The sequence below is a fragment of the Apteryx mantelli genome, chromosome 15 (genome assembly GCF_036417845.1).
Source record: "Apteryx mantelli isolate bAptMan1 chromosome 15, bAptMan1.hap1, whole genome shotgun sequence".
Taxonomy (NCBI): Eukaryota; Metazoa; Chordata; class Aves; order Apterygiformes; family Apterygidae; genus Apteryx; species Apteryx mantelli.
In genome coordinates this window covers 9946508-10234865 of record NC_089992.1, presented here as the reverse complement: position 1 = coordinate 10234865, position 288358 = coordinate 9946508, and the positions used below count along the sequence as shown (strand labels likewise).

General features: G+C 43.3%; 5 protein-coding genes across 12 annotated transcripts; 2 read left to right on the top strand and 3 right to left on the bottom strand.

The window, feature by feature from the left end:
- Positions 1–4732: 4732 nt before the first annotated feature.
- On the bottom strand, positions 4733–25996 carry FAH (fumarylacetoacetate hydrolase). Of its 2 annotated transcripts, none has more exons than XM_013958434.2 (14): positions 25878–25996; positions 23244–23354; positions 21890–22011; positions 20030–20079; positions 18076–18166; positions 17441–17538; positions 17144–17196; positions 15654–15753; positions 14790–14920; positions 13902–13977; positions 13236–13282; positions 12177–12278; positions 11032–11149; positions 4733–4963 (listed from the first exon to the last, which is right to left on the bottom strand). In XM_013958434.2, exons 1-14 carry the CDS (start codon positions 25956–25958, stop codon positions 4884–4886), a joined length of 1260 nt encoding a protein of 419 aa, XP_013813888.2. In that variant the 5' UTR covers positions 25959–25996; the 3' UTR covers positions 4733–4883. The 2 variants fall into 2 exon arrangements, with proteins under 2 accessions (XP_013813888.2, XP_013813882.2); XM_013958428.2 differs by lacking the exon at positions 4733–4963 and adding an exon at positions 8883–9239.
- A 3226-nt stretch (positions 25997–29222) lies between these two features.
- On the bottom strand, positions 29223–70478 carry ZFAND6 (zinc finger AN1-type containing 6). 7 transcript variants are annotated; one of them, XM_067305839.1, is made up of 8 exons: positions 70358–70478; positions 67618–67710; positions 44163–44332; positions 42786–42897; positions 40506–40606; positions 36227–36445; positions 30713–30826; positions 29223–30165 (listed from the first exon to the last, which is right to left on the bottom strand). In XM_067305839.1, the coding sequence occupies exons 3-8, from the start codon at positions 44311–44313 to the stop codon at positions 30017–30019; spliced, it is 846 nt and encodes a 281-aa protein (XP_067161940.1). In that variant the 5' UTR covers positions 44314–44332; positions 67618–67710; positions 70358–70478; the 3' UTR covers positions 29223–30016. The 7 variants fall into 7 exon arrangements, with proteins under 7 accessions (XP_067161940.1, XP_067161938.1, XP_067161942.1 ...); XM_067305837.1 differs by having other exon boundaries at positions 70288–70370; XM_067305841.1 differs by having other exon boundaries at positions 36227–36406; positions 70288–70370.
- A 28107-nt stretch (positions 70479–98585) lies between these two features.
- On the top strand, positions 98586–100609 carry BCL2A1 (BCL2 related protein A1). Its single transcript, XM_067305890.1, has 2 exons — positions 98586–99005; positions 100505–100609. The coding sequence occupies exons 1-2, from the start codon at positions 98586–98588 to the stop codon at positions 100607–100609; spliced, it is 525 nt and encodes a 174-aa protein (XP_067161991.1).
- Positions 100610–103741: 3132 nt separating this feature from the next.
- Positions 103742–214999, top strand: MTHFS (methenyltetrahydrofolate synthetase). The gene is made up of 7 exons (XM_067305391.1): positions 103742–103900; positions 107320–107584; positions 139467–139537; positions 139716–139797; positions 213893–213962; positions 214494–214672; positions 214972–214999. The coding sequence occupies exons 1-6, from the start codon at positions 103757–103759 to the stop codon at positions 214495–214497; spliced, it is 636 nt and encodes a 211-aa protein (XP_067161492.1). The 5' UTR covers positions 103742–103756; the 3' UTR covers positions 214498–214672; positions 214972–214999.
- Positions 215000–246403: 31404 nt separating this feature from the next.
- MINAR1 (membrane integral NOTCH2 associated receptor 1) lies at positions 246404–255677 on the bottom strand. Its single transcript, XM_067305689.1, has 3 exons — positions 253380–255677; positions 251593–251847; positions 246404–246817 (listed from the first exon to the last, which is right to left on the bottom strand). Exons 1-3 carry the CDS (start codon positions 255675–255677, stop codon positions 246620–246622), a joined length of 2751 nt encoding a protein of 916 aa, XP_067161790.1. The 3' UTR covers positions 246404–246619.
- Between the last annotated feature and the right edge of the window lie 32681 nt (positions 255678–288358).

Here is a 288358-nt window from a genome sequence, read left to right as displayed (position 1 = left end):
AAGCGCCTGGCAGGGGCAGCCAAGTTGCATCACCCTTTCGGGATTTCGGCAGCCGCGGAGCCGGGCTCCCCTGCGCCGTGGCCGAAGGCCCTCGGCCGGTTCCCAGCACCCCACCACCACCGCCCTCGCGGGCTGCTTCTCCTGCAGCCCGGCCCGCGCTCCCGCGTTCCCCCGCGGCTCCCACGCCACCAGCTGGCACTGCCCCTTCCCGCACCTGGGATAGCGCCAAAGTACCCGGCATGACCGGTCCTTTCCGCCCATTCCCAGCAAAAGCTTTTTCTGCGGCAGGCAATTAGTTAAGGCGGAGGGAGCTATCGAAGGCAGCGGTTTGCGCCCCCGGGGACGCAGCGGGGCGAGCAGGCTGCGGTCACGGGCGCAGAGCCCCGGCCGGCCGGCCGGGAGAGCGGCGGCGAGGGGGACGTGCTCCTCGCCCAGCGGCAGCCACCACGAGCCGCCGAAGGCAGGACGAGCAGGGAGAGCGACTCAGTACAGTCTCGCTTCAGCCCACGCTCGCAGCTCTGCTCCTCGCGGTGCCCTCCGACTCCCTAGAGCAATTTGGGTTTTTTTGTTTGTTTGTGTTTGGTTTTTAATGGCTTCCAGGTGATTACCCTTCAAGCTAGCTAAATCACTGGCACTTTGGGTTTTGCGGGCCTCTGTAGTGGTAAGAAACAAATTAAACTCATCACCTGTATATTGTCACCACTGAATTTGTTCCTGCCCAAACACGAGACCCAGCAGGCAGCATGAGAAAAAGCATTTAGAAAACTTAAGATGCTTTGAAACCCATAAGGAACCATCATCTCAACTTCATAGCTACCTGTGACGTAATTAACGGAAAACCAAATTTCTGTGCAAGCGCTGACCTTAAGATGCCCTCAGAAACGAACGGCACACGAGAGGGACGAACACATCGCCGCAGATCTGCGTTATAAGTAATGTGGGGCAGCGCGGAGCCAGTGCTTCAGCATGTCCTGTGCACGCTTCCAAATATTGGGAAGCTTTGAATCGTTAAAACAATTCCAGGAACCATCTCTTGTCCTCACCAAACAGCACCCGCGTGGGCACCCTGAACAGAGCAGCTGCCTGGCCTGCGAAGGGGAGCGCTGTCCTGCTGCCGAAAGCCCAAACCAGCGCGAACGTGATCTAGCAGCAATGGCCCTTTTAGCAAAGTCACCACCTCACCCCGAATGACTTCTGAAAGATCATTTGACTGTGAGTTATTACTGCCTGGTTAATGAAGGAATTGTGAATGTTGCTGACCTGAACATTTTCATCAAAACCATTTTTTTCATGATATCATAGCCATTTCTAATTGGAAACCCTGCGTAAAACTATTTTTGGTGAAGAATACTAACATTTCGTATTGAAAACCCATCATTCCTTTCCAAACTTTGAAATATGATTTAGGGAGTTATGCTATGCTTCTTATTTTACACTTCATTATTGGTACTTTTTCATATCAACTGTAGTATTATAAATTACATCCAGCTTTTTCATTACACACCAACCAGATGATGCCTTGGTCTAGAAGTAGCACACCTCCAACAGGATCAAGCAGAGGATGCCCTTGGCTTTCTTAATAGCAAAATAACACAATTGCTCCCAGCAATCCCCACACGCCCGACATCTCTTGCCCCGTGTCCGGCAATACTCACGCTCCGGGGCCGCCTCGTCCCACTGAGACCAAGCCTGGGTCACTAACCTGGCGCTGGGACAGAGCAGAGGAAGGGGAGCTCCGCTTTTGATTTCTTTTTTTGCTTTCCTTTTTGCTGGAAGCAGGATATAAGCAAGCCAGGGAGAGCAGATTTAAACTGAATTAAAATAAATAGCCTCTAGAAGCAAAGAGAACCATTCTCAAACCTAATTGCAGCAAACACCTCCAGAGGTAGAGGGGAAGCTCTTTGTAGGAAGGGTCCAACCAATTAAAGTAGCACTTTAAAAATAAACTTTTCTAAGCCCCAGGTCTGTGCACTTAACCACAAAGTAGCTAAAGTAGTCTTTTGCTCCAAGACCTTGGAGGGGAAGGACAGAGGGGGCTGGATGACCTTCAATTTAAAGGCCAAGTGGTTGCAGCTGCCCCAGGTTGAGCAAGCTGGGGTGTGCCCAGAACACCTGTTTTTTCCCCCAAACTCGCCTCGGCAAGGTCTGGGCTGTTTTCCAGACAACACCAAGCACTGTGGTGTAGCAGCAGGATAGCAGACACCTCTGCTTTCTGGAAAGATGGGATTTCTCCAGATTTGCCCCAGGTGGAGATCACATCCCAGCTAGAGAGGCCACTTGGGCCACGCTCAGATGTCACCGGATGAGAGTGAGAATTTGGGAGGGGAGATTTTCACCCGCGACGCAGCCGAGGGTGAGGTGCCCGCCGGGCTGTGCCCTGCCAGCCAGGACCCCCGTGCCCGTGCGCTCCACCCAACAGCCCCAAACTGCAACAGGCTGCTGTGGCCACCTCCGGAGCCACCCGCCGGGTTACACGGAGGCCTTTGGAGCTGCACAGAGCGAGAAAAGAGCAGAGTGAATTTAGCAGTTTCTAATAAACATTCCCGCACCCAGAAAGCACTGATGCGGCAGTCCTTCCTGGCTGAAAAATACCATCTGAGCATGGTATTTTCCATCACACACCAAGGTCAAACCCCATAAATTAATAACACGCCGCCCTGGCACCTCCATCAGCTCTTGTCAATAGAGATTTTTTTTCTAGGCTTTTCGGAAAAGCAGCCTCCCTTTTGGCATACCACCCCCCGCCACGCTGGCGGGGGGCTGCAGCGGAGGCCCGGGCAGGAGGTGGGGAAAGCTCCTGACGCAGGAGGGCAGACGTGTCCCCACGCCGCGGCGGGCACCCCTGCCAGCGCTCGAGTCCCCGCGCGCCAGGGCAGGCACGCGGCAAGGAGACCCCTCCGCGGGAGCGATGCCGCGCGTCCTCTCGCTGCGGCTGCCGGGAACGAGGCACCTCTCTGCTCAGGGCGCCAGCGCGGGAGATCGCTGAATCCTAGAGGCAAGGAGTCAACTTGTGGCTGTCCTTCGCGGTCGCTCGGCCAAAGGGGAGCACAAAGCATCCTATAAACTGACAGCTGAGCCACAGTACATTAAAATAAATATCTGGCTATTAGTCAAACTCAAAGTATCCACAACAGCCTGAAGGGAAAAGAGCTTTTCCTTGAAAAACAACAACGAGCCCTTGTTTTCCTGGCCAGGTCATTATTTCTGGTGATAGTGGAATGTCTTAGGCTGAGAATTTAAATTGATTCGGGGACGATCCTCCCCATATCACTTGTGAAAGGGGCCATTATTACTGCTCGCTCTGCGGCCGCCTGCGAGAGCCCCCATTTCGGCAGACGTGCCCCAGGAGCAGTGATTTATCTGCTCTGTCACATTTTTTCATTAATCTTCATTCCCAAATCATTTTTCTCTCCTGCACGGACAAGGGGTCACATTCCCGATGAACACTGGGTGCTCCCTGCTACCGACTCGCAGGGGTGATGTCAAAGAGCAGCGTGACCGGACACTGAATTGGCCAAGCTTCAAGGTGGATTTGCCCAGACCCTCTCCCACTCCTGTCTGTGGAGTGGGCTCGCTCCCCTTCCCTAAGGAAGGTCCACCTGCCCTCATCTTCCTTAAAAAAGCATCGTGAAAACAAGCAAAACACTGCCCGTCTCAGGAGGCCACAGGTACTGTACAAAGCAGCCTGCAGCAGGAAGAAAAACGTCCCCCGACCTCATCTCTGGCTCCCAGCCGACCTCCGCAGGAGCGAACGGGGCGGCCGCGGTAGAGCAGCAGCCTGCGCGCGCCCCGGCAGGCTCTTCGCTTTGAGGACCAAGCCGACATTTCACGAGCTCCCATCGCTCGGCACCAGAGCTCATCAGCAGCCTCCCGAGCGTCTTCAGTCCGTAACGACCCCTAATTGATGCGATCTGGCACTCGGCCACGCAGCCAAACTGATTTGTAGAGCAGTGGGACACCGCAGCTGCCCTTCGCGCTTGAGAAAAGCGGCGCGTGGCTCCATTCGCCGCCTGCCGCGGGCGACGCCGTGGCCCTCCCGAGCGCGGGAAGGGGGCCACCTTCGCCGTCGTCCCGCCAGCGGCCAAGCGCGACCGCCGCCAGCGCGCTGGGGCATCGCTCGAGCCCTGGCCTTCCTGAACCCTCGGGAGCCTCGTGCCCAGGGCGGCAGGAAAAAGGGCTGGGGAAGTTGCTGGCTAGTTACGGAGCGGGAAGCTCAGGGCTGGCACCGATCTTCGCGCGGGGGCACCGAGAGGCGCCTCTGCTTGCGCAAGGGCAGGAGGAGCAGTCTTGCTGACGGCCAGTGGTTTTCTTTATTTTTAGCAATACAATTCCATTTGGACTTTTTGTTTTCACTATTTTAATAGTCTGCTAGTTTTAGTACTTTTTGCGGTGTTTTCAGTTCAAAAAGTGTTTTGTTATAAATTAGGGCATGCTCTTGTAACTCTTTTTTCCCCCCAGACTGTTTTGTAAATGTGTATCTTCATATGAAACTCTCATCTTTGAGTTTTTATCTCTAGCATATGAAGTGCATTGAAAAAACATGCATATCAGCATCCAATCCCTGCTGTTATCATCAACCTAATACTCTGAATATGTAAGTTTAACTGAAAATTTTATCCTTATAAAACTATTAATACAGTCAAAAAGTTAAAAATCTCACTTTCCAATCATCTTGTTCTCATTCTGAGAAATTTAAGAAAAGGTTTTCAATGTTAGCTTGTCACAAAAGAGCTGCACTGATCTATAAGATATTTATTGATAATTAAAAACAATATTCCAATCATTCATATAAAACCAGTAAATCTGAATAAAGCAGCGTGGATGTTAGAGACAGGGCAGACAGATCCTTCATCTCTTCCTCCGAAGCCACCTTACGCCAGGCATCACGGAAATGACGTGGCCGGAAGAATTTTTCCCGAACACTGGCCAAATCCCACCCGGTAGCCGCTGCCCTGGCAGTAACCTGGGACGAGGAAGCAAAGACAGATCGTTACGCGAGCACAGCGGGATTTTACCGGGGGTAGAAGCGAATAAAGACACGAACCCGACAAGGAACGGAAGCGCCCCGCGGCGAGCCCGCGCTCTCGGCCCGCAGGGGAGGCGGCAGCCGCGGTCTCGGCGGTGCGACGCCGCTCGGCTCCGCGTCGGCCCCGGGGCCCCGAGATCAGGGCGCGCGGCCGTGCCGCTGCACACCACGCTCGGCGCGCGCGAGGGAATCGCGCCTCCTCTCGGGGCGCCGCTGGCTCCCGGCTACACAAACCTGCGCTTATGCAGCCAGATTGATATGCGCATCCAGCTCATACTTATAAATGTGGGCTGACAACACAGAAGATAAAGAACAGGCTGCGGCAAGGATATTTATGTTGGTTTTTAGAGGCACAAGCACACAAATATTTTAAAAGCGCCCTGATCCATGAAGCGTGGAATCCAGCTTCTGAGTGCTAGGAAGCTTAGTGCTTTTCTTCAGCCTCTCGGAAATCCGGAGCAGCACTGCAAGGCAGAGACTGGGCCTGGATTTTCCTTAGAATCAGTAAGTTCTCAGAGCAGGGTCGCGAACTGAGTCAGTTTGACGGAGACATTGTCACACCTTAAGATTGCATGTAAGCAAGTCAGTGGTATAGTACTATTAAAATTTTGACTGCCACATGCAACATCCCAGAAATGCAAAAGGGGGGGGGGGGGAAAAGAAGACTTCAAGTAGCCCGGGATTATTAAAAAAACAACAACAACAAAAACCAAAAACACCCCCCTCCCCCAAAAAGCACAAAGCACAGCAATATGCAAGTTTAGGGAATACAATCAAAGAGTAAACAACATGTGCAATATTTCCGTATTTAAACCTAACCTGCAGCATCATCCATCTAACTGACAAGCAGAACTGCTGTCTGGCCAAGCCTTGAAATTAAGTAAATCTGGATTCCTTTTCTGCAGCATTAGGACTGCTCTTGGGACATTGACTTTGGGGTGCTCATAAGCCAGAACGATGATCATTAAAAACCCAAACAACAGGGATCTGCCCTAGCAGAATCTGTTTAGCTTGCTAAATTTAAGCAGCATAGTTCCATGAGAAACTCAGCATCTAACTCAAAATATCCATTTATCCTCCATTATATAAATAGACATTGAAAGTCTGCTGACTGCTGCTGAAGCTACCGATCTGCGACAACATCTCTAACTATGGGACAGTTCGAGCTCTCCATGCTCGCGTGTGATGGCAGAGGTGACATGATGCCCGAGGGACGCTGCAGCACCCCTTGCTGCCAGGGGCCGGCGGAGCTGCTCCACAAACAGCATCCGTCAGGAAGCTGCAGAGGAAGGAGAGGACACAGCTGGGGCTTCGGGCCCATCTGGAAAGACTGTTCTGGGAAGTCACAGCTGAGGAGACCTACTGTAGCTCTTTCACTGGCAACAGCTGATCAAAGGAAGGGCACAAGTAGCATATGCTGCATTTTAAGGAGCGATTTCAGAGTCAGAGATGGATTTTCCTAAAATAACGGAATACATCATCTTCCCTGCAAGTGATAAAAGCTAGCGGCCTCAGAGAAGCCAAGAGGGAGCTGAGCAGAGCAGAACTCACCAAGGATCAGCAACCCCCCGGCCTCCAGCCCTCCCCTCAGTGCCAGAGCAGGACAGGGTGGGCTCAGGCTGCACTGCAAAGGCCCAAAGTCATCGCAGCACTCAGACAGGTGCTGCCACCTCTAACCCAGCAGCGCAGCTATCACAGCCAGGCTGAAAAGAAGTTCTTCCAGGGCCAGCAGGGTCTGTAGGTACGTACACAGCAGCCAGCCCACGGACAACATCCCCATCTCTGCAGGGTAACGCTCATTAGTAAACAACGCTTGAGTAAGACGCTTGCTTTAAGGTTCAGCTCAGTTTCCATTTGTCTCGTTAGGCTTCACTGCCAGTTTTCCTTTGAATGCTGGCTTATTATTTCAGTCCAGTTTAGTTATCCCTGCTGTCAAGTATAATTTAGAGCAGTACCAAGGAGCAGCCCATTTAACAAAGCGAGCTCTGTGCTGCCAGCAGCAGCGGCCTGAGCAGAGTGCCAAGGAGCTGCGGGGAGATCTTTGAAGCAGGCTGCAGCGGGGCCTCGGCGAGCCACGGCTTGCAGCGCTGCCTGCCCGAGACGCGCGTCTGGGGAGTAATAGATTCCCCTCACTTTGTGCGTTAGGGCTCAGCAATAGCTCCCACAAGGAGGAAGGATAGAGAAGAGCAAAAACATGAAGCTGAAATGGGAGACTAGAAATTATGGGTTGGGCACTTGGCAAGAGCTAATGGAACGGCCCCGGGAGAGGATGTAATAGCACGAGTGCTGCCTCGGGGCGCCTTAAGGCACTGGATCTGCTGTAAGTCACTAAATAGGAACACATCCCAAACTGTCCCAGCAGACAGCTCCAGCAGCAGTCACATCCATTCGCGCACAACAACACCCGGCTCTCGCGGATGGCACGACGCCCCGATCGCTGCCATCAGGGAATATTCCTCCTTTAAATAACACAGCAAGCTGGTTAACATAAGACTGTCCCACGGGATGACGGCGCCTTCATCCAGGTTAACAACAACGCCATTATGCCATCTTTAAAAATGAAAGACATTCAGGATTTAAAGTACTTATTCTACGCAAAGCAGCTTGTTCCCAGGCACGAAGAACGACGTGGGGGATGTTCGAGTCCCCTTCGTCCCCCAGCTGGGCCCCTTGTACTAGCAGCTCCCAAACTGCAAGGTGTTTGTTGCAAATAAGGCTGTCAGCATCTAATCCAAAGGGATATTCACAATACCTAATGGCACATACCTAATCTAAGGCATTACATGGTTACTGGAGAGACATCGGCTCCTCTGGAGGGCCAGCAGGTGCCCTGAATTGCTAGAGGAGCGTTTCTCCACAGCAAGCACACAGGGAGCCTATGGAGAGCAGCATCAGGCGCCTGCAAGTTGCAGCACACGTAGTCACTGGCTCATGTGAAGACTAGAGTATATCAGAGATATTGGGGATTCCTGGGTTTCATCATCTGCAGCTCTCTCCAGTCCATCTCAATCTCCAGCTGCCTTGGCATCTTCCTCTGCAAAAGTGGAAGCACCTCACAGAAATATGATTGTCAATGCTAGTAAGTGGGCTGCCAGGCAGGAGGCTCCAGGGCAGCACCACCAAAATTGCTTATAGAGCCTTCACTCTGAAACATATCCATATCTTTTTTTTTTTTAAACCCCTCACAGAAAAATTCTCAATTTTATTAAAAATGCTTCTGAAAAAAATGAAAAATTTCAGAGTGTTCTGGTAAAATTCCTGAATGTTCTTTGAAAGAATAACTCAGAATTGCCACCCAAACACGCTGTGAGTGAAAACTGCTTCATGAGAGGACTGCTTTCCAGAAGAAGTTGCGTTTTGTGCATCCAAGGGTGAGCCCTGGCCCAGAACCAAGACAGTGCAGGAGTGCCAGTGTTTTCAGGGTCTTCCGAAAACTCAGTGCAATGCAACTCTCAACGCCTAATACTTCTAGTGAAGGTCCCAACAGGAGACAGTCAATACTCTGAAATTCAGCACTGATGTTTCAATGTCGCCATAAGGCAGCATAAGGTTACCTGCAGCCAGCACCTGCCCCTATTTATGTATTTCCTGAGAAAAGCAAGGCATCAGGCAGAGATATTTGTTATCTGAATGTCACACTACTGGCTGAGGTGTCCAGCGATGGATTTATGGCTAGACTCAGAGGAAGTGCGTAGATCCCGTGAAATCGATGAGAATTCAGGGGCCCAAACAAGAACTGAGATGACTAAATAACTATGTAGAACTGGTTCTCTGTATCCAAAAATTGAAGTTTGAACTCTTTGTCACAAAAGAGTTGAGATCACAGAGTGCACGTCACTAAAGAATAGCATTTATTTCATAGTAACCATCACATCCGACAGTGAACACAGCATGCTGGAATGGAAAAAATAAACAAGTCCTTTTGCTCTGAGTTTAGCCTAGAAATGGGCGATAGCCTGAGGATTAGCTCAGCCTCCGGGCCCAGCTCTGACCCAGAGGTAGCTGGGACAGTAAAGCCCACCTCCGCACCAGGGAGGAATAGCGCAGCCGGCTGCAAGAGCGGAGCAGCAGCTTGAAATGCAGCGACTCCGATTTGACTTCGTCACCCTCGGAGGCCTGTCACCTTCCCCTCGCTGCACTGACTGCTGAGCAGGCAAAGATCCCTTTCCACACCACTCTAAGTCCCAGAGCCTCTGTGCAGTCACATTTTGCCCTAAAAAGATGATCAAACACAAATTTATAAACAGATGGGCAGGATCAATGTCTATTCCCATATGTAAATCCTCTTCTTGCTCACGCTGTCCCCATTTCCCCTTGGAGTACATCTCAGCTGCTGTCAGTGTCAGTAGCACATTTTCTGTTCTCGGATCAGGGCACCTACTACAGGGCCACTGCTTGTGACTGGGGAGCTGCTAACCTTGCCAGCGTCTCCAAAGGGCCTAACGGACTGTTGTGACATGCATGCATGAAACGTGTTGGGTTTTGTCACCTCATTCATTTCAGTGCTGCCATGAATGGTGCTCTAGCAAGTGTCCTGCACAGCTTCAAGCTCCTGTTTTGTTTAGATGATCTTGTGCTTTACCATATTAGGTTTTCTCCGATTAAACATCCCTCTGGGCAGAGATACAGCTGGATAAAGGACCTTTGTTTTCTTCCTGCACTGCAAGGCATTTCCTTCCCACTCCTTACTATTTCATTTCAGCTCTCCTAACTCCAAGCAATGATCCAGATACCAACCCTAAGTCTAGCAGGAGGGTGCAAACAGCAAAAGCGACAGTAAGATCATAGCATGCACCAGCAAGCTACCGTTGCTTGATTTACCTAGCGCAGGTAAGACCAAAATGGCACATGCTTTCACAGACGCTAGTGCCTGGGGGGTGCTAGCATATGCTAATGCCCCTGGTGCCAAATCTCGTCTCCTCTTATTACCACGCTGGTTAGATTAAGCAAGCACAGGTATGTCAACCCCTACTAGCATCACACCTTTACGTCCTTCACATCGCTGCACAGGCATCGGTCACTCACGTTTTCTCAGGCCTAAGTCACATTCATAAACGGTTTCCCATCACTGAAGCCATCTGATCCGTTTGCAGACCGTCTCAGTGAGATCACATCAGCAACGCAGGCTGAACAAAGGGGTTACTCAGAGCTGGGTATGGTACTAGCTAGTTCTCAGAATGGGATCTGCTGATGGACAAAATCCCACAAGATATTCTCTAAAAATTCAATAGGTGACAGAGCAATATGTATGCAGGCTTGAGTCAAATGTTTCACATGGCTGTTCTTGCCAGATATACGGCACCTCAAAGCCATAAAGGGGTTGGCAGGATGAAAGGAAAGAAAATAGATTTGTTTTGCATTGGACTTTGAATTAAAAAAAAGAAAAGTAAGAGTGGGATTTGGATTGTGAAGCACCACGTTACATTTTAATTCATAAAGCCCTTAGCTTCTCAAGGTGAAAAGTAAAACCACAGCCCAGCATGAAGCAGCTCTCAAGCACAGCCCTTTTCAGAGGGGAGCTGGTAAGCTGTTCTAGCAAGCTTCATGCTGTTTCTTCCCACATATTTAATTTGCAACACATTTCATTGAATATGCATATGTTGCAAAAGAAATATTGCTTGCAAAATAACTTTCTTCAGGATTTGCCAAGCTCTGCTCCACATGCAGACTTGAACAGTGGTGGCAACAAAACATCAACTGCTTCTATTCTCAAGATGTTCTCATCTTCAAAGGCAGACCTACACTGGTCTCTCAACACTAATGCACGAGCATAGCAAGATCATTAACTACTTAGCAAAGCAAATAAACGAACCCAAAAAGCATTTATGGCATGAAATTTTATATCAGCTTGTTTTTGTCCTCTAATAGATAGGATGGAGACAAATGTGACTGGGTGGCAGGTATGTACAGAATAGTGTGTCTGCTCACCAGGCACTTTTGCAAGTGGGAAGAATCTACGGATCTATTTCCTAGGTACAGTGTAAAAACAGTGGTTCAGCCATTACCTGTTAATATGATTTCATCTCCATCCTGCAGGAATTTACGAGACTGTCCACTGCCAAGATTAATTTCTTTTGTTCCATTCCAAGACAGTTCCAGCATGGAGCCAAAGCTCTCGGGGTCCTACACCCAAAAGTTAACAAACAAACAAACAAACAGCTGTTCAATACATCTGTCTCCTACTTGCTTGAAACTACTTGCTGCTGGAAGTAGACATGCAAGTATGTAAACTCTATAGAAGAGTTTCTTGCCATTGATTTAATTCACTGATACACTGACTTATTTTTTCTGCCATTGTAGTTTAATTCCTTGCTCGCTGTAAGCAGTCATGGTTTCCAGAAGTTATCCGGTATGTTTAACCTAGCACTAAACCCTTTAAAAATAATTCAGTCCTGCTACAGAAAGAACAGAAACAAATCTAGGGCACTTTTGCAAATACAGTGTTTTTATGTAGTCACATTTCAGAATTTTCTTTACATTTCATTTTTTCAGAAGAGCAAAGTTGCTAAAGGTTTGTAAATCTTTAATGTCAATCTGCAGTACAGTGGGTTAAAGAAAGTAAAAAGCAAAGAAATGCTCAAAATGGAAGTGCAGGTATCCCAGTTTGGAAACAGCTTACCCCAAAGCTGCCTGACAAGCATGAAGAGTGTTTATATTTGATGTTTTGGAAAGTGCCAGTACCTTACTCATCTCATATTGCTGCTTGTTTCAACTACTGTGTGTATGGCAGTACAATGGAAATCATAGCTTGTGAAGTTGGGGCACATATGTGGTATTAGAGAAACTAGAAGTTTGAACATCTCAAAAAATATAATTAATTGTTATTTTGCAGTTTACACTTCTCAGAAATGAAAATAGCTGTATTTCACAGAGCAAAAGTGGGCTGTGTGGTGGATGCTTGTGCATAGAAATGAATTTGCATATATAATATTAGAAATGGCTCTTATCAAAAGGAACACAGGGAAGACTAAAAAAAGAAAAAACTCTCAGTGAGGTTTTGGGTTACAAAAACATTAGCCCAAAAAGCCTAGGAAAGAACTGCAGACATTTTCATGGCTGCTTAAGCCAAATATGCTTAGATCCAGAGCCCTGCCTGATCAGTTTGGATTGCTGAACAATATCAGGGGATATTGTTTACTTAAGCACTTACAGGTCCGCTGATTGTTCCAGATGCCAGGAGATCTCCAGGTCTGAGGTTGCAGCCATTGATGGAATGGTGAGCTAGCTGCTGTTTCATGGTCCAGTACATGTGCTAGAGGAAGAGGAAGAGGAGGCTAAAGCAACGAAGGACAAAGGTCTCTCTTGAATGCCATTAGCCTATACAGAATGCACTGCATTCTCTGGATGATGCTGGTAAGGCTGTCCCTAAAAAAAAGTTTCTCAAAGGTAACATTCACAGAGTTATTTAGTGCAGAATTGTTAATAGTTCCTGTTGCTTTCTAAATGATGACTGGAAGCTGCCACTGCTAATGTGCATTTAAAACATACACTTTAAAATACTATTTTGTCCCTTAAAATCTCTCTTCTTTACACTGGGTTTCACTTCTCTCCTTCCGTTCTAATGTCAGCACTGCTAACCCAGGATCCATGATAAGGTCCAATATTTTAATGGGTTTATAGAAAATGTCTGCTTATTACTGATTTACTGACTACTGGTTTACTGATTAAGGTAATTGGTATATATGCGAATACATAACACCCAGAGAAACCCTGCAGCTGGTGCATACACTTCCTGGCTTATGATACCTTCAATCAGCGTGCAAAGGAATAGCCACCCCTCTGTCCCCAGAGGGGACTGGGGCAGGCACAGCGCTAGTAGCTGTGTCACAGCACTGAGTCTGCATGTAAATGACCAGCTGCAACTGCAAGCTTTCTTCCACCTTGGCACAGCGTGAGGCAATTCCCTTTGCTTTCCCAGTCCTCTGTTCTCACTCTTTCCTGCCAAATGACTACAGAGCTGATAATGCTTTGAGCATGCTAAGCTGAGCAGCAGGAAGAGCTACCTGCTCGTTCAGCGCTCAAGCGTTCAGGTAGTTCACATATCAGCAAGCAGAAGAAATATCAGCCCTTTCCACCCTTCTCTCCCGGACACGCATACACACCTGGCCTGATCTTCAGCTAATACAAAAGTCGGTGTTTGAAATTGCCTAAGGCTGGAACTGAGGACACAAGCAACATTTCAAACCAATAAGAGATGCAAAAGTCTTACCTTGAAATTGGATGTGCATATAGTAGTTGGCATGCTCATTCCTTCTCCTATGGAAAACGAAAAATAAGAAACAGGGAAAATTTGTGTTGGATGAAGGATGTTGGAGTCTTTTCATTTTACAGATGGATGGAGACTTCTTTTATCATTGTAATCCCTAGCAGGAAACAAGCAATAGCATTTCCCATTCCCGCATGAAGGCCAGCATTATGTAGAAAACAAATGTGCGGATGGCACAGGGGTAATGTTAAGCCACGTTTCCTATTCTCTGCTCAGCAGCAACAACTGGACTTACTGCTCAGCGGGCCCTTTAGCTGGGGTCTGTGCTGGGCTAGTGGGATATGCCAGAGCTGATACGATGGACTCGTGTGCATCCCTCCTCCCGTGCCCTGCTTACACCTCCGCGCAAGCTGAGCCCCCAAGGTTCTCCTCGCTGTAAGCTGATCGTTTGCAAGCGCCAGGAGGGAAGCGTTCCCTCGACACGTTGCTGCCCTGCCAACGGGGAGCGTTAAGAGCTTTACCTCTTTCTCTCACAGAGGCAATATGGGCTAAGATGGAATATGGAAGAGCAGGAGTGCGCAGCCAGGAGCAAATTGTCTGAAATATATGGTGGATTCTACCTTCCTTAACTGGAATTTCAGTTCTGTAGCTCACCCAGCATTACCATACCTTTAAGAGCAACAAAGAGCTTGATGTCAAAAGTGTAGGGTTCTTCATCTCTGAGGTAGGGCAGTGGCTTGGGATCCTAAAAGCATATAAAAGGCATCACAGACTAAACAAACAGAAAGGAAAAATTCCTCAAGCCACCGCAATGACTTTTTGTTTATAACCAGGCTGTGCTGCATGCTCCATTTACTGCACCATTATTGCTGTCCAGATTATTGCTTTTCTTCCCCTCGCACACACACTTTTTAAAAACTTTTGAAAAGATGTGACATCCATATAATCAGATTTCCTTTTTTGCACTTAGGGTCCAAAAGCCCTCTCCATCACTACGGCATGGATGTTAATCCAAAACAAACACAGCTAGCACACCTTTGCACTGTGCCCACACGAAGAAGATGGCAAATTCTCTGTAAGACTCTTCACTGTCTTTCTCCCTTTTAAGTAAATTTCTTCATAACACAGACAACTGGAAACGCTTGAACAAAGTGCTTTGGCTTAAGTCCACTCTCTCTACTGCTTGCTGGATGCTAAGTGCTATCAAACACTAATAAGAAGCTCTCAGACCAGTTTGTTTTCAAGATCTTTTGAAGATGATGATTTTTCTGTCCTGCTCAAGTCAGCAGGGGGAGAAAATACAAAGCAGCACAGTGCACAGGTACCATACAGCAGTACCAGTAAAAAAAAATCAACGAGCGTTTGAACTTAAGATGGCCCAGTTTTCTTCACATGTTTTGGAAGCAGGATCACACTCAAACTCTTAGAAAAATGTGCTTGGTGTTGGTACAGTTTAATGATTCCTACTGGTGGGACCTACTAGTCCTGATGAGGTTTTTTTTGTTTTTTTTTTTCAAGCACTCTTTTCTTTTTGCTTCAGCCCTTTCCCTTGCTAACCTGGACAGGATTCGGCAACACGAACGGCATGAGAGCTTCCATAGTAACAACCCAAGGAGAGATTGTTGTGCCAAAGCTCTTGCTCAAGAATGGACCCAATGGAATATATTCCCATTTCTGAATGTCACGGGCTAGAAAGAGAAGATATGTTTAACAGTATTGCTTTGAATTTTAAGAGTCGCACAGCCTTAACACCAGTGAAAGAGTAACACAGTACTCTGCACAGCTACAGAACCAGCTGTGTGGACTTGGAAACATTATCCCCACCCTTTCCAAGCCATTATGCCCAAATCCTGATTTAAATCCATCTCTTTCAAACCCTCAAAATTTTTTTCAAAACCACTAGATTAGAAAAAAAATTCAGGGATAATTAAAACAAGTCAGGCCATCCTTATATAATGAGTATTTTTCTCCCCAATTTAGTTAACACTTCTACATCCACTCAGTAGGTAAATACCAATTGTAAGGCCAATTTCAACTTGCTAACAATGCTTACGTCTGCTTAAATCTATGCAGAAACTGAGGGATCTGTGATTGCCAAATCCTCTCCCTAACCCTTACAGGGAAATCAATCCTCTGTAGAAATCACCAGTCTTATGAATGCTCCATCCCTGCCCAGAAGAAAGCAGAACGTTAGCTCTTTCATACGTAACTTAGTCTTCATTAGACAGCAATTTCTGGTTCTACTGATTGATCTACGATGGGTCTAAGTAGTGCCTGAGAAATGCAGCTAGCCTCCCATTTTGGTCCCTTTCAACCACATTCAGTTGTTTCAATAGCCATGATCCTATTACAATATATAATTTATCCGCATCTGAGGTTTGCTACAACAGTGTAACCCACTCTCCAGGCGGTACTGATTACCACTCCAGTCATTCATAAGGACCATCCCAAAGATGTGCTCGTGGGCTCTGCTGATAGGAACTGGCTCCCCATGCTTGTTGCCAGGGCCTACAAAGAATGCCTGGAAATGAAAAGCAAAATGTTGATTAAGTAAATCCTAGGGGTTAAAATCATCTACAGAATCACAAAGGCTTTACTGCATAGAGGGTTACAAACACCAGCAAAAAAGGTACGACAGCACGCGAGTTTGCGTTATTCCCCATACCCAAAGCAGGCAAGAAACAGGGCCTACCTCCTCTTCCCTCCCTCTTCGAAGCTCTCAGGTTTGAATTACTTAACAGCACTGTGTTGCTAAGAGACAGTCATTAGCAAGGACACGACTATATCAAAAAACAGGAGCAAAAATGGTTCCTCTTAATCACAATCTAGATGCAAAACTGATTTCTCCGTTGAAGTGACTGTATTTGCCGCAGACAGCGAACAGGAAGGAGAATGTAAAGGCCTCAGAAAGGTTGCTTAACTCGGCTAGAGCCTGTCACAACGAAGGGCGAGCACAGGCTGGTGGAGAAATAGGTCGACTGAGTAAAACAAATCACGAACTGGGTGCGTGCACTTGCTCCCTTAGAAGTTGCAGAGTCTGAACACTTGGCACAAAAATCACAGCAGCCTCTTTCAGCAAGCAATATGGAACTTTTTCTGCTAAAGCCTTCAGCAGTCTAAATTTGCTGTCACAGCAGCCAGTGGTAAAATCCAGATTGTGAAGCACAGGTATATGCCAGGCATTTGGCTTCACCATCTTATGGGACTGTCTCCCACTTTATAGCATTGATCTGCAAAGGATACAGTGTTTAAGGTTTTCAGCTCATTTTTTAGTACCATTTCCCTTGATATTATGCTTCTTCCACTGTTTTTCTCAGGGGAGAGATGGGGATTAAATCATATAGTCACAGCCAATAATCATAAAACTCTCTCCTTCTGGACCACGCTAAGCCACAAGATGATGCACCTTCTGAGGATGTTTCTTTACAACACAGGTTTTGTCTTTCTAGCCAGAAGGGTGAAGCGTTTGAATTGCACTCCCAGGAATTTACGGCTTCCTCTGTTCTGGACTTAAGGCACAGACAACATGTACTTCCAAAATCCCCGATGTCCATTAAAAGATTCTGGTTGCAGTGCAAAGGTGACTGTTAACTAGATAACAGGCTGTGGTGTCTGATGAAAAGAATATGCCTTTGTGGTTCCAGATTGCTGCACCAGTGCTTGGATTTGGCCATTTCCAGCCTGAAAGCTGTATTAGCAAAGCACTGAATGAGCACTCTAATTCACCAGAACGGAAAATTCCTACCACAGAAATCCTTTTATTGCCTCCTACAAAACCTATCAAAAGGAAATGGAAGGAAAACCTCTGAACCTTATGACACCTTCATTTCAGAGGAAGCCAAACTCTTACTCTTTCTTTCTTGTTTTTATTTTTATGTTTTTCAGCTGAAGGGATAAAAAGCCCATCTTACCATTTCTAACTCTATATCCAGACGTTTGCAAGCGCTAAACACCGGAGGTTTATCTGTGGGTAAAAGAAAAAAGAGTATAACAGGAAGGCAGGTAGGGAAATAAAAATAACATAGCTAGAAAACACAAAGCAGCTGATGCTGCCTGGCACGTAAACACAAAACTGATTTAGCTCTGGGCTTTCTCTTGCTCTCAGCCCTAACCCAAGAGGCTGAACCTTAGACAAGGCATCCCAGCCCCTTCCCATCCACTATTTTCTATGTGAAAAAAAGCACTTTAAAAGCATGCCATGGACTTACCATTGTCAGGTCTTATCTGCCCCACAGGTCTTCTGATCGGCGTCCCAGACACCACAACGGACGATGCCCGGCCGTGATAACCGACAGGTAAGTGCAGCCTTGTTAAAGAGAATCGCAGACGGCAGGTTAATTGTGCACCGGTCTCCAGAGCCGCCCGTCAGAGTGGAGCACCACGCGGGCGGTAGGGACGAGGAGAGCGCTCTGCAGAGACGGGCACAGACATCTGCACCGTACCTGCTCTGAGACACCAGGACATGTGCAAGGTGCACTCCAAAAGCCACACGGCTGCGTCTGCACGGTTCTGTGCCACTGTTCCAATTAATTCCTTGTAGCTTAAACTTTGTTTTCTCATCACTCAGCAAAAATTGAATTCTTAGGTAAATCTGCCTTTGAATCAGAGGTCTGCACTGTAACCAGTGCAGATGCTGCAACTAAATGCAGCGCTAACTCAGATAAGGCTGGGGAAAAGTGATTTTCAGCTCTGTTACAGAACTCTGACAGCACAGATTCTCCTCCGTTGTGAATTGAAATCATTATTTTGCTGAAAGACTGCTCCAACCTTTACAAAAATTGTATATACCTACAGCCGTGTAGATAAAATAATGTTGCACCAGAGAAATACCTGAACTACCCACCAATTAGGCATCAAGGCATTCTCCTTCCCTCTGAACATGATCCCGACATTTGTGGCATGTTGTCGTGAAGAATAGAAGTCAGTGTAATCTCCTGAGTGGAAAGAAACCCATAAAATATGGATCAATAGTATGAAAGTCCCTCAACTGCTGGGGCTAAAGAACAGAATATGCTGTTGGCAATGAAAAGAACAGAAAAGGAGACAGAGAGAAAGAGCTAAGCAGAGACATTTAGAAACATTTAATCTAAGCCCCATAGTAATAACATTCATAGCATAGAGGTGGTGATTAACAGTTCACCCATAAAATCATGCATACAACAAAATTGGCCTTTAAAAAAATTTTCCAGTAGAGAAGAGGGGAAAAAAAGCACTATTATGACCCACTATCTGGAAATCCATAAAGCAGCATCCAGCTTTTTAGAGCCCAGCCAAGTTCTAGTGCTCTTTTTGTCTGGCTGATGCTATCAGAGGCAGAGGGAAACCAGTTCATACTCAGTACGTCTGCTGCCCTCTGCTGCCATCTGTAGCAAACAGCTCGACTACCTTTTGGAGTAACTAGAAATCAGGGACTTTCGGGAAAAACTTAAAAGGGGCGGGGGGGGGGGGGACAAGGACATTTACACTGTGCAACATTACACATTTAGATCAACATCACCCCTGAATAGAGAAAGGAGCCTGACTTTTGCCCCCGAAACTACTGCAATACAGAGCAAGGCAGCTTAACCCTCTCCTAACACCCAATCTGACTGTGCAAAGGTACCAGCAAGCATATTCCCCCTTAGTACATCCCTCAGCTTAAATCCACATTGCTCCAGATCCACAGCTCATCAGAGCCAGTTCTATGGGGATCGGAACAGGAGGCAGTGTTGTAATAAAACAGCAAGAATTACCATGCCTTTGATACTTATGCTTGACTTCAAGGCTTGGTTGCCGGCTCAGGTAATCTCAGGTTTTAAAAACAAAAAAGTTTCTAGCAAAGAAACAGAATTTTGACACCTCAGAGATCCAAACAGCAACCCCAGGAAGTTATATTGCAACCTCAATACAGAATACAGACAGTGCTTGCTCTCAGGACAAGCACGAATCGTGTGCAAGACAGGGCTGAACATAAGCACAGTGGAACCCTAAATGACTCGTAGCTGCATGATATAGCACATGTAATATTGCCAACACCTCTCTCTCTTGCTGAGAGGAGTCAGAGGTGCTAGTAGCCAGCAATTTTACAACACTATGTTCTTTGAGGAAGCACTGAAGTATTAAACCTGGGTCAGGATAGACTTGCTGTTGCAAGAGCTGTACCCCACCGAAGCCAGGAGTCCAGAAGGAATAGCTCTAGCTCACATCCCTGCTCCAGAAAAGGTCACATTCCTCTATTGATTTTGATAAAGTTTTTTTGGTCCAAATATATATATTTTTTCTCAAGTCCAGGAAAATATTTTTTATAGAGATACACTCCAAAACAGTCCATGGCCTCATGCTAGTAGAGGTAAGATTTGGGATGCAAAGCAGTATTCTGGGAATGGAAACTCATGTTTATTTATGAGGCTATTCCAGAGTATCTGGCTTGCAAAACTTTGGAAGGTCCCAATTTTCTTCTGAGAACAAATGGGAAAAGTGCTTGAAATTAAACAAGTGTTTCCTGCCTGGCTGTAATCACAAAAGCCTTTGGTGATGCAAATCTGAGGACAGGAGTTTTATGGCACCAGACAACTCTGATTTAGTAAAAACTGCATCCAGAATTTTTCTGGCTGCTATTGAGCTTAGCCAGGCTTTTATTCTTATGCCACAGACAGCACCTACCATTCATTACATACAATAATCTACTTCGGGCTCCTACAAAACCCATTCGCTGTCACAGCTATGATCTGTCTGTCTGAGCAATCTGGGCATAAAACGGCTTCTGTGGGCAAGAGCAAAGGGCAGCGCTGAACAGCCGTCAGCTCCGGGAGACTTACCAATTTCGGCTGGCAGGTGCATTGCGGCAGCAGCCTGAGGTACAAACGCTCTGAAACGAAAAACAAAGACTTCAGCTCTCGGAAAAGTTGCAGTTCTCACCCTTAGCTGCTTTAGAAGCATGTAAGGGACTGAGTCTCTCTTTCTCTAGCACCTTCCTTAATTTATTTTGCAAAACCCGGCAGCATTTGCTTTCTAGCTTGGGGTATGCAGAAAGGCTGAGGACTGCGCAGGCTGCTGCTGCACCGGAGCGGTTATGACTGAAAGGAGCAGCCGTAAGCTGCAAGCGGGCAGCGAGGCAGGTTTGTAGAGAGCAGGCTCTTCTCCTGGGCAGCACAGCAGAAATGCACAATTTTCATGTATTCAGGTGAGCGGTTCGCCGCTGCCCTCTACCGCTTGGAGAGGGCGACTGTGTATTTTATGGGACGTGGCTCTCAGGGTGCCCGGTTCAAACTCCCGGGCCCTGCTGGGGAAGGTCCCCGTGTCAGGCAGCGGTTCAAAACCTCTCCTGACTTTGTATGCCTAAATCACCCCGGTCAGGACAGCTCCTCCTTCCTGCCTGGGGCAGAGGGTTGCAATGGTTAAAGTGTCACTCTGGAAAAACAAAGAGGTGCAGGATTAACGCACACATGCATTTTCACATTAACAGGACCCTGGGCGCACGGCCGGGGCTGCAGTCCATCAGCGACGCACGCACCAGCACGCGACCGATCTCCCGCTCTTAAGCTAACGCACTGCCCCGTAGCTCACGTCAGTTTGGGACAACAGATTTGTTTCTGGCGAAGGAAGACAGTTTCTGCAGGGCAGTTGGAGGGGTCTCGCCCCTTCAGAAGAGCCTCCAGCCAGGACAGGCAGGGCAGTGCCGGGCAGAGCGAGAGATTCGGGTTTAAGACCCCTGCAGCCATGTTTTTAATGGAGGCAGAGTGGTTGATCCACTGCGTGCAGAGCTCAAGCCCACCTCTGCAGGCCACCTGGGTGGCCAGGAGAGCTTGGCAGGGCCATGGTCTTGGCTGAAGATGATGACGACAGGCAGTACAAGCCCGGCAGGGAGGAATGCATCCCTCTGCTGAGATGCCACAACTCCAGGCACACCCCAGGGCAGAGCCCAATGTACCTGGATGAAGGTTGACACCCCAGATTTGTGGGTAGTTAAGGGATTAATTAGACACAGTGAGAATTTCCCTCTCTTAATTATATGCCCACATTCCAGTTAATTTCCATTTAGGTGGCAGGTGGCCACATTCTGACCTTCCATTTTGGTGCTTATGAGTGTGATGCAGGTGATACCAGAAGCAGCTTAAATGTGGCCCTCAGCCCTTGTGGCAGGCCTTTAATGACCTGATAATAAATACCACCGACAGCTTTAAAGATCTCCTTAGCACAGGTATGAAGATAACCTTCCTTTCTAACTCACACTGACTATGCCCCCTCAGGATTACATCGATGCCTATACACAACCCACATGAACTCCCTGGAGATTTACCTGGGGGCTGATGTTCTTCTATGATTTCTGAGAGGTGTTGAGTGATGGAGAACAAGCCGCTCTGCACTAAGCATTTGCACAGAGCCATATATTAATGAAACCATCCCAAGGGTCTCTCCCTCCCTGGCTGCAGAGATGGGGAGCCGTCTCGGCTACTCTCCTCAAGAAAGCGCAGGTCTTTGCCAGCAAGGCTAGGACAGCTCTTCTGACAGTGGAGCGATTGCTTGGTTTTCTTTACATGCATCAACACAGTACATAGTTTCCAAGCCTTGACAACAGCTAACACAGCTCCTTTCATCTCCTTTTAAAAGCGGAGAGGCAAACAGCTGATGTTACATACAGCAACGCCACTTGCAGGAGTGACTTTCCACCTCCTCACCTTCTCCGCAGGTCCGTGTTATCTCTCAGGGTCGGCTCACTGGCTGACAGCAGCTTTTGGAGAAAGGCTCTCGCTTCCTTCCATGCTCCATGGCCCAACCCCATGAAGTCATTTAGGGTTGGCTGAAAGGTAACAAAGAAGTAGAGAGGCAGATAAAAGACTGCATTTTTCTTACTGTTCATGTACATGGAATATGTCCTGTGCTTTCAACTCTGGGATTAAATGCCTCCAGGAAGGGAGCTGGGTGTTACATGGGTATCGCTCATAGATTGCCTGTTCTCCCCTGCTTATAGCTACCTATTCTTTCTCATGCTCACCAGAAGGCCTCTAAAGCAGGACCTGCTGCATGCTTGTGAAGTGCCTGACCTGAAGCAGTACTTTAGGGCTTAGAAGCTTTGATTTCCAGACCAGCAGCAACCAGAGATCATTTGTATTTACCTCTACCACTAACGCAGCCTCCCAGTTGTTTAAATCCCATCAGATTCCTTGTCATGAAGTCAAGTGGGATTGAAGTCAAGTTTAGGCTTTGCGCCAGACCTTTGCATTGCCAATGTCTGATAACACATTCAGCAAAAATTTCCTCTGGGCGCAAGTGCCTCCCCTATCCATACAATCACAGGTGTGATGAGTTTTCTCTGTAAGCAAAGCACATCCTAATGACGCTTGCCTGGATTCCCCAGACACCCCTGGACCAGAAATCCCGAACTCCCAAGGCTGATCCCCTCCTCACCTACACTTCACCTGCCCACCTCAGGCCATGCAGCAACCCCCTGATGGCCCATGCAGCCAACTGCCCCTGAGCACTCATGCTCTGCTGCAGAGACTTCTAGCCCCAAGACCACATTGTGGGAAATTAAGACTTTTTGCTTTTGATCAAAACCAAAAACCAAAGCTTCAAAATGAAAGAAAGCTTCTAGCTCTGCTTTGTAGCATACTTCTTAACAATGAGATGGACAAGATGTTCAGGTAACCTGATTCACTTTGCTACTCTTGGATATTTCTTTCTTTCCTCAGTATCACCCAGTGCATATCACTGGAGCACAATACTCCACCCTCCTGCCCGGCAGCAGGCGTTTTCTGGAGCAGAGGCCTCTGTTCCTCTCTCTCAACATCTGCTCCTGTGGGATCCCTGTAAGGGTGCATGTGCATACGCTCCCCACTCAGCACTACATTACCTCATCATACTGCTGTTCAGCAGAGTTATACTGGTGTAAATGTGATCAACATAGTTTCATTGCTGAATAAAAGCCAGCATTTCCATTTTATGTCCTGTACCTCAGCACAAGTTGCTAAAAACTTATGGAATATTTCTAAAATGCATGGAAATCAGAATAACAGACTGTACTATAAATACCTGGTCAAAGACATGCTGATGTTTGGAAAGAGCCGGTCCATTGAACAGGTGTTTAATGACACCGAGATCCAAAATCTGGTCTCCAATTGCTACTCCAATCCTGTGCCGAGGCTACAAAGCAGGGTGAGGGGAGAAGAAGAGAAGAAGAGTTTATACTTAAACTCAAAATTGCCAAAGAGAGCATGGGGCAAGACAACGATCAAAGAGTTTAATCCATGAGGGACAAGGGTCTAGTATCACAGCAACTGACCATGAAAAGCTAACAGATAGGACTGCCCGATGAAAAATGCTAAGGCGCAGAGACAGAACAACTTCATGGCAGACTCCTTACAGACTTCCAAGGGTGTGAGAGCACCTTCCCCTCATCCCAGTCTTTTGGGGGAAGGGTGGGATAACGCCATAGAAGTTTCTTTCCCTGTTCCCTTTCCCCCAGATATATATGCCCATTCCTCATTAATGACAAGCATGTCAGAATAAATTCTTATACTCACATCTGAAATACGCTGGGAAGCAGGAAAATGCTATTCTTCCTTTTACAGAAGGGGAACTGAAGCATAGAGAAACTATGGATAGGATTTATTGCATCCACACAACGATATAATTGGAAAGAAAGAGGCATTTTTACATCACAGTTCCTCTGCCTGTTTCATTCAGCTACTTGAGGAAGCCAGCACGTCTTGCTCAGCTGTACGTCTCCGTGCCAAGTCAGAAGAGGCCTAGCCTATGTAAACTGTCCTACTGTCATGCAGGAAGCCCGTGACTTGAATCCGAACCCTAGGCTAGAGTCCTAACCCCAGGAAGGGCTTTCCAAATGTATGGACGACTCTTGTCTGTAGATGGATTTGCCTGACAGATGCAAATTAATAAACAAAGATGCTGCTCATTTGCTACAGCTCTTGAAGGCCCTAAGCCAACTGCATGCTGAGCCTGCAGCAACAGCTCTGGAGCAGCACAGGCTCTCGCACTGCAATTCTGCTACAGCTGTACTGAGATTATAAAACTGCAGGAGCATTCAAAGACAAATATCAATTATTCATGCCTCTAAGCAAATAAAGATAAACTAGTTACATTCATTATGAAAAGTAGTCTAACAAAATGGAAAAAACTATGAATAAAAATCCACGCTATTAAACCTGTTTTTTAACCTTTAATTTTTAAACAAGATTCCAAATATGATAATATGTATTTATTCAGCAAACACCCTTGCAAAAAATTCTAAAGGTCAGGTCAGGTTAATCTGCAACTAGGATAGTCAGGAATGACATCAGCTTTTTTAACCTGAAAGCACTCAAACATTGTGCCACTTCTGGAACACTATTTTCCTAACGACCCAGAAGTTCTTGGCTGCCTTTTAACAACGACCTGTGTGAAGATGTTTTCACAATGGAGAACAGCTACTGGAGAAGAGGGAAAAAACCAAATTTGTTAGATAACAATGCACACATCTAGAAACAGATTAAATGAACCATCTTGGTTTTATCTTTGGAAAATACCAGATCAGAAAACACAATCTTCTGGTCTAAATTCTTTTCTTTAACCGCTATCGATAAGCTAAGACAGCAGAAACCAGGACATGATCATGAAGTACCTATTAGCAGTGATAAAAAAAATCCTCCCGTTTTTTCTTTCTAGATGTCTCTCTCTACTCATTTCCTTCCCTCCAGTGGGGCACATTTCAGAGGCTCCAAAAGGTCTGAACATTTGCAGGTATGGATTTAGCAGGCAGTTTAACAAAATTCTGGGCTCAGTTCTCATTAAAATAGTAATTGGGTAGCTAACTTCTTTGAAAAAGTTGAACAGTGTTTTCTTACATAATCATAAGACCTGAAGCTGGCTCAAACAGCAGCCTTTGGGCATAGCATTTAAGTTCTTCACACATTTAAAGCATCACTTCACTATATGTATGCCCAGTAAAACACAGACGGGGGCGGGGGCTGTCAGCTGTAAAGACAGAAACGAAGCTTATGTTTTGTCCCCTGGTTTAATGCCTTTGCAGCAGGCCCTACCAAACTCTGGAAGGGAAGACTCTTAGAAGACCAGAACGAAACACTGCTGCTCACAGGACACGACGCTTGCTTGCAGATCCAGTGTTTTCAATAAAGAATTCTATTTTTACCTATATCAGTTCATACTGCACAAAAGTAACAGGACACTACATATAATCTTAGGTGAAATACATATTTAATGCAGTTTTTTGAGGAGGGGCAAAGGTGTGATTAGACTTGGCCATAAAGGAAATAAGAAATACATTTCAAAACAAAGTGAAAACTGTGACATGCATCTACAAGGAGAACAAAGAGATCAAACATGGATTTAATGATTTCACAGTCAAAAACAGTGAAACTATGGTATTCATTAGCCAAAATACTTCTCAGAAGTATTAATGTTTTTTCATTTCTTCTGTGCAGTGTTAAAGAAGCTGTCATCCAAACCACCGCATTAAAAACAAACAAACAAAAAAACCACACACACACACAACAGACTAGCTACAATTTCACTGTCAAATCAGGAAGCCTGTGCAAGTGTCTCAGCCTGGAAAGTTTTTCTTTATCCCAAATTGCTGGGAAATTCTGTTCCTATTCATAGCCTCCAAACAATTACAATACTACAAGGACAAAGGATGCTGTTACTCACCTCCTCCTTAGTGGAGAAAACCCCATAGGGGAGATTTTGAAGAGGAAAATCTGAGTTCTTGTCTACCTGGATGAAAGACATGACAAACACAAAGCAGTCTCTGCTTACCAACAACAGCCCCTAACCTCCTAACTCTGCTGCTCGCTGGATGTTGCAATTGAGAGCACAGAAGTACCAAATCCCACCCTCCATCTCCAGCCCCAAACCAATCACCGACCTGTCTCCATCCCACCCCTCTGCCGGGCTCCTGCTGGCAGCAGCCAGGGTTAATTAATGCCAGAGGTTTGCATGAGCCAGCAGCTGGGAGCTGTTGCTGCCTAGGTATGGGGGAGAGGAGAGGAGAGAGAAACAGGCTCTTGCTGCTTGTGAAACTCTTAAATGAGAGTGGGGCTTTATATATATAAGTAAATAATTGTGGGTGGGAGCAATCTAAGCAGACAGCTCCTGCTGGTGTGATGAGAGATATTCTGCTTATTTACCTTACATGGAATCACTTTCACACCAAAGCAATGGTAAAATGCTTATGATGTACACATCTAACCCCAAAATGAGCAGCTCTTCCACCAGGGGCACAATTTGTACCTGCAGCTGTACTTTATGTACTTTTTAGTTTTATAATGCTCTGATTGATTCCATTTCCCTCAGTTCCAGCAGCTTAAAAACTGAGATGCATGCAAACAACTATAAAGAATGGGGAGAGCATTTCTGCTTTTGCCCCCAGCTTTTGCATGCCTTTGGAACACCCCCATTCAGAAAAAATAGAATCCAATGAGGGAATATCTGTGAAACTAGAACCAAATAGTAAAGATCACCCCTTTTCAATAAAAATGGTTAGATGCTTATGGCTGCTAAGCCAAAGAACTGATTTCCTGCTCAACTTTTTCCTTTTTTGGCAGAGAAGACTCATTAGAAGTGTGGCAAGGAGTCTGATATTCAGTGGAAGATGGCAACACCATTGACAACAGTCCATCTGCAACAGGTTTTCACAAGTTCAGAAGAAAGTCCACATAGTGCTAGGCAGGGTATTATTTAAGTAGGAACACCTTTCAAACAGCACCAACTCCAGAAAATTTTCCTTTAAGTAAATTCAGTATCTAGGATACTACTCCATTCCATTGGTTGTTGAAAATGTTTTCAACGCAACAAAGAGATTGTGTGTCAAGATTACAGAAATTGTACATAACCTGCTTATTCTGAAAATGAGTCTTGAAAGCATGTTTCATGTTCACTCTATGCATCTTAAGAATGTGAATGTATCCAAGGGTTTTGTGGTACTGTGAATGAGCTAGTATTAATTAAAATGTTCATCTGCTAACCCCAAGCAGATGACAAAATATAAAGCACCACTGATTATCCAGATTGAGAAGGAGATTAACCACCACGATAACATGCAGCCAATGCCAAAGCAAACAAAGACAATGCACAATTCTTATTGCTAGAGAAAAGTGAATTTCCAATCTAAATGCAAGCTTGCGTATCAAGGACCATATGCTCTTTCAACATCCTTAACTCTTTGGAGAATCTGCACAAGCCAGGCCAAAGAAAGTTTATTCGATTGCTTCAGGTATGAAAAAGAAATTGCATGATGTTGACCTAACCTCACTGCCCGTACTGCCACTGTACTTACAAGTAATATGATTGCAAGTCAAGTTTCCTCTTGGCACAGTCTTGTTTCCTACTGTATAACCAAAGGGCAGAATAGTTCTTGCTTTGCAACAGGCAGTGGTAAGAGGATTTCATGAATTCCTAAAGGCAGTCACTTTTCTCATACCATTTCCTCTTTCAGTCTCACAGATACCAGCACAAGCAAATACAATTGTTTTTCCCCATCATGAAATCTGCAGCATCTCCTCTTTGCTTGGTCCAGCAGGGGCACCGTCGGATGAGGAAGACTGGAGGGGTGCGGGGGAGAGAAAAAGGAGCTTTCAGGAAAGGGAGGAGAGAGAGACCACAAACAGCAAAGAGAGGGAGGAGTCAGACTGAGAAGGGAAGAGTTAGAGAATAAGGAAGGAGGAGGAAAGAGGAAAGCAAACTGAGAAACACCCACAAAAGAGAAGAGGCAGACACAGCACAGAGAATGAAAGACTAAGAGGAAGTTTAGCATACTTAGAAAACATAGCATCTTTGACACAAAAGAACAGGGCATTACTGAAATGAGTTATTTGCTCCCTCTTTTACTATAAGAAGATGTAAATTTTAGAGTTTATGGTTAAACTATTTTTGAAAGAGCAAAATACTTCATGAATTACTGGGTCTTGCAGATTACTTTCCATAGCTATCTGATAGAGAAAGAGCCTTCTCCTGCATAGTGTTCATATGCTGAATGTGGTGCTTTATCTCCTAATTGCAGCCACAGCTTTTAAAGACCATTCAGAATTTTAAAGGATGCATCCAGCTTTGATTAAATGTTTAACATTTTAAACAAAAGCCATGCAATCGCATTTATTCCACAAATGCTTGAAAGCAACTTAAAATCAGCAGCAAGTCACCAAGTGACTTTTCAGCTGAGGGATCAGTACCACCCGGAGAGGAATTTGTTATTTCAGCGTACTGTTAAGTTCTGCGACAAGCAACCCTGGCTGAAGGCACCATGGTACTACATGAGCCACTCAACCTTTAAGCTACATGGATGACCAACACAGCTGAATGTTTGAGGCACGGACTCTGATCTGACAAGACAGGCAAACTTGATTAAAAGAAAGTTACTGAACACTCTTACAAGACAGTAAGAGAACAACCCCTTCTACCCCCAAATCAGATTTACTTACAAGCCTGTAGATTCACTAAAGAGCACGTGGAAGGTGGTGGTGATCAACTTTGAAGTCGAGGTGTTTCAAACCTCAGAAGCGAGGACATCTCGCCAGAGAAGTCCTCTCAAGAATCATCCTCTCATCTACTTTCAAACAAGTTAGTGCAGTGCTGTGTGTCACACAGATACTGGATCACAAACTCCACAGCTATATTCCCCAAAGCCAGAATCACATTCATGGAATCGTTGCCTAGTCAGTGACTTAAACAGGCCATATGTCTCACCTGTAGGCCTCCCCTCAACTTAAGTATATTGTCACAGAAATGACCTCACTCCTGCATATGTGAACGGCACTACGCACAGGAAGTACGGCAAAATTGTGCAGCATGTATCAATATGCGAGGTAGAAGGTTCCAGAAAAACGGTCTTCCAGTATTGGTAAGTGAATAAGCAGACGAAAGTTAGTTAGCATTGAAATAAGATTTCTGTAGATGAATGGACTGCAAGTACGGGAACCACCAATGAAAAGTCCCCATAAAAATAGAGCAAAAAACCCCCCAAACCCCAACAGATTACAGAGGCCAGTGACAACCACAGGAGTCCCAATTTTTTTTTAATTTTATTTAATCAAAGTTAAGACATGGATAAACATAAATACAGCACAGGTACTTCAGATCATTCTTCATATTTGTGTAGACAGACTGATGGATGCAATCCCAATGAAACCTGCAGTCAGTGAAGTGCATACAGCCTTCCCCCCACACACGCAAAAACAAAAACCAAATTTTTAAAAAAACCACACAGACATCTCAGCACACACTCTCATTACAAATGATTCATACATAAATAGGTAGAGGGTGCAAACAAGCTAATATGCGAACATGTATAACCTCTCGTTAATGGGAAAAAAACCAGAAGCAGCCATAATGATTAAAATACATTCAGTTACTGATAACTAGTTGTGCCATACAAGGCATTATCAAAAAAAGGAAATTGTGCTGCAGAGAAAAGCTATATACAACAAGAAAATAAACTGCAAAGTTAACGCATGCATGTTTTACCTGGAAAAGCACAGCCCTCCAATATTTTCTCCATGTTTGTTATAAAAGCCCTCTGCACTCAACTAAAATTAAAATGATCTTAAAGGATAATACTTGTAAAGTTTACTTAAGTCTTCAGCCACAGAAAACTGCAATGAAAATAAATGTTCAGAGTCATTTTCAAAACAAAAAAAACAAAAACAAAAAAATCTATTCATCTGATGACATGCATGATTAAAAGGTCTAGGCAAGATACACTGCTCTACATTCCTGATGACTAAGGAAAAAAGCTCAAGTCAATTTAATCTGCAGATGGTCAGAGGATTTTGTATTCCAAGAGAAGCAGCAGTTCAGATCTTCTGGATCTTTTCCCCAACAACTACAGGATTCTCTTTTCTGATTTTCTCAGCAGCATCAGCTTTGTAATTGTAAGAGCAACTGTGTACATCTGAATAACGGTGCATACCGCAGTAAACGTTTCCACACCGACACTCAAACCCTGTGGACAGAAATATTAGCTTAGACATCTCAGTATTCATAATTATACAGGTTTGTTTTAAATCCTGGATTTGTTCACTAACAATAAATCTCAGTCACCAGCATCAATCAGCCAAGGAGCCTCTGCTGTATAAAGTGTAAGAATCACAAATACTACATTTGTGGAGATCTGCTGCTAGTTTTGTTTGTTTTTGAACCTACACCCCATAGAACTCAAGTTCAATTGGACTCTTTCACCGAACCGCTGCAAAGGCTGGTTAGTGAATGGCAGTGAACTATCATCCGACTCCTCATCTACGCAGACTTCTGAAGGGCAGCATTTGGAATTAAGAATTTCACTTAGAGAAAGCAAGCTGAAAAGCAAAAGGACTACATATAAAGAACTAAACCTAGTAAGAGCCAGCTGAAAGGACCTCTAGCCAAGTTTTATTTCAAATAAGTAATTTCAAGAGATGACTATGCCCCATTTTCCCTTAAGAGAAGAATATTTCAAAGGTCCAAAGACTAAGTCTTTCATTAAGCAAAAAAAAAAAGTCAGTATTTCTTACCAGTAAGTCCAACCTTCTTCCGACACATGAAACAACGATTCTTTTTCTGTTTTGGCTTGTCAAGTGACTTGTCTTGTTCTTCAGGTGTAGGCTCTGCATTCTCTGACACTGAAGCTAATATTAAAAAAAACTAATGAGAACAGTAGAAAGTGTCATCTTTTCCCCTTCTGCTGCCCATGTCATATGATAATCTAAAGCCCATATTGTAAATGTAGGCTCTACAACTTCACTATAACTTCCATCTCTGAGGCGGTATGTACTCAACTGCAGTTTAGAAATAGTTAGTACTACATGACAATGATACTGGAGCTCCCTCCCTTTAAACCTTCAATCTAATTCAAGGAAAAGAATTCACTGAATATTCATACAAACTTTCCAGTACAAAAATACCATAAAGTAGTAACATCTGTGCCCCCCTTTACGTATCAAAGTGTCAAAAACTACCATTTAAGAGTCAGATTTGGCACTGCCAGATTCAGGAGGGGTGGGGGGGAGAAAAACATTCAACAATTCGTGTTTCCTGCCAGCGTTGCTCATCAGTGTCCTAAAGTTTGCTTCTAAGCAGTGCTGCATTTACTGGGATCAGTTAAGTAAAACACTCCTCTCTCCAAATGCTGCATCAACATTATTTTTGCTGAAGACAGCAATACTGAGGACACACAAAACACAGTGTTTCAGAACAATCTCTACCACTGTGATGCTGCTGCTCCCGTACACCAGAAGGGGCTAGTCGTTTCCTAGGGGTGAGATACTATTACCCAAAGATGCACAGAATTATCTGGAGGAAGTACACTATCCAGAAAGCCAGAAGGAGCCAGGGTAAACACTTCTCTCATGTTAAGGATCTCTTTGTTATGGCAGCTTTCAACCTACTTTAATATTCTCCCACATCTGAAAACAGACAGGTTACAGATTGTGTGGAAGAATGCTAATAGGTAACAGTAGTATTTGTCTGACCCAGGTAAAAATAGGAAATGGCAGTTTTTCCTCCAGTACTTGCGCATTTCTTACAGTAACAAAAATGGAAAGCAAGGAAAGCAAGGAAAAATGTAACTTCATTTCAAGAATTGCTAAGAGCCAATCTCTGCCTATCAACTATCACTAGATCACAGCAGGACAAGCTTCCAGGGATAAGGTGCACAGAAGCTAGCGGAAGAAACTATTTGCGGCAAAGACAGCAAAGAATGAAAGCAGCTGGGAGGAGCATCAGTGGAAGCAGAGCTAAACCCAATGCTCTAAAGAAGGGAATACCACAGCAACTCTAGACATTTTTTTTGTGGGGGGGCACACAACACTGCAGGCACCTCTGTGCAGCTGGACTTATTAGGCAGAGACCACCAGATGCAGCAAGGACCATGCAAGTTCTGTGCCAACCGACTACTGCTCTGCTTGATAATTGTTTTTTTTTTCCTGTGCTATCTTGAAATGGATTTTTTTTCTTTTTAAAAGAAAAGGCATTTTGTTCTATACATATTACCTTTTCAGAACATGCACTATGAATGTTTCTAGTGTAAGATTTACAGACTGATAAGCCACAAAACTCAAAAATAAGAAAGTACGAAAACAAGTGGATCCGTAACAGATGATTTTTGTGATTTTAAGACTGGTAAACTTAAGAAAAGGTAAACTTGGAAAAGCAGCCAGTTTGCAATTTATCAAACACATTCAACTTTGTATTAAGCAAAATCAGGGTGTAACGAAATACCTAAACACCAGAAAAGATTTTGCACAAGTGGATAGTGTATATCAAAGGTTAATCTAGCAAGGATAGACTGCTAAACATGGTTTATTAAATTCTTAAAAATGACCATCTATGTCACAAGCAACAGCTTTTGTCCTGAAATTTATAAAAAATTAACAGGTTTGCAAGAGAAAGGTTCAGTAGCTTTTAAATGGCTGTTAAAGGACACATTTCTGAGTGGAAAGATAATATACAAAGGTTTTCAAGATAAGTATAAAAAAAACCTGTAAGGATTAAAAGATGCAAGATAAGTATGAGAACCAGTAAGACTTAATGAAGTGAATTCTTGCAGTGTTATACAGAGCAGACATTCCAGTGTTTATTATTTCATTAAGAAAGCTTTATGCCATGAATTGGCATTTAGCAGCTAATGCTCTCAAGTTCGCATTTCCTCCTGTAGCAAAATCCAGTTACCTCAATATAAGATTTTACAGAAAGCCTTTGTAACTATTAGCCAAATTTAGAAAAACTAGCACTGTTCCCTGTATAACAAGGCTAATACATTCATACTTAAATTTACTTTGTGTACGGCTCACACACTAAAAAAAGATTTAAAAATGTTTAAGGGCTGCTGCTGACTGCAGAACAGAGTGGGAAGGTTCTCTCACTGCTCCCACAAGTCACTTTGCATCTACCGTAGTAACCACAAGTTTTAGATTCTCAATTTGCTTTTGTGCAGAAGCCAGAGAGTTGACTCAAAATCCTCTTTAGTAATCAAATATCACAATCACTAAATCATCTTTGGATGATTAAAAGGTGCTAGCGTTCAGTGCTCCATCTGTAAGCTTGCTGTGACGAACACAATACAAAAGCCAGGTAAAACACAACACCACGCAAGCTTGGAGCTCTCGGGACACACGTTACGACCACTCTTAGTTGCTGTATTTTGCCCAGATTCCAGGAAGCTCCTGCCTGTCATCCTTGAACCGATTCCTTCCTTTCCTCCAGCCCCAGTTCAACATTTAACCGAAGAACAGAAGCACTCAAAGTATCAGTACAAGCTGCTAACTAGCCTAAAAGGAAAAAAGCATGAAGAAACATTCATTTTTCTGGAGGAGACAACCTGGGCTGCCCACTAAGTGTTCACTGTGTTACAGAGCGCATTTTTAGCTGATCAAAATCAGACCCTGGATCTCCCTCTGAAAGCAAAAGCTTTTGCTACTGGTTTGCTTGTGCCAACCCTGCTTGAACTTCAGTGTACTATAGCTGGCCATTAAAAAACAAACAAACAAAAAACCCCCAAAACAACACACACACCTGGGGGATGAAGGGCACCTCAGTCCTTGCATCCCTGCAGGCCCAACACAGAACGATGACAATTTGTCACGAGACTCCTGACTCTTCATCTGTTTTCTCCCCAGTCCCTACCCTAGATGTCTTAGGTTTGTTGCCCCTCTATTCAGGCAGAGCTTCTGAAGGGAAAAGGTCATTCCCATAGACAGATGACTAAAGGGTACATTTACCTTTTAAGTGTATCTGATCAAGCTTAGGAAGAATACCCACGCCTCCAAAGCAATGAAACATTACAGTTGATGCTAAACAGAAGATCACTACTTCCTAACGTTTCAATACCGAACACTGAAGTAATCAGCCAATACATTGTACCTACTAAAGCTGAAACTAGGATATTGCTACATGCTTCCCCCCCCTCCCCCAAAGTGAGCTAAAAATGGTACAGGGGGATTGTTTCAATCTCAAATTAAAAACAGTACAAAGAGAAAAAGCAAGTTTCTTATTAATAGCTCTTAACACTAAGTTTCTATGCAGTTTAAAAAGGCTTCCTTCCTGAATTCTTTCCACTTAGAGAGATCAGACTGGCCTTTCACTAGCACAATCATATGGGAAAACCCTTATTTAAAAAGTGAACATAAAAGACTGAACACATTCCCCTATTTTTATTCAAAAAGCCTTTACCTACATATTCTTGAACTACTTGATTCCCTTTTAGAAGTTCCATTATTGCAGCTGAACTAAAACTAGCAGCTGAAACAAAGCATCCAACATCCTCTAACTACATGAAGTGTCGCCAAACTTTTACAAGTTCCAGTGCAGGGAAAGATATTTCCCCTCCTCATCCCTTATTTTTCAAATTGAGTCTACAGATGAAGATTAGAAAGATAAGGTCCTCACAGACACTTTGGACTGAAAAAAGAAAACTGGATTCAGTTCCTTCAGTCAAGGACTGATAAGGGGATGCAAATACCACAGAGATCAAGGCCTCTCAGATGAAATAGGACTATGTTTAAAAGCATGATTAATTACTAAGGCATCTTCCTTAAAATTAAGCCTATTCTGTGGTCTGGATATTAGGACAATGAAAGCTATACAGTCAACTTAACTATTTAAAATCACTTCATCCGTCGTACAATTTTACTTAAATTCCATGTTAACGGATCGTGATTTTTTTTATCCTAACGTACTAAGGTAAGTTTTCCAAACCAACAAGGAACAAACACTAACAACAGATGCTCCTTGAAATTCTCAGGGGAGAAGGGCGCAGCAGAGGCAGTAAGCCCTGTGAGCAGAAAGCCTCCACTCTCTAACCAGAAAACGGTGCTCCCTATTAAGCCTAAAACATCAGTCATGAGTTTGGAGCCAGCCACTATGACAACAAGGCCTTCAGCTTAGCAGGCTCAGCTCTTGAAACATCTCCCCTGCACACACTGCCACCACCAATTTATCCCATCTAATAGAGAGGGAATGTGGGGAGAAAAGAAGAAATGAGAAACAGATTCCAGTGCTTATTTGCAAAGTATCATTTACTGGACAGCTGAGAATAGCTGCTGGCTTCATTTTTGTATGGAATTTTCAGTGTTTGAAAGAGGCCAGTCAAATACAACTAAGTTTTAAATTGGATTCTCTCCTCAGGTACTTCCAAAGGATGTTTTCCTCAGTGTACCCGCAAAGAGGGTTTCCAGTCATTCCTAAGAAGGCGGTTTATTCATTCATGGCCTCGTCTACATTTTCTCCTCCCTTGCCAGTCTCATCAGCTCAAGCTTTTTTTGAGGTTAAGATCTTCAGAAATCAAAGTAATTATAAGCAACTATTAGAGGATTCAGAGGATCTTCCTCCAACCCCCAGCTGCTTCTGAACTGTTGCAAATCCTAGGAAAGCTAGGAAAGTAGCCTACTTCCAAAACTAAAAGTTACATTTGTATTACAGGATAAGGGCATCTGTACTGGACCTTCCCTTGAAAAATGTATTATGGAATATTCATTTTGTATAAACTTAAATATAAAAAAAGCTGTGAGGTGTGCCAGAGTTTTGACTGATATTCTGTAGGAAAAACCTCAAACAGTAGTAGAAAAGCATGATGCTGGAAGTGATGAATGTTTGGTGACAGAGCTAACATGAAAGTTATTCCTAGTTACACCTACAGAAACTTGGGGAGGGGGTAAAAGTGAAAGACAGATGAGAACAAAACTAATTGATGAAAAGAAAAAGCATACAAAGGAAAAACAACTGCTTAAATCCATAGTATTTAAGTTATTCACATAAAAAGAAGAAAAAGAGCTGTCATTTACCAACAGGAATTAGATATTAGTAGCAGATCACAAACACAAGCTATTTCTTATGAGTATGAACTGGAAATTAAAGTTGAACAGAATCATGTCACTTTAAGCTGCATGAGCAGCCTTTGGAATTGAGCAGAAAGTTCTTAAGTTAGGAAGTTAAAAAAAGAATCCAGTACATAAATTAACAATGTTAATATGCAATGTTAGTATGGATGCACAAAGTAAAATTTTACATAAGATAGTAGGGCATACACTTACCTAAAGAATTTTGTTTTAAAACTGTATCATGCACGTTTCCTCTCTCTCTGGAGCCTTCATGCAGTAAATCAGGACATTCTACATTATTTTCTATGCTTGTATCGTAATCACACTCTGCCTCCAAGTCCCTGGTACTGTCACGAAAGTCTGAAGTATCCATCAACTCCTTTCCAGTGCTGTCTATTGAAACAGTCTTGATAAGGTCCACTGAAGTTGGTGCTATTAGTTCAACAGCATACACTTTAGGTCCAGTTTTCTACGCAAAATTCTGTAGCAACTTAATTGTTTTAATACTAAATTTTTTATGCTTTTGTCAGCAACGACCGAATTGTTTAACTGTTTCAAATAAAAGAAAACTAGGTGAGTGTAAAATCAGGAGACATCATTGAGAAGAACAGCAATTTACCTTTTAGCTTGTTATGCAAGTTGGATGAGTCATTTTTCCAAATATGATAGAACTATACCATATTACATCATTGATTCCATTCTGCAATGTTTAAACACAAACCATTGGAATTTGCAATGTATTAGAAAATCAGGGCAGCTGTTTTGGATCTCAGTAGTTTTCAGGCTCAAAGAGGCAGCATAAAGCCACTTAGTGTCTCTTCCAAAACACTTCAAAGCCACCTGATGGACAAAGTCTCATAAGAAAAAGTACTTTGTCAATTTTCCTGAGTAAGGAGTGGAAAAAATAATGCTTTTATTTGGACAGCAATATCACTCAAAGTAGCTGAGCCACTCATCAATATGGTATAGTTTTAGCCTTATGCTCTTGAGTTGCAAGAGCTCCACAAAGTTTGCCATGGAAGGCAACAGCCCTCCAAAATGTTTTGTTTACCTTTAAAAATCTCCCTGAAATATAAAGTGTAAATCTTAACCTGAATGTTTTTAAGCTCATTAACCCTACAGATGTAAAGTGCCTCTTCACTTGCTTGCAGGCTTGCCAAGAACCAGCCCCATTAGTCCACTGGCCAACAGATAGGGAATCCTGAACAGCTGCTTGTACCTGGGCTGTAACATTGAGTTAAAGGCATAGCTATCCATGAAGCATTCCAAAATGAGTTGGAGAAAGGCTCCAATGCGTAAGAAAAGCTAGACTGTACCTTTATTTTTCTTTCATTTTATGTTATGTTTAATGATTATGTTCATGATATTTAAGAACATTAAACTCTAAAAAGCTCTTAGGCACTATCTAGTGCCTGGGCCTTCTGCAGTGTTTAATACTTACAAGCATTATGACATGATCACTGAATATAAAAATCTGGATTTATTAACGTTCTATAATTTTTTCTATTTCTTTTGCAATGCATAACTTGAGTAAAGATAAAAAACCCAAAGAACATTTAAGAGTTGCTTATCCCTTTATAGCTGTAATTTGTCTGGAGGAACAAACAGCAGAGGACTGTGTGCACACAACTCAAGTTCTGTTTATCTGTCGACTTTAAAAAATAGTCTAAGAAAGTATAATTAAAAATACTATTCAGCCAACTTTTCAAACTTTTCATTTATTGTTATTGTGCTCTGGTAACTTTTGTTCAACAGTAAGTTAAGGGGACTTCTACAAAACACAACTGACTAACTCACTATACAACTACTATAGAACAATTTGCTCCCAAACAGGCATTCCAATGAAGCAGGATTTTTTTTTTTTAAATCAGAATACATAACTGATGAATAAATGAACAAAGTAGACACTTTCTTTTTTCCCCTCCCCTACATTAACTGAAGTAGTATTATAAACTCTTTGGTCCAAGACTAACTCCCACAGTGTGTTTACTTTATTTTTTTCTCCCCTCCCCTTAATGTACATGGCCAGGCAATACTAAATAACTTTGATTCATGTATTTCTACTACACTCTGGCTAGAAGCCTACGATTCAAATGCTGAATGATTTAAAGGAAAAAAGAACTTGAAGAATTTCACAATGCATAACCACTAACTGAAAACACAGTTCAATGAAATCCACCTAGCATCCGTTAAAAGTTGCTTTCTTTACAAACTTACACTTTCAAAGACTGGAAACACTAAATTTCTGATCATTTTCAGTTAAGGGGTAGCACACAATTGCTCTTCAGAAAGAGGGGCTGACCCTGCCACGTCAAGTTACGAATAGGAATTGTACTTCAGAACTCCAATTACTTTGTTCTTCTCAGTTTAGGAATCACTAAAGCACAACAAAAAAAATCATAAGCATGACACAGCTGCAGTACTCTAATATCTGGCATAGGTTGAGCCTTTAAATCCATGTTGTGAAACAAGAATATGGGAACATACCCTTGAAATCAAGGCTTGGAGTTTAGTAACCTATTTCCTCACCGGGAGAACTAACTTTCCAGAGGTAGAAAATTAAGACTACAACTGCATCCAAATGGGTAAGAAGAAACATTCTTCTGAAAATTTGCTGGGGAATGTCTATTCACAGGCCCAAGCCATCTCACAGTACAAGCAAAGATCACTGAAATAAAGCACTCCCCCTTTCTACACCCCTCCCCCCAAAAAAAAAGTAAAAAGACACTAGATGCTGCAAACCTGGAGTTTCAATTTACAGCTAAGTCAAGCAAATAGCATACAAATATAAACAAAGAGACTAATTTTTGCGCTAGATAGAAGATGAAGAATCATAAGACCAACAAGTTCTGGAAGCTTTTGAAGCAGTGAGGAAGAAGATAAAAAAAATATGACAGGGCAGCAGGAAAATCAGCTTATAGAAATTGACTTTATATTCCCTGATACAGACCATGTTTGTCTGCAGTGCAATCTTAATGTGCCAGCTGAGGTTTTCTACTTCTGGGGTCCCCAGTAAGGGACATAACTGCACAGGAGCTGGGTATGCAACACAGCCCGGTTTCTCCACACTGCAGAATGTGGATGAAAGTATACTCAGAGGTATTAACTTAAAAATCTAGCTTGCAAACCTACAAAACTTGAGAAGCACAAGCATTTTAAATATTTGTTCTCTCAGACTGTGTAAGGACAGACATCACTGATCTGTATTAACAGCATGCCTTTGTGCTTTGTCAAAGGCAGCAAGAGCTTTCAGCTCCAGAAAACAAGCTAGATAACCTGTATTAAAACATACGTCTAGAGTACAGATTTTTTTTTTTTTTTTTTTTTTTTTTTTTTAAGAGGAAGCATGCTTCTAATAATTGACATCTCAAAGGCTGGTACAAAAGCACATTAAACCCTTTTCTCTGAGTTTTATCGCTACTGTTTTTGTGACCAACGAGATGGCCCTACTCGGCACGGGTGGTAGCCACAAAGAAAGACTCTTCTATTCCACCCCATAAAGAGGCAAAGCTCAGGTTCAGTGAATATCTGAAAAGCAGAACTTGGATACCAGAGGTACAACTAAAGAACCTACATTTTGCAACTTGAAGTGGAATTATGCATTATCTGTGGAAAACCCAAGCGCCTAGCTTAAGATGAGTCTACAGAAAGAGAACCCTTACCCAGTGAAGTCTTAGTTGTATCAGCAGAAGTAGAGGTGGAATATTGACTTACCTTTAAGCACCTTTTATAATGTCTAAAGATTACAAGCCTGAGCAAATTAGATATATTATCTGGATACTTTTGCATTTTCCTAAGAAATGCTATTAAATACTTTTTGGTTTTAAGCTCTGCAAGCCTGCACATAAGACAATCGCACAGAGGAAAGAACCTTTACGTTGTGCCAGCAATAAGGAATTTGGATCAATATAATTAAAATCACCCAAGCAGAGCCAGATAGTTTCCTGCAAACAACCAGTTTGTGGTTCAATATTTTTATCTTTGAAAATGCGCATTTCAGTGGTTCAAAATACTATACAGGTACCAATAAAGTTGGTAAGTGAAAGGTGTTTCACGTGTAGACTAGAGAATAACACAATTATTATAACAGCTACGTGATAACACACTATCACAAATACATTCATATGCAGCTGTGGTACTTGCCCAAGCTGCTTGCAACTACTCTGAAACCTAATGGATACTCAAAACTCTATTGACATGTGATAGCTGTGGCATAAAGCCTGAACAATACATTTATTCATGCTGTATGTTCCCAACCCCAGTAACACATACATATTATAGCAGATACCAAAATCTATAGCTACATGAAGTTGAAAACTTCCAGTTTATTTGCATATTAAGAGAAGACAAAGTATATCCTTATTTTGCTTTCTTATTTCACAGAATATTTATTTTTGAGAAGAGTCATCTGCTGTACAGGAATATATTAAAAATTGTCAAGTTTCAAAAACATCACCCATATAAGTTTCATCTCTGAAAGCTAGGCACCAACCTTGCAAATCTTCTGTCTCGGGTACTGTTTTGTCCACAGCCGTACTATCCGGTTGGGATGATGCTACAGATTCTGTTAAAAGTGATTGATTTGACACAGGGCTAGCAGGGGGAAATAAAAGAAGAGTTAAGATTTCTTACGAGGGATGTCCAAGTCCTAAGGAGCATTCCTTATAAAAATATATTAGAGTAAGTCTTGACAAGACCACTTAAAAAAATGCTACAGTGTGTCAAAACATTAGAAGATCTGAACTGATAAAAATCTAAACATTTTTAGCATTGAATACATTAAACTGGTTCAGCTACAAAAAGGGGGAAATATATATATATTTTTTGGTAGTTTGGCATGCCATCCTTCCTCGCAGAAGCAACAATGTATTGTACTATATGCAAGGATTTTTATTACATAAATCAGCAAGATAACTGTAGGAGTCAGTTTTGGTGTTCTAGTATACAAACAAGAAAACTACAGCATGTCAATGTTTCCAGAACGCTGGACATCATAATGCACCTTCAGCTGCACACAGAAGCCCTTAGATTTTCACAGTGTAAAGGAGGGATGGCCAAACTTCCCAACCCTATTAGCCATACTGCTAAAAATCACAGCACGGCTGAAAACGTGCAAGATGTGCGCCCTGGACAGCTACGCGAGAGAGGTTCTAGCAAGTCATTCGCAGGCAAAGATTCATCAGCAGCTCTGCTACGGGAGATGACAAAGCTGAGTCCCAAGCTAGAGGTAACACCACTCGTTTGTCTGATTCGTTTCTCCCTTTCCTCTTAGGAATTCACTCTGAATCTGGGAAATTGGACCTTCCAGCAGGCCCTGGACCAGCAAAGCCCTACAAATAGTTCATGACACAGCCAGGGCCCTGGAGCTGTACTCTTAATTCCCAAGAGTTACATGCAACTCTTGAACTGCTGGCTTGCTTACCTACAAAAGTGCACCATCAGTTTAGCAGACATTTCCTCAGGATATCATAATTCTGAGGTACTACCAGAGTTGAACCCCTGCTTTTATTTGGGGGGAGGGAGAAGCAACCCTGACTTTTTGAAATGCGAGTCTGAGAGCAACCATCTACTCCTCTCTTCTGTAAGCAATAATCAAGCTAGCAATCTAGCGGTCAAAGAGATGCCTTTTCTTTTTTACCATGTTACAAAGGTGGCAGGGCAGGGTGGGGGGGAGGGAGGGAGCCAAGGCACTTTAATTGGTTCACCTCTGTGTGCCGACCTGGATGAAAAATCTGCCCCCCATCCCCCCACAGTCCATAACGGCTGTATTAGGGTAAGATATCCACTTTCTACCTCAATTAGAAATCCCAGAATGGAAAGACCAAATACAGTATCAAGCATGGCATGTGGCATTCAGTTCATATGCAGGACCTGAGCATGAGTTAACACCTCTTATAAAAAGCTAAGGAGCAGGAAACAGTCTGATCAGAATCAGTCAACAGTAACTGCTGAAATCCAACTCTACTTACCCATGGCCCACGTTACACTACATTCTTATTTTTAAAAATAAAGTCTGAATTAAAATCAACTACAAGCTATTTTATATAACTATCTATCATCTTTCACTCCAAAGAATTCCAAAGCACAAAAAAAGTTGCTGTTGGTTGTGCATTCTACACTGAAATGCAGCGATTGTCCAATATAAACAAATACTTAACTTTTAAAAATGGAAAGCACTTAGTGAGCCTCCAAGTGATTTACAAGAGGCCACTATGTCTCCTTGAATAATCCAGTTGGAAATAAAATGACTTGTTTTATCAAACTAGAGTTCAGTAGCACAGCTTCTATTAAGATTCAGACATCTTTTCCCTGTTCTAATACTCTCCCACTTTCTGTGAAGCAACTGGTTTGTTATCACATTATCATACATTTATTTATGAGAGTTCTGGTCAAGAGCTTTCTGCCATTTTACAAAAAACTCGAATTTCTAAAAAGGAAAAAGCTCTCCCTTTGTAAATATACAATCAACTGCACATTGAGGAGTCAGAAGATGAGCCAGACAAATCTCTGCAGCACTGTATGAAACTGGCAATGCTGCTATTGGAGGCTAAATTCTAAAGACAAATTTGCATTTGAATGTAAGACGTAGCTAATAGACCAGCTACTACTTACTGCGAGATCTCATGCTTTAAAATCAGCAGTTAAATCTTACATATTATCCTAATCCAGGGCCCAGAACTTAAAAACTTAATTATGCAGAATCAGAGCATACTTAATGTTGATATATGTTTTTAAGTAAAAACACAAAACAACAGTAACAAAGACAGTTTACCTTTGCTGCATAGATGGAGTTGATGTAGAATCTAAAGTTGACTGAGTTTCCTGGGCGCTGCCTTCTGTGCACTGAACCGGTAAGGACTCAGTTATACTACTGACAGAAGTTGCTGGAAGGAAGACACTAATGTAAAATGTGCCACGCTACCTCCTGGGATTGCATAAGTTACACACAGTGTAATTATTCTTCCACCCGCACGTCACCAGCCAGGAAAGGTACTGAACATGTGCTTGCAACCCTTGTTGAATCTCAGCCTGTATCATAATGAAGCATAATTTTGCAAAAAGTATTTATGTTTGGCCATATTTTGATCACGTTGGGCCCCAAGAAGTTCCTCAGCACAAAATTTCAGAACAGGGGCTTTAATAGAGTATTTTCTGCTACTTAAAGCATTCATAGACAGACCTCTCAGCTTAAGCTGCAGCACTGACAGCATTCCTGGTTTTGTAATAAATGAAAATGGATGTACTGTAACATCCTAATGCCACCTTAGAATCAAAGTTGCAGAACCTAGACCCCTAGATTTCATGTAATGAAAGCTACTGTTTCAATATTAAAAGTCTATAGTCAAGGAAGGAAGTCCTCAAAGAAGTGTGACAGGACATTTCCTGGTGCCAGTATTCAGCCAAGCCAGAAGAGACATTTGAGTCTGCAGGGAAGCACTCTCTCACCATCCTTCCCCCAGTACAATATGTTGAAGTTCAAAACATCAAGGTGAAAGACAACAGAAAGGGTTTCTCTTTCTTGGCACTACCATTCCTTTAAAGAGGGAAAAGTCCTCCTAGCTTTTCTAGAAAACTGTGAAAGCAGGAAGACAGCACTTATTTCAATGGGTTGGACAAATCTGCTTTGGAAGAACAACCACAGTACATTGGGCATTGAGCCAAATAAGGAAAAAAGGTCATATCTATATGAAGTTAGTAGAAATTATTCTAAGAAAAAGTTTTGGGGGATAATCCTTTTGCATCAGGCTCCAGTATTTAAATACCTATATTTTAAATGCTTTGACTAACATTCCCCAAGTTAATGTTATCTCTGCACTCCAGCAATTTCATGAAAAAGTGTGTTGGTATAGCATTTCACTGTATTTTTATCTTGGAATTCAAAACACTTCTATTAATACAAAAGGTATCAGCAACAGTTTACTTACTGGCAGATTAATTACAGCATGCTTATATTATGATTTCATCTAAGTTTATTCCATCAGGTAAGATAAATAGAATACAGCAGTTTGTGCTAATGCTCCTAAGCTTTAAAGTGTATTTAGTATTTGGACATGATCAGCAAGCAAGTCTTGCCCTACCATGTCATTTGGTGTTGTTCAAACAGAAGCCAAAGCGAGTGGCATTAATCCAGCACGTTAGTGTTACTTACCAGGAGGGCTAATTCTACCATTACTGTTCTGCCTTTGAAGATGTTCTTTGTAGCACACCGAACACATGCCATTTGTACGAGGGTTTCCATAAAATCCGCAACCAGTGGAACAAAGCATAGGCACTTGGCTACGGTTGGTTTCTTGAGCCATTTTCCCTTCTTCTATAAACCTGAAAATGATACATATGACCTGTTAGGTAGTGGCATAAGACAATCCCTCTTTAATGGTTGCATTTAGAAATGTGGAGGTCCCTATGGCTTGGCAAAAAGATCATCTTCTAGAAGAGACACTGGTGGGTAACTCGGTGCCCTTTCCTAAAAAGGGGCCTATAAATTCTGTCCTATAATATCGATACAGCAGTACGTAGGCCTTGCATAACCCACACAGTCCCTTCCAGCCCCATTTTGTGACCTGTGTACAGCCTAAGTCATTTTTGAAAATGCTGGAAGTTAGCTTACTACTAGAAGTGGGGGAGAGGGGAGGGGACACCTACTCTGAACTCTTCTTGAACCTTGCACTCCTGATACTGCCAACGAGAACCATAAAATGAAAGACAAGCAGGGCAATATGCTTACTTACTGCATAGTAATTATAATTAATAATAGCCACACAAATTCCCAGCTTACTACTTAGCCACTGCGTCATTAGCAAAGGACAACACAGCTATTTACCACAAAACCTGTATTATGATTTTTCACATCCAAAAAGCATGCCATTTCAGTCAAAAACATTGTACTAGGTACATGCACCTCCTCTAATTTTGTGGGAAAGCATACTGAAAATAAGAAATAAAAGATAACATCCTTGTATTTAGTTTTTTTTATAAAACACTATGATTTATTTGTATTTTTATCTTTGGCTTGTACAGATCAATAAACCTTCTTAATAAAATTACCACAAACAACCATCTCCTCCATCATCCTCTGAGCCTTTTAACTATTCTCAAGTGGCCTGACTCATAAATCAAGTTATTGAAATCTGTCACTCAAATTCAGCTGATTCATATGTCAATCAGTGAGACTAAATGAAATTTCTGTATATTTTTCTGAATATTTTCTGGCCATTTTTTGTATGAGTTTTGAAAGACAAAAACTCTTCTCATTAAAGACCAAGTATCTCAATGTATCAATTTTGTTCACAGTAACTTATGTCTACTGTTTTATACTTTTGATTAAAAGAGTCAGGTTGAAACATGAACAATTTTAACTCAAAACAAAGACAAATTTTAACATCAATGGGAGGACAGATGAACAACATTACTGAAAACTGACATTTCAAGTAACAATATATGTTTCAAAAGCAGAGACATGAAAACCCAGAGGGTAAGGGGTTTCAAGACATTTGAATACTTCACCACTTGCCAAGCTATAAAATTTGATTAAACCAGTGAGAAGTACACCAGGGTAAAAAGATCCCTTTTTACATAACTTGTGTTTAAGGCCAAATAAAAGCAAGTTTCTCATTATTTTGTTTTTAGACAAACGGTCTCATCTCCCCTCACACCCACACCTATTGCATTTTGTCGTTTTTATTTCCCCAAGCCCTATGAAATTGATGCCTCAATAGCAAGTCTCCAGGTTGCAAAGCTGACAGCAACGCAGAAATGACAGTCTAGTCTTCTGTTCACAGTAATAAGTTACTCTACTCTAAGGACCAAAAACCATTCAAGATACAAGACAAAGGAGATGTACAGGCAGGAAGATTAAAAACGTCTCTGACAGTATCTTGCTCAGCTTCAACCTGCAGTTAAGCTTATTTCAGCTGTTTGACTGCGCTCCCCCACCCCAATACAGGACCTTTGCTTTTGACATACAAGGTTTCCATTCACCCTTAAACACCAGCTAAATTTGATTTTGCTGAAGTCCTGTACTTTGGCTGAAAGAACACTTTCATTCTCCTCTTTCTCCAGATAGCCCTCTAAGAAGTAACGGCAAACACCACACGTGGGAATTCAGTTCTTACGACGGGCCCAACATTCAGTTAAGCCATTTGAATAGAGTATAAACTGACACAAGTTTTCTGTCTGTGTAACTCGAACCACTTTAAAGATGAAACCTGATGCAAGTCAGCCTTGGCATAGAGTAAGTTTGCAAAACTGATAAAAGCAAAAAACCTCTGGACAGGATTTTTCAACGGCTTGGAGAGATTTGGCGCCACAATGCAAGTATTACCTTTTCTTTTAAAGTTAAGACAGTGGCAGATGGAAAACCTACCAGACTACTTTCAAAAGTTACCTGACCGTACTTCTGTTCAACAGATAGCTCCAATCAACGTGCAGGAATGCAACAAGAGCACCAGTTATTATAAGTTTCCTTATTCCCTGAAACAACTGTTGCTGAAGGGACCAGAAGCTAATGCAATCACAAAATAACAATTTCTAACGTGGATTTAAAAAATAAAATAAAATAATAAAAAGAGTCTGGCCCAATTTAGTAAACAAATTGTGAAAGGTGCACAAAGATGACCAGAAGGAAAACAAGAAAAGCTGGACTGAGTTCCAGCTCAGCCAGTTCCCGAGGTCATTAACTAGTGGATCTAGCCACCAGCCAAAGCCCAAGCCACTGGCACAAGACTCTAGAGCACTTACAGCTCCAAGGGAAGTGCCAGGGATTCTTTGAAGAGTTTTAATAAAGGCTGCCGGAAGTGGAAGATCTTTCATTGGTTGCTAATATGTGGCAAATAAAATGGAGAAGAGTTGGTATCAAACTGACACAGTGTTATTAAGCCAAATGAGAAGAGCTGAACTAACACAACAGCTTCTTGTACTGGGAAGAGGGCAGTCATGTAGATCCCCCCACATCTGGACCCTCACTGACCCAGCTGGTTCCCTCGGCCCTGCAGAAAACTGGCCATCAACACCAGAGAGAGTTTTCTGACAGTTCTGTGAGCTCAACCAGTTCACACAAGAAGGGGGAAGATGAACAGCAGAACTGATGTGATGAGTGGCATGGAAACAGGAGGGACACCAGACATGGACTGCCTGTAAGGTCTATAAGGTCTTTGATGAGATGGTTGAACTGATCTGTCTGGACCATAAAAAAAAAAAGTCACAGAGTGGCAAACTAGTATCATAAGCTTTTGCTCTCAAACTTCTTACTCCCATGCTGCTCCCTCTCTTTTGCTACCATGTACTGACACAGATCAGGGATGCAATGAAAGTTAGAGAATCAACCACTTAATCTTTTGCCAAATTAGTTTTAACACAGACCGATTTCCCCATTTTGGTTTGTCACACATGCTTTTTTTGGCACAAGAGAAGGGCTAGGGTGGGAGGAAAAGCAGCAAGAGACATGTGTGAAACCATTTCTTTCAGCAATAGGCTTCCAGGCTTAAAATGGTACAAAAAACATTATCCAAACCCAAGCACTGCGGATATAAGGGAACAGACATCCAAATGCCGGCAGTCACAATCACTGAACTTCAGACATGCCTCCTGTAAACATCCATCGGTGCGCGAGGGCAAAGCTGGGACGACACAGCACTGTGCCTCGGTGGCATCTCTCCCTCAGCGCTTGGGCATGGCAGGAGTCAAACCGGCAGAAGCGCAGCAGCCCTCCTGCGCCCCGTCTCAGCAAACGGCAATGGCGAGAGATCACTGAACAGATGTTGCTGGGAGGAGGGAGGACCCCTTTCCCCTCAGTTCTTGGCTCAACTTCAGAAGACTTGCTTTAAAAACTGTCCATAATTCCCCATGCAAAAAGATCCATAATATCTCTCAGCCCAACCATCACATAAGCTAGTAATGGTTGGCTGTCACTGAAATTGCACCCTTGAAAGTGCTGTAAAAGGGGTAATCCTGCTCTCACAGCCCCATCTCCTGCTGTGTGCTCCCACCCCTTCCTTTGCTTTAGATCTAGCAGACATGCAGCGAGTCAGATCAGCTTATTCATCAGATGGAAAAATAGGAATATTTATTTTGGTGGATTGGATAGCTTGCTGATCGAACAGAAGACTGACTCTAAAAAAACCCAAAAAACCAAAACTGAAACGCGCTGCAAAGAAAGTAACATGGCTAAGAATAGGACGATGCTTTTTCCTGACAGCTAGACATTAAATGGATGCACTACTGTAAAATACATCTTAAGTGTATACCCTACCTGTAGTTTCAAAACTGGTCTCCTAGCTTGAATTGAGTACAAAAGTCAAAGTAATGTCACAGCTGGACCAAGGCGTTGGGACCAACGTGGGTAGAAACACGTCCTGCTCGGTCTGAAGTGCCACAAAACAAACATGAAACTTATAAAGCTGCTGGAAATATTTCTAGGCCTGCTGTCTCCCACACGACCTGGCCTGGCACCCCCAACTGTACTCGCACAACATTTACAGGGTCATGCCGTTAGTCCGATCACAGACTTGATTCAGCTTAAGGACAAAAAAACTCCAAAAAACTTTACAGTATTTTAGGCATGCTCCCTTGTTTGCTTTATAGTGTACTTGTATAACCAGTTGGACAAGTGCTAATGAGAGGGAAGCGTACTAGAGGAAAGGACGAGAACCTTAAACAGCTCCCCCAGGCCCGACACAACGCCACAACAGCTGCTTTCTGAAGACTTTGGAAGAAACAGCCTCTTTTTGTACTACCTGAAACAAACTGCTGATCTTAAGCAGAAATTATCTCCATGTTTTATTACTACTCAATCAGTTCAATAACAATTAGTCACCAGAAGCTTGCAGAGCCGTGTGCTACCATACTAAAATCCTTCTTCTACCAACCCAAAGGGTGTTTACAGCCTATCCATTTCTCTTACTGTTACACATAGGTGCCTTTGCTGCATGTGAGATTTTGGTGCATCAGGCCTTACAAATGCACGTATATTTTACTGCTGCTGCAGGTCCAACTATTTCCCCTGCACTGGTGCACATCCTCAGAGGGCAAATTTTTCTGTATATCAGGCAACAATCAAAGAACCATATAAAGGACACTCCTGATTCTAAAATTATAAAGAGCTGACATTGTGGAAATGTTAAAACAGGGTAAATTTCTAGACATCAGGTTCTCTGGAAAAAGAGCCATCTCTTCCAACACCCTGCAAAGTAAGTAACAAAATCCTTGTGTAAATCCTTTCCCCATAGGGCAGACATCATGATACTGGATTTATTTATTTATTTTAATTAAAATGTTTATACGCTACTTGTTTCAAATAACCAATACTTTTAGCTTTATAGGCTTCAAATGTTAATCAGTAAGATCAAGTGAGCAGCATTTAGAAGGATTAAACACACATGGTTTAGGAATAATCTCTCTCTTTCTCTCTCTATCAAAAAAAAAAAAAAAAAAAAAAAAATCCCCCACAGAAGTCAACTTTCTCTTCATTTATCTGCCACAAAGAAAAAGGCCTCTTACATTCTAGTTCTCCTCATACTTTCATTTCATTCTAGGATATCCATTCATACGAGATCTACTCTAATCCCACCCTAAAGCGTGTTCCATCACAATTTATGGTGTCTTATTAGAGACTGTCAACACTAAGAAAACAAAGTAGGTGCGCAGCACATGGACAACTGCTATCACATTACCAGCATTTTAAGTTGTGCTGGGGAAAGCAAGCACATCCTCACAGCAGCTATCCCAGCTTCAGCATTCATCAACACACGTAATTTTGTGTTCTGCAAACACTCCCAAAATTCATTACTGGTATGAGACAGATCCCTCCCAAATGCTAATTCTGAAGCAGAAGAGACCACCCAAATAGCACTCTGCTGCTTCAGCTGCAGTACCAAACTGAACACTGTTTGCACCATACTGATGCCAGCTTTAAAAATGTTTCTCAAAGAGAAAACAGACTATTTAGTTTAAGACACTCTTCACTATCAAGGAAGATGGACCAAAGCACTGACAGATTTCAACTGACTCTCACCTCAAATCACTTAGAAGACGAATCCAGTTTTAAAACAAGTAACTAAACTACTCCCTCTTCTATTATAATCACCTTTATAATGAAATTGTTCAGCACTGATTTAAATAGCATCAGTGCTAATAGTCATCTCCTCTTGCTAATGAAGCAAGGAAAGAAACTGCAAAATGGTAATTTGTGCTTCTCAGACATATAAAGCTCCACTCCAGGCCCAAATAAGAGCAAGATTTGAAGTCATGTAGACAAAAACATGTTTCATTTTACAAATGCTATCATACATCTGTACCAAGAGGTGCTGTATCACTGTATGAAAAGGCATGTTAGTACAAAAAGCAATTAATAGGAAATGCATTCTTCTACAGGCTTATCAAAACAAACGGCAAGTAAAGGCCTCCAAGAAAAGAGCTTTGTTGAATCTTTCTGCAGAAGTTTCAAAACCGCTGTGTCAGAGGATATCGCTTCACAGCAGAACCTACAGAAACAGGCCACACGAACGCTGAGGCACCCTACCGAAAGCAGGGCACTACTGAGGGTATAAAAGCGCTAGAAGCACAAGTTAATAGCAAATCACAGAACAGCCCTGTTTTCTTTTTGCTCCACCATTCTCTCCCAAAAGACTCCAATTTACATTCACTGAGCAATCGTTTGTAGCTGTTTTAAGGCATTAGCATGTCTCAGCAACTTGCTATGGAGCCAAAAAGAACAGGCAGATTTGAATAGGGGCCTCAGTCATTATAGTTCAGCCTAGCTTTCTGGTTGCAGTCAGAAATGTCATTTCATCTACAGCTCACCCTGGCTAAAACATTACAGCTGGTTCAGATTTGCCAGCACAGCTACATGTGTAGTTACACTCTGGCCCAGTTTCATCAGAATGTTTTGGGTTAAAAGAAAAAAAAAGCAAAAAACAAAAAAACAAAAGCCACACACACACTGATTATGGTTATGGACCAACTATGCAGGCAGATCCGTAAGGGCAGTGACCTCTTTGTTCATGTAGCAGCAGAACACACAGCTGCTGCATTCTTCAAAACACAGGAGTTATCCAACTTCCTCAGCACCAGCAGAATCTATGCATTTTAAAGCCTTCAATTTATTCCAGTAGGCTCCGGGTTTTCTTCCTGCTGACAACTAAAGTTTTAAGTTGCCATTTGAACCACACTGAAACAGACTTTATATAATACCTTAATATTGAAAATATAATATTTGAACCAGTGATCAAAGACTTACATAACATGTTTTCTCAACTCACTTGACAAGTCATCTAATATCAACTTATGTTCCAGTCCACTCCTGTTGAACAGCTTTTTATTTGTGTGTTTCATGCATAGACTTATTTTAGGCTAAAAACAAGAACAAGCACTTACATTAGATACTCCCAACCAAAACTTTACAAAGGATGGAAAGAGTTATAGGAAGTCTTTTCTCCACTTCTAATTTCAATTAGTCAGCAAGTTTAGATCTTTCATTACAATATATATATATTTTTTAATTTATAGAAAAAAATCCGGACCCTCAAGAAAGCTACCCTCCCTGCACAGTTTTGAGTCCTGCAGCACTGACTTAAGACTGGAGATCGTTTACTCGCATGGTTCAGAATTTAACTGGGGAAAAAAGAGCTGCAACAAGTATGAGAGAAAGTGGAATCTCAGAAAGGGAAGATGGACAGAAGAGACAGAACACAGGTCTTAAGAAGGAAAGGAAGGTCAGCAACTTTTATAACTGATCTGAGCCAGAATATCATAGTAACAGTATTACATCATTGTATAGCCCAGGAACACTTGGTATAGACAAAGCCTCTACTGTTAAAGCATTTATATTGTTAACTACAGCTGTCTGCTGTTGTCCTCAGGGTTATGTGAGGAACAAGAGAACATTTCACTACAACCTCTCCACTCTTACTAAGCAAGAGTAAAGATGTGCAGATTCTATACTGATATCAAAAGGATCACTGATAATAAGGATTCAGCTTTCTATGCATGTCTCCATACACTACACTATTAATAGATATTACTTTGAAACAGTAATTACTACTTGTGGCCATGCTAAACCTTTGCAAAGTACAGATTACTTACTAGAACAGTTTCAAGAAATCAAGGATTAACTGCTGTAAAATAAGGCACTTTAGAAACTCTCATTCATCTCATATACATGCATCTAATTGCTGTTTGTAGACTTAAGTGGTCATTGCAAGCAAAACAGAAGAAAAAAGCATGTTTGTTATTTAATTTCCAAAGTTTTTAGTACCTTCACTATACCAAATCAAGAGGTGATTCCATGAAGTTCACTATTTTACTGAAAAGTCAATCCTAAAAATAACAAGCATTGTGACAGGCACATTTCAGTGACTGGTAAGACAAACTGCATTTTGTTTACATCAGATTTCAGAGACACAAGAGTGGGGGGGGGAGGGGGAGAAAGCAAGAAAGCAAGAAAGCAAGAAAGCAAGAAAGCAAGAAAGCAAGAAAGCAAGAAAGCAAGAAAGCAAGAAAGCAAGAAAGCAAGAAAGCAAGAAAGCAAGAAAGCAAGAAAGCAAGAAAGCAAGAAAGCAAGAAAGCAAGAAAGCAAGAAAGCAAGAAAGCAAGAAAGCAAGAAAGCAAGAAAGCAAGAAAGCAAGAAAGCAAGAAAGCAAGAAAGCAAGAAAGCAAGAAAGCAAGAAAGCAAGAAAGCAAGAAAGCAAGAAAGCAAGAAAGCAAGAAAGCAAGAAAGCAAGAAAGCAAGAAAGCAAGAAAAAAAAAAGAGTTTCATGAAAGTGTCAGAACTCCAGAAAGCTGCCACACAGAGGAATTAGCTTTCAATAGGTGGTGCAGGGGTGGGGTGGGTGGGGGGAATGATCACTGCTTTGTGCTGTAGCATCTGGTAACTTCTTCAGCACCTAAACCACCAAATGCAGCTATATATAACCTTCAAGACTTCCCCCCCCATTTATGATGCATTCCACATTCAGTTTAAAGCAGCAAAATACAAATCAGGATGCCAAGGTTTATCATTTTTAGTACATTTGGACTTCTTGGTTCATCAAGACTAACACTGCAGCACCACTAGAAGCAGGCCCTTCGATATGACAGTATCCCAGCTCTGAAATTCAAAGAAACAACAGTTTCTCTCTGACTGAGAAAACTGAACAGCCTATTTACTTCTTACTCCCCAGCAGCCCAACACATCTGTAGGCAACCCCAGATAATCCAGGAAATTCCAGCCCAAGGAACTACCTAGATGCTTGCAGAAAGGGCACCATTAGCATACTCTCAGTCTCTGGTCTCTTCAGTGATGATTATCAGAAAAATCTAAGCTGACAAAGCTGTATTCAGGTTGACCTCTCTGAAAAGGTAATAAAAAAAATAAAACAAAGCAAATCCCACATATCAAAAATCACTTCTTGGCTTCAAAAGAAAAATGGCAAATAATCCTTGGAGCTGGACATGCTTGTTTACAGTAAGACACAACAGGGACCTTCAGTAAAGATAACTAGTTAAACATTAAAAGTGCTGAGAACACAGTAACCACGGTTGTTCTGTACATGGTAAAGACCATTTCTGAGTCAGTTATAGACCAAGAAAAATGAACATCAAAAAGGAGCATGTTATACATTTCTGGGAACAGCTTTTGTATCAGATTCTTTGGGAGTGTCCTGGTAAAAGCAGTCCCAGAGCACCTCCGAGGCCTGCAGAGGGGACGCTGGCCAGCCACCCCAGGGATCATGCTGTCCTACCCAAGGCACTGCAAGTCAGTGCACAAGCCAGAGGAGAGACCTAAGTTTTTACCCAAAACACGAGTTTTACTTACTCAGTTAAGCCTACCTCGAATATCTGTCTAGATTTAGGACTAGAGGGAGACAGGCTCTGTGGGTCTATTTTTGGAAGATGGCTGTCTCTGATAAGACTGTAACAGAAATCTTACATGAAGTTATGTTTTTGGTAGAAGATGGTATTTATTAATAAAAGAGGATGCTTTGAGATAGTCATGTTCAGGCTTCTCTGCTCAAAAGGCATAAAAATTCAGGCGTTACACCCATAAAAAAAAAAAAATCAAATTGTCTCAGCAATTACTTGTCGGCAGTCTGCCACCTCAGCTGGCACAAACCACAGTTTCCATCGTGTATAGCTGAACTGGTGCCAAGCAGCATCAGTTATGGATACTGCCTGATGAACCCTTTTCTTTCCCAGCACAAACTCTAGAGAGTGCTATCTCACAGCTGTACCTTGGTACTGAGCTGCCTAAAGCCCAAGACAGCAGGAGTCCTCAAGTTATTCTCTGTATTTCTGTTGTAGTTCTGTAAATCTAAATTTATTTGAAATCCGACAGGCAGAGTATAGAAATGACTTCTTTTAAACTGCTTTATAAAAGATAGGGATGCTGCTCTGAAACAGACAATCCAAGGTTACATTCTGCTTTCTCTGGCATCGTATTTTAAGTCAGCCGTTTCAGAAATCAGAGGATGCTTAAAATTAGACTCTGAAGATTCTAAGATTCCCTGCATTCCTTTGAGATGCCAGACAAAAGTTTAAAGTATGTAAAAGCAGTGAAACTCCATAAACTATCTTTGATGCAGTATTTAAGAACAGGCTTGGCTTTGCAAACTGCTGAGAAATAATCTGTAGAAAAGATTCAAGCATTTACAAGATGGATATACACACATATAATTACCAAAAGAACAGATAGAGATTCAGTAATCATTTCTTCTGAGCTTCAGTGAGTAAGTAACCCTCTCTCAATACAGCATAAGTTTCACCTATTTTAAACATATCAAACCTAAAAGAGATAAAAGCCGCTTTAACACAAGTGCCCAAAATAGGCAGTTTCTTGCTAACGAAACACCTGTTGCTGAGAACTGACAGTAAGCACAAAACACATTATAAATTGTTTTTGTAAACAGCACCATGTAGAATTTTAATTAGCTTATAAATTCTGCAGTTCTACAGAGGCCTGATGCTAATGGAGGTCCTGCTGTAATATTAGGGTTCCTAGATGTTAATAAATAAAATGCAAGTATCATAATCTTTTCTGGTTAGGACATCTTGAATTCAACTTAACTTCTCTGAACAGTATGATTATCATGCATGATGTGTTGTTCTATTTAGAATTATGCACTATGTCTAATTTAAGTGTTCAAAATTATACAATATCCTTACTGTGGTTTGAAGGAAAACTAAACCTAAAGCTAAAGCCTGACCAAACACAGAGGGTATTTAGGGACAAATTTTCATCAGAAGAGGTGTAAATATGATGCTCCTGGAGACAAAGTTGCCTTTTTTTTTTTCTGAATGCACTTAATTTAGGGGGCTCACAGGTACTACTTTGCTTTAACACCAATATCATCCTGATATTTTTAATACTGCAATTCCTGGAGAAGCCTGCTTAAATGGTTATGTTAAATGTCCAAACAAGTTACTGGATGACTAAATATAAAAGCCGATCACCTTGCACACAGCGTAGGAAGATACTACACAGTTGATCAGCAACCACCCTGCTGGGCAAATGAAATTTATCTATCACTTATTAAACTGTCAAGCTGTACTGAAGATACGGATACACCACCTAACTGGTCACTAAGCCATGAAGTCTTGCATCATTTCTTAGTTTCCTTTTAACTGTCTCTGATGCTGCTTTAAACACTGCAACATGTGAACAGTGAAGTGCATATGCAACCAATGTGATGGTTTCATGATACAAGTAATCTGGAAATAAAGTCAGCTTAAGATAATTCTGCCACAGTGGTGTGGTGCCAGGAACTGATCTACCTTGAAGACTTTGTTCTTCAAAAGCCTGAACTGGTTCCTCTATCTGGTTCATAGTGCAGCTCCAAAGTTTTGTGCCAGTACAAACAAGGTGGCAGTGCTCTCTAGCAAAAACATGAGACTATCAAATTAGTATCAGAATTGAACTTTAAGACACAGCCTCAATCAACAGTGTAAGCAATGGAAAAATGCAAGCTGCATGCATCAGCAAGAGGCCAGAGCTGAAAGTGAAATATGAGTTGCCCTGTATCAGCCTTAACTATCCGAGATTGTGTCAGATTAATAGATAAGGGACTAAGAAATTGTCATGAATTCGCAGCGTATAAGGCACCCTCCTTTTTGAAGGTGTCAGATACACACCATTTGCTCAGATGGAGAGGTCATTGCACTGTCTAGGTAAAGCTTAAGAACTAGTGGAGGAAAAGAAACTTTGTTGAGGACAACAGGCATTTTCCTCACTGCTAGCATGGAACAGACGTGATCATATTTTTAATGTTTCTTTCTAAATCCATATAGAACAGACTGCACAGATTTCAGTTTCTCAACCTGAGCAGGACAAAAGCCAGAGTTAACTGCCAGCATTCGAGTAAAAGTCTGCACTGCAAAGACTGTACTTTAATCACCATGGCATCCTTTTTACCTACTAATACCCACTTCAGGTGCAAGTCTGTAAACTGCCTTTACAACAACCAAATTTGCTATTCATTCTGTTTTCAAACAGGACTCAACTATGCGAGCGCACATTTCTAGTACAACGTCTCCCCCGCTTAATGTCCAGAACACTTAGATCAGCAAGTTAAGAGTACAATAGCCTAAAAATAGCATGGCTGGGTGCCACTGTCTCCCCATTTATTATGATGGTACCTTTGTACAGAGTTCTTACCACAACTCTACATAGAAAAAAATACAGCCATAAATGGCTTTAAGGGGGGATTGCATCCAAAAGGAGTGAGCTGTTAAGTAGTGCTATGTGATTTTCTCTTTCTCCTCAAGCCACATACTCAGAAATTTGCATTTTTAGAAGCATTCTGAACAAAAATTCTTAAAGTACATCTGACTTGTCCTTCTCTTTTTATTCTCTTGCCATAGTGATACAAGATATCAAACCCCATTTTGGGCAACTGTTTGCAAGGTGTGGATTTCTGTCATGACACTCATTCCCTTCCATGCACAACCACTGGCCAACAGGACTTCTGCCATGAAAGAGTGGAAAAAACAGGACACAATATACTCCCATTTTTAATAGCATAAGGTCAGAAATAAGAGGGAGATCAGCAAGACCAGTGCCCCTGAACCTGGCCTATGGATGCATTCACAAGCACCACCAAGCTGCTGCATTCGGTTAGGAGGATTCCACAACTACTGTGTCCTTGCCACAGCTACAAAAAACAAAAGCCCAATGTGCTAGTACATTGTCTCCCGCAAAACTCTTCCATCTCAAACTCCATTAGAGAAGGCTTAAAACCAAAATAAGAAAAACACTATTGAAGAATACTCGTATCCCTTGCATAAAAATCACTAACTTTATTCCATAATCCTGGGTTTAAAGAGAAAACTTTCCCCCCATTTTAACAACTAACATTGATACTCCTTAAGACAACACAACAACACTGCAACATGCATTTTACATCATACGTGCCATCCTGATGAAGTTCACCAGATAGAGCTATTGGGCCACACAAAGAAGCGTCAATAAATTCTTCATCTCAGGCCTTGACAGTCTGAGAAATTAAGGTGTCAGAGCTGTGGCAAGGACAGAAATATTCCTCAACAGAACAGAACAGACTGATATTTCAAGCATTTTGATTGTGCAGTGGGGGATCTGAGGTAGAATACAGAAGGATAAGTAGATACAACTAATCAGGGATTTATTTATGTACAGAATGACTGAGTATAAACTTAGACCATGGGTCACATTATGACTTTGCAGAATGACAAGCTAATTGTTGCAGTAAGACAGACTGTAGATAACAGCCATGTCAGTTTAAAAAATAAGATTCAAAAGTTTCATGGACACCAAGTTAGCAAAAAGCAAATGCAGGAAGATAACAATGAGTTAAACGACCAGAGAGTGAAATTAGACTTTTTTTGTTTAAAACAAAAAAACAAGCAAAACATTTAAAAGACAGACAATTACCCCACTGTCATACACAGGAGTTTTAAATCAAAATCAAAGCACCAAGTCAAGTCTGACTAGACTTATTAGGAAGACAAGATATCCATGCACAACTACTAGGCTAGTCCACATTTTTTTTAATTATTTATGAGATCAAATACTCATTGCTTTCAATATTAGTCTTAGTCCCAACATGATTTGTTACACTTATTTGAAAGTTACATAACTAGCTAATAACACACTTACCTTGAATATTGTTTTCAAGGTTAGAATGCCTTCTTCCTCCTCTCCCAGCACACTTTAAACAAAACCCAAGAAAATACACTAATATTCAAAACAGTTCTATTGAGCAATCCTAAAGTCCCTTCCCTAAAACCTTCTGGTAAGTCCTTCCATATTGCCGCAATTATTTTAGTGTTTTATGATACCAAATCTATTACTAACTTGCAAGAATAATTACTTTTCTACTTGCTTTTGAACAGTACATTTGGTTGATAATCAAGTCAAATAAATATCTACAAAATCACTTTATCAAGAACTTAACACCAGTATCCAACAGTATATCATACTAGTATATCCGAATGGCACGATGCCAACATAAAAAGCTCAATACTGATCAAGTCTACTAAGAACAATAAAAAACCCTCATGCATCACCAGCAAAAGCCACCTTGTAAGCTTCTTACCTGATTTTAAATGAGCCAGGTAGGCAGAATAATCTCAAAATTTTTCAGTTTTTAAAATACTCTCAAAACAAAGATACTTCTTGCCCTACCTTGACAAAGGTGCAGACTCCAACACAAGGTCATTTTGTCCCACAGCAAATATTCTGCTACATAATAAATTTACAAAAGCATTAAAAGTCCTGATTCCATATGAGCATTTTAGAAAAACATCTTCAATTTGTTTAGGAGGCAGTGTAGACAATTTCATCCTTCTTTGCCAATCTCATCTCCCTCCCCAAGAAACAGGGTGACCAACAAGTAGTTACATGTTTTCTTCTGACAATCTAATTGAAAGATAGTGTTTTGTATAAAACTGCTTGAATCTGATTTAAATACGAAAATTCTACAGTTTTCTCTGTAGAATGAGTGGTTCTCCCTTTTGCTTCTCACCTCCAGGAAGAATTTAAAACATTCACTGGAAAATAACTGGCTTCCTCATGTAATATTTGGCTTTCATCAGCCCAATTCTGTGCTTACATTCAATGGCATAGACAATAAAACAAGCCTTCTGCCTTGACCAAGATAATGGCAAAAAGTTAAGTCACCACTGGGGGGGGGGGGGGGGAAGCATCCAATACAGAACATCTAAGCAAGCTGAAAGCATCTCACTTCTGTCCTCAAAAATACTGCTATTAGCTCCTGCTCTAATTTGGCTATGAAGTTTATACTTGTTTTCCTAATCCATCACATGGATAAAAATGCATTAGCACTGTGAATCATAGGATGCATCAGTGCAGTGCTGTCTTAAACCCTGGGCTAGTTAAACTGTTCAGGTGGTTGTCAGGGCCTGCCAAGTCAGCCACACTGTTTATAGTTTAATTCTACAGATATAGGATTATTACACTTCAGACTCTGACAAATACCGTATCCTGAAGGTTAGAGCGCTGTGATACAAATACAGCCTGACAGAGCAGAATGGCTGGACAGGGGTGGTCTTGAGCATGGAGAACAGTGTGGAGACAGAATTTCAGCTTCTGCAAGCTTGCCGGACCATTTAGTTAAAAGAAGAGCAGTATGTTCTATAGGACTACTGCTTAAAAAGGAGTTATTTTTAGGAAATACTCAAATGCAAGACTTCATTTGTTTAACTAATACTCAAAAGATTGTCCTAAGTTGATCTAAATGGAGCAGAAGATGGATGAAGTTAGAATTCAACTCAGTTTATCTCATAATGCATAATTTAATAGCCTAAAAAGTTATTTTAGATAAACAAAACCTGAGTTCCTCTCAACAACTGGAGAATGAGCAAACAAACAAACTCGATTGAGAAGAAATGATTTTTACACTGTCAAACCTTTGTTTTTGCTAGTCTGTATTTAGCTCAAAAGCCCTATAAACACAGTTGGAAGAAGGGATCTGTTAAAAATATACCACCCCACCCCTTCAATTAAGGGCTGAGAAGCTTATGACACATCTGAGACATCCAACAAGAGCAGGGAAGGAGGACTTAATGTTCCTGATATTTCTAAAGGTAAAAAATAAGCAGGTTTAGAAAAACCCACCCAAACCTTTCATGCCTCTGCTACATAGATTTTAAAGCAAGCACAGACCCAAACTATTTTTATTCCTTTGTAGGTCATATTTAATTAACTGCTTATTTTCACAAAACCTTAATACTGTGTAAACATCACTGGCCAGATCATCTGCCCCACCCAGACTGAGCTCCACACCGCAGGAGGCCAACTATCTCCGTAAGGAGTCCTTGTATCTGAGTAAGAGGCTGTGCCTCCACCACCAATCTCCTAAGAGCACAGCTGTGATGATCAACAGCTACAGAGCTCACCACTTCTCCAGGTCTTTGCGAGAAGCTGCAATCAAGCTAGACAACAGGGGCAAACCCATGTCTAAAGCTATAGACAGATGTCCCCTTTTGGACACAGCTGAAGCTCTCTAAGATTACATTACTCCCCTCCCCCATTCCCTTCTGCCTTGGGCACACAGCAATTAGCATAAATGATCACTAAACCACTAGGGAAGGGGGGGAAGAGAGACAGCCAGGTTGGCTCGAGCCACTAATTTAAAATAATTTAAGCTAGCCTAGCTGACTTTGCCTCCAGTGCTCTCACAACTCACTCTGCTGTGGGAGGTGCGGAACAGAGCAGAGGGCACTTGACAAGCAAGCAGGGATCCAAAACCACCATCACTGGGCAGCTGCCCTCCCTAAGGCCGTGGGCATGTTTTACAAAAAATCATCCCATGGGAGGTGCATAGCCTTCCCTACGTATTATTAAACAGAACTAGCATGCAGAGTTGCCATCGTGGCAAACGGGAGGGCCACCCACTTCCCAACGCTATGAAACAGTATGAGCAGACAGGTCAGGGGAGAAGAGTTGGTGGAAGAGAACAGTTGGTGGCATGCAGGGCACAGATCCCTTTTCCTCACTAATAGAGGCGACAAAATTTGGTCCTGCATTTTGCATGCAGGTTTATAATCACTTTAAGAATCTCTTATTCACATCAGAGATGTATATTCCATCCTGGCACAAGAAGCAGACACATAAATCCCACAGCACACAACACATTCACAATGTTTAAGATTTGCAGATGGAGCATGTGCAAGAGAAGGTTTTATGAACTAGAAGTGCTGGAACAACCAATTGGCATGTGGGGACAACATAGGTCCTGCCAGCAACAGCTCTGAATGCAGGCAAGAAACATTTGCTGTATCCTGAATACAGAAGTTGTACAGCTGTGCCAGCAAAGTGGTATGTTTATCCTTTAGGGCAGATTTGCTTTCTACAAACAGCCTGCATTAGAACGGTATACATGTGGTGAGAGAGTTGAGCAGTTCACTTTATGTTGAATAAATCAGGAAAATTGGCCCCAGATAATGCATCTTTCCCAAGTTTGGGGGAGGGCAGGGGGAGGAGTTGTAGAAGAAAGGCTACTTAAATCATCAAGTAATTTGAATCAAGTTGCCTGATGTATTCAGTTTTTTTCCATTCTAAGAAAAAGCAGCTTTTGGCTAAGCATAGTATTTAATACCACACAAATGCTTAAATTCACTTAAATTTGCTTGAGTGAGTTTAATACACAAGCTCATAATAGTTTATGCTTTCATTTCCATAAATACATATCATCATCTTCTTGCCCTCACCTGAGACACAATATCTAGCCACTTGGACCAGGCCTAGCATCAGTCATCAGTTAAGAAATGAATCAAAACCTGATATTTTAACACTAACATATCCCTTTCTTAAGCATCTCTCCTTATGCAAGAGATCTGGACCACTTCTTGGATAAAAGATCTTGTATACTTACTGCTCATTTTTAAGCAGCATTTCCAGGGTTTAAATACAATGTACAACATTAAGAAATGCTGTAAACAGATGAAAACACACAGAAGTGAATTAATACAGACCTGTAAACCCCTGGAGCACAGCAAGATGCCAGTGTGTCAAGATGCTTTGACATACATAGAAGTAATTCATATCCAATATTTTGAAAACACACAACAGTTCAATGTAAAACTGAAAGCACGAGGTATACTTTAATAACTATGTTTTTGTTTACATTCAGCACAGGTTTAAGCAAATGTTTTCCACTGTCACTTGCAAGATTCTTGTTCAATTTTCCACATCCATTCTTCTATCACCTTGACTAATCATACAAATCCCATCAAACTCATTACTTAGATTCAACAAGTATAAGGGCCATGAGCATTTCTTTCCAATTCCCAGGAGCAGGTGTGTATAAGCACAAGTTGTTTTTATAAAAACAGAAAACATTTTGGGAAGCAAGAAAATATATTCACTATTCTGAAAGCATTGTTCTGTATGTGGCCTCATTTAACATCCCTGTCAGAGATACAGAAGAGATGACAATTAAAAAGTCTTCATTCTCACTAGAAATCCCCTGCTTCCTGACTCCACTTCCTGCTCTCCTCCCTCTCATCCCCATCCCATCCCACCCACAGTAAACTATGCATTTCCTATTTCTGAAGACCTTTAAGAGGAAGAAAAAAAAGTATCTCTAAAAATAGTGCTATGAAGGCCACAAAGGATAAATCTGGTACAGAAACTGAAAATAAGCCTCACTCAAACACGACACCTACTATCATGAGGCAATACAGGATTCAAGAGAGATTCTGACCAATTCCAAAGGAAACCTCCTCTCCTCCGCTTTGGCTGGAAGGGTAGTAGCTGCAACACAGGGCAATAACACTTAATTTTCCTGACTGTGTTTGTAATAAACTCGGACAGTCACAGTTATTCTGGAAAACTGGATTAAAGAGGAAGAGAAAAATTGCAATGCCTTAGTTTTTAATATATCTTCATTCTAAATGCTAAGGATCTAAATGAGACATCTCATCAAGAACAAATACACAGAAAACATCATAGCAGTCTTCAGAGATATAGCAATAGACAATTTAAGACAAATGACTTGGAGCAAATGCTATCATTGAATAATCCAAAAGCAGCTGTCATAATTAGTTAGCTCAAATCTCATCAGAATCAGAGAAGTTAGAGTTAAAATCAAGCTCTCTTCCTGTAAGCACTGTGCAACTCTAAAACAGCAGCATTATCTTCGTTATTTTAGAATTAACATTTCTACCTACGATAAGGTGGTACAACTTGACCTTTCCCGATTAAAAAAAACCGGCGCAAGCTAGCAAATGACCAAAGAAACTCAGTCAAGTTTGAATCTCTCAACACCTTATTTCCTGTCTAAAGAGCCCTTTTGTTCTGCTTCCCTGCATAAATGTTAATATTCTGCCATCATTAGAAAACAAAACAATGCAGAAAAAGCCACACACGCATGAACTTAAGTGCCTCAGAGGGCAAAATAAAGAAACACGACAAGATTAGAACCAGAAAATTCCTACCAACAAAATCTGCACAATTTTCTGTTTGCTTCACCCCAGATTAACTTCACTTGAAGCTGTACTTCGGCGCAACCTAGCCTGAACGCCGAGCCCCGCCTTCCCCGCCGCCATTGGCCGAGGCGGGCAAGCTCCACCCCCCCAGCCAGGCTCGGCTCCCTGATTGGCAGCGCCTCGTATCCATTATTTAAAGAACTTTTCCTTGCTAGCAGGTTAGGTTGTGCCGGTTCGAACACCCGGGGCGAGCTGGGTTCTTAAAGGGGCAGGACGCGACCGGCAGCGGTGACAACCCCCGCGCGGGCCGGCGGGCGCGCGCGGCCCCTCGCCCCACGCGCGGCCCCACGCGGGGCGCGAAGGCGGCGGCGCGGAGGCGGCGGCGCGCGCCCGCCCGCCCGCAGCGGGCGCCGGCCGGGGGGCGCCCGCCCGCCCACGCCGCGCGGCTCCCGCAGCGCTATTTTAGAGCCCCGTCAGCTCGTGATGGTGCAAATTACAGCGCGTCGGGATCAAAGCGCGCTGCAAGGGCTCCTGCCACATGGCGTTACATAACTGCCGCCTGCTCCGGCGGCCGGATAAAATTAGATGCGGGTTTTGAGCCCAATCTACTATTTACAAGTGCTTTAAGTTACCCTGGGAAGCTGGGCACACTACACAAATTAGTAACCCCGAATCAAAAGAAAAAATACGTGTAGTTGCCAGTTTCCAACTCCCTTCTACTAATTTAAAGGATGAGTCAGCAAAAAAGTAAGCGAGGCAGGAAGTGGCTGTCTTCATCTGACAAGGTGCCGGGTTTGCGCTTAGGCACTTCTTCAGGCTTCATTTGACCGAAAAAAATTTGCAAGACATTGTTAAAAGTTCTGAATCAACAGCATTTGGCACAGCAAAACTTCCTCCTAACAGCATACAAAAACCTGTCACTTATATTAAAAGCCTTTGTGTTTTTTAAAATGTAAACACTAAAGCAGTTTCCCACCCATCTATCAAATGAAAGCCTGGAACATACAAGAAGAGTAAAAACAAAACAAGGCATAATAAATATTTCACAAGTGCAGATATGACAACCCATTTGCAAAAAACCTTGCCCCATTCCAAATACAAAATGCTACAAAGACCTAGAACACAGTAATGCTGTTCGGCCTCACACCCACAAAGGAGCCATAATAGTTACACAAGACTTATCTGATCAACAAAGCTATCTTACATAAAACATTGTCACATATATAGTTTAAACTAACTACAAATGCTAAGCTACATAAAGCTATAGCACTTGTCAGCATAAGCATATTTGGTTTTGTTTTTAAACTATGCAAGGGAACAGGAGAGGAAAAGCTACTCCTTGTTTCTAGTTCTTAGCACTTTTCCTCTAGACAGTGTTACAGCAGCCTGTCTTCTACTACTTTTATACTGCAAAACGGATATCTGTTTTAACTTTTCTATTGCAGCTTAATCAAGTCCAAGACAGTTTAGCTTACTGTTTTACTGCAAATACCACCCAATATCAGGCGTATATTTATAGCTAGGTACTTCCTTGAGCTGTGATACACACACCAAAAAGAACATAAAACAACCCTTCAGAAAGTGTAACCTTTAATTCTTCTTTCTAAAATGGTCACATAACACGTTCTGTGCTACCTTCTATTTTAGGGCAATCGATCACACCATAAATCCAAACAGAACTAAAAAGCAGCAATTGCTACAGTCGTAAGTTAATAAGCATGGAGCACTACAAGAATGGAGTTAACAAGGTTTACATAACTTTCCCCACAGACCCTAAAATGAGCTGAAAGAATCAAATGTGAACCCTTGCACCTGAATTCAGTGCCTAGCAAGAGTCACTACTTCAAAAGTACTACAAGAAGTTAATCAGGTCCCCTGAGGACAACTATGAAGCCATGCCTGCATGACATTTTCTGACCAAATACTATCTAAGCAATCAAAACGAAGAACATGGTTCAAACAAATAAAACACACCAGTAAAGCATCCTCTAAGCATCCCAGTGACCAATCTGGAAAGCTTCAATTTAGAACACATTAACTTTAGGCCCATAGGAACAACAGCAGAGGCCACAAATCTTATCAGTGGGACTGCCTAGTGCTAGAAGAGGACATGACAACCCTGAAGTCATTTTTGTTGTCTGGGTATGTACAAAAGGAAAAAACATTACCCTAAAACTCTCCAGCTCTTTATGCTACCACAGAAGTCTAGCCACATGTCAACTGCAACAGCGATGAAAAAGTTTTATCAAAGAACATCCCACACTTAACTCTGGCTGCTGTTCCACAGGCAACTCACGGCTCCTTATCAGTACAAGGGAGAAGTTTCATTCCTCTGTCTCCCCATCTTTGCCCTCCCAGTCGTACAGCTGGGCCCACTCCCTTGCCCCAGCTCTGGTGCTCATCAGACCTTTCCATGTGCCTCTGACTCACTGATCTGGCAGAAGTTTGGCCAGCTTCTGATAAGCAGCAGGATGGCTTACCCACAGCATGAGGGGAATGGCAAAGCAGATCCTCCTGTTTCCAGCAGTGTGACCACCTAGATTTGCTCACTTAATCTCATAAAAGCCCCAGAATTAATTTGCTGTGCTCACAGAGGTACACAGATCCCCCAAATCTGTAAAGTGGGGATCAAAACTAGATTCACAGTTGTGAATCTACCTCACTGGACCAAAAATCATGGTTGAACACACCTGTATTTAGATGTTAAAAATCCAGATAAAGTTGTTACTCAAATCACTATCTCATGCTGAAGGGCACCTGGTGAAACTAAGCATTAAGAACCCTGATTTATAAGCTCAGTTTCCATACCCAGGTCACATTTTTCCTGAAAGCACACACATTTTTTGGAAAACAGAGTCACCATTTTAAGGTCCAGGCTCAAGTTATGCCTTTGCTACTCTTACAATACCCACAGTAATGCAGGAAAAACTAAAATAGCAGTTTACAGCTGTAAGAACATTAAAAGGGAAACTCTGACAGCAATGTTAAAAAGATGCAGTTTGCTGCCCCTGAACTTTGCACTGAGGACAATAACAAGAGAAAGCACCTGACTCTCATTTGACTATTGTAATCATAGAACAGCTAAAAGCCCATTTGTCCTGTAATCTTATGTACACAGAGGACAGTAAGTTTGGAGCACTTGACAGCTCAAGAGATCAAGAACAGAGCCTTTCATCTCTAAGTCACCAGTACAGAGACCAGAATAGTAGCAATCAAAAGCTACTTGTGTTGGTTGTTCAGGGATTAGATGAAAAGATGGTTACTCACTGTCCAATTCCCAACAGATCAGTGTGAATCACAAGAGCTTTCTTCACAATTTGCACCTTTTTTTCAGTCTTAAATACATTACATCTTCTAGGTTTTATACAGGTTAATAAGTGGCAAAGCAAGAGAACTGCTGCTTCCACATGCTGAACTTGTACAGAAAGGACTTTACCCTCTGTTTGTCAATTACGTCAGCACTACAGCATGTGCTGAATTTGTTTAAAAATAAACAACTATAGTTTTAGCTTTTTTTTATTATTAGAGACAGCTTTAAAATTAATATTTAGCTTCTCATTCCTTTCATGCCCTCAGATGTTGCAATACCTGTTTGCAAGAACAATTGTTCTTACAAACTTGGTGTATGAGTTATATTTGTATATACATCAATTTTTAAAGCACATTAAAGTAGAAATTTCAGAAATTTGCTATTTGAGAAATGATTTTGAAAAGTCAGTAGCCATTTTTAATCAAACCTAGACAACATGAATCTTCATGAGGACGTCTACACAAGGACAGGGGAAAGTCTCAATGTGAAGAAACAAACATTTATTTTCATATTCTTATATGTTCTCCAATATACCAATGTGCAGTCACTACAAAGTCAGTTAATAACTGCCCCTTTCCAACCTGATTTTATTTACAGAAGTTTGCAGGCAATGTAAGCCAGATGAAAAAAAGTTCAGAGTGTATGTTGACTGAAGATTCTTGAGTGCAAGTTCATTGCCCTGATAGGAACAGCACTACCAAGAACCGTCTCCTAGACAACTCCCATAATTTATAGTTCCATAGTTCCTGGTAGTATATTACTTCCCAAGAATGAAGTTGCTGATGGCAAGCCAAGGTCCCAGGAACTTCAGTGTCCTTAGTTAAGGAGGCCCTTGCATACAAAAAACAAGACTTTGGACTCAGCTTGCTATTCCAGACATCTAGAGAGAGCAACATACCAGACTGATGAGATTTCTGTAGTCCTGAAGAACTTTGAGAATTCTCTTGATGCTTCCAATCCAAGGTGTATTACTGCACCGCAATAATCAAATCTGGAAATAACAAAAAGGTGCATGTGACAAATATCAGGTCTTCAGAGAGGACTGTTTAGTTTCCTGGACAGCAGCATAGATGCACCAGACACAGAAGCACACTCCCCTGATAAGTTCAAGTAGCCATCTCAAATGACCCAAAAGTTAGCTACTGTGGCAATTAATTAAACTTCATCCACATGTCAAATTCCAACTGCTTCCTTCTGCCTAGAGAATAAACTATTAAGAGAATAGCTTCAATTTCTCTTTGCTCCACAATATCTCCTGGCTTATAAAGTTGCACCTCCGTAACAGGTCTCAATCACTCACAGCAGGTGCCATGTTGGTATTTTTTCAGACCAAGATGGGGAATTGAATCTTATACAGCACAGCTACACAGCTGATGACTCTGATGATAGATGTCATGCATCACCCTCTTTGGTCAGAGTCCTTGAGAAAGGATCCAGACATTTCAAAAGACTTTCCCTTGACATCAGATATCTCTTGGGCAAAAAACCTGTATGCTACAATTTCCATTGAATTCAGCATGCTCCAGGTGCTCTTATATATATATATATATATATATCTCTATATTACCCTTTATAGCTTAAATCAAGTATTAAGTCAAAGCACATTCAGTACTTAACTCAAAAGATATTCAAATATAGGCATGTAACTATTAGCTGCCAAGAAAACAGAGCCAGAAGTTTGTATACCTACAATTCTCTCAGAAATCAGACCAATTAATACATCTGTTACAAAAGGACACACTTTCACAGAAACAGGGATTACCTTTATCTGTAACCATAGCAACTTTTCAGTAGTTTGTGTTAATGTTACTCCTTCCGATAACTTGCCACTAACTCTTTCAATTTATTTGTATAGGGTTTTGTACGTGCCATCTGACACCACACAGTAACAAGAAGTTGAAATGTAAACTTACATTCTTAGACCATACTTTCAAAAATTTATTACTTAACACAGTTTTTCATCTTTGCCAGCAACTCATGATCAGTAGAAGGGAAAATTATTTTAATCTGACTTACAGTCTTGTAAAACAAAAGTTATTTTAAGAGGTAACTAAGAAATACTTATAGGATATATAAGAGAGGAAATCCTTCACTGATAAAGGAACTATTTGGACAGTAATAAAATCAAGGAATTATGCCACTGGTATGTCATCAGCTTTGATATACAGTATTACAAGGAACAAAAATCCCCCAAACCACAGTTATTTTGGCCTAAACAAATATTTTACAGACCAGACAAGAGCCAGTCCCATCATCCTAGGTTACATGATATATTTTCTATAAAAGACAGGCCGAGGCGCCTCAACATTAAATAAACAGACCAGGCAGAATTCAAACAGGAAAACTACAGAAGTTAAAGGAGGTACAGGGAAGAGAATAAGGGAAGAATAGGCCTATTTGCTTCCTCAAATGTTGAGTTACTATCACTCACAGTTCAGATAAGCATTAGCCCTCTGTGAAAGGAATTATTTAAGATGATATCAGGCAAGTAAAATTATTTGCTTTGAAGCAGAAGGAGGAAGAGAGTCGTTTCTTTCTTTTCCCCGGTGGAGTTCATAGGTCAGCTTACAAAGCTGCACCCTTCTCTCTCCAGCGCACACAGGCTCCTTGGCACAGCGGAGAGGAGAGCCCAGATCCTTACACGAATGAAAGGAACTCAGCACGCTCCCTGCAACTCTTATGCAATGACATCTATTACAGGACAAGCCTGAACAAACATCCAGGGAACGGACTTCAAAACACAACAGTGCACTTAGAAGTCCACAGAGGAGAAAAAGTAACCACTACCGGTTTTGCTGAATGGTTACACGCTACACCAGCAGACCCGGTGGGAGCTGCTGGTGTTAATAGTGGTAAGATAATTAGTGCTCTTTATTTTTAAGACCATCCGCTAGGGCCTAACATCCTGTGGAAACCAGAGTGGATGTTCACACCCCTCATCTACCATCGCAGGCTTTCTAGAGGTTAGAGGAAGAGTCAAGTCTGGTTAAGTTTAGCAGAGCGTCTCGGGGAACACAACAACAAAAGGAACTTTTCCTACAGCAAGACGCGAAGGGATGACAGACCGCGTAAACAGCTGGTCCAAGGGGACGGGTGCCACAGCAAAAAACCGGATTTGACTTCCTGAAAACCCACCCTCACGGCCCCGGCCAACGCAAAACGCCGCGCCGAGCCCACCCGAGGAATAAACACCCGCGGCCGGGTGGCGACCGGCCGCCCTGCCCGGGGGAAGCGCCGCAGCGGGCAAGGGCTCGCCCGCCCCGTCCACCAAGGACACGAGTACAAACACCCCTGCCCGGGCCGGCTCCTGCGCACGCACCGAGGAGCTGCCTCCGGCGGGAGGGGGAGGAACGACCAAAAAAGGGAGAAAGCAGTCCCCAACCCCGGCGCCGCCGCGCCGGCCGCCCCCTCAGCGCCGCGGCCCCCGGCCCGCGCCGGCAGCGCCCCCACCGCGGCGCCCCCGGGCTCGGGCAGCGGCCGCCGCCCCGCCCGCCCCCGCGGGGAGAGGGGCAGCGCTGCCCCCCCCCCCGGCCGGCCCGGCCCGGCCCCGCGGCCGCTCGCGCCTCACCTGCCTCAGGGCCCGCCGCGTCCCGCCGCCGCCGCCCGCCCGGCCGCGCCTGGCCCCGCTCGCTCCTCACCAAACTTTTTTTTCCCCTTTTCTCCGTGTTTCGTTGCCCTCAGAGTGACGCGGGCGGGCGCTGATTGGCGGAGCCGGGGAAGGGAGGCCGGGAGGAGGGGAAGGTGGCGCCGGATCCCGCGACTAATTATTACAAGGAGACGGCGGCGACGTGAACCACAGAATTGCGTTTAAAGGGACAGCGGCCCGGCCCGCCTGCCCCCTCCCCGTGACCCTCTCCAGGCGCGGGGCGGGAGCAGGGCAGCGGGCGGGGGTCAGGGTCATTGCAACGTGCGCGACCGGGGCGGGCCTGATCCACGGGGCGGGCGCCGGCGGCTTCCCTGGCCTCGCCTTGCGGCTCGGCAGCGACGGGGGGCGCGGGGCCGGGGGCTGCCCCGCTCCCCTCCCCCCCGGCCGGGCCCGCGGCGGCCGTTGGAGCGGCCTCCCGGGAGGTGGCCGCCGCGCCCGGCGCCCGCTCTCGCTTGCCCCCCTCGCAGCGTATTTATTCTGCGTAGCCGCCGGCCCCCGGCCGGGGAGGCGGCTCGGGAGCGGCAGCCCCCTCAGCAGGGGCCGGTCTCGGCTCTGCGGCGGCGGGCGGGAGCGCGGCTTCGCGCCGGGCTGCTCGGCCAGCGCGCCCGGGCCGCGGAGCTGCAGTTCGCCTCGCTACTTTATTTCCTCTATAAAAAGTCAGCTGCGGATTTTGAATCTCCTGTCGTTATCTACAACAGGTCACATGATTTGATTTTTTTTTTTTAATGGGGGAACACTGAGACAATACACTGCAGCTTGTTTTTATACGACACATTTTTATATTGCACCTGCAATACACAGGCTCACATAGTTTCACAGAGAGCTGTAAACTATACCATAAAGGAAGGTTTTTAAGGTGAGATTTAAGGACAGTAGCGGCTTGAAGCAGATAGGAAGGGAAGATAGGATTCCAGAGATGAAACAGCCCAAATAAAAAGGGATTTTATCTGTGGATAGTGGAGAGGAGCAGGCTGAGCCTGGAGGAGCTGCCAGGAGAGGAGCTGGGTGCGAGGTTTGGGGAAGTCAGGTGGCCTGAGTTCGCAGAGCATTTCAAGGAGAAAAAGGTGACCAGTTGTGAAGGCTCAGAGGCTCGAGGGAAGCTGGAGAAGTTGAGGATGGGTAAAGCATTGAGGGATGCTTAACAGTATTTTAGCATTTATGTTTTTTGTAGAGCAGAGGAATTTGAGAATATCCTGCGGAAGACATTGCAAGAGGATGCACACAAGGATTTCAGCAAAGATAATGTCCAAGCAGAGATGTTCCACTGGCAAGAGTATGCTATGTCAAACACTGTGGGCCGAGTAGGTAGGTCTATAACCCTGGCAAAAACACTTAGTGGGTGGAAGGCCCCTAATTTTTCTGGTTTGAGTATTTGAGCCTGGATCAACATGAGAAAATGCTGGTGCAACCAGCATGGAAGTGCTAACATAGTTTTACAGCTATTTTGGTAGAGATTATTCACACTTGGCTGTCTTTGCTGATGCAATAAGCCTTCCAAATGCCAGGTTGCATGAACAGAAGATGACCTGCATTGCATGTGGGTATCACAGCATTCCCCACGACATTATTTGGAGTGCTTTCATGGTCTTGGCAGTAATCATAAGGAGCTATGGGGAGTGATGATCACGTTCCTCCAAGCTTCCCCACGATCATCTTTTTTTAATATGTTTTTTTAAAACCCCAAGTTCCATTTGGTTCATCTCGGACTACTTTCTTTGTGCCAGGTTTCCTCTCTTAATTTGAGATAAAGATGCAGAATAGGAGGGTGGAACATTCACAGCGTCTCTTTAAAAAAGGGCAATTGGTTCTTTTGCAGTTGTGAGCAACCAGCACAACAGCTGGCAGTACAGCAGCAAGAATGAAAAGGGGAAAGGCAGACAGTGAACAAGATGGACATCTCCTGCCACGAGTTATTGACCAGCAACACATGGTGGAACAAATGTTAAGTTAGTGGATTGAATGTCAAGGGGGAGGGACAGCAGAACATTCAGATGTAGTGTTCCTGGAGTTGTGTATGAAGCTCATCAGCTTTCTAATGTGTCAAAATGAGAAAACTCAGCTGTGGTAATGCAGGAGTAAGTGGACTTCTTGAAGTACAGAATGAGTGTGTTTGGTACAGTCAGAAGCTGCCACAACTCAAAAAGGCAAGCAAATGAGAAGCAGAGGGCACAGACTTGTATGTCATCTGGAGAAAAAGAGCCTATAGTCAGACTGTCTCTGAGAGAGAAAATCCGTAAAAAGAGGGCCAGGCTTATTCTTAAAGTAGAATAAAGAGTGCATCTAAGAAGTAACTGTAAATCTTGATCCACTGTGAATGGAAGATACAATATTAAAGAAATAGCATTCAATTTTCTCTTTTGAAAATCTTAAAAATGATAGGCTAAAAAACCCCACTGAACTCAAGTAGGATAAGGAAAGAGGAATGTATATGATCAGGGAAATGACTAAGCTGTTAACCACCTAGAAGAGGACATCTGACTCTGAGAAAGCAACAGAAATCAGCTAAAGGAGATGGGAAAAGTCAAAAGTGACCCTGAGCCAGCAAATGAAAACAGAAGACCGTTTTCTGTAGAACACTGCAGAGAAGGAGTAGGAGGCTATTCATATAAGTTAATAGGAGTAGTTTTGATTTTTAAGAGTACACAAATGTTCAGCAGGACATAGGACCTCCAAAAGCATGTGGAACTTGATATGCAATGAGATGTTCGTCTTCATGGAACAACTTTATTCTGTCAGGCATAATTTTGCTTCGACAGAGCAGTAGTCAAAAACAGCTCCAGATTATTAAGCAGGGGATCGTGAGACAAGGTGAAACACCAAGAGAGAGGTGAAAGGTTTTACAGATATGCTGGTGATTCGATGATCCATGGCAAAATGGAACAACTGGTGAACATTACTCCCTCATTAATAATGTCACAATTGAAACAATATTTAATCTCCTTAGCCTGCATTACTTAGATCTGTTTATCATGTTTTAAGGCTTCAGTCACCTTGATATCTCAACACAACTTATATTCTTAAGGGCCATATACTCATAATATCTCTTTAGAAAGTATTGGCACAAATTTTCTGAAATAAGTTTATTCTATTTTTTACCCCTTCTCCCAAATCCACTTAATATATCTGCTAACGCAGAGGACCTTTTGTGTTTGCTTCTGCTGTAGTAGATTGTTATTTCTTTTTATTTTGCTAAAGGTTTAGAAATCACTTGAGAAATCTTAGCAATGTATTTATTCTGAGGTAGATTTATCATCAGAGCAGGTAATGGAAGGTCTCCACTTCAGTGGGCTTTGGATTAGGTGTTTAGTGATAACACCATTTCAGTTCTTCTAATCTAGTTGTTTGGGATTCAGCATGCAGCCCCTGAAGCTGCTGAGAATTTCACCATAGGCTTTAATGAGAGCAGAAACAGCCCCTACTTATCAAGAGACAGGCTATTTCAATCCAGAAGTAAGTACAAGACTTCCTTGAACAATTAGTTTAAATTTGTTTTGATTTAAGTCTGAATCTCACTAGATTTTTTTTCCATGGTCACTTTGACCTCTGTTCTGTACCTTGTACTAACAGGGTGAGTTGGAGTTTTAGTTACCCAGGCCTCCTGGAAATTTGGCCCAGCAGTCATTTGGCAGTGGCCTTTCATGAGCAGCATTGCCAGGTCTCTATTTCAATGCTCACGTTCAGAGATATGAAGAACTAGAGTCCAAATTCTGCTTTCATTTGCAAGCCCAGAATGCTGCTGACTTCAAGGGGGTTGTAGAATTTTAGCCAAGAGTAGAAATTGGTAGCCAAGAGTAGAAATCTTTTCAGATTCCCTCATGCTTGTGTTTATGTGATGTTATCATCAAGAATTAACAGCATGCTTCATGCTACATTTTGCTTTTAAATTACATAAAGGATATTTACTGTGCCGATGTCACATAGTTTGTGAGAAAGATGCACATATGGAAATGAAAGAATGCTAATTACCATTAGGATTTCCAGCTTTCAGCATTTATTTTCCAAAACAACTCAGGGAATATTTTTCATCAAAAAAAAAATAGAAATGAAAATCCCATTTTTTGGCATTTATGCGTGACATTCTGGAGTCTTACTCATCAAGCCTGTTATGAAAATGGTCAGAATAAAAAGGTCTAGTAATGTACAAAAAGTCCAGTAGTCTGCTTTGAGTTTCTGTACTTACTGTTTTTTCCCATAAGAGAGACATGAGTCCGTCTCTAAAAGAACTTAATGTTTTTCTGCCTCTCAAGAGGTGGGAAAAGAGAGGGAGATCTGGGGAGAGCTGAGCGATCACAAAGGACAACAGGTAAAAACAAAGGTAGAGTGTGAGAATCAAGGGATCAAAACTGTAAAAACAGGATACTAGGCAGAGCATCTCTCACTGCCCACTACTATTTGAAGGCATCCAAGCAGCCAGTAGAGCCAGGCCAGTAGTGCCTTGCCTGGAGTCATGGTACCAGGTACGGACCCAGCACCAAACTGATTTCTTTAAAGCTGTGAAGGGGCCCTTGGAGCAAACTAGCTGCTCCAAGCAGTATCTTTCTTGAGCAGGACACACTGTAGGACAGAGGTCCTGTGCAGAGCAGAGCTCCAGTCTGTTCTGGTCAGAGCTGCTGGGCTGCTCAGCCTTTTTGAAAGTGAGGCAACTTGTTTTGCCACACAGTTACAAATCTGGGAGCCTCAGTTCTAGATAGCCTTGTTTAGAAATCTGGGCTGGGACCTTTTAAAGCCTTAACAACTCCCTACTTAGGCTTTTAATATGCATGTTAAATAGTTCATTGAGTATGGCCTGGTATTTAGAACAGTATGCCATTCTTGGCTGATGAGTAACTTCAGGCAAAGAAATTATTTTGTACCTCTGTGCTTTTTCTTCTCCTGCATTCGCTTTGTCTATCTAGATAGTAAAGTCTTTCAGGGAGGGAGTGGCTAATGCTATGCATGTCTAGTGATTAACACAGCCAACTCCAGCCACACTGAGAGCCTCTCTGTGCTCCCAAATGCTACCCTTAACAGTAATCCTACACATGTGGGCCTCTGTCTATGCTTGACTTTCAACCTACTGTTAAAACATGGTTTTATTATTAGTTAGTAGATAAAACTAAAATCTAGGCTCCTAAATTACAATGTTAGATTTAGTTTGCAACGTTAGCAATTTTGTGTTGCCTCCTGCATGGAGCGGAGCTCTTAGCTAGGACTCTGTCAATGGATTCTTGGTTTTAGAGACAATGAAATGGCTGGCCTGTTCTGTGTAAATGATCTTGGTGCCACAATAGCAAGCAATATACTTGAAATGCCTCTCAAGGATCTAACTACAAATATAAGAGGACAGAGAGGTGTACACACCATCCAGAGGGCTTGCTTATATGTTGTGCAATGACTTTAAAAATAGGGATGGCAAATGCTAGAGAAATGAGCAGAAATGATTTGACGTGTAATACAATGTAGTCATATTGCTGGTTTCACGTGATATTGCCAGGCTGACCCTAGTATTTGTCTTGCAGTTTTTCTAAAAGCTATCAGCCACTGCTCATGAGATACAGAATAAGCTGTTCGGAGACACACTGGCATGGCAACACCATGAAACCATCAGTGTTGCCATTCAGTGCTTAACAGAAGAATTTGAGCTCAAAAGTTGCCAGCGAACAATGTTTTAGGAATGCTACTTCTAAATGAAAGACCAGTGGAAAGAAAACGGCATTGAGAATAGCATATTCCATTCATAATACATGAAAATTGCTGGCAAAAATGAGTTACGATTTTGGCTGAACCTTTCCCCACTCTAGGTTATTAAGACTGAAAAAAGCTCGAGTTATAGATGAGATGGATTCTTTCATATTGTCCTTAAGTTGACTAATGAAAGTCTTTCATATTTTGTTATTCTAACCATCCCAATAATGAACAAGTCAATCTGAAATCCAGCAGTGACATTTCTGAGACAAGAGGAGATATGTCCTGCAGTGGCAAGTGATAGGAAAGGAGACGTTCTTTTTATATATTCCTCCAGGCTAATGGAAATAATTAAGAATACTTCCATTGGCTTTGATTTAAACAAATGCATTGTATTTCCTAGAGGGAACAGATGACTAAAAACAATATGAATTCTTGTCCTTTTAAGAGACCAATTCAAATATATTATAGTTGGCAACAGTTGCCATTTTCAGACTCTTTATTGGCACAAAGTGGGATGATGCTCAGGTCTCTGATGCTTAAGAATATTACCAATAACAGCAGAGCTGGCATTGCTGATGGCAGTGAAAAAGACACTTGAGCATAGATCAGAACAGGAAAGACCATTTCCTCCATCTGAAATAAGGCATGGATGAACTGCCCATCTTCCTAGATCATGCTGAGCTCTCTGCAGAATCCAAGGGGTTAGGAGCAGAAAAAGCTATCATGCATTGGAGCTGCAATTGGGGTATAGGACTTTCTGATGGCTTTGGCATCCTATGGCTGTAGAGGTACCTGCCAGGTTTGGAGGTACCTTTTCTAGGTCTACAAAAGAAACCTTATCCTCCAAGGAGCAACATTTGCTAAGTTTGCCTCTCATGAACACGTTCTGTCACTTTCAGCACAGGATGGCACAAAGTGGGTCAGGGATTCCCAGGATAAAACAAGAATATGGGCTTCCCATTCAGGGTCTGATCCAACTCAGCATAGCCGAAGGAAAGGCTCTGACTGACATTGTTGGAATTGGTTCAGCCAGGCAGACTGTATTTTATTAGGGCTTTCAAGGAGCAAAATGTCATAATTTTTGCTCCTGGGAATTCCTAGTCTCAGGAACTGTCAGTCTGATGACTGTCACAAATACCAGATCCTCTTGAAACTTGTAAGGAAAGGTTCTGTATCAGCAGTTGAAGTGTCTGCTCATCTATCTACCTACTTGTTTAGGAATGCCAAGAGCACTGGGCTACTAAGGGTTTGACACTCTTGCTTGTTCTGTTACTGTATCTCTAACCTTGCTATTTCAGATAGGCTATTTGTCAATGCCAGAGAAATCTGCTGCAGCAACAGAGGGAATATCTGGTGTCAGTATCTCCAGCTCCTTGATTGAACTACCTCATTAGAGAAACTAAAATGTCCCTTTGATTGCTTAGAAGTAAACCATTTGTTTTGCAAAAATCTCCGAGCAGTTATTCACTTCTTGTAAAATTATAATGCCTGAAGTCTTTCTCTAATGCAGCCTTGAATAGCTGGAATGACTTGAAATTTGCAACGAATAAAAAGTTTTTTAGCAAAGCAGATATGATCACTGTTTCCCTAAGTGAGACAATTAATTTTCACTGTCAAAATGTAGGCAGATTTTGTTTGATTTAAAAACAATAAAATGTTTTACTGGAGAAAATAATAAAACAGGGCGTTTCTGTAGCTTCACAGATATGTATGATGTGTTTGGGATTTTGAATGTTATCATTAGGAAATTTGGAGTTGACACTTTTAAGATACGTAGAACACATACTTTGTCCCATAATAGCCAAGTATTTTGTCATGATCAGCTTTGAGTTTTCTCATAAATGTTGGCAGAGGATATCAAGCTGAAATGGGATGACTGTTCTCCCGGTAGTCTACAGTAGGAAAGAAGCCTAGGGACTCTGAAAACTGATAGCTACGTCTGCTTTTGGGTAGTACCTTTCATTTGAGGATCTTAAAGCAATCACAGAAATCCCTAAGTCTTTCCAGCCAGAAATATGACGCAGCGTAACTGCTTTCCTCAAGCGTACTTTCCTCTTTGTTGTGCAGCATCAGGAGGGACAGAGTCTATTTGTCTCTGACCTCCATGCTGGCAATTTCCCAAGGAATTGCTAGTGAACATAGCTTACAGACCACACTCCCTGTAATCTCTACATAGGGTAGAAGGAAAGGATAGAGATAAAGAGAGGTGCTGAAAGCCTGTCCTGTTCCAGTTTTTTAACAGAGAGAAATCCTTTGGCAACCATCACATACGAGTAGCTCTCAGGCAGCTCCAGCCTATGTGAAGATCCAAAATGACATAGAGAATTAGGGAACAGTAGAGGCCTATTCATCCTATCCTTGCTACATTTTAAAAAAACTAGATGTGATCCAGCACACAGTATTTAATTTAATTTCATCTGAAGAAAGCCTGGTGCCTGATTTTCCATACTACCTTTTAATATCTTGTACACTGTACAGTGCATAAAAACAATACATAGTAGCAACTTACCGGTGATAGACACAGTAAATGCCCCGATGGTCTTCATGAACAAAAGTACGTGCAGAGAGAGGTTGAGGATTTGGATCATTGAAGGATCTGTGGTTGAAGAGAGGTTTTGCCTTAACATCGCACTCACAGGAACATTCACAATCCTCCTGTAAACAGCATAGCTAACGTTTCATAATGTGTGTCAGTCAAATCAGAACTTCAGACTTCTATAGTTCCTCCTTTCTTCCTCATGATGCTTTCCCCTCTTCATCTTTCTCCCTCTCTGCTCTTCACATTTCTCTCTTCTCTTCTGCTGCCTTATGCAATACTTACCACCGAGCAGAGGGATTATGACACAAGTGGGGAGATATGACATCAGAGGGATAAGTCATGGCTCCCTCCCAGCTTTCTTCCCTCTACTTCTTTTCATCCGTTTCTACTTCTCCTCTCTTAAAAGAAAGAGGAAAATTGTGACACAAGAAAGAAGGACCTTCTCCCAATCTCTCTTCTAGTATTATTTCTGCCTCATTTGCACTCTTTCACATGCACTCAGCAGACATGTTGGTTGAAAATATATTTCACAGAAACAGGCATATGCACATGAACAAAATGTGTCTGTGTATGAATTCTGGTGAGTGTGAACTGTGTACGCAGTTACTTGATTTGCTTACCCCACATCAGTTTTGAAAGCAGATATTTGTGTGATATAATGCCTCCTGTACTTATCATTCATGTGGATAAGAACGTTTCTTTCCTGTCCACTCATATGTAATTATTAAGTTTCTCTTAAAAAATATGGGCGTGTGATTTCATTCTTTTGTTTAAACATGGCTAGAATTTGAGATAATATATTTATGGCCCCTCAGTCCTTCAGTCTTCAAAATTCCCTATGGCTGAGTTAGGCGAGAGAGAGGTGGTAACCTAGCTTTTAATTCAGCTGGCCCAGTTCACAGTTTAAAATACTGATAGAGGTGCACTGGTGCTAAGATGCTGGACTATGAACTATGGTATAGACACACAACCTGTTGTGCTACCCTTGTGCTGGTTTCAGTAATATCCAGCAGAAAATTCTGGGAGAAGCTCTGACCTTAGCACTGAAGCAGCGATAACTACTTGCTAAATGTGCTGCAGATGATCTGTCAAAAGTCCCTTTTCTTGGAGACAGGAATTGGGAGAAATATAAACCATAAAACAGAAAGCTGTCTACTAACAAAATATCCTAGTGTAGTCCAAAATCAGTATTAAATCATGATAGAACTGACAAAATCATAAACATTGAAGACCCATGTATTAGTCCATATCTATCAAAAAAGATAACTCTTCTCCATATGCATATGCATTCATGTTCCCACAGGACACAAGAAGTCTAAGTTCAATACAATTTGTATCAGACTGTTTCCATTGCAACAGAGCAAGGAACATCTTATACTTAACTGGAATCTAAACATTCTGGATAATTTTTTCCTCCATTGCTGCAACAGATTTTTTGTGTGACCCTGGGCAAGATATGTAATTTCTCTCTGCCATGGAGTTAGATAATACTTCCATACCCTATAGCTTGTGCTGCAAGTTGCTGAGTTTCAAAGACAAGTCTGCTCATTAACAAGGATTATGTGTAGTCCTGAAGTGGGGAGAAGGCCTGCAAAAGGCAGATAGAAGTGGGATGGCCTAAAATGTCATTGAAGTCGGTGGGAGCTGAGGGCACAATAGGTGCTCAGGAGTTCTCAGGAGCATTTACCTAATCAAGGTACTGGGAGCAGGTTTACCGTAGAGAGGGGAAAGCATTTATACACTTCATACTCAGAGGGCAAATGGCAAAGACCATTAGATTTCTGATTGATACAACTTGCAGAAAACGTTTCAATGGAGTCAGGACTAATTCTGCTCCTGAGGAATGAGTTCCTGCTGATGTCTGGGGAAGTGTTTGAAAAAAACTTCTAAGGGGTCATGTCCTGTGAATGACAGGGTGACAGAGAGCAGTATTTCACGGTCAAGCAGCTCTGCTTGTTAAGCAGAGCAGAGTAGTTATTGGATGTGCAGGTCCAGCAGCAGGACTGGGGTTCCTGGGGGAGAAGAGTCTGAGTACATAGTTACAAAGATAGAGGAAAACAGGGGTGAGCATTAGCAGAGAGCTGGGCATAGGCTATCCCTTACACCACTACGTGTATTAAATTGAATAAAGACCAAGGGGAGACATTGGTGAGTGCTAGCATTTGGGAAGACACTAGTAATTCAAATTCATTTGATGGGTAAATTGACACTTTTTATGAATGGGTTTTATACCTTTTAAAATGGTTTCCAGCAGTTGGCAGGGTAACAACTGTGGACAGATCAGAATAAACAGCACTGACCATTTCTGTGTAGAGACGAGCATCTTCTACCTGCAGTTCTTGAGTTCCTTTTGTTAGCTGTTAGCTTCACTGCAAAAAACATATGCCAGAGAATCAACACTTCAGCTTGACAGCACTCTTTGTCATGTCCAGGTAATTAAAATAATGCCACTGCACCTGGTAGAACTATAAAAATGTCCTTATAAAAGTCTCAGCAGCATTTAATATTTTATTCATTGCAATGTGCTGTGTTTTGCCTGCAGTAAAACAGCCTCATGTAAGCGAGACACTGTACAGCTGAGGGCTGACAAACATTTTCCCTTCAATACATTACTTCAGTTGAGTGGGGTTTTTTTTTTCCTTCCTCTTTTGAATCCTTGTCTTTTAATTTTTCTTCTGCTTTCAAGACATTAAAAACAAAACAAACAACCCCCAAACCCCCAACCCTTTCTTTGTTAGAAGCAGGCAACCGGAACAGTCAGTGTTTAAGCTTTCAACCCCTTTCCACATGCAGAGAAGACAGTGCGTGAAAACTTTAATTCCCAGAGAAATATATTCCATTTTTTAATCTTGCAATGCCTGAATAATTGCCTTGCATATAACATTATCTCTCCAGTTAGTGACTCAGGAACTAGAAGGAAAAATAAAACAAAGTTTAATATATACAAAATACTGTTGATAGTTTTATTACAGAAGGAGTTGTAAGCCAAACTACACAAGCATAGACATAGCTATTAAAGGAAAAATTACAAGGTTGCCAGCATGAACTGTTCAGAAATAAATAGTCAGGCCTTCCAAAGCCATGAGATCGGCTTACAGACTTCTGGTTTTCAAAATACAGGTTCAGTATGTTCTTATTTGTCTTCACTTTTTGATATGCTGGGGAATCACATGAAACCAGCTTTACTTTACAAATATGGAGACTGGAAACTTTTTGTTTGTGTAATTGAGATTCTTGAATGACTAACATGACTCCAGAATCAAGAGATTTTAGAAATTCACCACATGGCCTGCAGTAAAATTATGAGATTTGGCATTATTAGCCTATTCCAGGCTAGCAACCTATCAGATATTACCATATATGTAGTTCCTTGCAAGTATGCCATCCTTTTCCACCCAGTAACCTTGCCTAAACAGAAAGAAAGGACTCTAAGATTTACAGATGTTGTGTAGCACAAAGGGAGATAAGAGCAGGTAGGGACATCAAGAAAATCTCATTATGTTCTCTGTGTCTGCTCAAATCATCCATCAGGACATGTGCAGTAGGTCTGATTCATCCCCAGATCATGGATGTAACTATAGGAGCTCCAGTGGAGATTGCACCAACAATGCAATGAGCAACATGACGAACATCCATCATATGTAGATTGTTTTCTCATCCTTTTTTTCAGGAGAAGGACTGCATGTCTTGGCAGGTACTGTCAGTGCTCTCTTTATATCCAAGAATGCAAGCTCTAGGAATTACATCTGGCACAAGAAGCAGAAGATGGTCATGTTTGTGACAGCCCTGAGCCCTTGAGGGAATTCATTACTTACTCTTGGATGGGGCCAGTCCTGCGCCCAGACAAGCTGCACTGTCATTTTGCAGAATCCCATTTATCCAAGGGATGCAGCTGCCAGCTAGGTGTTTACTCTGAAGGTCGGGGTGAGTGGGTAGGCTGAGTCCAGCCCTTTGAGCATCTTGCTACAAGGCTCAAAATTTATCTAGAGACTAGAAAAAGGAGAAAAGGCTTGGATGAAGAAAATTAAGAATGATATTCCGTCTAACTCCACCAGGCTGTGTGAAGGTGAAAGGATGAAATGAATATGACAAGCCCAAGTCAAATCAGCGGCACAGTCAGCCATATGCTGAAAGTGGAGCCTTACAGGATAATCAGCCCTACTGTGAATTTCATCTAAAGCCAACCATTGATACAATTAAAAAAAAAAATCTCAGCAAAAGCAATCTATATTTCCTCAAGTAGTTTTGGATGCTCAAACACTAAGTCATTGTGCTGATGTGAAAAGCAAAACTCTCATTTTAGATGGAAAAGGAAAATCACTCATTTAGTTTCACTGACTGCATTCAGTGACAGCTGCAGTGTTGCCAATTATGGCCATTTTATTGCAGGTCTTAGTATTCACTGCTTTTCTGGAAACAAGAAGTTTTGTGCAACTCCTACAAAAAAAATGAATGCCCTGAATTTCTAGTCTTCATGGTTGCAAAGAGCTTGAGACCAGAAATGGGTGTGCCTCACAAGTTCAGAAAACCCAAAGGCAAATAGAAAATAAGCATTTTATTGCTTTTAATCATCCTTGTGATTTTAAGTTGTGCATAATTTTTTTTGGCAGCCTGACTCACAGTTTTTATATGTTCATATGGGGCTGCAGTAGCCCACAAAGAATGAAAAGCAACTGTAAGAGTCATAAGGTGATGCTTACCCAGGTGAGAGGTTAGGGGCAGCAACCAAACAAGTATGAAACATTTTGCATTTGCCAGCAATTGCTGTTTCATGTTCACACTGGCCAGCTAGCAAACACCAAAAAAGGTATTTTACTGGAGCAGAGAAAGTTAATGAAGAGCAGGGAGACAGGATTCCTATCTAACCCTGGAAAATAGGCTAAAGCTGATCCTGAGAAAAATATACTGGAATCTAACTGCTACTGTTGTGTTAATGAGAGGTTGGGAAAGCAGAGAGGGAAGGCATGTGTTTATATCGCAGAGCTACTAATAAAAGATTTGTGTTGTCTTGATTCTGCTACTGACTCATCGAGCAGGGTTAGGCCTACTTCATTTCTCACTTCAGAGTAGATGAGACTTAACTATAGACCCAGACCCTGTCACATTTATGCACGTTGAGTAACACTTTCTTCCCTGGTGACACTATTATGGAGTAAGAAACTCCATAGTTCATAGCAAGTGAGTGACTCTCAGGACCACCTGTAGAAACAAAAAAATAATATGAAGTGCCTGCAGCACAGAAGTGTGCTAAGGCTTAGCTAATCAGGTCTGTGCCTAATGCATCAAGGCGTTGATAGGCTTAGTGTAGATCTCAGGCTTGGATCAACTACTGCTTCTCTAGAGGTTTTCCTTCGAGAGCAAATAAGCAAGAACTGAGGAAAGTCTGGGAGTTCAGATTCCCTCAGTCTGCAAACCCAGTGACTCATTGTCTGGAGAAGCTTGCAAAGTGTGAGGGACAACCACGTAGGTCCCTCTTCCATGCTTAACTCAAACAGGAACAGAGAAGGTGAAGGATCCACTCTTAATCACGTCTTTCTGGAGATGCTTCCGAAAATGCTTCTACTTACACCAGTATATGACACTGCTCCAAAACTGATGAGTTTAAAGCCCAGAGCAAAACCCATGCTTGTAAAAGCTGTAAAGGCCTTTGAGCATATGCAGTGTACAAGCACCACAACTTGCCAGTAAGAGTGCTATTCAGTAAACTCTTAGGAGTTTTTTCGTGTTTAACCAAAAGCTTGTTTCAAAATACAATTTTAAAATTCAACCAGTTGAATGAATCATTGAACACCATTTGTTCAGGAAATTATTTTGTTAATACTAATGAGTATTAACAACATTATATATAATTTAGAGATGATAATTCATATGATAGACATGCTTCTGTCAGTGACCACACTGCTCCATTTCCTCATCTATAAATTCCACCTTGGAGGTATCCTTTGTAGAGTACAGAGCTGTTAATAAGAAGCACAAGATTTAGAAACTACATTTCACAGAAACTAGATTTATTATAATTGTATTATTGTGGCTATGTTCTTCAAATGTAAGAAGTGAACTTTTCTGTTGATTGTCTCCTCATATTTCAAAGAAACTACATGTGGAATGAATTCAGGCCAATGTCTCATTCGTGCTCTTAAGGAGGCCCTTATATTTTTACTTCTGATTGGAAACATTTTGCATTGTTTTCATTTGCTTGGTGATCTCAAAGAAAACATTGTCTTGCTAGAATTCCTAATTCCTAAATTATCTAGTTCACATTTATTTTCATTACTCCAGTACACAAAAATCAGGCTGGGCAGCTAAAGATCATTCTGTATTAAATGTACATTTCAAGACTTACAGCTGCAATAAAACCCTCACCTTTATACTTATTGGCTCAAGAACTTCATGGACCCCTTTTATTACATATCCATAACTTACAGCAACATAAAAACACATCATTGTTTTTCTTGATAATTTTGCCATCCTGCTATTTTATGAGCCAATAATCCAACTCTCGGTTAGTCTGTGAGTACAAATGCCAGGTACTGTATCTTGACAAAAGAATTGGATTATTGCCAAATAAAACAGTCAGACTATTATGGCTAATATGCTAGAAGTGTTTGCAATGGGTTTTTAAATAATCCTCTACATTTATATTGCACCATTCATCTTGAAGAGAACCAAGGTGCTGTGGAGACTGACAATGGGTCTTTTTGCTAAAATGTAGCTGCTGCTAAACTGGAGAAATAGTGACGATCCTGCAAACAGCATTACATGAGTGCAGTACACATGTACATGAACAAAGTGAAGAATAATATTGCCATTTGAAATTGAAGGCTAATTACCTGAGCTAGGATTTGATGAGGACAGGAGAGCTGAGATGCAGCTGCTTATAAAAATGTCTCAAAGTGTTCATGGGTCAAATTTCATCATTTCTGAGTAATGCCACTTCCACCAGCATAAGATTCCCTGTCATCACAGTTGGCACATTATTTCCAACTGAACTCAGAGATAAGATTGTAACTTGGACAGCAAAAAGCTTCATTTGTATCAGCACACGTTTTTCCCAAGAAAATTTGCTAAGCAGTCCAGTGACTTCTGAAGCCCTATTTCTTTTGTATTAGAAGAACTTTGGCATAAATGGCTTTACCCGTTACAGTTCAAACGTGGTAAGTGTGGGAAGGTGCATGACAGGCAGCCTTCAGCCAGGGATGTGAAGGCACTTTGCTCATGTCTGAGTTGTAAATGCAAATACTGCGCTATTTAATGCACAGCAAATCTTCCCTAAATGTAGTAGAAGGATATATAGCATTCTAGCGGACTTAGAGATGCATCATTAGTCCATTCCCACAGTCTGCTCTAATCCTGCTTTGGGGCTGGCTCTGCCACATATACTCAAAGGATGGAAAGATTAAAGTTGAGTATGCAGAAGATGAGAAATTCTTGTATTTTGTCATTTTCCCATTCACTCTGTGCTGTTACATGTAGGTATGAAAGGATTTAGTTCTTACCTGAAACAGCAGATAGGTTATAAAGGCAGCATGATACAGACAGTCTGTCAAGAACTATCATTACAGGAATGGATCTGTACTGCAAGGAAAGATCACTGACCAATCATCCCTTAAAATGCTGCCCAAAGCAGGTAGGAAGTATGGAAGCAGCATACACCAAAGCTGAAGTCTGAGTTACAGAGAAGGCATGGGAAAATTTTACTGTTAAAGAAGAAAAAAAAAGGAAAAAAGGAAGTGCTTTGTTTCCAAATTGGATCCAGCTCCAAATTCCTTGCAGGTTAGAGAGTCCTAGACCCTAAAACTGGGTAACACTTTTGAGGCCCAGCTCATTTGAGAGGCCCGAGACTTTCCCTTGGTAAAGAACTAGACCCTAAAAATAGTGTAAGGAAAGTGCTTGCTCAACAGCAGGAAAAAAGCAGAATCCATGGTACAGGCTTGGGATCCATTACAGCAAGACCTGATATCCTAGGAGAGCTAAGACACCTTTACGCCTCTTAGGACCTGTCTCCTTCCCTTGCCATACTGGAGACTGAGGCATTTCCATTGCAATGCTCTGTTTTCTCTCTGGGTCCCATGCATCAGGCATGGTATGTCAAATAGGACTCAGTTTCAGACGGTGCTTGCTTTTCTGAGTTTAACTGAAATCATTAGACAAATTATTTAGCAGGGTACACTGGGATTTAGTAGTAGGATTCCCATTAATATGGCCAGATATACCTAGCTGAATCTCTGCACTGAAATTTCTCTGCACAGTATTGTCTTAATAGTCATTTTTTAGCCTCTCAGCAGTTTGGTTAGTCTTCACAGAGATGCTATAGCAAAACTGAAGGTAAAGCTTCCCAGGACTTATCACTTAAGAGACAATGATCCCCTTTCTTCAAGCTGCTTCAAATTTCTTCAAGTCAGAAAAAACACTGATGTTGCTGACAAAAGGAGAAGGTGCCATATTAAGGGCACTGTAATAGCTGAAACTGGTCGCTATTGATTAGTCCTTCGTAGGCTGAGAACTCAGCTGCTTTTCTCAAGGTAAATTTCTACAAATTCCTTAGGAGTCAACCCTGATGCAAGCATTCACCAATAACAACAAGAGATGGCCTGTGCTGACTCAGCATTCTTCCTAATTTATATTTCAGAAGGTACCAAAACCCCAAATTATATTAAAGGGTTTTATTTTTGTGTCTGGCTAAAGGGACCGATGCTAATATATGCATGTTCAGAGATTACAGAACATTTTATCACTATATCCTAACTCAAACAAGTACAGGGTCATTTAGGAACACGGCAGAAAGACACCACCATGAAAGTGTTTCACTTTAACAATGAACTTCTTGTCTACCATGTTGTCTAACCACTGAACTTGGTGCTAAGCCTTCCTGGGCATCAGTGGTATGGAACAAACTTTCACTAAATATCAAATCAGGTGCATCGTGGTGGAAAGACGGTTTATAACATTCTTGCCTTGAATCCTCTTGCATGCACCATTCAGGTAGCTCCAGAATCGCACACCTGAATCAACTATTGAAAACTTGGAGGGATGGTGGGATTAGCTTACAGCAAGACAGCTAGAAAGGTCCCTACTACTAGCCCATAGACCTGCCTTTGCCGTAAGGGTGGCTCAGCTGTTGTCATGGCTACTGAACTGCTTCAAACTGAGACGCAGGGTATTAAGAATAATTGAAACCAGTGGTTTTTTACCTTGATCCATTGGGATCCAAGTTGCAGCAGTTCAGATTCTGCTTCAGTTGAGCTGTCTTTGAAGTAGGGACAGGAGACAAGAAAGGAGGGGTGGGAGGGAACAACTTCTGGGACAGAGTCAAAACATATGTTGCAAGGCAAGTCATCATCACATGTGCATCAGAGCCCCAGATCTATATTGTTAGATCAGTGCAAAGCCATTAAGAGAAATGAAATTATACAGCTGTGGGGGCTTCACTGGGCCACCAAAGCCTTTCTCAGTTGGGAGTTATGAGCTGTAAGAAAGAAGGTACTAATTGAAGTTCTGTGGTTTGTGTTATCAAATAGGGCAGGCTAGATGATCTGTCATTCAAGTATCTGCCATCTATTTTTGGTAAAGAACCTATTCTGACCTGATTCCTACCCAGTTGCAACCTGGGTAATGTAAACGTAAAGTGGATGCAGGACAATACCAAACCATGACTGCAACACCTACCTGGGGGAAAGCGACTACACAGGGTTTAAGGCAACAGAAAATCCTGACCTATTTGCATGTCTGGCAGCTAAGTAGTAAATATTGCATTTTTGCTTATAAACCGAGCACATTTGGTCTCGACTCACTGAGAGCCAATAATCCTGCAGCTTGGAAGTGACATTTTAACTGAGTCACTTTTCACAGCAGAACAGCACTTTCAGTGTATTATTGGGGTTGTAAATGTTTGTCTCGGCACTCCTATCTTGTTAATATTGCTAGGAAATGAAGAGCTTTGCCAGAATTGAACCCTACTCCAGAGTGCGAGTGCCTGGATCGTACTTTGTTATCCAGTTGTACTTCTTCAGAAGATGATAGAAATGTTCATAACTCTAGAATTGAGATGGTAACTTTACAGGTTAGATCCTGCAAAGGCTTACTGCCTCCCTACACTCAGCCAGGAGCACTCTCAGGAAAGCTTATACACGTGTATATGTGAGGCTGCAGGACTGGGCCTTAAATTTGAAGAAGGGGAAAAAGATGATTGTGTGGATGTTTTGGGATGAAAGCATCAATGTCTCAAACAGACGCAAATGCCTGAAGACCCCCAAGCATACCTAAAACCCCTGCTGATTTCACAAGAGGCCATGGTTAATGCAGAGAGCCTTGTTTGGCAGGGAATTAATGCAATAAAAATTCAGTATTTTCTTTGTTGACCATCCAGCTGGATATTAATAACAGAAAACCTGACTACATTATGTAAGTGTGTTGGCCTCTTACCTTCTAAAAGAGATTAGTTTTGAGTTAGATTACAAGTTAATTAGCTATTGATGTAGTTTCTTGCTATTACAAATATTGCCAATTTTCCATTTGCAAAACATTACGTACGCTTAAATAGTAGACTGCCAGAACTTTTTATTTATTTAAAAATGAGATTATATCCATTTATGAAATCTATCTTTTTAAAGTATTTTGGAGAGCTACACAAGGAATTTAGTATACTAAACCCTGTAAAGAATCTGACCATGATCGAACAGGAATCCACTCACAAATCCACTATCCAGAAAAAGCAATTAGCAAATAACAAAGAACAGACTACACATGAAATGTTGGTCTACAAAGATTTTCAGATTGTACAAAAGGAGCTTCTCTATAAATGGTTAAAAAGGAAGAATATTTTCAGGAACAAGTATCCTGGATCAAAGATCAATGCACTGGAAAATAAATCACTTCAAAGTGTGGTAACACAGTTTAATAGAATAATTTTACAGCTAGCAAACCTTTCTGTGAAAGAGAAGCAATTTGAAGAGATGGACTTGATAAAACTGCCTTTCAAAGTGCCTCACAAGTACTCAGTCTTTGGTGACTTAACCAAAATATACGTCCAAAGAATTGTGAATTCTACATCTTTGGATCTCTAGGGCAAATCTACCTGCCATCTACAGTGTCATGCAGGAGAAAAATAGGATCTAAGATATATATATTATAGATATATATACACACACACATACATATTAGAAAAATGCCTGAACCAACATCTTACTCTATAGTGTATTATATTAAACTATGCTATTAAAAAATAGCATTTTCAGGCCTGACTAAGCTCAAGGTCCCATTGTGCTAGCTGCTGTACAAATAAATAGCTCCACTGACTTCAGACAAAGGATAGAAGAAAACAAATATTAGTGTTCTGTCTTGCATTCATTTGGCAAACAACTGAGGTGATGTTCCCTTGATTCAGCTCTTACCTGCTTCAGCTCAGTTTGGTATGTGACTGCAGGCTCACAGCCATCAATAGCCTGGGCTAAAAAGTCCCAGTGTGAACTTAGCCAGTTGAGGTATATAAATAAGTTCCCCTCAACAAGCCCTGCTGGGAAAGCTGCTAAATTCAGGCAAATGGCATGCACCTGCATGTAATTCTCTTATTTCCTCTATTTTAGAAGTGGGGAACTGAGTCTCAGAGAGACCAGTAGCTTTCTTAAGGTCATACAGGAAATCTGTCGCATAAATGGAAAAAAAAAGACAAATTTGCTGAGTCAACATATCTTTATGACAAGTCCATCTCACAGATGGGGAAACTGAAACTCAGAGAGCTGGAGAGGTCTGACAGACCACACAAACACCAGGCTTTATATAGAGTAAAAAGACTCTAGATGTTGTGGTTTGCCACCTTTTGTAGAGAACACTAGTCCCTGCCAATACATTCACCTAACAATTGAGTTGTACAGAATTGAGACAACAGCTCTCTCAATCCCCTCTAGGCAGCCAGAAAAATGAACTCCCTTTGAAACTGCAGTGACCATTTATTAGCTCAGGAATATAAAGGATGGATGTAAAGCAAACTAATTACATTTGATGGGGGCTTTTGGGATCTGAGGTCTGAGTTGCAAAATAGATTGGGAATGGCTGTTCATTGTCAAACCTCCAAAGGGCAAAGGAGAAACAAGGATGTTGCTATTATTTGCATTGCTTGAGCACTGGTCATTGGATATGCATTTCTCATTGAGTGATTAACAGTTATCCAGCACAAAGAGCAAATAAAAACCTTGTCTAACTCAGTCATTCCCATTCTCTCTGGTCTTACTGCAGTAAATCATGTGAAATGGGCTGTTTTATTCACTGTCACTCCTTAATATCATTATTCTGCTGTGATGTCATACTTCAAAATCAGCAATAATTAAGAAAACATAGAAGATCTTTAACTAAAGTGTTTTTCTCTTGAAAATCAGTGACTTTAGGTTTTATTTAGCTCCCTGCAGATAGATTCGTGCCTCTGCACAGATGGAGTTACCAAAGTCAATAGAGCTCTGCCGAGGCACAGGGGGTCAGGCTCTGCAGAGCTCCTCTGACTTCATGAGCAAAGCACTCACTGCTGGGTCCAAACTTCCAAACTGCATTTGGGTTTATAAAGGTTTCTCGGATCCAGAATAAACTATGAAAGCCTTTGATTAAGTCATTATGAGGCATAATATGCTGGCATGCCAAGAATCCAGTCCCAAATTGATACAAAGGCAGGTCTGCTAAGGATGAATGGGTATTCTGGGGGGTTATTGTGAAAACTCAAAATGACATACATGAAACTGCTGGTACAGAGCTTACTTGCTGTTGCTACTGATAGCCATTAAAATGCCTCACAAATTAAATGCAATCATCCTTGCTGTTGCACAATGAAGGACTATCACGGGCCTGCTCCTGCTGCTCGGTGAAGCCGGTGGGCCTTGTGTAGGCTCAGCCGTTCTCCGCATGCTCAGTGAACTGGCACAGAAAACTCCTGTTGGTTTTAATATGTGAAACACCCAGCACAAGGCAATCCATATTCCTGACTGGGGCATTTAGGTGTTGCTTCATTGCCTGTAACAGCACAAATAACTAAATATTTTGCATGGAGATGATTGGGAAGGGCCTATAGAACTAGCCTTTCCAAAAGACAGGGCATTTTTGGGCCTGAGCAGGCACTGGTATTAGCACTATTAATAGCAGGCTTACAGTTTCTGTGCAGGCTTAATTCCCGAGACAAACCAGGGCCTCAATACACAGATGTGACAATGAAGCGATGGGCAAATATAATTCAAAGCACAGAGCACTGTAAAATTATATGATTAAAAAATGAGCTCCAAAGCAAATTTCCTTCTGCTTTGGTTAAAAAATGGCAGCAAGTTTAGATAACTAGTCATGGGAGCATCAGCTTCTTTCACACTTATTTAATAGGACGTCATTTCACTTAAAAAGATTGAGAGGATAGTATTACATGCTCAGACAGCAGAGCGATGAATGTGGTACAAATACCTGGAGAGACAGATTAGCTAGCTATTTCTACTCACAGCCCTCTCCTAGGAGCACAGAAATGACATCTCAGCATGCTTTTTTGGAGGATCAGAAAAACATAACAAACACAAGGACAAAAATATACCATGGGAGTTACAGCTAATTTCTTGCTATAATTTGCATCAATTTACACATAATCATTGTGGGTTTGAAAATACTACACAGCGCCAACAGCAGAGTGTGTGTTGAAATGGCACAAATCAGAAGAAATAGAAATATAGCCTGAATTAAAAGCACCTCCAGAATGGTTGTATAGGATATTAGGTTCACAAGTTCTTCCTTGCAGTTGGCTTACGCAGGGGATTTTGTTCTACAATATGCAGCCCAATTTTTTTAGGCTATAGCTGGATAGAATGAATTTCACAGCAAATGCTTTTAGACTTCAGAAAAGTCCTACCAAACTGCAGTGTAGTTTGTATATTCCTGATATGTTAGATGAAGAGCTTTTTCTAAAAGGCCACAAACAGTAGACACTAACACCACAATGTTTTCATGCAGATATACATTTGAGGAGGTAATAAAATTGTAGCAGAATTACTGAATTAGGGTTCAGAAACATGGTTTAATATAAATACATTATTTATTTCCAGTGTATGAAAATTACTAAAATCACATTTCACATTTGTTTCTTTAAACATCATTTCTATTCAAAGCAGATCTGGATTGATTACAAAAGAGGAAAATTTCTGTACACTGTAAATTTTATTTTTGTCCATTTTTATAACTTAAAATAATTCAAGATAATTTGAAAGGGAAATAAAAATAAATGTGCTCCCAGATTGAAACCCTGCATATAAAACAAACTAAAGATGAGTTATGAACCTCCATGAAGAATGATTTATAGTAGAAATACTGGTGTTACTACAGCTCTCTTTTATTGGGTCATGAACATAGGGGATATCATAAAAGGGGGGCTAAAATGATTTATTAAGAGAATACATTATCTTCTAAAGAAAAGATATTTAATCTATGAATCACTTACACTTGACCCAGTACAAAGGTTTCTAGTATTAACAGGAGTGGATGCAGGCTTGATTTAGATAAGGGATAAACATGGAAGCAAGTGCACTCATGGGAGGGCTGATGCAGAAGACTGCAAGCCCCTGAAGCATCCAGGTAAACTGCACCTGATGAAGTGAGCTTGATTTTTAAAGGCATTTATTTTAATAACATGAGATATAAAAACTTCTCAAGGAAAATCAAATAGCAAAGAATTTAAGAGGGTGCCTATTTCTAAACTGTTAGTAGCCCTATTGAAGCCAATAGCTACAATTTTTCAAAGGTGCCTAAAGGAACTGGGCACTTATATCCTATTCACATTCAGTGGAAACTGTGTACCTAAATCTTGTCTGTGTTTTGAAAATCTCTTCCAGTGGTGTTATCTGTAGGCTAAGTAAGGCTCAGATATGTTACTGAAATGCCTTGTCACCACTGAAAAGCCACCATGTAAAGTAACTTTAAAGCACTAATGCAGCTGATGTTGAATGCCTGTTTCTCCTGATGGCATTATGGTTAGACATAGACACAGATCTGAACCAAAGCTGCAGATCAATATGGACTTTGCACATGTTCACACTGCACCTGCAATGAATCAAAGGCCAAGAGCACTCCTAACTTTTGGGTGTGGGAGACACACCACGTTTAGGTTATCATGTTGAGGCATGAGCCCTTGCCTTCCTAGGTCATGAATACTCACAAGCATATACCTTTTCTTTTCCCTCTGGGAGCAAGTATTTTCAGCAACGAAGCTGACTTGAGTCTACAGTATTCTAGCTGGGATCTGCAAGATCTTTCTAGGCTCCTACCAAGACTTTATCTGTTCATGCTCCACTGTCTGGGAGGCTTATAGAGCTTCACTTTTCCTTCATTCACTGCTGACAAGTTATGAATATTTGTTCAAATTTTCCCAATACTAGATAAACATTTGGAAAGGCTCACGAGAACTTAGAACAAAACATGTGTCCACACACATGCATATGATGGCACATGGCATGTGTAGCATTCTGTGGAGCAGTGTGCTTTGGCTGCCCCCTTGATTCACGATGGGGAGAGGCTAGGATCCAGAAAAAGCCAAGTTTCGAGCTGAGGTGAATTACCAGAGGAAGTGATGAGGCAGTGGTTGAGCCCTGAGTAACACAACCGAACCTAGCCCTTGCTATAGCCCCTTTCCATCACTGGAGTGGTATAGGGGAGTCATAAAGGCAGCAGGATGGCCTTTCGGAGAATTCCTCTCACGCTTGAGCAATGTTGAATCGTAGTGTGCATCTTCATGTGATCTACCCTCCCAGCCTTTGCTGCATGGTATTTCAGGAGCAGGAGAGAGCTTGTGCCATATTGCTCAGCCCTCGGTCATTCTGAATTGCACCACAGCTCAACAGTAAGCTGGAGTAATCCCTTACTTGCTTTAGTTTATGCTGGGGACCACTCTAGCCCTCCACGTGGCCCAGAATCTCTCAGCTGGCCCAGAATATGCAAAAAAATGGCTGCATTGTCCCTGGAGCTTGTTTTCTGTGCTATATCTGCATCTCTTGAGATACATGTAATATAAACTGGCTTGAGGTCCCTGGTTCAATTGCCATAAAATTTGAGATCCAGAATCCTGCTATTTCCTCTCTCTCCATCCTAGAAACGTTAGGATGGGGAGAAGCTTTTTAGGATGAACTGGACCCAAAACTTTTTATGGAGATGAGCTTTCCAAGCTTTGGACAGGACATTCTGGTGACAGAATTCTTCGGGAGACACAACATCATTTATAAATTTAGATCATTGCCAGGGGATGAGTCCCAATGCTATTGTATTTTAGTTATTTGCTGCATACAAAGTCACAAAGCACGGAAGACTTGAATGTGTATTCAAGACACACTCAGATAACAACGATTTCACCTCTGCCTGGCACATTTCTGTGCATGCAGCCAAGTCGCCTGCGACTAGGTGGCAGCACTCCACTGAGCAAACCAAACCTCTGTCTATAATAGGAACTAACCATTTCTGCTAACAGAAAAGCCATATTCTGATTTATAGGAGAATAGAGGGTAAATAGAAGTCACCAAAGCCTCCTGAAGTCTTATATCAGGGCTGTGCAGGACAGCTGGAAAGTTACAACTTAGCTGAGCAGTTCTTTTGCAATGAAATCCAATACTACAGAAAATTGCACTGGTCTGGTCATGAAAACGGTAAGAAAACTAGAAAAATTCTGTAAGAATTTTCTCAGGGCCTCAAACCCTTCCTCCAGACAAAGTTCAGCTGCCTTAGAAGAGCTCACAGTTCCCACACTCACCAGAAACTGGAGCAACTCTCTGCCAAAGCAGATGTAGTACAAATAGCTCAACAAAGCTTTGACTGTTTTGGCTTAGCTTTTGTCTCAAACAGATGAGATACCATCTCTTACAAGTCAGTTTTATGAGGATCTGTCAACCTGGTCCCCATCTGTTCTAGAAAAAAAGCCTTTTCAGGTTAGGGTAGAACATAGAGTCAAATCCACAGAGCACAGACTGAAATTCAAGTATTTGAAGCCCCTTGCTATGCCAGTTATCAAGGGGAGAGTTTGCATTTGAGTTTCCATGTCAAGCTGGTTTCTATTTCAAACCTCTTATTAACAGTTATCATTTATAAAGGACAAAGTATACACAGCTAAGAAGAAAAGATGAAAGAAGCAGTGAGATAGATGCACTGTATGCAGCACTGCAGAGACAGAGCAGGTAGAAGAAAGAGCAGAGATGCACTAAGTTAAAGATATTCACTTAGAGATAAAAAAAGTTAATGAAATCTGCTAGGAGAAAGGAAGGCACTGCCTAGAGTAGAAAGTAAGAATCAGAGCCTTAGAGTGGCGTGATACAAGGATGAGATCCCAAAGCTGATTTCTTACAGCGTCCAGAATTGACCATTGGAACTGGGGAAGAATGGGCTAGTGTGCTCTTGTTTGACCTCATTTTTAATAAGGGATTAAGGGTTTTCATGAAAGAGTATTCCTGACGAATGTTTCTGTCCCAGAAACCAGTTTAAACTGTCATTGCTACTAAACGTCCAGCACTTGGAATTACATCCTCCACTACCTTCCACTGAAAAGCAAATGTGCCTAACACTGAAGTGAAGAGACCTGGGGCACTTTGCAACAGCTACATCCTGAGTTCTCACCTTATCCTTACAGAAGATGTCTGCTCGGAGCTGCCAGCTCCCTTTTGCCAGCTGAGCTCTGAGCTTCACCCTACAGCCCTTCAGGAGATCAAGAGACTGTGAGCAGCAGCATTTGCACCAGAATGGCCAAGACATTAGCACTGATTTCTTTCAATAATGGTGGCACATTGGTTGTCTTATTTCATCACCCTCCTCAGAATCCTAAAGGCTCCACTAACAAAGAAATATCTGCTTCTGGCAATGCTCTGTTCCCATAGATGGTGAGGAAAGCAAACTTGCCGCCTTGGGTATTGGTCACTGTTCTCATGTTAATTCTTACTTACCTTCAGAATGTTTGCAATAAGCTTTTCATTAATCAATTATTAAGACAGTCAGGAGTGTACTACAACTTCACAGACTCTGTTATATAAAAGAAGGGTTCTTTTGACTTTCAAATACCTCTCTTAGCCCTGTTTGCAGCAAGCTTTTGACAGGAGAGAAGCTGTCTGGGTAGAGCAAAGCCTTTCCTGTCCCAGAAATTTCTGCACAAGATTTATCTGAGTTGCAAAGAGTTAAGAACTGTCACATTCTGCCCCCATCCTCCCTTTTTTTTCATTTGCATTCCTCATAAAAATGTTGGCAGTTTGCTGAAAACACTGAACATAAAGCCAAAACCAGCCTAATAGCTCTGCCAAAGCAGCGGCTGCAGGTATTGGATAGAGGACACCTTTGACCTTTCAGAATGAACTTTGGTAAGAATGCGTGTGTGTGTATGGAGGTGGGGAGAGGCAGCTTCCCACCCCAAGCCCATTCCCGGTCCTAGCATCTTGTCCTTTCCTGAGAGTAGCATGTAACATAGGAATTCTTCCAGCTTATATTGCCCCCCTAAACCCATTCTCTCTGATCACCTCCCACCTCCAAAAAAAGTGAGGCAAAGACTTTCCCTAGGCTGATAATTGAAGTGATGGGTGTCTGTGCTGCACTGGTGGTGAGGTTTCAAACCCTGCTGAGGATGGAAGATTACTGTTGTCGTTCTGAGAGAGACTTGTCATATACAGAAGAAAAACCCTGAGAAGGAACTGGAAACTACAGTGCTCTGTTCAGTGGGTTTCTGCAAAACTGTGATGTCAGAGCAGCAGAATATGTATTGGGTGGGTGGGGGCGAAATGGCTCATCAGGCTAGGGACAGGCAATACACTGCCACCACAACTGCATCACATTTCAGATATCCTTCACTCCAGTAAGATTAGGTACCAGCGCTATCCTGACATCTGAGACTCAAGCCCTGTGCTCTGCTCTGGGCCATCCAGCAGGTGCCCTTGCTTGCCTGCCATAGAACCGAGTGTCAGCAGCGCCCAGGACTGGAGACAGGCTGCTGGCTTACTTACATCCCGGCAGCAGAGCAGACCTCTTGGAGTGTACTATTGGGAAAACTTTTGTTTCCAGGGAAGGAAGAGGGGTGAGTGAAAGGTGGCTCAGGAGTAGAGGGATGAAGAAAGGGAGGGAGAAGAAAGGACGGAGAAAGAGAGGGGTCTCCAAATATCCAATTGCTTGCTGCCCTGAAGCCTCTGCAACGGGGTGAAGTTCTCCAGAGACACATCCTGTCCCTCTAGCCATGTCAGATTGCCTCTGGCAAAGATTTTTATACTAATATTGTCTTTTATACCAGAAGTCCCTGAGGGGGGAGGAGATCTTTGAAGCTACACATGCAAATCTTCAAAGAAGGATGTTGAAGAGCACTCATAGAAATGGTGTGGGAGAGTCTGGAACAGGGGAATAACACCATAAATCTGGCTCTCCCCCTTTTCTATACTTGCTGGGAAAGATGTACCCACCTTTGTGTTTCCTCTTCGAGCAGTTATATAAAGCACCCTGAATGATGAAGACAGTTTATCGATTTTTCCATCCTGTTGGAAACTTCTACCAGTTTCTTCCAATAGCTGTGAATTAGAAATAATCCATAAACCTACAGTACAGATTGGAGCCTTAACCACCGTCAATGATGAGATTGGGGGGGACAGGGGACCTGCATCCTCCTACAGCATACACCTTTTTAGGCATTTTTTTAAAAGTCAAATGCCTAACCTTTGCTGGCATTACATAGCAGAAGCCCCTAGAAAATGCCAATTTATACTGCTAAAGAATGTGTTAAAAGCAGGTGATTTTAGTTGTAGAATCTTACTATTTACAAAAATAATAAATCATTCAAGAAGACATGTTTTCTCCCTCTGAGCAGATGCTTTTTCTTTCATTTCCGCTGTCACATATTCCACAACCCACACAATCATTAAGTCACCAGGTTTTACAGGAACTTCTGTGGTAAAATAAAAAAATTCCATCAAACCCTGAAGATAAAAAGCTGTGTGCATGCTCTGTGGCTGTTTATTATTGCCCCGGTTAAGAGCTGTGCACTGCTCTCCTAGTTTGATTCTAAATGGAAACCGCTGAGTTTTATTACGTTTATTATTTAGCTCACGATTATCTGCAGTATGTTCTTCAAGAATCACACCTTGGACCAGCCCAAACCAGAGTTGCTCACGTCCTGCGAAACATTGCATTTTCACTGCAAGATCAAACAGAGGAGGCTCTCCGACCATTCTTGGATAGGATTGATATTACCTCTGTAGATGTTGCCAAGCGAATTTTCAATGGAGTCATGGAAGAAAAATTTGCTGATGGAAATACTAACTGGGGACGAATCATGACCATATTTACATTTGGAGGACTTCTCACTAAGAAGCTTCAAGAGCATGGAGTTCAGCTCACAGGAGAGGAGAAGGAGCAGATTTCTTATTTCATCACAGAGTACATCATAAACAACAAAGCTGAATGGATAGATGCAAATGGTGGCTGGGTAAGTTTCAGTCCAACATCTTGTCATTTTCTACCAAAGTGTTGATTATTCTTAATTAAGGGAAAATGTTGTTACAGACAATGTCAAAAACATTATATTCAGGGCTTTATTTGGTGTCTTAATTCCTGATGTCTGGAATCTCTCCTTGAGACTTACAGTAAAAACTTTGTTTCTGCTTGAAATGGAACAATGCTAAAAGATATTTTTCTTTTAGAAACATCACTTTCTGTACCTTTTACAGTTAAAACCTTACAGTTAGTCTTGATTCACAGGATCATGTTGTAACTCAGGTTGGGAGGGACCTTAGGAGATCATCTAGTCCAACCTCATGCTCAAAGCAGGGTCAACTATGAGTTCCATCAAATTTCCCATTATTAAATCCCAAATTAAATGGCATCCTAAGGATAGGTTCAGCAATTACGCTTCTGTAGAGGAGTTGGTCCAAGCTGAAGATTAGTAAAGAACACACAGATGTGATCCTCAGAGCTGAAGTCAATGCTTTTGCTTAAGCCACTATTTCATCCCCCAAGTCAGTTTAGTTTAACAAATTCACAGTTAAATACAACTGGAGTCAAATTGTACCTGTTTCTTCTAGACTGAGATAATCCTATGACATTCATATACCAATGGTCAAAACTGAGAAAAGCATTTATCAGTATGGGGGCTTTTTTGTCCATCTGCTGAAATTCCCTTCTGCTAGCGGAGGGGGAGGTTCCTTTCACTTTGTAGAGTTTCAAGTTTCATTACGCGGGTATTTTGTATTGCAGTTAGGGGAAGTGGAGAATAAATGACATCAGAGTCAGTTATTTCCCTGGTACTTTTTTCCTTTACCTATTTGTAAATGGTGCTTTCTCTTTCCACCCCCTCTCTGTTCCTACTTCTCTTATATTTGATATTTGCTATTACTTTTTTCCCTCACTTGTTTTCTAGTGCTTTTCTTTTCCTTCATTTTCCTTTTGCTTGCTTTGGTCCCTCCTCTGGTAACAGTAAAAAAGGTGATAGTGAGTGATTGATCCTTCATGCATCAGATTTATTGTAAAGGCTTCTCTCTCCATCTTTTTCAAATAGAGTCAATCCTATCTACAAAAGTATCAACTCCTGGCAACATTCTCTGTCATAATATGTGGCTCATCACAGTAAAATAATGAGGCTTAAAAGAATAAACTTATAAGCATATTATTACATCAGAAACATGGTATTTGTATCTTTGTATCTTCCTTAAAGATGTAGGCTCAAATGATATAATTCACATTCATTTTCTATTTATACAGGGAGGGCACAATCTTGACTTGGAGACAAAATAAACATTCAGCAAAGTGCAGCCATTTTCAGCTACTTTTTTTAAAACCCTATTCATCTTTTTAAGATAGAGTGCTGAAAAGTTGTCCCTCTACGCACAATGGTGTAGTACTCTTAACCTGACACTAGCATGAAGTAGTGCATTTTTCCTACATACTCATTTCTTTAAGCTATCCCTAACTGCATGCTCTTTTTCACAGGAAAACGGCTTCCTGACGAAGTTTGAAAGGAGATCACTACTGTCTCTCTCCAAAATTACAGCCATATTCATAGCTTTTTTTTCCCTGTTCAGAGAGTACTACTGAAAAGAACGGACCTGCCATATGTGTATAAACTAGATATTGCCACAAGCTTCACAGCAAAGCTTTCCTCCAAGCAATATCAACTGGAGAATACTTTTCTTGCATAATTTGTTTTTAATTTATTTGTATTTATTTTTACTAAATGCAATGTTTAACATGCTATCCTAATGGTCAAAACTGGAAACTAGAAACCTCTGAAGAGGAAGCAACACAGCATCATTCAGCAATGCAAATCAACCTTTTCAGGCAGGACTATTTTGAGAGAGAGATCATCACCCGGATCCAGACAGTTTTTGGAATCTGTTGCATGTCTATGAAAGGACATTGTTTACTTAAATACAATCCAATGGGTTAAGAAACAAGTTTTAATCTCATTTGTTTCGTAAATGAAATACTACTGTAATGCATTTTATTGCAACATTTGTATAAGCAAAAGGGGGGGGGGCAGAAAAAGGAAATGCTAATTCCGATGTAGAAGTGTGTACTGGCACAGACTAAACAATCTTTTGGGGAAGAGCAATTTGTGGAAACTAGCAACTTAAAAATGTGCACTCAGTTACTGTTAATGCAATGGTATGTGTTAAACAATTTTTGCTGTATGTTTTTAATTGCTCATATCTACAGTGACTGCTCTTTCAAATTTTTGTAATGTAGTCACCTGACTGAACTTCTTTTAAACAAAATGTTTTTAAATAAGCAAGAACAAAATGTTTTTTAAAAAAAGAAAATTGTGTAAATACACTAATATTTTTTGAAAAATACATTAAAATATGTATTTTAAAGTTTTACGATTGGTTTCATTTCTTTCAGAAAACCTGGAGGGTGGGAAAAGCGGAAGGATCTACCTGGATTAGGTAACTCCTAGAAAAACTAGCATGGAGCTACTGTAAAATCTAAGTAGTACATGGGTTTGAGCATAAGTCTACTGATGCCGAGACTTTCATTTTCTGTAGTACTTCTTAAGTACTACCTGGTAACTTGTATAAGAAACAGACAGCTTTTTGGCAAAATAAATGAACTGGATCAGGTTTGATGATAGTACTTAGCATTCTGGGATATACTGCAAACTCAACAAATTCACAAGTTGTCTCTTAAAAGATTTCCAGGCTACAGTCTGGGGCAATGTTTCTTCTGACTCAAATTCCATTTACTTTCAAACTTTAAACAGTAATTTTCAAGAATTTATTCTAGAACGGTTTGTCTTCAGCTGTAGGGATCCTTTCTCCTATATCAGGGAACTAAGGCTGGGTCTAGATATTCTTTGTGGACATGCTGGAAGACGAATTGGTGAGGCAGCAGTGGGTCTGTGGTACACAATGGCATTATTCTCTGACACAAATCCTCTACAAAGTCAAGGCTTTATGATACTGGGAGAATGAGCTAGCCTCCTTCTGATAATTGTTTCCTCATATAACTTAGTGGGTTTAACTAGAAAACACAACTGATGTTAATATTTGCTAGAAACTGTATTGCTCCCTCTCCTCTGCTCGTTGCCAATGAAAGCAAGAAAGATTATTTAGTATATATAGTAGGACTTCTGAGATAAACTTTGTTGTTGTTGAGGAAAAGATGGCAGCTTCCTAAGGGCAGAGGGCAGGTTGAGGAAAATGTCCACTCCCAAGACAGCTATGCAAGCTTCTGTCAGGAATGACATTTAAAGCACATTTTGAGATCTATTTACTTATTTGCAATCTAAGCCTTCTTGACAGGAACAATAATTACTATTCAATTCCCTTTCATACATAGTTTTAAGTCTATATTGTAATACAGCTAACATTAGGTATTAATACTACAGTCACTTCCTTTTATACTAATCAAGTAACTTATTTTATACTGGGGAGTAAAGTTTTTAAATTAAATATAAAAGGATAACCTGGCCTTTTAAACAATATAGGTGATGTAATGATTTTAGAACTTGCCTTTCTCAGATAAGACCTGGGTTTAAATAAAAGAAGCCTGGATTAACGGTGCAGTGGACTGCAGATTATCTTCAACAGTACAAAATCTACATTTGTTCTGCATTTAAGAACAAGAAAAGCAATGATGAGATATACTCCCCAAAATGTACATATAACAGAAGAGCTTAAAACATAGTGCTACTATCTAAGTCTTGTAAAACACTATAGATATGCTTTACTAACTGTCATGAAGTTATGCATGACACTGCCTGAAGTGTATTTTCCCAGGTACCAGGGGCAGCACCGTTTAAGAAATCCCCACAGCTTTCAAGGCAATATATGGGAGAAGCACTGTCATTTCTAGAGCAAAAGATTCAGTCAAAGAGCATCAGAGCAGGACAGCTGACGACTTCATCAATATACACAGCGAACAGGCTGAGACATGTAGATAACATGTTGATAACAGGCTGATAACATGTAGAACAGATTAATGAAAATATCTAATCCCGCCTCCCTATCAAGGGAGAAATGTTACTTTCTGCACTTAAGTTAAAGCTGGCTCAGATCATGAAACATGCCAAGCGAAACTCCCAGCTTCTCCCTTTTGACAAGGCCCTACCGGCTAACGCGCTTTCCTGGTAAGCAAAGCGCGAGGGGGTGCGAACCTGCCGCACGGCTCAACTCGGGCCCTGGCGCGAGGCCGCTTTCTGTTCCCTGTAATTCATGAAATCTCCCCAGCATCCCAGCTCCACCACCCGCTGGCGGATACGATAGGGATATGAAACCACTTGGTAAACTGTGGTAAAAATACGCTGCTGAATTGTAGTTTCCCTTTCTACTGCACCACTGGAAAGGGGAAATTCTTTATAATCTACCCTAAGTAGAAAAAAAGGAGCGCACGAGCGCGGCCTGGGGCCCCCTCAGCGGCTCCCTCAGGGCGGCTGCGCGGCTGGGCCCCTCCACCGAGCCAGGGTCCCCTCCGCCGAGGCCGGGGGCCCTCGGGGGCTTTGCCAGCCCCCCGGCCTCGGCCGGGGCCGCTGCCCGGTCGCTCCCCACGCAGGGCCGAGACCCGCGTCGCGAGGGGGCGGCTGAGGCGGCCGCCGCGGCCCCCTCCGGCCCGGCCCGCGACCCCGCAAGCGCCGCCACCCCGCCGCCCCCTTGCCCGGAGAGCGGCGCCGGCCCCGGGCGCGGCCCTGAACGCGGCCGGCGGCGCTGAGGGCGAGGCCGCGCGGCGGCCGCGCTCACTCGGCGCATGGAGCCGCGCGGGGCGGGCGGCGAGATGGCGGCGGCGGCGCTGCGGGCCGCCAAGCGGGCGCTGCGAGCGGAGCTGCGGCAGCGGCTGCGGGCGCTGGGCGAGGCGGAGAAGCAGCGCCAGTCCCGCCTGCTGAGTCGCAAGGTGGGTGCGGGCCGCCGCCAGGAAGAGCGGGCCTGGGGGCGGGCGGCGGAGCCGGGCCCGGGCCCGCCCGTGACGGGGGAAGCCCGCCGTGGCCTTCCCGGCCCGGCCCGGGGGGGTCCGCGGTGATTCACGGCGCCACCCGCGTCCCCCCGGGGCCGGGGCCGGGGCCGGGGCCGGGGCAGCACCGCCTTCCCCGCCCGAAAGGCGCCATAACGCGCGGCGGCGGCGGCGCTTGTAGGTGACGCGGCGGGGAGTTGAGGCCCCGCTGCAGCGGGCGCAGGTTTCCTGCGAGCAGCTGCGGGCGCTTCGCTCGCGCCGTAGAGCGGAGCGTGTGCTCGCGGCTTTGTGAGAACGGGAGGCGAGCTTCGTCGCAAAGCCCAACGCCGTGGGGTTTCCCGTGCTTTCATGGTGGCTGCTTTTCTTATTTTTTTTTCTTTTCCACGTAGGTCTGGCTTTATAGCCGGTTCCTAGCAGTGCACGTAGAAATTCAGCAGCTGCCGCCTCCTGGCCTTTTGCCTGGCCGCCTGTCGCCCCTCGCGGGTCTCAGTGCGTTTCCTCCGCGCACTTCTAGTTCTGATGGTATTTTTGGACTTTAAAACATACCACACAGGGTCTAGCGGAGTGGTGTCCTAGCATAGCGTGATAGCTGCGTGTACTTTTGAAACATCCTGTTCGTATTTGGATTACCAGGTGGTTACACTGATGTATTTCATCCTTTTGCTAAGCACAAATTTTATTTTACAGCCACTGCATGTAATAGAACACCGTCTTCCTTTCTTGCTGCGCCAGTGGGTACTTCTAGATGATCTACATTTATATTACTGCTTTCCTGCCAAAGGATCGCAGATCATTTTATAGACTTCATTTAATACTAATGTGCAGCCACTTCAGGAATGGGACATGGCAGCATAGAAACTTTAGGTAAAAGGAGGTTTAAATGACTCACATAGGCTTTTTTTCCATTGGGAATGCTGTTTTGTTTTTTTACAAGGTCTTAACCATAAAGAAAATGCATTTTTTAGTAATCTCACATCTTAGACTTAATATATTGTAACTCATCCTCTTCAAAATGCAGAGGGAGTCCTTTGCCAATTTTATAAGTGCCCAACCCATGTAAAATTTTTAGGAACCCTCAGCTTTTGTTTAACTGCAGCTGATAAGCTCAGCAACAGAGCAGTCATTTTTGGCGATGGAAGTGTCCTAAAAGATAATATTTTTGTCTTCCTTAAAAGAAGACATTGGGGAAATATATAAATTTATATTATTGTGTAATAATTATCTGGCACAAGCTGAGAATCCTGGAATTCCTTTAGACTTTTTCTTTAGTGGCATTGCACACCTGTAAGCTTCCTTATGGGAAGGTAATATAGCAGACATCAAGATATTTTTGAAAAATTGAGAAAATGCTTTGAACAATATGAAACTGAAAATGTAGCTTTACGAGACATATCAGTAATTGCAACCAATAAAAGCAACTGGGTTATTTTATAGCACCTAAACAATATCTTTACCAGTAAAATCTCATCTTGAAATGATCTTTAAATTCAAACTGAAAGAGCTTCGCTGGCCTATCCACTAGTATTTAATTAGCTTCTGGATGACTATGCTTTCTTAATGTTTATGTTCATGATTAAAGTCATGCTGTTTGCATGCTCTGATTCTGCCATAATAGCTGTCAGCTGGTGAACAGAGGGCAGATAATTTTTGCAAGTGTGGAAAATTTTTTACTCTTCTCAGAAACTTAGCAGCTTCATGTTCACATTTCTGAAAACATCTGAAATTGTGTCTTCCTGGTAGCTTGTGGTTTTACATCTTCAACCTCAGTTTCTTCTATGCTGCATAATCAATGCGTTACTGGACATGTCAGAACAGGTTTGACCTGTGTGGTGCCCACAGCCACCCACAGTAACACCTTGAAAGAGGGGAATTTTGTATCTCAGTTTCTCTCTCTTCCAACCCCCTGAAAAGGTTCATCTCTGGCTGCCCTCAATGGCATGAGTCACAGGTATTATATAGACTCTGTAATTTGCTGAAATAGTTAGTTCTTTTAAACAAAAGCTACCATGGAAATTCTGTTGCTTAAGAATTTATTCACTTAGTTGCAATACTCTGTGTGTAATGCTGCACAAATTACAAAAGGAGGTAAAATCTACTTTTGAATTGTTACACACTTTTTTGGCCAACCAACACACTACCCTAATTTGGTCTAGAGTGTTTCATTATATTTTGCCTTACAAAAATATATCCGTCTTCTGAATATTTTACCTGGGCTTTTAACTGCTCTGCTGGAAAGAAAGAAAAAAATGGATGAGAGCCATTTCTAAACTCAGATTTGGGCAGGTATCTCTCAAAACAGGGAAAGGGGCAAGGGTTAATGCTCAGCAGAGTAGTTACCCTCTAGTTATGCAAACACAGAACAGAGGATTTGGTGTTCTCTTTTTCCACAGATAAGCACAGCTTCTCAATTGTCTGCTGTTTTTAACGTTTTTTTTTTTGTACGCGTATAAAATAAGCATAACTTACATTTAAGTCTGTTTTGTCCTGATGTAAGTAGGTGTAAGGTACTGGGGAATGAGAAGACAAGTCTTAAAAATCCTCCTCGACATTTTACTTTGGAATTTAATCTGGAATCGTGCAGAGACATAGTGGGGTATGAATCTGTTTATACTTTTTCACCATGTAAGCATTTTTTGTTTTCCATCCTACATCAAAGTCTCTCATAAGTCCAGCCTAGAGAACCTCATGAAAGTCAAAAAATGGCAAAGCCATTCAGGTTCTGAAAAATGTGCAGTAATAAGATCACCTATTAGAACCAGGTGATGTTTGAAGTCCTATATCTAAACTTGCTGTATGGAGGGCATTTCAGGTTTAAAAAAATTTTAAAAGAAAGAGGGGCCTGATCCTGCAAGACTTCGAGCTCTGCAGTTGTCAACTCTGAGGCTAGTTTTCTTTTGAGTTCCTGTTGTTGGTGCACTTCTGCCTAGGCCCAGATGTGAGAAGCAGCATGCAAAAGAGAGAAGAAAAAAAGGAATGCAAAGACCTTATCTTTTCTATAAGCTAGCAGTTCTGACTTGCTTTACCTTTCTGCAAGGATGTTGGGCTTTTGAGAGTATTTGCACTATATGGCACAAATGTTTAAAGGATCAGTAGACTGTCCTCAAAATTGTTTTTTGCTGGCCCAAGCCTATGTTAGGCTCTTTTGTCCACTGGGTGCAAAAATTTACCTATTTTGATTTTGTTGATGGTAGAAATGTTGGAGTAGGAAACAAAATCAGCTTATTCTCTTTATGATATATGGTAGTTTGTATCTCTGCTCTTTTAAATAGATATTTTGTTCCGGTTGTCTTTTTAATTAAAATAATCTAAATTAATCTTTCTGTAAACTCTTCATAAACTGATTGCAGTAATTTCCCCTATAGGTGATTGTCCATTCCAAGTACCAGGAATCCCAAAGAATTGCAATCTTTCTGAGCATGCCAGATGAAATCCAGACAGAAGAAATCATTAAGGACATTTTTAAGCAAGGCAAAGAGTGTTTCATCCCACGTTACAAGCCTCACAGCAATCACATGGACATGCTAAAGTTATCATCAGCTGAAGACATTTCTTCACTTCCTTTGACATCCTGGAATATTCATCAACCTAGTGATGACGACAATGTAAGAGAGGAAGCTCTTTCTGGTGGTGAGTATTTTCTTCCTACATCTTGGTGTTGAGCAGGAGTAGCCTGGAGGTCAGTAGGATCTGATAGCAAGAATGAAATGCTAGGCTTTGGTCTTACATTTTGTGGTAGAGCTGCTTAAGTTGATGGAATCAGACACTTCTTTCCCTTGCTTGTTTTTCCCTCCGCTGTGCCACCCTCTGTGATGTGCCAGCAGAGCTGTTTGTGCAGGGAACCAGACTTGCACAATTGATCCCGCAGGAAAAAAAAAAGATAAATAGGTTCCCTGATCCAGTTGCATGGACAACCTTGATGCAATCTTGGCAAGCATAGCGTAGAGGTGCATGTGAAGGAGGGAATGGGTTGCAAGGGGTTATTGGGCTGCCTTTGAGAGTCATCGGGACTCACAGCTTTAGCATGTGCTCTGAGAACTTTAGTTTCCACTGGAATATATAGAATATTCCCTGGAATATATAGGACTTTTTGGGTGATGTCTATAGGCTAACATGAGAATTTTCGGAAATCTTTGGTCCTGCAAATTGTACTGCATGGATGAATCATAATGTCGATATGGAGCCTAACCATGCAGAACAGCTCTCAGTCCAGAGACCTTAGACTGAAAATAAAAGGACTTTCTTGTAGGCTTGGATGAATATTGCAAAGTCTTTCCATCATTATTCTCTCACATTTTTATTTTGATCTTACAATGCCAGCTCAGACGTTGGATTCTTCATACGGTTGAAAAGTTAAGAGCACATTTAAGTCTAACTAGTGGCATATTCATTTTGGTCCAAAGTAGCCTCTCTCTTTCTTAACCTAAAATTCCCCAATTTCTACAAAACTGTAAACAGATTTATTTTTTCTGTATTTGCATTAATTAGTTTAATGGGTTTTGTAAAAATTCTAACATCTTCCTAAAATATCTGCAGACATGTTTAATGATATTAATGGAAAACTCATGTTGAATTCATGTTTGAAACCTCAGTCTTGGAAAATTTCTCTGGATGGAAACTTCCCATGCAAACAGGTTCCACACATTGCACAGAATTATTAGCTTTTTAAGCTGGGTACAGGAACATAGAGTTTATGTGAATCTGTTTGGTTGAACTGGGTTTTGTATTTGCTTTGGGATGCCAGTATGCTTCCCAGAACACTGCCCTTAAGACAATTAGTGCTGGGAGCGTTAACCCTAGTATTAGGTCTTCATTTATCAGCATTTTCACTGTGTTTTGTTTCTTTTTTGTTGATTTTTTTTTCTCTTTCTTAATTCAGAATCCTCTCTGTGTTCACATTTTAGCTGGCAAGGGATTTTACAGCTTCATACAGTCATCATCTTTATATTTATTGTTTAGCACTGCTACTTGTTTTTCTTCTTTTTGTCAAAAATTGTGTGTATCAGTGGGATTTGGGGGCTTTTGAAGGTGACCCTTTAAATGCCAGGTGTGACCCTTAACTGCTAGGTATGGTGGGAAGAGCAACAACCTGGTGTAGAGTACACTGAGATGTACCTTTGGGGATGGCCCAGATGCCAGGCTGTGAAAATGGGGAAGGTAGACCAAGCTTTGGTACCTGGCAAGTCCTGGGGCTCCCGTTTTGTTCTCTGCACCAGGGTACGGTTACGGGCAGAGAGCAATGCCAAGAGAGCTACAGCAATCCTCGTGAAAAAGGCTGCTGACTGCAGTGAGCTAGATCACGGGAAGAGTTATAGGAAACATTTCATGTAGCTCCCATGTCTCATGTTTTGAGGAATGTAGAAGGATGAGAGTACACTTGCTCAACATTTCTTGTGTTCCTTTGCTTTGCTTTAACTTTTCAGCTGGTATCTTGTTTTCCTGACCAGGTGTTGTAACAACTGGTGTATGTGCATTTCAGACTTGTCCTGCCTGAAGCTTGATTTCAGTTTATTTGTACTCAGTAACTCAGGAATAATTCTGTTTGGATTGAAAGTCAGACCTTGGTCCTTTTTCCCTGAACAGTTTTTGAAGATTAGAGAGTAAGTTTCGAGTTTTTGCACTATTGCATAATCAAACAGAACAAAAAAACCCAGATTTTCCCCATAGAAACACACACTGCATTTTGATATCTTTTCAAAATACTTTTGCTATATTTTTTGTGTCAGTTATCATATTTTTTGAACTTTGGTACGCTTGCTGGAATGCAGATCTTGCTACTACATCCATCCTCCGTTGTTGGAATTATGCACGTATGAAACATTTATCTCTGTGATGTTATCAAATACTATGGTGATCTGAGGCATTTACATCGTTATAAGGAGATAACATGGTGTTATATTAGTAATGTTCCCATTGCTTGCATAAGTTGCTATGTAATTTCCAAGAAATACCCTGCAGGTACATAAATAAGTCATGTCACTACTGAGTGTATTCATTTTACATGACAAAAAGCTTAGATTCAGACTGTCCTTAAAACTTCTTTCTTTTTTCCTGGCGTGATTGTTGTGAATAGCTCAAATATAAGACTAGGTATAATTTGCGCATCGAGTATCCCAGTCTTTGGTGGTACTCACAGGTTGTGTGCAGTAGATAGGAACCCCTCCGTTTGGAGATAGTCCTTTTCTGTTGAATCAGGATTTAGCCCTGTTCATCTGGGCAGTGCACCGCATTATGAATTGTTGGCATGAGCAAAGATCACTGCCGTTTCTGTGGTAGGAGGTTTGTCATCTTCTTTATCACGCACAAGTGACATTATTTTTAATATGAAATGTTGCTTTCTGTAGGCTAAATTGACACAGCAGCAGAAAGGACACGGGCAGAAATTAATTTTTTGGGGCAGGTAGGAGTGTATATAATTGCATGACTTGGTTAATTTCCAGTTGCCCCTGCTGAAAGACACAACTTCTGGAGCAAGCCCCTGGTATATTTTCTTAATAAGTACCAATTCACATGTTTATATCTTTGGCCATCAGAAGTATAATGCACACTCATAGAGTTTCTTGCCCAAGGTAATACTTTTGATGACAGTTCTGGCTGGTTGCAGTAAATGTTTTACTGGAGTGTAGACACCTTGCACAACTTTTGAAGGGCTAAATCAGATAAAACTGCACTCCTTGTTTGCTTTTTATCACAACTCCTACAGAAGTTTAAAGGACACTTCCCCAGCAGCTCTAATTTCAATGTGGTTTAGGGAGGCGGTGTGATTCAGCGGGTTGGACATGGGTTTCCTCGTCTGTAATGTTATTTATTGTTATATAAACCTGCTCTGAGAGCTATGGATGGAAAACTAAGTTTTTCCTGAAAAAAAAAGATATTATTTGTAATAGGATTTGAAAAACTAATTGAGTCTCTTATCTCCATATGATAAAATTCTTGGAGGTGGATTCTTTGAAGGGAGGCAGGTGGCAAACTTTGAACCGAGAGATCTCAGCTGGAAATCTTGGACCCAAGTGTGTCACTTAAATGGTCATGACCAAATTATAGCCTGGTAGTTGAGGATATATAATAAATTGCAGACAACTTTTAAAACATTCATCTGGGTAATGGGGAAAGGGTTTAAAAGGATTTTTAGGTATTTGTTTTTGGCCAAAAAATAAAGGGGCATTAGAATTGTGGCTCTGAATCTGCTTACTCTAATGTGTTGTAACTCTCCTAAGAAATGCAAGAAATAGGGTAAGGTGTACAAACGTAATTCAGCCTCTTCGTCTGTATATTTTGGCCCAGTCCCTAAATGCATTACCATATATTCAGAGCGCATTGACTCTGGGCTCATTTGGTGTGAAAGCTGAACACTGCTGTTGTTAATGAATGCTACTAATGAGTATGCGTTTGGTCATTTGTTTTCTCCCTGTTGTTCAAGTTACAGCTTCAGGCCTTTTTTGCCGTGCATTATCTTCACATGCAGACAGAGGTATTCATTTCCATGTGGGCTCTTTATTGCTATAGCATTCAGTGACTTAAAAATATTAACTGGTATCTGCTGATAGAGGAACGGTGGAGGCTCACAGTCTTGGATTCCAGCCTAGGAGGAGCAGCCCCTAGTGAGCATAGACTCTTTTGCTTGTTTTTCCAAACATTACCACCTCTTTTCTGTTCCCTCCAAAATGATCATTCCCCAGTCTTCTCTCACCCTTGGGCTAGGCCCCTTTTTCTCAGTTTTAATTTTTCTTGCCTACACAGTGCCAGTCTCTTCCTGCTCCTTGCCCAACCTGTCTGAATCTCCCTCTCCAAGTGACCTTCTTTGGCCTTTCTGACCATATTCCTCACTTCCTCTTGCTCTCAATCCTAGGTTGTCATTTCACGGGCAGCTGGCCAACATAAATAGCTTGTCACCGCCAGAAGGGAGGAAATAGCGTGCTTTCTCTTCTTTCCCTTGTCTGGTTCCAGACATACAAGATTGCTTGTCCAAATTTACTCACTTCCTTCCCCACTGTTCTGGCTGTTTTCTCTTTTTCGTTGGCTCAGAAAACTTCCTCTTCTCCTAAATAGTGGTTCTTGTACTAAGCAGTACGAAAGAGATTCTCAAGCGTAGTTTCATGATTGTTGCTTTTGGGTGCTGCCTGATTAAATAGACCTCTCCCTCTCCCCCTCTCCTCCTCTGCTTTCCTTCTCTTTGTTCCCACCCCTCATCTCTTGTGCCAGGAAATTGTCATGCAGCCACATGATGTATTCCACTGGGAAAGTCATCTTGGTCAGAAATGACCCACCACCGCAACCAAGAGGCTATTCTTATCTCAGATGGGGCCACCGCCACACACATTTGGACTGATGCAACTGAAGGGTTGGTAGAAAGCTGGTGAAGAGGAGTTGTGTAAACCAGTGACATGCAAAGGAAATGTTAGTGAAGCCTCAGTCCTCATGTTTCCTTCCATGTTTCAGTTCCCAGTCTAGTCCCAGTCAGAGCAGCTAGGAGCAACCACTGAAATGAAGGTCCTTCTCAGCCCTTGCAGTTTGGAGTGTGGTCGGCAGCAGGACCTCAGCCTACAGCTCCAGGGGCACCGTCTTTGCAACAATATTGGCTTAAGGAATTTTCCTTCCTTGTGTTTCCAGCATCTTCCTGCCCCCTGCCTCTCTGCTGTAAACTGGATCAGTGAACTGTTCTGGATGGAAAATGTTTTCCTACTCTCTTCTATCCTCTCTGCCTTTTTTGCTGGGGATTTTTTTTAACCCAGATCAGCAAATCAATCTGGTTTACCATGCAGCCATGTCTGTGCAATATGTGTGGGGTGGGAATGAGTAGCCACGATGGGGAAACAGCACTGATTCCCGGAGAGAGCTGCGGGGCCAGGCCTCTGGGACTCCAGCAGTGCTACAGAGAGTGTGACGTCTTCGGGGAGACCCAGCACTAGCCCTGAGCTCGTCTTTCATGAGCCCCTGCAAATGGCAGGTTTTCAAGCATTTTATAAGCCAAACTCAAATGGATTTAAACAGGGCTAAAGCCACGTCATTGACATAAAGGCTACTGTGAGCAAGAGTTCGAGTTCTTGCCTCAAAGTATGGAGCAACAGAGCTTTCCCAAGAGTTGTTTTTTCCTAGCTTTGTTCTTAGAAACCAGTGAATCATTTTGCCCGAAATAAAACATAAACATAAAAAACCCTCAGCTTGGCGCAGATGCCCAGGCTGAAAAATGTCAGCACTTGAAAATATAGCATCTTATATGTAATGAGTAATGTTGAATACTCTGCTGCTACTCTCCCAAAGCATAATATATTTTGCTCCCAGAAATTAATGTGTGAAGAACTGGACTTGTGTTTTCTAAGTTAATTTGGAGATTTCCACAGTTTTATGTACTGGAAATTTTAACGATGTCAATATTTGTGCTGTATCTACAAAATACTTGGTGAAACATTAGCTAGATGGTCCTCACTTTTAATAATAGTATATTTATCATGAATAATTATAGGGAAAAATACAAAGTTCAAATCAAGTGAGGAAATACTAACTATGGTTAGCAATGACTTGGCCTCTTGCTGCCTTCTTTTCACATAAATCTTTATAAGTTGGCCTCTGAGATTAGGGTAGTTATATTTTTCTGCCCTTATAACTTCCAGAACAATTTGAGCCTTGCTGCAACCTAAATAACATCATCATTGCTGGTAGCAGAAACAGAGAAGGACCCCTTAACTGCTTGGATTGCATTTGGTCCATAAGAGCTATTTACGCCAGGAAGCGTCGCCCTGTTGAAAGGAGAACGGCTGGCTACCACCAGTCTACGGTTGCAAGCGGCCCATTTACACGTAGTTGGAAATTATTGCTGAGGAACCATTAGCCCTATTTTAAACTTTGCCATTAGGATCTGCCCTGTAGAAACATTTCAGTCTGCAAAAGCTCTGTTTCATGTGTCTTTAAATTCCTGCTATTTATTCATATGTTAGCAGAGGCTGCATTTGCTCCAGAACTGGTGGCCTTGTGATCCAACAGTTTTCTTAGTCATTTCAAATTTTAGCAGTTTTTCAGAAGTGTGACTAAAGTAGTGGCAATGCAGTCTTAGGAGGAATGGGGAATAAAATGGGATTTAGAAAAAAAGATAATGGCTTGGACACCCCCCAGCCCCCAAATCCCCATGCACCAGAAATGAGAGGGTTTTGAAATATGAAGCACATAAGAGTTTAGAAATAAAAAACAATATAAGGAGAAAATGCTATAACTTGAAACCGAGGGAATGTCTAATATGTCACTTCAGACCCATTAGATGTGCTGTAGCTGTACATGAAAGTATAATGGGAACATACAAAATGATGTTAATCATTCTGAAAAAAAGACATATAGTAAATAATACTCAGGGGTAATGTGACATATTTAAATGAGATATATGCAGATTGGAACATGTCTGGAAGAAATGAAGTATCGGTATGCTGCGGAAAGCAGAGATGTTAAATATTAGAGCTTAGCAGAAAAACAATAAATACCACAAACAAGATTGTGAAGTGATTGAGGGTGCCATTCGATTTTCTTTTCCTCTGGGAGACTCGATTAAAACTTACAGTACAATATATATCAAGGGATAGATTATAATTTAAAATCTTTTTACACTGGTCATAAAAAAGAAAAGCTGAGACCATGGCATGAAACAAAATTGAAAATTGAGGCCGAGCTCCTAATGTAATTTCTTTTTTAATGAAATGATTTAAAGTTTGGAATGAAGTTCTGCTTGGAGACAATGAGCCATAGGATTTTGATACGTGTAAGAGGAACAAATTTGGTGCAAGGGAGGCATTAACATTCTGGTGACGAGTCGTCTTGTGGAGAGAAGTTGCTTCCTGTCATGTAGTAGAGGATCAGAGCACTGGACAATCCAGTGTCATGAGTTACAGAAAGGTTCAAGAAATCTCCTGACATGTAGCTATGTAGCAATAGCTGAAATTTCTTCCTACCTCCGCAGCTGTAGTTCTTGGTTTATCTCCTTACAAATAGGTCTGTTTTTTCTTTATCTCTAGATGATCTGATCATTCCTATAAGCATGTAATTTTATTTGTACTAGGCCCTTGGCTCTGCTACCTTCTGACAGCAGTGAGCTGTACTGGTTAGTTAGCTGTAATGTGAAATATAGTTCCTTGTATTTGTTTTAAATTTGCTGCTTTCAATTCAACTGATACCTCATTCGTCTGTGATGAAAGGCAAATAAGGATGAAAATTTACTTTCTGTTATTCACTGTTTAGTTAAACCTCTGTTTTATCTGTTTTATTTTTTTTCCCCTAACGAACTTCATGCATTTTCTTATTCTCATATAGAAGCTTTTCCAGGTCTATAATATATCCACCCATTGGTCTTTGAACCTTTGGAATTTCTCTGGTGTTGGAGAAAAGATGACTGAGACAGAACATAATATGCCAGGGTGAAGACATACTGTGAAATATATGTAATGGCATTGTATAAATTAATTCTTTCTGTATATACCATAACAGTGCTTTTCTAATCAACTCACTGGGCAGATCTTTTTCACAGGTTTCTGCACAGGTATCCTACAACTACAGGTTGCAATCAAAATGCCTGTTCCAGTATTCCAGATCTATAAAATAGACCAGGGAGAGTTTTATTCTGTATAGTATGTTGCCTAATAGGTAAAGCTAGGAAAATACTTGCTTGGAAATAAAATATTTCAGGTTCTGCACCCAGCTATGATAACAACTGTGTCCCCCAGGGTTTTTGCATTCCACCCTTCAGTTGAAAGATGGGAGCTTTCATTGCTGGTGCTGGGATTGCTTCCCCGGCCGCTGATGTCTGCCCTTACCCTTGGTGTCTGCCCTAGCTTCCACAGCTCTCTGGAGCAGCTTAGTGACAACCAGCACCCGTTTTACTAGGCGAACAGGACACTTTTAGCAGAGCTCCTTGCGGTACTTCTGCTCAGAAGCATGTATGGCATGATCCCAGAGAATCTCTTTCTTTGCAAGATTTTTTTTAAAAAAATTCTGAAATGCAGAAGTCAATGTGTTTCCGTGGCATCACTTTTAATGCCTTTAGTATCCTGAATTCCCTTTGTGCAGACTAACCCATGAGCACGGTGTGGTTTAATTCCAATCCCCTGTCTGCGCAGTGCAATCCTGCAGCGAACCTGGAGTTCTGAGCTCTCAAATACTAAAGCTTTTTGCTTTCATAAAGTTCATTAAGGCTTTAAAAGAGTGCATTTCTTTGTAATCATCTGAAGTGTCGCATCCATATTTGCCTTCCTGCATAAAACATTCTTGTTTGTTAATTCCTTGCACACAGACAAACAACTAAAAAGATTGCTTCGTCTGTCATCAATTAAAGAGAAGTGAAAGCAGCGTTGGCAAAGGCTTTAAATTCACTGTGAGTGACTCTCAAGTGTTTTGTTTAAAAGAGGGCTAATTTTGTTAGTGTGAACAGTAGCACTGTCATTTCCTTCATAGTATTTCCTAGATACAGGAGTCTTTCAAAAGCAAACGAGAGGTAGGTTCTTTTCTGGAGTGTGGCATGAGTCGCTACAGCAAACTAGTAAAGGGGAAATGCAGGCATCCAAGTATTTCTGGCTGCGTTAACTAATCCAAACAGAGATTTTTGTCTCCCTTTAATTTCAGTTTTGGAAAGGAGGAGTGTTTGCGCCAAACTTGTCTCCGTACTTTTGCGCACAGAGCCTGGACAATCTGGTGAAGGAACGGGAGCTCTTCCGTGCTGCCTGGCTGTGCAGGCTAGCGGGGTTCAGGGTGCAGTTTGGTGGGACGGCTGAGCCCTGTTCACAGCCCGCTGTTGCCAGAAGGGACAGTCCTGCTGCCTCCTTGCTGCCTGCTCTGTGTTCCCCTTCTCTGCCCCCCACACTCATGCCATCTCTGGCCCTCACTGCTGAGCAGATTCAGCTCATGAATCTGGCAGAAAATGACTTTTTTCCCGCCTTCAGTTTGTTTTCTGCCTGCTTAGTGGACTATTAAATATAGTCAGCACTTTTCAGGCTACAACAGATCTGTCTTCCTGGCACAGTTAATCCCTGCGTTCTTTGCTGAGATTCAAAATATACTGTCATTTCCCCTGTGGTGGGAAATTCCTTGGAGCCTGGCAGGGAGCCGCCGGCTTTCGGAGCGCAGGAGACTCACGCTGTTGTTGCACAGTAAGGATAGCTCCCAGTCTTCGTGTTGGCGTCGTAGCTGGGCTCTGTTCCTGCTTGTGCTGTCTTTTTGTGCAAACGGGATGGCAATCAGCTTTTGGGGTGTAGATGGAGAGGATATTCCTTCTTCAGGAGTGATGCGAAGCCCTTTGCCGGCAGGTGTCAGTATTCCATAGATTTACAATGGAGTGCCGGTGCCATTTAGGCTGTTTTCCTATAATTAAAATCTCATTCAGTCATTGTAATCACACACACAGGAGAACAAATGCTCCAGCCCAGTGTCTCCAAAAACCGGTGGTGGCAGGGGGGGAGGAAAGGGTGGAGGATTCCAGGGATAGTTTATTTTTTTTAAGCTGTGCAGCCTTTGTCAGAGAAATCTTGTGATAAAAGAAGCTGTATTTCTCAGCTGTTGTGATGTTAACACGTTTGAGACTAACAGTGAGGGTACTGTCTCCTACAAACTAGCTGACTCCACATGTTCAATAAACCCTGCCTGTAAGCATTCCTAACGTTTCCATCCAGTGGAGCAGCTCTTTACAGGAGTCATGTTTATGCATTGACAAAGAAGTTGATGGCTTAACCATTTACATTTCACAGGCAATTCGGTATATTTTATTGCAGACTATCTGCTGACAGAGTAAAAGAGGTTGGAAATTTTGATAGTGATGCTGCATGATGTGTTGAAAAAATCCCCAAATGATTCATGTGTGTCATATTTTGATTTAAAAATATCCAGACAGCAGTATGCAAAGGAGGAGGACCGGAGTGAAAAAACAAAGTGCACATACACGTGTATGAAGTGGAAGTATTTAAATAAGTGCTCAGATAAACACTACGGGCAATGTACTTGATAAGATCTTAAAGAATCTCACGTAAACACACATAAAATTACACAAAGATCGTTGTATTTTGTGCTGTAACAGTGTTATGACAGTCCAGGCACAAACAGTTCGAGTGCCAGTGCCTTCAGAGTTTCTCTAAAGCAAAAGCTTTGCAGTCAGCATTTGCTGATTTAACAAGAGGCATTGACAATGCTGTAAAGTGGCTCTAACACAGTTTCTTATCCTGTCTTTGGAGTTGCTCCTTAGAAACTCTTGTTTCGGAGTATTTTGTTGGTTAAAAATCTCAGGATAACCCAGGTGCAACCCTCAGAACCAAAAATCTTCCGCTACCCACATTTTCCCAATCAAACTGTTCTAGCTCTTTACTCACATACCTGAATATTAGGAGTGAATAAATCATTTTTCACAGGCAGATAACTGAAACATTTCAAAATAAGGATTTCTTTTACTTTGAATTTGCAAAAACACATATTTTTAGGTGGCATTGAGACATTATGGTTTATTTACTGTGGTTATGCAGACTTGATGAATAATAGTAAAATAAAGAGAACTTGCTCATATTTTATTTCCTTTAGGTAGGCATTTTGGCAAGTTCTGAAAATGAGACACTAGACCTCAGCTGACTGTAGCTTAAACCTCAGGGGAAATGAGTGTGATGGTTACAGCCTCGCACAATCTTCCCACGTTGTGAAATCAGCTAGAATTTGGACACAGGTCTTAACCTTATACAGCAGCTTCCCTGATCACATGTGATAGGATATCTGTGAAATGATATTATTGGTGGAGTTGAACAGGGTTGTCTGTGCAGGGTTAACGTGCTGCATCTGACTCTACGCTGTGCACTAAATTTATAAGATTTTGTTTTAAATTAATTCATAATAGAAGGTGGGTGCTTACTTGCTCTTACCTTAGTAGTACAGGAGCTGATCAAAAGGCGTTATTAGCGTATTTGCAAGTTTATTAATGGGAGAGTGACTGCAGCTCAGTTGTTTTAAACCTGTATGACTGATGGCTATCATGTAGCTTCTCAGGGAGAAGTATAATTTTTTTATTATGCTGTAGTTCAGAAGGGCAAGTATGAACTGCAGAGACCGATGTTTCACGCTGACACAAAGCACTGACATGGATGAGTAGACAGATAAATGCTGAGTTGCTCAGTGCATGTTTGTCGATTCTGCTGATGGTTCTATTTTTTGCAGAATATTTTATTTAAGCAATAGGAAAAGCCATCTCGGTCATGCTAGTGGGCCAGTTACCTGTGGCACATGGGTTGCAGGGGAAAATAGTCTACTTGGTATATGTGTACGCATGTGAAAGATAGATCTGTGGGTCGTGGGTGTGCGTGGATGTGGGGTAAAATGTTGTTTTTCAGAAGACAGAAGGATGCAAAACCTGCCTGATACCTACAGTTCTCTTACACAGACATAGGAACCAAAAATAAAGCAAATGATTGCCCCTGATGTTAAAAGCGTTTCTCCCTAGATGAAGTGAAAGGCAGAAGGCCTCTGCCCAGCAGTAGGTTGTACATTGATGGCTGAGTTAGAACTTTCCTGACTCCAGAACTTCGAGGTGACGTCTTGGACCAGTCAGGGGGACTGCCCGTGGAAGGGCCGGTGGTACGTGTTTTCACCCAAATGCTCCACTGGCATGCCTGCCCAGACCTTGGTCCCAGCGCTGGCTGGGCTAGCATAACCTTTCATTCTTTGCTGGTGGAGGGATTTAAAAAGACACTTAAATACTGGATGGGATTTTGAAAAAAACTATGCTTAAACTCGCCTCACACTGCTTGTGGGGTTCGTTGTGTGGTCAGACTTCCCTTCCCTCGAGCTGAAGTGGCATGTTGCAGACGGGAGGGCTGGGTGCCACCCCTGCGCTGGTCACAGAGGTGCGCGGTGTGTGGGAGCGCGGCAGTGTCGTGGGGCCGTGGGAGCCCCTTGGAGATTGTCCTCGGAAAGGGACATGGATGCCAGTGCGTCTTGGAGGATGCTACAAGAGCCGTGTGCTCCCGAGGTGTCCTCCGTGGTGTGCTAGTGGAGGCATGAAGCTGCGCAGAGGCTAAAAGTGCACAGGCAGAGTATGTGGCTTTGAGGGCCTCTCGGGGTGCCCCATAACTGGAGACCATGGATGCAGCCGGTGGGATTTGGCTGTGTGCTGGCGCAGGCTGAAGCCAGCTAAAGGGAACCAGGGAAAGGCTCGAGTTGCCTCGGTGGGCACTGAGGGGGTTCAGCTGCTGAACGGCCGTGGTCTGCGGTCGGCTGCACTTTGCAACATTTCCATTTTTGAGTTCTGTGCTAGCGTTTTTGACTCTCTGTGCCAACATTTAGATTTTTGAGTTATGTGCTAGCATTGTTGGATAAAAAGCTAGCATCTCTTTGGCTTTCCTACCTAAGAAACAAATGTATATGAGTAGTTAGAAAAAAGTTAGTCCTGCCAAAGGGCTATGGTACTGCACAACTAAAAACATTCATGCGATGGAAACACCTGGAAAAAAACCTAATGACTGCCATTTAAAATGAGCTGTTTTTCAATCTAATATCAAACATAACTTTTAGTCTTATCGTATAACTGTTTGGGATCATAAGGAAACTACAGAGTGAGTGCTATAGAAAAGCATTTAGAGAAAAGCTGTTTATGAACAACCAACAACAAATATCTACAAGAAGAACAAATTGATTTTTCTCAAAGTTTTGTCAGTAACTTGTGGTATTTTACGTGTTCTTCTTGAGGCAAGTGCAGAGTGGAGTCAGTGAAGCAGTGCTGATGTACAGCTACTGAGGATCTGGTCCTTTGTGTTTAACTCATGGCTTCTAAGGAGATAAGTGTTCATGCTGAACTTCTGATACTGGTTTTTAAAGACTGTATCATGTGAGCAAACATGAGTTATTGGATAAGAGTTTCCTTTCTGTTCAAGGGGTTGTCTTTGCTTTTTAGCAGACTGGCTGAGGGAAAGTTAAGCAATGTAATTGTTTATGTTTGTAATCACTTGTGTTACTGGAAGAAGTCAGCATAATTGGTTCTGGATGAATGACTTTTTTTCAAATGTTTATCAATTGCAGCAAAGGGTAATGTTTCTGTCTCCTTGCTCATTAGATTGGGGAGATAACACTACATGGCTTCCACAGAACAAGTTTTTTGCTAGTGGAAAATGTATGTCCTACAAGACACGTGTCCCAGAGGCTAAGAGTGGTGAGAACGTGGCCTACCTCCAGGTTCTGCCCGGGGTGCAGGGTGCTGAGCGCCTTTTCATTTCCTCTCCATGGGCTGGTCAGGAGAACACAACTGGTTTCCTCTGAAAGCAATCCCGACTGTTTCAGGAACCACACACCTCAGCAGGTTCAGGATTTGGCCTGTAGTGAGCAGAGCTGTCATTTCCCTTTTCGAGCCTGTACTGAGACAAGTGTGCAATAGCAGAGACGCTATGTTTGAAACCTGTGCTTTTTTCCCAAGGGGCATAAAACGTTTGTCTGGAAGGAGGTACCAAGCTACCAACAACCTCAGCAGTGGTGCTAGGGGCATCCAGGACACTCTACGGAAAAGGCCTAATACTAGTCATAAAGGGGAGGGGAATCATTTTGCTGCAGCATAATTTAAATACTTACTTCTGTGGAGTTGGTTTCCCCAAGGTCTGGTGATTAATCCAGACCATACTGTGTTAGGTGCCGCATGAATATGGAACAAGATGATGGTCTGTGCCCTAAAGAGCGTGTGGTGAAAAGCTAAGCCTACCTAAGAGGCCTAACTGCGCTGACAGTAATTAAAATTACAGTAACAACCCTGTCATTAATCGTTGGCCCATACTCTACATGTCACCAAGGCTGATACTTTCAGTGTTAAGGGCAGCAGGTAGTTACTGCTTCCTTTTCATTCTGAAAAGTAAAGTTTTACTGCAGAAGGACTAGAGGTTTTTCTCCATTGTGGTCTTTGCTCCTTGGCTAGATTGTAAAAGGACCAAAGTTAGCTTTCATTCCTCGTAAGTGAACAGGTTTTAAGCGTTTGTTAGCTCTGCAGCGGTTGTGCATAGACTGATCTGACATTGCTTATGGTATGCATTATATAGAAAGATTCTCCTTTTCCTTAAAAAGAAAATTGTTCTGTCTGGACCTGGTTCTTCATAGTCCTGCACCTTATGTAATCATTTATATCTGAACAAAGCAGGGAGCGTCCATAACTACCAACACAGAATGAGCTGCACACAGAAAAAACCCGACCGCTGAAGAGCCTGTTCTTGTCCAAGGTACCAGCCTGGGAGAACGAAGTCTTCTTTGTGGGGACAAGAGTAAATGAGTAAATGCTACACAAACTTTTGTGTTTTAGAAGATGCTTAAACAGCACAACTGCTGCTGTGAAAAGCAACAGCGATGGCATATGGAGCTGATTGCTGTCTGACCTCTTGTAGTCTTGAGCTTAGCAGGCATCTGTGCTGCGAGCATGATTTTGAGTAACACATTGCTGTTCTTTGCAGTTGCTGCAGCTCAGTCTCTGCCTAGTCGTCTTGTAAGTGTTTTGGAGGCAAGGATCAGAAGAGTCCTACCTCTCACTTTGATGGGTCCCAAGCACGTTGCTGTTTCCACAAAGCAAGCGGCAAAGATGGATGGGAAGATGGGATGACAGAGTATTAGGGTTTCATCTTGCCAGCATGCTGGCTGTAAAGACTGTCTGGCTGTGTGGGGGGAAGTAGACTGGCCCCAGAAAGAAGGGTAGCAGTAGGCTGTTGAGGCCTCTTCAAATCTGGGAGGAGATGGGCCTTGCTAGCGCTCCCTCTGTGGGCAGGTCAAGTCCCCAAGAGTCTTTACATGACCTATATCTGTGCGGTTTGATGGACCCGTCTGTGATTAACCATTGTCAAGAACACTTCAGAAAATGCAGGTTGGCATTTCAAATAGGAACATCAGATTAAGAGGAAGAGAGGTAATGAGGGGCAAGGAGAAAATCCTTCCCTGGGGGACAAATCAAACCTGATATCATCATAAAGGGTAATAAGAAATGTACTGCCGAACTCAGGAAATTCACGGCAGCTGCCTAGAGGAAGTGAAACTTTGTATTCCTATTTAAGACAGCAGAGAGGGGATGCTAATGTTTTGGTCTGCTAGTTAAGTCAGGGGACGCGCAGATTGCACACCTGCCTTTTGCATATGACTTTGCCACACATTTCCTGAGTCCTTGGGCAAGTCATTTCACTTCTCTGTGCCATAAGGTACATCTACATAGATGTATGCAAGTCAGTGCAAATGAACTGTGCCTGTACACCCACACGGCGGGTTCTGAAGCTATGACTGTATCTATACTGCTAAATAAAACAGGGCCAAGTGGCACCGACTAGTCCTGTCCACTACATAGAACTTGGTCTGTCTCTCCTTTTTCAGTCCCATGTAATGCCTCTGTGGCCCTAAGACAATACTGGTTTTTTGTGTGTGTGTTTTTTTTCCCCCCCAGTTCATAGTATCTTAAATAATGTGAACCCTTGTTGCAGGGGTGTTTTTGTAGTGTGAAACTGAAGATTTGTGTTGCATGTTCTGACATGTGGCAGGAAAGTCTGCGTCTGTATCTGGAGGAGCAAAGCCTGTTCTGAGGGTGTAGGAGGAGGGTACAGGGTGAAGGGAGCCAGACCCAGGCACTTCCATCTTTACTGCTCATGGGAATCCTGTCCCCTGGAGCATGCCTGGGTTTCACTTGGAAGTGGGAGCTAAGCAGTCCCAGAATCATGTCAGGAGTGTGCTGACGATTAAGCTGTGTGAGCCATCTGTGATCCTGTAAATGAGTTCGCTTTCTGGCCCCGCTTTATTTAGCGGTATAAATGAAACCTGTGTGGCCATGTCAGCATGGCTGTGAGCCCACGTTGATAAGTCAGGGTATATTATTTCAGACACAGTGCTACACAGCTGAAGGAGCTGTAGCCGCAAGAGCTCACGTCATAGACACAGCAAAGTATTAGGTGACTGTCATCATAATTGCCAACCGTACTGGGATAGCATGTAGCTTAATTAAAGTTAATTAGAAGCATTGCGACTCTCTGCTTGGAAGCCCTGGACTGGTGCAGTATATGATTGCCTGAGATAGAGTTTTTCTACCTTTAACAATTTGCAGATCGTCTAAAAGCTTTCCAGGAGAAGCATGGATTCCCCATAGCAAAAGACCTCTTGACAGTGGGTTCTTGGTTTTCTTTCTTGGACCCCTAGTGTGTAGTCACAGGACCCTCAGGGATCCAGGAGCTGCCAGTTAACAACTCTGGACATATGGGGGACAGTGGACATGACAAGGAGAGGAATAGAAGTGGATGCAGTTCATGAGGCCACTCTTACACTGTTAGCAGTAAAAACTGATGTGGTGTTTGGTGCCCGAGCACCTGCCCTGTCTTCTCAGGGATGAGGATGCCATTTCACATGGCAGGGTGTGGAAGCAAGGAAAGCAGGGTGTGAGACAGGAGCAAGCCTGCTGTACGTCTTGAGGGGCAAATGGTGGCCTGCAGGGCTGGAAGTATCTGGGACTGCAAGGGTCATGTCCCTAGAAGGACAAGGTGTTATTACCCTCGCTCGCCATCCTGTTGATGTATGCTCGGCGCTGATAGTAATCTTATGTGTCTGCAATCTTGGTCTCATCTGTGTGTCACCTCTCATCCTGTGTCAGTTCTTCCCCCGCCCCACCGCAGGCACCACAAGAGGTTTTGTTGCTCCCCAAGTTATGAGGAGAGGAAGCGTTTTCTCCATGGGGCTCTCTGCCATTCATTCTAGCTCCCAGAATCGAGTTTGGGGCTAATGCTGCTTGAACTGCCTTCAGGCTCCTTGCAGGGCAGCTGTGTCATTTTTCTCCTAAAAGTCTGGTTTGGCATTTTACTTTAATCTTGAGCTGTGTGAGTTGCATGGATATCAGACAGTGCGTTGTGAGTCAGAGCAAAGGCATTCAGCATCACAGTGCTCCAGTGGAAAAAAATATGAAGGTAACTATTAAAGTATTTACAGCATCATTTTTCATATTGAGATTTGCACATGCTTGTTTGAGTTATTCAGCATAAAAAATCCGTGATTGTAGAGGAGCTGACTCATTAAAATAGACTCTGCTTCTCCAGAGAACCCAGAGGAAAACACTGTTCTTTAATGCATCTAAATTCACTCAAGTGTGGCTTGTGCTATCAGTTAAATGACATAGAAAATATATTTTGTCCCTGCACTGTTCCTGCCAATTCCCTCTTTCCTTAGTGCTTCCGCTAACTTGTCTTTCTCCCATCTGTAATATAAATGTAAGGAGAAATGGCACCTTTCTACTCTGCAGATTTGCCCCTTGTGTATATTCTTACCTGCCAACAGTAGCGACTAAAAATGTTTTCTGCTTTTTGTCATATGAGTCACATGGAGTGAAAAAAGCTGAAAAAGTGTAAGCCAGAATGTGTTTCTTTCTGTGCGTCATTAGTGTTTGGTACATACTGGTTCCTGGGTCACCCGAATACCTATGCAAAGCAACTCACAGAGAGAATAAGTAATGAGCCCAGGAGCAACTGAGGGAGGATTTGACCTGCAGAATCTCTATCACGGACCATGCTAATGGGGGAGAAGATCAGCTGGCTTCATCTTGTAGGTTGAGCATCATTGCTCAGCTAGATGTAGCAGCATTGTGCGATATTTGCCAGCAAGACATTTGAGAGTGGTCTCTGTGCAATCCAAAATGGCAATAGAGACCATATTTGGATTTGGGAGAAGCAGAAAAACACCTGACACAACCTAGCCCTGGTGAAGGAGCAGAAGATGATTATGAAAATGCAGTTCCAGTAAGAAGTAGGAAGCAGTGGATGGAGATGCTACGTTTACTTCCTTTCCAGACTCATGTTAACTGTGTTTTAGTCTGTGCTGGCTTTCCCCTGCCATTCCTGCCCTTCTGTCTTTAAGTGTCTGTCTTCTACAGCAGCAAGTAATGAAAGACTTTTTGTGTTGTGAAACTGGTACGTTCCTGGGTTCAGCGGTCAGCACCAGGACAGTCAAGCTCATTTGTTTAGAGGATGTTCTTGCAAGATGTCTTACGCTAAAAGAACAAGCCCTGAAGAAGTAGTGGGGACCTGTGCACTGGCTGCCCCTGTGCCTGGCCGTTGCTCAGCGTGGCAGCCCCTTTCCTTTGCCTACCTGGCAGTGATGTGAATCAACTCCCGAAACAAGTGTGCAGCAAACTGTAAATTCTAGCTGCCTGCTTGGCAGGATGCTGCTCCACATCTGTTTGCAAAGTAGGAGCAAAGCAGGAAAAAATGGCTTATCTGACCTTGCGTATAAAGGACCTTTTTAATTGGTTGTTGGGATCTTTTGTCAGGGTTTTGCAAGCCAGTTGGATCTGTTTTGTCCAGATGAATGGCCACTTATGCTACTTGTTTCATTTTTTTCACTGATTTTGATTTCCAATCACGTACAATTTCAAAAGAGTCTCAGGGAGCCCATATATCCCTCCAGAGGGAGGCATATTTGGGGAAAGCAAGCAAAACTCCTGCATATGCTGCTGGAGGAGCAGCGCATTGCTGGAGGCTCAAGAGAACGGTCCTTTGAGAGAAGAGGAATATGACATCATGAAGAGACAGGACTTCAAATCTTGGTATAAAAGGACAAATGCCCATTTTCATAATATTTTGTATTAAAGGCCCTTTGGTTTTGGGGGGTTGAGTGAAGATTCATGACATTTTACAGTTATGTCAAGAAAATGCTCTCTTTCTTATGTTGCTTCTTTTCATTACTTTTCCTTTTTCTATTTTTGTATCTGATGTTGAAGTTCATTTGATTTTCTGATTCTCTCTGCATTTACTCTCTAGTTATAATTTCTATGAACTCTGGCTGTAATTTCTGTGAGTTCAATCTCTGCCTAGATTTAGATTCATAATCATCAGTACTCGGAAGCGCAGAGTTAAAATGATAAAATAAATTTGTTAGAAGGTAGATTTTTTTAACTTTCCAGCTTTTCAAGGTCTAATTATTTTGCAGCAGATCTAGTATGCAATTGATAATATGAAAATGTAAATTTATGGGTTTAGTATTCAAGGTATTTTTCATCTGATCAAAGAAAAGGAAGCATTTTGCAAAATACAAAGCTGGGTTTTTTGCTTATGTCTGAAGTTATGTGGATGTAGTCAGGCCATCGGGAAATCTGCAATGCATCCGCTAATGTTTATTTCATTTTCTACAGGGGGTCTTGACCTTATCTTCATGCCGGGCCTTGGGTTTGACAAAAAAGGCAACAGATTGGGAAGAGGGAAAGGATATTACGATACCTATCTTGAAAGGTGTGTGAAACATCCCAGTGGAAAGCCTTACACAATTGGCTTGGCTTTTAGAGAACAGATTTGTGAATCAGTGCCTGTGGCAGAAAATGATGTCCAAATAGATGAAATCCTGTATGAAGACTGCTAAAGGTATCTTGATGCCAACCCCCCTGCAGAGTGACCAGCTAAAGACTTCAGATCCGTTAATCACAACTTTTTAATAGTCATGTATGACTTTGGGAGCAATAAAATAATTATTTTGATTTGAACAAAAGAAAACTGTAATTGTGATCATGGTGATGAGGACTGCATGGATTTGCTTCTAATTGGAAAATATCTGGTGTGAATTCTTGTTCAAGAATCAATAGAAACAAGAATGTGTGGCTGTCTGTTTATTATGGTAAGGATCATTTCCTCTCATCATATGTTGGAGCACCAAGCTACTTGATATTTAGCAGTTTTATTGCTCCAGTTTAGAACTAAGCTGTCTACTAATGGCATTTCTTGATCCATTCTGGAATCAGATATTTGTATGGCAAAAGTTAAGAACACTGTCCTTAGTACTTAAAATTATATACATCCTTCAATCAAACAAGAAACTACCAGATAAACCTTATACTAAGCTAAAAATGGTGATTGGAAGAAAGCCTTAATTGATTTTAGTGTCTACAATAATTTTGATTATGTACTTGGCTTCTTGGAGTTGTCTAATAATAAAAGGATTATCTGTTAATAACAACAACCATGGCTTTGGTATACATTTGTTTATTTTATCTGAATTTAAGAATGTCTTGTGGTCTGAAAATTGGTCAGTGAATTCTCAGTCTGAAGAACAAGGATTTCTTTGTAAAATAATACTCAAAATTATTTTAACCTCTATAATTTTGTACATGAGCCATTCATAATATCCCAGAATAATGTGGGAAATATTGGTACAATGTTAAAGGATAAAGAGAAGCTAAGAATTACGGAGAACAACTTTTGTGGTTCGAGCAAGGTTTTGGATGGTAGTTTTTTATTTACCCCAGGGTAGATAGAAGCAATCGCATACAATCAGTGTGATGGTGTCAAGGAGCAGGTTGGAGGAAGATGGACCCGCTTTAGTCCTGGCCACAACAAACAACTCGGAACGGGGCAGTGGAGATGTGCCACACTTCTCGGTCCCTTACAGGTGGGTGGGAACGGCTGCGGGGTCTCTGTGGGGCCTCTTGTGGTACATATGTGGTGACCCAAAAGCCTTCACAAGTATTGCAGTGGTTTTTGCTGCAGAATTATATGTCGCTAAGTATGCATTTCATGGATGAAGTGGAACTGAGGCAAACCGAAGCACGCCTCAGTCTTGGGGTCTGCACGGTGTCTGAAATATGTGTGCCCAGAAAAATGCACTACCCATTCAGAGAGATAGTGCTGGGTTTTTAGAGTAAAACTGAGTTTTGGGAATTAAAGTCAAACAATAGGCAATAAGAAGGGGGACAAAATACTCATTTTCTCGCCTTCCTGCGCTATTCATAATCCTACTTGCCTTCTTCAATATGACTTCACTTCTTCTATACATGTTTAATTCCTCTCTCAACCAGTAAATTAGTGCATTTATTTTAACCAAAATGCTCTGTGTCATCATTAAAAATTCCATGAATTCTCAAGGACTAGCTGCAGAGCAGAATGCCCTTAAGACTTCCTAGACAATAACTGTTTTTGTGAACAAAACCATGCCTACAGTATATGTGCACCTTTTCATCTCAGAATGCTTGTATTCAATTTTATTTCTGTTTTGATAACACAGTAACCAATTAAACCCTCTTGCTCTGGGGTTAGTGTAAGCTCAGCAAACGCAGGCCTCTCTGGCTCATACTCCCTGGTATTTCCAACTCCTATGGTAACAGAGGCCCATGTCGCTGGGGTGAACCTGCACCTGCAGTATTGGCATATCAGGCTTCCCACCAGTGTGTACAGAAAGGGTGCAGCTTGAACAAGACAGCTGGTAGCAGTTTGTAATGTCAGCTATTTAGTAAAATGCTGGTGCTCAGACATGGCCTTCTGTCAGTTTGATATCAAACTAGCTCACTCCGCTAACCACAAGCTGAATTTTTGCACTTCATGTGCTGCAAACTATGCAGAGTAAGGTATGTTCATGCGTCATACAGGCTTTTGCAACCAGCAAGTGAGATGACAGTATTGGTGCTGGGGCATGGAGCAGATCATTCTGCAGCTTGTTTCAGCTCTGCGGTGCTGCCAGCTGTACTACGTTACAGCAGCAAGACAGACTTAGGATTCAAGACCTTCAGGGAACAAATGTTATGAGAATAGGAACAGTTTTTCACAGTGTCTATCCTGTCAGTATTTTAATCCGTTTTTCATTTCTGAACTTCTGCTGATGTACGGAATTAAAAAAAAAAAAAAAGATGGGACCGTCTTTGTGTGTAGGAGACCCATCTCTAGGTTCGTCTTCTAGGTTTTTTGAGTTCTCCAGTCACATTAAGATCGGGACCATGCTGTATGGTATGGCCTGCCATTGACAGAATTATGCTGAAGCCTGTATTTTTCACTGTGGCAAGCTGGCTCCCAAATTTGATGAATGTTTTAAATGCCTGTATTAAGTCCAGCCCTATTTGACAACCACATACTTCCATTCCACCAAAATCAGTGTATACTTTTAGTGGTGTCCTGGCTCAAAGTTTAGCCATGGCAGTTTGACTGGGATCCTGAGAAGTAATTGTGTCTTTGGTTAGTGTGATACCTAAGCTTGACTACATGAATGCTACTCAAGTTCTACTTTAGGTACAAAATTAAGAGGCCGTGTCAGCATAACAGAAGAAAATCAGAGGATAGCAACCTCTTGCTGTTACATTCAAGCTGAGGGAAAGCCATGATGTTTGGCTTTAAAGGTGGATACAAGGATTTTTTTGGTCCCTGTTTTATTGGAATGCTTTATGTTGCATAAATCAAGCGGCTACTGTGGAAGCAAATATTTTATCCAAAACCTCTGGGCCTTGTGGCTTTGCTTTTCTGAGGCATTCTTTGTATAAAAGGTTTATTATTATTCTTTGGCCAGTTAGATACGAGTTTATTCACAAAATTTTACAGCCTTTTTGAATTAGCTTTTGATCTGGCTGACCGAGGTTTGATTTATTCACTCGAATAAGGGTGAGCTTGACTCATACATATGTCACTACAGGTGATAATAGGTGAACAGCTGTGTTTGGAAAGGCTAGCACATGATGAAGCGATTTCAGGGCCGGCACTAACAACTGTACAGAAACAAAGTGCTTAGAGAGAGCTGAACACTTGGTCATATGTTTTGCTGTGTGGGAGTTTAAAACAAGGAAAGAAGTAAAGATCAGGAATTTGGATGCAAAATGTAGGGTCCCCTGCCCAGCACAGCCTCAGGCATGTGCCAAGCCTTGTCCCTGTGGCCTAGCAGGAGTTGTGGGAACTAATTGGTAGAGAAGAAGCAAGTGTGCTTCGAAGGCTGTCAAGGCTTGAGGCAATGAGTGTCCCCAAACTTCTTATCTCGCAGATCACATTTCAATACATCATGGAGCTGTTCTCCCCTGCTCACCCTCCTTTCGGCTACAGCTGCAATGGGAGAGAATTAGGAAACTGCTTCATGTACGGAATTAATGGGAACAGGAAGAGCTGACATGTCTGTCTTGCTGGCCCCTCTTGGGCCAGATGGAGATCATCACCGGCTCATTGGCCAGAGTTTGGGAGCCGCAGGACCCTGACTCATAGAAATAGCTCTTACCATTTGGCTGATGGGGATAGTAAAACAATATTTATGTATATTGTCTTGAGAACCATAGAGCTAAATAAACGTGACAGCTTTCTTTTGACATCTGAACCTTGCTGCTGTCTCTCAGGGTTTTTCTTTTTGCCACAAAACATGAAATCACTGTCAGTTTGATGGTATATAACAGTGTTTCTGAAGCACAGAGGTTAGGGGGTTGGTAGGTGCGTCAGAATTATTTACGTTTGCTGTGCATGAAATAGCACTTGGGGAGCAAGGCAAGCTGCCAAGAAGGAGAGGAATCTGGATTGTCTGGTTGCTCTCTTGTATCTCTCAATGCTGCATTGTCAGGGTGGAATTTATAAAATTTGCTCCAAAACAGTATCTCTTTCCCCAAATGGATGCGCCCTGTCTGTTGCAGTGAATGTCTTTATTGCTGTTCTCATGACAAAGCCTCTGTCAATCTCTACTTTGTTTATAAACAAATCTGCCTGTCCTGCATTACAAATGGATAATTTAAGGGAAAAATATCATTACCAAAGGAATCAGTTAATTATATTTCAGGATCCCAGCAGGGAATGCTATCTCAGAGTATTCAGTCAGATCTGACCAGTGGAGTTGTAATTAAAAAATGTCCCCAGGGAGGAACTTGTAAATTATTTACTGTAAGGGTCTTTTCCAGGCTCTTTTAGTTTAATTACACACTCTGAAAGAGAAAGGTCTCAGAAACAAATTAAATAAGAGGTTGAAATGGCTTTGTTAAAGTCATGTTTGTGGCTAAGCAAGTGGAAGACTGTGAGTAAGGTACCAATACAGGACAAATGTTTGGAAGCTGGCATTACTCATGTTTTAAAAGTCACTTGGAAAGCACCAAAACGTACATGCATACAGACACAAGCGCTGGTTTTGGCTAGTACTCCCACTGGCCTCAGAAGAGTGCGTGTGTCCTCCCCAGGCTCAAGTCTGACAGTGCCTCGTGTCCTCACGGCCTTTTGCTTTGTGGGAGGGCGTCAACTGATTTTTGTGGGCCTTTGATAGGGTGCAGGTGATGTGGGCTGAAGGATTAGGGATGATGGAGAGACAGTAATAAGATGCTAGGGATATATTTGGCTCCATTATTATAAATGCTTTACTTAGTGTTACAACAGCAGCTGCATGCAAAGCTGAGGCTTGGTAGTAGATATGAATCGCCCATTGCTCTCACACCTACTATGGTGTTTCGGTTCAAAACAGCGTGGTTAACCCTCTGTGGCAGCGGGTCTGAATGTGGCCTGTGGTGCCAAGAGACAGGCACACTTACTATTAATGGCTCTCTCCTTTTCAAATGCATGGGTGAAACCTGACTTGTTTGCCCTCCCTTGTCAAACATGCTTTAAGTGTTTGCTACTGAAGTTCCTCTGGAGTTGACCTTTGCTGAAAGACAGATGGAATGATCTCTGGTCAGATGTGGAGAGTGGAAGTCAAGAAGCCAGAGTGCTCCTCTCATCTCAACCACTGACTCATTGTTTGGCAGAGAAGGAGGCATTATCTAATATCTGTTTGCTAAGGAACGAGACAGCCAGTAATACTGTATCTGCCTGCCTGTTGATGCCAAATTTTATGTATGTAATAGCCCTTCTGAGCTGCCTTTGCCCTTGCATTTACTTCTTTCTGAAAAAAGAGGTAAAATGCTGCTGTGGCACCTTAAGCAAACAGCCAAATGGCTGAGCAGACCAGACAGCCAGGCAGCGTTTCTGGTACTTAAGTGACTTATTAGGCCATGTACATGCATATAGAATTTCTCATCTCCTTGTGTCTCCTCTCCTTTCAAATTTATTGCACTTACATGTCTTGCTTAGATGGGTGCTGCCACAAAGTTAACAGTCTTTTTCCCCTCTGCGTTTTAGAGTCTTCAACACATGCCATTTGATTACAGCCTTAGGGTATAGGGTTATCACATCCTAAACAATAAGTCCTCCACCTTCAGGCAAACTAGCTGAAAATCCTTAGATGAAAGCTGCTTTAGTCATTCATCAAGCAGATGAGATTTCTGCTTTTATTTTGTTGTAGTGTAAATTTGCTGCTTAGTTTTCTAGCCTTTCTGAAAACTACTGAATCATAAATATGCTTGTAGCAAATGTCATCTTGTCTGTCACCAGAATAATACATTAAATGACTTATCAACTCCAAGAGAAGACTACAATACCTTTGAGATGATTTGGATGTATGTTTAGGAACAAGATATGTTGATGGCTTCAGAATTGTCTTGATCAGTAGATTTTATTTTTTATTTTGTATTTTATTATAGTGCACCCAGTAGTACTTGAGGAGGAAAGGGAAGACATCCCTAAATTTCTGCAAATGTAGCTTATTCATGAGGAAAATCACAGAAGTAAAGTGGAGTAGAACATAAATGTAAAGCAACACCCTATTCTCTAAAGGGCAGAACTCTAAGGTTTGAACATTCTCAGTCGAGGTATTGCCATTTAATTATTAGTAGTGGTGAGTCCATATTAATCTTTATGGAAAAGTACTACAGACCTTAATAAAACAGAATACTTTTCTATAGCCTTTTGTTATCACCTTGTCAAATTTAATAAAGAATTATTCATAAAGAATTTCTATTAGAATGGCTAAAATAAAATTACTGAAAAGGATCATTTGCTATTAAATAATTTAGATTCTTAGAGTAACTATTATTGGACCATATTAAAATGTATATGACTTTTTCATTCTGGATACAGCTGGAAAAATGTAGTTATAAACAAACTGGGCCTTTGGTGAAGGGCCTTTGCTATTGCTGCATTGCCTGTGACTCAGTTTCTCTGGTTAGCTTTCTTTTGCTGCCTACGTGTACTCCAGGACTAAGTCAGAGTAGAGCTAGGGACAGCCTGAGACTGATCCAGGCAGGAAACAGAGCGTGGATAAGATAGTCTCACATATATACCTTGACTGGAGTATGATAACACAGGGTATCTTTGGGGCTCAGGGATCCATCCAGGGCAGAACAATCTCCTGGGCTTTATGCCAAAGAGGTCCTGTTGGGGCTGTCAGTCTTGCTTGCTTTTTCTAGATGTGTAGGTCAGGGACGCATGCGAGAGCCCTGGAGAAGCTGGCCCTTTGCGTGCTCCTCTCGCTCCTGTTCTGCACCGTTTTGCAGAAATCCTACCCGTGTGAGATGTCTTTGCAGGCTGATTGTCCAGGACTTGTCTCCGGGTCTGTCCTCAGTAACACAAGAGATTGTGAATATTCTGGGTGTGTGTGAACAAAAGCAGTCCTCTGGCTTCCTAGTGTCTGTACCTACAAAGCAATGCAGCTTTCCCTGACGCAGTCCCAACAAAACTCCTTCCAAGGCCACTTCTGCTACTTTTAATTGCTGTTGCTGTGTCTGAGCAGTCTCTTTGCTGGGGACATTGCTGGACAGAGGAGTCGTGGGCAGCCTGGTAGGACAGCTGGGAGAAAGTTGCTGTAGGGGTAATTGAACGAGCAGGAGTGAACGGTCAGATTTACCCTAAGGGAGATTGCAGAAATGGGCTGCAAGTAGATGGAGTGAGAAGAGCAAGCCAGCAAGCATAGGCAATGGCAGGATAAAAAAGAGACAGTATGTCTTTTCTGACAGGAATAGCTTCTAATGGAGCTCCTCTACTGCCTCTCTGCTGAGCTGCTTGGCAAGTCACTAGAAAATACCTTCTGGCCCACATACAGGCTCTCTGCCAGCTCCCTTTTGGTGGAAACTGGAAAATGGGCTCACATGGGGAGAGAGACAGGCAGGCAGTGCAACTGCATGTGCTGGATTTTCTTAAGAAGATGCACGTGTATCCAGCTGACAGTAGTGGATGCCATTTGGTTTCAAAGGCACACCAATTCCTAAATCCTCCTTGCTGTGGAGAGCAAAGGCAAAAGGGAGGCTGAGTTGGAAATCAGTGTCACCACGAACGAGGCATGGCTGCAAGGGCAGGTGAGGCAAGTACCATCTCTGACCGTGGTGGTTGAGGGAATCAGTTCACAAGTCTCACCTGACAGTGCAAATTACCTTCAAGTCAGGCTTACCAATTGCCGCAGAGTGACCCCATGCTTCAGGTACACTCTGTGAAGAACAAGGTTGTCAACCCCTCCTTGCCCCAGCTTATCATCTGTGTGGTTTGTGTTTCCTCAGGGCTGGCCCTGCAGGTCAGCTCACTCCCCCTGTCCCTCATGGAGAGTCATGGGAGTCTGTTCTCCGTGAGGCCACCGAGGCTCGTCCAGCTCCTCTCTGAGGTGACAGGCCAGGCAGGGAAGGAGAGTGAAGGAAACTTTTGTGTTTTCTCTCTCTGAGGTCTGCAGTAGGATCAGGCTGTGCAGAGGCTCTGACTGCTGTGGAGGACAGACTTTGCTCTTCAGCCTTCTTTTTAAGAGTTTTCACATCATTTCTTCAGGTGGGGAAGGTGAGCGGTCCTCTGGGAACACTGCTCTTGGGCCCTGCCAGTCCTTTAATGTGGTTAGAGGCAACAGTAAAAAACATCAACAGAAAACAGGTAAATTTATCAGGAAGCAGGAGCTGAGGTGGGAATTTTGGGAGGTTTAGAGACAATCACATCACGCTGGAAAAACAGATTACCAGAATTGTTTTAAGAGACTTGGTGGGAGGCAAAACAGCTTAACTCAAAGTTCAGCAAAAGAACTCACACAAGCGAGTGGCCAGATGCAAACTGCTCTTTCACGAACATGATAAACACTCTTCACCTTGCAAGGGCCAGAAGGCAACTTTGCAGCTTGTTAGCCGGGAGAGACTTGCTTCCTTGAGACTTTTGCTGCCTGAACAGATAGTGCTTTAATACACTTCATCTGCTGTAATGCTACCGGACATGCTACTGTCTCCCTAGCAGGGAATGCTCATGTATGAACACTTGTTATAATAAATTAAGAGTAGTGGGAAAGGCCCTGGAACTTAGCCGTAAATCTGGTGGTAAGTGCCAGCAAGCAGCAGGGTTTCCACTGTACATCATTAATAAAGATGTTCAAGAAGTACAGGCAGCATGTTGCTGTGGATATTGTTTCTTAGGTCTCCACCACAGCAGAGCTGAGATTTGATATGCACAGGACAATCAGTCAAAAACTCTCTCATATTGTAAAACGATCCAGGTTACTGTCAATAAAAGCTGTTGTTGGCAGTGAGGTTATTGTTTTGTTTTTATTAAAAAAAAAAGTCCAGCTCAATTTTTAAACATAATACGAATTCCTAAAGAAATTCCCCAGCTTGTTGAACAGTGCTGTGAACACTTTGTTTCATATAATTTGCAACAAAATTAAAATGAGGTTTTAAGCTCTTTAGGGCACTGGCCTTGGATTTGTTTGCACAGTCTCCAGTACAATAGGCCTCTGATTGGGATTAGTACTAGCACAATACAGAATATTAAGGAGGGAGAACAAAGGAAAGATGAGGATATTTTAGTGCAAGAGGCTTAAATCTGACTTTGAGCAAGGGCTGCAGACCAGCAGCAGGACCAGTCAGGCTATTTTCTCATAACTTCACTAGTTTGTAACACAGCCTCGTCATATAATTTTATAGCTTTGTCTCAGGTTCCCCTGATGGGTACCCAAATTTCTGGGATAACAGTGTCCTCCTTCAATGTTTGTGGCATACTCTGAGGTCCCTGGACAGAAGCCCTTACCGAGGTGTGCTGTGGTTATCTTGCTTGGCAGGGCACCTAGAAATAAAATGGGTTTCTCACGGGACACCAGTGACAGGAGGGCAGCCGTCTGGGCATTGAACCAGGGCCATCACAAATTCACCCCCTATGAATCAGGAGCAGAGGGGGAGACATTATATACTAAGCCAGGGGGAACAAAAGCATTTGTGGATCTTGGGGAAATAGAATATAAATTAAATTTTAAAGCAAGCATTTGGCTAAAATTAGAACCCACAGGCCTGATGTGCTGTAGTCTGTGACAGGAGACATGGCTAATTGCCAGTGAGCTTCCACCCCACTTGATTATTGTTGTGACACACAGATCGTTAATGTGATGGTCTAAACATGAAACAAATTGTTTAAATATTAAACTGTCAAATCCTTTCTCTGATCTCTAAATCACTTTCTAAAGTAGGGGAGAAGTGTGCATAGAAAATGGTTTCTAGGCTCTGCCACCGTCTTGATACCGAGTTGCTCTCTGTCAGCATGGCGACTGCTGGCAGGAGGCTGTGAAATGGCATTTTCAGTTGTCTGCTTTGTTTGCAGGTGTACTTAATAACGGGTAAACATACTCTTCAGCAAGCCTTCATGCAGGTGTGGTGGCCACTGGCTGCTCCCATGTGCCTCCCTCTCCCTTGGGTCTCTGGCACGACTGTCTCTGCCCAGATATTTGGGGCATTTGGGGTCAGAGAGGTGTGAAAGGCCATTCCCCAAGCTACTGCTCCAGTTTCTTCTGCTGCGGATCCAAGTGGAAATCATTCAGCAGTGAACAACTTTGTGTGCAGCTGTCCTCCCTGCACAACCATGCGGACAGCAAGGAGTTCATCTGATTACAACAGTTTGTGCAGGAGCTGGTTGTCTTAGAAAGAGCAACATTTTTGGAGCAGCTACAGTGCAACCTGTTTCCAGGTAAAATGTCCTCTTTCTTCCTGGATCCTCAAGGTCCAGGGGTTAGGGAAGATGCCATAACTCCCAGTTCTTACACTTTCACAAATGTCTGCCTTCAGTTAGAGGAGGAAGAGGAGGTGGCCTGCCCAGAGAGCCCTCATTCTGATGCAAGAGGAGTATTGGAAGGGTGAATGAGCTCTACAACATTTTCCCATTTTCTTATTCCTTGGACAGCCCATGGAACAATACAGATAGCCCCTGGATGCTCAAGATACAGTAAGTCACCTCCTAGAGGGGAAGAATTTGGTTGTATCTGAGCATCCCACTTCTTTGCCAGGACTCCTCATTTCTGGTTCTCCACAAAATAACCTGTGTTCTGTGTCACCTTAAAGATGGGACAGGATGAGTGTAAGCACACTAAACTTCCATCATTCATGTTTCTGCCCTGTTGAATTTTATATCTCAAATGGCTGTTGTGCCTTGCAAAAAATGTTGTGCATAAAAGACCCAATATAGAAACTATTTAGCAACTGAATAAAGCTGTTGGGAGAGAAATAGAAGCCTATTAGTGACATTCAACCAAAAGATTATTAAAGGCAATGAGCCCAAGGCACTTATTTAGGAAACTATTTGTTCAAGGAGGAGACTGTAACAGATTTGGCTTGGCGGTTTCCTTCTGTGTAATACATAAGAGCAGGAATTCACAGGTCATAACCCTATCTGCTGAAGAGCTTGAACAAGATCAGTTTAAAATGAATCCTAGTACTGCTCTGCTTTTCCCTAAGAGCATGGCAAAATTAATCCACCCAAAGTTTCTTTCTGTCTCAAACTAGAAAATACGAATAGAAAGTGAAATTTGTGCTGATAATTACTTTGACAGCTGTCATATGTGTATATTGTAAAGGATCAGAATAGACACAGCTTCCAATATTATGATAGCCTGTGGTAATAGCTATGATTAAGAGGAAGTTAATTAGAATACATTACACGTTCAGTCCCTACAGTTCACTGTTCTTTAAGAAAATTTGCATTTGGGAAGGGAGCCTTAATTTTAATATATATAGATAGTGTTGCCTACAGACTTCCATTGTGTAAACCATATCCATTTGTACCAAAATATTTTATTCAGTAACTCACCAAATATAGCATCTTTCTTTAAGACAGCAATAAAACTCCCCAAAAAATTTGTCCTAGTTCTCCTTATAGACAGGCATGTGCAAAAATACCAAACAATACATAGCAAGAACAGAGATTTTAAAGGTTACTTAAGGAATTTTGTTCAATACTACTTTTTTAGAGTCATCCTGAGCGCTACCCACTGTCAATGTAATACATAGAATAACAGAGTAAAGGTAAGTAGATCCGTTTCTCACACACACACACAAAAACCAGACTCAAAATGAGTTAGAAGCTTTTGAGTAGTACTTTGATTTCTCAGTCATGTAAGTATTTGCAGTTTTACCTGATATTGAGTTGCACATGCAAACAGACTAGTTTCAAGCAGCACAAATGTATTCACATTCTTTTGTGCTGGAGGTATTAATACACATATGGGTATTCAATTACTATCAGAACAAACTGTGCAACTGCACTAGAATCAGATAAAAATATGCAAAGCAGGTAGCTTGAGGCTCATTTTTACTAAAATTTCTCTAGCTGTTTAAAGAGGCTTTATAATGTCAGCATACTCCCACCTGAGCATATTCTTTATTGTGAGAGTGTTGTAAAGTGGCCTGGTTGTATGCAAGAATAAGATCTGAATATATTCACTTCATGGATGCAGTTTCTTTCCTCTTAAGAAAAAGTGATCAAATAGGAAAAAAATAATTATTTTCTTTCTTTCAGGAAATTATGGAACTTACAGGGTGGGAATCTGTGAAAAATAAATTAAAACCTGGATTATCCCTCTCTCATTTTTCTCCTCTTCATCTTTTCTCCTTTCTTTCTTGTCCTTGTCCCCACCACATTATCATCCTTGCAGTCCTTATTGGCGTTATTACTTTTGTTGGCATCCAGTTCAAAAGCCTGCCATCCCATCACTGTTTTATTTTTGTCTGGTGCAGGGTGGAGGTTTTGTAATCCTGTCTTCTGGGGGCCTATGAAGACGCATGTGAAAAAAGGCAAGATAAGAACAGTAAGTGTATAAATCTCCACATCTATAAATCTTAAAATGGATTACTGATGACAGTGAATCTTTAACAGAAAGAGTGACAGTCCATGCAGACCAAAAGCAGTGTAATTCATGGAGGCTATTAAATTTGAGAGGCCTTTTCATTCTCATTTGTCTTGCGATGTTATATGTCGATTTTTAGGTGATTATTCTCTGTGGAGGTATGTGCTCTACTCATCAAGGTCCAAAAAGCTCCTGTGTTTATTTGTCTGGCATTTGCTGTGGTGAGTAATATATTTGTCCCTCCCGTAGCAGGGAGGAAAACTTGCTGAGTTGGTAGGGGCTGGAGTGGAAGGCGTCAGTTCAGTCTGCCTCTGTCTCTGTCCTGCCGTGCTGGTGATGTGTGAGAGCCTGCTGGTGGAACCCACAGTGTTTTCAGGGTTAGAAGTGGCCAGAAACCTGTCACAGGGCAGTAGTACACACATAGCCCAGTTTTCCAGGTCTCTTGGTCACCTGGGATGCGGCTGTGCCCAGACAACCCCTTTGCAGCATGGTGTAAAGAGCACAGGAGAGGGGTGACCGTCACTGCCCGGGCAGGCATCAGTGGGGCAGGTTTCTGGGAGCTTCTCTGCCAACAGGTTTCTCCCGCTCCCTGTTTGTGCAGGCCCTACTGCAGTGGGACCAAGCTCCTGGCTGAGTTTTCTAGACTCTACTGAAATACACACCCAGCAAAAACAGCTTGTGATTTTTAAATCCTAATACATCAGAACAAGAGTGCGGAGCAGTGACTGCATCTGGGCTATTTACATCTAAAAGCACAAGCTTCGCCAAGGTTGCATTCCTTCGTTTTGATCATGGATTATGAAGTTACCATGCAACATGTTTCCATGGGAAACTAAAGGCCAGTTGAGTTTCATCAAGAAGCAGGTTGCTTCTTTGAATCCAAAGAGGCCTAGAACAGGTTGGTTTCACTCCACGGAGCGGGAGGATTTACTGTAACACAGTCGTTTTGTGCAGGTGATTGACTGTTACAGCCACCTCCGACAGACTGAAATCTGTTGCCTTTACATCCTTGCTGTTCGTACAATTGTTCATTCATGGACTGAGACACTCCTGGTGCATCCAGTTCTGCCCTGTGTAAGTGGATGTGATCCCCATCAAAATCAATTGACTGAAGTCAGATCCCACATCTTCAGCTGCTAAGGGAAGAAAAATTGGTGTTGCTCACGAGAAGACCATTGATGCAGAAAGTCACTTAGCACTAGCAGCTGCTTCATGACAACAGAACCTGGAAAAGGAAATTCAGGGATGCAGGCAGAGGCTGGAGCAGGATCCTCTATTGTATAGAAGTCCTGTGGATGTGAATGGGAAGAAACTATGAGTTAGAGAACTGCTCCTTGACCGTACATTGAAAATGCCCATTTGATTTTGAAGAAAAGTGAGTGTGGGTGTGTGTTTTATTTGTTTATTTATACAGCTAAAAAGATCAAGGACACTACTGATGTGATCTGGATCCATACCCTCTCACTGCAGCAAGGGACTGCAGCCGACTGGGAGCTACTTCAGTCTCCAGGGCTTTGAATTACCTTTCGGCTGCAATTAGCCCCTGCCTGGCCATTCCAGCAACTCTGTCTTGCCTGAGCACTGCCATGCCTCTCCCTGCAGGGACCAAGACCTGTTCATTCCCAGGCCTGTATTCAGTGCAGGTCACTAGTGGCAATTTAAGATTGCTGCCCTTTGCTATGCAAAGAGAGTGGGTTGGTCTAATGCTAAACCCTGGTGCGTAGTTACCTTTGTCACAACACCCCACTGCGTTTTGGCAGTCTTGCTGTTGTTTTGGGGGTGAGTCACAGGAGACTGAGTTATCTGGTTGGCCCTTAGAGAGTCTCAGTTTCGATGCTGAGTCACTAGCAAGGTGGTGTGGGCAGGCTGGGGCTGAGTTTATAGTGTGCCTCCTGCTTTGCAGAGGACATTTGGTTGTGTTCGCCCCTCTGAAAGGTCATGAATCCATATGCATTCGTTTATTGATGTTCCTCCAGCACATGTAGCCAAGGATGGTTTTGTTGGTGCGTGGTGCTCATTCTGTAATGTGAGGGTTTTGTCAGTGTGTGACCCTCATCCATATTATGGCTGCATCCATATTATGGCTGCATCCAGCCTGGCTCTAACACCAGAGAGATTCCATTTTGTTCTAAGAAAACCAGTATTGTTATTGTTATGTATTATTTATACTGTGAAAGAATATTGAGAGGAAAAAGTGGGAAAAATTAGCTCATTCTTTCTAAAGAATCTGAGCAGCTGAAAGACAAAGAATATAGAATTAAAAAAAAAACCCCACAGCTAATTTTGGAACATGTTTCATCTTCACAAGATCCACTCATTTTGTAGCTAATTCTTTGTAAACCTTTATTCCTTTTGTTGCAATCTTGGTGTAATTTTATATTATGCCAAGTTCAATGAAAGAAAGGGAGAGACAGTTTGAATTATTCCTCATCCCCCCTCCCCACCCTGCAAGAAAAACTTGGGTTTGAAGCTCACTTTTTAATATGCAAGAATCCAGCCAAGGACACCCTTGCTAATCTTTCAAAATGCAGCATTGTGCTCCTTCAAAGTATTAAAAGCTGCTTGGATTTTGACTGAACGTATAACCCCATATTAAACTTCTAATGGCTAACGAGACAGAACTCGGTTATGAAGGCTAAAATATAGAAAATATAAATCAGCAGCCTAGAATGAATGCTCATCCTCTTTTACTTTCATTAAATCCATTTTAAACTAACTTTACCATTTATCTTTCATGAGATTTTCATTACTTTCCTATCCATTGAGGACAAGATGGATCAGTCAGTTTTATTGTTCATTTGTCTAATCTCCTCTTCGCTGTGGGTTATTCAGGCATCTGAGTGTGATATTTTACTGCCAGGCCAAGCTATTGTTTTATTCTGTTCTGTCCCTTTTTCTCTTTCTGTGCTGTGCCTTCCTTGCAGTTGGAAGAACAGAATATGTGCCTTAAAAAAAAAAAAAAAGAAAGAAATCTTTTCCAGTGTCATTCTAACTTGGAGCAAATCATGCAAACTGTAAAACTGGCTTTTGTCCATCCTAGTTCCCCCAAGACATCTGCATACTCATTCCATATAGATTTTGCCTGGCTTGGAGTGATCAACCAGGTTTCTTACCTGAAGATGCAAAGTTACAACTCCGGATGTCCCTCATGGTACCTTTTGGGCACAGTCCATAAGAAATCTGAAACTGTGTAGGTACAGTGGTATTTCACTGGCTAAATCCTTCTTACCTCATTTCTACAAGACATTGTTTTGAATTACATGGGTTCGTCTTGCATGAATAAACTAGCAAGGTTTGATTCTATGTTAGTGGGATTTCTGACTTTGGCTAAACTATAAATCTTTAATTTTGTTAATACACACCTTTGAAATCCCTTGCAGTGATGGCTTCTGTTATCTATAAAACATCTGAAGGACAATAACAGGGCTTATGTAAGTTAATTGCATGGTTATTTGTGGGGGCTACAGTGTAAGTTCTGCTGGTCAACAGAATCCTTTTTCCCTGATCACTCTGTAATTAACTTGTGCCAGTGCTGTATCCCAGGGAATGGAGAGTAAGTAGGTAGATATGTCATTAAAGAAAACAGTGTATTTTTGGAGGAATTCCTTTATGATCACCAACCCCCAAGAAGAAGAGCTGGCCAAGTATTAGAAGTGAGGATCTGTGACTATTTTTTGAAAGAGAGCTTTGCATTTGATTCAATGTTATTGATAGGGTCACATGTGAGGGAGTCTTACACAGAAGAGAAGAGTAATGATAGAAAGAATAGGAAATTGGCTGGGTGTGAAATTATCTCCATTCAGCCCTGCTGCATGAAACCCCAACTGCTAAGTAACTCTTTCATGCTCTCAGGCCTGACTAGAAAAGGAAGGCTCAGAATATAGCAGTCATGCAAAAATAGTGAAAAAGTTTTCTCAAATCTTAGCAAAAATATAAGTATGTATATTAGTTAAAACGGACAATGAAGATCATGGGGCATATGCTATTCTTTTTGAGATAGGATTGAATCGAGGGTGAAGTTTTGTTATTTGCTTCTTTAAGGAGTTTTGGTGATTTTATCAGGAACAGAACAGAACTACGCGATTGAAATGATACCAGGCAAAAACAACAACACATGAGAAAGGCAGGCAGGTCCCGGAACCACAGTTTGGTCTCGGTGGTAGGGGAAAATTTTCAGATCATTGATCCCCTCATACTAAACAAGTTTGGTTAAAACAAAGCATGGAAAGAAGGCAGAGGCTAGATTTGCTGCAGATGTTATTACCGGCAATAATTCCCTCATCTCCATTCCTGTGTCACCTCCCTCTGCAATAATCAGCTGCCGAAGTAGAGCAGAGGAGAAAAGGCTCAGCAGTGACTCATGGCAGCAAAAGCATGTCAAGTCACAGGCCTAGGGGACAGAAACTGGGACAAGGAGCTCAAGGCAGGAATCGCAGTGGCTTCCTAACAGCCATTTCTGGGCATTGAAGCCTCCCATACCTATTAGCAGACAAAAATAGGGTCACATGATTAGGATGAAAACAGCTGTGCATTCCTGGTGTGCGCCATTGTTTCTCTCTCAACAGCTGGATTGTGTCCTGGTTCTAATAGCTCACTGAATTGTTCTGCATTGAGCTATCACACATTTAATGTAAGGCTTTTAGTCCTGTTTAGGAAAGTCGCACCCAATAACACATTTGCGTGCATTGGTATTAGGCTGTTTTCCATACAGAAACCCAGCGCTAGATGCTGATAAAGAAAAGTAAGATGGAAGGCTTGATCTGGTAGGGAATACCACACAGGTAAATGGGGCTAATGCCACTTAGCAGGCTGTTCAGTCCAGTGGACAAGGAATAAATCACTGTATTTTCAAGCTTGGCAGCTTGTTTCTCATAATTCCTTGAGAGAGAGTAATTAAATATCATCGCATTAGAACCAATATGTCCCAAGTAGAGAACAAACTCATCTCATAATTATGTAGCCATCACATTAAACAAATGAGCTGCTCATTAAAAATAGATGCAAAAGATTCAATTAGATCTAATGCTGTATTAGGAATTTTATGACATGCTGACTTTATTTCGATTGGTTGTAGGCAAAAATGAAACAGCTTTTCATAGTGACCCAAGAGGAATATGTTTCTTTTTTAAATGCTCATTTCCTTCTTAGTCTTTAAACTACCATTAAACACCTTTTCCTTTAAGTAAGGAGGAAAAAAAGTAGCTTTATTGTTTTCTATCACTCCAGCTTGGTTTAGTAGAGTAAAAGAATGAGGGAGGCCAATCTTTATTCTGTATGCTCTCTCTAAAGTCAGAACAATGTAATAGAGAATCCAATCTCTTTAAGGATGATTACTGAATGTACAGAATTTCTTCTAACAGTTATCTGCCTCTCCTGTATGTGCACACAACTCCAAAAGAGCTATGTGACATTCACTTCGATCCAATTCTCTTGATGCAAGCATTGTCTTTGGTATGTCCTCCCCATGCAGCTGGGCATTGGCTGCCCAAGTTATCAGATGACTGCAGCTTCTGCTTAATCTTAGCAGTAGATCTTTCTCTCACAAACTGGTTTTATTTAAACCCTTGTCTGTGGCCATGCCCCTTGTGTTTTGGAAGCAAGTTACATTTTGCCAGGAGATCAGAATTACGGTTGTTCCATAGCTGCTCTCCTTTCTCCTGAAATGCTACCCAGGGGACAGAGCTGTAAATTGCATTCCAGCTCCATCTTAATCCATCACCTGTACCGAACAAGAGAGTCCTAGCAAACACTGAAAGAAAATCCAGTCTGTTCTTTTCCCTGAATCTCTTGCATAGCTTGCAGTACAGACACTGTCAACTTTTAATGGTGTGTGGGCATTTTATCCAGTTACAAATGAACCATGTTACCCCAAAACCAAAACACTTTTATTCTCGTCTTTGATCTTTTTCCACATCTTAACTCCAGTTTTTAAAAAGATAGTATAGCAAATAAAACATTTATTTTCATAATCTGGTTTATACAGGTTTTGTGTGACTGTGCTTTAGCTTTATTTGGGTTAGTTCAGCTCACTCCCCCAAATCTGGATAATCATAAGTTGACTGACTATAGTGAGGAAAGACATTAAAATTTATAGTTATAAAATAGCCTGATGCAGCGTCTGCTGTAGATGGCAAAATAGATCAGATTGATTGGGCATTTGTCTCTGAAACGGAGGGTGGTTTTGATGTATGTGCATAATTTGTAAGTGAATTTGCTTCTTCCTACTACTGCTGCATTTGATGCTGCATAATTAAGAATTTCATCACAAATCTGAAAAATGCCCTTCAGTTTATATCGTGATTTGATTTCACAGAGTAATCACCTTCTAGACGTAATGTATCTGGAAATCCCAAGAATCCCAGCTGATCTGGGACACTTGATGTGATGGAAATTTGAAGGGGCTGAGGTCTTATGAGTGATACCATTATAATGACCAATGTCTTGACTACACCTTGCAAATCAATATATTCTAGAAAAGAGTACTAGTGTTAAAAGCTGTCTGCACAATATGTTAATCTTGCAAGGAATATGAAAAAGGGAATATTTTAGGTAGTTTTTCAGTCAAATTTCAACTCTTGCTAATGAGTTCGATCTATAGTTAGATATCAAATCTCTCTTGCCTTTCAAGGTGTATATATACTATAGTGTGGGAAATAACTTGCAATGCCTCTACTGCAGAACAGGGAACCAATCCACCCAGTAACCGCTTACTGGGAAAGCCTGATGGGCCTCTGCTTTGCGCTTTGTGGGGCTTCCCACTACTCTTGCATCATCTGATGCAAAATTCACATTAGGTATTCAGTAGGGATATGGGTCAGGCTTTGCGTGCCCTGCATTTTCTGTAGTCCTCCATTCCTGAGGAGCATAGCTCCAGGCTTAAATCTTCCCTGAGACCATGTTTGATGCTTTCTTCATAAAGATGCTGTACAGTGGTTAGGCAGCTGATCTGCAGACATCAGGGTCCAGTATTACATCCCTGTTTCCTTATGCTCCTCTATCTGCGGTGTCTCATCTTACATACTTAGACTATGAGTTTTCTGGGCAAGATTGATCACTCCATGCTACAAATAATGCAGATGGTGATGGTGAGGTGGGATTAATTCTCCAGTCTGGCGCTTGCTGTGTTTTTATGTTTTGAGAAGCAGAATGAGACACACATTCTGGGCCACATGAAGCCATCTGATGACTCCCTGTTAGCTCCTCTGGCTGTGAAGTTGGCCACTGTGTCAGTCTGTGTTAGTCCAACCTGGCCCCAGACTGGCCAGAGGTATAAGGACTCCTATCCATTTGCCTGTAGGGTGTCATTGGTAAGGTTAGGGGTCAGATTTTCAGACTTGCACAAGCATTTTTTTCTTGTTTCTATCATATTGAACTACAAAGGGGGCATCTAAATCCTTTTGGAAATGTAACCAGTTGTACTATGAGATCTAAGATGGCCACTGCTGTAAAAATGTTGATTGCTCTCTTGTGTATGTATCTACCCCTCTAGAATTCCTTTCTTTGTTTTGTATTTGTTATCACATGCTAACATGGGGAGTTGGTCATTCTGATTTTCCTAAGCCTGGAGATGGAAGAGACTAGAGATTTCAAAATTATCTAGCATCCTTTTGAAATTGGTTTAATAATATTTAGTCTTGAGTAACTGCTGATATGGTAGTAGACTCCTTTAGAAGTGTTACACGTTATTTTTGCATGTAGTGTATATAAACTTTTGCTTTTAGGTGGAGAACTGCAGACTGAAAAGAAATATATTACCAGTCACTGCTACTAGTCTGCTGAAAGTTGAAGAATGTATTTTTTCCACTTTTTTCCACATACTTTTCCCTAGCCAGCTCATTTCCTTTTTTAAAGTTTTGGGGGTTTTTTTCTTTTCTTTTTTTAAATGAGTGACAATTCCTTCTGTACCATTTTACTATCCCTCCAGGGTGGAATTCCCAGGAAAAGAGTAGAAGAAATCTGTATGAGAATGTCTTCTGATAAGGGAAAATCGTGACCTTAGCCGAGCTACAGCTAGAGTTTACCTTCATCCTGCTATGTGTTTCTAAAGATCTTGACTGGAAAAAAAATATGCAAAAGGTTAGGTTTTCTTTACACTTATAGAGCCTTTCATCTCCCAATGACTGAATGTATTTCATCAATAAAATCAGAGTCTCAAAGGATGCAACCCCTCTTTATATAGGATGGGTTGATTTGTATTCTGCTGCTGTTTTCTGTAAGATAACAAATACAGGAAGAGAACATCAATCCTTTTTTTTTTTTCTTTATCTACCCTCTTGTTCTCTGTTGTGCCATGACTGCTAATAGCATTCTGTTTTAGTAGTGGATGTAATAAGATATGGATGCTGAATATTGTCTTTTTATATCTGTTGCACCCATACAAATGCTGACTGCATACTTCCCTCCCCCTCTCCTGTTTCTGTATGAATTGAATTCATTTACCTCAAAAATTACGATCTGTAGTCACAAATCCATTGGGTCAGAGAGAGAGTTAGAAGACAGATGTAGTCCACGCACCTCTCCTATATACTCTTACATTGTTATCACTCTCTCTACTCTCTTTTTTCTTTCTTTGAAAAAGAGGTACAAATACTTCATTTTTTCACTTCAATTTCAGATCATTCACTAAAGTCATTGTGTGTAACCAACTTAAATTATTTATAAAAGTGAGACTTTCTGTACTTGAAATAAATTTTTGTACTCATAAAAAGTCAGGGACATATATTTCATAATGCTGAAAACTAAATTATTTATCTGCCAGGAAGACTGCGGGAGCCACAAAACAGGTGTCTTCTAAGGACCTCAGCTGACCAAAAGGGTCATCTCCTTCAGGTTGAGAAGGGATTTGACTTTGCTCTTTCTATTCCCTTGAGCTTTCCTGACAGTGATAACCAGTGGGCACTATTCAAGCGAACATTAGGCTTTGAAAATTATACACTCACTAGGAAAAATACAGAGTGGAGGGTTGTGTGGATTTGAAAGTTAGGAAGTGGATATCTGCCTCCCTCGTCCATCAGAGGGGAAGAGCAAAGACTATCGTCAGAGCCATTACAAGGCTGGTGGTGAGGGGCAGCACCTTCTGCAGTCACTCAAGTGTGGCCTGAAACTACAGCCGTTCTCTGTGCACAATCGCACAAGGGCATCAGTCAGTGCATTCTGTACGGCGAAGGCGAGGGTGGAAATGCTAGGCCAGAGCCATTGGATGTGGGCTTGAAAGCATAGTTTTGGTATGGGAGATGGTGGAGACTGGTCCCCGCGGTCAACAAGCCCAACGTGTGAGGTCCTCGGGTGAAGGCAGGCTCCTCACCCACTTCCAGTCTCACACATCTCACTGGACGGCTCCGCAGGGATCTCTCCCAATAATGCCTCATCGCCCCACAAGATTTTTTCCTGTTGCGTCACCAGTGTAAGATACACTGCAAAAATCTGCCTCAGGAGTTTCACAGGTGTCCTGGACACAAATGCATCCTGACTGTAGGATGAACCTGCCAGGAAGGTGGGACAAGTTGCCTTGGACCTCTGTGCGTTCACTGGGGTTCGCCCAACACAGGGAGTGCGTGCACGCACTTCTCACTCTTTCACCCAGCTCTCAGATGAGAACTTTTGCCCAGGAAAAAACTTTTTTTTTCGGTTTATTGACAAAATTGTAAAATAAGATTTTCCATCTGTGCCCTGGAAAACAGAATTGAAAAAAGAGAAACAAACAGAAGGAAAAAAAATTCCACTTGCTGTTAGATACACCTCAAAGCACATTCATAACTCTGCCTTTCATCAAAAGTAGGAAAAAAATCTCTGTGGCAGTAGCAGCACAGATGATATAATGCAGAGAATCAAGGGCAGGAAGTTTTCTCCAGATTTGTATTTTTTCAAGTAACTGAGATTTTCAGTTTATGTTCAAGAAGGAAGAAACTGAGCAGGAAAAAAATCTCAACTCCTTCCATCATGAAATACATATTGTGGCAGAACATTGCATGCCTTATGTCAAAGGATCCATAGTATTGATTTCTTGAAATGAAAAATAAGTTTAAGGTGGAGTGCTCAAAAAAAAATCAATAAAATGTAAAGTGACTGAATAGAACTATCAATTGTAATGACAGCAGTCAAAGAGCCTTATCCAGTTCCATAACATTTTGGTGTCTGGACCTTTATTTTCATTAAATTTGTCATTGACAGAATGCTGACCTTACCTTACCAACCTGTCTGAAATTAGATTAAAATTAGTGCAGCCCCAAAATGCCTGTTTTCTTTCTGCAAAATGTTTTTAAGCAAAAATGGAAAACACAGAGCAGAAGCGGAAATGTCTGCATTGCAAATTGGGATGCTACAATCCAGCCAACTGGGAAAAATATTTGAAAGTATCTCCTGAGATTTATGAAAGCCTCAACTTCAAACAGGTATTGCCAAAAATGTCTCCCGGGCTGTTAACAGGAAGCCCAGGAGTTCAGGAGCTGGCAATGACAGAGGAATGGCAACTCCCTCTCCAAGCAGAAGATGCTTTTCTCATCCATGTTCATCTCCTTTTCCTTGTTTCCAGCCTCTTCCAAACCCCTTTTTGCTTTTTTCCCCCATCATTCCCACAAGAACTGAGTTATCAATGGTCAATAAATAATCACCCCGCATCAGCTTGGGCTGCAGTGTCTTGGGACAATTTCTCACTGTCCATCTAACTCATGGTGTGGGACCTGCATACGATCCCTGCCCACCATAATCATCATCATGGGGCTCCTGGGAAGCCAGCAAGGACTCGAGACCCATGCCAGCCCTGGGGCTCTCAGCATCCCATGGGAAGATTGCCAATGTGGGGTGCCACAGCTCTGTGGCCAAATGGGCCAAGGGCTTTCCATGGTGTCAGGAGGAGGTGACCTGCCCTGGCCTCCTCAAGCAATTGCTAACTGCACTGCAATTCGCTCCCATTTATGTGGCCCCCCCTATCCCGTGATGTCTGGAGGAGGACCGCTGGAGCAGGTCCATCTGGAGCAGGACCATCCAGGGGCATAGTGACCTCTCTTCTATGTGAGATGGCCTTTGGGAGAATCAAAGGGCACTTCTGGACAGAGGGCTATGCCCTGCCTCGTGTTTCTACGTACCTGCCCACAAGCCTAGGCCTGTCTGGCTGACAGCGTCGCAGGAGCAGGGATGAACTCACTTTGAGCCCTCCACAGTGCTGAGCGCATTGTCAGGATCTAATAAATAAAAAAGCATCATTAAAACTGCAGTAACGAGGCTGCGGGCGTGTTTACACGACTTGCAGAACAAATACAGAAGACAACTGAGGTGCACGAGCGCGGTTCGGAGGCAGGAGGGAGGGGGGGGCTCATGCTGTCTCACACGTTTCCACGAGCCCCGGGCAGAAAGGCTGCTGCGAGCGCCGAGCCCCTGGGCCCGGCACAGAGCATCGGGCATGACAGCTTTCCTAGGCTCGCCTGAGCCTCCAGGGTCCAGCGCTGCAGAAATACTAAAGACAAACGAACCCTGTAATAGGGCAACACCGGGGAAAGGAGCACGCGGGGACACTGGGTCGAAGCACACACTTTGCTATTAGGGGTGTCAGATTTATGCTGCGGCTCCAGTTAACATGTGTAGGAATTCATTATTCGTTATTATAAATCATCTTATCTCACCATAAATCATGTAAACAGCACCGTCCGTTTCCACAGACGATGCGCCCCACGCAATGCATCACCATAACCCCTACGTGCCTGAGGCGGAGGCTTCGCCGGGTGCCTCGGGGAGGGGACACAGGCCACGCAGGGACCTGCACTGCGATCTGCAGGGCTCCTTTGGTGCTCATTGCTCCAGAGCCTCACTCTCTCCTTCCTGCTTTTCCCTCCTTGGCTATTTTCCCTGCTTTTTCCCCTTTGTTCTCTGCTACGATGCTTTCTCGTGCTGCCAGCTCTGCTGCCTGCACCCCAGATCCCAGAGGAATTTGTGTGGCAGGTCACTGCAGTGCGCAGTGCTAGTGCAGCTCCCTCCTTGCTGCACACACGCTCTCCTGCCACGCGTTCCTTCCCTCCCTCTCTCCCCATCCCTTCACTCGTGCCCCTACTCCCCTTCCTTTCCAAAGGGAATGGAGAGAAAGGGGGCTGGTTCTTTGCTTTCGTACTCTGTCCTTTGCTATTTTCTATCTTTCTTCTTTGGGTTTCTTTTTCTCCATTTTCTCCCTACTTCTCCTTTTTTTCTTACAGGCTTCCAAGCCTCAAAGGGGCCACCTCATATTCTGCAGTCAGTGAAGCAGCTTGCTCAGAGCAGCACCCTGCAGCTTGCTGCACCCTTCCACATCCTTCTTTTGGCCAAATGTAGTCCGATTCCTGTCTCAGATAGGAGGAGGTACCTCTCAAACAGGTTTCCCTGCTATGCAGTAGGCTAAGCAACCATCTAGCAAAAACATAGACTGATCCAAATGTCATCAGAGCAATGCTTGTCTCTGCCCTCCAGGTAGCGAGCGCCCGTGTCAGCTGGCACGTGTAGGATTTGCTCGGCTGCCCCAGTCAAGCACTTCACTGTTGCTCTCTGCCCAAGAGGCAGCGAAAGTGTGGTTTCTGGATGACCTTCTGGAGGCTGCAAAGACTTTGTTGTTTAGATACTGCCTTGTACACCTACAAAAGCCTAAAAGGGTTTAAGAGCCAGGGTGTGTTGTTAACACTGTTTTGCACTCTTACCAAACTGCCTCATTATTTCTTTCTGTTTCCTGTCTGTCCACATTGCCTTGCAATTGTTTGTTGTCTCCTGGGGAAGAGCCCATGTCTTTTTTTGTTCAGTGGCACTCTGTAGTAGAGAAGGCCATTCTGGGACATTTGAGCTTCTTGCATCTCACTGGAGAGTCATTCGCAGCAGTGGGGGATGGCAACATCTGCAAACCCAGCTTAGTCCTATCCTGCTTGTGGTATTTCTTGCCTAAAAACAATTCCCTAAGTGGTCCCTCTCCTCTCTGAAGTCCAGAGTATGCATCTTGTAGCTGCCAGCCAAGAGAAGGTGCAGCTATATGTATTTTACAGGATAAAGAGTGTTGGCCGCCCTGACTCACTGCATTGCACAGTGGAGTCCAGGCCTATGGCTGAGGCCTGTGCCAGTGATACCAAAAAGAGCCTAAGTTTTCCAAAACTCTTTTTTGATCTCTGGCTCTAGGATGGATTTTGATATGACTCCACAAAAGGCTTAATGCAAATTACCCATTTTTGCTTTATATACTTTCAAGACCATTCTTACGAGGCATAACCACAAAGAGGTGCATCGCTATGTATATGACAGCGCCTCTAACATGCCAGTATTAAGTGGGATATGTCATGTGCTGTCATCTTGGGTGTCATCAAGGGTTTCATTTCTCTAGTATCTAGATGTTCAGTCCTCCTGTCAGATGGAGAATTTTGGCCTTCCTTTGTTCCAAATAATAACATTGAATTTGCAGCATATTCTGCAAATTCATGGAAACCACCCTGAAAATATGTCTTTGCATTAAACAGAATCAAGACTCTAAATAAGAAGCTCAGTGGCAACTGATTTTATCTTTCTTAAAGCCTTTTGAACTTTTCAAAGCTCACAGTGTTTGATTTACTTTGAGGTTCAGATGCCAGCTCAGGCCAATTATTTTCAAGACTTATTCTCATGTCTTGTGTCACTGAATTTTGCACTTGATCTTCAAGAGCACCTTGGCTTCCACCACTGGGTTCCTTTGGGAATATACAGGCTTGCATTCTGCTGCAAGGAAATCGAGTGCAACCTCCCCAAAAGTACTGGAGTTGATTTACAGAAAAAGGGCCATTTTTTTCTTTATCGCTTCTACTGTTGCAGAGAGATGAATTCTCCATGGCATAATAGCAGAACAAAAATAGATTGCTTCTGTAATATACTATATAACAGACTGGAATACATCAGCCTTTTTCCTCAACAGTTCTTTGACAAATGAAACTTTATCTAACTAAGTTTCCCACATCATTCGCCTTCTCCCTACTGTTGCCTTTTCTCAGCCTCCTGCAAGTGCCAAAATAGTGCATTCTGCAGTAGCATTACTGCTAAAGGTCATGCCTATTTTTTAGACCTGCACGTGAATTAGATTACCAAATCTGCATTGTCATTAGTGCTGGGATGCTGCTACCACAGATGATTCAGGGAGGTTTTGAACACTTAGCTGCTGGCTGACTGGACAGAGGTTTCCAGTTATGATTCTGCGAATGAGTGGCAGTGATAGGGCACTTGGTCTCGGGGTCAGGTACTGGCCTGGTTTCCTTTTATTTTGGACTGTATTTGTCAGCACGGATGACTCACAGCAATCTTTGCACTGAGTAAGTTTCCCATTCTGTTCAGTTTTGAAGTAGGACTAGTACTAGGGAAAGGCCCTTGTCTATAGAAAACCTTCTAATTAAAACAACTGCTCAGCTCAAGTGCTCAGCTCTGTGCTATTGAAAGTAAACAGCCCTGAAGGGAACATTTGCCTCATCTGTAGGTAGAGAAAAAGCAATAAAACATCACAATCTGGCTAAAAATTGATGCCAGGGTGAAATGCCTACTTTGCCAGTTCTACAAAAAGCAAAAACTTTAAAAAATATATGCTTTTCACCAAACATATGTTTCTCACTCTGGAGAAAAGCCATTTCTTTCAATCAAGGTGAAATGTTCCCTTCAACATCAGTGCTTTATGGCTTCACCCTTCCCCCAATGCCTAAACATGGTGTTTCTGTAGACAGGGATATCAAATGGAACTAGCAGAGGCACTCGTTCCCCCATATCTCAAAATTCTGCATCAGATTTATGTTTTGACCACATTTTTTCTTTGACTTATCATTTCCTTCATTCAACTTTGGCAAGCATTTATGTGTGCTTTCAGGGTTGCGTGTAGCCTGCAGGAGCAAGGGTGAGATGCCATGGCGCAGGCAGCCAGTTCAGTGACACCTCTAACCTCAGCAATTTCAAGAGACTACGCAGAAAGAAACAGGCAAAGCAGTTCTGCCAGAGCCACCTCAATCACAGGGGAAGTCCTAGGCTTTCTACTTGGGGTAAGAGCTAAGCAGGTATCACGTTGCTGGACATGATGAACAGTATGTTAAAATATTCCCTCCATCCCTTGATCATCATCCCAGGGACTATATGAAAGTCTAGCTTTAGGTGATTATTTCATCTAATCACATCCTCAAATATTTCATAGGCAAACCGAAATACACCTGCCCAGGCCCACCTGCATTCCCAAAACACTGGTGACAACCTAACTCTGTCCCCATAATCTGCCAGGATCCCTGTGGTTACTGTCCCCATGGTGCTGTTTTGAGTTTACTGTGGCATGCCGGGGACATTGTCCCTTCCAGGGCAGACATGTGAAGCTGCTTGCAGAAAACTAGTGTTTACATTCAAGACTGACACACAGCAAAAAAGGAGATGGTTTCAACATCATTGCAGGACTTGCCCCCCCAGATTCGTTTTACTGATCACCTTGACTTCCCAAGCCCGAGCAATGGCCTCATCAGGCACTTTGGGTGAGGAATGCCAGATTTAGGGTGAAGGCGGGTGGGATACAGATGGCAGACTCAGTTTGTGAGCTTACTTTCCTACCCTGGGGCCTGCTGGGCAGGATTGATTACGCTGCTCAGAAAGCGGCATTAGCAGATGTTATTGATGTGGGATTGGCGTTATCCACAGCGCATGCTGTTGATGTGGAGAAATACCACAGATGGCATCATTTTTTAAAACCACTCTGCCAAAATCTTTTAAAACAAAACTTACCATTTCTGTTTGCATTGATCCTCCTTTCCTGCTATTGATTTTTGTTTTTTCCCATTACTGATGTGAGGAATGGGGAGCAGCCGTCTTTGCCGCACCGGCACATTGCAAGACAGTCAGCTGATGGAAGGAAATAATTTTTGTAATCCTGTTAACGGTGGGGAGACCTTGTTTTGGTCTTGTTTTGATTTTGTTTTTGTTCTATTCTTACTGCTCTATTTAACATCAAAATAACAGGGCTGTTAGACTGGCTACCAAGTCCCCAGATGGCCATAAGGAGAACTTGGTGCTGTATTTATGTGACGGCTGTACCATAAAAATGGATTAGTAAATGTTTCAAGTGGAGAGCTTGGCTTGTACTAAGCCCATGCCCTGACGTGAGCTGTTGCTGAGGAGAGATGTGAGAATCTAAAAGACACACGTTTCTAGAAGGGCAGGGAGGAAGGGGACTTCTGCATAATGCAAAAGAAAACCCCAGGCCTGCAAGGTTTGAGGAACAAGACTCAGTTCAACGTTCTTCTGTACAGGGGTGCAAGGTGAATTTGAAATGTTGTAGTGGTTTTGATCTTGCTCTTCATTTGCACATTGCAACTTTTGTCTTTTGCTGTTCTAGATCTTATGTATAACACACAGCAGGAAATAGGACATGGTTTAGCCTTACGGTTTCCAGGAAAAGAGTTAGCTCTAAGAGAGTATCCTTAAGGTATGGATTCACACACTGAGCGAAGCTGGTCTTTTCAGCAGGAATATCTCACCACCTTGTTTGGATGTCCCAGTGCAACCAAGTGAGCAGTGACCTGCCATGGGGCAGGATTTAGGGAGTAAAGAGGGTATAAACCGCTGCACTCTGGCACTCTTAATCAGGGCACCATTACAGAAGCCGTAACATGAAACTGCACCTTTAGGTTGTGCTAGGAGAAGGATTCAGGGCTCTGTGGCCTCTCCCCACTCCCATGCGTATAGTTAGAAAGAAGTCATTGCAGAAATGCAAAACCAGACCGTGACCTTAACTGGCAAGTGTTGCAACCATGAGTCACATTCCCTCACTGGAACCAAACACCCTTTTACTGGTTGCAAACAGCGACAACACCATATTAAAGCAGAAAGAAGAACATGGGATAATTTCACCCCTGCCGCCTGTCCACAGGGGTTGAATTTGGCCCTTGGAACTGGTCTTTTATGTAAAGCTGAATTACAGAAAAATAAGTGGGCTCTCTTTTGTACCAGACGAAGGAGGATTAATTTGTGCTCAGAGCATACTTTGCTGATTAAGCACAGCCCAAAGAAAGGCCTAATGAACTTCTGTGAGATGCTGCTTACTATTTGCCTTTAGCCTGCCAGTGCATAAGGCACTCGTTTTTAACTAATTAGTCAGTAATTGTGTAATGTGTGCTGAAGGATTGGGGTGGGCCCCTACCAATGGAAATGGTTGACTCTGGAGTGGATGTTTTTCTCAGTGAATTGTTGTAGTGCAAGCAGGAACTAATTTGAGGAAGTCCTACAGATTGTGCTATACCAGAGAGGTCAGATACAGAATCCTTTTTTGGCTCTATTGTTCATATAATAAAAATCTTGCACAGTAATAAAGAGATCCCACATCTCATCTGCCCTGGTCATGATAACCTCCAGCTTCAGCTCATGAAAAACCAGGCTCCAATTTTAGTGTTACTTGATACGTTCATTCATTCTTATGAATAATAAAATATATCAGCTCATCTAGGATGTAGACCTGATACTTCCAGCTTAAGGGACAGTGAAGCAAGCTGCTAATATACACTTAGTTGTAACAGTGCTAGAAGCATACAGTTTTATTGAGAGCTCCCGTATTTCAGACCTCCACACCATGCTGACACCTACCTGGACACTGGCATCTGGAATCAAGGCCAAATGGCCAAATTCGGCTTTTTTCCCCCTAGGCAGAGTTTCTGGATAGAAAAATAGGAGATATCCAGGAAACCCAGATGCCTGGGAGCCCCAGTGTTAAATGCAGAGCATGAAGATTGTGTGTGTTTTCAGTGCTATTACATTTGCAAGAGCAGACCTTTTCTTGCAGCATATTCACATGAAGTTTTGTGTCAAACAGCTGATAATGGAAATCATCCTCATTCCCATTACTTTGGTGACAGCCTACCCTGAATACAGTATTCAGTTCTGGGCCACCTCATTACCAGGAAAAAATAGACAAATTGGAGACATTTCAAAGAGCAGCTAAAATGATTTTGGGGTTGAAAAGATTGATTTATGAGAAAAGATGATGAACTAAATATATATAGCTTTACTGAGTAATGACTCAGGTTATGGTTACCATGTTCAGGGAGACAGAAAAGAATTATTTAGTATGTACAAAAGGTGATGCTAAGGGGAGCACGATAAAATGACAGAAGGGGAAGTCTGAGCTAAGAAACGAGACAAAATCTCTGTGAAATAGTTTCCTAAAAGGCATGGTAAAAACTCCCATCTCTTAGGGATATTTAACACAAGGCAGGGAAAAATATAGAAGATATAGTTATTCATCCAGTTGCTTTTATCCTTCTGTGAACAAGCAAACAAAAAAAGATTAGTTTCTCATGACCATGTTCCATAAAAATACCAACTAATGCTTTCTTGGTAAAACTACGGCAAAGAAGACCTTTCCTTAGGCTATGCAGCTTCCTATGAAAGATCTGACTTTTGTAATCTTGGTCGTTCTCAGAACCCAGCATAGACTCCGTCACACTGGGGACAGCGTTTCTAACCTAGTTACTCTGTGGGTTTTGGGGTTTCTTTTGTTTATTGCACATTGAAGAAGCTGCAGCCTGTGGGCGACGCGTCCCTGGAGCACAGAGTTTGACCTGCTCCAGCGCACACTGCAGTGTGTGCAGAGTCAAGCTGAAGCTGAAGCTGCTACCAGCCAACTATTTCTTCTTGCCAGGCACAGGACTCTTGCAAATGAATCATTATGAAGATATCCAAGTCCCATCTCTAACCCATCCTTTCAGCATTGGCCAACTGACCCAGATTTTTCAGTAGATTTAGCAGCAGTCAGGAAATGCTTGTCTAAGTGCGGGATAGATGAGACAATTAGGCAGAATTGAGACTGATCAACTGCGCAGGTGGACAGACATGATGGACAAAATCCTTCCACCTGCTGTCCACAGAGGATGTACAAAACCGTGGAGGAAACGCATGGTGGCTTGGGGCTCAGAGTGTTTTGAACAGCCCTTTTTTCTGTACTGGGCAACACCAGCTGTACAGAAACCATCTAGTTTGAGAAAAACTGCTTTGATTTGGGCTGTCTGTATTCATTATTACTATTAATCTTTCTTAGGGGTCCCAGCCATGGGCCACTTTGCTTGGAGCTGCACAAAAGACTATTACTCAGGCAGCTCCTGAATCCAACTGAAGCAGTGTCCAGCTGAGAATTTCATGGAGAAATCTGCACTCTTAAAATTAGCTAATCAGCAGAATGGCTAAGGAGGTGGTTATTTAATTTAGATTCTAACAATACTGGCACTTTGCAAAGCAATGCCTGTAAAAGAGGTAGCAAGGAACATTAAGTGATGTAAGTGAATGTGTCATTAAAGAACCAAAGGGCTAATTTTTTCTAAATATGCCATTTAAAAAAAAATAGACGCCTCATTTAAACTCATCCAAAAGCTGTTAAACCAATTTAACACATTGCTGTTTACTTCTGAAATATGTTGAGAGCTTATCTTATCTCCTCCTACCAATGTTAGAGGCTAATCAGAATATATTAATGTATTGACAGTATGAAAATCTCTTCTCCATTGCAATAAGCCAGCAAAATGAACTTAGAGATTTCTACATACTCTGGTTACCAAAAGCTTGTTCTTTTACTTGTCCAAAGCAAAGAAAGCACCTAAGAGAATGAAAGTTAAAAGGCGTACTGAAGCATGGGATAATACAGACCTCTGTGCATGGAAGGGAATTACAAATAAGCTTAATGGGAAAACAGTGGGAGCTACACACACACTTAAAATGATGCAGGCTGTCCTGAATAGGGACCCTTTCCTAAATCTGGCAATCATTGGGTTACAGAAATATTTCCCCTCCTAAAACCAACCCTTTTTCCCAAAGGGGAAAAATATCTGTCCAGTAGTAAAAACATCACTTATCAGCTATCAGTGCACCAGCTCAGAGAAATGAAAGGCAAGTGATCCTCTGTTGGCCTCATTTGCCATTGTGCTGAAATTGTGCCCTCAGAATAAAACCTAATACAAATAAACGGGTGATTACTCAGGGCCTGTGCTGGGGAGAGCGGTGGGCTGGAATCAGAGCCGTCGTGGCGATGCACAGAGGCACGCGCTCTCCCTGGGGTTACCTCCTCTCTGCAAAACTCCAGATAAAGGACAGTGCATGATGCAGGCAGCAAATCAAAGCACAGCAATGAAACACTTTGATAAACGGGACACACAGGGACTTTGCTTTATTTTGTTTGTGCTCCCTGTTTAGCAGGGGACAAGTAAACCAAGCTAGTTTCCATTCATGGCTTTCCTTATGCAAGAGGTTAGGGGGGAAATTCAGGGGAGGGCAGAAGAGTCTGTAGAAAGCTTTGGGAGGTAAAAACAGGGTGAGAAACAGCGAGAGGAGAGGACAGCATAGTGCAAAGGATCTGAAGATTTGTTTGATGCATATGCGCAAAGGACAAATGCGTGAAAATATTCTTCTCTCTCAGTGCTGAGTTTGGAAAAGTGCTCTCTTCTTCTGAACGCCCAACAGGTCCACCCTTTTTTTTCCCCTTTCAAAGAAAAAAAAAGCATGGCTCACCAGAGGTCGACGGATTTATGGCTAGCTTTAAATCAGTGCAATTTTGCCTGGGAGGTTTAGTTTTGGATGTATTCAGGATGGGGAATAAACATATAAATTATTCTGGTATGGTGGTAGTAAATAGTCCAGCAGTCTCAGACCAATTTCCGAGGTGCCATATCTCATGAAGTCTGATAAATTCAGCATGTTCGGCTGCTGAGGTGTTTAGGCAGTAGAAAAGCTGGGTAGCTCTTCTAGATAGCAAGAGACTCATTGACCATGTACCACCCCCACCCATGGAAACTTGCAGTTGACGTGATGATGGGCTTTAGTTATGGTCCCAGTCTCCTGTTTTTGGATAAGTAAGTGGATTTGTGTGGTGCTGGGGAGTGCAGACCAGCTGCAAGTGAGCTTGTTGGATTATGTGGTACTGAATTCCCCAGGCTAGCAGGAAAATGTCATGTGTCTGGAGCACTCATTTATGAATTTATCACATTTATACCAGGTCCAGAGATTTTCAGGGGTTGTTGCTAACTGACTTCTCAAAGTCCTCATTCCTGTGCAGATGGAGTGGTTTCAGTTCACTCACCGAAGGACATGGGTCTATCTAAAATGATCACCAGCTCACTACATTTGGGGAAGTTTTAAACCATCAGGCATTGCCCCCTTCCTTGCCCTTCTCCACTGAAAAACCTCTCTATTCCGTCACTCCTGAATGTTCATATAAATATCTTGAAAAAACAACATCTTTCCATTCCTTAGTATTTGCAAGTAAGATTCAACTTTACATGCAAAATACCCCACAGTTTTTTTGTATGAAACATAAACGCGATCCTTTTAATACAAAACTGAATTTTATCTAGGAAGAAAAAAAATCTGTCATTACTTGGTTCTCAATGTTGGGAAAAAAATATCGTCATGTCAGGTGCTGAGAAAAGCTATCTATACAGTTGGAACAGTGACTTCTAGTAGTGCCCACTACTAGCAATTAAAAACAGAATTATAAAAACATTGTTCTGGAAAATTTCAGCCCAGAAATACTGAGCAATTCCTGTGAATGATCATGTTTTCACTACTGTATCCCTATTCACACTGAAATCACTGGGAACTACTCTCCAGGAAAAGGGCTGTTTAACATGTTTAGGGGGTTTGGAGCACTGTCTGAAAGCAGTCAATCAATCTACACTGTGATGTCCTGATTCTGACTGTATTTTATTTAAAAAGCAAAGAAGTAAACGTTGCCTGAGGAAACAGAAAGATTTGAGAGAGAAATGTAACTATGGAAGGCCAGCTGTCAGTTATCCAAAATGCATTAAATCATGGCAAACAAAGCTTTAAAATCACCTCCAACCAATTTTCTCCCTATATTCTTTTCCTCCGGCTACACCCTGTCTTTATGCCATGAGGGTACTGACGGAGAACTGATGATCTCTGTTCTCTGAATGCCACCTCCCCGGGGTTGGGTAGACCAGTCCCAACACCAGCCCAGCAGGTGCACCATGTCAGGCACTTTGCATGTCACATTGGTGTTGCAAATTTGATGTCTTGGATAGCCCTGAATAGTGCATGATGCTGCAGCCAAGTGAAAACACAGGATGCTCAGAAAACTAGACATGGGACCTCCTTCTCAGTTATCTTGAATCATCCTTGAGAGCAGGGAGGTGCGAGACCAGCAGTAATGTATAGCCATTTGCCTTTGAATTTACCAGATGGAAAGCCATGGAAAATCACCCTCCAAATCCAAACATAACTTTCCTCAGATAGATAAAAGAGCAGGGTAATCTTGTCTGCAATACAGCCGATGCTTTACTTGGTGAATGCATTTTGATGCGCTCTCCTCTTACCGGCTGCTGTTTGCTGTGTGTATGTGGTGGTGGCTTTTTGCCAGTGCATTTTGGTTTCAGCAGCAGAGGTTGTCAGTTCAGCATTTGTCTGATATTACTATTTGCTCAGGAGAACTCCTCTCTTTTCTCATTTCCCTCTCAGCCCTCATGGTGCCTCTTTGTGATTTTAGCACCATTTAAACGGTGCCAACAAGTCCTATTTTTGCACATTTAGAAATGAGGAACCTATAATGAAATATGGGTGCTAAGGAGAGAAGTACAACAGGTGGTGCAGAACTCTCACCGTGCAGGTGAGTGCATAAAACTGCTATGTGTAAAACATCTCAGAGCCCTGGTATATTTTGGCAGCCTATTTACTTCTGGTTACAATTCAAGCACTAGTGCAGTCTATATAGAGACCTGTACAGATTTGCTCTGGGGTTTGCTTAGCTGAAATATATGCGTCTGCATCTCTGTTCTTTCAGAGCAGTTGAGATCAGATGGGATTTTTTGGTGTCTGATCTAGGAGAGAGCTCTCTAGGGCTGATGCCACTGTGCTCCAAGTGATGAATGCTTTTTCCCCTGGCAGTCAGCTCTAGCAGGTGTTTGACACGGAGAGGAAAGCACCTCTTCTGAGCTCTGGTCTTGATGAATGCAACAGTGAGAGGACCAGAGGGCTGTCATCCTCAACCAGTGAAAATCTGACCCTCCTGCACGGAGTGATCTGCTCTGGAGGAGTAATATGGGATGCCTAATGGGCATCATGTCTGAAATTACTGCAGGAGTCAGCCATTAGAGACAATGAGAAACCATCTCAAATTCATTGCAACCAGCATCTGGTTGAGGACACTCAGGTTGGCATTTGTGAGCACATTGCTACTTTCACAAGGCCAGCCTAGTGCACCTGAGGAAGTATTTTGGACCAGCTAGCACTATTTGACTGCTTTCATAGTGTCACTGCCACATGGAAGGTGGTACAGCCAGAGTATACATTCCCTTCTGGTATTTGGGCTTGTTTTTGTCCTCTGGTCCTTGCCCTTTTTCCCCCCTTCAATACTTCCATAAAACATCATTCTGCAAGTGCATCGAAGTCACCTGAAGTGTCAGCGTGGCAGTGAGTGAAGGTCTGAAAGCCTGCACGAGGCAGATGCCTTCAGGGTGCAAGAAATACCTGTGGGTTTGCTTGGAAGTTGGGGCTCCCCCACTGCAGCTGGGGCAGTGCCCGGGAGCCACAGATAGGTGCCGTGTGGGCAGCAAAAGAAACCTCTCTGGGAGGAGAGGGGTGACAGTATGGTCACAGTGTGCATCCGTCACACAGATGCCGTTGTATATTTTGGTACATCTGCTATGCATCTGGAGACGTGTAGCCTGGCGAGGTCAAGGGAAGGTGGCATTGTGAGGAGAATTACGCTTGCTTGTCAATGTTTTTGTGATCCAGAGGCTGGGAAGCAAAGCTCCCGAGCCCCTTCCTTGTTTCTAGCCCTCAGCTGCTAAGCGACAGTGAGCAGATCACTTGGGCCAAAGTTTTCAATCATGGCCCTGGTTTTGCATGCCAGAATTTGGGGCTGCCCAGCTGGAGGTGCCTGAGACCTGGGTCCCAACACAGACCTCCAGCCACTGCATCCCGTAATCCCGGCACTAGCAGCAGCACTAAGCCGTAAGACGAATGTGCCAAGCGCTGCCAGACCTGGCTAAAGCCAGCGGGATCTCCGGGGGCTCAATGCTTGTGGGCATCAGGGCCGGGAGCTCTGTGGTTGGGCACTCCAGAGAAAATACAAAGGCAATTTTTTTTAATTCATCCCTTCCATGCTTGTGCTTTCACCACCTGACTGTTAGGAATGGACAGCAGCGAAAGGGCTGGCAGTTTTCAACTTGAAATGTTAGCAAAATGATCTCAGACCTACTCTCAGCAGCTGAAAACCAAGCACAAAGTGCTGTTCATTTTTCTGCTTTTATGATCCCGATTTGCCCGCTCTGAAGGCTGGGCCTTGTGCTGGGTTGGAGTTTGTGGGCGCCTTTCCCTTTCCTCATCAGGGCTCAATAGCCTGTGAAGAGGAAAGGCTCTGCTTTAGTGGGAGCAGGTGTTTGATTACCTCGCTTCTCTCTTCTCATATTAAACATATCCCCAGTTCACCTCTCTAGGAGGGATAAACTTGTGTTAGCAAAAGCAGCAAGGGAAATCACTTGAAAGGCGACATCAGAGGTAGGCTGTCTGAACTGCTAGTTTGATGGAACAAAAGAACGAACAAATGAAAGAAAGCATTCAAAGTGTTTTCTGTCTGCAGAGCACTCCTTAAGAGCTGACGGTGCCGGCCAGACCCCTCTCGTCAGGCACGGCTCCCTGCCTCACAGCCGGCTCATTTTCTGGGTGGCTGCCCAAGGCCGGACCGTAGAGATTTGCCCAGTGAAGGGGACAAATTCAGCCACCTTCCCCCCATCACTGGTGGCACGGCTGCCCTCGAAGGCGTTTCTGCTTGGAGCCGCCTTGGCACAGACAGCTCAGAGGCTGTGATGGTGCCGGGTGCTGCCCTAAACCGAACAAAGGAGCTGTCGCTTTTCCTCTCAGGAAAGGATCCAAGGATATCAAAGGCCTCTCCAAAGGGAGCATAAGATCGATTACTTCCCATGCCAGCCTGAAATCACACAGTGGTGCCATGCTGAGTCACAGCAGCTGAGGACTTGGCGCGGAAACTGCCTTTGGCCTGCGTGCCGGGCTCAAGGTGCCAATACCAAAAGGGATGGTGGGCTGGAAACGAAGAGTGACACAGGAGTTGGACAAATAAGCTGGTATTTTTGGATGTGAAGGAAGAACCGATGGTGATCCTGCCTAATTTCAGTGCACCCCGTGTGTACCTCTGTCCCTTCAACTTGGTCCTGAATGAGTAAACAAGCAGAGAGCTATAATCCAGGTTACATCTTTGTTTCAAACAAAAAGAAGGCAGCCATGCCTCAGTGAATAAAAGCCCATCGCTCCGCTCTAACCATCTGTCAGGCTAGCTGGCATGATATCTGTGTGTTTGCTGAGGCATTGATAGGGAATTACCCACCTTATAAAACAGCAGATTGTCTTTGCCTTCTCACTGCTCTATTTCCCTTGCAAATATTTTGGATCATTCCCTCCTATGGCTCAAATGCAGGTGTTGGATTATAACTGTGGGGAGTCAGGGACAGAGAATAAAGAAATTCTTGGGCTTCTTGGGTGAGGGTGAAGTTGGAAGGAATGAGACGGCTCTTCCAAAGTTTGCAGATACCAGGCAGCAATGGGATGAAAAGAGGAGCAAAAGTGGTTTCCAAGCCACTGTTGTTCCCCTTGGCACAGTCTGGAGGATGTTATCTAGGGATAGGTCCAGAGTAAATACTCAAGGCCAAACTGGAAACATTTGCCTATTGGAAAAAATCAGCTGTTCTTCTTTGCTCCTCATAGGATTTGCCAGAATATATTTCTTGTACATTCCAGGCTCAGAACAGCTTGTTGTGAGGCTTAATTTTTGATGTGTAATCTTGTGACACATTGCTGCCTGATGATGTAGGACATGGAGATTGCAAAGGAGGACGACTGAAGTGCAAACATACCAGAAAGTGTGTGGTGCCCAGCTTGGAAGCTGTACAAAGTATTTTCATCAGCATTAGATAGCTTTGCTGTTACTAGTCCTAAGAGCCAGAGAGAGAGAGAAAGTTACCCCAGCCAAAGATAAAAGACCTTTCGATGAGTGTGCCTGTGAATTAAATGTCCTGCTGAAATTTGCAAGCTTCCTTCAACCTTGAATAATTTACACTTGAAATGACTACAGATAGGTGAGTCAATCCTATGCAGGTATCTAAGTTCCTCACGCCACATGAGGACATCTAGATACCCTCAGCCACTCTGTGAGCTTAGATGCCCTGTAAAATACACCATTCCCTTAATAAGTCAACCCTGCACACTGTGGTGTACTTCCCTTGCCTAGCTAAATGCTAAAGCTCATCAGACTCTCCGACCCTTCAGTTTAAGCATATCCTGAAGCTCTTCGCTGGATCACAGCAGATGTTTAATGCCAGGAATGAATAATCCCCATGGCCAGGAATGCGCTTACTTCACCTCAGCTCTTTGGTGTTTCTCCGGGTTGGCCATCTCCATAGTCAAGCAGTGATTCAGTGTATCCTGAGGCTAGGATTTGAAATAGATGAGCTGAATCTATTTTGTTCTGGTAGTGCCTTGGTCTCTCTTTAAAATGGAGAGGGAACACAGGCAAATATCTTTGGCAAGACACACAGTGGTTAGACAGCAAATCACAGGGAAGATGAATCCCACCCTATCCTAAATCTGGAACTAGGTGCTGATGTTTAGGTCTTTCAGCCTAAGAGATGTAAATGCTCCAAAAATTTGTTTAGTATTGATATTCTACTTGGTTGAATTTAAAGGTCAAATACTAGACTTTAACATTACAGTCATGCTTTATAAGAAAGATGAATTCATAAATACTTTATAAAGTGCTAATGAACAATTAATAGTTATTTCAAGAAATGGATAATCAAATGTTATGGATTGTTATAGAGTCTGACAGGTCAATATGTTGCATATGACCATAGCTGATTGCTACCAATAACACCTTGAGTGATGTGCTTACAACCAGCTTTAATGCAGTATGTTTGGGTCTGTGCAACATCTATTAACCCTCTCTCCACTAGTTTAGAAATGGAAACTTCCTATAAAGCATGCCCATAATTAATGGGGAATGATATGAACATAAGGCTATGGGTTATTGAGTAGCTCATTTGCAGCTCAAGAACTTGATTATAGATGAGCAGAAAGTAGAGACCAATCAATTCAGACTGCAAACAATGAATAACACCTGCTAACTGGACAGATAAAGCATTGAATGCCAGAACTGTGGATCTAGAAATCTATGAGTGATGCTTTTTAATGTATTTTGGGGAGCTTTTGAGAGGATCCTGAAAATTCCTTCAAGGTTTGGTTGTATGCTTAAATGTCTATCGTACTGCTTTAAAATTAGAATTTATAGAGCAGGTCATCTAACTACCCCAGATGGGTTTGTGCAGAAGAGATTGTTCGTGATCTCAGCCTTGCTACTATACAATCAATTCTGCTTTTAAGTAGTGAAGAAGCTCACGGGAAGTTGCCAGTTCTGATTACAGTGCAAAATGTCTAACCTTGGTTTACAGCATCTACAATTTTGTTTCTTGCAGCTTGAGACTTACTTGTTCTGAGACTGTGTTAGGCTAATGGGGAGAACATGAGTGCTGAAACTTCCTTGGGGGTACTGATCACTCACACATGCTATCAGCAAGATTGAAATGCAGCCGGTGGAACAACAGTGAGGGCTACCTCTACAACCTGCGTTCCAAAGTGGAACTGCTGGCTCTGAACATTGCAAGGTACATTAGTGCAAATGCTGTTTATTTGTCCTTGGTGCTGTAAGGATTGCTTGACTGACGGCCGAGGCATTTCACACATCAGTAAGCGCATTCTCCCCAGGTATTTCTGATCGTTGTTCATTTCATTTGCTGACAAGTTTGTGGCAATATGCTCACCCCAGCCAAAAATTACGTGCTGGCTAAGAGAAGAACAGGCCTAATTTTCCTCACATTTATGCTGGTTTTGCAATCAGTGCAACTCCAACGATTCTTTACTTTTATATCAGAAGTCATACTGAAGATATCTGATTTAACAGAGTTAGGAGTTGTTCATTGTAGCAACTGTAGGAAGGCAAAGATTGGCCAGAGACATTTTTCCACTCTTCACGATCCTGCGGTTGGCCAAGGGCCAAATCTTCCACTGGTACAAAATAGAGCAACCTGCAGGCTGCTTTAGCTGTCCTGGTCTATAAAAGCTTCTGGGAAACCTTATATTGCCCATGGTTTCTGGAGTGCAGTGTTCATCCCCTACAAAGTGTGAGTAGAGTTGTTACCCCAGCAGTATGCCAGATGGTTGTTCCCTGTATGATTGATTTAAAGACTAAAGCAAGCATGAGCCAGACTCTGGCCCAGATGATGCTGAAGGAAAAATTCACTGCTTTGAGATCTCTGAATCAATTCTATCTATCTTCTCTCATTTCTTCTCTCACTCGCTGAATGTTAGGTGCTTCATCAGTTTGATAGAACATGCAAATATTAACGTTTTTCTTCAGAAGTGCTAACAGCCATATGAATATCTTACCAAGGGATGCAGCAAACTAGAGATGCTGCTGTAATCTGCACCCAGAGACCTTTCAGGGGAACCAGCTCTAGCATTTGGTGTTTGTGACCTTTAGAGGGAGCAGGAGCAGCTTCCCCTCGATTTGCATTGCTTTGCTGGGAAGGATAGCCCATGTGGAAAGGACAAAGCAGGGGGTAACAGAAGGTGGGAAATCGGCAGCGTTCCTGAAATGATTTCAAACCATTTCCAAGATACAGGAGAAAATGTTTCTTAGCAAATGAATATCCCCAGAGGCTCATGCAGAAAAAAATTCTTCGCTCAGTACTTATGTAGCTCCTCAACATTTGTGGCCAAGTTATTGTTGTGGGTTTTTTTTCTTAATTTTATAGTGTTCTCATCCTTTGCGTATTTTTATGTGGACATTTGGGTTTTGTACCCTTCTTTCACATGAACATAGCCAGGAATGGTCTAGGAAAGGAATCCTTTTCACACATGTGGATGATACAGTAGTGTCCAATGCTCTTCCATGTCAGGACATGTATGGGAAGCTTCTGGCTTCTTATTCTCAGCAGCTGTGGCGATGTGTCTAGGGTGGATGGCTGCTGTGGGGACCCATGCTCATCCTTTCCTCTTGCTCACTTCCTCCCTAGGCCCTGTTCCCAAGTGGCTGAGGGCTATCTAATGGAAAAGGTGAAAAATAACCCTGCTAGCTTGCCAATGCCTCCTTGATGGGATGTGCAGCCTAGAGAGCACGAGCTGTCCCCAGCGCTTGTTCTGGACAATGAAAAGGATAAATCAATTCATCCTCTGAAAGTGGAAATTTCAGAGTTGATGGATGGTACTCAGTGAGTATGCAACTCCCTTCTTGGTGAACAGGATATTCTCCAGCCAGACAATTTTTTTCCTTTCAGACTTTAGGTGAAGGAGCTGCAGTGAGCTCTGGCAATTGCTAAGGACAGAAAGAGATGGTTCTATGTGATAGCACCTGCCCGAGACAAGTTTCTCTAGCACTTCCAGAAACAACAATCTCTGTTTTAAAAGAAACTTCAACAAAATTTAAGGCTGAAATCAGTAACTTCAAAGGATCTAAAAATAATCGCGTTTAGCAGGAGTCTTGCCATGTTTTTTAATTATCGACTGAAACTCATATAAAAGGAAATAAAATAAGTCTGTTGGATCCCCATGTCTAACTCTGCTCACATGATGCCCATTCATGTATTGTATTTCCCAGAAGCTCATGTTCCAGTCTTCCTCTTCTTTTCTCATGAAAAGTAAAGATATTAGTATTTATTTACAAATAAGATAGCATGGGAATTCTTGGATGATTTTTGTGAGAACATGCAGTTTCATTTTACCCCCTCAGCTTATCCTGTTGCCTCTTGGTTTTGAAGAGGGCAGTTTCTTCTCCAGGACAGAAGGAACCATGGGTTTGCTAAGGCTTGCAGGACCGTTCATGCAGCAATGGAGAGTCCCAAAGACACCATGGGGTCAGATGCTTGTTTCTAATAATGGGCATAGAAGGGAAGCATTCTCTTGAGCACCTTGAGCCAGCATGAACAAGGCATGAAACAAAAGGTGTAAGAGGAGGCATGAGAAGGTGTAGAGAAAGATGCTAATAGCCCAAGGAGGGACCAGCCAGCCAGCTGCAGCAGGCAGGTGTACCTGGATGTGCTCCTGGGCTTTACTTTTTACTTTTGACCTATGGATCCTAAAAGGCAGTAGCCCAGTGGAGGAAGAAAAGTTGCCTGTATCACCCTGATCATCAACATATGGTGTAGCTTTCAAGAAGGGGGATGTTGCTTTTTTAAACCCAGCTGAAGGTGTCAGAGTGCAGAAGAGATGACCTATGACAGCAGAGAGAGGCTGTGGGCGTCCCCGTGGAAACCCCATGGCTCATCTTGTCTGGACATGTTTAATTATTTTAGCCACGTCTTTTCCACGTGCTCTCTTTCCCTTCCTCCCCCTGCATGGTGAGCCAAAACCAAAAGAAGGTTTCAAAAACAGGGTGCACCGTACAATTTTAAAATCAATTCTTCTGCCTGATTGATTCAGCACAGGCTGTGGAGCCATTGGAGCAAGCCATTTCTGCTGCAGAAAAATCGGCGGTGATGTGCTGCCATGTTGTGAGTGGCCTCGGCTGAGGAGGGGTGTGCCAGCTGCGGCGGTGATGGGGCCTGGCCGAAGCTCTGCTGGAACCTCAAGTGTCTGAAAGGCTTCCTGGGGCTCACCACGGCACTTAAAAGAGACTAAAAGAAAAAGAAAAGTAGGATAGGGCTCTTCAGAGGTCATCTAGTCCACCATGCTGCCCCAGGGCAGAATCAACCCTTCTGAAACTACCCCAACAGAAATGTCCCTAGCTTCTTCCTAAAGGCCAGAAAGCTTCTCCTGATGTCTGACCTTGGAGCCCGTTGCATGGTCTCACCTTCAGAAGTGACAGGCATTAGCAGATTAGTGCTGAGGACTCAAGCTTTCGAGTACAAAATTAAACAAAATCTTAAATATTGGAACCTGAAAAGCCTCCCAGAAGGATGGAGAGTTTATAGTTTTCACAGAAAGAACTTAAAAGGAGATAGAGACGGGTATTAACTTCTAGAATAAGGGCTACATTTTGTGTAATAACTTTTATTATCTGGTGCTGCTGGCCTGAGCTGTGCTAGTCATGTGGATTTGTGGACTTTTAATCGGAATCGTTCTGCTTGTTATTACCGTGCAGTTACCTGTGGTGAAATGGGAAACTCGATTCCTGGTGTTATTTCCCTTCCCAGCCCACAAGAGTGTTTGGGACTCCGGGAAGACCTCATCCAAAGACAAATGGAGTCAAAGGAAAGTTTTTTAGCAATGTGTGCGGGTTTTGGATCAGTTCTAGATTAGAAAACTTTCTGGAGGAGAAACCAGTTTCCACTTCCTTTTGGCTTAACAGCAACTGATTTTGCGGCTGCTGTTTACACAAATAGAGAGTATCAATATCTATGCAAATAGAGAGTATCAAGATCGTGCTGGCCTTTTGATATTTAAAAAATGTACTTTGCAGGTTACTTCCACTTCTGTGTGTTTTCAGTGCAAAAGAAGCCTCGGAGAACAAAAATTGCTGTCTCTCACGTGGGAAGAACAGGTTTCTAGCTTGCCTGTTTGTGTCACTCTCGGACTAGAGGAACAAAACTTCAGGCCTGTGGGGAGGGGTACAGACGCTTTCACCAGGCGGTGCTGATCGTGTCCCAGGACGCTTGTTCAAGTCTCATTACTTTATATGGGCAAATCCTGAACCTTTGTCGTAATCATGTCAAACAGGACTTTGCTGGGTCTTTGGCTAACTTCGCAGTAAAGACAGGGGTAACAACTTTCTGTCTCCATTCCTTTTCTCCTCCTCAGTGTTATCTGCCCCCGTCAGCTGGCAACACACCACAGATTGCACCACTTGGTAGACTCTGGGATTTCAGGGTCTTGTAATGCAGTGAGCTGTACAGTGATGCATTTTTCCAGAGGCCGATGTCTAGCACATACTTAACAGAGACATCCTGCTTTTACTAATACGTTACTGGCAGCACAATAGAAAAGAAATGGAGTGGTTTAGAGAGCAGGCTATATACTGCCTTGTTTTCCTTTCTGTCTTGCAAAGATGTAATAACATTTAACAGTGTAACAGCTGGTTACCTCAAAGCCTTTGAAATGCAACAGCTCTTCAGCAAGTTTTTGCAAAGCTGTTTCCAAGTAACCCTGTTGTTACGCTGTCTGAGTACCAAAGGTTGTTTTACTACCATGTGGAATTTTGGAAGTCATCAATATTTAATCTGTGTTTTGTTACTACACATTTGTTTTTGCTGATACCTGATTCTATGAAGTAGGTTTGGCATGTTTAAATTTTGCAACTTTCTGTAAATTGAACTTGGAATTTCATAACTGTAAGGATCTTACACAGAAAAAAAATCATTTTGCCATGGATATATCACAACACTACAGAAAGCTTATATAGAACATTGCAACAGAATAAAAATATGTTTTTTCAAAAAAAAATATTTGGGATTATTTCAGTTTAGCTGGGTTACTTTATTGCTCTGTAGGATACCATCACTGTTTTTATGTGATCTACTTGAAAGACATCTGCGTGTTCTCGCAAGTGTTGGTTTTATATTTTAAATTGAGCATTACAACAGTCTAATCCTAACCTTCATTACATCTGCTACTTCAAGAAAAAGAATATTTGGAGCTGGTGTTGGTTTTGATTCTTAGATTTTTAGTGTCTGTTTAAAGAAGTCTTTTGTTCTGTCTCCTTATTCCATAGTTATAGTGCCTGAATGCCTCAAAAATATTAGCGCTCTTGTCCACCCCATGAACTCAGGAATACAGGGCTAGAAGAAATTTCCCAGGTCATAAAGGAGAGTTCCCTGTTACTGCAGTGTTTTCATAGAGCCCATTTCATGGGCTCTTTGCCCATGTGTTAGGGCATTTTTAGTTCTTCATCTGTAAAATGCAGATTATAATATAGAGATTGCTCAAGCACACACAAAATCTGTATCAGAGCCAGACAGTTAACCCCAGACATGTAGATACTTGACCAGAAACCAAGCTTTCCTCCCACGCCCTGCACAGTGTTTGGATACTGAGAACTAGTTTGGGCACATGTCTAGTAGAAAGTGAAGACACATAGGAGAAAAATCCCCAAAATGAATTTAAATTGTAAAATTCTGCATGGTTCAGCTTTCCCTCTTTTTCTTTCTGTTACCTCCCTTTTTAGGCTTAATGCAGAAGAGTAGCTGAGAAGCGTATGCTTTTTATTAGTAGAAGAGACAGGCTAAATTGGGATATGATTCATGCTTCTAATTTATGCCTTGTCTTTCTTTATTGTCAGTGGCTAATGAGAGGTAATTGCAAAAGCTCGCAGAGGGAGGCACTTTTGGAAAAAGAGAGAAGAAATAAAGAAGGTGCAAGTAAGGTTGGGTTTTTTGTTTTTTTGTTTTTGATTTCAGATGCTTTTCATTCTGTTGTTGGTCTTATCGTGACTTTCAATGTTGCTTCTGACAGAGCGTGATATAATTCCCAACAGTTATAAATTGCCAGTGGCGGATCAACACTTGTAACAGCAGCTTTGCCATTGCTACAGGACAGAGTTAGGAAAGAGCATCTGCTTATGCAGTGAGCTGTTTTTGAGAGGGAAGTCCTCATATCAGCCTGATTTTCAGATGAGGTCTCTACTTGGAGGTAGGAGTAACACAGTTTAGTGCTCCCAGCAAATTGTCCCAGTCAAATTATTTGGGCACAGTTCACAGTAGGCATAAAATGGCATCTACAAACAAAAGTCCTGAACCTCTTGTTTTCATGTAAGAAGTAACAGGATTGGGTACCTGAAAAAAACACTCAGAAGCTTGGAAGCCAACATTAGGCTCCAGTTTTCACTGTTTTTTTGCTTTTCCTGATTTAATAATGTTCTTACTAAAAAGCCTTTGTTGAGATCTTTACTGAGGCTGGGCTCAGTGTATGTCTTTGAAGCACACTGAGATCACTAGCTACAAGTCATCAGAGGAGAGCTGCTGACTGAGATCATTTTTCATCCTTTATCATTCATTTTACTCAGAGACCTCCCTAAGTGGGAGCTGGGGACCCCTTGTACAGTGCAGGCTCCTTTGCAGACATCGTTCCAGACGACTTGCATCTTAAGTCTTCAGGCGGCTCGCGGGAGTGCTGGCCCGTGAAATCTCGGTGTTCATAAACTCCCACTGCCAGTACTCGCTCCTCTCTCCTTGGCTGAGAAAGAAGGGACTAAGTGCTGAGGACAGGCTTTCAGATTCCCCAGGTCCCTCACTGTGGTGCAATGTTGCTTTCAGTTATGTAAAAGACTTGAGTTAAAGGATGCTGCCATGTGTCCTGGTTGTTTCTGGTAATTTAAGTCATGAGACATCATCACTGTAGAAAAAAAGAAAAGAAAAATTAAATCACCAGGCAGTCAGCATGTGGCTTTGGATAGTTCATGTGTCTGTGAAAATCTGCAGCTTATAGCTGCACGAAGGGCTGATGTCTCCTTTGACATTAAACTGTCTAGGCTGTTTCTATAAAGGTTAATGTTTGTTTCTGTCATGGAGAAGCACACTAGGAGATGTTATAGGGCAACCTTTAGCCTAATAAACCATGAATAGCTAAATTGAGAACTAAGTATTATAAAGAACAACCACTGATCAGTAGTAAAAGAATAATAAGTCAGTCTGTAGCCAAATTTCTTTGATTAAAGTGATCGTTCATAGTTGCCTAGTATCAAAGGTAATATCTCAACACTGTATATCATAGTCACCTCACAAGGCCCTCCTTAAAACCCTCTTCTGCCACAATCCTTTGCCATGATGCAAGTGCACTAAGACCACGGCCAATTGCTTTGACCGATTTTGTCTGATTATCTCCTTGTACTTCTTTGTCTCTCTGGCTCCATCTATCGTCTCTCGTCTCAGACTTAAATTGCCAGGCCTCTGGGACACGAGCTGCCCATTGGGTCTATGCCTGATGCATCATGATAGGACTTGAGGCACTGGAGTGATGTGACTAATAAATAATGGAGGGGTAAAATACAACTTTTGTCCTGTATAATCCAGAATTGCAAGATAGGTTTCCCAGAGAATGGAGGTATATTTGTTTTCCAGATCGTTAGCTGATGCAAAGAAAAATGAGAACATTTATTAGCTTCTCTCAGAATTACCTTTAACAAGAATGAATATTCACCACTATAAATAAGACTGCTTCAATTAAATCTGCACATAAAAATGTTCCATGGTGTCACAGAAGGCCATACTTTTCAAAAATAAGTGCCTAGATGAAAGTATTTAAGCCTGCATTTGAGAACAAATACGGCTGTCTTACCTCCAGTGTTTCACAGTTAATCACTGAAAGTTATTGTGTTTTCACCTTATCTGAATGTCAGACCAGCAAGATGAGATGCAGAAAAAAACTCAGGCTTGTTTTTTTCTACCTTTTAATGGGAATGAGGTACCATAATTGCTTCCTTGTTCAACTTCAGATCATCTACTGTGTCTGCAATAGGTTTTGTTTTTACTTGAAAAATCACTAAGAGCAGTCACAGCACCGAGCTGCTCGTTACATCCTCCTGGGGAACATGCCCCCGACATGGTATAGCATGGCCCTGCCACTGTGTTGGGCTACACAGGCTGTTAGCAGACCCATCTTTTGCATAAACAAATCATTTTCGATACTGCTTCAAAAATCTTTCTGGATCAGGTGTCTTGCAACAACCCAACCAACCTGTAAGTTTACCCCATACTGATGCACAGGAAAGCAGACGATAGCATCAGTCAATAAACTTTGTACTTTCAGGTTGCTGTGACTGCTAAAATTTAGTGGGCATGTAGATAAATCCAAGAAATAAAAATCTGTTTAGGCTATTGAAGACACTATTGCCAGTTCAGAAAGTCACTGGCCTGTTGACTACCAGAAGCTGGGAGAATATGCTGGGAAAGTATCAGTATGTGCTGTGCTGCCCTTGTCCTGTGCCTTAAGTTGGCTGCTGCCAGAGACAGTGGGCTGGCAGAGCCTATGGTCTGACCCAGTATGTTTGTTGTGTTCTTCTGTAAATGGCATCATTTACTGAAAATCAAAAGGACAATAAAGAGAAATCAACTACTATCAAGTCAAGCTTTGGCCCCAGGTAAGCTAAGGATGGACAACAATTACATAAATAAGTTCCCGAACAATCTCTCCCAGCCAACCTTTTCTCTCCTATTTGTTTCCATAGCTGTGATGTGCAAACTCAGTTGTTCAATGGATATTTGCCACTTGAGAGAGAGATGCACACATCCCCCTCTCTTCTAATTCTTCTTCACATACCTGAATTTATCTTTTGTAGTAATAGCCATCCTATTAAGAACTCTAGAAGAGCTTATTAAAACACCTCTGAAGAACATGACACCAACAATTACAGAGAATCGATGAAGATATTTGCTGAAGTCAATAATCTAAATTGCCAAAAAAGTGGCCAGTGTAAACATTTCATGTGTAATTCTCTGGGATAAAATCAGACTCTGCATCTAAATCTGGTATCAGTGGCAACAGTAAATGATTCCAATCCAAAAAGGGTTTAGTCTGTTGCAAAAACTGCCGTAATGCAGAAAAGTGGTAATCTACTCTAAAGTTACAAATTAAATTCTGTTCATTCAATTCAAACAATGTCAGGAAAATCTGTGTCAAAACTGGAAACCATGACAGCTGTGTCACCCATAGTATCAAATACAATGAAGGTCTGAGATGAACACCCACTGTTAAGTTAAAGAGAGCAATCAAAGGGCAGTCACAGTTCAGACACCCTGATTAGCATTAATTAAAATTCTGATGATCAGCTGGCTATGGAATGGACAAAACTTTGAAAGAATTTAGGCAAGTGCAAAAGGCTGGAGATAGGGTAATAATTAGGAATAATATCTCTTGTTACATTTAATTCCTTTAGCCTTGAAATTACCATGACAGATTTCAAATTTAGTGGCAGTTTTCCAGTAACTAAAAAGAGCTTAATTATATAGTTTAAGTCTTTGGGAGAACTGATTCAGATGAAACTACATGGGGCCTGTATCAACTGTATGGTATGCTTGAATGGACTCAAATAAAGGCGGAATAGATACAAGCTTCTACAAGAAACTTAAGACATCATATACCTGACTGTTCTTCTGAGACACCAAAAAAGTTTGGATAACTTTTTAACTATCTCTTTTAATTAATAATGATCGTGCTCATTCAAATTGCTTTTCTGCTTCTTGATTTCAGCTGGGACTAGAAGCAGGACAGAGATAAAGCAGCCAAAACCTGTGAATAGTGCTGATACCCACAGAACTTCTTAATCATTGGGACTGGCCTATCTCTAGAGCCCAGGCAAGACATCTACAAAGATGAACAAAGTTCAAATCTGCAAGCTATTTTTCTGAGCTATAGGACCTTATAAAAATCATCACAGTATTTTATTAACTGCTGTTAGTTTAGGAGGAAATATAAGACACTAAAGAAAATGTCAGATCCCTGAGTTCTTTCAAATGGAAGAAATATTTATCTTAATACACAATTTGTGACAAAGCTCTTTTGGGTTTTCAGGGCCAGGGAACATCCTGAACAATGGATGGATCAACAAGATGATTAATAGCCTGAAATACAGACGCAGAACAGTCTCTTTCTATAGAAGAAACTCAAGAAGATAGACGGAGTATCATTTTAAAGCCACCTTCATTTGATTCTTCCATATCTATATAACATACTTATATGATCTCCTTCTCAGACTAACTGAACACTTTACAGTTTTAAAGACATTTATTCTCCCAAGAGCCCCATGAAGTAGGAAAATACAGTTGTCCCATTATATAGATTTGGAACTGTGGAACAGAGGTGCAACGTCACACATGGTGAAGCAGGGAATTGAACACGTCTCCTAAATCCCAGGTTGTCACCCTAACTACTGTTCCTACATGCTTCTTACATCAAAATGAATGGCTAAGCCAGAGGCCCTGCACTGCATTTCATTCTGCCTTCATTAATCTCTGAGCACCTTAGCAAATCCGTGAGAGTGCTACATCAAAACGATAGAGTGGGTCAGTGAAAGAACTGCCCCATTTATTACAGTTTCTTGTTCATGACTGAACTGATCGTATGCCTTGGGATCTCCTGGCAAAGACTGTTTCCAGAGATAGTCTTTCAACAGAAAGGAATGGCATACAGTGCCATACAAGAGTACAAATAAGCTCTCAGTAATGATAACGGAAGGCACAGAAGGCACAGCATGGACTCAGTGAGCAGAAAAGGTTCATTTTTCAGAAGTTAAATTCAAAAAGAGTTCAAATTAAGGTAAACAAGAACGTTTGCGTGCAACCCTCTCAGAATAACAAGAAACCCAGAACTGCTTGTTCTGATTCTCCTGAGCACTGAGGAGCCCTGGGAAACCCCATGGCTGCTGACTGCTGCAAGAAGGAGGACACAGATTCCTTTAAGTAAGTGGAGGATGTTGCAGAGAAGATAGAAGATAATTATTCAATATGCTTCATTCTGGCTACCACCATCCTTTCAAGACCCTCATGTCTGATTTCAGCCATGTGCACAGCTTCTAAATGTTGGTATCAGTGGAATAACCCTATTCCACCATACTACAGACCATGTCTTAATAGAAGGACTATTATGAAAGCTGCCTAAGATATTTCATGTGATCACTCTTTGGATTCATCTAGATCTGGGAAAGCTTTAAATTTTGTGGAATTCCATAACTGTGGACTTTGGAAGTGGAAAAACAATTACCCTTAAGTGACCCACTCCCAATGGTCTGAGACAAAGGAAAAGAGCTGTTTTTGTGCATCTTTGTGCACCCTGTGAACTGGGACTTTGGCCTGAGAGTTGAGACAGGGGTGTCTGATCACCAGTCACACCAGGAGACAGTCAGTACCAGCAGAATAAAAATGTATGCCCTTTGCCTCTAGAGACAGCAGGTGCTGTCTCTGTGCCATGCCTTGCCCTACAGGCAGACTTGGCAGGTTAAGGATGTTTGTCGGGGGACACCTACAGCCACTAAAGGTGGATTTGAGCTTTAGTAAGTGAAACCATAAGACAATGGAAAAGAGGAATGGGAGTATCTCAGAGTATTTTATCCATCTCCAAGGCAGGATCAACTTTACATAAGCTGTGCCTGAAGTTTAGGACGTATGTGCTGTTTTGTGTGGTTGCGCATTCTGGGATGCTTTTCTTTCCTGTCATTTCAACAGAATCTAAACCAGTGGATGCATTCTGTGCTTCTTCAGTGCTGAATTAGCACTAAATCACAGTGCAGATGTTTTATGAAAGTTTCTGTGCATTTTCTCTGTGCTGTAGATTATTGCAAGATCCTCAACTGTAGAATATTCTTAGCTCTGAACTGTTTTAAACTGATTTAAAAATTAACACCTCATTGGGGTCTAAACCTAAATTTTCCTAATATGGATGCGAATCCACCAGCTGGAGCTTGGCACAACCAAACACCTAACCCTTTTTAGGAAATAGACCAAACATGAAAGTATTTCCAGCATACTGGTACACAAATAGCTTTGCCCTTCCTTGTGGATGACACAAAACTTTCACAACTACATACTGCAACATATTCTGTCTTCATTTTAGCTCTGCCAGGGCAGATTCATTTCATCATGCATGGAAATTGAAGAATTGTTCCAGTTACATGCTCCTAATTGCACCCCCCCTTCCTCTCCTAGGCTTTCTCTCTTCTGTGACCTTTGTTAATAACTAACATTTGGATTTGAGGTTATAAAGTCCTTGGAGCAAATTAATATGGTCCAACCATCTTATTTCCTAACGCTGAATCTCTGTGTCTTCATTAATTTCACAGCACCTTCTGCCATGTTAAACTGAAGGGGAAAGGAGCAAAATGGTGGAACGTTTTGGAGATAGGGTGACCAAAGGAAGAAGCCGTAGCAATGCTGGGTGCTTGATAGCTCTCATGTAAAGATATTAGGCAAAAGGTGAGCAACAACCTGAGCTGCAAGGTGGTAGCGGGGCCAGACTGAGGAAGGAAGAGTCTGGCATAATTTTAGCAGTTCAAGAGGGAGGACTGTTTGGGCTTCTGTACCTCCTTTTTCTGACTGCAGTCAGAATAGGATTGCCAGGTTTAAAGTGCTTAAAACGTGGAATAGACCACTCCTGAGCTTGACATCTGCCTTCTCCAGCTCTTAAAGCCTCCTCTGGCCTGCAAGTCACTGCTAGACCTTTATAGCCACTGCACAAGAGGCCAAAGGGCTGCGAGAACCGGGGAGGAGGAGAGACTGCAGACAGGAGGACTCGTTAGCTGAGGAGGAGCGGAGGGGGATGGTGGGGGGCCCGAGGTGTCCTGCAGTCTGCTAAGGCTCTTACGGAGCAGTGGTGCCTATTGGTGGCTGGTAGGTAACAGCCTGGGACTATTTCTGTACGTTACTCCTCGAGTCTGCTGAAAATATTGTCAAAGTAGTACAGTTTTAATAAGGGACATGGGAGTTGTGAATGTAATACAGGAAATCCCATGTTATGTGGGACAGCTGGTATCTCAGCGTGTGAGAGACTGGAGCCAACATGCTGTTTTCCCACCTGGAACTGTGTCCCATCTTCTTTTATAAATGTGCTTGTGGCAAATTCTCCCATAACGGGAGTCTTTTCTAATCCCTGAAAGATGAAGGTCCTGGTCTGTGCTTTTATTTTAATAGCATTGCTAACTTCATGATCCTCTGTTTTTATTGCAAAGCTTAGCCTCCCTGTACCCTATATTTCCTTTCATGACTAGACTAAAACAGGTTCCATTTTTCTGCTCCAATGCCTACACTTTTTAAAGAAAAACACAGTAGCCAACACCTCATGTATTGTTCTAATGAAAAGTTTTCAGTCAGAAATCAGTGTATAACATAGGAAGCTGCTAGAGCAAGATGACAATGGTGACATGATCCCAACCTTTCCATTACTACGGGGTAAAGAGACCTTTCCCCGGTTCTCTGTGCCAGTAGTGACATTAACAATCATTAGAAAATAAAAGTAAAGGTTGAACTAGGTTTTAATGAATATGCACAATCTGGATCTCTGCAAAACTGAAATAACATACGCTGGGCTCATGGTTAATTATGGGCATACAGAAAGACTTCTTGCCCTCTAATATAAGAGGAAACTGAAAACTAAGGCACTTTACTTTGGGAAAAGAGTAATAAAAATATGAGGTAGCTTTATTAAATATGGATGTTCCTTCCTTTACTCTGCCACTGTTCACTGCAGAACACAGAAATCTGGACCTCTTTCTGGCATGGAGATAGGCACGCATGTTGTAACAGTAATAATAAAGCAATGAATGATACAAGCCCCTGAGAAAGAGCTAACTGTCTAGCTTTCTTGCATAAGTGTGTAGGTTTGTAGGGGTCAGCTTATTGTAAGGTTCACGTATAAGTCATCTCAGTAGCCCCTGAAAGTATCTTTCCATTTTGCTGTGCTGTATCTTCCCATTAGACTGGCCCTGCACCTTGGCCAAATAGGGTCTGGACTTGTTGCTCTGAACATCAAAGATGAGTAGCAGCGTATTGTTATCACTTACTTTCATGCCACTGACTCATTCCTGAATTTTTATTTTTGAACAATGTATTTCATCTTTAGTGGAGTGGCAAAAGGACTTGGAGTAAAAAGAAAGCAATACTTTTGGCTGCCTTTGAAGGCTTTGCAGCTGGAGTGTATTGACAGTGAGCAGGGGCTAAACTGTCATTTGTAAACAGTTTAGGAGAGGAGGAAAAAAATGTGCAACTGAGAAATATGGACTTCCTTTGATGAGAAGGGTCTTATGTCCCTGCTTTGTGTCATGCTAAAAGCTAGCTATTCAAGACAGATGCTGGTAGAGCTATTCCTGCAGCCTCTTTATATAAAAATATTAGAAGTATAGTAACAGCATTATTTTAGTATTGACATATTTATGAGAGAGAGAGAGCGTGCGCGTGCACAAGAAACAGCCTTTTCAGTGTGAGCTGGTAAATAAAACGACTGAAGCATTATACCCCCTCACTGCTACATACTCTGGATACACAGCAGTCTGTGAACAAGCTTTTTTAGAGCACTATTAAATGAATATTTCCAATTTATTTTCTTTCCCTTCTTGCTGGTACAGAGAGCTTTGTCAAAGCCGTGAATCCAACTGCTCCAGCTTCAGAGAGAGAAGTAAATTCTCAGTGACAGATCACCAGATATAATCCAAACCTACGAGGGCTGAAAGCAAGAGCCTGATCCTACTAGGGAGAAAAATTTGACTTTCTAGATGTGTAGAGCCCTGGAAGCCCTACCGTTTAAATCCCCACTGTGCACAGTACCCTCCCCGGCCGCAGCACAGCGATTGCTTTCGTGGGGAGCTCGGGAGGAGATGAGCGTGGCAGAGCCCAGAGAGGGCAAGGGCAGGAGCTGCCGTCCCTGCAGCCCGGGGCAGAGGGGCGCCCGCTCGGCCGGAGCCCCGCTGCAGGGACCCGACCGGTCCGAAAGCGCAGGAGCACGGCGTTGAGAGGCGGAAAAGCAGTAGCACCCAGCATGAGCCATCTCTAAGCTCTCCTCTTCCACCCCACGTCACCCCACAAGCAAACAGCTCGCTCCCCTCTCCTGCCTTTGCTTTGCCCTGAGCAGACCAGGCTCGGCGTTGCCTCGTTAGCTCTCGGCTGGTAGCATTTCCCTGAGCGGCCTCTGAACCTTGAAGAGGAATTAACCCCCCAAATCCTCGGCTTTGCCTGCTCAGCAGGGTTGCCTGAGGACACGCTGGGCAGGATGGGGAAGCCTGGCCAGCGGGTAGGGTGCAAACGCCCTGCACCCAGTGACGGCATGGGGTACTTCTAGGGTGGGTTGTTTTCCTCCGTTTTCTTCCTTTCTTTGCTATGTATGTGTGGCAGGGAAGCTGCTGGCAGAGGAGAAGGGCGGCCCCATGGAGCGTGTTCATGTGTGCTGTGAGGGTTATGCACTGCCCCGTGCGCTGCTGCCGAGCGGCAGATCCGGTCCTCTGGCACGTGGTGAGATTACGGCTGCCCTGGCTCTCGGAGCGGGGAGCTGTGGCACGGCTTTGCTCCATGTGGAGAGGGGAGGTTAACTTTGGCTGCTCTGTCACGGAGCTAGGTGTTTAAGTATTGAAGAAGTTATGTAGTCTCCTGCCTGGACAGGTTTTATTTTTAAAAAAAAGTAGAAATAAAAGAAAATTCAAAACTGCACAAATTGAGTGTGTCAGCCAAAGTATGGAACTGTAATCTATGTTCTTATTTGCACTCTAATTTTATGCCTACTGGTACTCAGTTGTACAGAACTTCAGCATACATTTATATCTCTCTTAATTATCTTTTTCCCCTATCAATTTCTCTTATGTTCAATAAATGATCCTTATGCCTATTGGTTTAAGAATTCCTTGCAAAGTTGTTTTTCCCTGTTTTTCCACAAGCCAGATATTTTAATTTCTTGCACTATGCCTCATTTGCTAGTAACAATGATGTATTTTCCCTTCCCCATGTATTTATTTTTACTGAGAGATGCAGCCGTTCATCACATTCAAATGAAGAATTATTACTTAGCTATTATTATTATTGCTAGTGATGGTATGTAAACAAATATAATGATGTGTGGGCTTGTGTAGGAGCAAAGACCACAATAAAGATGATGCCTTAGTGGGAATGAATGAGGAAAACGTGCAAAGATTTAACCAGCTCACCCTCTCCGTGCTGGTTTTGTTTCCTTTAACTGCTCACTTCAGCTCAGCTGCCTATTTCCTTTGGTCTTGGTCTCCCACTAGATTATATTTGGTGCAACTGGTCCCTGTGGGAGGGACTGCGAGCCCTCCCCAAAATACAGGCAGACATCACCACCCCAAGAAGGGCATGCACCAACACATTTGGAAACCTGAATGATGTGGGAAGAGGGCTTTTGCTGGTTATTTTGAATATGGGTGTGCATGAGGAGGTAAGGATGCCTCGGACATGTGGAAAAGAGAAGAAGAGCAGCAGATCTATTACCCAAGCAATGCTGCAGCAGACAGCCTGGAAAGAGAGAGCTGCAGAGTCAGGTGTTTGGGTGCTGTGCATGGGAACAGACCCTTCTTGCTTTGGTTTCCCCTCCGGGAAACGTATATTTTTTATATGTATTCTTAATAAATAAACAGGGTTACACCAAAGGTACAAGTGTCTGATACTCATTTCCCTCCTAACTGGAAACAACCATCAATAACTCACTTATTTGTGCAGCTGTTCAAAGGCAGTAACAATGCTACTAGGTGCCAACGGCTTCATCTACAGTAAATGGGGAGGTGATGGGAAGAAACAAGCCACAGACTAGTTTTTACAGTCATTAATTATGTTTACAGATGAAGAAAAATCAGCAGAAAAGAGGGAAAGAGCATGAAGAGAGAGCCAGAAGTGAATGGAAAAAAACTAGCTCTTTGGCAGACCCATAAAGAAAATTCAGACCAATAAAGAAAGTTCAGTCTCTTTATTCTGTGCTGCCAGCAATTTACTGCCCTAAAATGAAGGTAGTTGGCTTTAGGAGGATCAGCCGTGAAGACAATAAAAATTCAGTATCATAGTATTAGTCTGGCTTCCCTCTCTCACAACTAGGAGTGGGACCAAAAGGAAGAGGAATCAGCCAGGTAATCCCTTGTCCCACGGGCTGCTGCAGGCTTCCTACTAGGACACCAGCCTGACCTTACAAAAGCTCTCTGGGGAAGGGATGTCTGTAAGTACACAACAAACAAGAGTATCTTGTGGCAACAGATGTTCCTCAGAAACGTGCAACCTTGGTAATAGTCTTCCCAAGACCATTGCAAAAGGCTTCTCCTGACCCCAACTCATAGCCCCCAGCTCACAGACCCACCTTCGCTGTCCCCAGAACTGCCATGAGCTCTGTGAGTGCAGCTCTTCCACCTGAAGATCCAGGCTTGCTCCTGTTGGAACCTTCTTACATTTTTCAGTATGATCCTTAGTGCTAACCCATTCCTGGTTTTGTCTAAGTTTTCTTTTTGAACTTCTCTTTCTAAAAGAGGGGCTTGTTGCTTTTGTAATGCAAATAGTTTTTGACAATGAGTGTTGGGAACAAACCAAAGGGAGGAAAATCCACTTAGGTTCTTATGAAGAGCCGACAAGAATGGAAAGAGAGCTTAAACCGTATTTTATGAATTCAATAGCATATTCTGAGATGAATATTTTATCCCTCCTCCTGCAAAAGGAGGGGAGAGAGTAAGAGAAAGATGGGGAAATGAAAAAATCATCTGAGTGGAGAACATAGCAGATATCACTAACCAAACACCCTCAAGATTTACTGTATACCAGAGCCCCAAAAGCTTTCGTATGTATTGCTGCTATTTTGCATTCTTCACTTTTTTTCAAAAGAGTTTCTCTAGGTTAAAACACCATTCTGATGTTCTGTCAGTTTTGTTCCCACTTGTCACTAACCATCTAGTAATAAAGTATATTAAAATAATGTATGCCTTGTGCAATTCCACTATGCCACCAAGGCACAGCTCCGGTCCAATGTTTTTAATAATGCTAATGGTGCTGCTCTTGAATGTCTTCTATTTAGAGCAAGTGTTTAGACAATGTGATCAGGGCAAAGGAAGTAATTCACCTCAGGCTGAAGAAATGCTGTGAAATACTTGGCTTCCAGTGACTTTCAGAGGGCTAGGAACAAAGGCAATGATCCCCACTGGTCCGTGCAGATGAAGCCCAGTGCAGCCCCTGAAAATCACATCGCTGCCTTGCTTTATGTTTGGATCTCTGATGCGCTCTCCGTGTGGGGTAGCCAAGCTATTTCTGATTAAACTCTCCCCACAACTTTTCCTAGCCTGGACAATGGGCCTCATGTACATTTATATGGAAGATTATTCACTGTGGGGGCATATTCTGTAATTTAATTATAGATTGATGTGGAAGTGAGATTATGAGACAGTTTTCAGTGTTTTGTCTAATTCCCCCACGATAGACATCCCCACCATGCAGAAGATTAACAACATGCTCTTTAAAAAATTCACCAGCAACATAAACAAGAGTTTAAACTGTGTTAGTATAAGAGGAAGATGCTGCCAGTGAAGCCAAACTGCATACACGTCCCTCACTGGGTTGCAGGGCTGCCAGTGTCCATGGGGAATTCTGCTGGTGCCACCGATGCCCTCTTGAGACCTGCGTGACCCCAAGGAGAAGTCCGAGGGCACAGATTTGTGCTTCTCTGATCTTTATAACCCCAAAGTTTGTCTTGGTTTGGGGATGGGGGTGTTGGGTGCGCATGTCACTTAACATTGCCCACGTCCTCCAGTTGCAGCTTTCCCCACTTCTGCAGGGTTAGCTGAGTTCATGTTTTCTCCTCTCCCTCCCTTCCTCCTAAAACGCCTTTTGCAGCTTGTTTGTTTGCTTGTTCCCTTCCACAAGATCTTTGAACAAAATCGCAGTCTGTCAAAAACAAAGCGCCTGCATTTCTGAGACCTCACTGCTTTCCCAGGTAATTTATGAAAATGGAAAAGCCTGTTTCAAGCATAATCCAATTTGTTCTCTCTCAGCATCATAAGCACATCTGGAGCCAGATAAGACAATTATCACACGGATCTTTAATACCTGCAATTTATAGCTAAAAGGTGTATTCTGATAAGTTTGTTTTCAAGTGCCACGTGCTAAAGCACAGAGACGGGGGCTCTGCGGCAGTGAGACAGCAGAAGAGTTTCTTCAGCATTTTGCTTGGCACATCCATGCCATGCCAGCACGGGGCACGGCTTTGGGGCAAGGAGATTCCCACAGCAGGCTCGCATGTACTCTGTGTGCTGATGGGCCTAGCATGGGCGGCTGGGCTGCCTCGTGCTGGGGTGGGACGGGGTAGTGCTTGACTTGTCAGTGCGTGGTCGTACGTGACTTATTTATTAGACGACACGGAAGTGCACCAAATTTTTCTGCAACTTGAGAGTGAGATCCTTTTGCCCTCACTGTCCTGAACCTACTCAGCTAATTTGTTTAGGCAGTATGTTTTAGGCTAGCTTTGATGTGGAGGGAAATGTGCTGCTGTTTACGGCTTGGGCAAGTTTTATGCTTGAAGTTCAACGTGGCATAATAAACTAGCTATCGTCTTGCTCCACGTGGTGCACACAGCTGGAGCTTACCTTCTTGCAGGTGCTTGACTGCAGTGGTAAATCCCGTAATAAGAGATCACGGACGTCAGCTGACGTCCTCTCTCCCAACTGGGACTCAGTGGGTCCGGGCAGGAGGCAGCTGACACTCAGCTCAGCCCAGGGCATGTCGTTAGAGGCTCTCGCTGATAATTAGCTTCTTCCTCCTGATTTATTTGCTGCTCTCATGCGCTGCTGTTTTGACTTCAGAAGTCACGACTCTGGTCTCCTGTCCTTTTGCAAAAGAGGGGGGGTTGCTGCCAAAATGTGATTTTCATAATCACTTAATTTTTAGTTACCAAATTTAACTTGCATGCGTAACCTTCAGCGCGTTGCAGAGAAGGAATGTGTGGTCTAATGGTGACATTCAAGTCTGAGCACCAAAGTCAATATTTTCAAGAGAGCTCAGTGAAGTTACTAGCAAGCCCACAAGCATATACTGTTCAGCACTATGTATGAATACTGATATCACAATATCCAGTTGCTCATTAGAAAAAGAATCAGATTTCTAATTGAATTACTAGCTTTTTATCATTGTTTATGACTCAGGGAACAGAGCTGAAATTGAAGATAGAAACTTATGATTTCATCATGGGGAAGGTCTGTAACAATGTCTACTTTCAGAAGATAAAGTCTGATCTGATAAAGAATTAGCTTGCTTCACTTTTGTGAGCAGAGCCGGCAGACAGCACAAAAGCTAACCAGGAGTGTCTTGACAGAGCTAAAATTAGGCATTATTTTTTAGTTCAAATTAATGTGCAATCTTTGAACATTATTAGTGTTAGTATTTAGTCGACAGTGAGAAATCAAGTATTTATGACCATGTAGATTTGCAAATGAAAAAGTGGTACATTTTTGTAAGGCAAAAATTAATGTATTTCAAAATGTTTATAATTTTATAAGAATAAGTTACCACAGCAGTTCAAGAGCCACAATACTTCTGATAACTATGCATCTAGGGCATTACCCTACTTTCTTATCAATCCAAACATAAGAATATTTTATAATAGTTAAGAGTTAAGACTCTTTGATGTTTATGTGCTTCTTTGGTGAATTTTACTAGAAAGATCTTATATCTAATGCTATTTTAGCTATCTCTTGATATATCCAAGGCATCAGAATATAGCAGCTGAGAATGTCTGTTGTGCATTTCTATGGGGACTTCATTAGTGGAAAATATCCTGACACAGTATACAGGGTGTTTTTGATGCATCATTCATACCTACAATATTCAGCTCCACATCATGGGGGGCAGGGGCAGAGGATATTTTGTGTAGCAATTTATAATAGTAACCCAAATAGTGGCCTAAAATTAAGAGGTATTATCTGAACATACATAACATTAACCAAGGACTTTCAAGCAATAAACCGCTCACTATCAGCTCATACCCACACGACCAATTAGCTTTTCCTCCGTAGACAATCTGACCTGCAAATTACCCAGGATATTTCAGACTCGATGTTCAGATCTTGACCTGAATCCAGTGAACAAGAGTTGGGGGTAGGGGGGAGGCACAGAAAGCTGAATTGCAATAGCACACAGGGAGATCAGTGTAGAGATGGGATGCTTCAAAGGAGTGAGGAAATGACCAGATTTGGGTTAACTGAGGAGCAGAATGGGTTTGGCTGGGCAGATGGTGGTTCTCCATGTGCCTTTACCTTCTTAGAGGAACTGCAGCAGCTCAGAGCCAGAGCAGATAAAGCCCTTGTGCTAATCTACTCACTCTGGGGAGAATTACACACATTTAGCAAGAAAGAAAAGTCTTAATGAGTAATGATGAAATGGAAATTTTACCTTTTCTGGAAGAGAATATTTGGTCCTAAGACAGGCAGAGATTATCCATTCTCTAGGCTTCTTATTTATACCTTGAGGAGCTGACAGCTCTTCTAAAAGCAGACTGAGGGTTTTTAGACAGTCTGAGGTTTAAAATTAGGTACTGGAACTAATAGGCTGTTATTGTCTCATAATTATATTTGACATGATGCTCTTAACTCCTTTCTGAAAAATCATCCTGTGTCGAACGGAGCCAGGATGCCATCGCAGCGTGCGAGGCAGCAGCAGACATCAATCACGCCGCGACACGCAGCTCTCGCGGCTGCTGCTCTTTCCAGCTCCCTCTGGGCGATATACGGAGGCCACGACTCAATGGAAAGAGCTGACCTGGGTGAATTTGTACCTTCAGCTGCAAACTTAAATGAAGAGGTGCTGCTTCAGATTTGCTGTCCTTGGATGTAAACTGACTCAGAAACCTACCTAAGAGGTCTAATCCTTATCCTGCTTCTTCCTCGCAGTAGGAGCGGAGCAGTTTGTTGCTGGACTGTTCCAGCAGCTGATTGCAACATCTCCAGCAGCAGCTCTGGCATCCTGGCTGACGCGGCAGCAGGGAGAGCCAGGGCTCTGCTCCCTTTCTGCCTTGGGCTGGGGTGCAGCTTGCTCCAGCCGCTTTTCTGTGCTGCCCTGGCTGCAGGCGTGGGAAGCTGCACACATCTTTTCTTGCCACAGCCCAGGCTTTTGAGCAAGCAGTTTTTCATGATAGAAGTCAAGCAGGCACCAGCCTCCTGTCAGAATAAGGGAAAATAAAGGCTTGCAACTGAAGTCCCCTCAGTCATATGAAACATTAGGAGGTTCGTGGTTTTAATTTTTTGCCCAGACTCCTAGAGCACTGACCTTCAAGGTATTGCCTTGACAACTTGTGCTTTTTAATAAAGCACAGTCTGGTGGAAGAGAGTTAATTTACATGGGTTTTCATTCATCGAGCTCTGTCATCAGTGCACCAGCCTCACTTACTGAATGCCCTGGTTGATAGAGCAACCAACTGCAGCACATTCACTTCCAACTGTGCGAATGAAGCACCTGTGCTTGGTTAGTTGAGGATTAATTTCTCTTTTCCACTTTTCTTTCTTTCTTTCCTTTTTTGTGTCAGTCTAGCACTGACACAAATACTAGGAGCCCCAGTTGGGGATTAAACCACTTTAAATAGCCCTTTTATTTGCTTAGCACCTTTTCTTGCTTTGCTTTGCTTTGCTCTGCTCTTTCAGCTGCCTCTTGCTAATTGAGAGGCCGGTTGGAATGAATCTGTGGGTTGATGAGAGCCAATATGATAATTTGGTGCAGTTGTATAAAGCCAATAAAGGAAAAAAGGAAATTCATGTATTCTAAGTAGTTCTCTTAGTCTTATCAGGTTCTGCTATCAGGTATAGCACCATCTGGGCAAAGCACCCAAGCATAGAAGTAACTTAAGGAGCTGAGTAGCTTCCTACAGAGCCATCTGTTCACCTGGGTCCTATAGACCTGTGCGTGCTTAGCTGCCTTCCAAACAAAAAGTGGAGGATTTTCACCATGGTTCCTTGTGGAACTAAGTGTACAGGATGTGTTTTGATGCAGAAACTGCTATGTTGTTTCTCTAGGAGTAATGCTGGACGAGAGGTAAGAATGAGATCTTGTTGAGTGTCCAGTGATGACTGTTATGGGTTAATTAATGCTTCAGTAGTGGTGATCTATAGGGGAGAGTTATGTGTGTTTAAGATGATTCATGCAGCTTCTCTGGATTTAAGTCTAATGAGAAGCTTATTTCACTGCATTTATAGGTAGTGTCCATCCATATCCTTGATACCTCTCTAGGGAGCCTTCTCTCCACAGCTATCTAACTCCTATGAAGAAATATGGACTTCTCTGTACCCGTCTTGGCTATAAATGTGCAATTAAGAGAATGGTCCACTTACTTCTCTATGATGCCTAGACACTGCTGCTCTGTAGCTCCTTTGGGCTGGCCCTGTCTGTGGGACAAATCCCTCCACCAGGCCAGCTCTGCAGCAGCCTTGCTCAGCCTGCTGCCTCTGTCCTGCTCTCCTTGTGACTGCTCCGTCTCCCCAAAATGACTTTCTAGCTCTTTTACTTCTGTCCCACTTCTTGGAGCCATTAGACACATCCATGGGATGGATCTGAGTCTGATTTATTATTATTATTATTATTATTTTTTGGCCATATGAGCTGCCCCCCAGTGCAGCAGTTGGTCTCTAGCTTCTGCAGCATCCCCCTGCCCCAGTCATTGTCTTCCCTTGTCCTCCCTGGAGATTTGACTTAGTCATGCCCTCAGGGTAGAGCCATTTTTGGGCTGGACTTTCAGCACTAGCTCTTCTTTACAAGACATTATGCAATTAATTTTCTGCTAAGGTGGCAGGAGTGGAACAGTGATGTGACAATCATCTGTTTCAGTACCATTTTCTGTCGTCTTTTCCCCCTTTCTTTTGTTGCTTCTTGGCTTATGCTAAACCTCAAGAAGCTGCTGTCTAGTGACCTTCCCCTATCTGCTGTGCCATCAACAGTAAGGATTAGTTGTGGGTCCCTCATGTGGGGAAATCCCTTCTACCTATGACCAGTGCAGTTTTCTCATCCTTCTTTTTCCTGCTGCCTCTGCGAGGATGCTGCATGCTCACAGCTCTGTTTGGGCATATTCTACCTCCACTGATTCAAGGGCCATAAAGGTTGGGACTGCTAAATAAATGTGCTAAATAAATATTAGTATTAAAATATTCAGTGCCCAGCACTACCCTGGTGTGTACACAGAGGAGGGCACATATGTGACACTCTGGGTACATACAGCACCTACTGCATCAGTGAGGAAAACACACCTGAGTGCATCAAGGCAGGCAGAGGAAGGGTGAGGAGAAATACAGTCTTTGCCAAACTCCTTGCACAGGAACACTGAATTGAAGCCCTGATTACTAGCATGCCTGGATCCAGACTCAACGTAGCACTTGCTTAAACTTAGGCAGGTGTTAAGTGCCACAAATTCAGAAATGTTCCTTGTGCGAAATGAAGCTTTTGAGAATAGAATTTTGGGAAAACTCAATTGTCTGTGTAATTTAAACTCTTTCACAAAATGTTTTAATTGTATTAAGAAATATCTTCAAAATTCAATTTTCCCATTAGGCAAGTGTTGGTGACTGCAGGCCCTCCTGACGATAACACGAATCCGGAGATAACACTGATTCTTTCAAAACATGCTGGATATATTGTGCATGTGAATATGTCTGTGTATCGCATAGTACAGTAGGGCCCTGACCTATTTAGATGCTAGGCATGAATATATTAAATATTAAGTAACTTTTAAACTGCTACATCGATTCAATATCTTGACTAAAACCTTTGACTGAGGCTTTTTCAAACTAGCAAGAATTAGATTGTTTTCCCTTTGGGACAGATTTATTTGAGTGTATTGTCATGTTTGCCCCCGTTAGAGCTCTTTGCTGAGTCAAGCTAGAATACATGTTGAACAAACAGAAGTACAAAGACTTTTTAAGGTAACAAAGAAATCTTAGCCTGATCACGTCCCTGTTATTGTTCAGTCCCCAGTGCTCTGAGCTGCAGGCACACGCTGTGGCAGAGTTCAGCATCTTGGCGTTACTCAGCAGGCTGATGACCACCAGCCATCAGGAGTGAGCAGCAAGCAGTGAGTGTAGCTTGTCAACCAAAGGCAGCTGGCTTTAGCAACAAACTGTGTCTGCCTTCCATCCTTTTCTAAAGGGAAGCCCAAAAGTACAAGCCATGGCTGGGAAAATGAAGAAAACAAAGGAAAAAAAAAAAAAAGTCAGCCAGATGCACGTACTGAGAATGGAGGGAGTGAATGAAAAAGAGTGAACTGGGCAATCAGGATCATGGCTTGTCAGAGTATTTAAATGTTGTCTATTGCTACTCGCCATATGTCTCAGTTGGTCCCTTGACTCATTTCCTGCCCATAGACTTCATGTCAGATGCTCGCCCGTTTCCAGGCTCACCCACAGTTTGAAGGCCTGCAGCTCACCTGTTATAAAAGCTGGTGGCTTCCCTCCTCCTGCTAATCCTGTATTAGTGTAGAAAGCAGCTCAGAGCCCCCCCCGCGGCCTGCAGGGCTGCACCGGGTAGTGCAATTTATTGGGGCGGTGGAGGAGGGGCGATCCGAGAAGGTTTACCTCCCACTACCACCCCCGGCATGGCGTCACCCTTGCATTGCGTGAGACAGTCACCTGGCTATGCAGCGTCCCCCTCGTCCTTCCTCCTTGGCTCTGGACCAAGCCCTGGGCCTCTTCCCCAGCACAAGATTTGGACTGGGCTTGGAGGATATGCCTGGCACGGCCCTAACGTTAATGTTTCTGTGGGCAAAGGGCATTTGCCTTTTATCGTAAGGCTTTGAAGACATGCTGTTAGTTAAACCTCTTGGGTGGGCCTCTGGCAAATTGATCTGTGCATACAACATTTCCTTGGGAATTGCTTTGGAACACTATTTACAGTAAAAGTCCTTTCAATGACAGCAGCAAAAACGCATGCCTTTTGATAACAAGTGAGCTGCCTAGTTTGAATCCAGCATTAGGACAAGACAAATCGGTGAATTTACAAGACTGTATGCATGATTCCACTGTCAGATCTTTCTGAATTAAAGACTTGGGGTCTTTGTTAGGGTCTGTAAATTGAATTTTATGGAATTTTTGATAGAAGTCTTCAGTGTTGCAATCTGAGATATGCACCAGATCTCAGATCAAGCTGAGATAACACAAACTGCAATAAGACATAACTTCTATCCCAAAGACCCCAAATAAGCTAGCTGGGGTCGTAGCAGTGCCATCTGCCTTATACAGAAATTCAAATATATTAATGACTTGCCCAAGGTCACACAGGAAGTCAAAGCCAGCGCCAAGATTTCAGGACAGTTCTCTAGCTAATGTCTTAGCCCATAAGCCTACCCTTTTTTATCTCGGCACAGACTGAGAAAAATTATTACAGAAATCTCAAGTTCAAACTACTTGCTATTTGGAGAGCAGCCCGTGTCCTGGCTGCTTTATCAGTTTATGTGGAAAGAATCCAAGACATTACTTACATTGACTTAATATTAAATGGCAATAACCACCAAGACAGATTTATTGTCTGATGTCTTCCTGACTGCTATAGTAACAGTAAAGACAAATTTTTTGCTCATTAAAAGATTTAGGTACTTAGTCCCTCTAGCAAAATTTCGAAGTTTTCTGTTCTAGGGATCATCAAATCCTCGGAAAAATCTGTTTTATCGAGGAGAGATTGCACCTGGTGCTACTCCATTGCGAGAGGCAAGTTTTGCCTGGGAGTGACGTTGCATTTGAAGGCATGGGTTGATTTCCATGCTGTAAATGGCACATGGTGGCAATGCATGGGGAAGCACTGGAAGGACACAGCCTACAAATCTCTCTTTTCTGGGAAGGTACAGCTCCTGTGCCACAAGAAGTGTCTAACAGTCATGGTTAGAGCCAGCGAGCGGCTCTGGTATCACTGAGCTGGCTGAAAAACAGCAGGACATGCAAAGAGACAAGATTTTAATTATGAACCTACAATAAACTAATACGTTCTGCTTTTTCTGCCTTCTCTGGGAAAGCCTTCTCTCCATATTCTCAGCTCCCCTTTAAAAGGCAGAGTGCTGTTTCCTACCTGGCTCACTTCTCTGCAGCCCTGGCATCTTGAAAGTCTCTGCCAAGTCTTTCCTGTAGAGTAGTGCTTAGAAATGCACCAGAAGCGACTCAGCCAAGGCAACGGAGTGTGCTGCCTCCCAGGGACTGCTCCTTGACTGAAGAAGTTTATAAATCTTGCATGGTTTACAGCTAAGGGGGTATTTTCATATCTCCCATCCAGAGGACAGCCAGGGCTGATGGACAGTCCAGCACTGTGCAGGTCTAGTTTTGCATGGGCTGGCAGAGCCACAAAAGGTATTGATTAGGAATACAATGAAGCAAATACTCTAGTTTACTTAAAATAGAGTGGAAAGCCCTGAGCTGGGTCAAAGTGTAAACGGAAGTGTATTGCTTTTGTCTGTACTTCAGGAATCTCTGTATATGTGGCCTTGTCTGATTGGGTTGAAAATGGAGAAGTTCTTTTGGAACCCAAGTTCAGACTTTGCCTACATTGTTCCAAGACAGGACTTCAGTTACAGCTGTCGAACCGCGCCCCCCCCCCCCCCCCCCGGCTTTCGGATTCAAATTCAGGGCTGAATGAAAACTCCCAGTTTGAGAGTTCAGACACAGGGCTTGGAGAGCAGAGTTGTTTTCTGGGGCTGTTATTAAGCAGACAGATGGGCCTTGCTTCCAAAGCCTCGTGGATAAAACCCCGTGCCTCCTGAAGTCAGGGACTGCTTTGGTACTGGTTTCAATAGGGCCAGGCTTTCAGTCCATGCTCGCTCATTAGTTTCTCTTGCCTTCGTTTAGCTAAGTAAGATGTAGATGACTGTGAAGTGACGAAACCATTTTAGCTGCTCTTTGGGTTTTGAGATGCAATTTTTTTGTCTCTTGTTGCAAAACCATGCAGACACTCATCCAACATGCTGCAAGTGTTGAAAAGAGCCTAAGTACCCCGGTGCTCCCTTTGTGCCACTGAATATACCAAAATGCAATGCAGAAATAGCAGTAAGGAAGGCTGTGTGTGCAGCACTTGCTGTTTATGTTGGCTCCATGTGTGCACAAACCAGTGTGAAGGATCTCTTCATGGCTGAGCCATATGTTGAAGGGAAGCAGAGGGAAATGTGAGATGAATGATTTTTCTGACACCTCCTGCACTCAGTGGGCTCTGTGAATCTCACTTTGCTCTTCACTGCTGTTGCTCTCTCATTAGGAGCAATCAACAGATTATTAATACTCCAGGGGAGCACGATGGACTGTGTTCTGCATTGCCATGTGGCCTCTAACAGGCCTACTAGTCACCCTCTCACTTCCCATTAAATGTGTGTGTGTTTTCAAAACAAAACAGAACAAAAAAAACCCCTATCGCTAGGTATGGAAATCGGCAGGCACCGATGCCTCTCAATATCGGGAGGTATTGATATCGGTCCATGCCTACCGATAGCAACATCAGCCCAAGACCAAAAGTTATAGATAACTCTCGAGATCAAGAGGTAATTGATGCCTATTGATAGGGATCAATATCACATGTTTCTCAAACATCAAAAGGGTAAAGAGAGGGAAATGTCAATCATTAATCTCTAGGCTGGTGCTGAAGTTTAGCTTTTCCTTGCTAAATGTCATGACCCATGTCCACTCCTTCAGGCAATGAAATAAGCCTAATGAGCTTGCTGTGCAGAAAACGCAGTTCTGCGCTTGACCCTAGAGAGGCAGAGAAACAGGCTCTAGGGGAAATGCTATAACTCAACACTTATCTGCTGAGTACCTCTGTTCATCTTTGGGATGTCTAGTTAGTCTGTGCTGACCAAGCACAGAACCAGTTCAGGATGATGGTTAAGTGTGCATTTAATTTTAAGCATGTACTTAACTATTTCTGATTTTTGCAGAAGTTCAAACACATGCTAAAATGCTGTCCTGAATAAAAATGTGCTCCAGGAGCAGGTAAGAGAAAGACAGATGCTAAGGTAGATGCTAACTCAGGTTGAGGCACTTATTCTGCTGTGCACCATGATGCAAGTGGTGAGAGTGATGCTGAGCAGTGGCACTGGGTCCCATTCCCTGGTGACAACAGTGGGACAGCACTGTCCCAGGCCTGTGTATGGGAAAGCGTAGTAAATATCTGTACAGTATTTTGAAGATGCAAGGTAGGATTGTCTGAATTATTCATTTCAATTATATTCTTTGCAAATGTTTCCCTTTTCCTCTCGTCTTAATTTATTTGCGAATTAATTTGAATTTCATTTGATGCATTTCTTATAATTGACCAGATGCTGTTTGGACACTGTTTCCAAACAGTCCTGTGTGTCTCACTGGCAGCGCAGTCTGACTTTTTTTTCCCTGCTGTTCTTGATTATTATTTCTGATATATGGCTGGCCATATGTATTCTTTCTGCTTCCTAATTATTCTGAATTTTTTCCAGGAGGGGGAAAAAAGTGAACAAACTTACTCCTGTTTGATACTTATTCTGGTATGAGATCTGAGAATTATTCTGAATGGAAAAAAATGCATTCACCCTAGGAGCTGTGAATAATAAACCTCAAAGGGCCAAAAATTATGGACTGCTTTATCAGGCAGAGCAATTCATTTCTTCTCCTCTCTCAGGTATCCTCTCCTTGCCCTCTACTCTTGATTTTCTCATGGTCAGCCTTGTAAAAGTGAGATCATGATCAGACTCTGGAAAGTGGAAGATCACAAGACTTCCATGTAATTTTGGATTTGGGACTGAAGTTTGTTAGTTTTGTTGGCTAGGAACATAAGATATCAGCCATAAAGCAAGGTCAATAAAGGTGACTCATTGCTTATATAATCTGCAGTGTCCTTGTTGTAAAGTTTAACCTTCTTAATAAGGACCTGCAGTTTGATTTAACTAATGCTAACTGAAGCTGGCTGGATTTCACCCAGGGTCTCCTCTGTAGGTATTCGAAGCTTTGATGAGAATATTTCTATTAATCTACAATGAGGGCAGGGTTTTGCTTGATGTTAATGATGCTAATATTGCAAGAACTTGCTTGGGACTAGAGAACTTTTACTGTGTCTATTCTTACTTTCCCATTCTAGCAGTATAAAATAATGATCCATTGATTCCAGTGGAGCACTACTGATTCATGCCTGCTGAGCATCTAACCTAAGGTGTTTCATTGATTCCTTCATTTAAAAGGCAAAATAGATCATTCTGGTTTAGATTATTAATATGTTTCCTTTCTGATGGAGTATCTGGGCAGCTCATAGTGTCTTGGCATTTAGAAGGTTTCTCCCTCCTGCACAGTACCAAATACTGGCATTATTTTGTAGCATGTGACCATTTTTAAAAATGTATTCAGCTTTTGCCTTCTATTATCTTGGATCATTAGCCAGCATCCTGTTATGCAATGTGATCAGTGAAGCTTGGTGCAGTATCTCACAATGTGATATCATTTCTCAAACAGAGCATGAAGTGGGGGAGAAATTAATTTCTCAAAGCTGCTGCATCATTACGGACACAGTAAAATCAGATGGATTCCCTTGTTGTTTTAAATGCTCTGGCTGAACACTGAGAACATTGGAGAGTTACTTAATGTATCAATTTCCAGGACAAGAGGGCTATTTTCTTCTAGGACATGATTGCATTGGCAAAGGAAACTTTCCTGTGCTATCCTAGATTTCCCTTCTGTTTGAAGCTGTAAGAGTTTGTGGGTATAGCCCAGATACAAAGCAGAGGAAAGCAAGTGGAAGAGCAGGCTCTCCATCCACAGGGTCTCCAGTGTCCTCCTGCAGAGCAATAATTTAATGCATGTCTCCAAGGCAGTTTTGCTGCCCCTCTAGAGGGTGAGATATGGGGATCTCACTAGCCATAGATTCATCGTATAGGTCAGTGCCCTGCATGTATCCCATATGGTCCCATAGCATCCCTCGTCATTGCACAGACAAGAGTCTTGGGGTGCAGCCCACCAGCCTGTGTGCTTTGCAGGACTGTGCTGGCTGAGAAGGTCTAAGAAGTCTTTGCCCCAAAGTAGGTTGAAAACAGCTGTGTGAACTTCTCCTGAACAATGGCACACTGACCTTTCCTGGCTAAGCCACTGAAAACAGAGGAAAAATGCCATACTTCTCTGCTCAAATGTATGGACCCCTTTTGTACATCCAGATTTTAGAAGCATGAATCACTCACACAGATGCATTCATGCAGATAAAGCGCTGTGTACTGTTTTGAAAAATTACCCCTAAAAATATGGTTCAAATGATGCAAATCCAAGGGATGCGATATGGTGTTGAGAAGTCATTAAAACCTTCATTTCATGAAAAATTTCCTTAACAGATGTTGTTCTGTGCTGGAAACAGGCACACAGTCTGAGCCTGAAAACAAAATTAGTTTGTTTCTTCCTTAGGAATGGAAAATCAAAAGTTCTTTTCAGATACTTCTTTCCACCTTTTGGTCTCTAAATTGTTATCCAAGTGTAAAAAAACATTGCTCACCATGTCCAAAAGGTTTGAGAGGACTTCAGCTTTCTTGCTTAAGCTATGACCCACTGAGCATGTCAACAGCTAGTGGTTTGCCCTCCTAGGCAAAGAAGGGCACCTCCCCATCTGCTTTGCAATTAGTAGCATTGACTTAAAAAAAAAAAAAAAAAAAAAAGCTTGCACATTTTGCAGCAGTGGAGCTGAAAATCTTATTTTTAGCAAGCAGGCAGGCTAAGCAGCCTATGCTAATCCAGATAAGTGCCCCAATGTCACAGCAGCCTCAAAACCGGCGCACAGCACAAATGCACTGAAACAGCCCAGTGGAAGTTCTCCGTAACGTTCCTCACCCCTTACATACAAGAGCAGAGACAAGCAACTCCTGCCTCAGTAAAATGCCTAATCTGGCCTTGCATGCAGGCCAAAGAGCAGCAGAGTTTTATATTGCCCGAATGTCACTACCTTTTCCTCACTCGTCCCCAAGGGCTGCTGTTGCTTACCTGCTGACGTGTCCGCAGCTCTCTGAACTGCCTGCAATGTTGCCCCATTGCACCCACAAGGGAAACTGTGGGTGCACACATGGCCCTGACCCTCTGCTCTGTGCCAGTTATGGTATACCTGGGTTAAATTTCTATTCAGGGAGCAAAAGCCCTGCAGCTGAGCATGGTTCCAGCACTGAGAATGTCCTTCAAAGGCTCAAAGCAGCCCTGATGGGGGGAGGCTGCAGAGTGGCCACCCCTCATCTAACTGCGTTAGTTTTGCAATGTCCTTGAAACTTTCCCAAAAGGACACTAGAAACTATTTTCTCCACTTATTGTTCTCTGTTTCTTTTGGAATACAGCGTTTTTGACTGCCTTTGCATCGGGCAGTCCTGCACACCTCCCATCAGTCAGCTCTGAACATAAGCTTCTTTTAAGAGTTTTGCCTTTCTAATGCACATCTCAGGAATGCAAATTTTTGCAATTGGGAAATGTTCTCTAATGTTACAGACACAGCTATGTTTTTGTGTAAATCAGAGTCTGGCAGTGTTGCACAGTGATGACATTATTCCAACTCTGAAAACTTGAAAAATCATTGAAATGCTGTCAATCATGTATATAGTTTATTTTTTGTGGCTTACTCTTCCTATCAGCTGCCTGCTACTACCAGTTGGTGAAAGACCATAGATCAGAGACATGTTCCCAATGTCTGGCTTTTCCATTCACATTTCAAAGGGAAGCTGGAGATTTCTTTCTTTTTCCCCATTCTGCAATGCCATCTAGGCCTTCAATTGCTTTAGGATGAGTTTGCCCGGAAAGCAACAAAGCATGAATTACAGATGCCAACCTTTTTCCCTTTCTTCCTCTGTCTCTGCTAATACTGGGCAAACTTTAGAAATTTTACAGCTATCAGGTGTCCAATCAATATGACATACTTTTCTACTTTATTCATGTTGCTGCCCAAAGCTATGCTTGATGGGATACATAACTCAGTGCTAAAAGGAGAGTGACGTTGCCTGGGTCTTTTATTCATTTTTACAAAAAAAAACAAACCAAAAAACCCAAACACAACTATTTTCTATTGTTGCTGTCTAAAAAATAACCCTAAATTGTACCTGGTGCTAAACTGCAGCATCATGGTGAAAGACTTGATAAGACTGAGGAATGGCCTACAAGACACTTCTGAGAGTTGGTCCACTGTGTCCTAGGAGACCTGGGAACAGAACCTGTGGATCTGGGCAGAATGATGGCAATTCACACCTCTCTCACAAGACCACAGCAACAGAAAGGCCAAGTTCTTGATGTTGTAAGTTAAATCCAAAATGACCAGCTTCGCTCCTCTGGTGTAACTCCCAACTTCAAGCCTTGTGAATGCCATAAGGCTCCTTCTTTCTAGCAATGCTGGGAATAACATGTATTCGTCTTTCATGCAATATTTTTGATACTAAGGTAAATCTGGGCTGCCTTGTTCCAAGAAGACAGTTGAAATGTTCTTATTTTAGTATGTAAAATATGTCTTTGAAAGAAATGCAACCCCGTAATTACTACTAACGTAAACCATTTTTTCTCTTAATCCAAATAATCCTTACAGGGATTGTTTCAAATATTGTGCAGAAATTATGCAGAAATGATGCATGATGCAGAAATGATTTGGGCCAAATTCTGAGGTGTTTACTTCTGAAGTGAAGCAATTTACTCTGCAAGCCATCCCTCAGAAGCTCTTTGACTGCTGACTGTCCAGTCTGACCAACTGCAACAGACGGTGGCCAGAAGAACGTAGAATTGCCAAAGAATAAATAGCTGGAGAAAGATGGTTATAGTAGTATAGGCTACTTTGTGAGCTGAGAATTACTTTTCCAATACCAGAGGTTGCAGAGAGGTTAAACTGGTAAAAGCACATGGAGAATGTAATGGTTCCTAACATTATTTCTGAGTCACATCCTTCTGCTGTTACGTGGCATAGCGCCCTACAGTGCAAGCTGCTTTACTGATTTCTTTAGGATATTCAGTCTTAGTGCTAGTACCTAGTCCCTAGTATCTGTAGGGAAAAGCACATTTTGGCTTCAACAGTTACTGTTGAGATGAAGCTATGAGGTCCATCCTGGCAAGAACCCGTCTAGACTGTGTGTGAGGGCATGTTCAAATGCAAACTCCCAGCCTCCACCCTGTTTACACTCAAGTCCATCCTCAAGATCTTCAGGTGAGCTCTGACACGGACAAGCTCTGGAATATGTTGGGAAGAAAGCCTGCATCCACATAACTTTTCAGAGCAGGGTAAGCATGCCCCTTTTTCAGCTTGGCCTCATCTGTTTGGTTCCTGCTTGCCTTATGTCCCACGATGACTTGCAATGAGTGGTTGCATCACTCTTGTGATCAAGACTGGCCAAATAAGTCATTCTGGGGTCCTTCCTTGGAGGATGCCATGTTGCCTACTGCAACGTAGCATCATGCTAGAGACAGCAATGCATGTGCAGGCAATGCAGGACATTGAGCAAGCCGTGCTGTTACCCACTCTGGGACTTGTGCCCTAATGTTAACCATCTGAAGTAAGCCAGCTGCTCATGTACTGCCTTACATAGTTCATCAAGAAAAACATGCAGCTCCAAGTGGCAATTCATTGATCATGCTCATGGTGTGATGAACAGCTCTCAGGCAGTGCCTATGACTGGAGAAGGAGCTTTACAAGATTAATTTGCAGCACATACCTAATGCAAACACGAGTCAAGATGAATCCCACTCTAAAAAAGGCAACCAGGTATGCAAAAATGTCACCGCATTTAGCCTTTTCTGGGACTAGATCATGAAGGCTCTGGATCTGCTCTGTACCTAGTACTCTAAGCCTTTCTGCAGTAATTCTTCAGAGCCAGTTTGATTCTCCTGAAGTTTCTGCCACTTTTTCTGTGCTGCTATGCCTCTGAAACAGATTGCCAGCTCAAACACTGCTTAACTCTGCCAAACCCTCACAGTCCAGCTGCCCACATCCAATTAATGTGCTACTCTGTGGTAGAGTTTTAAGTGGAGATTATTGACTAAATGCTTTTTGCTCTGATCAGTTCCCAGATTGATACATGAGAGAAACAAATATTGATAAGTACTAAAGATCAGCACTGCTCTTCTCACCATGGGATGTTACTGGCTAAATGCTAAGTTATTATTACTACTATCTCTTGAGCTAAGTCTTGCTTCACAGTTTAGTGCCTTAGATAATCAGGTGGGAAGATGAGAGGAGTATATAACGGAAAAGAAAGACCGTGGGTCTTAAATGAACACCTAGGTGAAATGGGCAAAGTGGCTCCAGAGACTCGGTCATTGACCCCGAGTTAAGCTTCGTTGCTCAGGGTGGCAGTGACTCATATTCCCCGTGGACAGATGCACAAGCAGCTTAAAAACATCATCTGCTCATTGCAGCTCCCTGCAGTCCCTCAGAGGTCAGGTCTCTGCTGAGACCCCCAGATGCGATGGCAGCCTTGTGGCTGAGAGATTGAACTGGCAGTCATCAGAGCTGAAAATGTCAACCACTCCCCTCGGAGCAAGGAGCGATAACTCACTGCATGGGGGCCTTAAACACCCCCCAGCAATGTACTTCAAACACTCACAGATCCGTGGAGAATGCTTGAGTGGAAAGAATGAGATGTGAGGCCTTGTGAAACATCTTCCCCTCCTCAATTGTAAACATACCGAGCCCCTTGCCTCAGTCAGCTTTATTAATGTCATATCATTAATTGCAAGGCATTTTTTTCTGGTGTAATGTACTCATATCCAACACCATCATTACTGCAGATCTGAACTTTTTCCAGAGCCAAGAAAAGACAGGGGTCTTACGGCAGTCATGGAAGAGCAGTTCTGAAGTGGATTAATCCATTGCTCTTTCCATGGCCCATATTATACAGTCCATACCGTACCAACCCATATTGTATTGTTTCATGTTTTAAATTAGAGTCTCCTTGGACTTAGCTCTTAGGGCACTGCTGTTTTTCCCCTGCAAGGAATTGTGAATGAATAATACAACAGTCTGTGGGAAAAAGTCATCTGGAGTGGGGTGGACAAGTATGGCCCCTGTAAGACTGTGGATATTTGTGAAATTAAAGAGTATCCTTTATTTGTGTTAGCAAGCCTTGCTCAGGCCTGGGCTTCAAGTTTGGTCTTGGTACCAGCCTGCTTTGTGACCTTGCATAAGTGATGATGGGGATGATACAGATGTCCTTCATTAAGTCCCACATATATGTCAAGTGTTAATGTGTTACCCTCCTCTTGGATTTTGACTTGGCTGTAACTGGTCCTACACCGGTTCCCACCAGTGGAGGATATGGCTCACCAGCATACTCTGCAGATAGTTCCCCTGCTGTCTCTACTAGGCAGTTTCCTCCAAGCTCACCCTCCACTCCCGCGTATGGAGTAATGCTGAGCAGAACTGACAAGCAGGTAGGTGGTATTACCTTTGTGCTGAAGTTATGGGTGTTTTGTGTATTGGTTTCTTCCTCTTCATAGTTACAGAATATTATGAAACAAAGTAAGATTTCTCATTTAATGTCTGTATTTCACAAAAGTGTGTTTAGACAGGCAGTTGATAGAAGAGAGATGAGTCCTCTTGCCCTGTAACTTGTGATTTAACAGCATAACTTAAATAATGACACTTATTCCTCAGTGAAGCATCTGAAAACTGAGCCCTGGAGCTCTGACATAACATTTAGTCAGGCACAGCATGAGTTACGCTTCAAAACAGCGGAATCAGCATATTTTCTTTTGTTTCTCTTGCAAACTCTCGTGTCAACAGTCTCAGCAGTGGTTCTTCGGAGGGCATTTATACTGCTGCACATTGCAATACACGGCTGTTTATTCTTTTCTGGCTTTGTGAGAGGAAGCAGAACAGCATACAAAGGGATGTGGAGTTAACACATCCAAGAGAGCAATAAAGGGAGTGAATATTAAAGCAGGAGAGCTACGTGACACATCATAACCCTCAAGCCATAGACTTTTTCCATTGAAGTAATGGTGCTATTGCCTGTGTGAATTCAACCACTAGTAATAATCTGATGCTGATAGCACCATAATACCACAAATGATCAAGCAAAACCAGTGGTCTGTCTGACTGTCTACACTGTGAAATTAAGAACAGATTCGAGACTGGCCTTATGAATGTCAATCTCTGGTCATGTTGGCACAGACCTGCCATACACATCCACAGTGAAGCCTCTAAGTTTGAATTCCTGTCACATATCCTATCAGGTATGGGATCCACCCATGCAGTTCATAAACTAGTTTTGTTTGCATATGTTTGGTTTCCAGGACTAACTTCCACAAGGACAGAGAAGAATTAGGAGCTTCCCCTCCTTGAGTTTTGTGTTCTGGGTTTTTTTATGTCCACACGGTACAAACCAGAGTATGCGTCAGCTGCTGGCCAATATTCCCAGATGGACCATCCAGGCACGGTAGCAGCGGGGATGGTAGGTAGCTGGACCTCAGAGCAGGCTCAGGCCACACACTGCCAACAGTGTGGGCATTTTATTTCTTATGCCCAATGAAGATTCAGTGACTGCTACATACACATGGGCAGCACTGCTCCTTCTCCCCATAAAAGCATGAGAAACAGCTTGCTGGGTGAGACCAGCAGTGCATCCAGCACAGGAGTGTCTATGACAGTGGCAACAGGAGATGCTATTTTGGGCATGGGCTACCCCCTCACGTGCCACAAGTATCTGCAGTTGTGCTGGGGTACATCCCTTCCTCATCTCCATTTTGGGACCTGCCATCCATCACCCTGCCTAGTCCTTTTTGAGCCTGCTGGTACTGTCTGCCTCCATAGCCTCCTTTGGTAGCAGGGTGCAGAGGGTTGCTACCTGCCATGTAAAGAAGTACTTTTACCTTTTTCACTGATCTCTTGTGCCAGTTTCCTCAAGTGCTCCCTAGATCTCATTGTGTGGGATTTGGTTTTTTGTTCACTTTATCCACTGGATCTGTGATTTTGTAAAACTTGGTCGTATTCCCCTCCCACCCCGCCAGCTGACTCCTCTCCAAATAGAGGGGTCCCAGCCTCTCCTCCTAATGCAGCTGTTTCATTCTCCTCAGTCATTTTAGATTACATATTTTTCCCTGCTAATGGACTGCTTGGACACAGGTATACAATCAGCTAAAAAAGTTAAGCCCAATAGCCAGAACACTACAGTTATTTCAGCCCCAAATCAATATCACTGGCAGACTATTACCTAACCAGACACACAGTGATATACTCACAATCTACAGTGATGACAAGACCAGCTGGAATGGTTTGTCAATTTAAAAGAAAGTATGCAAAATACTACAGGTTTCCAGTGCTCTGCTGACCCCAGAGTGCACATCTCTTCTCCTCAGACCTGTGAGAAGTGCAAATTTACCTGGAATGTGCCATCCTCCAGGTGAAATAAGATCTGGATGAAAGGCATCTGGCTCAAAATCAACCGAGACAAAACAGACAGCCATTGGTGAGCAGCTGGGACCATGGAAAAGTAATGGAAAATACCCAGTTACCTCACCCTGTGCTCACAGCATCTTCTCTGTTCAAGAAGACTAATGGTCTTGGGGTCATATAAGCCTCATCTGCTAAGGTAACAGCCATGGCCAAAAACAAGTGCTGATTGCTAAGTGAATTTCCACAGGCTGTTCATGCTCCTTTTGTACTGACTTCCTGCAAAGAAGCCACCTAATATATTTGTGGGTAAGTGTGTTCAGTGAGGTATTGAGTTTGGGCTGCCTGTACTGTGGGGTGCATAGCTATCCTGCTGCCACCACCATATAGGACACCAGGTTCAGGAGGAAAATAGCCATCTCCCCCCTACTCAAGTAATTGCTCTCCCCGCGAGAAGCCAAGGTTCAGCTCCCTCCCTCATACACGGCAGATGGTCTGGCTGCAGCAGAGAGCTGGAGGACATGCATGGGTGCCAGGTGTGTGTTGGCACAGGTTCTGCCCTCCCAGAATAGGCAGACTGCGACATCAAGCTACAATGTACTTCTCCAGTTGCTCCTGCAGCAGCCCAGCATGCTACCCTTTCTTGTCGTCAAGCCAGCAGCCACTTCTGAGTGAGTAATGACAAACGGGTGTATTTTAGAGTCAGTTCCATCCTGAGTCTTGGACTCCTTGGGCAGTCAAAGCACAGAAATGTGGCATGCAACTTCTGTATTTCAGCTTTGCCAAATGCAGGAACTGCCAGTGCAAAATACAAAATGCAGCAGTTGCAGCAAGCCAGTTGCAAGCAAACCAAGGGTTTTCATATAAGACTTCTCACAAAATTCTCATTAGAAGAGAAAACCGTGTAACCAAAGCAAGAGTTTGTAGACGTAAAGAGGAGTAAAAGTTAAATTCAGCAAGTAAGCAAATCATTGTCAACAGTGTTTCGTAAGGATGTCTTTACACATCCCAGAAAGCTAAGGGAACATCCAGTGAAGATATACGTGGATACAAAGATCTGAACGTCTGCTCCCTTGGAGCATCCTATTGTTGGATTTGGGACTGAAAATAAAGACACTTAGAAGTTGCAGCTGATCCAGCATGTACCACCACAGCTGCTAACACATACAGTCTGGGAAAGCATATTTTGTCTAGCTACCTATGTTCTTTTCAGCTTCCATTTCCTAACTTGGGTAATTCATGCCTGTCACCTGTCTCTGTGTCCTAGTGCAGCAGCTCTCAGTAGCAGAAGATTTCTTTTCCTTTAAGAAAGAAAATTTTCTTGCCTATTTCATGGAATCATAGGACTGGAAAGAATCTCAGCAATTTAGCCTGTCTACTCCCCTTCCCCTATGAACACTCAGCCATGGCTCTGTCACCCTTAATAAATATTTATCCAGCTTATGCTAAAGATCTCCAGCTATGGAATCCCCTATGGAATCCCTATGGCCTTCTCAGGAAGCCCTAATTCTTACCATTAGAAAGTTTTCTCTCCCTTAGCCTGAATCAACCTTACTGTAGTTTAAACTGTTACTTTATCCTGGAGAGAAGAAAAGATTATTCTCTACCTCTTTGCAGCAACCTTCTAAGTCCTCCATGGTAAGCAGGGGCCAGCGGACACAGCAAGAACCCAGGAATGACAAGACCCTGAAGTTGTTTCTGCCCATTTTGGCACTCTTCCTCATTGAGGGTAATTAAGTGTAAAGAGGTGCTTTTCCCCAGTGCAACAGGCATGTTGCTAACATGTAAGTAGGCTTTGTGCCATCTGAACAGATGCGTATGCATGTAAGCAAGCAAAGGCCATGTTTGAGCATCAGGCATGAAACCAGAGTTGAAATCCAGTCAGACAGAAACAGTCAGGTTATTTCCAGTATAATGGTTTTACCAGAGATGAGCAGAAATTAAATGTAGGTACAACATCTTATCAGATAAGATAGTTCCTTTTTTTTCCTTCTGAATTATTAATCACTGTCCAATCAGACTTCAGTAAGTTATCAGAAACCGGAGCCAGAGATGTGGCATGGGGGGTGGTACCAATATTCTTAGAGCAAGTGTGAAATGCCCATTTCCAGGCTCACCAGACGGACTGATCTCACCTGACAATGATAAAACTGCCAAACCCTGAATCACCAGCTGACAGGAACTTCTTCCAGACAACCAAAGCACATGTGCCTAAAGCTATTTACTCAACTTGCTATAGGCTAACAAACCACAGCAAGCCTATACTCCACATTGGTGCAACTTTATCTGAGCTCTTCTATAGACACGCATCAGTGCCAGTATGTCACTGGCTGCCGTTCTCAGGAAAAAGGTGATATTCCTCCACTATAACCAGGTCCCTCTGTCCTTTCTTGCTCCCGGAAGTAACTGTCAAGGCTAATGCCAAAAGCTGTGTAGAGCTAACAAGAATCTAAGAGGCAGCAGGTGGTTCTAGCTGAGTTCATCACATCTTTTCCCAAAATAATCTGCTGGTCAGCTGTGAGGAAGAGAAACTCAGCTGGTGGAGAATCAGCGTAAGCAGGGGAGATCAGATGTGGAGTCAGACAGAGAGGTTGTCATGGATTATTTATGGTTCTTTGTGGATGGACAACTTTCTTAAGTTAATAACCCTGTAGTCAGTATTTTTTTGGTGCTTCAAGAGCAACAAAGCACATCTGGCCTTGCTTCTCAGGCTGGCAGGTACTGGATTACTAGGAAGACAGTGTCCTTGATGCTAAGAGGACGTTCTATCTTATTTTGCAATGTATGCCAGCATAATCAAGAGGCAGCACTGGGGAAAGAGAGTTCTGTCTAGTTTGTTTCTGCCAAAGATTGCTATATTACGGAGCTTTGAGGACGCGCTTCTTCACAGGACTTTGTGAGAAGCAAATTGCTAAACTCTTTCCCGTGCTAAGACAGCCACAGGTTCGTGCCAGACCAGGACTTTAGAATGTGGAGAGAGGTTCTAATGGAGACATTTTTGCATCATGTTATGCACACAGCATTTCTTTGTGTCATCCCATCCTTCTGAGGTGGTTGTCAGCTGTGGCATTTTCTATGGGACTGTCTTCACAGCTGGAAAAATCAAGATTCAGAGGAGGGACCTTTAATGTGAATCACTCCTGAAAATAATCCCTGTTCTTAAACCACAGGAGGAGATAAAGGAGATTGCAAGTTTAAAAATCATTCCCAAGGGTCACAGCCAAAGTACTGAGGCTTCCCAGATTACAGTTTATAGGTTGGATGGAGCACCCAGCAATTATCTACAGTGCTGAATATGCTGTTCATATCACATATTGCTTCCATACGTTAAGTTGATCTATTCTGACATAGGCGGGATACTGGGGAGAAGGTATTAGGGCTCCTGATACATTACACAGTGCAGATGTAGATAATTGAAAATGATGCTCTCTTCTACAAAACACTGCAGGCCACCTCATCATCCTTCTCTTTCTGCTCCTCCATTACGGGTAAATTGAAAGAGAGTGCACTTCTTGCCTCCCGCTGCTCTTCCCACTGTCTCTCTTTCATGCTACTGGCAGCAATGCTGAATGTTGATGGATAATCAAATGGAAAGTGCACGTTATGTTTCACGCTATCAGGCAATGTCACAGTGGCTGGGAGGTGGGCAGTCATCAACGCTGCAAAACTACTCTCGGATAAAAACCAAGATGAAGGTCACTAGGAATCACATCCTGTTCCTAAAGGCATTATTTGGACCCAGCTTCCCTTCCTTCTGGCTTCTGAATGCTTCAGGGCTTGCATTTAGATCAAGCACTTATTTGTGCTTACTACTGCAAACAGCACTTGAGAAAGCAATCCCCAAAATCCCAGGCCAATAGTCGTTGAGGCAGGATGAGAACATGGGGTTCCCCTCATGACCTTGACAAAGGTTTCACCATCCAGCATTTTCTCCAGATTGACCTGTTTCTCCTCCCAGTCTTTCATAGGAGTGGCAGCATATTGATCAAGCATCAGCACCTGAGAGGAACATGCTGCTGAAGTGCTTAACACACTTACCTACCTTTTATACTGAAAACAGGTCATCTGGGCCTGGAAGAACGTAAAACCCCTCCTGACATTACTTACCACTTTACTTTCTCCCAGGAGCAGGTAGCAGATAGATAAGGAATGAGCAGTTTATAGGTCTACTTCAGTGTTTGTCATACGCCCCACAAGTGCAGCCTCCTATGGGGCTTGCCTGTATCTGCATGACACCTTCAGACTGTGACACCCTTCCTCTCTGGTCCTCCCTGCTCTTTCCTCCAGAGTGGGGAAATGAGAAGCCACAGGAAGCTAGCTGTTCCCAGCTAAGCAGAAACACTTTATGATCCTTAAGAGCCCTTCTGAGATCCCCATGGGGGTGATGGGGTGGTTACCTTCTGCTGTTGAATTACTCCGGTCGACTGGCCCAGCTACCCTCACCTAGCTATTCCAGGCCTCTTCTCAGTGACTGGAGTTATGATGCTAAAACAGAAGGAAAGAAAAGTAGAAATGAGCTACCGGTTTAAGCCAGCACTAAGCTTCTCCCACCCAGGCACAAAGCATAACCAGGAGAGAAGCTGTGTTGTGTGCTGCGGGGATTTCCCAGGGCTGCTGTGAAACTGGTGCCATTTACATGCAATAATCTGCAACATCAGTCTAGACTTGGCTCTGCGCAGCGCTGTATTGGTCAGCGGTCTGGGCTCAAGGGAACTGCAGCTTTCTTCCAAGACTTTTCTGTGCTGCATTTTTTGACGGGAAGATATGATTAAGTCTGAATGTCAAAACATACTGAGGGGCTGAGAAATAAACTCAAAGGAGATGAAGGCAGTGAGACATGCTGTTATTTAAAAATATCCTGGTTGATTTATGCACCTTCGGTAGCCTTATGCATCCCTTCACTAATGACTCTGCATTTATGGACTTCAGTTTCCAGCTGACAGCAAGATGTTTCTGCTTTGAGGAGGAGATAAAGATTCCTGACACTGAACAGAGGCTTGTAGCCTGCTATAAGCTCAGCGCTGTATGTTTCTGACCATTTTCTATTCAGCAAGAACCAGAAGGTAGCCAATGAAATGATGAGGCCACAGATGATTGAAAACAAACAGAAGGAAACACTTTTTCCTCCAGGCTTAATTAAGCTGAGGAACTTTCTGCCACAGGATTATGAAGAGTGAAAAGTTAAATAAGTTCATGGATGGATTAAACAAATTTATGGAGGATAGCGTCAAGTGGTGGCTATAAAATTGGATGATCTAGATGCAATCTCTGCTTAGGATGTCACCAAATTCTGGTTGCCATAAACTATGGGGAGAAAGGGAAGAAGAGCTGTATGCCTGAGGAAGGATATTCCTCACATTCAAACTCATCTTTAAGCATCTGTTACTTGCCTTTGTCAGAGACAGGACCCGGGGACAGAGGGACTACTGCCCTGATTCTGAGTCGTTGTGTTTAAATTCCTGCCAGTCCGGTCATCTCGTCTCCAACTCCCTCCATCATGATAAAGCCTTGACTCTCTGACTTAGCCAAAATTTGTGGCTTGAATTGCAATGAAGTCACCCAGCATTAATATGAGGGTGTGCATCATGATCAGCAAGAGGTTGTTCAGCAGCAGTGAGCATTAACTTTGCAAGGAAAATTAATTATAGAACTCATTTTTTTGATTATAAAACCAGTTCATTCTGCAGATATAAACATTGTTAAAAAAAAACATAAAATCAATCATTGAAAATGGGAACACAGCAGGAGAAGAGAGGAAGTAAGGAGAAAGGAAAGGAGAGGTAATGTATCTGGAAGGACAAATAAGCAGCTGGAAGATGAAAGAGGAAAATAACATTAGAAAACAGATCTACAGTGTGTCACAAAACTACATATTTGAGGTGCAAGTTCATTTGGTGACTAAAATGGGTGGATTTAATGTTATCTGCAGAATTTCAACTTAAACTTTCAAGGAAATAAGCTTCTGAATGATTACAACATCATCAAAGCTTCCAGAAATATCACCTGAGTGGCCAATGTTTGTGTACATACATACACACATACATATATATGTGTATATATGCCTATATATATATATAAATATTATATATACATATGCACACACACAATTTTGCAGGGCTCTAGGAGAAAAAAGGTTTTTGTGAAGGTATAAAGGTTTGCTGTTGTTCAAAAGGGAAAGCTATTCATTTCATCTGCTGACATTTCCTAGCTCTGCCAGAGGTATGTCACCAGAAAGATGTTACCCAACAAAGCTTGAGAATATGACAACTTTGAGTGAAAGGTTTGTGAAAACAGAGCTTGAAGGATTTGTAAATTAATTTGAAATGAGATGTTTATGTCAAAAAACCATCCAACAACAGTACAACAAATTTTAAAATTCAACACTGTCACAAGTGCCAGGAATCGCTTGAAATGTGCAGTCACATGGAGCATATGCCATAGCCTCAGCTTCCACCTGGAGCATGGCTGGTTTGGCGCTTGGGATAGAGAGAGGAAATTCTTCTTGTGTGTGCAGTGGAATAGAAGTCATAAGCCATTAATTTATAGCAGCAAGTCTTTTTCTGACCTTTAGATATTGTATGTCAAAATATGGCATCTCATTATGTATCCATAAAAAGCTGGAGTAAATGATTTTCACTGTAAAAAAAAAAAAAAAAGACCAAACCTATTCCTCAAGTCAAGATGCATTTGAGCTCTCTGTTTCAACCCCTCTTCTGTGGCATAATACAGCTCAGTGAATAAAAACATGCCCCTCCTTAATTCACTCCAAAATGGGAATTAACACTAACCATTTATCATGTTCCCCTCTGCACCAGGCCAGCCGTTCTGAGCAGCAAGGAGAAGGCGCAATATCACTTAGCAAGGAAATTCCAGCAAGGACATGGCACACTTTCTTAGGACCAAATCCAATTAAAACATTTCCATTTTCATCTCCAAACCACCCAAAGTAAAGCAGAGTATATCTAGCTATAGAACACTTCAAAGTGCTGTTTAATTGTATGAATATTTTACACGTAACACAAGAGAGACAGATCCTCTGCGGCTCTCAATTAGCATAGCTCCACAAAGTCAGAATGATGCACACCGATGAGGAATCTGGCTCCAAATGGGGCTTAAAAAACAATAGCACAACATTTAAGTTCAGCTTTTTTAGAATCCTTAAATATTTCTGCTGTTGCTCCTCCAGATGTTGCACTGTATCTAATTTATGAACAAAAGCCTATAATTTTAGCCATCACCCCATCTTGGCAGAGCTAAACTTGCTTGTATCAGGTGAGGATGCATCCTAAACGCCTGAGTCCTGGAGCACTGAGAGCTCCTCTCGCTAAGTATCATGCTTCCTGCTTTAGTCATTAACTAACATGGGCATCTGGATCCACAATGGCATGGGATTAACCATTTCTGAAAGTCTTAACTCTCTGGACTTCAGTGGGACAGACCATTTAAATCCTACGCTAAATGTGTTATTGCGTTCTTAATATTGGGTGGCCGCTTCATGTCCTGCAGGCATTATACCATGGTGTGTCGTCCCCAATACTCTACGCATTGGCATCAGCGCAGTGAATCTCAAGATCTGTCTTATTTAAAGAAATAAAACAAAACATACACACACTGCAAAGAGCTTCCTGCTCATTGGTCCAACATTCAGGACAGGCCGGACTAGCTCCCTGTGTTGGTCATCGTGTTGCTCTGCGAGGATGTGTGACTGGCAACGAACAGGAGTGGGGTCCCTGTCGCCATGGGAAGACACGTCTATTAAACCACTCCATGATTCCTCTCTGAATCCTATGACGTGTTAGAATTAAAAAGTGGAGCCTGGAGCCATGACGAGGGCAAAAGAGATTATGAAACAAATACTCATCTTTCCTTTTATGAGGAAAACTGTAGAGTTCCAGGATCTTAATATGAAAAGATGCACTTCATAGGAAAACATTCAGTAGAGGAGTTTACCAGAGCTACATTATCACAAGAGAAATACTTCGGATGGTTAAAACCCCCATGGAAAGAGTCTGATTCTCTGGGTTTTTCCAATAATTTCTGTGGAACCCTATTAAATTTTTATAGAATCCTGGAAATTCCCTCTCTATCAGATCCTCTGACGGTTCTATCGGATCATTAAAGCAATTCCTGGAAGAGTGCTCTGATGCTGGAGAAAGGAAGATATAAAGTGAGTATTTTATCCCTGAAGAGCCAAGACACACACTGAGTGTGTTCACAGGGGCTACAAACAAGCAACCTGAAACTGCAAGACGCTGATGGCACCATATTACTAAGCTGCTCTTCAGAGAACTTTGTGAAGTCTTTTGCTTGTATCAGTGAAAATGAAAGTGATTAACACAGTATGATTAAATTCCCCGTAGGACATTTTTTTTAAATAAAAGGTTGGAAGTTGGAGTTATCCTCTTTTGCAATGACTTTTGGATTATACTGTCTGAACTGCATAGTTTTAGCTTGATATAAAATTATTAACCCATGAGAGAAGCTGCAGAATTTGGTGGTGTTATCAGGTCTTCAGAAACTAATCTAATATCTTCCCTTTACTGCCTTTTTTCTTCCCTTATAGGTCTTTAAAGCTCTAAATAAATCTTTGTTTCACTTGTTTCTTAATTTCAAGATATTCGAAGCACTATCAAGTGCAACTGGCCTCACCTCAGCAAGCTCCAGCTCCCTCAGCCCCAGAAAAGGTTGGTGAATTAATTTGAGCATGAAAAGAAGAAAAGCTTATATTTCAAAAAGAGCATGCTAAATAAAGCTTTCTCAAGGTGAGAATGAAAATCCTCACCCTGGGTCTGGCCATTTCATTGCATGCCCTTCCCGCCAGCAAAGACAGCATCGCCTGGTGCAGTGGAGCCTCGTAGTCTAAAATGGGCTTCAGCTGACCTGGACTTTACCTGTACTGTTATTTGCCGATGTAACACTGGGTATGACCCACAGTCGTCCCCCCACCAAAGCGCTGGGGCATGGGGAAAGGGCTGGCTGGGCAGTGTGGGTCCCCAGTATTTCCTAGGGCGGCAGCGTCCCCATGCACGGCTCCCCCTCAGTCCCTCCCATCAGGCTCAGACCAGCGTCACGGCCCTGACCCTGCCTCAAACTGCCTTAACTGGGCAGATCATCCCTTGCGTTTTCTCCAGGCAGGTTCACTGGAGAAGCAATGTCTCATGAAGCAGTAGTTTCGGTATCTCTCCAGAGTATTTACCTCTCTTGCTGTCTTTCAGGTAGACTGGGCCAGGTGCTGACTACTCTGCCGGGGTAGACCAGTTACGGCTGGAAGCAGTGCATGCAAGAATGAAAGCAGAGTTCAGGTGCAGCTGAAATCAACCTTGACTGCCTGGATAGAGACGCGGTAGTTTCAGCTCAGCAGGACACTCACTGTGCAATTGCGGAGACACAAAACGTAAGAGGTCTTGTGAATTAAAAGCTTTGAAGAAAGTCTTTTCTTTGAGGTTCACATTTACAACCAATCAATTATTTTCTTCAGTCTGTAGGTCTAAGTTTGCTTTTTGGGGAGCCACCTTTCTGCATGCTTTCCATGAAAAAGAGCAACTCTTTCTTTTTTTCCTTGTGTCTTTTTACATTGCTGTCTACTGGGATGAGAGAGTAAATTTTGTCTGGAGATACAACAGGGTAGGAGTAACATAGATAATAGTTACACTGATTGCTATAAACAAATGAGGATCGTCTGTGTTTGAACAGATGGTGGAACTCAGTGACCAGACATGAACCTTTAACAACTGGAAGTCAAGGGAAGCAGATCAGCCAGAAAACACTGTGAAAACCACACAGTTAGTGCTGGGAACAACAGAAAAAAATTCATGTATTGGTATGATCTGGTTGTCTGCACAATAAAATAGTGTGGCTGGGCATTGGGTCTAAGTGCTGTGGGTCATCCCCAGTAGTTCTATCCTCCTTCCAGCAAGGAGGGTGTTTTGACTGAAATGTGAGGCTGTAACACTGACAAAGCAGTGACTGGGAAGTGCTTCTGGGAGCAATCCCTCCCCATCATCAGGCCAGCAGGCTCAGAAGAGCTGCAGAGCTCCACACATCTCATAGGGCACTTTGCTTCCACCACATAAGAGGGTTTCCACCCGCAGAGCCTTACTGCCATCTGAAAGAGGTACTCGATAGCCATGGATACTGTCTGTATAGCTGCTGTAGGGCTTTAACGCATTTATCTTCCTAATAGTTTCACATGTCACTGACGGAGTACCCTATTTAGCTCCAAGGCCTTTGAAGAATTAGCGTGCACCAGACCCACAGCGTCAAGTGGCCTCAGTGAAAGTTAATGGGTGCGAAACTGCATTTATTAAGCGCTGGAAAAATTGATCTGATGTCAGATGTAGGACATTATTACACAGCCATAGGGAATTATTTTGGACAAACAGCTAAAGGGAAGGACCTCAGGCATGTCCCATTTCAGATGTGGGCTGGATCTGGTTGATCCTGTTAAAAGCAAAGTTCAGCCCACAACAGAGTCTCAAGGACTCCTGCTGCTGTGAGGCCTAAAGTAAAGCCCACATTAGCACCTTCCGCTCTCCATTCCTATTTTGTTCTCTGTGAAGGAAAGGACCAGAAATCCAGTTCTCAGCTCTCCCAAACTGGCAGCCTTACCATCCAGCATCACCTGAGACTTCAGCTGCAGACCTAGGTGGCAGCAAGGGAGTCACTCCCAGTCAGGTCTGCCCCAGGCCAAGACCCAGTGCAGACATGACCTCCACCTCTGCCTCCCTTCAGAGTGTTAGCTTGCATCCTAAAAGGTTGTGTTTTTTTTTTCCAGTCAAGGAAAACAAGTAACTAGATATATAAGTCGTAGCCATGCTTCTTCAGATGTGATCCTGAGGCCAGGATTGCCTTCAGATGCACTACTGACATTTTAAAAAAAATTCCCCATGGGCTGAAGTCACAGGTGTTTTCCAACAGTCATGTGCGACTTCCTTGCCTACCTCCTGCTGGCCTTAACGTCATTGCCCTCAACATGGCCTGCACGCTGAATCCCTGCGTTTGTCTCCAAAAATAAAGAGGTGGGGAAAGAAGGGCTGTTGTTATTCATGGTCGCTCTTAGCAGGTGCTAGTACAGCACATAAAATAACGCAGTTCCAATTCTCCACAATGAATTGTCCTATCTATCTGCCTCGGAAAGTGACTTTTCTCTGAAAAGTGACATAAGAAATGCCCTTTCTTTTCTTACTCAGCGTTTTTCTTGCATGCACTCAGTCATGCTCCTCTCGTCTTCCCTTTCCCCATTCCTGGGGCTGCTGTCAAAGCTATGTGTGAGAGGGGCTGGGACCTTCGAGCAAAGCTCACCAGGCCGACGTGGGGCACAGCCGCCGGGGCCGGAGCCGGAGCCGAAGGGCGGACGCCTGCCCGGGGGCAGCGGGAAGCCAGGCAGTGCCGGGGACGGCAGTGAGAAACGGCCTCCGGGCCCCCAGCGCCGCAGCCCGACTCGCGCTGCTGCCTCGGCTCAGTGCGTGGAGGGGACCAGCCGGACGCTGGAACATCGCTGCGGGAATTCAGAAAGACAAACCTATGAAAAATCAGAATAGAGCATGGTGCTCAGGGCTGAAAGTACTTGACTTTAATGGCTTAATGACTCACCAGATTTGGCTGTGCTGGGACAGACTGTGCCTCCTCCAGTACCCTGTGACAGCATTGCTAAATCCTTGCCTCCTCAGCACTGCTCGGTGCACCAGAATGACACTGTAGCAAAGCAGAATATAACTGCATCCCAGTGAGACACACATAGTAAGACTATGTTCCTTCCTATCCCAGACACATTTCCCATGTAATAACCTTCAAAGATATACAGATTTAAATTTTTTTTGGTATCGTGATCACAATGTTGTTTAATGTCAAATTGAATTTCTGCCAACTTGCAGGACCAAGCAGGCTTTTTAAAATGAAACTGCATTCAATGTCCAGCTCCTCTCCCCTTTCTTTAATATTAAGGCCTGATCTGGTCTACTTACCCGTGCATTAAATTCTAAGGCACAAAAAATTTGGTGGCAGGGTCCAATATTTGCTAGCTGAGGAGGGGAGGGACCTGTACATACTGTTTTTGGAGGAATGCTGTTTTTATGTTTGAAAACAAGTCATTTACTCCCTAAATATTTGTGTAAAGTTTTGCCAGTATGAATATATTCTTTAGACATAACTTTCACGATACTGTTTCTGAGAATTCAGCCTCTTTTTATTGTTATTCATCAGGACTGCCACTTTCTATTCTCTTGATTTCTACTGCAAAAAATATGTCTCTTAGGAGGCAATTATATATGCTTTTTTAATACTGTTAAATGTTATTGGATGCCTCTGCAAAATAGTTGTCAGATCTCTTACAAAAATCTAAAGGATTGCTGTTTTGCTTAGAGTGTTTTTACTTATAATAAATCAGATTAACAAGACTAACTAAGCACAGTTTAACTCTTCCCACTGTGACTTGAGACTTTCCTAAACTACATGCGCTGCACTTTTCAAGCTGTGCCAGCTCTTTTTACCCATTAACTGAAAATGAATTAGGGGAGAAATTCTCTATAACACACTTTCTTCTGCAAATCAGTATGAAAGATGAGCACAGCTTCTGGCAGGAGTGTCCTAACATACACCTCTTCCCTTCTAATACTGAAGCTTGGGTCAACAAGAGCCCAAAGCGAGGGAGTTTGGGTGCTTGAGTTCAGTGCAGCTAGCCTCAAAACTCCCCTCAATAAATGCAATTTAACTGGCAAGTTCCTTAGGTACCTGTGTTTTGCTCCTGCATTAACAGAAGGCTTCGGTTGTCCTGGCAGGGCAGTTCAGCGCCTTTCTCCTGTCTGGCCGAGGTGCTCGGCTTGGACATCCTCTCTTGTGTCCCCTCCGGCTGCTGCACGTGGAGGTGTGCAACGGGCAACCCAACATGCCCTCGCCAGAGTGCACCACACCTGTTGAAAAGTGTGGCCGGAGGCCTTGGTGTCACCCCAAGAGGGACAGACACGAGTCATTTGGGAGCTGGAAGAGGCGGGTTTGAATACCCTCAGCCACGCAGGGAATTGTCCCTGGTCTTCACTGTCCTGGGCTGCAGCTCAGAGCATGGCAGCAATTTCAACTGAGAGCAGCTGCAGTCCAGCAGTCCAGCAAACCTGCAATCCGGCTGTGCTGCAGCAGCACAGGGAAGCATCACCCTGGGCCTGGGACAAGAAGAAGTACCCAAGCATAGCAATGTAAGCACCCAAAATTAGGGACTTGAGGCTCAAGAAAGCAAGGAGGCTGCAGAAATATTGCTCTCTAGCATTTCCTATTGGCAGGGCTCTACTTGGCAGGATGGAGATCCCTCTCGAGGGAATTGTCCCTAGCCAACCCAGCCCATTGCGTGACTGAAAGGAGCTGCCGGGCAGAGCAGCAAGAGCCCCAAGGTTCCCGGGGCCCTGGCTGTGCACAGCAAGCTTACTAGCCCAGCAATTAAGGCTAAATTTGACCAACCCTTTGCTAAGATGGAGTATTCAGCACTTGCATGCAGTGCCTCAAGTATTTAACATTCCTTGACCACTGAACAGCACAATTAACTTGTAACACTGATTTCCTGAGTTTATAAAAATGATAAATAAATCAATATACAGCTACCTGTTCTCATCTGTGAAAATGAAGAGCAACATCACTGCATTTAATGGCCTGAGATGGAAAAGAGCAGAGAATCAGATCTTAGAGAAGGCACATTAAACACATTACCATTACACAGGCCTGGAGAGAGGCCAGTGGAAATAAAATAGAAATAAAGAGTTAACAGCAGGACTCCAATTGACTTGAATGGGGCCAGGATTTCATCCTGCCTCTTTCAGAGTACAGAGCTCAGACAGAGGAACAAAATACCTGCAAGATTACCTTTCCAGAGAAGCATTGCTTTTATATATATATATAGAAATGCGCATCCATAAGAAGACAGATGTACAAAGCTTAGAGCTGGCATTTTCAAACAAGCCAGTCTCATTGAAATTCCTGATGGATTTGTGTTCTCAGGTATTCTCTCAAAAAACATGCCGCTGTCAGCAGAGTAGTGAAAGGGAGGAGAAGGCACAATCTATATCCTAAATCAGAAGGATCTCAGAAAATGAGCTGGCCAAGAAACAGCAGAAGAGAAATGGGGCATATGATGGAAAACCATAAATCTGTCCTCCAGCAACCTTGGATGTCATGATTGTCAGACACCCTCTAACAGAGCTGGACCTCTGGTTTCCACTTTTTTTTTCATGGAAATTGAGAATTCAAATTCATGAAGTGGACTGAAAACCTCAGCCAAACTCATATCACCCCACGCAGTCTCAAGTATTCACAGGGTTCTTGCACTATAAGTCACAGGGCTAAATGGGGTGTCCATGGACGGTTCATTCATCTCTGTCTGCTGTGGCTCTGTAGTTCAGCTCATGGAGATGCTCTGGGGATTCGAAAATCAAAAAGTTGCTATGCAGGAAATCTTGATAAATTCTATTAACCCCTTTGCCTTTGATTGCAGTCTGACCAATGACATGTGGAAATGCTGAGCCTATAATTTAACACAGGGCAATTCAAATGGCAGACACGGTTATACCGCATCCAGACTGCAAGCAGATCCTACCTCGACCTTGCCAAGATCATGGCCCTGTGATACCTCCCGTGCTCACATGGGCGATGCTGCCCATCTTCTGGAAGCTGAGCCCGAGGAAGTAAAAACAGTTGGGCGAAGGGGAGAAGGTGGGAGTAAAGCAACGTGCTCCCTGTTGGTTTGCATCTTATCCTCAGGCCTCTGAGGTCAGTGGCAGGACATCTATAGTCTTCAGAGGAGATGGGTGGGAGCCCATCGTTTGTTTCCTAAACTGCATAGACACAAGCATGAAAAACAGGGATGAGAATAAAGTGATATCGACTGTCCAGTGCACTTTTCCAAAATAAAAATTGGCGACTCATTACTGTCATCTAAAACTTTCAGATAAACTTAACAGCAGCTGCAAAATCTTTTCCTTTGGGCATAGAAACCAAGTGAAAAGGTTAACTCAGAAAAATACCACTTCACTAAATAATCTTTCAAGGGTTTTCCTATGCCTTTCATCTCTCACCGAGACTATTTCCTATCACTTGTTCAATAATGGTTCAACAACCAGTAGTGTAACTGATAAATGCTGTGCCATGCTTCCAAAAATGCTCAGAGCCAAGCCTGACTATGAGGAAGTTCACTGAAAACAGGAGAGTTAGACCAGCTGCTCATTTGACCTCTGTATTATTTTTAAATATACAATTGCAAATCTTATCTTTTCTACACATATGGCTCCTGTACAGAAAATGTTCTTTGCACTGAGGGAACCTCCAGGGGTGTAGCATTAGCTACAAGCAAGTAATGCAAATACTGAAATGCTTTATCACCATAACAGAGTCCAAATGCAAAAGCAACATTTGACCCGGAGATATTTTTCAGCTTCTTTAAAAACCAGATGACGAAAGGCTTCTGTAGGAACATCCAAATAACAAACAGTACAATTTAAATAACAACTATTTACTGACAAACCACAGCCAATGAGGCCTGGTCCTCCAAAACGCAATTACAAGTCTTGGCAATTTACCGTATTTTTACCTTTTCCCTTTGAAAGTACTGCCCCTTGACCATGAGTCTTCAGATAACCTCCATCCATAAGTAAGCCAGACAAAAATGAAAGATAGGGAGAAGAGCGGCAGATCTACCTGAGAGATAAAGGATGCTATAGAAAAATTGAAGGCAGGAGACTATTTTGCAGTAAACTCACTGTTGTGTTACTTGCACACATTACTGCAGAACCACGTGTGTTCGAGGAAAGGTAAGTTACATGCATGAACATAAGATAAGGCTGCTCAAGTAGCCTTTTCTCAGGAGAGTGAATTATTGCCTCGCTTGGGAGAAAAATGCTGAAGCCCTGAGCAACCTGGTCTGGCCTCAGAGCTGACCCTGTCTCAAGCAGGAGGTTGGACTCAAGACCTCCTGAGGTCCCTTCCGGCCTGAAATGTCCTGTGATCCTATGAAAATTCAGCAGCATATTTTGTCCTGAAAGATGAGACATTACCTGTCCAAGTCTGAGCGTATGGTAGGGTGAGAGTGAGGGCCATAAAATCAGGACCTGTGTATCATAAATTAGTATTTACTTAGTGCCCATCAAAATGTTTCTGTATAACCCATCACACAGGGGGTTTCAGTGCAAGCTAAGGAACTTTAAAGAGCAATTTGGAGCAGGAAGCAAATACCGCATAGACATGAACTGCAGAAAACCAGAGGCAGCTAATGCTAGACAAAGGGACAAGGGATGCAATATCTGGATGATGTCAACAGTACCATAAGATATTTAACAGCTTCCTCTGGGCAGCAGTACAAGGTGCCAATCCAACACTGCTCTCGAGAATGCATTACTGGTTTTGGGGCTGCAATGTGAATTCCCAGCAGGCATTTCATGCTAAGTTTCTGAGTTCATATATATGATGATTTGATTGAACCCAGAAACTCAGCCAAAACTACTGAGCTTCATCCAATTATGAGGTAAACCAATGTAAAATCCAAACAGTGTCTGGGAACCTGAGTCAAAGGTCTGAATTTATAAGAGAGAGCAAACCCAAGGGAGCTTCCTGCAGTTTCAGGTTTCCCGATATTTCTGACACTGCAGAGAGAACTTCAGATTTGTTCTTATAAATTTATGTCTTATTATTATTTTTTAAAAATATCCTTAACATCCCTGTGTGCTTTGGCACCTCTTAGGCAGTTTCTACTACACATCTTAGGAGGTTTCTATTACCCATCTAGTTTTGCAGAAAACTCTGCTGAGTCCAACTGGGTTTATTTGAAACTGGCCTGATACACCTTGAAATCTGCCAGCTCAGTGATAATCATGAGGGCTGCTATCTTGTCATTCCTGGCTGCTTTTGACCTAGTCAGAATATAGGACTCACACTCTGCATGGTTACTGAAAATTAAACATATATTGATCGTGGCAATTAGACACCGAGGACTAACCAAAGCGCAGTGAGTTATGCATTCACAGGTTAGCAAGCGTACGGCAAACCTATACCTTTACTGAGAGAAACATTTTTCTTCTGGTGCATGTGGTCATTATTTTTCCCCTCTCAAATTTTGTTCTGCATCTGAAAATTGCTACTTGTAACATAACTTTGTGGTCTTGCCAAATCTCACTTTCTGGAACTAAGCTTGCTTATTGGACCAACTTTCCCAGGCGCTTGGCTTACGACTGCTCACTTTCGAGGTACTGTCCTTTTGTTGCACTGTCATTATGTGCACAGATGAAGTCAATACACCTCAGAAAGGGTCATCTTATGCTGAGGGCTATGCTTGACTTAGGACGCTGCCTAAGCACACCTGGGCTCTTCAGCACTATATCTATATTTGCTTCTGAACTGCTGAGGAGACTCCAACAGAGTGTGAAACCCTCATAAGTGATTTTTCTGGAACAAGCAAGTTGTCAACTTTGCTGTTAACACCAGTTTTGACAATCTGAGGTAGAGGCTGATCTCTTACCCTGCTTTTAGATTATTTCTGAAACAGATGGACAGCATGCCAGGGTGTCTGACTTAGATAGGTAGTGAGCCTGGGTTATCTCACTAGCAGGTCTCCACGTTTAGCCCCTTAGAATGCACCATGACTGTTTATTTACTACATGAGAAATGACACTTCCTTGTTATTACTGTAATTGTCTGTCTTGGTAGGATCAGAGGAATAGCTACAAGCTACTCACCCTTTAAAATATGGTGGGGAGTAACAGAAGGAGTCACCCTGCTCTCAGCTTTTGTCCGATCAGGGGAAACAATGACGAGACATTCACTGAGATGGGCATATTAAAAATCCAGAACTGCTCCAAGCCTAAATGCATTCAGAAAATTCCTAAGTAGTGTGTTTCTGCCCTCTAAAAACTACCATAGTTAAAGTATATCACTTTTGAAGAGGGCTAATCTTATTTGAGATCAACTAAGAAAATCAAGGTATAGAGCTGTGCTGTTTGTCTATAAGCTGTCAGGCCTCCTGTCAAAAACTTCTGAACCTGCAGGCCAATTTCAACCAAATGTGACAGAGAAAAGCCAAGCAAGCAGAAAATACAGGGAGGGTGCTGGGGCGGGCGGGGTGGGGGAACATGCTGGCAACCCAGAGCACTGTATGCAACCCCAAAAGACAGGTTGCTACAAGAACATGACTGTTCAAGTCAGTTATTTGTTTGATTTTTTGATGGGTATTTGTGCATGTTCATAGGCACCCAGGTGACAATTTTGCATACCGTGTAGCTGAATGTACAAGTATGAAAACTATTCATCTTCATTTTTGCTGTAAACACTCCCAAAGAGCTTGTTGTCCCTTCTACTCCTATTTGTTCTTAACTCTGCAGCCACAAGACAGAGCCATAAATGATACATGCGGTAAACACTTCCAAAGTGTTTAAGTGATTTGGGTTGCTCTAGTACTTCCGAAAACACAGCTCACTGGAAATTCAGCATCTGCATAGGATTCTCCTTCAAAAAAATTTTTATTTTGTTTCTTCACCTACTTTTTATAACCCACTATTTATTGAAGCTGTTGGCATTAACTATAAAATTTAACAGATACTGACAATTATTGTTCTGTTCTTTGAAAGCACTCTAAACTAGACTGCCTCTTGTAGCTACCAGAAGACGGCAAAGTCCTTACGCTCTGTGAAGAGCACTTGGAAGCTGCCCAGAGAGTTTATGTTAGGGAAAAAACAAGAGCTGCATGGCAGCCAGTGAGAAGCATCATTACTCCACAAATGTCACTCGATTGTATGAATTTACGCAGTCTGAGAAGCTAGCATGAAAGTCCACATAGTAGATGAAGAAAAAGGTCATTAAAAATGAGAGAATAAGGGATGGAGGGAGTCAGGAGGAAGGGCTTTAAGGGAATAGATGCTGTTTTGCAAGAAAGCAAAGTGTTGGAGTCCCATATAGTCCTTGCTACACTTCAAAAAATGGCTGTGGAAAGAGTCAGGAAGAATCAGGTAGTGGCATTTGTGGTGACGGCAGACAGACACATGGGTAGATTTAAGAGGCAATATAGCTAAGACACAAGGCATTTAATTTATCCAGAAGAAAAAATCTACAGTGCTTCCACCCTGCTGTTACAGCTCAGGGAAAACTCTTCAGCTATATTTCAGCATTTTCTCTTGATCCTTCCTGTCCAGAAGGATACCAAAGGCAAGAAGCTCAGCAGAAAGGTCACATCCTCCCTTGGACAAAAACCTGCAGATCAAAAAACCCAGATCCTTCTGCTTCTGATCTGATCCTTTGATATTTTGGGTGGCTTGGGCACCAGCTAAAGTTTGTGCTGCAATAAGCATTCCTGTGAATTTATCAAAAACTTGTTTTTTCCTCTTGCACTTACTTAAAAACCTTACTGCACTTTCATGGTATTGTGAGAAAGGTGAAAACAAGCAAGCAAAGCGCCTGGTTTCCACTAAGTTTGGTCATCATGGGAAGACTCAGCTTGCTGACCAGCTATCTGTGTCATACTTGATGGTGAGGAAGAGAGAGAGCGGAAACACCCAAGTATGTCAATATGAGTGAGGATGAGGGGGTCTTCTCACATCTTTATATTTCTGGGCAACAAGAGAAAAAGAAAACCCTGTGGAGAGCAGGGCCTTACCTTGCAGCGGTTGGGGCACCACGTCGCTCTGGGCTTGCAGCTGCCAGGGCCACCCAGCCCCAGGAGGGCAGCTGTTTCCCACGTCCCACCACACAGGTGGGCTCCGCTGGCTCGTGCCCGTGGGAAACGGAGGCGGCCCCTCTCTTCAGGCCACCTTCTGGGCAGGGCAGGCCTGAGGGCATTTCCCGTGACCAAATGGTGTCTTGATTGGGGTGGTGTCACCAAACCAGTGCTCTCTTCCGGCCTGTGGTGACTCTCAATGCCCCGGTTGAGCCTTGGTCTCTCTCAGGTCAAACCCCCTCCAACCCCAACCTCTCCCTCTCCTCCCCTGCGGCTTTGCACACCCCCTTCCCCTCTGGACCGTCTCCTCTTAATCCATGCAATCCCTACTCCCAGGCCAAACTACAGAAAAGGGCAGCTGTTCACATTAAGGTAACAGAAAGTATTTTGAAGTTCATACTGTAAGAAAGAAAACCCTTTTATTCAATGAACCATTTCTTAATTAAAACCCTCCCAGAGGCAGAGGATTGTTGATGCTGCCTCACTCATAAAAGAAAAATCCTAGCCCGTATATGCATGTCTGCTTAGAAATGTCTGCATCAGGGAGAAAATATCAGCCAAATAAATAATGATACTAATCCTTTTATTAGCATTTAAAAAAAACCAGAAAAGCCGTGTATATCCTCAGGGAATATTTAAAGCAAGACCTTACAGTAGGGTACATCTGGAGTCCAGCTACAATGTACCATAACAGCGCGAGGTGCCAAAGTAATAAAATAACAGCTCTGATCTAAGAGTCCTGGGCATGACACCGACTCTGCAGAGCCTTGCTGGTGGCAGGGAACAGATCTAAGCAAGGACCGACAGTCTGGCTGATGTTCATATTTTGCAGCCTGGCTGTAATTCCCCCGGTGCTCGCCGCTCCTGGTGCTGCAGGGGCCCTCAGCAGCCACTCCACGTTTTTGCTCCCACAAGAAAGATTTGGCTATCCACTTCTGGGATCTCACCCAAAGGTTACAAAAGGCAGTATCTGCTCATCCAAGATCTACTGGGAAGTCTCAGGGAGGGTCTAAAAATGAAGCTAAATCCACACGTTGATGCCAGTATTGAATTGAAGGTGCTGAGCAAGGACAAAACCAGCAGGACCCTGTCTTGCACGGTTTGAGATGGTGGGAAGTGACAGCCTAGCTCTGCTGAAGTCAAGGCAAAAAGGCTCTGTTGACCTCAGGATTTTGCTTTCCAAGCTTTGCTGAGCTTAACGCTAATGGGCCAGGCCATTGCTTTTGGGCTGCTTCACTCAGTGATGTCCGGCTGAGGACAAGTCAGGACCCTGAACCAGAGCTGCTCTGCAAGAGGGACACGTAGGCTGACAGGGCACCGGCAGCTTTCTGAATTTGTGCCAGGCTTCAGAAAATTAGAGGCCTCTTAGAAAAGCAAAGAAAAAGCCTCAGAGAAAAGCAGAGACTTTAGAAAAGCAAGAGGCAATACATTTGATGAAAAATTTCACAAACGTGTATTGGCAAGTAGTAGCTCTTCAAGTGCCTATGTGATAACTAAGGAAGGCAAATTAGATACAGAAATGGCAGTGTGGGAAGCAAAGGCATTTTTAGCTGTGCAAGCAGTCCTGTCCCACCTGAAGAGCGCAGAGGCTGCAGATCCTCCCCTGCGAGGTGCAGTACAGACACTCCAGGAACACAGAGGTAATCCTGGAGAGACTCATGAGAAAGGCAGCAAGAGGAATCAGCAGTTCCCCAGGCTGAGGGAAAGAATTATTTTAAAGTAAGAAAAAGAAGAAAGAAAGAAAAAAAAGCTTGCCTACCCGCACAAATAGCAGAAGACTGAGGAAAAAACAGTAGGCCGAAAATGTTGACTTCTCCACAACATACTCTATTTGTTCATGGCACTGGCTGAAAACTACATACTTAGGCTTTGGGCAAAGTGGTTTGGGGTCTTTGTGTCTGAGAATTTTGAAGAGAACTTTGACTGTTTCCACAGAAAACAGTTGCCTTTGGTGAAAACTGACATTTTATTGAAAATCTGGAAGGACTTCTATGGATTTCAATAAGCTTTTAATCACAAACAGCAGCACACTGCACGATTCTCATGTACTCCTAGGTGGGAGAAGAGGACCTCAAGAAAGTTGTGTTAGGGGAATGACGCATCACATTTCTATCACACAGGGAGGTTTCCCTGCTCTGGGGGAGATGAGCCTGTTATGCATGGCCACACAGAAATAAAATACTGGGTGGGGGGAAGAGAGAAGAATCTGGACAAACATGGTCAAGAGGACCACTGACTTCCCAAATTTTTTGCCCAACAGCCCATGAGGCAATGCTGTGGGTCACACGGCAGTCCTGCTGGACATATGCACCTGGTTATTGTGTCCACCATCCAGAATCACCGCATCCTTCTCATCTATAATGCCCTTCTAGATGCACTGGACTCACCTGCTGTGAACAGCAAGGAAATCGTTAAATCCTGTTTCCTCCTTTAGCAAGGCAGTGGCCAAACACACCAAGTATTTGTTAGAGTCCTGCAAACAAAAGTGATCTATGCAGCACCCTTTGATGAAGGGAGCTCTAAGCAGCAAGCAAAGCAAAGATAAAAATTATCAATGGATGGAATTAGTGGAAGTTTTTCTGTCTCCTGGTGTGACAAAAGGAAGCACCTTTCATGTTTAAAAAAAGACATTTCCTGATTGCAATCATATGAGTCAGAAGTTCATAAGCTTTTATTAACAGCTCAGACAAGAAAACTGAAGTATGTGATTAGTGAATGTTACAAAGGCAAATATGAAATGTCATATCTTTCCAACAACACATAAGCACGTAAAGCTAAATCAACCGTTTTGTGATTCTGGAAGTACAATAGATTGAAACTTATTTCAAAGGAATTAGCATGGCCAACCTAATGCATCTTAATGTGTTATGTCAATTGTATGGCTAGAGAAGAAGGAGCGAGGTTTAGCTCAAAGTGAACCAATGCCTCAGTTTTTCTTGCTATGCGCCACAAATCCTCTTATTTAAATGCAGGTGTAGTTAGATTAGCATTTGCATTTTCTGTTCCTAACTATTTGAGCTGGGGCATATTTCCCTTCATAGTGTGGTATGTGAATCATACCGCATATTAAAACAAGGCTGCAAAAAGCAGAAATTCATAAATTCAGTCCAAATTGGAAAAAATTTCAGCCTCTTCTATCTCCCCTCTTTCAGCCTCCAGATGTAGGCAGAAGGAAGATTCACTTGAAAAATGCAGGTCTCTGTGTTGTGAACTGTTTGAAATGAATCTTATGTGCCTTTGCATGTGTTTATAATTTAAAATAGATCTATATTTACACTAAATGGAAAATTTGCCAAAATGATTACAAACATTTTTCATTTACATAAGTTAATGAATAATAACGTTACTGTTGTGTAAAGGATTAGTGCATTTTTGTATAAAAATAATGTCTTGGCAATACTAATTTTTCACATTTTTAAAAAATGGTTATTTTTGACAGAACAATTAGCATTAGAAAAAAATTTAGTGTGGTTCTGACAGTTTCTCATTATCAATAAATACTAGAGTCTCAGATTTTAAGACCTTTGGCAATCATTTAGAAATTCTACCAATCAAGTCTGCATCTTTAAAGCTCAGACCCACCTTCAGATGCAGTGGGAAAAATAAATCTCTGAGAAAAACCTGTTGGTGACAACAGAGATGCAAGAGAAAAGGAGAACAAGGAGGGGAAGGACAAAAACACATTGAGAAAGGGGGATATCCTCCCCAAAGCCTGACTCTCAACTGATGTAATCTGCTGCACTTCTCCTGAACCCTCCAGCTGAGGGTTTGTTTACACTGGAGCGTTTATAGCCACAAAGCAAAATGCTGGATTTCCCTCTCTACAAATTGTATTTCTTCTCCAGTGGCTACTCCATCTGTTCTGGTGCTACCATGTTCAGGTTTACTGATGTACTGCCAGGGAGGACGTTCTGCTCCGTGTTGGGAGGAACAATCGTCCTCCAGCTGGTCCATGATCTGCCGAGTGTGGTGTCCTCCAGCAATGCAAATCCACTGCGAGTGAGTTTTGACAGGCCTTTTCTAAAAAGGCGGTTCAAACTCTCAAATCCACCTTTGGGCAGGAGCTTTTGGCCCCAGATCTTCCACTCCTGTGCTCATTTGAATGTGCAGCTCCTAGGGAGATCTTAGATAGTCACACTGGCCAAGTGTTGGGCTTTGCTGTAGGAATTTATGGTGGTAATAGCACCATAAATGCTTTTTTTAAGCACTGTTTATTACACATTATTGTCAGTCTCCCCAGCTTAGCCTTTTAAAAGGAAGAAGCTTTGTACAGGAGCATGGCAGCGTTAGGCATGCTGGAATAATCTTTCTAATTGATCTTGGAAGGGGTGGGCAGTGATTTCCCCTGACTGATTTTCATTAACTGAGCTGTTTGTTATTGCCTGGGTGTGGGTTATGAATATAACAGTTTTCACATGAGTGTGCCTTCAGTTCAAATGCAGTTCAGATACAATATAATCTGCTTCAGTAAAGAGGTGGAAGAATGCAGTTCTCAGTAGCATTTTCACTAAGTACTGGCAAACCCTCGTGCATGTTAATGCTTGATAAAAATATGTATGACCCAGATGCAAAACACTGTCATAACAGTAAGGCATTTGACAGGTGATGCAGAATATAACCAGTACCTTATGACAACCACAGGCACAGGGAAGGGAGAGGGGGGACCTGTGCTTTTGGATGTGTTAAATTTTGACCATCCATTTTATAAGAGTGGCTATTTTGCCCCAGAAAGGCTATCCAAAAAACCCTACAGAATAACTGGATTACAGAAGTACAAGCAGATTACATTTTGTACTGTGGTTGAAGTTATTACTGTGGGAGTGTATCAATAATGGGTCATTTATTTCATTTTACAAATCCAGCCAAGAGAATGGAAAATTAGATGCTCTTATAGCTTATATATGCTAAAAAACGCAGCTGTGAGTTGGCAGTTAAAAATTCCTGCTATTAGATACGCTGGTTTTCTTTATTCCCTTTTGCTTATACATGTAACCTATAAGCAAACAAGATTAGGAAACCACTCCACTGAGCTACCAAATAATCATAGGTCTGTTCTTCTCCAGAAACAGTAGAGAACACCAGCAATCTCCTCGCTTGTACTGTAGTTATGTGATTGCTTTAAATTGGTGCCACCAAAACAACAGTTCCCATCGTGCCCAATTTGTCCCATCACTTTGTTTCAGCTCAACCATCTCTACAGCTGCATGGCCTAGCAGAGCAAAGGATCTGGTCTGGATTAAAACTGTCCTGACAAAACCCAACAAAGGTGGCTTATGGTGATGGTAGCTCTAAGGCATCAAGAAATGGATTGTTCCGTCTTGAAACAAAAACTTCGAGGATTATCCCAAATTTATTGTAGTGCAGCATTTGCCATGCCTATAAGAATTAGTGTTTTCCTTTTAAGCAGGAAATATTATTCCTTCTGTGAAACAACCTCTAATTGTCATTGTTCCTAATTGTCATTGTTACGGGTTCCATATCAAGGCACTCATTTCCGAGTGCTGTGGCAAATCTGATTTGGTGTGAATGAGCACAGCTCTCCCGGGCTTGCACTGCTGGTGTTGATTTCATTGGAGATGTGCAATTGCACAGCACCTGTCACACGAACGTGAGACTGGGGAGAGATTGTGCCCATCACCCACTGCATTCACTTGCTATTGCAGCCACCGTGTTATGAAATCCAGGTGGCCTCTCCATGGATTTGATAGGGTTACACCAAGGAATGCTCTCCAATCATGGAATTGGATGACGATACAAGTAGTCTGAACTGAAAGAGCAAACAGATTAGGTGAACAGGTCAGAGATGCTTTTTCAGACAGTTGTTTTTGCTACATTACTGCAATGCCATTTTTCTTCTCTGTTGAACTGTGCTGTTATGACCTTCTCATATAGGGTCATTTCAGGTCTGCAAAGAATAGTGATGAAAATGTGGGGGAGACGTTATTCAATCTCATATAGGAGGACGTGTGTAAGCAGAGCTGTTTAAAGGAAGGCTAGAGAATGGTACAAGAAGGAAACGTGAAAATAAAAAGGTATTTCTACATATCTCCTCTCCCTGTACTTACCACCAGTATACGGAATGGCAAATCCAGATTATTCAGCTTCAAAGAGTAGATAGCTGGGGTGGAGCAGGGCGCATGTGACTAAGTGCAGCTCCACCAAGCGTGACCCTCTCTGCTGGACATGGCTGGTTTCAGTGGCGAATAGTGATGCTGCCGCTGGGACTCTCATGAGGAAGCCATCAAACAAGGACCTTCTGGGGAGATAGTGGAGCACAGTGTTACTCATCCTGCTGTACTGAAGTAAAAGTTGCCACATGACTTGGGCCTGCAGGAGAAAGAGCCATCTTATGAGATTCTGACTCAGGCAATCACCGGAGCACAGAACATAACCTGCCCCCACATCCTTAATTGTACCAACTAGCAATTATAGTTACACAGGTTGGGAAATTATTCTGCCTTAAATTCATACCTTCATGAACACGCTTAAGTTTTCCTACTTTTACTCCCTTGGTGGTAGATCTGCTAAAGTCATTCCCCCCCCAGATCTACTTTCTCCCCCATTTGCTCTTTCTGTCCCCCCATGACCGATTACTGCCCATGGCTGTGCTGGCTGCGCTGCAGAGACCTGCCCCATGCTACACTACATGCATGGGTCAAATAACCAAGGTTAGCAAGAACTCTTTTTTTTTTGGTTTTAGTCCTGATGTGTTTTAATTTACACAAACATGGTTTTGAAGGCAGTCACAGAAGCCAAACAGCATTGCCGAGGAAGCGGGGATGCCTTGTAGGGCAGGACTGACTTAAACCAGCTCTCTGGTTGAGGCAACAGCAACATGGACTTGCGCCCTGATTCAATCCAAATTCTCTTCCCTGCATAATGAGTCCATAGCAAAATTACTGCCAGTTCAGCATCTATCATAATACTACTACAAATAACATGCTCTACCCGTGGTATGGTAGTGTCTGGAGAGCGCAGTGTTTCCCTGGGGGCAGTGAACAATCCAGCGCATGTTGTTTCCTGCTCCTGTGTCAAGGCTTCGCTATGCTGCTTAATCAGTGGCTGCTTTATGATTGCTGCAACCAGGTAATGTGGGAATGGGGGTTGTGCCAGTGCTTTTGCTGCATTCCTGCTGCAGGGATATCGTACTGTTTATACGCAAAATTCTCTTCCCCACAATGATAGCGAGAAACAAGGATTTTAATGCCTGAATGTATTTCCAAAATGCCACTGAGAGAATGTGCAAACGTGGCTCAGTTAAATTTGTATTATTTAGAGAATACTTGAAGCCCTGCTATAGGACCGAGCAGTGTAATTAGGCATAAGGTCAGCTGAGCTCCCAGCACAATAAATAACTTGGTTTTGAAAACATCTTTTCCTGTTCATTAGAAAAAGCAGGCGTTAAGCAAGTAATCTGTCTCTTCAGTGCAATTTCAACACAATATATGTCATGACATGTCTTATGAAATGAATTACAGGGCTTTCTGATAAGGGTTCATTTTACTAATAGTAAAGTGGCTTCATACACCCAATAGGGCTTTGTTAAGATGGAAGCATATTGTAGCACTAATGAAGCATGAGTTCAGCCTAATTAACAGGATGGCAATAGCAATCATACAGCCTTTTCATTCACTTTTATACATTCTGTCAGAGTAGCGAAGTTGTGTTCGACACTGCTGGAACCCTCCGGCTCTGCTCCTTATTTGTACGCCTGCTAATCCTGCGTCTTTGTTCAAATGGGCCCTGATCCAGCCAAATGCTAAGTCCATATAATCATAGATAATAAGGCAGGGCCTCGGAGCAATCGCAGAGCTCATCCACCCACCTGCCATCTCCCACTCCTCATATTTAACTTTAAGCAGGAGAGCTGATCCCTTCAAAACAGCAGGATCACTCATAAATTTCCAGGCAACCACTAACTAAAGTGGTTTACTGGATTAGGGCCATGGTTTCTATTGCAAGAGTAAGAGTCATAGGCCCAGGCAGAAAGGAGGTTTGTTTGACTAACCTATTTGCCTGTGTTGGGAAGCAAAACCATTTCCATTAGCCACTTCACAACTTACCTGAATGAGTAGGAAAGGCTCCTTGCTTCCAGCTGCTCTTTCTTTTGGGCTTTTACACTGGGCCTTTGAAGGGCAGTACAGCGTAAACTGGATTGATGAGTTATTTGTGTCTGATGTAGGCATGATGGAGGAGATGCCCGGACAAAAACTAAGTTTGTTTCATTAATTTTGGTATGTCCCATGCAATCTTTCATTTGATGTGCTGAAAATAAGTGTGCCGATGGGGAGCCACAGATCCGCTCCCTGGCCCTGTTCCAGCTAGGATAATTACATACTGTCTAGCTGAATCCCCTTACATGGCTTCAAATGGAAAAGTCATTCTCCACTTTCTTTCCTAAGATACTGCAATGTAGCACTGCAGTCGCAGAATGGCAACCCAACAGTAGCTGCAATTCAGCCATGGTCAGAACTGTCTCTTTAGGATCAAATGTCAAGACAGGCTGAACTCCTTCAGTAACCACCACAGCTCCCCTGGAGAAGTCTGTCCCTCTTGAGGATTTGGTTCCTGCTCTGTAAGATTTTCCACACACCTCAAAACGTAAAGTGCAGTACAAGAATTAAGTGTGCACACAGGGCTGGTTGGAGGATTAGTCCAGAGACACTCAGGATACCATACAATTTTGGGGAAAGTTCATCTCCAAGTTTGACATAATGTAACCTGACCATGGAAGGTCATCCTTCCACTTTGTTGTGGTCTATAACTAGAGCGAACACCTTTTCTGGTGTAGCCCTGCTGTCAGTCACTGGGCACATCCTCTCCACAGCAATTTCACTGAAATTCTTCAAAATTTAGACATAGCTCAAACCCAGAGACTGGCCACCTCCTGTCTTCAGAGTGAATTTGTCTTCTCTTGGTTAAAGGAAATCATTCACTACGTTGTTACATACGGTACTTTGTAAGCAACATGAAAAGAGATGAAGGAAGCTGTGATCAAAGTCTCTGGGTGAGACTACAGTCATTGAGGACATGTAACAAGTTGCCAGATTTTGTTCTTGTTCTAAAATGCTCTTCAGAAGCTGCATTATCTTTTGATCACGTATTTAAGTAAAACAGATCATTGTGGCAGAACCCGTTCTTGAAGAGTTTTATCCACTTCTACCCATTACTACCTATGGCAAACAGATAGGAGACAAAAAAATAACCCAGCATTATTAGGGAAACTTGAACAAAACAAAATTCAAACAGGAAAGATGGATAGTCTGACAGACTGATAATGCATGGGTAAATCTCTCTTTCAAGGACTATTTTTCAAGTCCCATAGCAACTAAAATTCTTGACTTCATGGAGGCTGAGTAAGGCAAGGTTGGGAGGTGGGACACTTTGGCCATGAAGCAATGTCTACCCAGTCCTTCCCTTCACTGGATTTGCTCTTGCTTCCATGTTGCCATGCTCCACAACACACGCACAGAGGCACGTTCCCTCTTTGCAGTGTTTCCGAATGAGTAAATTCTATCTGCACCATTTCCAGTATTTTCTGAGGTGCAAAAAGGTGATTCCTGCAGCCTTTGTGCTTCATTTGCTTGAAGACAGTTGGTGATATCACCTCAGCTTCGTGCAAATTAATTCATCTCTTCACATTGGTCTTAGCAGACAAGTCAAACACTGAGTAGAGCTGGGTACTGGACTAGCCCTCCTATTCCTAAAGGTGTGTGGACAATTTCTTCCAGATTAGAAACACATGATGATAAAGTAGTACAAACAATGCTACCCATTACTTACACTAAACCTAGATCTTCAGTTCCCATGATGTTCTTTCACTTCCATGATTACAGTTCTGCTAAAGAAGACAGTTCACTCGTACATAGTGGAAAATAATTCTTGCGTACTTGTTTGTTTGTAGAATATGGTGAAAATCTAGTTCTCTGGTTATTTTTTTCATTTCTTTTATGATACAGCAGAAATATCTGCACTGAAAGTGAGATGAACACCTCTTAAAATATTAGTCACTTAAAGAGTCAAAAACATGTGAAGAACAATTGCTTTCTGAGTGTTTCAGTTCAGATGACTTTTCCAGGAAAGGAGCATGACAAGCATTTGCCAGGTATGGTGTGAAAGCAGAGCTCAGGAACACTCTGGACGTTTTCTGTAGCCTGGCCACATATAACATTTATATATTTATTTGCAGGTATTTTCCCCCAGGAATAGCTGATGAGGGAGTAGTAGGGGAAATTCAGAAGACTGAAGAAATTTATGTAGGAACAGAATGTATCAATACATTAAAATGAAGACTTTACAAAAGGATGTCAAACTTTTTTTTTTTTTTGATCTAAGAAAGATATTCAGGATAGAAGAACTCACTAAAAATGAAAAACTTTGAGACAAAATGGGTAAAAACTCAAGACACAAACAAGTGCTCACGGATTAAATAGCTTTATTATCTGAGGGAACATAGCATCACCAGCAACAAATATGCTGTTTGTCTGTATTTATATTCCACATAGTGCAAGCTGTTTCCTGTAAATCTTTGGTCCTGAATTTGCTTGGGTTTCCTTCATCTTCTGAAATAAGTCATATCCATTAACACATCATAGCATGGGGCATGTTCCCATGCCTAGGCCAAAGTATTCCTTTCAAATCCATCAAAATACCCTTGCGCATTTTGACCTTCTCACAGTGTCATTATTAACTCAAACATGGAATAACTGTTTCTCTCCATGAATGCTGGCTCCACAGATGGAGTTAACAGGTCTGTGGCTGAGAGAACAAGAAGAATATGACCAATCCTGTGTGACGCGAGTGCGTGCAATGTTAGCAGAGAGGGCTGAAACCATAAGAAAATAGTATAATGACCTACCAGAGCTTTTAAATAATACAGCTGATTATTAACCAACTTTGGTGTTAGCTTTAATTGAAATTAAATTTCATTTAAGGTTTGACATTAAGTATTTCTTCTAAAGAAAGAAAAATCCCTGCAGAATCTATTCTGCTCCATCATTCAGTAGGAAGACCAAATAACTTCACCAATCACATTAATTCACCAGTGAGAATGAGAGCAAGGTCTGGCTGGGAAGACCCAGCTCAAATCCACTGTGGTCCTTGGTGGTTTCACACTGGGAGCCCTGGGCAGGTTTCCAAGGGGAGAATTTGATCAGAAAAGTCTCCGAGAGCAACTGTGTGGGGCCTGGTCCAGCTACCCCTGAAGTTGAGGGGGCTTGCAATAGCTTCGGAGGAAGCTGGATCTGAGGAGAGCCTCTCCAGGCTGAACGCTAGTCCCCACAACACTGGGTGCATGTGCCCCACAGGGCATTTTGGGGGAAATACTGCCTCTTTAGAAGCCTTGGAAATTTTGACTTCAATGGCACCAGAATTTCAGCCTTGGCTAGGAAAGTCAAAAGGCAATGATTTTCCTGTTTTACCTCTTCTTTCCAGAAAATAAAGCAGTTGTGCTCTCTAATTTTTTGCATATATACATATATATATGTATGTATTTGAAAAAAGATGAGAAGAAAATGAATAAGTACAGCTAAAAAGATTTTTAGAAAAATATTGATAATATAAGTGGGAAAGGTTAATCAATTATGTTTTAAAAAGAAGAACTGCTCTAGACATGTATCTACAGCTACTGAACACCTAGCACGTGTTAAAATACTCTGCAATTCACTGATCTCTCTTTTGCCCAAAGCAACAGACCAGCTGGGACAGAGTAACCCCAGGGACCACAGGCTCGGGTGCTGTGAGCTGAGGTATCTTCTTCCCACCACCTAAGTGAGCAGGCTCCTCTCCATTGCTGGACCACTTCATCTCCTGGCTTACACAGACCTGGCTCTACCAGTGCAGGCTGACCACCAAGGGCTTCCTACAGACTGCCTGCTTCAAAATGACTTGTGTTAGCGTCTGCTTTGAGAGCACATTTCAGGAGATGGGCTAGGCAGAACGGGTGATGGTCGCTGCAAGGAAAAAACCTCGCTGCAGTCCCAGCGGGTCGGGGTGGGATGGGCTGATCTGATCAATCTGTCTCACCAACAACCTGAACGTGAGCTTCTGAAAGGGAAAACCGTGGGCAAAAAGGTATTTCAAGCTCTTTTTAAAAAAGATGTCCCCTTTTTCTGAGTTTTGCAGCCCTCTCTCTTTGCTTTTTGCTCTCCCTCTATTTCAGGTAGCTCTTCAAGGGGTTTTCCCCTCTACCCACAGCTGGACATGAGAAACCAACAGGAAAACCCTTGTTGCTAGCAAACAGCTCAAAGACTTCCTTGGCTGGGGACCAGTCAGGGCAGGGGGATTGCGGAAACCAGCATCGACAGATTTGAGTATTCACAAGGTTGTAATTGAGAAATAAGCAGTACCGTACTGCCGCTATGCAAATCCCTGTGCTCTGACTGGCCAAGGCCGGGGCTCTGCATACAGCATCGTTACCCCAAAATACCCTGCGAATGATGAGGCATCGCAGGGCTGAGCACAATCAGGGAATCGCTGAACGGGAGGTAAAAGCACCATAATTCATCGGTAACTAACAGCGCACAGCCCTGAACTCCGACGGCTGGGACAGCTCCAGCCCGCCTCTATATTAGATATATTTGAGCTCACAGTACTCTTCTGGGGCCGTGGCAAGTTAGATGGCAAAATTATTGCCTGCAACCAAAGAAAGGCTGTAGAAGTATATCAATAAAACAACATCCTTCTGCGTGTTACCAGTGAGCTAAGCAGCTACTATAATTGTTCCTTTGTTATTTTTATCTTAACCCTTTTCAACCTCCCGATCAGCAGAAATGAATTCTAAGAGGGGTATTTTGCCTGGCAGACAAGTCTTCATCAACTATGTCTGTGAACACGTGCTTCAAGGTCAACAAGGTTACAGATAAATGAGGGGTTCAATCAGCATATTTAAAAGCAATCAGTAATAACAGAAATATTTTTCACTTAAAATGCCTGAAATGCAGTCATTTTTACAGAGGAATTCTGTTAAAATCTGTCGTATGTTGTTTTCCACAATATATGGCTAACGCTGTACCAGCTACTCAGTTCACCTTGATTCATGAATAACTATCGCTCACTTCCTACTGTAAATACAATTCTAAACATATGGAAGAGAATTTATAGTGAATTAGGGTTGTACATTATCGCCATCATTAGCTGCATTTGTTACCCAGCAGATGTCTGGGTAGTAAAAATCCCCCTTGAGTACAGTATCCTGGAGTTTCCTGATTCCTTGATATCTGGTCCAAGAATTTCTCGCTCCTGCTGTGCTCGGATCCTGGTGGCCCAGAGCAGATGCTCACTGTCTGTCTGTCTATTGGAGCACTAATCCCGTGCTCCCGCGCTGGGATCCAAGCTGGTACGAAAACGAGCATTGCCCTTCCTCTGCTTTTCGTCTCTCCTATCAACCTCCTATCGACAACACCAAAACACTTTGACAAGCAGAGCCCACTGCATCCCAGGTGCCGTATCACTGATACCACCAGAGTTACAAATTTGATGACTGATTTGGCCATAACTATTTACTATAATGGTCATGCCATTATAAGCGCATGAGATACCTCGGCCCGTGTCTGGCCCTGTTTCCGGGGCACGCCACGAACACACAGCGAGGCACAAACTCTGTTCCCAGAACCGCCTAAAGACACACAGGGAATAACTGGCACAAAGCTAAAGCACACAGAGATCGGGCGACTTGTCCCAAAACACGTAAGACACATATGGTGCTGCCTTAAGAGCCTTCAAAGGGATTGCCTTTTCCCGCTGTTTTCTCTACACTGTGGATGCCTTACCTTTGTCAGCTCATGCCTTGCAGCAGAGATAACAAAAATGTCCCTTCTCCCGTTAGGCCCTTGCTCCTGAAGGCTAAAATAGCACAGATGCACCAATATATAAATAGATATTTTTTGTCTGCCACTGGATCTTCGCAGGTCGCTGTCGCAGGCGATCAGGGTTTGGTCTGTAAGAGCAATGATCCTGCGAGGGCCATATCCTATACGCCCAGCCGGATGCTGGTATGGGACCACGAGCACCAAGTTTCTCCCAGCTCTCAGCCAAAGCCTCTCGCAAGAAGTGAAGCGCTGTTGGACACCTGAATTCCTGCCTCCCTGCCCTGAAAAATATTCACCTGATCTCATCTCTTTAAACAGCTGACAAGGAAGCCCTTGTCATTCATCATATGTTTTATGTCCATTTATCGATTCGCAACTTGAAATACCAGGCCCGAAGCTCTTTTTTAATTGGTAAAAAAGGCTACGAATACTAATTCACTATCCTAGCAGAAAGCGACTTTTTTTTTTGCTTAGTACGACAGAAAATAAAGGATTTGCAAGGCTGCAAGTAGTTAATTTCAATTAACCCAATCATTTACTAAGCCATTATTTTTCACTTCCTTCCAAACATCGTGTTGTAGAGCTCGCAGGTAATATTAACATCCATTTCAGCCTCCTACAGACCAGAGTCACTGGTAAAAGGCCCATTTTTTAACCTATTGCATTTAGAGGAGACATCTGCTTTTGAATATTTAAATTAATTGCCATGCAAAGGAACTGAAACCCAATTGCACCACCTCACTAGGCCAAGATTTTCAAGGCTTTACTAATTGCATAAAGAAGAAAAAAATGTATAAAAATATGTATCCACATGTTTTGCATGCATTCTTTTTTGACAGTTACATGGCAAACTTTTCAAGGAAGGGCTATTTCAAGAAATTAAGTCGCATAAGGTGAACAAACTGTGAGCCCTGCTTTACTGAACAGCCATTAGCCATACAAGAAACCGCACCATAATGTTAATTTTGGAGCTCCAAGACGCTGGCCCTGAATAGAATTAATGCATGCGCACACATTTGCTGCACAGTCATAAATTTCAGTAATGCAATTTCACAAGCCTCTTCAAAGGTAACCATCACCAAGAGAAAAATCAGTAACAGGAAAGGCAGGTAAAGTTCAGCAGCAATATTTCATTACCAGGACAAGGAAATAAGACAGACGGCTCGGCCTCCTTGGTTCTCCCCTCTCCCCCCGCGCCGTTACTTGGGGAGAAACGCTCAGCGCAACAAAGATTTGTTTTATTGCAGTAAGCGTGTCCGCGCGGCAGGACAGCCGATAAGGCTTTCGACGCAAGCGGAGATTTGCCTGTCGCTAAAGCGGAGTTTGCAGCAAAGCTTTTCAAGAGCGACCAGCCCCCCCACCGCTTCCAGGGCCAGGCGGAATAAATTGGCGTTTCTCTGGTGCCTCTCCCGGGCAGGGCTGTCGCACCACAGGGGATTCCTTTTTCTGCTCCGCTTCTGCTCGCGCAAAGCCGAGGGGGGACGTGAGCGAGGGGCCGCTGCCGCGGAGGTGGGACGGGCCCCGCTGCGCGCTGGGGGACGACCGCGGGCACCGCGCAACGCGCCGCTCCGAGCGAGCGCCGAGAGCAAAGCAACTCTGCCGGGAAGCGCAGGATTTGGCATTTTCCTCAAAATGCCAGCAATCAGCATGGCATGTTCTTACCCGAGGATTTCACCCATTTATTTCTATCTTTAATAATTTAAATCAGCTTTCAGCCCTCTGGTTGCAGAGACCGGCCTGGAAATGCAGCTTCCACGTAGTCTAACGTATGAAAGCAAACAGGAATCATCTTTGTAATCCTGCGATTTCCAAGGCAGTCTCGTGATGGTTTTGGGGGGAGAGGAAAGGCCAGATCATAATTCCTTAACTCTTCAGGCTGACAACCCCATCGCTGTGACAAGGAGGTCTCAGCCCTGCGCTGATTTTTTAGCTGGGGCCAAAGGAGCAACATCTGGCAGAAAATTCCCCCCCCCCCCCCCGCCCCATATATTCACTGAGGAAATCTGGGTTAGTTTTGAGGAAAGGTAGGATTTGAGCCTGCCCCATACATCCAGAGCTCAGCACCTCAGAGGAAACCTCAAAATCCACCAACCCTGGGTGCGGAGGGCAGCGAAGAAGAGGACGGGGGACAGGCTAAGTTGGGGGAAACTGGTGCAAAGCTCTTTGTTTCCAAGAGACCTCCGGGTGCCTCCTCAGCAGCAACCATGCCTCCAGAGACCCTTTTCTCACCGTTTCCTCAACCCAACACTGTAGTAAGTACCCTGGGCAACTTCGCTGGTCCATCGGGGAACCATGCACACCTCCTAACCCATCCACCGCTTTTCCTTTCCCGCACACCAGGGCCTACGACAGCTCGCCATGTGAAACCGCGTCCAGGTCAAGCACAGTTGGTCTCTTGTGCTGAGCTCATCCAGGACTGTTAATCAGGCTGCCTTAAAATCCCAATCTATTGGTCTTGGGAAGGACAGGACCTACAGTTGCTTCTGGAAGAGCCTTGTGGCTCTCATACACGTGGTTTGCGCCGCATTGCAGGAAATAAATACAACCAAATGGGACTTACCTCTGGGAGAAGCTGGGATGCTGACTGCTCACTTCCTTTCTTGAAGGTTTTGCCCCTCTTTCTAAGTGGACTGTGAAGGTTTATGCAGCAGCCTGCGGGAGGCCGAGTGGTCTGCTATTCTCGGAAGTCACTCGAAGTGACCAAGCTTGCTGGAGTTATTAATAGCAGAGCAGCACTTTACAAGCTTTAGTGCTCTTTCCTGAAGAGACAACAAAGAAAGAATTAGATGAAAGCAAACGTCCCCTCTTTATGAATACTCCCACAGACCCTTGTCTTTTCCTGAAGCGCACACTAATAAAACTGACCTTTCCTTTCAACAGGACCATGCCGCAGGCAAGTGGGCAGGCTGCGGGCTACATCCGCGTCTCCGATGTGAGAATTCAATGGGATGGAGGCGCAGGAGCCCGTCCGAGAGCAGAATACGGCCCAGAGATCCCTTATTTTGCATGTGACTCTTGTGCGTGTCAGGCAGAGACATTTGGCAGAGCTGTATCTGAAATAAAGGGTTTTATTCAAGCAGTACAACTGATTGCTGGGAACAATGCCCTCAAAAACGCACAAAAAGCACGGTGCTGCGCCTTGGTCACGCGTACGTCCTTGCCACCGCCGGCGTCCTTCCACCTCGAGGCTCAGCGGCTCTGGCCAGCAGCTGCCCCATCCCCGTGCAGCGACGGTCCGAGCGAGGCCTGAGTGTCCCGTACATCCAGCCGCGGGGCAGAGCAACGCGGTGCCGGAGCCCTTCGGATGTCTTTGCATGAATCTGGTCTTGGCCGTCTGAGTGGGAAACACGTTTACCCGTGCTCGGTATTTTCCTCCATGGTGAACCAGGTGCCTAGCTTGCAGCAGCCCCCATGCTGCGCAGGATCGGCAAAGCAATGTGCTTTGCCCTTTAATTTTAGGTGTTTCTCTGGCAATCCTGCTGTTACCAGGCTCTCATTTAACAGTAAGACTTCAAAAGGTGTTTATGCAGTAGAGATAAGGCGATGAAGATCTTACATTACTACATTTTAATTTCATCGCTCGTTATCTGTTGCCGTCTTTCCCGCAGCTCCTTTTTGCCAGCTCGGATGCTGGGCATTTTCGGCGGTTGGCTCAGCTCTGCCTCGGTCTCAACACCTGGAAACTGCAGATGACCTGGTTTCATAATTAACAGCTCAGAAGCAGTGAATTAAACCTGTGCAGAGATCCTAAGCAAACTGATTGCCTGCTGATAGGTAAGCGACTGCTAATAGTTATCTATAGTACCGATTTAAAAGGGCCAGTGGTTGCATAAACATGTAAGGGAAATAGATACCAAAATATTAATCATGACCCTGTTAAAACAGTTGATATGGCTTTACTCAGTCATGAAATAACCTGTAAGATGAAATATTAAAATTAGTGTCAAGAGCTAATCTCCCAGAAGCCCAGGCAACAAAATGCAAAGGAGCTTTAATAATAATAATAAAAAAAACAACAAAAAACAAACAAAAAACCACACATTTTTCATTATCTTCTGCCATCGTATTATTTCACAAGTGAGAAATCCATTAGTAATGCTGCCAAGAACTAGATAGGATGCTTAGTTATCTAACACTGAGACACTTGCATCCTCTGACTATCTTGATGTCCCTGGAAAAAAGAGAAAAAGCAGTGGAGTAATAAATTATTATGACTGTTTCATTAAAAATTAAGACACTGTAATTTTCAAGTTTATTTGGTATTATATTTAAATGAACCAAAAGGCAACATTGTACAGTAACTTTATAAAATAAAATTATTACATAGTACATTAACCAAAGCCCCATTAAAAAAAAAAAAATCCTAAAAAGTCATTTGGGGACAGATCCTGCTCTTCTATGCACATGATTTATTGTGCTGATTTCAGCAGCGCTCTTTTGTTTTAGAAAGAGCAAATGGGATTTGCCCCGAAATGCAGCATCTTTTTTTTTTTTTATATATAATTCTTGCAGTTTCATTTTATCATGTGTAATATATCAAGTTTATAAGGCATAAATACGAAAAACTGTTCAATATGCTCAGCATTATTTTAATTAAGTAATACAGTCTAGGACACTTTTTCAATCACACCAAGGATTACAATGTACCTATAGCTTTAATTTGTTTATTTTTTTTTATACAAAAGTCTATCGTATAGTATACAGTATATACTAGTTGATAACCGGTTCACAAGGTTGAGCACGATATTCTTGCAGGTTAATAGTGTCAGAATTTCCCCTAGCGCCTCTGCTCTGCGCAGGGCCCCCTGCCGCAAGCTGCTGCCCTCCCCGAGTCTCCGGCGCCAGGACCCGGCCGCCGCGCCACCTTCGCCGGTTTAAGAGAGGAGCTCCCGGCCGGATCCGGAGCCTGCTGGGGACTATCGCTGCCGCGCGCCGCCCGCGGTGCCGGCTGGGACCTGGCCTGCCGAGCGCGGGAGCCGGGCGCTGCTTTCTCCCGGGACCCCCGGCCCCACCGAGCGGGGTCTCCGGGCCGGGCGGTGCGGGAGACCCGCAGCCCGGATGGGGGCTGGCGTCACCGACCGTGCGTGCGCGAGGGCGGCCGTAAGCACCCCGCTGAAGCGGGGACGCTGTGGACATTGGGGGACACCGAGTGCTTGCGCTGGGCCAGCCCGTCACCCGTGACTCCAGAGCCTCCCAAATCCTTCCTGGGACTACGGGCATCTCTAAGGCCGAGACTCACCCGGTGCTGGCACCAAGCACGTTGCGGAGCTCCTGGCAAACCCTGCGTAGATGGAAAAGGGGGTCCTGAAATCTCCTCGAGCGCGTCAGTGCAAGAACAGCCTCAGTCTGCCCCTGCAGCCAGTGAGGCTTCCTGCCTCTTCCTCTTCTATCCAACCAGTTATTCAGATATATTCTAGAAGCAAACGACTAAGCTGCAACGGGAGAAGCACCGCTGATTTCGGCGGGTGCGTTTGGGTTTGGGGCTCTCTTGCTGGCCGAGGTGGGTCCGGGGGTGCCCGCGCAGCGCCCCGTCCCGACCCGCGACGGATGCACCACTGCGACGCATGGAGGATGGGCACGGTGCAATCGCCAGCACTGCTCTTTCTGACGGCAACTAGGGCTTGCTATCACCCGGCCAAGGGGACAAGAAAGGGTTTTCTGACATTACCTGGAACCAGGAAGAGTTTTTTTTTTAAATCTATACCATCAACCTAAATTGCACGTAAGGTGTTGCAGAGCAACACCTCTCTGGAGTGTGTTCACGTCTAATATTAGACACCTTATGAGCTGCTCGGAAACGTCTCTGGAGCTCTCTCTACCTGTCTATATTTACTCCATACAGAACCTGAGCTCCTAAACTCAGGTGCTCTGAATCATTCCATAATTGAAGGCCTAAAAGCAGCCTAAAATAGACAGTGTGAATGACTCCCCCCGCTGTGACTCCATCCTGCAGCATCCGGAAGGAAAGAGAAATCTTGGTACTAGGATGGGGCCCAAGCCACAGAATTTGGGTCAGGATTCAGGCCCGGCAAGTGCAGGCTCGGGACTGGGGGCTTATCCCTGTTGTGTATTTGCTAACGTCACACCCAACCCTGTGCTTACAGTTGTTTTCCCGATAGACCAATGGGGCCAGGGATCACCCGCTCCTAAATAAAACATAGCACACGAGCAGCGCACAAACAGCGCGCTGGCTGCAAGAACGAACTGACACAGGTCTGAAGTCACAACAAAGCCTTCGCCTCCCACACACCCTTTTTCACTTCTTTTTCTTTTCTTTTTTCAAACCAGCCAGAAACAAACAGCGAGTGTGGCACTTCCCAGAAAGCCCCAGCAGCTGGAGAGCCAGAGAACGGGAATAAGAGGCTTTCATAGCTGCTGTGTGATCACGTAGGGGGGCTGTTTCTGAAGAAATTAAATTATCCTACGTAAAGAGCATTCACTAAAAGAGTGTCCTTCTCCTTAGAGGACGAGCAAGATCACATTATTTCCTGAAAAGATTTTTTTTTTTAACCTTTTTTTTTTTTAGCCTCTAATTTGCATAAGAGAAATACTGTCTGGGTATTTGCTTTCAGCAAGCACGGGAGGCAACTTCCGCCATAACTTGAGAATTCCTTTTAACCTGCTATTTGCATTTGGGATAAAGCATTAAGTGGATGTTTCTCAGGGAATACAAACTGCTTGCTGTCCGGTAGAGACAACCATCATTCTTAAGTACATTAACAATAGGGAAGCAAAAGGACTCCTCTGCAGAATGCATTGCATTAATAGCAAGTTTCCACTAGAGCTGAAGAACTGTGCCCTTAATATAAGTGCCCAGTAACCACCAGCCCCTGCTATTTGAGAAGCACTCTGAACTGTATAGAAGGCTTGCGGGAAAAGAACCTCCATTAGTACCCATTATGCTGTGATTTATGTTATGGGTTTAAAATAGCAAAATTAAACAGTTCTATTTAATCTACAGTCTAAAAAAGGCACAAAGACTTTGTGACAAAATTATAACTGCTCAGATTACATTTACAAGAACTGTAACAGAGCGCTGCTCGGATTTGCCAGCTCTGCTTGCTGACGGGAGCGAAACTGAGACAATTTCGCTGTCTGCGGAGGTAAAGAATACTCTTTTGGCAAGGTGTGTTTGCCAGCTCTATGCAAATGTTATTCAACAGAAGCAACTGAAACCTCTCGATTGCTTTAAAACATAATCTTTTTGGTCTGCAGCACATTGCACTTATCTAAGTACTCAGTGATGATAAAGTGGGTCTTAGGGCAAGACCAAATATAAAGAGCCCTTTTTAATCTGAACATAGGAATGAACTCTGTTCATGGCTACACAGTCTGCTTTCAGGCAAATGATAATGAAATACATAAATACTATAAACAAATACAATACATTCAGAGTTTTCTAAACTGTAGAGAGCTTTCAGACTTTCTTAGCTCCCTGATGTAATGCACATAGAACATTCCCTTCTATACAGTGCTACCTCCATGTACTCACACCTCCATCAAATGCAACATAGCTCAGACAACCTTCCTCTTTTGCCTGGATTCCCATCAGTTTCATATTCTGTAAAACATCATATAGCTTCTTTAGGAGAAAAAAATATTGCACTTTTAAAAATGCATAAAAATTGAACCACGTTCCCATAACTCTGCCGCATGGTTTATTATTTAAAATAATACTTTTTAAAAAGCGTTTTTCTTGTCTTTTTTTTTTTTTCTTCTATGATTATGACATTCTCCTTCAGGATATCCTCAGGACATTCTTCCGTAGCAAATCTGTTACAGTTTTGCCATCAGACGTTTGAAACACAGCATGAGCTATCTGAAACACACACAGGTGGGAGTCACAGCTCTGTCAGCGGAGTCAGGATTTCATAGTACAAATGGGAACTACAATGACCAGAATAACCGTACAAGCTGCCGCTGCTATCAGGGCAGCTATCTTGCAGACCTTTGCTCTTCTGAACTCAGCTTCTTTGCGTTTTAACAAGGAATCATAGCCAGGAGTATAAATGTCTTCCATCCAGTATTCTAAGTTGTTTGGGTTTAAAGATTCTTGAGTCTAAAAATTAAAAGGAAACAGTTGTTAATTGTCTGGGATCTGTCATTAATCAAATAAATAAATAAAGCAGATGTGCCTGAAGGTCTCCCAACTGCATTTGGGGCTGCTGTTGGGATCAAGTAGGTTATTGCTGCTTCTTGCATTCCTTCAACTCAATTTCTCCTGGTCCCAATTCTATGAGGCTGCTGAAAGCAGCAACAAAATCCTGCAAAAACCCCAAACTCCTGCAACAGTATAATTCTGCTGCAAAATCCCTCATGTAGTTCTGGACTCCTGGAAACTTTGTCATCTTGGGTGGCCTTTAAATAAAATCTCTTTAATCTGCAAGACAGCAGGGATGTCAGCAGCTACCGGCCTGTTACCACTTTTTAAATTATTAAAGCCCAGCTGATGGGAATAGTTCTTAACATATACTCTTCATGAATTATGTTTTACAAAGAAAACCCTAATTTTGCTACCATAACTCGCTTGCAAAGGCAGGTCACGTCTTCCTTGCACAATCTTTTTATTTTACTTTTGGTTGTCGACAGCTGAACTCATTGTATACAATTGTTCGAGTACGGTAGGATTTGCTCTTGCGTATGACTTTGAAGTACATAGCCCTCATATTGTGCCACACATAGATGTTAAGATTCACATATTCTCTTGTCTTTTTTAGAGCCAGGCTATATTTTCACATGCAAAACACGCAGGAAATAGCAATGAGAGGGAATTACCAGAGAAAGCCCCAAGCACTCAGGAGTCTCAGAGCAGGGCCCGCTAATCCTGGGTAGTTACCCGGCCCCATCCTGCACCCGGGCCATGCCCGCTTCGGCGTGGGCACGCGCTGCAGAGAGCCGGCCCCGGGGGCGAGCGCGCGCCCGCGGGATCCCCCCCAGCAGCATCACCCTCGGCTTCGCCCTCGGCTTCCAGCTGCCTCCCCAGAAAGCACCCGGCTGCACGACGCTGTCTCAGTTTCGGAGGCAGCAGGAGGCGGCGGCGAACGGGACACGTGGCATCGATTTGCTACCGCACATGACACCCTCCGGCCCGTCTCCGCGGATGGGACCGCTTAACCCTGGGCACTATCTGAGCTTCCACGGGCAGCAACACCCTGCTCATTGCCAGCCTCTGGTTCCCTCTGGGGCTATCTTAAGAGTAAGTTTAAGAAATGAAAGACTTTGCCCTCTCATTTCACAAGCTAATAAAAAAAGGTGAAGAAAATCTGACTTGGTCATAAAATGAAAGGCAATGTGGGGAACTCCATCAGTATCTCCATCTGAATGTTTTAATTTTAATGTTTTTTTAATTGTTTTCCTTCTTTAGGATTTCTGAACTCTCCAAGCTTTGCATTTCCACCTTGTATGTTTTTTCCCTTCATCCTTTCTGCAAGGGAAAATGGGGGAAAAAATGTGGAAAATCCAGACCTTGCACTTATCAGCAGAAAGGAAGAAAACAGAAATGTGAACAGGGGGAAAAAAAAGAACATTTTGAAAAATGACAGCTTTTTCTCGAAGCTGTCTCCTGTGTCTGAGGCTCCAAAAGGCCATTTCTTTCAAAAATGAAAAAGATTCCACATAAAAATGCTCCAGTGAGAATAGTCTAACACACATCTTTTTTGCGCTCTTCACGGGCCTGATCCAAAGCTCATTGGACTCAGCACAAAGAAACTCCTGCTGACTGGAGAGGGATTTGAAAAAGCCTTTAATTGGCTAATTCAGATTTTGTGGCCACAAGCTACTAACTGGAAACTGGCTTTGCCTGAAAGCAGCATTTGCTTTATGTATGGAACTACTACAAGAAGTGATTTTATAGCCACCCCAGAAATAAACAATTAAAATTAAGCAACAGTTTTATGATCATTTAATGGAGATCTCTCTGACAGCGCCAGTATGCTAAAACACAGACCATCAACTGAGCCTGAGATTGCACCATTCGAACTGTGAATGACCTACTCCAGCCTTCTGGAGAGTAAACTGTGAAGAACTACCTCGCTCTTCTCTAAAGGCATCAGAAAATAGCCTGACTGTAGGTCTCATCATAGGGGCCCATCATACGAAGAGCAACGCAAAGAGATCTCATACATAGACCTGGGACAAACTCTGGCCTCACTGTAGCTTTGTAACTTCTTTTTCAAAGGAAGATGATCAACAGACTTGCCAGGCTCCAAGAGAAATTTTAAATAAACAGACAAAATGAAAAACAAAAACAAAAAACAAACCCAAAGATAGCCATGCTGTACTTCAAGGAAATTATAATTTGAACTCTCTGGTTTGGTATTGACCTTTTAACTACTTCAGAAGGAAGATGCGTTATAAAAAAAGGTCCATTACTGTTAATCAGCTTCCTTTTCCATTTCATTGACAGACGTAGGAATGTTCATTAAAACATAATGTATTTACTTTCAGTTCTAATAAACTTAATCACTAGGAAAAAACCCACACATCAGTCTGTGCCTATTTTTTAAGTCTGTCAGTAAGCTCTATTATGAAGTCTAGACATGGGCTTTGCAGAAGAGATGCATTTCTGACAGTCCTTTTGGAGGGAGAGAATCAAACTGGTAAAGTTTTATCACCTTTATCCTAAAGATAAATGATGGCAATAAAGCCGATTTCTCTGGTTCTCTGGCAGTCGCATAGAGCTGCTTACATGGAACAAAATGGCCCTACAAGGACCAGACGGAGCACACTTCTCCCAGGGGAACTTTGCTTCCAAATATCACTTCCCTTGTTGCCTCCGCACAGTAGGCAAGCAATGTTTTTGTGGCTGCCTGCTGCAGAGGAACCCCTTGCAGCCTATTCCTACTCTAGCCTACAGTCTGCAACGCCAGGGATAGGAATTTAGCCAGCCCTCTCATGCATTTAAGTCCCAAGGAGCAGTGGGCAGCCAGGGCAAGATGCAGCCTGTTCTTTACACTACTCACTCTTTTTTTCCTGAGTGCACTTTAGCCACAGCAAGAAACGGGCTGGTCTGGCCAGAGCCAGGAGGCGAATTTGCTGTACCCAAATTCCTGCAGGAACATCCATGGGAGTTGCACTATAGTACTGCGTGGGTCATCGTTTTAATCCTAAACCAGCTAATGTGGGCTCCTGAGGCAGTAGCATGGCACTTCTGCTTGGGCTGACTCTTACATATTAGTACCCTAATGCTACCCTATGGCTTAGTCTGATGGGTTTGGAGATGGGTTAGATACCTCAGCAGGGTGCTATTGAGAGGTGATGCTGAGTAGCGAGTCTCTTAGTCTCTTGCTTGACACCTGCCTTGGTGGACAAACTTTGGGGATCTTCCCCTTGCTGCACTGCACTGTGTCTAACACAGAACTGTGTTAGTGCTGTGCCAAAAAGCCCTCAAGCTGTAGGTCAGTGTGGTCCAGCAACTGCAGGTCCATAGCTAGCTGAGGTAGCTCTCATGTCTGTTCTGGGGCACGCAGACACACACAAGGTGCCCAAACGCCTGAGGGCAGCACCAGTTCCCTCCACTGTGCTCTGCATGCAGAGACGGTTCCTATTTTTGTCTAAATACATATGCATTCATATAGCAGCATTTATGTAAGCAATGCACGCTGCTCTGTGTATCAGCATGGATCTCATTATGTCATGCATTTTGTGTTTCATGACCAAACAGTGCAACAGGTGCTCAGTCTTCACACATTTTGAACATCATTCTTTATGTTTTCTGTTAAATCTGTGCTCAGATAATCTTCCTTCCTAGAAGATGCCTTGCCTTTATTGGGCTAGGCAAGCATCCCTTATTAGGGGATCCCAACACGCGTGCCTCAGTTCTGGGTCTGGGCAGGCCATTATAAAAGAGGATCCTGATTTCTAATGCACCATAGTTTCAGAAAATTTAAATCCAAAATTTGGATTTGTCTTTCAGTAAACCACTCTGCTCTGCTTGTTGCAGAAAAGCATACTTTTTTTTTTTTTTTTTTTTTTTAAGGCTATGTCCAGATTAGCGAGTTGTGTAACCTGATAGGAACAGATCTGTAGAAACAGTAGGGTCCCAGTATCTACCCATTTGCCTTAATAGGGAGAGAGGTACCCTGGACTAGCTCTGGTCTGGCCCATTAATTTTTGGAAGTGCATCGTTTGCTCTGAGAACGCAACACATGGTATAGTTTCATCAAACAAACTCAGTTTGTTCTCTTGGAGACCACTCTGCATTGTGAACCAAAGCCAGGCAAGTTGGGACCATCAAGAGATTCACCTCAAAGGCACACTTCAAGCTGAACTGAAACACTAACAAAACACACAACTAACTGATCTGCTCCCCACATGACTGCAGTTTCCAACAGCCACTTTAAAGCTGCAACAGTGACGTGTTTCAATAAGAACAATGGTTTTAGAAGTCTTCCACAAATATTTCATGATCATGTTGCTAGTGAAATAGAAAAAGCCCTAATACTTAAATTATCCAAGAGCAGTTCAGAAAGAAGCGTAGAAGAAAAAGCAGCAATGCCAGATTCTGTACCACTCAGCCTTACTGTGATCAGAGTCTGGTTCATCTCCTCACCCCTTCATCCCTAGTCTCTTCTTTAGAGCTACCAACACAGCAATGGATTGGCAGACATCTCTCCACTACAGAATGAATGGGGAGCACCAACCCTGTCAAGGATCACGTTTCAGCAAACATCCACATGTTTTCTTTGTCCCTGGCCAGGATGGATGGGGATCAGCAAGATTAGAGGCTCAAAACTGCACAGCTCCTTCCTGAGCTATCCAAATCCCCTCTTAAATGCATATCCTGGCAACATCTATTTGTGATCAAGCCATTCAAATGAAACAAATGGGACTCACTTGTAGATCCAATGCTGCAATTTTGCCTTTATCCCCCGAGTTCCTTGTGTATTCCTCTATGGTCCATGATGGTTGGGCGCGTTTCACTTCAGCCAGCTCTGTCAACCTCATGTCTGTGTAGAGCGGGTTGCTTTTCATGTGCGACTTGAGTGATGCAGGGTATGGATGAGGACTAAAGACTTGTTCAATCAAGAAAGCATCTTTTGGCTGTTTAGAGAGTCTATGTGGCTGTGGGATTTCATATTGCCTGTCTGCCTGCAACAAGGTTCAAAAGAATTTGAGAGAAGAAACAGCACTATGAGGGGGTTAAACACAAAGGACAGAGATATTCCTTTCAAACACACCATACAATAATGCTAAGTTGTGGTAAAAAAAAAAAAAGCATCAGATAGGACAAAGGTTTTGGATGGCCTTAATCCATTTGCCCACCCTCCTCTCACAACCAGATGAGGGAGGTATTTTATAAGCACAACTCCATGTTCACCATTACATGAACACAAAGCTGATGTAGCAGTAGAAATTTAGGTTTTGTACTGTTTACAAGTTAGAAAACTATTCCGAAGATGGCTCTGACATTCAGAAAAGCCTAGCTGATCTGGAAAAGCTAAGAGCCCCATGCAGGCTTCCAGATTTCTGCTTCCAGAACAAATCTCAACATGAACAAATCTTGAGGGAAGCCACCAGGTAGCATCCCCTTGATACCACCCCATCCATGGTACTAATCCAGTGTCAGGCATGGTCCACCACAGGAGTGAGGAAGGGACTTTCAAAGTCCACATTTCATCCTGTACAGATAGATCTGCAGAAATGCCATGGTTTGGGCTTATTAAACGTAGTCTTCTTGCCCTTCTACAACCTGCTAACAGCCCAAGATTTTTTATTCCTCCAATTGCGCTTGTCTCCATCCAATCGCTACTTCTCCTTCCTCTGTTCTCTGCCCTTCTTCCCCCTCCTGAAAAGGCATACCTTATCACATGGCCCTGATTTACACAGGAACCCGAAGGACCCCCCCCAGACCTCTCTACTGGGCTACACTGTCCAGAAAATAGAAATGACCTCCTACACCATCCACAGGTTAAACTGAGCAGCAATCAGAGCACAGCACAAGGATGGCCGTGAGGGCTATGCAATTTCTTAAGACGGCAGTGGGCATTTATGAGGAGGGACAGTCAGAGTTTTTCTGAACAACTGAAAGGAGACCACAACTATGTTGCATTCCCACAACAGCAGATTTAAGACCCATGTAAATGACCATGACAGTCAGATAAAGAAAACATAATTACAGTTCGTGTCTCATGCTGCACACACAAGGTTTCTTTTCTAGAGAAATTCATATCCATCTATTTATTTTGTTGCCTTTTAAATATGCACATACTTCTCTGATAAAAGCCATCACAATAGAATTTCAAAATACCCCTTCTAAAACAACCACTAGAGAATTTCAGATTGTAACAGTTTTCCTTGCATTCTTTTCACCAAGTTAATTACCTGGCCTCCTTTTATCGCCACTGATGATGAGGAATATTATCTTCTCCCAAAGATTTTACCTAAATTAACTCCCTCCCTTTTCAAAAGAACAAAGTGCTTTTTAGGAACAACTTGGCCATATTGCAGCTGCCAAGCAAGAATATATAGGTACAAAATCACTCAATTATAATAACGATAAAGACAGGCATAATACAGCAGGGCAAAATATTGCCATACTCTGAGGCTTGTGACGAGTATGGAAGACATTCATAATAAACACTTAAAAATAATCTAGTTATGTGAGTTAAAGCTGAAATTACCTCTTTAGATTTCCTGTGCCAGTCCTTATTTTCTCCTCCATCTCTCTCTTTCATCTCCTCTTCTGTAATGCCAACTTGGTTGGTATAAGTAATAGCTCTCCAGTCTCGGGGAGAGTTTGAAATACTTGCTATTTTGGATTCTGTTGCACTATTTTCCTCTGTTAATGATCTTGATGACCTCCTAGTAAATAAACTTTTTTTTAAGGCTTTTACTCGAAGACTCTCACTATTACTTCCACTGGCATCTGAACAGCACCATTCTGGGTTATTCTCTAGTTTGCCTCCATGAGGAGTGTTGTGACACTGAAATATCTGCGGGGAGTTACTCTCATCTGATGCAGCCTCACTTGTCAAAGAATTAAGATCTATTTGTACGCTGACCTTCTCTGGCTGCTGAATTTTTTGATCCAGCTTGCTTAATTTTCCCAGGACTTGGGAGATTTCTTCTCGGACACCCGAGAGAGATTCCAGTTTCTTTTCTATTTCTCCAATCCTCAAAACTAATTTGCAGACACTCGTTTTCAGTTCATCATCTGTATTACTGATATCTGCCCGGACCACTTTATCTAATTTGTTACTGACATTCCCGTTGGAGATTTTAGTCAAATTATGCTCAGGTGAGCTCTCGCAGTCAGATTTATGTACCTGAGACAAGGAACCAGTGCTGTTGTAGCACGAAGACTGCATCACTCCTGTGGATCCGCAGACACTCATGTCATCCAAAAACCGGAAAATGTCACTGATATCATCACTCACAATTTCAGAGTCATCATCTGACTGCTTTAGAGAGTGCCGCTCTCCATACTTGGCTTGGCTTGGTGCACACAAATCCTTGCATTTTTTGTGGTCCAGAACTTGCTGCTCCGTTTGTGTCCCAACACTAGTGGTTCTGTCAATGCTTAAGATCTGAACAGAAGTACAATTAATGCTTTTATCCTTAAACTTTTTGAGGGGCTCATGTTTTTCCACATCTAGAATGGAAGGAATCTCCTTGGGTTTATGTCCATTTTGCTTCACAGCGTAGTTTGTCTGCATAATTGGTTGCTGATCCTTGGCATTTAGATAGGACTGATGCCTATCAGCTGGAGGAAAGTTTGGAGATGGGCTGTTTGAATTCTGGTATCGCAGCTTCTCTTCAGACTGCTTCCTATTAAAAAATGATCGTTCAAAGTCAGGTACCTCCTCAGTATTTAAACTCCAGCTTTTAGCTGGCCAGGCAGTTTGTTTGCTTGGCTTTCCAGTCCACTTTTTGGTGTCCTGGGGCCCGAGAACAGTGGTTGGACCAAAATATGTTGAAGCTTGAAGATCATCTAAACTTTCATGTTTCACTCGTCTTTTGTCTGGTATAGGAGAATAAACTGGATTCAAATACTGGCTGCTGTATGGCATTTCGAAGCTGTGGTTGAAGAAAGCCTGCTTAGAGCTTTCTTTCCTGTTCTGAGGCTCTCTGTGTCCATCTTCTGGCTTTTTATTGGACGGTATTAAGTTAGGAGATATGGTAATCAGATTATGAAAATCTTCTTTGAATATATTTCTTTTCTGGACACATGACTGCATCACAAATGGCTCATCGTTTGAAATGAAGGTCTCTTTTATACCTGCACTTATAGGCAAGGAGTCGTGGTCTGAAATTGAATCATTTTCAATGTTCATTGGGAAGTACGTGCTCTGCATTTCGCACGGCGGAGATGTGGCAATGGAGTAGGACGCTAGAGCCTGCAGCCTGTCCAGGGAGGCAGCACGGCCCTTCATCTCCTTATTAACGCCAAGTAAAAAGTTTGGTTCTGACGAGGGTACAAATTGTTGACAGTCTTTGCAATCCATCTTCCTACATTTTGAAGACCTTCTGGCTGAAAAGCCCCTGTTAAATTCCTGGTCGTTCAGCTCACAGTTCGGCACGCAGTCTGCCATATTGCAGATCTCCGTGTCAGATCTACAGGACTCAAACGATTCTTTTTTCTTTACTTTCTGCCTTGCAACTGGAAGTTTTTCCTTGGCCACTCCCCCGTTCATTTGTATAAGGTTGAATATTGTTACTATATCTGCTGCAACCATGATTTTCTTTGATTGCTGATTGTTTACAGTGCATCTCATTTTGTCTTTGAACAAAGTCGCTGGGAAATTAGGATCCAGACAAGCGGTGTAGAACAGCACGCTTCTGAGCTTGGCCAGCTGGGACAGATCAAACCTTGCACACAGTGATTTGCAGAGATCCTGATAAGAAACTGTATTCTGCTTAGTATCCAGCTCTTCCAAAATCTTCACTAGGAAGAGCGAGGATTCCTGGTTGGTCTCCATGGCTTACGTGTATTTTGTTGTTTAGCCCGGAAACTGCGATCCTCTTCTATAGTAATACACAACAGCAAACAAAAAAGACTGTAAATCACACATAGATAATATTCAGGACATTGTACTCAGCCACAGTTTTAACCTGACGACCTAGCCACGGGGTTGAGGGTTTGGTTGTATAACCCACCCTCATGTTTCCAAACTCCAAGGCTGCAATCCTGGCATCAGTGAAGTCAACAACGCTTCAGCGGAATCAGGATTTCATCCAAGGAGGCTCGTTTATGTCTGTGGGTCTGTCTGCTGAAGCGAGCAAGTGAAAAAACAGCAGAAGCTTTGCAGCGTCTGAACTAATGGCAAATACACAGTCACAGCCCACTTGCTACTGGGCTTTCACAAAATATCTTATCAGTGTACAGGAGATTGAAAGTGCAGATGTGCCAAACTGGCAACAATTGCAGACCCTGCTCTGGAACCAGGAATGATCCACCACACCGCGACAATCCCAGCTGTTCTCATGTCTGACTGCAAATGACTCTCACAAAAATTTTCTGCAATAAACTTTTGACATGTTTTGGGGAGAATCTCAGCAGATAATTACCATCTTGCATACTTGAAAATATTATTTTCTCCTCTATTTTGAATTAGTTCTTCTAGATACCATGATGCTTTTTTTCAGAAATACATTTTCCTGAGTTTATGATTCAGAAATGGAAGATCAGTCCTGTTTCATCTGAAAATGTGAGTGAGCCCCATTTCAGCAATAAGTGCAAAATTTAGAAAAGAGCAGAAAGAGTTAAAAAAAAAAAAAAAATCCCGCTGAATCTTGAAACCAATCCAGCAGATGCTAGAGGGCTGACTGCGAATCAGGGTGGATTTGAAGACTGAGAAACATCAAGGACAGAAAATATCCTCTTCAGTGATGCGCTCCCAGAGAAACCCGGGGAATGTAACGCTGTTCACTGCCCTTAAACGGTGGGGCAGAGGTGGAGAGCAAAGGCTGCACATTTATATGGATAACAAGAACAGCTCGAGCAAGCACAGCTAACACAAGCAAACATATGTGGAAGGATATAAACCCCATGCTTTCTGGGTTGAAATCAATCTCTAGCTATTATGGATTAGGAAAAGATGCTGATGGGGGCAGATTATTTTACACCTGCCTACTGTGAATATTCCTGTCCCCATCTCTGCTGCTGGCTACTAGGAGAGACAGTTTACGGGACTAGACAGACCACAGGATGATGCAGCCCAGCAACTCCTATGTTTAGGCACTTTCTCTTTGTTGTTCCTACCGATAGGAATGACAAAAACATTCTCCCTTCCCCAAAGGGCTATGGCATCTCCCCTCCATTCACTTTTCCACCCTTCTATGCCCCTGGAAACTAGCCTCTCTACCTTCATCAAGGGCAGAATATCTATCTAAAAGGCAAAGCACAAAAGTCAGCCTTGCAAGGTTTCTTATTTCTCATTAGAAAAGTCATTTCCCCACCAGAAACATAAGGACTCCTGACCAGGAACGTGGAATCCTGTCCTCTCTCTCATAGGCTTTCATTTTGACCCGACAGTACACATGAGCGATGGCTATCGGTGTCAGAAGCCAAAGTACATCAGCTTTGGTAGCTAATGCCACAGTACCATCTTCTAGAGCAGAAAAAAAGCAAGCCACCAGGTTGCCTGTAAGAATATGAAGCAAATCTCCATGCAGACTTGGCTGTTTAAGAAGCATTTTTCTCTGTCTATGATCAGAAATTGAGGAGCAACAACATGAATGCATTTCTGTGAGCGTAAACACCGCGCTCAAAAACCAATGGCGATAGGGATTTTCCAATACCTCCGCTGCGTGCATGTTTGCTTTTAAAGCTCCTGTAAGATGTAGAGAAGCACAGCTCTTCCACTAGCTGACAAGAGAGCAAAAATATTATATTCCTCAGTGCTCGGCTGTGGAAAGCAATGCTAAATGCTGGAGGATGGCTGTATGCTTTTTCTCTTTATCATCAGTGTGTGCTTGGAGGCACAACCTCTTTATCAGGCAGCCTTTGTATTTCTCCAACATGTCACCATTAGAAAATAAGGCTTCCAGGCTAGGTCCAAACAGCTCTACCTACCTACCACCAAAGCCAGCAAGCACTCCCAGAATAAACTTCAAATGTGAGGCTTGCAGAAGCCAGGAAACTTCCCCAGCTCTCAGGGGCCTGGGGGTGCAAGTCAACTTTTAGCATGTTATAAATCTGCCAGTTGCAACAATAATGGAAATCTATCTTTTTTTTGTCACCTCCGTGCTGAACACAAGCAAAAGCAAATACCTTTCACCTTTCATAACTTCACAGCTTCTCACAAAACCCTCACATGGATACGCGTGTTCACAGACCAATATACACTCTACTCTCTCTGCACTGGCCTGCCAAAGCCCTGCTTCCTCCCCATTCCCACTCTTGCTAAAACTCACAAGTAGCAAATTTGAAATATTGTATTTCTTAAAACTGCCAACCCCTTTCTCCCCTACCCTTTCCAAGCACACTGGCTGTACTCTCTCATCCCAGTGAAGATATCCTAGGTAGAGTTTGCTGGATATTTCCTGGTTTGCACAAAGCTGTTCTTAGAGTACCCCTCCCATCAGAGGTTTTAATGTCAATTACGGTTTCTAAAACCCACCCCTAAGAATCCAATAAGACTTAGGTGCAGCCTGCTTTTCACAGGTGCCGAGTGTTCACAAGTTCAGTAAATTCATCAGAAGCCCTGAATACCCCCGAATCTTGTACTGCTTTTATTTAGCTAGACGAGTACCAACAAGGAGTCTTGGTTTGGAGATTCCAGTCAGCACCTGAACGGTAAGGCAATGGCACCCAAGGGCGGATCCCAAGCAGAGGTGCTCTGCCAGACCTGGTTTAGCTCGGGATGGGACCTCTGGGTGTCTCTGCCCTATGGTCCCTGCCCCAAGCTGTGAGGGGTGGCGGTCAGCTGTAAAGCAGAGAGGGGACAAGGAGATGACCGAGGCTCTGAGACAAGGGTGAAGGGGAGAGCTGAACTCGGAGAGGTGGCAATCCAGCCAGTTTGCTCAACAGAGGCTCAGGTATGGGAAAGTGGGAATTGAAAAGGCAGGTTGCAAAAATCAGATATAGGCCTTCAGGAAAAACAGGCAGTCTAGGAGTTAGAACAATTTCCTCTTCATCCCTCAGCTGTTAACAGCTTTCTGGTGTGAATGCACTGAGGTATGAAAAGGTGCCTCTGGGCTTTAACCTGGGCATGGAAATGGGTGCTCCCTCATGCTACGGGTTCAGAAACGTTGCTCGTGGTCCATGCAACAGATTCAGGCTGTGAAAAAATACAGAATGGGATATACTACCCTTATAACGGCCTTGAAATTTTGTTTCTGGGATCAGAGATATAAAAATCAGGCAAACCTAGTGCCCAGGTTTTCAGTGGCACATTAAGCTCCCCTGTCTTTTGTCAAACCACATAACGGCCTGTGACTGAGACAGGTGCCTCTTGGCAAGCCACCCAGGGAGCTGTCACATCCCAGGTGCCAAGCACTTGGCCAAGCACTGTCTCAGCTGTTAGGTCCAGGTTCATTCATTATCTCTCAAAGTGAGACTGGAATAGACCTGGACGTGTCACATAAACGCAAAGATTCAAAATAAGCACACAATCCTTCAGAGAGAGTACAGGGTCATGAATGAGTCAAAAGTAGCAAAGCAAATGAAAGCACCCACAGCAAGAGCAACAGCACGGGGCCTGCTCGGATGGCCTCAATTCCACCAAAGTCCTCATGCCTCATCTCTGCTACCTGCAGTGGCCGCGCACCCCGTCCCCAACTGACATTGGTCTCCAGAGGCATCAGGCTGACTGAACATGGACAGGATTTAGCTTATTTGTTTTCAGCAAGACAGTCTCTGACCAAATGAGCCACTTAACATTTCATCGCGAATGATTTTGTTATATTAACACCGGGAGGGTCGTTTTGACTTAGCTCTTCTAAGATTCAACGTCTGCAGCTCTAATAGCACAATTATATCGCAGCACGGACTCCTACAGCATCATATTGCACAGCTCGTCGATGGGATCTGACTCTCACTGTACGCAGATGAGCTCCAGCTTACCACAAATCAATGCCTTCTTGCCCTGCACCAAGAGCAATGAACTGAGCTCTCATCTTACCATTAGCCTGTTATTTCAACCTCTGGAGGAGCAGACCAGAAGTATTAAGATTGCAACTTCCATCCCTAGCAATGCTTTCTGCCGCACAAGGGGATATGTTGTTCTGTTGTCTGGTTGCCTTAGGACATCAGCTCTCCACAAGACCTCTCCCCCGGGGTCCTCCAGACCAGGGAAACCTGTGCACTCTTCCACTCAGCTTTCTTCTCCTCAGAAGAGCCAGAATGTGCTTCTATTCTTCATCACCTCCCCAAATCAGCACTAGGGCAGGATTATGCTGTAAATTCCCCATCCCCAGTGATTTATGGAATTAAAGTTACTGCTACTGTGTTCCCATGGCCATGTTCCCAGGTGGCACCTTCAGTCCAAACCCTGCGCTGCTGCATCCACTAAGGAGAGCACATGTTGGGGCAGATAAATCCTGGCATGTGATTCAAGAGAAAGTCCACCACCAGACTTTCCCGAGCAATCGTGGGGTGGAAAGGTGCCTTGCATGAGCCTGAATCATGGCCACTGGCAGACAGTCTATGTTATCTTCCTCCGTTATTTCCTCCTTCATTTCCTTCCCTGTTCTTCGTACTCCTGACATTTGCTCTCCCTGTTTCCCAGTAGCCACAGCAGGTGCGGCTAATACACAGATGCAGTTGCTGGAGTCATCATTTCCCTCTCCCTTTGATTTGCCGAAAGGGAAACAGCATCCTTGTTTTGCTTCCCCCCCACAGTGACTAACGGGCCACCCTACAAAACCATTACAGCGGCGACGGCTAGAGCAAGTGATCCTTGCATAAATTTACACAGAAAGAGCCAGCTACTTCAGTGCAGGAGAATATTAATACAGAGCCTGTAATATGCTGTTTTACTATTAACTTGAGCTCATAAATCTTTCAGCCTGTCTCACCAGCGCCAGATACAATAAAACAAGGCAGGCAAACGCACGCCTCACGTGAAAGATGTAATGCATTGTGATGGAATTCGGTTTCTGTTTTTTTCACATACTCAAATCCATTTCCCTGTCAAAACATTAAGGAATTTCTGACAAACGAGCACCTCGAGCCCTGCGTGGCTTCCACCGCGCACACACGGGAGCCGATACTCTCGGAAACAAAGCCGGTTTCCTCACACCTCTCATTTCTCCCCCTCCCCTGCCTCCTGCTGCTCATTGAAAAGAAAACTGAACAGCGCACTTTGGAGCCCCATCAGTGCAACGGCAATAGCTTCTCTGCTCCCTTCACTAAGGAGAGGGGTCCCCTCAACCTGCAGACACACACCGTCTCATTGAGACCATCACCCCCGGCGTTCAGGAGCCGCGCGCACTCCTGCCCCTGGGGCAGGTACAACATCTCTGCTGGCTCCCTGCCTCAGCGGTGGGATTTCTGTTCACTCAAAGGGGTGAACGCCTGCAGCCCAGGAGCTAATACTCTGGAGCTTGGAGGAGGTGGTCCACTAGCTCTCGCAAATAGCTTACTGCTATCCTGCATGGAAATAATGCCTATTTTGTATCCTCGGAGACATCCTTACCACTAATCTAATCTGCAGTTCACCTGGCTTTTTTGGTCTGGACTAGCACAGAAACAAGTTGCTATTTTCAGGTTCTTGTCTTGTGTGAAAAAGCCTTATAAAACTAGGCTTTGCAAATCCAGCTTATCCACAGAGGCAGGTTATATTGTAAAAGGACTCGTGCACAACACTTCAGCCCCCCCCCCCCCACACACACACACGCAAAATTCAGCAGTTCTTAAAGCCTCCCAGTGCATAAATTAAGTAAGAACTTGTGGATAAAGCCAGCGTATCAGACCTCAAGTTGAACAAGGTTTGCCATATATATATATATATATATTTTTTTTAATTACACAGTGTTAGTCCTAGCATTTGTATTGTTTAGTTATGTAACCCAGGTTAAGGCTACTTCACATGGTCTGGAAAAGTGCAAACAACCGTTCTAAAACTGTGCACTGAATTACTTGAATTATTACTGCATCATATGCTCATGGTTATTCTTTGCCAACTACCGGCCCATACAAACACACACACAGAGAAATACTGTCCGATCATTACATTATTAAAACACATCCATATTAAATTTTTCCTGGAAATTTTTGCATAATGAGGCATCACCGCAAACGGTGTCAGATGCAGAAAGGTCTAATCGAGTTAAAGGCAAACAACTCGTTCCATCCGTGGTCAGCCTGGATTTTTAGCAAGGACTGCTTTCCAAGGCAAACCCAGAACACCACCACCGCCATCCCGGAGCCGACTTTGCCCAGCCTGGCTCCCCGGACCCGGCAGCGCGGCTCCTTCCCTTGCCGCGCTCCCATCCCCAGCGCTCCCCGTTCGTCCGGGTTCACCGGCCCCCGGGGAAAAGGCAGGGTGGCCGTGCTGCCTCCTCTCCCAGCTGCCAGATCCAGCTGTGCAGGACGGAGCGGAGGTGCCGGAGTCGCAGGAGGAGTTTCCAAGATTTTTTGAGTCCCCCCTTTCCCTGGGAGGCTGACAAAGAGATGCGACCCCGGCAGGGACCGCAGGGCCGGGGGGCTCCTCACCTGCACCCGGTGCCCGGCGGGGCACAGCGGTGCTGAGCCCCCCCGGCCCCGGCACCCCCCCGAGGGGGCTCTCGGGTCTGGGGGAGCCCAGCGCCGTCCCTGCCCGCCCCTCTCCTCGCAGCCGCCCCCCCCCGGCGCCGGGGGCTCACCTGGGGGCTGCCACCTGCCTTTGCTCCGCCGCGGGAGCGCCTGCCTTCACGGCCGGCTCTTCCGCCGCAGCAGCGGCTTCGCGGCGAGGAGGAGGAGGAGGAGGAGGAAGAGCCCCAGCCCCAAGCCCCGGCAGGATGCCATAGCGCCGGGCTGCGCTGACAAAGGCGGCAGCAGGTTGGCACAGGAGAGACGGAGGGAGGGAGCGAAGGAGGGAGGGAGCGAAGGAGGGGGCTGCACAGGCCGAGCCTCCCCTACCCGCCTCCCCCGCCGCAGCGGGGCCGCCCCGGCGCTGCGCGGCCGCGGGGGGGCTGCGGCACCGGGCGCGGGGCAGCTCCGCCGCCGGCGGCCGCCCGGTGCGGGGGGAGCCTCGGGCCGGCTTTGGAGTCTCTTCCTTTGTGTATCGTCGGTATCGCGGCAAGTCGCGGCGGCGCCCGCAGCCTGCGCGCCCCGGGGAGGGAGCAGCGCGGGGGCCCGAGCCGCGGAGCCGCCCCGGCCCCGGGCGCCTGGCTCCGGCCGCGCTTTCCTCCCCCAAGCCCGGGCAGGGGTGCCGGTGGGGCCGCAGCCTGGCGCAAAGCGCCGCCGGGCAGCCCCAAGGTGCGGGGCAGCCCCTTCCCACTCGTGGCGGGGCAGGAGCATGCGTCACCCCCGCCCCAGCACCCGTCCCCGCACAGCCCCGGTCCTCGGGGTGCAGGCGCCTTCCCAGCACAGGCCCTGGCGTCGCGGAGCCGGGTGGCTCGCGGCCCTCGGGCAGCAGGGTTGGCGTGGGTCCCCGCGGGCCAGGCGCTGCGCACGAGGTGCCCAGTCCTCGCAGGTGGGAGCTCACCTCAGGGCAGGGTGCTGCTTCGTCTCGCTGGCGGCCAGCTTACCGTACGGCCCAGGAAAGGCTGCAGAGTTTCCGTTAGAGGGGCTGCTGGAGGAGTAAAACACTACGATGTCAAAGACTATTTCCTTTTCAGCTCATTACTCCCATTTGGGAAGCAGAATATCAGGTTTCCTTTCCTAGACAAACTGATTCAAAGGGTTGTAGGCACTAACACATGGCATGAACGTTGGATCAGTATGGACAAACTGGCATAAAACTATGTATTTTACTTACTCTGACCACTGTGGATATGTGTATCTCTGCTTTTCTGAAGGAAACAAGGGGTCAGGAGAGGGTTTTCATCTGAAACCCACTGACGTGCCAGTCCTTCCACTGACTTTGAAGAACACTATGTAGTTCAGTGTATATATAATACCTGGAAAGACACTTATGCACATAGCAACTAACAGTACAAAGAAGATTAACATACGTCTCTGCAGGGGGAAGACAAAGGTGTTTGTTGGACATTCGTTCTTACCTCTACTTAAGAGCACTGAAAGAAGCAATGTCCTTGGGTTCTGTTTTCCACACATTTTTCAGGCTGTTTTATGCTGTAAATAGCCATTTACTTGTAAACGGCACGGTTGGATGATTCCAGCCCTGTACCACTTCCTACAGGACATGCCTTCAGGTAATCGGATGGGACGAACTCACTAGAAAGCGCTCTTGCCCTTCAGAACTGCAAACACCAGGCAAGGAGTAGGAAACATCTCCTACTGCTAGTCCGGGTCTAGTTGATCCTATTTGTTTTAGCCAGGATCAGTATGTGACTGAAGCTCTAACGGGTGGATCCTCTCTAGTTTGTTGACGATCCCAACAAACGCAGTGACAGGTTTTCCAAGCCTGCTCCCATGCCAGAAGCTGAGTCCTGTGAGAAATTAAAGGAGCATAATAAAGATAATAATTAGGTCAATAATGTATTCCCTGACTGAGTTTGAAGGAGGATGTGTGATGAGGAGGATGGGGACGGGAAGCCCCCAGATTTATAATCCTGAACTCCTCATGGGAGGAAGAGGGGCTGTACAGCCGAGTCAGTCGTGTGCCAGCTAACGCGCTTAGCGCGCAGCTCTGGTGGGCAGGTCCTGTTGTGAGCTGTAGCGGGGATACAAAAATCTCTGAGAATTTGCAGCAGTTTAAAAGCTCAAGGCTTCAATGGGAGGGATATGAGGAGCCACCTCTGGAATTTCGCTTCTTGGATGAGGCACGTGCTCCTGGTTGTACCCTCCCCTGGATGAGCTGCACGCTGTGACTGCGGATGCAGGCGAGCCGCCTTCTGCGGGGCAGTGCATCGTTGCTGGCTGGAGGGCTGCGATTTCGGTGTCAGCTGGCGGGTTCACTGCATGCCTGCTCGTCAGCGTGCAGCCTCTCCTTCTCCGCTGAGCAGAGCATCGCTCCCCCAGGCACAGCCCCGGATCCGTCAGGTGGCCCTTCGCGAGGAGACCACAGCTGAGAGAAGTCATACTCCAAACAGAGGCCACAGATTGCAGAAACTTTGGTCACTTTTTCTTTCATTTCCCTCACTTCCCCCTCAGCACACAGAAGTTGCATTTCACTGATAGGAAGGGTTTTGTTTCATTAGCTTTTTTTTAAGTAGCATATGATTAGGAATCACCCGCAAAAAATTGGCTTGAAGCAGTCAAACGTGATGCAGATTTTTAAACACAAGACCATTATTTCTCAGAAAGACCCTGACCCAGGTGGTGCGTGCTGCAGTCTGGCCCTTCCGGGCATGGGGGACAAGAAGGGGACAACACTGCGTCCCATGGCGGCGGGGCAGGGAGCGGGGCTGGTTGCAGGCCTGGCGCTGGCTGGGGAACGCCTTCCCGGAGAGCTGGGCATGCTGCTGGTCTGCAGCGACCCCCTCTCTCTTGCGCTCCCTAATCCGGGTTTGATAGCAGCTTCTGCAGGAATTTCATCCGGGGGGGGGGGGGGACCAGCTCTCCCTGTCCCCATTCACTATCTAATTTTAGTGCCATCGCCTCCTGCGTCCCCTCCCCACCTTCCCTTGACATCCCTGCTGTGTTCTCTGCTCTCCTTTTCCCTTTCGTCTCCCCTTTCCTTCGCTCAACACCTCTTTCGTCCTGCTCCTCCGCAGCCTCCACCTTCCCCCGGGCCTCTGATCTAGGGCTGTCACCGCTGCCTCCCCCCGGCAGAAACTCGGCACAAATTCGGTAGGCAACGCGCTTGGCGTACGGGACGCCCGCGCTGAGGCTGGGCCGCGCACACACTCGTTTCCCGATCTTGACCGAGCGCGCAGCGCGCTGCAGCATCGTCCCGTCCCTCAGCGGCACGCCAGCGAGGGGCTGCCACCTCCCCTCTACGCCGAGGTGAGATGTAGGGAAGAAGACCTGATTTTTGTCACCTCGACACTCACTAGCTGTTTTTCTGAAATTTGCTGGTGCCCCTCCACATCACTTACTCCCTTCTCCTCCCCACTGGGAGGCAATTTTTTCCACGTGTCTCTCGTCCCCACTCTTTTGCAAAATTTTCCTTCTGTTGCAACACTCCTGGAGCAATGCTGATCCAAATGAACCGGTCTAAACTGCAAGACGACAGGGCTCAAGGCTCCTGCTTTGCTCTGTCTCATCAGGTGCGGCCATAGTACCACACAGCTGCTAACGGCTTGCCCCGCAAGGACGTACACAATTAACTTAAACCAAACTGCCTGTCCCACTGACAGCCAAAGGACTGGCCCAAATGCTCATTTTTAAGCACGGAGAAGTCACTATGGAGTAAACCCTTTCTTCACCTTACTTGTTGCAACCTCTAGGCAAGTTTGTGCCATTAAAAAAAAAAAAAAAAAAAAAAAAAAAAAAAAAACAAGAGATCAACATACCAAAAAAGCCTTCAACCGACTTAATGTTTTAGGAGCTCCCCCAAATCATCTCCTGAAGAATCTCTTCTGCTTAGAGGTGAAAGAAAATAAATTTCATTTTAACCAGGACATGACCATACCTAGCACCTTCTTCAGCACAGACATTTCTTAAACAGCTAACACAGCAGTCAAATGGTATTGCTGCTTAAAATAAAGGAGATCTATGGAGGACTATAAACCACAGCCAAGGCTGTGCAAACACAATACAGAAAAAAACAGCCCCTGACCGAAATAGCTTACAGCACGCAGAATGAGTTACACTTGCCATTGTGCCAGCAACAAGTCCTTTGTCTCTTCTGAGCTTGCTTTTAAGAGAAACAGAAAATATAAAGCCCAAAGTATAGCCCAGGATGGGCTGAGCTTGTTGTGCTCCCCAACACCCTTCACCAGGAGTTTGGGAGAGCAAAGCAAACCCCAGGGGGAACAGTGGGGCAACCCACCACTCTCTTCCCGTCTCTGTCACAGGCTAGGTGAAAAATTCCATTCTCTCAGAGGTTGAGACAAGTACCAAAACTTCATGCATCGTTAAATAGCCTTTAGCAATATGCAGCCTGTCATTTGCTGTTTTTACCAGGCACTTCATATTTGCACTTCCTCCGAAATCTCAGCAGGGTAGCAATACTGCTTGAGTTGGCTTTGGTGACCAGCACGCATGCAGGCTGTGCCTGGAAAGATGCGTCTTCATGTTGGCAGTGGTTATCAGTGAGTGACTGATAATGGGCAAACTTCTTGTTCAGCTAAATGTTTTTTTGGCACAGAATCACCTGAAAAATAACAAAAAAAGAAGATCTGTCTATTGAATAGCATATGCCCATATCAGATGCGCTAACTGGAATATATGCCAAATTCCTCAAAGCAGTGCACTTGACACCAGTCCTAGGCAGAAGTGTTTTTTCTTATTTTCTTTCCCCTAATACGTTTACAAACAAAGAGTAATGTAACTCTGAAGTGGGATGGATATATAAAATATTTTTATGAATATTGGTCTACATTTTTAAATGAATTTCCATCTGCCATGTTGAGTTGCTTTCCAGTGGGCGTGTGAACAACTGGCTTTTGCTGGCACAAATGCCTGTAAAAAAACAACCCCCCTCCCCATGCTGCATGTTCCAGCACTTGTAAAACGGACTTTTAAGACTGTGCACGCAGACATTGATGACTGAAATGATTGCAGGATAATCCCTTTAAGTAGACATACTTTATATTTAAGCTTGTTTGACCAAGAACAACTCAAGTATTTATATTCACAACCAATCTTTTTGTAAATGAGCCTTCACCTGAGCTTTTCATTTTGGGTGTATATGAGGGGCTACTTTTCAGATGCAGCCCCTGGGAGGGGATGAGCATCTTGCAGAGGGCTGGAAGGCTGCACAGATGGAGCCAGCGTGTTTCACATTTATCTGCATTCAGCCATTGCTCTGCCCGTTAAGGCACCAGTCCCTCTTGATCCGACAGGTGAAGCCAGCAGCTAGCCTGACCTGTAACCACCTGGCTGCTTTGCAAGATTTCCTCGACCGCAGCTAAACAGGCTGCCTAAGGCCTGGGGTGAGGGCTGCAGACGTATTTGTTCTGGGGAAGGTGTTACCTTCCATACCGAGTACCAGAGAGAGAAGTTATTTCCAAGCTGGGCAAAGCACGTGCTGATTTCTTGCACATGCAGGTGAATTTTCTGTGCAATCTGTCTCCCCGTTGGTTACTGGCTCATCCCCAGGTCTTACACAGCAAGGTTTTCTAAAGGAAAATCCAAGTAATGTCCCAAGAGAGTTAAAGCCTGAAGGAAGGTATTTCACCTACAGCGATGGTCCGAGGTGGAGGGTGGCACAGCCCTGACTCCCTGCTTTGCCTTTAACCCTCGCACCATTTTCCCAGCCGTGGTCTGACCAAATGCCCACTGAATCCAGAGACTTTTCAGTCACTTCGATGGATGTCAGATTGTGCTCCCTGGCAATTAGGTAATAAGTTGAATAGTCTTTAAAGTTCCTGTGGTCACTGAGGAATTCACAAACGTCTTTGCTTTTATTACCCTGCGTAATTATTTATTGAGATGGCCTTTTTATAGAATCCCCTCAAAATATCCATCCAGATTAAGGCCAGCAGGGACTATTAGCTCATCAGCCCACAGAATAACGTAGCTCATAGCATTTCACTCAATAACCACTGTGTTTAGCTCAGCAGTTAGCATTTGATTAAAACGTAAGTTCCAGAAAGGCCTGCAGCCTCCACTGAAGACATCAAGAAATGAAGAAACTCTCATTCCCTTTGGTGATTTGTCTACTGCTTAATCCCCTCGTAGGTTTAAAAATGAAACACATTTACCAAAAATATCCCCGTGCCTCTAAAACACCTCAGGACACTCAGCTGGGAAGCACTAACACCTGAAGCCCCCATCCCCTCTCAGGACTGTGTGTCCCACAACACCAGCATGACATGGCTTGCAGAGAAATGCCTGGCACTGTCCTACAGGATGGAGCTGTTCATCCTAATTTCAGCCTTGCAGTTTGGAAGACGAAGGAAGAGTCTTTGCAAGCCACTGGCGAGTGAAAGGACAAGCAGTTCTTGTTCTGGCCAGGTGGGCCAAGGGGCTCGGAGATGGCAAAAACCTCTTCGGCTGGGAGGTAAATTCTGATTTTTCTTCCAGCAGACCAAAACGCGTTCTTTGTTACATTTTACACTCTCACTTGCTTTAGGCTCTGGTTTCCCACCTCTGACAATTTTGCTCCAAGAAACAGTTTCTGGTTCTGGGAACAGTCCTACTTTCAACTCATTTATGTCCAATTTTAGGGAGGGGTGCACCTCCATTTAACCTTGGGCTTTATTGTCTGTGCTTTTATTTATATCCCCTTCCTGCATCTTCACCTTTTAGATCCATGGGAATAAGGATCACATATCAACCAGATGCTCTAAGGCCTTCACAGATTAAGCGATATGTTTTGGCTAAGCCCATCCAAGGGAGGGAGTCAAAAGGCCTCTCACAGCCCTGTTATGGGTCACTGGCTTGTTCACAGGATGTATTACATGACATAAGAAGCACCATAACAACATTCTTTCATTAGCCAGAAAATCATGTTTGTCCCATGCTGGGAAAAATGGCAGATGAACAGCAAATGACCCATATGGATCACATTAACTTAAATTACATTATGAAGATAGTGAACCGCTTGTGACACATCCTGCATGATGCTCTTTAACGATAATAAATAGATTGAAACCTTGCTAGCATTTAGTCTTTTTTCCCCATTGACTATGGGCAGGTAGTTGAGAGAAAGGATCTTTCTTCCACCATCTGTATCTGTATTGAATTTAATTAGGTTTGCAAGGTTTGCTCCCTAGGTGAGTTATTGTAGGTCCTTACAACTTTCCCTGCAATGCCTGGGGGAATTACACGCACATTGAAGTCTAGCTCTTCCATGATTACATTATCAATGGGGACCATGTAGAACCACCTTTTACGTGACAGTTTTGATACAATGTGTTTAGTACATGGGAAGTATATAATATTAAAAGGGCTCACTTTTATTCTGTACCAGGGAAGAGTTGCAAGGCCAGTTGTATCCCACCTGCTTGTGCGCATCAAATCCGGGAGGATCCAGGAAGGTCCTGCCAAGAGACACAGAGAAGTCCAGGGAAGCACAGCTCAGGGACGGCACAGTACAGCTGGCGCATCTCCTGCAGAGGAGCTGCATCTATTCACAGCCGGGCTGGAGCCGGGCGGGATTGCTCAGGAGCAAGAAGACAGCAAGAACCAGTCAAGCACAACTCCTGACACCTACCCCTGTGCAATGGGTTTCAAGGTCAGGACTGTGCTTGCTCCATGCAGCAAGAGACTGCACCTCTCACGCAATACTCCTGTGGACCCTGTTTTCAGCTCCTAACTGAAGTTGGCTGACCAGGAAAGACAGAGATACAGCTACCGCCTCCCACCTCTCCGGGCAGGAAGAAGCAGGGCTTGCGCTGCTCGCCCATCTCACCCTTACGTGGGCTGCTCTTGAGAAGGTGCCTCCTGTTGCCACCACTGCACATTTGCATATGGGCCAGCCAGAATCTGCCTCGGAGTTTGCAAGACAAATTTTTAAAAATATTTCATTGCATTTAGGACTTCAGAAAAAAAAAAAAGTCAGAAGAGAGGGTTTGGGAGACCTTATTTTTCTTTCAGCATTAGTGCTGCAAATTTCATTGCCACCAAATACCAAAGGCCAAGAGCTAAAAAGGATTTTTACAAGTATTTGTCATTTATATGGATAATGATGCTATCCAGAGTGGGAGTGATAACTATCAAAACCAGAGATGACTCTTGGGAGGTGTTCAAAGATATGGAGCGGGCAAGAGATGTACAACAGCAGTGATGTGACAGGTTCAACTTCTGCTGACAGGCGGTTGGTCTGGTTTCACCCTTTCATGGCTGAAGCTGAATGAATTCACTTTGGAGGCAATATGATGTTTTTTCTTAGATGAAGATTAACCCACAACGATGCATTTTTGCAGTGTACCCTAAAATGTCTGCTGCTAGCCCTCCTGGTGACAAGATCCTGGATCAGAGGATCATTTTGATCTGATCTGCTACGGCAGCGCCCCTGATTCTGTGCTCCAAAAGGGCATGCCAGATTCTGCGTCTAAGGATAAGAAAGTGATTGATCCCACAGAGGAAAAGAGACAGCCTGAGGCCAGAGACAGGCACACGAAGTTGTAAGAACGTATGGTTTATGCATCTACCTAAATCAATAGTAACTACAGAAAGCCACAGTGGCCATGGGGCTCTTAGGTAAAATTTAGACGAGTCTCAGATTTGGAGAGCCGTTTGGAGATTCACGTGTGCAAGAAGGTAGCAGGAAACTGCGCATTAAAGGGGGAGTGAGGTGCAGAAAACCAAGTTTTCCCAATGAAGCCACCATAACAACTAACTACACTTGCAAATAGGCACATGGGGTAGCAGGCAGTATTGTTGCTATAAGTACATACCAGTCCCTTTTGGGAAGTAAGTATTTGTCAATATGTAGGCTGAGACCCAACAGCTCATTTCACGTGAGACAGGAAACAGATGTCTTTCAGGACAGACTTTCCTGACCCAGACTGGGTTTGAACAGGCAAATCAGACACCCGTTAGTTCCCCTGCACCCTGCCTAGCTGGAGGTCATTTATTTTGGCTCCAGTGGTACCAAATTCACTATGTGAATTTATCATTGTCGAATAAACACTAATACAGTGTCCCAGGTTAGAGCAATAGTGATTTTTCTGTCAAACCCAGACTGAATAAAAGATAAACAGCCAAATTTCCTCTTCCACACTGAAGCTAAACAAACCAAGGTATGGAAACACAGCAAAAGCACCACCACAAATTCTTTGCAAATAGTTTCCTCTCTTCTAAGTGCCTTTCCCATCTAACTTCACTTTTTGTTATGGCTTGGGGAGGTAACAGCTATTGATCTACAACTATTTTGACAAGAAGAGGTGCTGCAGAAATAGCAGGAATCTCATCAGGTCTTTGCCAGCTAATATGGCCACACAGTCAGGGAGCAAACAATTAACACCAAACGCCGACTGCTTCGCTCATCATTATCCAGCAAGTGTAAGGTCCTCTGAGGACCTGAATTCACATTTGGGTCCAGCTCGCAATGTGAAAGCTGCACCTGAGTAATGTGTGCCTGCAGAGCTAATTGCACAGGAGCCAGAAGCACAAGCGCAAGAGCTGCAAACATGTTTTCCATTGACTAGAACACACAATGTCTTATTTATCATGAGTCAATTGATGACTAAACTCACCCAGCAAACTCATAAAAGCATTAGTTTGTATTTGTTGTTCACATTCAGAGACATTACACATCAAAAAGGTCAATGCTTCCCAACTAATTCAATTATAACAGAGTCATCTATCACACCCGTTTAGCTAATACCACGTTAGCTCGCAGTTTTTGAAGAATGATAAAAGTTGGAGTGTACGTACAGGATATTCCACTTTAATAGCAAACCTTCTCCTTGATGCAGAGGTTATTGCAAACCTTTCTGCAACCATTCTTCTCCAAATGCTTTGTATATCTGAACTCCTTGTTTTTGCAGGTGGCACGGTGGCTAAACACGTTGAGAGACAGTGCTGTAATCCGAAGCAGTGCTACCTACACGTAGCTTGAAAAATGAGAGTCCCTGAGGATGTTTTATTTGCCTGCATTTGTTATTAAAGGCATGGTGACTTGGATTCATTTGTTGGTCTTTTTCTATAGATTTCATCACAGAAGGAACCAGCACCTTTCTCTGTACCGAATGGGAATCTGGAGGTAAGATAGCTAGAAGGCAAGGATTTATTTAATAAGTCTGTGCAATCAGATAGAATAAGAAAATATGATATCTCAATTTTGTTTGGAAGTGTAGACAAGTAATCTGGACAAGTATAGGCTCTTTAATCTGATTTCACAAGCAAGCAAGGCTTTTTAATACACGTGAAGTAAAGGGCTCTAGAAGCAAATGGTGGCAGGAGAAAATGCACCAAGATAAATCACACCCATCTACACTGTTATCTTTCTCTGATAAAAATCCCCATTTTCTAAAGCAGCAAATATAACCTGTCTGGAGCTCGGCAAGGCAGTTGGTGTGGAAAGTTAAGTTAGCTAGAAATGATTTGGATGAATTTAAGACCATTAGTTAGTTTCCCACCCATCCTCTAGGAGAGATACTGACACGCTGGTTTGAAAGGAGAATTATCAGGCTGGGGAGAGGTTACTAGAGGAATTCCTCCAGAATTGGGACCCATCTCAGTTAATAATTTCATTAATTACTCCTGGCATGGAGAGGCACCAATGCCTTCAGTGGCATTCATAGCAAAGAAAACCTGATTATTACACAGAAACAGAGGTAGAAGAGTGGGCCAACCTCACCAGGAAGACACTGTCCCACATGGTCTCCTGTGCTCAACAGTGCCGAGTTTGGGGTAGTGTGTAAAGTGACTGGGATGAGCCTGTCTTATAAGAGGAAACTAGACAAGCTGCTTCATTTAGGCTTGCAAAAATGAAGCCTGAGAGGGGCTGTGATTACTTTCTATAAATACATCAAGGGGGTAAACATGAGGAAAAGAGAAGAGCTATTTAAGCTGAGGAATAATATTGGCACAAGAATAAATAGATGGAAATTGATGAAGAATAAATTTAGACTAGAAATTAGAAAATAAATTCTTCAGAGAACTAAGTTTCTAGAATAGCCATATGGAAAGGGGGAATCAACTTTTCCCCTCTCTGCACAGCCTTGCTAAGCTAGCGAACAGGTTTGTATGGCAGGTTGGGCTGCGATAGCAGCGCGCTGCACCCAACCTGGATCTTCATGCCGAACAGATGCAAGACCCGATGGTCGATATCTCTGGAATGAGAGAACTCTGAGCCTCTGTTCTACCTCTATTATCTGCAAAATTTCAGACAGACGCATACAATTTTTACAACGTCAAGATTTTCCACCAAGGAAAATTGCTGCGCTAGTGGTCAGAAGGGGCCACGTAGTGTCCTGCCCTGCATGCCGGCATTAGCATCTGCGTGGTCACGTTGGGCTGCGGTGCTAACACAACCAAAACGAAATATTCTGTGGACAGAGAGATATGGCTAATATCCAGCTGGATCAGTTGCCAGGTTCCTGTTTGTATGCTCAGGCTGATGGAAACGTGAGGCCAACGGCAGGGAAAAGGCAGCAGCTCCTCGACAGAGCCTGCACCCAGGCTGGTTTACAGCAGCTTTGAAACTTCAGCCTTGGCGAGCGAGCAATGCATTTCTCCCTCGTTTTAGCTTTCAGAAAGACTGAAAGTCTAGTTGTAAAGCAGTACGGAGCAGAGGTGAGGAGCACAAGAACGGTGGCAGTGAGGTTGCTGGGCCGAAGTCACAGTCGTCTAATCAGCTGAGCCCTGCATCACGCTGTGTCAGCCTCTGCAGCCACTTCACCATTTAAAACCCACTAGGAATCTCCCCACATCCTCCCTGAGCATGAGCTTGTGTCCTCATCAGGATGATGTTGGACCAAGCTTCGTCGCTGTCCTCTTTTCACTTGACGCTAATGCTATGTCTATGCAGGTAACCCAAAATCAGTCTCAAGCCTGTCCCTGCAGGCCACCTCCGTGGTGAACCCTGCACAGGCTCAGCGTGGTGGGGCTGGGGGCAGTTCGGAGCAGTGGCCAGGACCACACAGCACTGGGCAGCAGGGATGGGACAGAGCTGAGCCCTCCAGTTCCCATGCCATTAGAGATGTCTCTGTACTGCAGGTAGGAGCACATCTGGGAAACTGCTCTTAAAGCGCCTGATTTGGAGCGAGCTGAGAACTGGGGCCAGACCCTGCCCTGGGGCAGGCAGTGGCCAGACCAGCTCAGATACACAATCCTCTGCTGACAGATGGGTACCCAAACTCAGCAAGGCTTGGTGAGCAGGGTTTATACAAAAGCAAAACGTAAAATCCCACATTCCCGTCAACAGCAACTGAAATATTACTGTGAGCTTCCAGCCTGCCAAAGAGCTCTGAGTTATTGGTTAAGTTTAACGTTAACAGAGATCAGACACCTTGCAAAATACTGAGCCCAGTCCTTATGCTAGTAGTATATCTTGCTTTTAAATCATGCAAAAGGCAGTCATCTGTACTCATATAGCAGCATTATTATGAGACTTGCAAAACACTATGCATAATCATACAGTTAATGTAGCATGGTACTAACAATATGTGTGAAACTGAGGCACCGAAAGCTGATGCTACAGCTGATCACTACTTCCATCATCACCACTCAGTTGAATCATCCTGCTTCAGCTTTGCAAGAGGCCACAAAAAAAAAAAAAAAATTGCTGTCAAGGTCACAAAGCAAATCAGTGCCAAAGTCAAGAGCAATTTTTCCCAGCGCCGCAGTGCCTCTCTCTAACCGCCGCCCTGGCCTCCCTCCCCGTGGTGCACCACCGCAGCCCAGGAAGTCGTTTCGTTATTCCAGAGCTTTCAACACAGCGCATTTGCACTCGAGGCTGGGAATAGTCTTGTCGCCATCAGACAATATATTTAAGCATCTTCTCTGAACAGCTTTTTCTCAGGAAAAATGCATCGTTTTCTTCGGTGTTTTTACGTTATCACAGCAGAGCTGATTTGATGACACACAACTAATGTGGGATCTGGCTTTTATATTTTGCTGTAGCCTGCAATGAAATTAGATAGAGGGCTCCTGAGATGTATTCATTTTGAGTTATTGTATATCACACTGGAAAACATCAGCTGATCTTCTAGCAATGAACGAGTCAAATTCAGCAGCAGAAACTTCAGTGTATTTTGCTGTTTCAATGAATGGGGCAATAGCAACATCATTCTCATTAATCTTACTTTGAGTGATGCCTGAGAACGCTCTCGCATACCCAAATGAACTCAGATCCTCCTTCAGTGTGAAAAGAAAATGCAGGCTTCTACTCCATACATTATCTATTAATTTGTGTGTCGCTTCTTACTGTTCATATCATATTGCAGGCTGATATTATCACTCTTGTCATTAAGTTTATTGTTTTGGGTTTTTTTTATACCAGCTGGAGTCATTCCCTTTAACAGAGATCATCACTGTTCTTTATAAATCTTATCACAAGCGTAAATCAAAAGTAACTTTTTTTGCTAGTCTATGACTCTCTAACTGATGTTTATTGTATGATGGCTTATGCAGATGAGGATCTTTCTCAATACATTTCTACACAAAAGAAAAAAATATATACTGTTTTAAAAAAAACAAAGAATTTTAAATTGAAACCTTTCAGATTTTCTGTGCACAAATGTAGATTTCATTTGCGCCTTCAACAAACTCCTAGAAAAGAAACACTTTAATTGGAATACTTACTGCTAGATCTTAAAATACATTTTCTCCTATATAAAGAAAACTTACGGAAGAAAGAAAAGAGTATTTGCTCAAAAGTTATTCTGGCCCTGGGAACGTGCTCTCCGAGACACGACACAGCCGGCCTCCCCTGGAGCCGCCGCGGGTATCGCAGGCACTGAAGCTGCTCCGTGTCGGCCGACAGAAACGGTCCCCAGACCACCAATACATTTGCGGGCTCCTCACTCAATCTTTCAGTGAGAAATCAGCATGAAAGAGAAGGTGCTAAAGGCACCCATTGCCCCTGGTTTGCAAAGGGAGAGCCACTAGCAAGGGCTGGAGGCACGCGATATCTCCCAGCAAGCACGGCTCTGAGGAAATATCTTCCTCCCACCTCCTCCTCCTCGCTGGCGCTCCCAGCCGAGGGCCGTTCCTGCATGCCCTTCTGTTCCCCAGCACCCACATCTGCCCAGAGACCCCAGTGCCAAGCACCAGCCCTCACTTCTCGCGGGCACCAGAGGCCACCGACGCAAGGACCTGGCCCCTGGGGCAAAGCTGATTGCAGGGACGCTCACTTGGGCAAAAAGCAGCAAATCCAGTCTGAAAAACACTTGTTTTTATTGTGGTGTACCGCAAATCCTTCTAGTGTGCCTGTTCTCGGTGGTGAAGAAGAAGAAAAACAAAAAAATAAAGGACCTTATTTTAATCAGAATCCATCATAGAGAAAACAAGGTTGCACAAGTGCAATACTGCTTGGGGGAATGTTGCCTTCTCCTCTTCCCCTTGCGTGATATAAAGGTTCTATTAAAAGGGAAAATACCAGTTCCTTAAAGAAAAAAAAGTGATGTCCTTTCAAAATGAATACATGTCAGTCCAAACTGATGGCTTAAACTTAATATTAAGGATTTAAAACAAAACAAAACAAAAAAACCCAACAACTCTGAATCAAAGTTTGATTTATACAGTGCTGTTCCTTCAAAGAAGATTTGTGGAAGCAAGAACTCACTCTGTTGTTCTTTGAGAAAGCAAGAACAAAATCAGTTTTTCTAAAACAAGATTATTTTAGGAGTCAAGTTATCAGAAATACTGGCTGTATCAGGGACATCTGGTTTTCTCTCCCCCTGTCCTTTCTCCCATCAGGCAGTGATTTCAGAAAAGACTGAAAAGGAGCCCAGAGCCTGCCTAAAACTGGATTATATATTACCCCTTTTCTCAATGTGATTAAGCTTACACCCAGATTATTTGATTGCTCTCCTCCTGCAGCTAGGACACACCACCGGACACATGGACACTCAGCATCTAGAATCACCATTCTAGCTCATCATTCACCAGGCCCTGCTATCTACCAAAACAGTGCGGGTTGCGCTTGCTGACAAACCAAAATGCTTAATTATTCCTCCAGCAACCACTAGACTTCCTAACAGATAATTCTTGGGTCATACTTAACCATATTTAGGAGCATCATGCCCCATTTCCAGAAATGACATAGGCATGTGTGGTTCTGACTGGATTTCAGGCTCCTAAATCCTCCAGGATCTTCTGGAAGGGATATTCACAGCACCTAGCACTGCAGGGCACTATGGAAATTTTAAAGGAGAAAAATTTTCCTTTACGTAGGCTTTTGCAAAACTTGCCAGCACTGAGGCTGACCAATTACATGGGAACTGCAAATCAGTGTCCAAGATAGCAAGCGGGGAACTGCTGGCCTGGCCTCCAAATCTTTTCTCTGATCTCGCCAGCGTGGTTCCTGTTATCCCTTCCAATTCCAGTGAATTCAGGTTGCTCCACCTTGTGTACCAGCACCTCAGCAGCTGGTAGGTTTTGTAACCTGGTTTCTTTACACATGGATTAAGGGGAACCAGTGGAGACTGTCAGCTCACAGCTCCCAAGAAACAGCATGCCTTCATCTTTTACGGAAACATCTCAGCTTACAGCCCATGGGGCAGTGAATATTCAGACCCCCTTACGGGCAGACAGTGTTTTACATCTTAGAGGTGGCCGCTGCCCAAATCTGTAGCTCCCCAAAGCAACCCAGATTCAGTGAATGCAACAGATCAACTCCAAAGTTAAAGCAGGCGGGGATCTGCAAAGGACATGCCTCCCTCCTTCACAGGGGACAAGCTACACAAGGTGGCACAGGGGTTAATCAAACCACAAACCACAGTTCCCATGCGGCTCCGTCTTGCAAAGACTTTCACGGGTAAAGATTTCACAAATATGAGAAAACAGCTGCTAAAGAGAGAGAAAAGATGCAATACGGAAGTGGCATTAGAGCATTCCTCTGGGCTTGCAGTAAGTCATTTGAACAATTTTTCTTAACTGTGTCTGAAATCCCTCCTAAGAGAAACATGCTATTTTGGAGAAGGATGCTTGTATATTGATAGCAAGAGAAATCAGTCACCAGGAGAACTGCACAGCAAAAGAAAATACTGAAAAACAATTGGAGATTAGATTAGTGATTATCACACAGGTCAGCAGTTGACATTACAGTCTTGTTGCTGCTGCCATGCAGTAATTTAAATGTATTTAAAAACACAAATGGGCTAAGGAAACCCACATAAGCATAATGAAATCAGTTCAGTCACCTGCCCTCAGCTGATTTAGAGAACCAGTTTTCTCTCTCCTCCTGCATCTGAAGTCATTTGTAAAAGTGATATATGACCTTACATCAGGTTTTCAAACATCTGGAAAAGCCAGAGAATGCTCAGATCAAGTTTGGATTTGGGTCCGTGACTGCAAATAGGAAACAAACCCTGCTACATACGGTGCACTCGCAGCAGGATGAAGACAGCGCAGCCCAGCTGCTAGGAGGTGCATCTAACATAACCAGAGCAAAACTTGGCCTGGATTCCCATCAAAGTCCCATGTTTTCATTGAGTTCAGAAGAAGACAGGCAGAAATGCTGCCCTTGCTTGTTATTGTTTCCCCTGTGTTTGTCATTTCCCCAGAAAATGCTAAACTACTCATTCTTGATTCAGATTTACATGTGGGTAGGGACGGTAGAAAGGATGCAGGCCCCCTCCCACCGCCCTCAAACACTGCTTTTTGCAACATACACCTGAAATGTGTCGTTCAGGAAGAGTTTTGCCTTCCTCCCTCCCCCCTTTCCCTGCTCCCTCCTATTTACACTTCACTGGGAACCAACCACTGCTTTTTAATGCTCTCTAGCCCTAAAGGGAACTAGAACTATCTTACAGCTCTTTTGGAAGATTTTTTCCCTGAGATTACCAAAAGCAGAGGATCTGGAAAACTTCAGATGACCTCATTATCTGAAGTACTAGTGGACAAAAAAATAGGACCGTTAAAGTAGAAATGTGCCTCTGACCCTATGTCACAACATCCCTTCCCAACACAAGAGGCCTCTGTTAGCTGGCGACACGCACAGACGCAGATCCGAAGGCTCCGCACAGCCCATGAGGGATCTAGTCTGATCCACGCTACTCTGTGCCAGGCGACAGAGCAAGGAAAAAAACAAACAAAACCCGACAAACATTTCTGAGTGTTCACATGTAAACCAGCCCAAAGCTTCATCCAGCTACATCAAATAATGAACTTGGAACCTTTGTATCTTATAGAAAAGACTTCAGCCTTGATTCACAGATTTCAATCCACCAGCTTGTAAAGGTTGACTTCCAGACACATTCAAAAATATACTATGTGTGTGGCTCAGTTGGCTACATTTTTAATTTAGCACCAACAATTCCGTAGCCTACATTCTCACCATGCTCTGCACCGGGGCATTAAGCTATGGGAATTTTCCTCTTGACGCTGGCATTTCATTATCTGCTCCTGTTGATTATTCAAATTGCATTAGATGTCAAGGCTTGCTAGATTCAAAGATCTCGCTAAGATGAAGGCAGTTATTTCCATCACAGACAACGTCAATGAAGCAAGTACAAAAGCCACACCATCCCTCTGGATAACAAGTGAAAGGTATGATGTAAAGTATATCCACATAATCTTTTACTGAAGAGTCTCTTGAAATGTTATAATAGCATAGATTAATTAGGGGGAGGGGGGAATCCATCCAGTCTGAAGACCACGGTCTACAGCCAGAGCTTGTCGCGGTGCCCTGGGGTGCCCCCGCTCCCTGCCCGTCCCCACCATGGCTCCTGCCTGCCGCACGGGGAGGCTCTCAGAGCCACGGATATCTGATCCCAGGCCCTGTGAGCAATGGAAAAGAGCCCTCACAGCTGGAAAAATTGAGTTTGCTTTTGTAAAAAGAAGAGTGGAGGTTGCCTAATTATTCTCTCAGCTAACCATTTTAACCTTGTTTCCTCCTGCTAAGTGAATATCTTACGCGATTTCCATGCTAAAAGCGGTTGAATGTCAGAGACATTGATCTTGGCTCCAGCCTGTGTTTTTATACGTTTTGCATCTTCTCTGTTTTGGCACCATATTCTTGGTTTCTACTAGCGTTGAAGTGCCACTTTTTGGTTTGGGTTTGCTTGCTTACAGAACTTAGCCCTTCGGAGGGGTCACGCCGGTCTTGGTGCTTTGGTTAGCTCAATTACCACAGGGAGGGGACGCTCCTGGCCTTCCCCACAGCCGCCACCTCCTCCTCCCTGCCCTTCCAGAGGTACCGAGACAACTTCCCCACAGATTCGCCACCTCACTTCTCCACTAAAACCGCTGCAGGCAGCGCTGCTGGAGCCAGCCCCGGGGACGCTGTTCTGCCAGCCCAGTGGGACAGATGCACAGCAGGATGGATGCACGGCAGGACCAAGTGATGACAGGGGCATCAAGGCAGCAGGAGCCACAGCTTGTGGCCAATTAGCTCAATTTCAGGTCAAAAGAGGGCAGCTCTGCCAAGCTCAGGGGGGAAAAGGCTTTGCCCCACACCAGCCCCACGCTATTACCCCCTATCCCCCACGGCTGCTCCGAGGATAGCAGCACCTTGTCCCTCTGCCGTAGCCCTGCAGGAAAGACAGCCAAAAAACCCAACATCTACTGCTTCTGCTTATATGGATATGACACCTTCCCTTGCATTTTTGCACAGATTTAGCTCCAAACTAAACATCACACCAAGTTTTAAAGCTCCAGAGGAATCTAGGGTGAAGACTGACAAAATAGATCTCCTGAGCACAACTCCAGACTAATTAGATGTAGAAAGCTTTTTTTTTTTTTTTTTTGTAATAAGCTGCTTCTTCATTCAGAGCATCCTCATCCTTTTACTTCTCTGTTCCCTTCTCCCAAAATACTGGACACTGTCTCCAGCAACCTGTGCACTCTCTAAAGAACAAGCACAAAGAACTTTTTCTTCCATGATGATACATTATAGCAAAGCACATTAATCATGATGCTCGCATTCATTTATTCACAACATTATAAACAAGAAATATTCTTTGGTTTTGAAGGTCCCTCCCCCCCAAACAAATGAAAGCTGAAGTGCCAAAAGACAAAAAAAGGGAAATAAAAAAAATGCTACATCAAAATATTAAACAGGGGAGAATATCGAGCCAATACACACATGGATTTCTTGCCAAAAATCACTTGAAAGACTTCCACATCCAAAACCGGCGCAGAATAAAAGGACTGAAAAATATTAAAGAATGTGCTGAAAAATTAAAACCAAAATTGAAGGTGCACAGAAACGCTGACTGAAGAAACTTGGTTGTGATACCAAGGCGTTCCTGTTCTCCACCACAGTTCAAGCGCTTCTCAAGCGCAGGAGTTACCGTTCTGTTGTAGAGGCACTAAGAGAAGAGAGGTCCTGTTTGGGTCACAGGCACCGACTGCAACAGCCACATCCTCTTCTCCATCCACGGCACTGTAACAGGGCGAGTGGAGGGGGAAGGAGGCAGGAGTGAACGCAGATGACCTCTTTCCCTACCCCCAAGGCCATAGGACACTAAAAAACCCCATAGCTACTCCCAGCCTTGGTGGGAGGAGAGCCTCTATGGGCTTTACATCTGGCAGGGGATTCCCGCCATGGAAACCACTGACCTCTTGTCTTGTCTGTGCCCTGGAGTAATGTCAGATGGGGAGATGTGCTTCTTCTTTCCAAGCGAGAGGTCAACAAATGAAGGTCAACCCAAAATATGCAATAACTTGAAGGGAAAATAATGCCCCCAAACCCACAGAGATCATCTAACATTCAGTGCTTGCAGAGAGGACTCCTGGTGCGTGCCTGCACCAAGGACACCAGAGAGCTTCACAGCTCACCGGCAAAGTCTGAGACCAGGGTTTTTTGTAGCCTCCTGGCAGAACAGTTCCCCTTGGCCCAGGCTAACGAAGGCAGAGGGAAGTAGTTCGTGACCAAGCCCCAAGCCTGGGAGGGAGAAACAGCCTCGCACACAAGCCACAAAACAACAGTTCGTTCACTGCCTTCCCAGCTGCCAGGCCAGGTTCAAAGCTCTGTCCTTGTGGGAGAAGTCTCGGGCAACCCCTAGTCCCCAAGCCATCAGTTCTCCCTTGCTATTAAAGGGCATGCTTTTAAGGTTATTTATCTTTTTGCCAGTGGAAAACACCACAGACTGAGCATCTTTCACCAGCATCAGGGCTGCCTGTGCCACCCAGCAGCTCAGGGAACAGGTATCGACAGGCCAGCCTGCAGCCGGGCGTCCTGATGCCACTGAGCGAAGAAGAGTAGCCTGATTTTTCCATTGCACGTTTGTCTAAAATTCCACCATTAACAAAACCAGGAGATGCTCACAGAGTAGCATCCTCTAACCACTCACAAAACACAGCCCAAGCGCCAGGCATTACAAGAACAGTGTCTTCTCTAGCTGTCTTTAAGACAGGAGCAGGGACAACTCTGATGCTAGTCAGGAGTTAAAGCAAGCAAATGTAGATCAGATTCAGGGCTTGAAGGACAGCCAGCAGCCCCTTCCCCAAGGGGCAAATGGGGATTAAGAGAAAAGTGTGAAAGCAGGTAGGTGTGCATGGAGCCAATGCTGGGTCTGGTCCATCTCCCAGAAAAGTCCACCCATTTGCCAGCTCAGCTGCTTTCAAGATGTCTCAACACTGAGTTTCAGTTGTACAGCACCAAAGGGAAGTAAAAGCTGTGAGTTTGGGAGCAAACAGCAGTAACAACGGAAAAGGTGTGAAACGGAAAAGTTTGTGAAACGCAAGAACTCTGCTGCTGATACTTAGAGCCTAACAGGGTGGAGTGGTTTGCGTACATCTCTTGCAGGAAAATGTTATATTGGCAGAAATGTCATCCACTGGAATGGCTACTGTTCTCACAATCTAATTAGGCCTTGCCTGCAAGAAAATGTCAGAGTAGCAGATAAAGGTGTCTGACCCAAATTTGTTGAGTGCATATCGATAAGAGATGGTGTGATGTTTTGATGCATGAAGTCAAGAATTGTCTGCAAACTGCAGATGATGAAGACATGATTAAGTGAATAAAAAAATCACTCTTTGAGATGGTGGTCTTTAATTGATTAGTTTCCATTTCTTGGATGTTTGCCAACACCAAATCAGTTCTGCAGGTTGTTTGGAAGGCACTGAAGAAACCTAAGTTGCCAGTAATTTCCTATAACAGCCAGAAAGCATAGTAACCTAGAAAGCAAAAGGTGAATGCAAGTTATAAGTCTTCCAAACTCCTTGCTCGCATTCCAAGGTGGCCATTATATTGTAGTTAATCTTCTGTCCATTTGTGGCAATGAGACAGATGTTTAATTAGTTTTAGCAAAAAAATTCCATTAAAAGTTGTCTCGCTTCTACCAAACTAGATTTATAACCTGTATAGACAGAGACAATTGGAAAGCCAGAGAAAAGCATTCTGTGGAGAATCCAAGAAAACCTACACCTCTGAACATTTTTTCCTGCACTCAAGGCCCTCCAGGGTCTGCAGAATCGGATAGAAAAGCACACACTTTTGCTGTCATGATCGCTTATTCATTTAACAAAGGAGAAAGAAAAGCCTAGTTATTCATGGGTCCATTTTTAATTTGTAGGGTTAGCGATGTCTGAAAAACACTGATGACTTATCCCTGCATTTATACTGGTAAAAAGATAGAAGTGTTTCAAGGCGGGTAAGTCAGGAGAGGAGCGCTCAGGAAGCATTGCGGCCAGCAGAGTTATTGCAGCCTAGCGCTAGCATTGCAGGGGAGCATTCACCACTCAGCCCGCCGCAGCCTGCACGTGTAAGTAATATGTCAGGAGGTGCCGTCAATGCCCTTCTCTCCAAATGATCGCACCCAGGCCATTTGTACATCTACCCTCCATGAGCACGTACACAACTGGTGCTCTTTGTGCACAACTTCCCCAGCATCAAGCAATCCTAAATTCAGCAGATGCAGCAAACAAAGATTTTTTTTTTCTTGCTCAAGAAATTCTGAACTGGGAAAGTACCCTTTTTCTTTTTTTTTTTTTTTTAAATAAACCATATCCTTTCATCATAACCCCACCCCTGCTGGAATGGGAAAATCCTCCACGTGCAGACACACACATCGGGGTACTTTTTGCTCGCTGAGCCCTGGAGCACAGACCTGACACTGCTCTAATTTATGCTATAGACCAACGCAGACCAACTCTGGATCAAAGAGGTTACCAGCGCATCTCCTTTGCATCAAGCACAGCATGACTGGCCCATAAACCAGAGCATACTTAAATGATTAAAATACAAAACCCATGAAGTATGAATGTATTTGTCATAGAAAATATACCACCTTTTCAGTAGTAGGACTTGCATGGTGTCAGCCCAAACCTAGTAATAAACTCGCACTAGCAAATAACTATAAGCACTTTCATACTAACATTTTGCAATCATGTCTTTCACTATTATTCTTTTGAGCACAAAAACACCCTATGCTCCTGGTTATTTCTGCTCTTCAGTTCTCCTAGTGCCCCAAAGCCTGTGCTGGTGTGACTGGGAGAACAAATCAATCCCCTAAGAGGCTTCTATCACCATTTTCCACTTGTTGCAGTTTTCTTTTCTCTTAATCAACATTGCCATGGAACTCGATGTTCTCCCTCAACCTAAGAGGTTTCAAACATAGCCAACAACACTAACAAAGCCCACAATTAATTATTTGCAAATACCAATGTAAACATACTTTGGAACACTGCACAGCCTCATCAATGCATATTGGGCTTAGAAATAAAGTAGATATCAAGTTCTTTTAGCTCCCTTTTGATCCCAGAAAAAGCTTGTGAGCACAACAAGATTCCTCTTTCCAGCTGCATAGTCTCGCTTTCTCACACGAAGAGCAAAAGTGAGAAGAATTAGCAAACAGGGCAGGTTTCTTCCTTATACAAAACTGAAAATTTTCTTCTTCTTTAAATAAAACTCTACTCTTAGCCACAGTAAGCAGCACACTACATTAGCCAAGACCATTTTTTAAACTGCTATTAAAAATTAGGTCATTCTAGCAATCACAATCCTGTGTCTAGACTGGACCTGAGAAGCAGCAACTAAAACCATCCAAAGAGAGAGAGAGAGAGAGATGCCAGCAGCAACACTTTCCTTTACACAGCAAAAGACCTTACCTGGAGGAACTCCACAGCAAGTCTTCATGAGAGACCTTCAAGAAACTACTCAGAGATACCAAATGAGCTAAATTCTCTCCCCAAGTCCAGGCCCAGCTGTCTCACAGGTGCTCAGGTGAATCTGAAGGTGGATTTTGGCAAATTTCTCAGCTGAAGTCAGGCCTCTGAGATGTTATGGCCCCATCCAGCACCTTGGTAGGTAATTAGGTAATTATGGGTTATTTGCTAGTTGTTCTTTACTTCCCTGTTGGCCCCAGTGACTTCCTGCAGGTCATTAACCCATCACAATGTAGACACGAGGGCAGTTTGCAGCTTGTCACACTGGAGGAAGGAGAAATGTCATGAGTTAATATAGGCCATATTAATATAGAAAATTACATTTAAACAATTACATTTAAATGTTTCCAGCCTCAGAAGTTTTGCACCCTCGGAGAGGAATCCTTCCAGCTGAGGAGAAAGCTCTTGCTCCCGAGCAAATCGATTGCTTTTGACACATTGCCAAATACGCGGCCAGGGGACCCGCTATTCCCATGCAAGTGCTGTGGCTGCAAAGCCTCAGACCATGTGCACCCGCTCTGCCAGCCCAGCCCTTGGTCATTGGGGCCATTCCCTGCTCAGAAATGCCCAGATGCTTCAGATAAGATTCCCTTGCTAAAACATATCTTGTGCTTGTGCCCAGGTCAGGAGCATTTCAGATGATAGCATAAATGGAAATAAATAACTATAAAGCAAATAATGGCAGCATGAAGGGAACAGCTTCTCCCAGAGTGCGTTAAGACAACGTTAAGAAGTGTGGAATAAGCTGCACTGAATATCCAAGCAGGAAGGATGGCTTTTTTCTGCCTCTTGTTCTCTCCAGTGAAACCCCAAAGGCATTTCTCACTTAGCTCTGAGGCATAGTGCCAGCGCCTAGTTTAACAGAAACTTGCTTTCTGGCCAAGCATGGGGACCGGAAAACTCCGATTAATCAGAAAATGTTGTGTTCTCAATACTCTAGTGGGAGTTGGATTTTTCTAAATTTCTTCTCTGCTTCTCACAAAAGCAATCACCTCAGGCCTACAAAAGTCCTGGCAGGAGGGGCCTGACTTGACCTTTCTACCTTTCCCTTTCCCCGTTTACAAGTGTCCCCTCATCCCCAGCTCAGACGCAGGCATTTCTCCTTTCCCCCGGCCTGAGCCTGTCCCACTTGCCTGCCTCCCTCCCAGACGCTTTTATCCTCTTACTCTTCTGAACTCATCACTCCCATCTGGCATCTCCTGCTTCATCCTACAAATAACGGTTTGTAAGAGGAATATGAAAGTGTTCACCCTCCCGCTGAAAGCCATGCCTTGCTGATGGGAGAGCAAAGATGCTTTTTCTGCTTTTTTCTCCTCTCACTCCTGCTTCATGCTCTGTGGCTTGGTGCATCTCGCTTTGGAGGTGGCTGCGGCTGGAGTCAGAGCACTGCCCGAAACAGGGCACGAGGCTGGGCCAGCCTGGAAACACCCGTGTTCACTTCCCAGGGGCTGGTGCTAATTTAAAACGTGAGGTATGGACAAATGGTATGTGGACCTAAAGAAGCAGGGCAGAGCATTAAAAACAGCACATCAGAAGAAAGAATGTACTTTACCATGCAGTGTCACTTATCTGTTTGATTTAATCAGTGGGAAGGGGCAGAGGGTGCTGCATGCAGAGGTTTGAAGTGCATGGTATGGGCCATGAAGACAGGACACTGGGACACAAGGAGGGGGGGGAGAAACACAAGATGTAAAGTGACAGTAATGTCTCAGCAGACTTGGGAATTTCCTGCATCTCGAGCACCATCTTTCAAGGGCTGGGTGGATTCCCAGCGCGTTGTTTTTGCCCACTGAAAGCAGGGCTACGGTCGCTGAGTGCAGGGAGGGGAAATGAAGAAAAAAACCCACAGATGTTGCAAGAAGCATGTTCGTGGTGCTGATGGAGTTAAAGGAAGTCCAGCAGGTCGAGAGAATTGAATATGGTCAGCAAGCAGCAGCCAAAGGACGCGTACGGTAACGCAAGGATCCTGAGCAAGGATAGATCGCTCCGGCAGGATCTGAAGCCAGCACGAGGGTAACGAAAACCTGGCTATTGAAACAACCTGGAATGAGCCCTGAGAGGCTGCGAGGCAAAGAAAGGGGAGAGCAAAAGGCAGGGGGTTCACTGCGGCAGCAGGCAAGTTCAAAGCAAATTGCTAAAGACTGGAAGATTATAGCAGGGAAGCAGCACCGTCTGCTCTCTGACACGCTTCCCTGCGGCACTTCTGCTAGCTGCCGTCAGAGAGCGGGTGAGGCAAAAGTCCCGTCAGCTCAGTGTCCACCACGGCAGGACTCCCGCACGGCAGGGATGGAATGAAGAATAAATATAACCTAGTGCGATCCCCAAACTAAATGAACTTAGCTTTGATTTGCATTCGAAAATTTTTTGAGCTCTGGGACACAAATAGGAGGACTAATATGAATGAGTTAATAGAACCAGAAATCACCCCCATCTGAAGTGGAAGTAAAACTCGGAGCTTAACATGCTCAAGTCAGGGGGACTAGGTAATTCCTGAGGATAGTGATAATTAAAAAAAATAAATCTATCAAGGCAGAGATGGCAGTGTGTGCTAGGGAACTGCAAATGTAGAACAGTGCTTAAGAGAAGCCCATTAATCTGACTGCAATAGTGTGCAAGATTTCCTGGACAAGTTATGAAGGGAACAATAATTAAAAGATATGGTGGTTAATGGAAAGCAGTTTAAAACATAGCGTGGGTTTACAAAGGGAAGCTCATGCCAGACTGAATCCAATATCTTTCTTTAAAAAGATAACTGGTTTTCAACAGGGAAAATGTGGTAGGTCTAATCTGTTTGGACATCTGTAAAGAACTTAACAATAATATTGCATGGGA

Bases quoted from the DNA above. Each gene is read 5' to 3' on its own strand.
- FAH (XM_013958428.2), bottom strand. From the start codon at position 25,958: ATGTCTTTCATCCAGGTAGACAAGAACTCAGATTTTCCTCTTCAAAAT. The intron at 15,754-17,143 runs GTAAGATGGGCT...TTTCATTTCCAG, and splicing joins TGGATATAGAGTTAGAAATG to GCATTCTTTGTAGGCCCTGG. The intron at 14,921-15,653 runs GTAATCAGTACC...TTCTCTTTCTAG, and splicing joins CCTTATGAATGACTGGAGTG to CCCGTGACATTCAGAAATGG.
- MTHFS (XM_067305391.1), top strand. From the start codon at position 103,757: ATGGAGCCGCGCGGGGCGGGCGGCGAGATGGCGGCGGCGGCGCTGCGG. The intron at 103,901-107,319 runs GTGGGTGCGGGC...TTTCCCCTATAG, and splicing joins CCCGCCTGCTGAGTCGCAAG to GTGATTGTCCATTCCAAGTA. The intron at 107,585-139,466 runs GTGAGTATTTTC...TGTCTGGTGCAG, and splicing joins AGAGGAAGCTCTTTCTGGTG to GGTGGAGGTTTTGTAATCCT.
- BCL2A1 (XM_067305890.1), top strand. From the start codon at position 98,586: ATGGAAACCGCTGAGTTTTATTACGTTTATTATTTAGCTCACGATTAT. The intron at 99,006-100,504 runs GTAAGTTTCAGT...TCTTTTTCACAG, and splicing joins TAGATGCAAATGGTGGCTGG to GAAAACGGCTTCCTGACGAA.
- MINAR1 (XM_067305689.1), bottom strand. From the start codon at position 255,677: ATGGAGACCAACCAGGAATCCTCGCTCTTCCTAGTGAAGATTTTGGAA. The intron at 251,848-253,379 runs GTAATTTCAGCT...ACCTTGTTGCAG, and splicing joins GGCACAGGAAATCTAAAGAG to GCAGACAGGCAATATGAAAT. The intron at 246,818-251,592 runs GTGAGTCCCATT...TTTAATTTTTAG, and splicing joins TTGCAGCATTGGATCTACAA to ACTCAAGAATCTTTAAACCC.
- ZFAND6 (XM_067305839.1), bottom strand. From the start codon at position 44,313: ATGGCTCAAGAAACCAACCGTAGCCAAGTGCCTATGCTTTGTTCCACT. The intron at 36,446-40,505 runs GTTGGTGCCTAG...TTGAACTAATAG, and splicing joins CGAGACAGAAGATTTGCAAG to CACCAACTTCAGTGGACCTT. The intron at 30,827-36,226 runs GTAAGTGTATGC...TTTTAATATTAG, and splicing joins TTTAAAACAAAATTCTTTAG to CTTCAGTGTCAGAGAATGCA.